Genomic DNA, 255163 nt, shown 5'->3' on the forward strand with positions numbered 1-255163 from the left:
CCTTGGAAAATGCCTCTTCTAATGCTAACCTGTCCAAGTGTCTCGCCATTGATTGTTAACTGTGTACTCCACATGCTCATTGCTTTTTTTATAAAGATCTGAATGTTTTTGCTGACACCAGTTGTTTCTAAACATTTTAGTATCCATGTGTGAGGCAATGAATCGAAGGCCTTCTTGTAGTCAATCCATGCAACACTTAGATTGGTTTTTCTTCTCCTGCAGTTTTCTAAAATCATTTTGTCAATCAGCAGCTGGTCTTTTGTGCCTCTGGTATTCGGGCAATTTCCTTTCTGTTCAACTGGAAGCTATTTGTTAGTTAATAAGTGTTGCATGACTTCATCTGCTATTATTCCAGTTAATAATTTGAACATGGTTGGCAGACAGGTTATCGGTCTATAATTACTTGGAACTGCACCTTTTGCTGTGTCTTTCATGATGAGATGAGTTTTCCCAGTTGTTAGCCATTGTTCAATATCACCTCCTTGCAAAATGTGATTGAACTGTTTTGATAGTTGTTTATGAAGGCTTGTTAGGTGTTTAATCCAAAAGCCATGCAGTTTATTGTCGCATGGAGCAGTCCAATTTTTAATTTTCTTTGCTCTTTCACTTATTAATTCTGGTGTTATTATTAGATCTTGCATTTGTTGGTTACATTTTTTGACCTCTTTCATCCAGCCTGCTTTTTTATTATAATCTATTGGATTGTCCCATAATTTCCCCCAGAATTGCATTATTATTATTATTATTATTATTATTATTATTATTATTAATTTTTGGTTTTGGTTAGAAACAAAACTTGAAACACTTTTAGTGCATCCCCTCAAATGTCTGATTTGGCCCTTACTCATGCATTTGAGAGGATTTCATGCAGTTACCACATGTCTGGAATTATTAAGTCTAACTTTATATGTCTAAAAGAAATGTGTATGAGATACACATGTAGTCATAACTGTATCTTTTGCACATTCAAGGTTGCGATGAATTGGTTTATAGTGGACATGATGACTAAGGGTTAAACCAGAGGCGATGTCAGGAGATCAGTTACTGGAGCTCCAGGCTTGCTCCCCCCCCCAAAAAAAGCAGGTGTGGGCCCCCTCAAATCACCGTGACTACAGTTCAGAAGGCAGGGCAGATTGATCTTTTCTCCCCACATCAGGCTCCAGATTCAACCACCCCCATTTGCTATTTGCCCCTTGAGCAAACATGGGTTCCTGTGTGTTTTCCTCCATGGGGTAGGTTCTACAGTGGATTTAAAATGGGAAAGTGGTGCAGGAGGGGAAAGAGTTAATCCCCTGTGAGGTGAGGTGTTTGTCTCCCCAGTGAGGGAGCAGAGAAGCATGTGACCTCCTTGGAGGAATGGCACAGGCAGGATAGAAATGAATAAAAACTGCCTGTTCTTTGAGAGTTTAATGCATGCCAGATATAGGGCAAATGGTGGCTGGAAAGCAGGCCTTCTTACTGGTGGCCTGCCCCCTAGTTGGAGAATGTGTAACTCGACAGGACACGTGGCTGGCACCCAGGCTTTGGGCCTGGGTGCTCAACATATTGCTGCTCTTCTGTTTTTTTAATTAATACTTGGTTATCAGCTGTTGTATTGTATTTTATTGCTGATTTATTACATTTATAATTATGATTAAAATTAAATACAATTATTACAATTGTATTTTATTGCTGATTTATTACAGGATTTTTGCCAACATGAGCTCAGCGACCTCTAGCCTGGACCCTTGTCTCTCCTGGCTTGTTAGGGTGGCGAGGAGGAATGTTCTGTGCTGGCTTTGGGAAGCGGTTATTTCTTCTTTTTGGGAGGGGTTTGTTCCATCAGCCCTTAAAGAGGCGGTGGTCTAACCTCTTCTAAAGAAACCTTCTCTAGACACTGATAATCTGGATAACTATTGTCCAGTCTCCAGTCTTCCTTTTCTTGGTAAGATCCTGGAGAACGTGGTGTGTGCTCAGTTGATGAGAGTCCTGGAGGAAACTGATTTCCTGGATCCTTGCCAGTCAGGTTTTAGGCTGCAGCACAGCACTGAAAAGGCACTGGTCGTCCTGTTGGATGACCTGTATCGTAACCTTGATGTGGGAAGTTCACCTCTCTTGGTTCTTCTTGATCTCTCAGCATTAAGCTGCTGGGCCTGGTCATCCGCCGGTTTGGGGTAAGATTTTATTAATATGCTGATGATACTCAGGTTTAAATCTCTAACCCTGGCCAAACGGGTTATGCCATCCATGTGCTGGCTCAGTGCCTAGAGGCTGTCAGGACCTGGATGGGTCAAAACAAGCTCAGGCTTAATCTCTCCAAGACCAAGTTGCTCTTGTTCAGTCTGCAATCTGGCCAATTGCCATGTGTGAGTTTATCTCTTGATGGGGTTGCGCTTCCCTTGAGAGAGATGGTTCCTGGGGTTCTTCTGGACTCACGGCTCCTGCTTGAACAACAGGTGGAGGCTTTGGCCAGGGGTTCCTTTGCCCAGCTTCAGCTGGTTCACCACTTACAGCCTTTTCTCAACCGGCAGGCCCTGGCAACAGTAACTCATGCCTTTGTTATCTCTCATTTGGATTACTGTAATGCGCTGTAACTTAGGGTAGCCTTTGAAAACTATTTGGAAGCTTCAACTAGTCCAGAATACAGCAGCCCGCCTCCTCATGGGTGGCCATAGATTTGATAGTGTCACACCTCTTTTACGGTCACTGCACTGGTTGCCTTTTCACTTCCAGATCCAATTCAAAGTGCTGGTTCTCACCTATAAAACCCTTATGGGCTTAGCACCTGTATATCTCCAGGATCGCCTCTCTCGGCCAGTTGTATCCCACCTGTGAGGTCTTCTCAGCTGGCCCTCCTTAGTGTCCCAGGCCCTGGTGTAGTGCTTGGTGCCTGGGCCTGTAGGAGGGCCTTCTCTGTGGCCACCCCTCTTCTTTGGAACACTCTCCCCCCCCAGATTTGTTTAGCCCCCTCCCTGGCTGCTTTTAAGGCCCTTCTTAAGACCCACCTGTTTTGCCAGGTGTTTGCCCTTTAATAATCTATATATTTATTTCTCCTAGGCGTACCTGTCGCTAATCCCAAGTGTGGCAGCTCTCGCGAGAGTTTGCAAGCAGCTGCCGATTAGCGACAGGGACGGGGGAGAAAAATGGGATGCTGACCACCGGCCCGGCTGCTGGGAATTGGTGGGTGGGCGGAGGTGGTGGGCCGGCTTTCCAGCCAGCCCACCAGCCAGAAAGTGCAGAGCAGGAGGGCAAGAAGAAGCGGGTCAGCCAACTGGCTGGCCAGCCGGCCAGCCAGAAGCTGCGGGCGGGGGGGCGGGGGGGGGAGAAGCAGGCTGCGGGGTGGGTGGGAGAAGTGGGCCAGGCAGGCAGCAGAGTCACAGATGCTCTGCGCCTGGCCCAGCTAGTAATTATTATCATTATAATTAATTGTTATTGGTATTGTTGTTCACCGCCTAAAGTCTTTGGAGGAGACGATATATAATAAAATTTTAATAAAAAAATAATAAATGTATATATCATAAAACTTCAAGGTGGCTTACACTCAACCAAAAACAATTAAAATAAAACACAATCACAATTACATTACAAATTAAATTACTTTAAAATTAAAAAATGTGTTTTATTGATACCTACTCTGCTTTTATTGCTTTATTTATGGCTACTTTTGTTATTTTATTGAGGATTTGATCCCCTATTGCTATTAGCTGCTTTGTAAAAAGTTGAAAAGCAGGATGTAATTATTTAAAATGAAAAAATAGTAGTCTACTGTTGAGTATTTTGTGTCAGTTACATACCTCATCTTTTGTGATAATAGGTCACATATATTTCCCTGACCTAGCCTTTCTAGGATGCGTTTGTGTGTTGTCTGCCTGTCTGTCCCTGTTCTTCTGCCATTTAAATGCTAATCCACACTGCCTAGCTACTTTAGAGTGGGTTGCAATATTACATCATAATTGTGCTTTCCTCTGCTCTTATTTTTCCCCCCACCAGTCCCTGCAGCTTGCTCCCTTGTGCAAATGTGATAAACTTGTGACCCCAGGGAAAGTGGACTCCTATCCAGTGTTTTCTCTAATTTTTTTCATCTGTGTGTGGAATGAGTTTTGTTCTAGGTGGCAGTATAAAGGCAGTGTGTGCACCCATGCATTCAGAGTGGAGCCTTCCTGATTCAACCTGAGTGGGATCTAAAATTAACTGAGCAGACATCAGAAAATGCGTGCACATGCACACGCCTTAGAGGGAACAGTGGTCCTATCTGCTCAATGCTGAAGAGTTTTTCCCTATTAAAAACAGTGTTCTAGCTAGGGAGGTGGAGAAAGTTTCAAAAGGAGCTCGAAACAAAATGCCTTCTAAATAAAGGGCCTGTTCTGAGCTTGGAATAAAACCCTATTTCGATCAAAAGGTTTTGACATTTCAAGCACCATTTTGGAGGCCTGTTTTTCACTTGCTGATTGGTTTTCTGGCAGTGGCTTCCTAATGGCTTGCGATCTCATTGCTTCTTGGTTGACTTGTTATCATACAAATCAAGTGTCATAATGGGCAACTGTGCCCATTAAAAGGGGGAAATTTCAAAATATATTCAAAGCAACTATCTGGTTTTGCTGGATCTCAGATTGACAAAAGCAGAACTTGGGTCCTGCCTTCTTGAGTTGTGGTTTGTTTTGTTTGTGAGAGATGGTGTTATGGTGAGAAATGGACAGTGGCAGCTGTGTGTGTGTGATATGGGTTCTGAAGGGCTCAAACAACAATGGAATTCACAAGAGAACATTAAAGGCAAGATTTATTGGTGATTGTTTTGATGAGCTCCATGTCTGCCCTTGAGACTAACTTGTGCTTCACTCACTGAGAGGAGAGCTGGTCTTGTGGTAGCAAGCATGAATTGTCCTCTTAGCTAAGCAGGGTCCACCCTGCTTGCATATGAATGGGAGACTACATGTGAGCACTGTAAGATATTCCCCTCAGGGGATGGAGTCGCTCTGGGAAGAGCAGAAGGTTTCAAGTTCTCTCCCTGGCTTTTCCAAGATAGGGCTGAGAGAGATTCCTGTCTGCAACCTTGGAGAAGCCACTGCCAGTCTGGGAGGACAATATTGAGCTAGCTAGACCAATGGTCTGACTCAGTATATGGCAGCTTCCTATGTTCCATTGCTCTGGAATCTGTATTGCAAGGTGTACTCAATCAAAAATAATGTGGCTGAAGTTGAGCTTTTGACTATGCTTGCTGCTAAGGGTGCTTCTGTGGCAGCTGTAGCAATGCTAGGAACATAAGGAGTCCTAATTGTGTGAGAGAGAGAGCAACTTGTGCCAATGATGTTACTGCAGCACAGGCACAGTGGCAGTGGATTCTGGGTCAGTTATTCTTTTTCGGCCATTTTTGAACTGTGCTTGAAATGTGTGTTCTGTGTTGGGAGAGACAGATTCCCTTTTACTGTGTGCTTCTGATCTGCAGTGTTTCTCAAGACAAGGTTGCAAAATGCATTGCAAACTGCAGTGCAAAATTAGTGTGTGCACTCTGTCTGGAAGACCATGTGCTTGTGCATAATGGAGGCTAGTGGCTGCCCTTTTAGGTCCTGAATATTGCTTGCTGAATATTGCTTTTAAATCCTAGTCCTATAACTATGCAAGTAGGAGTCTTATCTTTCAACCCATGCTGAGATAAACAGAGTTTGTTTTTCATCCAAATTTTAACAGTCCTTTTATGTTTGAACACCCCATGATTCTGATTTCACTGATATTCTATCTTACTGCATTCTTGTACTTATAGATTTTGATCTTTCTGAGCTATGCAAACTTAAATTCTGTTGTGCTCCCTATTACTGAGAAATAGAGAGCTGCAGTTTGAGAATGGAGTTACTCCCAAAGGCATAATGGGCAGCTAGAAAGTTAATTTTGAATTATGAGTTATTAAAAAGTGTCCATTCAGAGTGGTGGTGGCAGTCATAACCACTTTGGGAATGAGCTTTTTAGCTGGAAACTGGCCAAAGGTACAAGCCGAAGTCAAGGAGGTTGATAAGAACTTCTGCTTGGCCTAGATTCCCTACAAGGCCTGCTTCCTGTTTTATGCTACTATACTCAGGGCAGTCCTTAGGGCAGGGCAACTGCCCCCCCAGCCCCACGCTCCTGCCTCCCTTCCTTGCAGGCGTGGGTTCTGAGATGCCTCCATGCACCGGAAGGGTGGGGCTGGCTAGGATTCTGAGACCTGCCTGCCTGCCATTGACAGGCTCCCGGTGTGCTGGGGCAGGTTGCCTAAAGCTCCCCCCCACCCGACTATCAGCTATTTGGCGGGTGGGTACAGCTTCCCGAGCCCTCTCTGCCAGCCTCCCTGAAGCTCTCCAGTAAGGGCTGGCAGGCTGCCTACAGGCAGCAGAGAAAAAAGGCAGAGTGGCAAGCGCTGGCTGCCCACCAGAGCGCTGTGCACACCCCCTGTCCTGTGCCTTTCTCCTCCTCAGAGCCAGCAATGGAAGGTATGGGATTTCCCTTTTGGCATGTTTCTACCCCCCACCCCCCATATATTTATGGAATGGCTTGCTGTAGAGCTTTGTCATCAGGCACAGATGTAGAGCAGGGTGGGAGGGCTCTGTATATGTAGTTTGAAGTGAATTGGACAATTGATTGATTTTAAATAATAGTTTGAACTTTCTAAAAACATTTTTTAAGTCTTGTAAGTGGCTGGTTTCGTGGCAGAAAATTACAGAAACTTCTGGAACTGAAGTTCCTCCTTGGAGCATTATTCCAACCATGCATGTGGAGGAATCTGCCCTTTGCCTTCATAAAAAAGGGTAAAGCACCCACCCTTTAGATAATCTGGAATGACTTGGCAAAGGGCTTTGATACTGAGCACAGATGTGGGGCAGGGTGGGGGCTCTGTATATTTAATTTGAAGCAGACTGGTTACTTTATTGATTTGTAATGATTTATCCCTTCTGCAGTAAAGCTACCAGAAATAGTTCTCTCTATCCATAGAGCACTTCACACTTAGTAAAAGTATAGCTAACTGTAAACAGCTGCACTTTTGGGGGTGTGTGTGTGTGTAAATGCACAGTGCTCAAGTTGGTTTGCAATTCAGAAGGTCTGAGTGAGAACTGTGAAGCAATGGGCATGTATTGTGCTTTTAACTTTCCCCCTTACAAATGCACTATATGTCCAAGCTGGTTGGATATGTCCAAACTCACGCACTCACTCAACACTATTTACACAGCATGCCATCAATCAGTGTTATTCTGTCATCATATGAAATGTTAAGGAGGCCCTGTACATGCTGATTCACCCCCCAGGCCTGCTGGCTCTGTGCATATTGGTTATACCGGAGTAAAATGTCTTTCTCCAAGGAGTGCCAGGTGGTGTATATATCCCCCTTCCCCATTTTATCCTCACAACAATTCTGAGAGGTAGTTTAAGCTAAGATAATGACTGGCTCAAAACTGCCCAGTAAGCTTAGTGAGGATGTGAATGTGGATCTTCCTCGTCAAAGTCCAGCTCGCAAGCCACTATACCACACTGGTTCTCAGTGACCTGCCACATCAATCATGCAACACTGATCAGGAAGACTCAGCTAGATACTGAGGGCTTTGGCAAGGATGTTAAACTCCCCCCACATCAACCATCCAGGAGACTTCAGCACCAGGCCTGACACCTCTTCTCCCAACTTAGACAGGGAGTCTGCTAGGCAGCCATAGTCAGATAGGGTAGTATACTAGCAGAATTCCTGTCCTTCTCTGTAGTTCAACATAGTTAGGTTGACAAAGTATTTTGAGATGGAGCCAGAATAATGAACAGATCACTGTGATCAGCCTCCTCATCTGCAGTGCTCAATGCCAGTATCAGGGTCTGGGCAGCCTGGACCAGCTCCAAGGGTCCATGCATGTGCAAGGGCCTACCTTCTGCCACCCTTGTGCCCATCACCACCTGGCAAGTCTTCACATTGGACCCCATTCCTTGAAAGCTTTACTTGGTGACGTCGGATGGTAGTAGCAGTGGACATCCTCCTCCTTTGTGCAATTCCACTTGCATTTCCAAGATGTCCCAGCTCCCTGATGCAATTTTAAAAATATGTATTTTTAAAAGCCCATTACAATGTCAGCACAATGTAGTGCCCACGGCTCTCTCCCCTGTTTATTTACCTCTAAATTGTACAGCACTTTGTATTGCTAGAGTTGTGCAGTACTGAATGCTTAAGCGACTTCACCTATTTAATTTTGTTCAGCTTGGACAGAATCATGTTAAACTTGTGTTACACACAAGTTTAAGCAGAAGGTTGGTTGTTGGAATTAAATAACTGATGAATGTGGGCAGATTTCACTAATCTGTTAGAAAATGGAGACTAACCCTTTAAAGGAATTCATGGAACTCCAAGAGCTTTTAACCGAGCTATCTAAACAAAACCTTCATGTTCAGAGGCAGAATACCTCTCTGTACCTGACGCTGAGGGCAATGGGAAGAACATTACAATCCTGCAAAGGACACCATGCTACTACCAAAAGTTTCAAAATGGGTGCTCAGAGTAAATTAGAAGAACAATTACACAGGGACTCTATTAGTATAGTGATTTTTAACAGCCCTGCAATGTTGTTCACTAATCAGTCAATACAATTCCTACTTCATTCATATTGAAATTTTACTTAGTGTATTTCTCTCCCCAGAAAGAACACAGCAAATCAAAAGATATACACTGAATTCAGAGGACTAAGGACAGACACATTGCAGATAGTTATTAATGTCACTATATACTGGCAACTTTCAAGGTGGAATGATAGGTTCCCCCAGTGGTGTAATGGTCAGAGTGATGGACTAGGACTAGGGAGACCTGAATTCAAATTCCTGTTTAGCCATGAAACTCACTGGGTGATTGAGCCAGTCACTTAGGCTAACCTACCTCACAGGGTTGTTGTGAGGATAAACAGAACCATGCACACAGCTTTTAGCCCCTTGGAGCAAGAGTGGGATATAAATGTACAAATGAATCAATAGCTATGTTTGTTTTAATAAAGTCATGCCATGTGGGTGAGACAGACAAAAAGGAAAGTTATCCTTTCATTAGTTTGGTTGATATAGAATTGTTTGGTTATGTCAAGAGATGACCTCTTTGTGCACTAAGGCAGTTACATTGTAACCAGTGAATGGTCTGTTTACTTGACAAGCTGATTCTATCTTTGTCTTTTGCAGGCAGCAGTTTTGTCAAAGCTCAAGTGGTTTTGGTGGCATTCAAAAACTGTCCAATAAGAAGATCCCTCAGGTAAAGGTAAATATTCTCCCTGTCAAAATAAGAGCATCTCCATCTCTGATTGCTTTTAGGAAGACCCTCAGGACACACCTGTTTTCTCAGGCTTTTAACGGAAATTAATTTTAAAAACTGTTGGTTTTTATCCCATGAAATCATTTTAACTTTTTCCCCCTGTGAAATTGTTTTAACTCTGTTTTATATTTGTTGTTTGAAATTGTGTGCACTGCCTAGAGATACACATATCAGTCGGTCTATTAATTAATTAATTATCCTTCCCATCAGCTTAAAAGGTGACATCCAATAAAAGATGGCTGAGCTGGGATCGGCCAGGCCTGTCTGAACATTCCAGGGACTATAAGATTGGAAAGTCTGAGCAGGTTCAGGGGAGAGAGAGAGTTGGCTGGGATGGAGGGCTCTGGAGAAAGAAAAGCTGAAGGCAGCCCAGAGGGGAGAGCAGAAAGTCAAGCACCGAAGAGTTGGCCACTAGGAAGGTTAAAACGTATTTGTTTGGCCTGGCTTTCCCTTAAAACGTATTTGTTTGGCCTGGCTTTCCAGGGTTTTTAAAATTTTAACCCGATTTTGGGGCTTTTAATTACTGTAAACTGTTTAATCCTATTTTAAAATGTTTTTATATTGTTAATTGCTATATTGTTTTTAATTTGTTTTAGTTTTTATTGTTTTAGTAGCTTGTTTTAATTGTAAACCGCCCTGAGCCATTTTGGAAGGGCGGTATATAAATCAATCAATCAAATAAATAAATAAAGGTTGTGAGGGCAGGAAGGTTGGCTCTGCCAAAATACCTTTAAAAGAGCTGATTGTCTGACCCGAGAACCTTGCCGAAGGAGCTTAGCCACTGCACCTTCAGAGAGTCTGGCAGCTAAGTAATTAACCAGCCAGCAACAAACTGGAGGACTAGACTGAAGACTTCATGCCAGAGACAGCAGACAAGGCAAAGGCCCAGAACATCTGCAGTGAAATGCTCAGGGCCAAACATGCCAAGGTTACCTGCCTCAGCAGCCGAGGCCAGTGAAGTCGGGGGCGGGGCAAGGAAGGTCCAATTTATTTTGAGGCTTGTGTCCCCAGGGTACTTCACCGAGCAGGGAGTGCTGTTGGAGTGGAGAAAGGAAACCTGGGCCAGGGTTTTGGTAGGGATTAGGGCGAAGTCCAGCCTAATTAGACCCTGACACCTTTTAAGATTATTTTGTTCAACCTCATATTCTTGAATCACCCTGCTCAAATTTTAGTTATTCACTTAAATAATACTATGTTTTATCAGTAGTTAACTAATAAGAAACCATGCCTACAGCAAAACAGCACTTACTAGTACAAGGAAGCAAATTAATCAGGGTGATTAGGCATTTGAGGAATGGTGATGGCACAGCAGGGAGGTTGTAGTTTGTCCCAGTGGGTATTGGTGGGATGAGCCATCACATAGCTTTAGAGGTCCACTCTCAGCCTGTGGTATCTCTCGTTTCTCAGCTGAACTGAATCGCGATGGTGGCACTAGTTGCTCTATGCCAAATTTCAGGTGCATTAGACAGATGGCTTGGATTTTTATGAGCAATAGATTGTTCAGGACTTATAATGACCAAATGCACTCACTCTTTACACTTCATCTTTATACAAGCACTGCCATGCTTGTGTATGATATTATTGCAGAGGATGATACAAGACGACCAAAAAAATGTCATCAAGCGAACTTAAAACAGAATGCTATACAGCATCACTTGTGACCTCTAGTGGTGGTAAAGACATCTTACTATTTTGATTACTTTTTAAAAGGAAAAGCAAAACAGGATCTTCCGGAATCTAGCTAAATTTTCATACAGTGTCTCTCTAAGCCAGATTCTACCAGGGCTGGATTAAGACATGCTGAGGCTCTAAGCAGGGGCGTAACAAGGCTGGAGTGGGCCCAGAGACAAAATTTTAAAATGGGCCCCTCGCTGATATACACACACACACACACACACACACACACACACACTTCACAATATATATAGCCATGTGACTTGCCTCTGGGGGGCCCCCAGGCAGCTGCCTCCCCTTGCCTAATAGTAGTTACGCCCCGGCTCTAAGCTATGTCAAGTTTCAGAGGCCCCATAGCATTACAAAATGGCCTCAAAGTCCCACCTCAGTGCATCACTCACCCCACCTTTTCACTGCATTGCTCATGGTTATAGCAGTGTTCATCTGAAGAGTGTTGGTCTATCTAGACAGAGCCCTAGTCTAATAAAATTTTGATATAATTTACAGTTATTCTGCACAGATTAGATATTAAGGCCACTTTAATGTAGAAACAAAACAATTAAAAACAAAGATCTTACCAAACTTGAGCAAATGTGTTCCAATGTTAAAACATCATTCTCAATGCTCTATCTCAAAAAGCTGGGAACTCTTAGTTTCAAGCTGTGTGAGACAGAGCATTGAGAATGATGTTTTAACATTGGAACACATTTGCTCAAGTTTGGTAAGATCTTTGTTCTTAATGTTTTATTTGCACAATAAAATGTAAATAAGTCTTAAATACCCTGTCTCGTGGGAGAATGTGTATATCATTGCCACTTTATCATCTTATCTGCACAGATTTATAAACTCAATACGATAAATAATTGTGTAGCCATATAGGTATATTTGTTTTCTTGTCAGAATATTGTTTTAGAATCTTTTTCAACCAGTCATGTAGAAATTTAGTCTACACTTGATCTTAGCCAAAAGGCCAAGAAGCGATAGAAATGTAGTCATTTTTCGCTTCCTTAAGGAAAGGTTGAGGCAACAAAACCGTTAAAAACTGTGTCAAAGGAAAAACTTCAGCAGATCCCCCACAAATATTTAGCCCCATTAATTTCAGCATTATCATTACAAGCACTGGAGTTCCTGACTAAGATGACAACAGAGCTGGCATTCAGTTGTGCAGCACAAGCAGCACACAGACTAAGCCAGTGTGGTGTAGTGGTTAGAGTGCTGGACTAGGACAGGGGAGACCCAAGTTCAGATCCCAATTCAGCATGAAACTAGCTGGGTGACTTTGGGCCAGTCACTTCTCTCTGTAAAAAAATAAATAAAAATAAATAAATAAATGGGGAGAAGACAGGAAGGTGCTGGTATTCTCCACCACAGTCAATCCACCCATCCATTTCTACCTTTGCCTGCTGTGGGAACAGCATCTGGAAAGTGTCTACTCTCCAAGTACTACAGGGTTTTCTCTGCAAATATTCTTGGGAATATTTGGGACTGTATGTTCATGCACTGGGATTCCAAGCTCCATCACATCAGAAAACGTAATTAGAACAAGCTTCACTGTTCAAGTCACTTCATTTCTCTCCCACTATATCTACTACTGGTTTATCAGTCATACCTGGTCTTATACAGGAATTAGGAACATACCTGGTTTATACAAGATTTAGAAAAAATGCATTCTGTTAGTTTTTGCAATAGTCAGACACTAAGAAGCAGCATCAAGTACCTCATTGACAATCTGATTTTCAGGGAGGCTATATGTAGATGCATGAACTGCTGCCTTCCATAACTTTTTCACCATTTAACTGTAGATTGCATATTATGATTTTGCTCTGTTGTGATAACTGAAACTGCAATACAACACATTCTATGCTCCACATTTCAGCCTCGGAGGACACTAAACCGCTAATAATAATGGGTGCATCTCGAGGAGCTAACGGGTTTTACCTGAAATGATCTGGCAGGCACAGAACCCACTATTTATGGCTGTCGATGCATCACTATCCAGATCAGGCTGTTCCCGAAGAAGCATGTTTTTCAAATTTCAACAACATCCTTACAGTGATGCAAACTTCAGTTTTAATTCATACCATCTGAACTATTTGAGAGCTTTCTAGAATAAGTACAGTACAATTTTTTTATTCAACTGTATTTTATTTGAAATTGTTCACATAAGAAATTCTACAACCTAACAGCAAAACATTACAAAAGTGATAGGAAATCGCTTTACACATTTTTAGAATAATATATTTTAAAAAATAGAAGTCTACCAATGTACTGGCCATATTTGTGACAACTGGAAGGTACAATACTGGATTTTTAGTTTGTACACTTTGATACTCGAGTAATATAGTCATCTGATATCTGTTCAGTAGCTGAGACACCAACATATGTTCTTCTTTTAAAACAAAAACATGTCTCTATGTGAACATTCCGAATAATCCTCCAAGACATGTTTGCTTGGGAAAATGTTAACAGGTAACCTGGACAATGATCTATAGGACCAGCAGCAATTTCCTTAATGGTAGTGGCTAGAAAGAGTCCTGCTGTGATCACAGAAACTGCTGGAGGCCATACAGGTGATCCATTATCACATACGTATTGTTTGTCTCTGCAAAATGGGTAGGGGGAAAATTGTGTGAACTAGACTTTAATGTTTTAAAGTAGCATAAGTTAAATTCTAAATAGCATTTTGGTATTCAAGACGTTCATTATTCCTCTCAATCTGTGAATAAATATTGGGTAATATTTTGAAACCTGAACTGCTCATGTTAGATTAATGTAAGTTATATTTAAAATACCAATACTTTAAGCACAGGGAAGGCTTTCATTCCTTAGGCACTTTTCACAGAAATCACTGCCCTGAGTCAATTTAAATCTCTTTTCAATAGAACTTCAGTTACATTCCAAGTATGGCAGCTTAAGCAGTGTTCTTCATTCATATAAGCATATGCTCACTACACCTTCTTACAAGGTCAATCCAAAACAACTAGTAATATAAGCATATGCTCACTACACCTTACAAGGTCAATCCAAAACAACTAGTAATTGAAAATGGGCACACAGAAGTTATAATTCTTCCCCAGTTTAAGACAACTGACTTTCCATATTAACAGTGCGCGTTTAATTTAGCATAGTAAAATAAACTATTACTTACTTAGCCACTGAAAATAACAATCTTCGCTTAGGATGTTTATAGCAATTATTTTTAGTTTAATTTCTTAAACAGCTTTAAAAAGGATATAAAGATGTTATTTCTTATTTAAAATCTGCTATAATTTTAGAGTGGGAAACTGGAGGGTACAACCTAGCAACCACTTCTCCTGGGCAAGTTGAACTGAAATGAGGGGGAGATGCACAAAGCCACACTGTATAAAGTATTAATTTCTAAATAACACAGAGAAGCATAAAGCTAATCACCATCCCAATAGAGAATCAAACATCCATTTCTGTATATTAAAATGTAACTAACTTGGAGCTCTTCACACCATTGTTTTCATACGTGGGTACTACCTCCATGTAGGAAAAAAGTGCTCACACCACCATATGATCAACACAACACACTAATTCTGGCTGATTATACATAAGATGGGCAAGCATAGCCAACAGTGGTTTTCCATCACATGCGCATGAAGCAAAACAGATTGATCACATGAACGTGATAGCCATTTAAGTAAACTTGGTAATGTGTGAAGCAGCCCTGATTTACATCAGATTTTTGGAAAAGTGGTTTGATAAGTATTCTGGAGAACTGGAAAGTAAAAGTTTGACAATGTACTTGGCTTTGCCAGTGATTTCAACTGGGGGACAGAAAAAGAACTGACTTATTTGTTTAGGGCAGTGAAAAGAGATACAATATCCCAATATCAAGTCATTTTAACATTTAAAATGCTTGGTCTATAAAAAATAGACAAAGTTTTGCTTCCCCCATAATGCATATACCCATAAATTAAAAGGCAATTAACATTTCTATTTTACCATCTCATCTACCAGACATTATTTTCTCTTAAAATTCAACAAACTTTTTACTTTTAAAAAGTTACAGTTAAGCATAGTCAGTCACCACCTGTAGAATGTACACCTAGGAGCCCTAATCCAGGGAACTGGGAGATCAGCAGAAAGTTTTGCATCTTCTGCTTTGCTCTCAGATGTATTTCTCCCTCTTCCTAAGATGTAATCAGTGCTGTCAGATGAGAAGCAGGAGATGCTGGGATAATGAATGCAAAAGCCTTTGCTGTCACCAAACACTTGAACTCCACTATTGGAAGCTGACAATAGCCCACTTCAAACATTATTCCTTGAATCTCGGCTCATGCTTACAGTGCCAAAAGCAGCTAGGAAGTCTTGGCCTGGCGCTGTCACTCACCCCTTCTAGCTGGCTGCTCATGGTTATGGCTCGATTTGTGTGAAGAGGGCCTTTTGCACTCGTGGTGGTAGGTCAAATCCATGTGCAGAAACCTGTTTCCACTCACGGATCTCCCCTGAAAGATGACGACAGCTGCAGATTGATGCAATGCAGACAAAGTTCTCAAGTCTGAGCTTGTTGCTGTCAATAATAATGGTACTAATTCAGTGTGTGCATGCACACACAGCTTCCTTTTTGCAGTAATACATGCACATAGTACATGTGAACACAACATAAATGTGCAAGTTCTGTTCTATTACAAATAAGAAAGTCCTCTGGTTTGAAAATATAACCCTACCCATTTTAATGAAGCAGAATCTTAAGGATCGGAAAAAAATAAATCACATTCTGTTTACATGATTCCTGGCATGCAACTGGCAACTATTCTAAAACTTCCATGAAATTAAAACACATCAACTTTAAACATTTGCATCTTTGCTCTCAAATAAGAAATGTTATGTTAATTGCATATTCATTTTTCTTCATGAAAATAACTTCATGAAAATAACTATAGTAATTCTTTTAAAAATATTTCTGAATATATTGATTTGTTTGGTAAGGAGGCACTGAGTATCACAGGAAAAAGTCAGCCTTCTTAACTTAATATCATCCTTTGTTTTGCAATTTGAAAATGTGCTTAAAAATACCTCTTAATAGCCTCTTATTCCCAAAAATTAATAGCTTTTTATTCCCAGAAATTAATAGCTTTTTATTCCCAGAAATTAATCCACACAGAAACATTTCAGACAAAATACTGCTGTATCAATAATTAGACTGCAGAGGTTAAATCAAGGTGCACACACATCCATTATTTATGGTTAGGGTTTCCAACTTCTGACTTGAAGGAGACTTTTCAGACATAGTGTGGAGCCAGGACTAAATCCTGGCTTTTTGTAATATCTCCAAACTGAAGAAGTGTTGCATGTGAAGTTCAGGAAGGATAGGAGCAGATTCCCCGAGGCAGTGTGAGCAGTGGACGAGAAGGAACTGAAGAGGGAGGCGCTCTATTGCTGGTACCATAGGTACCCTTTGAGGCGCCGATATCCCTAGGCCTTAAAGGGCCAGCATGTGCCTAAATGGAGCTAAAAGTCTTCTGTGGCTTTCTGCGTAGGTGCAAAAGACCCAGTTCTGAGTGACCATGGACCCCTACAGAGATCTGAATTATGGTGCAGTCTGCTTATTGCATCCAAACTGAGCAATCCTGGCTTATTCTAACCAGATTTCCAAAATAAGCCAGGATTGGATCCTGGAATACAATTCTGGTTTATTTTTGAACTTGGGTAAGAATAAGACAGGCTTGCTTAGATCAGATGTAATAAGAAATCCAGGCTTATTCTTAACCAGAATCAGAATCCTTCTGAGCCTAATAGCAAAGGGGAGAGGGGAGCACATGCACTCCCAAGCAGTGTTCCCTCTAACAGGGAATCCCGGATGTTGTTGACTACAACTCCCATAATTCACAGCCAAAGGCCATCACAGCTGGGAGTTGCAGTCAACAACATCTGGAATTCCCTGTTAGAGGGAATGCTGCTCCCAAGTCCAGGGATGTTGCATGAAGCCAGGATTTAAGCCTGATGTAGGCTCCATGCTACATCAGAACTGGCCCTTTATATGCTTTAACAGCTGTCTAACTGGAACAAGTTCAGTATATGTACTTATTTTCATCAGTGCAGCACTGAGATGGAAGCAGCTGCCACTGAGGAATGCTCTTGTCTGTTAATGGCACATAAGCCTGCCTGGGGCTAGCAACTTGTTACACGGCCTCCGTTCACTGATGTCTTCTCTGCTAGGGCATGTACTTTGTTCTGTAGAATGAATGGAAAATAGGGACTCTGAAAAAATATAGTTCCCCCCACCCTGAATAATTTGGAGCAGCAGCTCAAATCCAGTGTGTCTAGTGAACATGTAGAGGTTACAATATGCAAAGAGAACTCCACTGGAGAAGGGGCATCCCTGTGCATTTCAATGCTGATAGCAGCTTTGTGTGCCTACCCTCAAGGTGTTCATGGAGCAGTTCCTGATACTGAAGTGAACAAGGAAGTCCCTTCTCATGCTGAGCTCTAGAGGAGTCCACAGAGCTTGCAATCAACAGTTTCTATCAAGCAACCAGATAGTGTAATCAACCATTTCAATATATTAAGGGAGTGAAAAACTAAAGTGATAAGAGGCAGAGAGAACTGAGGAGATAAGTTACTGATGCTATGCTGGTCTGGACAGAAGATGGCTGCAACATACATTTCCACTTCCTTCTGTCCCCCACTGCTTGTTTGTCCGCAATGCTAATATGCAAAGGAATCTTATATGAAACCCAGTAGTATAAACCGTGGTTAGCTCCTACTGCTAGATCCATTACATCATTCCACCCCCACCACTCAAACATTTGGTTGCTTTAGATTATTTGAAATAATGTCAACTCTAAATCTTAAAAAGCATACAATGAGAGTTGTTTTGTTTTAAAATGCATTAGAGAAGGTTAAGAGTTAAAAAGCATCGTGCTGGCTATATTTTCTAAAACTGAGAAGGGCACAGTGCTGCATGAAGACTTAGCTTCCCTTTCAAAGTTCACTTCTTGTACAGAAGCACCCTTAATGTGTACTTCTTGATAGCAAAAGATCTAGAAAAATATTTCCCTTAAAAACAAAACATATTCCATTGTGTTTTTTTGGGGGGTTGATGCTGATGAAAACACCTGCTAAAATAAGTTAAAATGTTTCCAGTAAAATACAGTTTTTTAAAATAGTGCAGTAACTCTAATACATTTTGAAGTTGCTTGTAAATGAGAAATATCAGCTTTTGCAGTCCCATTGGTGATGTCCTTTTACTTCAGCATTACTTTCAAGAAACCTGGCTTTATTTCTGTAAACCTGTGAATCAGGAAGAGATTTTGTTTCAATGATAATATTATGAACCACCACATAAAATTCAATTTAAATAACTGCAAGAGGAAGGAAATTATCCACAGTGCTGCTCTACAAAGGCTTCACCAAGAGTTCACACAATGATATAAGTTAGTTCAACAGCAGTTTAATGAATCTGCTTACCCAAGAGTTTGTGCAGGCAAAAAATATGCATTTGGAACTTGTGTAACACTCTAGGTGTGAAAAAGCTCTAGTGAGAACAGAATATGACCTCCTCATATTGAATAGCACCTTTGGAGCAAAGCCATAGTTTTTAGCTTTGTTAGAAGTCAGACCACATATTTTTCTAAAAATAAGGCTAATAAAAGAACATAGATTGGGGTTCAAAGAGCCATTCAGCTTGTGCTACGTGCCCATCATATGCTAAGAGACTTCTGTTTCTTGAACAGCAGCCCCAAGAAGTGCAGCTAGGCAATTTTGGTCCCTGGACCTAATGAGCTTACGCAAGCTCCCCTGCAAAATAAACATCCTTTCTGTATATATACACATTTCACCACAAACCCAGAGGTCTGGGCCAGTAAGCATTTGGGGAGAAGGGACTACACAGCCCCCAAAGGATCAATACATTTTCTTGATCATTCACCACAAACCAACAGGTCTTGGGCAGAATGCACTTGCCAAAAACCAACAACAACAAAATCTACACAAGCCTCAATGGATTCACATAGCTTCTTGACCATTCACAAACTACCTGGGACACAACATGTGTCCCTTGCTCCACAATTCAAATACAAAACCAACTTGGAAATATAGTGCATTCGTAAGGGGAAAAAATTAAAACCACAACACATGCCCTTGCTTCACAGTTCTCATGCAGAGCTTTTGGATCATAAAACAAACTTTAGCACAGTGCATTTGTTAAAAAAAAAAGTTTATTTGGATGTAACAGTTCCACTTTTACTAGATGTGAAGTACTCCATGGATAGAGATAACTGGCAGCTTTATGGCAGTAGGGGGGGAAATCATTAAAAATCACAGGATTGACCAACTTCTTTGGAATAAAAATACACAGACTCCTGCCAGCTTGTTTCTTACATGTGTGCCCAATTTCAGAAGCCATTCTGCAACTGTAAAGGACTGGGCAAAGGGGGGGGGATGTTTCACTTTTTAATGTGCAATGGGCAGATTCCTTCACATGGGGGTGGAATAATGGTCCAGAGGGGTGGATTTAGTTCCAGAAATTTTTGTAATTTTTTTGCCGTGAAACAAAGCCACTTATTATAGGACTTTCACTTTTTTGAAGTTTTTTTAATTCAAAAAATCATTAAAAACCAATGGATCAACTGGGCTGCTTGAAAATCAATGTCCTGCTAACCTGTCCTACATCTGTGCCAAATTTCAGAACTCTGGGCCAAGCCATTCCAGAAATATAAAAGGGACCCTCTTTTCCCTGGGGAAAAATCATGGCACCATCTAGGAGAGTGGGCACATGGATCTGGGCCCCCAAGTCCCTGCGCATGTCACATGGCAAATTGCTTTTGAAAACTGAGGGGACTCAAAAGCAGACTGCAATACGACATGAGAGTAGAGTTTCTGTTCAGAGAAAGAAATCTCCACTGGGCATGGCCAAGCCCTCGAGAACACCTAAAGCAATTACTACAGTCATCAAATGAATAAACTGTTCCTTCAGACAAACAGTGAAAAGTTTTCCAAAGTTAAAGAGGAGGAAAATGTGGGGTGTTCAGGTTGGCCCAGAGAGCTTGGGAGAGATAAGTGAGCTCAAGTTCACCTTCTGTGTACAGTGCTATGCCTGGATTTTTTCATCATCCCATTCTATTTCTCTGCTCATAATAACTTCATCTACTCATTCACTGCTTTTAGTGTAGCACATTCCCTAGTTTTAGTGCAGCTCATTCTCAACTTTACTTCCTCATTTCTTCCATGTCCATCTTTCACAAGCAAGTACGAAAGAAAACAGCAAGTCACCAAGACTGGACAATCCAACAGTCATCTTTATACTGCAACAGGACAGTTGAGTTTTATGTAGACTTGGCTGCAGCCTCTAAAATTCTATAAGAAGTTTAGTTGAAAAAAGAGGTTGCACACTGCAGATGTCTACTCCCCTTTCTAGGAAGTAACCACCAGTTTTTTAACTGGTGCAATGCAAGTTATAAATTTTCAGTATATTCAAACTCACCTGAATTTGTGGCTTATGAGGTATTTCATGACTGCCGGTTTGATGCGAGCAACTCCTCCCTGGCTATGGTTTCCCCTTCCTGTGATCACGTAGAGATATGGCTTACCACCAGCCTGACTGTACTCTGTTACACAGGAGTGATAATGGTCACAGTGTTCTCTCTTCATATACTAAATGTTTAACAGCATTTTTACAAAATATATACATGTTTAAAAAACATTAAGTGTGATTGTCAAATTATCTTGTTTTATATGAATGTATGCAGCTTGTCTTATAGTAAGTCAGACCTACTGGTCCCTCCAGCTTGGTATTCTCTCGGATGGGCAGCAGTTTGCCAAGAATTATTTTCTGCTGTCTGAGAACTTTCAACTGAAGATACTAGGAACTAAACCTGAGACCTTCTACATGTAGAGCATGTGCTCTGTCCACAAAGCTATGGCCCCTTTCAACATGCAATACTGCCGTAACACTTTCCTCCACCAAAATGAAGAATTATCAGGACAACTTGCCATGAGGAAAGCCTTTAATTAATCTGCTTTAGTCCATGTATGCAAGTTGCAAGTAATTACTGTATACAAAGAGGTATTCTTGTACCTTCTGTTTTCTTCTGCAGTATTCTGCATAGATGATCCAAAGCTTCATCCACATGAAGACCATGCAGGTCCAAAAGGTTTTCAGGCAGCAAGGAAGCATTCACTTTCTCAAATATTTTCACAGCAGCATCACAGTTTGCTTCTTTCATCTTCTCCTCATGAAGACGACCCTTTATTCAACACACATATCAACTGTCAAATCATGAGGGGCAACCTAAGTGCTGCACTGGGTATCAGGACTCAAAATGACACCACAAGCAGGAAGCTCTTGTGTCTTAATGCCTCAGAATAGGAACATAGGAAGCTACCATATACTGAGTCAGACCATAGGTCCATCTAGCTCAGTATTGTCTACACAGGTTGGCAGCGGCTTCTCCAAGGTTGCAGGCAGGAATCTCTCTCAGCCCTATCTTGGAGATGCCAGGGAGAGAACTTGGAACCTTCTGCTCTTCCCAGAGTGGCTCCATCACCTAAGGGAAATATTTTACAGTGCTCACACATCAAGTCTCCCATTCATATGCAACCAGGGCAGACCCTGCTTAGCGAAGGGGACAATTCATGTTTGCTACCACAAGACCAGCTCTCCAACCAACAATGAGCTGTACATTTTGATTGCACCTCCCAAAGTAGGTCAAGGTCTGATCAGATGGATTTCAGGAAGATGTAATCAACATCGAGACTGTGTGAACAGAGTTCAGAAAGCTAGACAGGAAGAGAGAGAGAGAGAAGAAAGTAATGTTTGCATGACCCTAAGTGACCATAAATCTACATTTTGCAGAGAAAAACAAGTTGTTCACCTGTAACTATTGATCTGGTTGTGATCCATTGTAGTCATAAGAGTGGGTTCTGTGCCTGCATGGGACCATTTGGGCAGAATTGACTAGCTCCTCGAAGCACTTAGCCACGCTCCTTGCACATGGTGCATCTCTTCATTTTGGGTGGGCTAGCGTTTTCTCCTCAGTTCCTGGAGGGCCGACATTGGAATCCAAATATTGTATGGAAGCAGTGAACATTTCTACAAGATAAATAGTGTCTTATTCTGCAAATATACATATTGTCACTTTGCATACTGCAGCAGGACCGGTGAGAGGGTCTTATGAATGCAACGGATCACTACCAGTTCAATAGTTACAGGTGAGCAACCTCGTTTATCTGGATCATGATCTGTTGCATTCATAAGAGTGGTTGACTAACATGCTGTCAATCTGGAGGCAGGCATAATATGCTAAGGTAAGAACCTTTTCAGCACACACCTCCTGAAATTGTCCTGAGCTGCAGAGCAAAGGTCCAATACGTAATGCTTGACAAAGATATGCTCAAAGGACCAGGTTGCGGCAGTGTAGATGTCTCTGAGCTTAATTCCTGCCATATGGCAGGAATTGAGCCTGCTAACCCCTGCTAACTGGGCAAAGAGGCACCTTTTACCATAGTGATTCTCTTTATTTAGCAGGGAGAGAGTATCTGGCCCTATCCACCCCCAGCACAGTACCTCCAGTGACTGTTGCTGGTGTCTCTCTTGTGTTTTGTTTTAGATTATAAGCCCTTTGGGGACAGGGATCCATCTTATTTGTTAGTTCTTTGTGTAAACCGCCCTGAGCCATTTTTGGAAAGGCAGTATAGAAATCAAAATCATCATCATCATCAACACCAATGAAACAAAACAGGCCTACAAGAAAGAACAAGTCAAGAACTGAGCAGAAAAATGGAAAAATAAACCACTGCAAAGGCAATATTTGCACAATATAAGTGGAAAATCAGACATCACCAAGACCTGGCAATGGCTTAAGAATGGTTACTTGAAGAAGGAAACAGAGGGTTTAATACTGGCTGCACAAGAACAGGCACTAAGAACAAATGCCATAAGAGCAAAAGTCAAAAAATCAACCACAAACAGCAAGTGCCGCCTTTGTAAAGAAGCAGATGAAACCGTGGACCACCTAATCAGCTGTTGTAAAAAGATCACACAGACTGACTACAAACAAAGGCATGACAAAGTAGCAGGGATGATACACTGGAACATCTGCAAAAAATACAAGCTACCTGTAGCCAAAAACTGGTGGGACCATAAAATTGAAAAAAGTTGAAGAACATGAAGATGTAAAAATATTATGGGACTTCCGACTACAAACAGACAAACATCTGCCACACAATACACCAGATATAACTGTAGTCGAGAAGAAAGAAAAACAAGTTAAAATAATCGACATAGCAATACCAGGGGATAGCAGAATAGAAGAAAAAGAAATAGAAAAAACCACCAAATACAAAGATCTACAAATTGAAATTGAAAGGCTGTGGCAGAAAAAGACCAAAATAATCCCAGTGGTAATTGGCGCCCTAGGTGCAATTCCAAAACAACTTGAAGAGCACCTCAACACCATAGGGGCCACAGAAATCACCATCAGCCAATTACAAAAAGCAGCTTTACTGGGAACAGCCTATATTCTGCGACGATATCTATCATAACAGCAAGAACATTGATAATAAAATTCAGCCATCCCAGGTCCTTGGGAAGGACTCGATGTCTGTATTAAAAAAACCAGTCAATAACACCTGTCTGACTCTGTGTGTGTGTGTGTGTGTGTGTGTGTAAGTAAGTAAGTAAGTAAATAAATAAATAAAAATATGGGCAGCAGGGGCAGCAGAAGCTCTAGTGGAATGGGCCTGTGTGGTTTTAGGAGAGCCCACTTTTTGGTGCTTGTAAGCCAGAAATTTCAACTCCACGACCTTCTCCCTCTCACGTAACACTAGAACCAGGGGTCATCCCATGAAATTGATTGCCAGCAAATTTAGGACCAGCAAACGGAAGTATTTTTTTCACACAACGCATAGTCAACTTGTGGAATTCTCTGCCACAAGATGTAGTGACAGCCAACAACCTGGAAGGCTTTAAGAGGGGTTTGGATAACGTCATGGAGGGGAGGTCTATCAATGGCTATTGGTCGGAGGGCTATAGACCACCTCCAGCCTCAAAGGCAGGATGTCTCTGAGTACCAGTTGCAGGGAAGTAACAGGAGGAGAGAGGGCATGCCCTCAACTCCTGCCTGTAGGCTTCCAGCAGCATCTGGTGGGCCACTGTGTGAAACAGGATACTGGACTAGATGGGCCTTGGGCCTGATCCAGCAGGACTGTTCTCATGTTCTTAACTTAGCACAGGGGACATCTATTTGAAGACATTAGCCGACATTATGGCTAATAAAAAAGCTGTTTTCAATGTTGCCAACTTAGGAAGTGCTGTAGCCATGGGCTTGAATGGAGGCTCCGTCAAGGCAGATAGGATGAGGGATAGGCTCCATTGATCAATGGGTCGCTGGATAGGTGGGTAAAGGTTGTTTAACCCGTTAAGGAATCTCTTTGAGTCCAGATGAGAGAAAATTGTTTTCCTGTCCCATCCGGGATGGTGAGCAGAAATAGCGGCCAGGTGAACTTTGATCGAAACATTGGCCAAGTGATGGTGCTTCAGAGATATGAGGTAAAGCAAGACCTCCCAGGAGGTAGCTTTGTGAGGCAGGAAGCCATGTTTCTGAGCATAAAGTCTGAACCATTTCCACTTGCTATTGTAGTTGACACCAGTAGATTTCTTTCTGTCATTGAGGAGGATGTCATTCAGGAGCCTATCCTCCACGCGGCCAAATTCAAAGTCTTCAGTCGGGTTGGTGAAGTTTTCCATTTTCTTGCAGGAGAAGATCTTCACGTTGAGGCAGGCGCATGTGGCGACCTTTCGACAGTCTGACTGCTTCCTGAAACTATGGCTGCCAGGGCCACCATGAAGCAATCAAGATGCAGTTTGCAGATTCCTGAAGGATTTTTGCTAGAACTCTGTTCAACAGAGAGTAAGACGGAAAAATGTATAGAAACCTTCGACCCCAGTTGAATTGGAAAGCATCCCCCCTGGAGCCACGGCTGGTGCCTGCTCTTGAGCAGTATAGGGGGCACTTTTTGTTCGCAAGTGTTGCAAATAGGTCAATTTCTGGTATACCCCAGGACCTGAACAACAGATGGAAATATTGGAGATTGACCTCCCATTTGTGTTACTGTAGATAAAGTGAGAACCTCCTAAGATGATCTCTACTCCTTTGATGTGGATCACTGTCAGGCCTATCTGTTGTGTTATGGCCCAGTTTCAAATTTGCAGACTAAGCATGTGAAGGGAGCAGAAGACCATTCCTCCTTGCTAATTTAAGTAAGTGACTGTGGCACTGTTGTCCAGGCTGACTTAGACTAGCTTGTCTGTTAGGGATGGCTGGAAGGATTTGAGAGCCTGAAATAGTGCCAGGAGCTCCAAGAAGTTTATGTGCATCTGGTGCTGGCTCGGTGACCCCAGGACTTGATCTTCAAGATCCTCACAATGGGCTCCGCAGCCCCGTAAGGGTGCATCTGCCGTCAACCAGGCAAAAGGCTGGGGTACCTGGAAGGGGACTCCGGACAGCAGGTTGATCTGTTTCGTCCACCAATGCAGGGACACAAGGATTGGCGGTGGAATTGCTAAGAGCATCTGCGCATTGTCCACATTCAAATGAAATACAGACAGGAACCAAAGTTGAAAACACTGGAGATGTAGCTTGGCTTTGTGGGCTTTTTGTCTGGGTTGCATTACGAAAGAAGTTACTAGCGTCTTGATGCAGAGCAAGCATTCCTCGGGTAGAAATTCATGTTGCATCCATGCATTGAGGACTGCTCCTATGTAGTCTATGCACTTGACAGGCTCTAGTCTGGACTTTGACCAGTTGACCTGAATGACCAGATCCTTGAGTAAATTCAGGACTGTCAAGACTTACAAAGCTAACTCTTTTTTTGTCTTCCTGCCAGGAGCCAGTTGTCGAGGTATGGAACAATGGTTAGGCCCTGTGCCCGAAGGTGAGCCACGATGACGGTTATGCATTTTGTAAATACACGGGGTGCCATCATCAGTCCAAATGGCATGACATTGTACTGGTAGAAATGGTGACCCACCGTAAACCTTAGATACTGTCCGTGGATGGGTTGGATTCCGATGTGGAAGTACACGTCCCAGAGACCCAATGTTGCAAATCATTCCTCCCCTTGGAGAAGAGGAAGGATCTGCAATGTTACTGTGCAAACCTTGTGCGTGTCCACATGACGGTTAACTGCAGGTCCATTATTGGCCTTAGTCCCCCGTCTCGTTTGGGGACTTGGAAGAAGTGGGAGTAAACATCCTGCCATTGATCTGTCTACTGAACAGGTGATATCACCCCCTTGTCCAAGGGAGTCTGAACTTCCTCCATCAGTAATGAGGATGCAGGCGTGTACTTGATCCCACTGCATGCCGGTAGGGTCTCAAACTCTATGGCATAGTCCGTTTGGACTATGCAAAAGGACCCAACGGTCTGATGTTATGTTGCGCCATGTGAAGACATGGCTAACTGATGTTGGAGGCGGCTAAGATAGTAGTTTGGAGAGAAGTCGATAGTAGAGACTCTTAGGTGAGGTGAATTGGCAGAATGACCCCCTGGTCAAAGATGCTGTTTGTTGGAATCAGCAGTTTTATGGGCTGGCCCTGCAAGGCCCTAGACTTCTAGTTGAAAGGCCTCCTTCCAAAACATTGGTAAGGCTTGCAGAAGTCTCTCTTGTCCGTCTGCTTATAAGAGTACTGCCGTCGGCCATATTAATGGTACTTAGGAGTATACGATTGGGCAGGTGCAGAAAATGTTTTTGCCATGCATTTTGATTTCTTGACAGACTCCATAGTGGAGTCTGTCACCTCACAGAAAAGACCCTTCCCATTGAAAGGCAAATTTTCTACTCTGTCTCTCATGTCAGGCTGCAGCGCTGTGGAGCGTAGCCAGGCATGCCTCCTCAATGCAAAAGCTTCAGCTAGGGTTCGAGACCCAGTCTCTGCCAAATGTTTGGCATTGGATAACTGTTGTCAAGTGAGTGTCACTTTGGTGTGGATATCATTAAATTGTGCTAGAAACTCTTCCAGTGAGAGGTCAGTTTGCTCCTAGAAGAGAGCATCCCAGAGGGAAAGGGTATATTGAGCAAAGTTAGTGATTTTCACAGCCAGGCATGAAGTGGAATAAATTTTACATCCTAAGACATCCAACTTGCACCCTTCTTTGTCTCCTGGAGTACTATGTCATCTCCCAGATTTGGAGGAGGATGTGCAATCCACAACAACTGGACTGGGTGTGTTAAGAGGAAATCATCCTCCTTTTTTTGAATTCTATATAAATTCTCTAGATGCTTGGAGGTTGGAGCAGAAGTTTGTAGAGTTTGTCAGACAGATTAGCTGCCTTGGATATAACTGGCAGCATGGGAAGGTGAACAGGCTGGGTTGAAGCAGTAGAACTGAAAAATTTGTAGACAGGATCTTCCATGTCTAGAGTTTGCTTTTTTAGTTCTAGTCTGAGTTTCAATGCCATTTCAGAGATCTGGCGATGGTATGAACACATCTCTTCATTTGGAGAAAAGTTATCAAAGGGTACTACATTGAGAGTTGTTTTCTCAGGATGTTTGGATGAACTCGAAGATAGACGAATCAGAATCGTAGTCTTCCGTCAGTATTACAGTTTGAGGTCCAGAAGGGAGAGGGACCTTCTTCTTAGACTCCGTTTGAGTGGTGGAGGAAGTTGTGTCAAGAACTAAAGTTTGAGTTGGTTGGTTCTTCTGAGGTTGAGGTACTTCCATGGTCTGAGTGGAGATGCAAGAAAGTAAGACAGGGTGCTTCGGTACCATGAAAGTCTCTAAAATTGGAGGGCTAACAGGCGTTGATATTGAAGTCACAGAAGAAGCCGGCGGTGGCAATAGGGTGACCTGAGTTGATGTTGAGACTAACAACACAGTTGAGGCAGGCAGATCCGGAGGAGTGGTGACTTGAGTACCCATGGGAACCATTGACAGTTGACATCGAGCTTTCCAAAGCTTGTAGTCTTGGTAATTTGATGGAAGTCCAGGGGAACGTAGTTGCGTTTGTGCTGCATCTCCACAACCCTTCTCACAAATCAAGCCTTTTCTGGTAAAATTATCTCTGGCAGCCCTCCAGATGTGTGGACTAGAAGGCTGCAGAGTTGAAAGCCGGCTAGCCACAGAATGGAAGGGCTGAAAGGCTGAAGACATTGAAGCGCCTGGTGTCTTTGGTACAGAAAAGGTCATGCCATCCTCCTTGGCACTGAGACCATGGCTCAAAAAGCTATAGAAGGTCAAGCTTGAAGGTGTACTTTTGCTAGAATCTAGCAAGTTCAATAGTCATTGGGCATTGCCCGGCCCCAAACTAGTTTCCATATTGTTGTCCTCAACGTTGATACTAAAAGAAACTGGTGAAGGACGCAAAGCCTGTGGAGCCGGATGGGCTGCCAGAGAAGGTGACTGTATCAGTGTTGTAGCAGGCGAGAGAGAATACTCTCAATGTCGAGTAGATGATGCCGTAGTCGGTACTGCTCTCGATGTCGAGGTGGATGTTGAGGCTTGATGTTGAGCTGTGGGTGATGGATGATCCAGGACCACTATTTCTGGGGTTGCTGGGCATGTTCGAGGCATCATAGGCACTGAATGGAGCATCGGGGAAGGAGTAGCTTGGGATCTGGTAGAAGCCTCCTCAGTGACAGCCTGTGTACTCTTCTCCTGATGTTTCTTGTGTGGCTGCACCTCCTTGGCATCAGAGCTCCAATGCCAGGACATATGCCTTTTACGATGAGAAGAATCCGAAGGTGGCTTTGGCACTTTAAATGTGCTGGTAGAAGCTGCCGCAGAAGCTTGCATTGAGGATTTAAACTGTGTGGCAGCAGTCCCCAACTTCAGCTTTGGTATCGTGCCTGATCTCAACTTCGACACTGTACCTGATGTTGAGGATGTGGGTGCGTCAATTGGAGATCTAGGCATTGGGGTAACAGGGCGGAGTAATTCATCGCAAAGGACAGCTCTTAGCTGTAGTGCTCTATTTTTTCTTGTCTGATGAGAGAAAGTTAAACAAATCTTACAGGTTGAGGTGTTCTGTTCTTCCACAAAAGTAAACACAAATCATGGTTGTCCATTGAAAGGAGTTTAGCACTGGAGCGAACACAGCGTTTAAAAGTCTTTTTTTCCCCTATAATGGGATAGAGAAATAAGGGGGAAATACTTAAGTGTGTGGATTAAAGTCCGAGTCCAATCCAAGGTCCTAACTGAATAAACCATCCGCCCATTTTGACTAAATTGAAAGTATTTATTATATTAATTCTCCTGGGTGTGCCTTGGAATGTGCGTCTCAGCGCCCAGCTGATTGGCTGGGTGGCGGAGGCGCCTGATTGGTTGGGGTGCACCCAGGAGAATTGGCTGGCCGGGCGGCTGCGGAGGCAAGGCGGCGGCGGGCTCGGCGGTGGCGGGCCAGGCTGCAGCGGTGGTTGCAGTGGGCCCAGCCGCGGAGGCGAGCCCAGATGTGGAGGTGGCACTTGGTCCGGCAGCCTGGGCTTGGCACTCGGCCCGGCCGAAGACTGGGGCAGGTGTGTGGGGGGAGAGATAGCCGGCCCCAAAGAGCTGGGGGGTTGGGACTGGCCCTGGGAGGCAAGTGGCGGGCCACGGAGCCGGCATTCAGCCCGGCGACGGGCCTGTGGGCCCGGCTGAGAAGGTGAAGCGGTGGTGGGCCCGGCTGTGGCAGTGAGGCGGTGCTCGGCCTGCCCGTGGAGGCCAGGCGGCGGTGGCGGGCCCAGCCGCGAAGGAACCCGTGGGAGGCCGGGGCGGGAGCGAACCGGGCGACGGGACTTCCCTGTTCGCCACCCGTGAGGAGGAATGGCGGCGGCGGCCTTTTTGGCCGCCCTAAGGAGGGCGTGACTTGTGGCAGTGGAGGTGCAGGAAGGAGAGGTCGAGAGAGCGGGGCGGGGGGGAGGGAAGGCAGGAGAGAGCGGGGCGGGGGGGAGGGAAGGCAGGAGAGAGCGGGGCGGGGGGGAGGGAAGGCAGGAGAGAGCGGGGCGGGGGGGAGGGAAGGCAGGAGAGAGCGGGGCGGGGGGGAGGGAAGGCAGGAGAGAGCGGGGCGGGGGGGAGGGAAGGCAGGAGAGAGCGGGGCAGGGGGGGAGGGAGGGCAAGAGAGAACTGAGTGGGAAGGGGGGAACAACCGGCCCCAAAGAGCGCACAGATGCTCTGTGCGGGTCGGCTAGTTTAGAATAAGTATAGTCTGCTCCAGTCTGAGTCGTAACATGTGAAAAACTAATCTTTTTTGTACTTTTTACACAGAAAACTGTTCCAGTCTGAGGAGCTCACTGTCTGAGAGTCTGACACAATGGAGGTCAGAAAGGAACTGAGGAGAAAACACTAGCCTGCCCAAACGGAGGGAATGCACCACGTGCAAGGAGTGGGACGAAGCACTTCAAGGAGCTAGTCAATTCTGCCCAAATGGTCCCGCGCAGGCGCAGAACCCACTCTTATGAGTGCAACGGACCACAATCCAGATAACCAAATTCAGCCTTGCAGTGCTACAATAAAAATTACAAAGAGCATAGTTTAAAAACACACTCCAACCTGTATAAAAGCGCAAAATACAGGCTGTGGTCCAAACAAGCCATGCAAACACTTCCATGTGTCCATGCTGAGGGGAGAATTCAACAGTAGTTTGTGATATGGCAAGAGGGCCAGCCAGTCAAAAAGAAAATACTAGGCATGTCCAAACATTTTGGTGCACATGATACAGCTCCTTGGATTCCAGGTATTGCAACTAGTAAGGTTGTTATGATGTTTGTTTTAATTCAAATCTCTTTATTTCGGTCAGCAACCAGCATGAGATTAAAACAAATGTAGAAGATAAATTTAACACGTGTTTGTCAGCCGATATGAGAGAACACCATGTAGCTACCATAAGTAATCCAAACATTTTCTGAATATACAGGAGATAAAATAAATACTGTGCAATTACTGCTAAAATATAACTTACCTGTTGTACATAAAATGCTGCTACAGGCTTCATTCCCATACGATAGGCCTCCCCAGCTTTTATCAGACACTCTTGCCTATGCTTGTGGTGAAGAAAAGCCTCTGCCCTGAAGTCATCATATCCTGGGTATTCAAAGTCTTGGAACATCTTCTCACTGAAAATGTCTTCAGGCTCCTTGGACCTTTTGGTCTATAATGCATAAGAGTTCTACTTAGGATACTGTCCAAAATCTGTTAAAATGTGGAAGACTCCATGGTTTAAAGCAATCCCGCAAACCAACATTCAATACATGATAGCCAAGAGGAAGTCGCATACATACATACATACAAACAAAACACTCCCCCACATCTTTACCTAGGAAAGTGTTTTACAAATACCAGTATCAGAGAGGACCTCATGAACTTGTGATTAATGTGCCATTACCTTTTTTTCTCCTCGCGTTTTTGAAGCACTGTAAGAAGAGAGAGTTGCACCCTGAGTGGTTTCTTTGGCTATAACTGTTTTTACTGGGTCCGCTTCCAGAACGCTGTTCAGAAACTGGACAGTTTGTTCCAAAGAATAACTATGGCAAATGAAACAAAGAAGTACACTGGATAATTTGAAACCTTTAACATCACATCCTGTTATTAAAAAGAAAAGCACGAGAGAGAAACTGCCATTCTAATATTAATCTTTAATTTCTCTTCAGGACTGACACACATTATAAACACCTCCCTTTCAAAATTGTCCTGAGAGAAAAACAAGTGGACATAGAAGCCCAATTTCCAATAGATTTCATTCTAAACCCATGAAGCAACTTCGATATTGAAAGCAGTAGAAAGAAGGCTCCACTGGTTCTTTTTAGAATCACTTGTTTTGACTTTTGGGAGAAAGATACAGTACTAAGCCTACCTGACAAAATCTGGTAATTATTCCACTAATATGCATTGCCTTATAATATTAACAAATTTATAAAAGGAAGAGCTCACTTGTAGTCCTTGAAGATGTCCATTAAGAAGTTTGGGTGAATGGTTGGGAATATCTTCAGCAGTTGCTTCTCTTTCAGTTTGGCAGCACAGTCTTTTCTAGCCACGAAAGGAAAACGTTTCTAATCCAGAAAGCAAAGTTTACATTATAATTATGACAAAGATTTTTTAAAACAGGAAAAACTAACCCAATAATGCAACCAATTCTCAAATGGAAAACTAATTTTAGTGACAATTTCTCATATTTTTGGAATTGTTTTCAGATTAACTGGGGTTAGCAATATGATTCACAACGACAGATTCTCTAGCTTCAGCAACCTCCATTTAAGAACATGGGTTAGGAACATAGAAAGCTGCCTTACATTGAGTCAGACCATTTCGTTAATCAAGCTTAGTATTGTCTACATTGAATGGCAGCAATTCTTCAAGGTTGCAAGCAAGAGCCTTTCGCAGCCCTACTTGGAGATGCTAGGGATTGAACGTTGGAACTTGCCTGCAAAGCAGATGCTCTACCAATGAGTTACACCCATTCTTGGTTGCAAAACTGTTTTCAAGAGAGCATTAGTTTTTTGGTGAATGGTAATGCAGTCAAACCCTATGCATGTTTACTCAGAAGTAAATCTCACTGTGGTTAAGGGAGCTTACTCCCAGGTAAGTGTGTAGAGGAGTTTCTCCTTAGTGACCTACAATTCCAGCTGTACTGACAAGTTTTTTTTCTTCATGTAATGCAAATACACTACCACAAGTATGTTAGGTGCCAAATCAAGTCAAAGGGGAAAATCTTCACAAGTGAGAGAATACCATTAATGTTAACTTTCTATTTAACAGCAATGCTAATATGTATGGGTTACCACTTAGCCACATTCTTGGCCAATGGGAATGGACAGAAGAAAAAATGCCATGCCAATAACATTTTACCGTGGCTCAGAATTTCATTAAATACAAGATTTAATTTTAGGGCAACTTTGAATTAATGCAACATATTTAAACCTAACTCTGTCCTCACAATGTGACACACTAAAAGGATGGGGGGTGGGAACAGGAAAATTATAGAAGATAGAACTCGTCTGAAAAAAAATTAATGGATTGAACCCAAAGTTCTGCTCGTGACCCAAGGTTTTTCTGCCCACTCATCACATCAGCCCCTGAAAATCTAGTCTTGACAGGGGACTCTCCAGAATAGTACTAGATGGGGCACAGGAAGGCTGTATGAGGAAGGGAGGAAATCAGCAGAAATCAGGGAAGTCACCTTGCATAAGTGGGGATGCCATTCTGCTCAAACAAGACACTTTTGGATTAACCCATTTTCTAGTGGAGAGGTGCACTACTAAAACTGCCAGGTGTCACTTTTACACTTTTAGAAATTCAAGAGGACCGTACTAGGGATGTGCTGCAACGTGATTCAGGCGTCTGAATCGCAGGCACAGCCCCTTTTTTAGGCCCTTTAAAAACGAGAAGGGCCTTTAAAAGGCCCTTTAAAAACAAGAGCTTGCACAGCCCCTTCAAAGTGGAAGAGAGCAAGTCCATACCTGCTCTCCCTCCAATGGCTGCCACTGCTGTAATCCCTGTGCTCCCCCCCACCTATGCCCTTGCACCAGCAGGGCATCTCCCAGCTGCCCCTGCGTGATTCTGGCACACACATGGCCTCCATGCACGCCTAGACCATACTTCCACATTAACCACAGAAAATCATGTTCAACTCATTTTAAGTTACTGTTGAGAGGAGGCTACATTAAAAGATGCTGCATCTCTTTATTCAACCACCTGATTTTGAAAATGCAAGTTAACATTTGCTACACATTCACTCTAAATATAATACCGTATAAAGAAAATCCAGCACCAGCAGGAAGCTGCAGCAAATTGCTTGCAATCCTACAAAGTATGGTTGCTATCCTACAAATATTTACTATGGAGAGAATTCCAATTCGGTAGTACTTATTTCCGAGTATGAATGCATAAGATTTGATTGCAAGTCATCTTGCAAAAGATGGAGGTAGAGGAGAAAATTGCAGCAATTTTAGATTCACATAATTAGTTAGAGATACCATTGTTTTTCAAAGAAGAAAGTATGTCTACTTCTGGTGTTATTTTGCTTGTTGCAGTTTGCAGAATACTCCCCACACTTACATCATTTTATTAATCAGAGAACATGAATGTTCACAAACATACGTATTTCCAAACAGTGAAATGAATTTTAATGCACACTGAAGGAGAGACTATTTTACGCAGAGGCAGTTAAAAGGCATCACGAGGAGCTAATCAGTACTACCCGAAGCAGTCCTGCGCAGGCGCAGAACCCACTTTTATGACTGTTGAGGCCTCACTATCCAGATCACTGTTCAGAAAAACACTTTCCAAGTTCAATCTGTAACACTGCAACAAAACCTCAGTATTTTGTGCATTCTATTGAGTTTATTGGTTCTTCTGTAGGAAAACAAATCTGCATGAGCAAAATGTGTTAATTCACATTTTGTGAATTTATATTTAGAGAAGTTTGCAGGAGAGAGAAGAGGAGAGACAACACTTGCTCCTAGGTAGACCCCAGGGTGTGAGACTGGGTGCCTGCCTGTTTGCTTCTCCTGCAGCCCCCATGTCTGTTATCTGCCCCCCAGGACCGGCTGCTGTGCTGAGGTGAGGCCTTGCAGGATTGGGGCTGGGGAGGAGGGTGACTTGGCAGTTTCCTGGATTCCATCTGCCTTGAGCTGCCTGCTCAGGGCTATATAGGCTTCTGCCAGTGGCAGCAGGCTCGCCACTGGCGGGGTCGCCACTGAAGGGAGTCGCCCCTTTGGGGGACAGCGAGGGCCAGGTCTCTTGGCCTACGTATTTGTATATGGAGGGACATTTAATAGTGGAGCTTCTGTTTTAATTTGTCCTGGGCGAGACAATCTTAGAATGTGTCTGGGCTTAACTGGAGATGGGGAGACAGGGGGCGTGTCCACTGACTGTGGGGCAGCCATTCCGGTCGTGGTGGGGAACAGAAGAAGTAACGTTGGCAGGTCAGCGGGTCGTTACAGGGGAAGGGGACTTGGAAATCTAATAGCTGTTTCCTCTTCCGGCTGTCCTGCCAGCTCTTTGACCTTGGGGAGCAGTGCCGATCATCCTTGGAACCTCACCTTGCTCCTCTGTAATGCCAGGTCAGTCCAGAACAAATCAGAAACCATCCATGATTTGATTCTGGATGAAGGTGCCGACCTGGTATGTATTACAGAGACCTGGCTGGGGGCCCAGTGTGGTCCCAGCTTCTTCCTCCAGGCTACTCTGTTGGGGAGCAGGTGAGGGACTGTGGGCAGGGAGGTGGGAGTGGCTGTGGTCTATAAGAATAACCTTTCCCTTACTAGGATCCCTGTTAGAGTGTTGGATCATATCGAATGTGTGTACTTAAGTCTGGGGACCAGGGATAGACTGGGACTTCTGTTGGTGTACCGATCGCCCCGCTGCTCAACGAAGTCCCTAACCGAGCTGACGGACTTGGTCTCGGACTTGGTTTTGGAGTCCCCCAGGCTTGTAGTGCTGGGGGACTTCAATGTTCACTTTGGGACCAATTTGTCTGGGGCGGCTCAGGAGTTCATAGCGGCCATGACGACTATGGGCCTATCCCAAGTGGTCTCGGGGCCGACGCACATTTCTGGTCACACGCTTGATTTGGTCTTTCACTCTGATCAGGGTGGTGTTCCATGGGTGGGGAATCCTGTGATTTCCCCATTGTCATGGACAGACCACCATCTGGTTAAGGTCAGACTCACAATCACTTCCCACCTTTACAGGGGCGAGGGTCCTATGATCTGCCTGAGAAGGTTATTGGATCCAATAGGATTTCAAGAAGCCTTGGAGGGATTTAGTGTTGGCTCTGCTGGTGATCCTGCTGATGCCCTGGTGGAGAATTGGAACAGCAAACTCACTGGGCAGTAGACATGATTGTTCCTAAGTGTCCTCTCCGACCTGCTTCAAAATTGGCCCCTTGGTATACGGAAGAACTACGGGGGCTGAAGCGGCGAGGTAGACGACTGGAGCGCAAGTGGAGAAAGACTCGGCTTGAATCCGACAGATTGCAACATAGAGCTCATTTGAAGACCTATGCTCAGGCCATATGTGTAGCAAAGAAGCGATTCTTTTCTGCCCGTATTGCATCCGCAAGTTCACGTCCAGCAGAGTTGTTCAGGGTTGTGAGAGGGCCCCTCCTCCCTTGAATCAGAATCTGGAACCATTGATTACCCATTGTGATGTGTTTAATGAATTCTTTGTGGAGAAAATCTCTCATATTCGGGCCGACTTAGACTCCGTCTCCACAATTACCTCAGTGTCTGATGTGGAGGTGTCCAGAGACTCCTCTTGTGTGATTAGGTTGGATCAGTTCCAGTCTGTGACTCCTGAGGATGTGGACAAGCTGATTGGAATGGTGCAGCCTACCATCTGTTCTCTTGACCCTTGTCCGACATGGCTTATATTATCTGGCAGGGGGGTTGTTATAGAAGGCCTGGTAGAGATTATAAATGCGTCTCTGAGGGAAGTTAGGATGCCTCCTTGTCTTAAGGAGGAAATTATTAGACCGCTTCTGAAGAAGCCTACCCTGGATCCCTCAGACTTGAACAACTACAGGCGTGTCTCCAACCTTCCATGGCTGGGCAAGGTAATTGAGAGGGTGGTGGCCTCCAAGCTCCAGACAGTCTTGGATGAAACTGATTATCTTGACCCATTTCAAACTGGCTTTCGGGCAGGCTATGGGGTGGAAACTGCCTTGGTCGGCCTGATGGATGATCTCCAATTGGCAATTGACAGAGGAAGTGTGACTCTGTTGGTCCCTCTGGACCTCTCGGCAGCTTTTGATACTATCGACCACAGTATCCTTCTGGAGCGTCTGAGGGGGTTGGGAGTTGGAGATACTGCTTTGCAGTGGTTCCACTCCTACCTCACAGGCAGATTCCAGATGGTGTCCCTTGGAGACTGCTGTTCTTCAAAATCTGAACTTTTGTATGGTGTTCCCCAGGGCTCCATATTGTCTCCAATGTTGTTTAATATCTACATGAAACCGCTGGGAGAGATCATCAGGAGATTTGGTGCAGGGTGCTATCAGTATGCTGATGACACCCAAATCTATTTCTCCATGTCAGCATCATCGGGAGAGGGCATAACCTCCCTAAATGCCTGCCTGGAGTCGATGATGGGCTGGATGAGGGATAACAAACTGAGACTGAATCTGGCTAAGACGGAGGTACTCATTGTGTGGGGTCGGAACTCGACAGATGATTTTGAACAGGTACGCAGTCTAGGGGTGCTTCTGGATCCGAGCCTCTCCCTGGCGTCCCAGGTTGAGGCAGTGGCAAGAAGTGCCTTCTATCAGCTTCAGCTGATACGCCAGCTGCGTCCGTTTCTTGAGGTGAATGACCTCAAAACAGTGGTACATCTGCTGGTAACCTCCAGACTGGATTACTGTAATGCGCTCTATGTGGGGCTGCCCTTGTACGTAGTCTGGAAACTGCAGCTGGTCCAGAATGCGGCAGCCAGGCTGGTCTCTGGGTCATCTCGGAGAGACCATATAACTCCTATATTGAAGGAGCTACACTGGCTGCGGATATGTTTCCAGGCCAAATACAAGGTGCTGGTTATAACCTATAAAGCCCTAAACAGTTTGGGCCCTGGGTATTTAAGGGAATGCCTTCTTCGGCATGAACCATACTGCGATCTGCTGGAGAGGTCCGTCTGCAGCTGCTACCAGCTCGTCTGGTGGCCACTCAGGGTTGGGCCTTCTCCGCTGCTGCCCCGAGGCTTTGGAATGTGCTCCCTAATGAAATAAGAGCCTCCCCCAGCTTTTAAACACACATCTCTTCACCCAGGCTTTTAATTAATGTTGTGTTAATGGTTTTAATGTTGTTTTAAAATATTATTTTAAAATTTTAAAATTGTTGTAATGTCTGTGTCCTCTGCCCCATTTTTGTCTTAACGAATGTTTTACTTTGTTTTTATTCTGTTGTAAACCGCCCAGAGATGTAAGTTTTGGGTGGTATAAAAATGTTTTAATAATAAATAAATAATAAATAAAATAATAAATAATTCCCCATTTCAAGTTGTGACTTAAAAACAGCACCAGCTTACTTTCAAATATCTTGACGGAATTGAACAGGTCAGTTACAATTGTCTTTTACCTTACAATGTGATTTTACGTAGCTCAAGTGATCAGTATATTCGTCAAAAATGCTAGATCACACTTCTGGTACTACCCTTCCTTCCTTATGAAGGCAATCTGTGGTTTCTGCCCTAAGAGCAACAAAGCATTTTAATACTTTACCTCTCCTTAGGTAGGACACCTTCATATGGTAAAGCAGATCACCACAGTTTGCCTCCAACTCATGAAGAAAAGATGGAAAAGCTCAGAGACACAAATCATGGGGGCTGATTTTATTTACAAGCAGACACTACAGACATGACATATTCTAATTTCATAATCTGGTAACTTTGTGGTGAAAAGCACATGGCACTGCTTTATTTTGTGCTCTGGAAACAAATCCCTTTAAAGAACAAGGCAGCTCTTTTCTTTGTTTCTGCCACTAACGTTGCTTCATCAGTATATATGCCTGCAAGTTTTCCCCATGGTAGCCTCAGATTCTGAATGACACCACATATTAGTGCACACACCTGCTCTCTAGCTGTATGCTCAGAGAGCGCGCACATTGTTGTAAGTTCCTCCACCCCTTAAATGTCCCCCCAACAAAGATCAACAGCTAGATTGAGCCAGAAATATCACAGTTTTCATAAAAAACTAATGAAAAACAGAGCAATTCTTCACAAACTGCTCACAAATTTTCCACCATTTTAGATATTCTGTACTAAACTGACATTTTAGAAAGGCTGATATTTTTCTGAATACAGCTCCTCACTTGCAAGCAATACACACTGCTAGCCCTTGTAACAGCTTCTGAGTTTGATTTTGCTTGAGAGAGAATACTCTGAAAAATCAGTTTTAACATAGCAGTTCGTCAGAATCAGTTCTGAAAAGGAAATGTTCTCCCTAATGATATATAATACTCCTTTGGCAATGCAACACTTTCATGATATACAAGCCATACAAACTATTACTGCTGTTCTCTCGAACTGATCCTGACCCACTTAGGGGTTGCAATAGGCTCTATCAGAATACTGGACTAGACTACAGGGTGTCATAAGCCACTCTTCTCAGACCCCACAGATTACTGGAGCTCATGACTTCTAGGCAAATTCTCCACTTGGCCTCGTGCTAAGTCCACTTTTGGGGAAAAAAAGTTTCAAAGGTAGCACCCAAAGGCTTCTGCAGATGATGTCACCACTCCTCCTGTAATAGTAGCCCTGGAGCAGAGCTCTTGGGAAGGCCCATCCCTAAATACTGGTGGTGTGCTCCCCACTTTGCAGACCACACAAAATGTGTTGGCAGGCGGCATGTCTTCAGCTTCTGTCCTAGTGTCTACTTGCCCAGAGACATCAAAATACATTTAAAAACAACCACGCACAGATTTTCCAGCAACATCATGCTAAAAATCATTGGAAGTAGCTGTGAGAGATAAGGATAAGCAGAGACACAAAGTAAGCATGGAAAATGCTCAACATTATTTTAAAATACCACTACATTCATCTAGGGCCCAGACGACATATGAAGTTTAAAATATTAGATATGATGGGTTTAATTTTTCTTTAACAGCAATCTAATCTCACTGATGACTGGGACTGTGAAGAGGTCTCTGTACTCCTCCACTGGAGTCCTAATCTGTGGTGGGGGTGGGGTGGGGTCGATTCAGCTGCAATAAAGAGGCCCTAGGTCTCTTCTGTATATAAAACGAATACTCAAATGCTCTTTTAATCTGCTTGCATGCAGAGAAGATGTACAACCTCAATTTGAATTTTTTTTTTAAAAATCTAATGTGTTTCTCAACTTTACACCCAAATCAACATTTAAAATAAAATGAAGAAATATCAAAATATAGACCTTCACATTAAAAAAGTATTCATAGAAATATCCAGCACTCTTAGTATATCTAGCCATCAAAGCATAAGTAATATTCATAAAATCTATTAATATCCATATCAAATAGTTTGAATGAGCTAAACCAGATTTTAGAAATGTTAGAAGCAAAAACAAGCTTCTAACTTTAGTTACATCAAATATTCCAGCCCATTCCTAGTCTACATTCTAGCTTTACAAGTGGGCCAATGTCATGGCCCTGTAACTTGAGCTATAGCCAGGAGAGATGGTGCTCCACGGCTGCCCTTTTAAGCATCCATCCACACTATGTAACAAACATGTGGCACCTGAGGAAGGTAGTCAGGACCAAGAGACACATAAGGGCTGAGTTGGATCTAGGACTCTGTCAAGCCAACTTGCTCCTTCTGAGCTCCTGGACACCTGTCTTGGCTTCCCTCGTAGGGGCTCCTGTAAGGGACCAAGACAGGATAACCAGAACCACGCAGCTGTAGCCCATTTTCTGTTTACAAGTTCTAAATACTGGTATATAGAATATCAGGTATATAGCACCAGTATATAGAATTTGATCCTATTTCTGGCCCTTTACAATGTGTGCCAGAAGCAGGCCTAATTGCTTTGTCACCCTCTCTCTGATCTGAAAAACCCCAAGAGCAGCTAAACTGCATTTTCTTCAGTGTTTGCAACATGGCGGCTGTCATATCACCATATGACCATATAAACAGTTCCCTGTTCCCAGCATCCCACAGGCACTGTCATCACGTAAATGGCATCTGCACATGCATGGACACCATCCTGAGTGCACTCAAGTCGGCGTCTGTGCACGTCCAGACTCTATTTCCATGACAACTCCTGTGGGATGCTGGGAACAGGGAACTTCCTGTTCCCGAACAGGAAGCCTCCACACGGCATCGTTTGAAGAATGGACAGTGTTGCACTGGGGCGGCGGAGGAGCAGGTAAGACCTGCCTCCCTCTGTTTAAAGCACCCACTTGCTGCAACCCCGGATGTGCACAAAACACTTCCTGCATAACCCTACTTTGCACTCAGAATTGGTCAGACATTTTGCAAAGACACCTCAGAAAAAGGCAATATTCATACCAGATCTTGCTTTTCTTGTAAGGCAATTTCTTCAGACATTATTTCTCGAAGTGATACTTTCCGAGTTGGTATGTTCCAGTGATCCATGAAAGGGAAAACTTCGGAAGCTGCGGAGTTTTCAGGTAGCTTTGCAGTCTTTTGTACTTGACAGTTTGTATGTTGAGAAAGAACACTGTCCAGATCATCTAGACATAACAGTGCATGATTTTCAGGAACAAAAAAAATAATATATATTTTTTAAGGTTACAGTTCAGTGAAATAGTGCCTCACAGGGCATTCAACTACATTTTATTTTCCTATTTTTCTAAATATGCAACATTAAGGAACCACCCAATATAAGCAATGTGCTGGCCCTTCAAACACGTACCAAAAAAATGTTTTGATTAAAGAAGCATGTACATTAATGGCACTGTAACATTCTTATTCAGAATTATCTGCCTGTGAAAGAGTACAGTATCTAATATCCACACATGGTGCCAGCCCTCCTGAAAAAGATGGCTACTCCCACATACTTTTCCTCCTCCTTTCAGGGGACCGAACTCCCAGAACAGTGGCTTGAAGGACAGTGTGTGGTTCTATGAAGTTTCCTATACATAGATAGTCCACACTGGTGCACCTCTGTCGCACAGCGTCATGGATTGTTTGCTCCCTCTTTGTCGGTTTTCATGAATTTTACATACATGCTTCCTCTTTTTTTATGGCTGCACAGTATTGTTTGGCTCTTTTTAGAAAACCAAAAATGCTGAAAATGAACACAGATAACTATATACCCTTCTTCAAACCAACATGTCTCCTGTAGAATGTTAAAAACAACCATAACTAACCAGGGTGGTGGTGGTAAGGGAAATTAATTTTTTTCTACTTCTAGGAATATTTATATACTAGCTGACCCCGCACAGAGCATCTGTGCGCTCTTCGGGGCCGGCATTTACCTCTCCTCCCCAGTCTCCGGCCATCTCTGCGGCTGGGCCCAGGCTGCCGGGCCAAGTGCCTCCTCCATGGAAAGGCCCGCCACTGGGCTGAGTGCTGCCTCTGTAGCCGGGGCCGCCACCGCCGCCGCCCTCTGCGGCCAGCCCGCCACAGGGCCCGCCACCATCACTTTTCTCTGCAGCCGGGCCCGCCTGTTGCTTGCCTCCCTGGCCATGCCCGCCGCCATCTCTGGTCTCCCGGATGTGCTGGTGCCCAGCCAATCAGCTGGGCGCTAGGACGCACATTCCATGGCACACCCAGGAAAATAAATATAATAGATGCTTTTCAACTGAAATTCTCAAAGTAGTTTACATAGTCAAGGTTGTGGGTTGTCAGAAGAACAAACGTTTGACAAGCTTATTGAATAAACCTGACCATGTTGCCATTACTCAGCTTAATTCACCTTGCAGGTTAGGATAAAATGGGATAACTGCATGTATGACACCCTGATGTGCTTGGAGCCGCAAACATATGTAATTTATTTACATTATATTTTTTAAAAAACCCACGTTTGTGCCACTCTTCCATGAATTCAGAATGTCACATATTGGGTTATCCCATTTTATCCTAACACACACTATACACAGAGACAACACACTATATACTGTATCGTCTCAGGGAGCTTCCCACAGCCAGGTCAGACAACTCTGTTGAAGCTCTAGACAAGATCCTTGGTAATGTGCGGGCATCAGCCTATTCTGTATGGGACTGCACTCCCTCTGAAGGAGCAGGTTCATGGCTTGGGGATTTTCCTGGATCTGGCACTACTCCTGGAGAATCAGGTGGTGGTGGTGGGCACGAGTGCCTTTGTACAATTTTAGCTTGTGTGTCAGTTGCATCCCTTCCTCAAGAAAGCTGATTTGGCCCCTGTCACTCATGACTTAGTCTCATTTGGATTATTGCAATGCGCTCTATGTGGGGCTGCCCTTAGAAAATACTTGGAAACTACAGATGGTGCAGAATGTGACAATCAGATTGGTATCTGGAGCTGCTTGCATATCACAACAGTCTTGAAAGCACTGCACTGGCTGCTGATTGATTTATGGATATAATGGAAGGTGTTGGTTATTATACCTTTAAAGCCCTAAATGACTCCCCAGATACCTAAAGCACCACCTGTTTCTATGCACCTGACTAAGTCAACCAGGAGGGCCTTGCTCTGTGTTCTGATGCCTGCTGAAATTTGTCAAGCATGTGGAATGTTCTTCTTGGCAGTTGCCCCTAGGTTCTGGAACGCATTCTCAACTGTGATCTTCATGTCTCCCTTGCTCTCAGTTTTCTGGAGGTGGCTAAAGACTACTCCTTAATACCCAGACTTTTGGTTAGTATTAGTTGTCCACTGGCTGCTATTCTAGCTTGGTTTTAAAAAAATGATTTGCTTACTGCCAAGGGATCCCGGGATGAAGGGCAGCATGTGCATAGATAAATAAGTATATATATACTAGCCAGCCGCGCACAGAGCATCTGTGTGGCACTTTGGGGCCGGCTGTTTCCCCCTCCCTCCTGCCCTGGTCTCTCCTCTCTTCCCCTTCCGTCCAGCCCTCCCCCCTCCCATTCCTCCCCGCACACAGAGCCTTCACCTGGTGGCGGGCGACCAAGAAGGGCCCTGCCACCCACCCGCGCCGTTTTTTTCTCCCTCCCATCTGCCTGCCGCTGCTTTTCTCTCCTCCCACACGCCGCCGTCCCCACCGCAGCTTTTCTCTCCCCCACTCTACCACCGCCGCCACTTTCTTCCCCGTCTCCTCCTCCCTCCTCACTCGGCTGGGCCTCTCAGTCAGAACTCTCACGGCATGTTGCGAGAGTTCTGCCGCCAAATCCTAGACACGCATGCCAGCTAAGAGAATTAATATGCATGCATATTGACTTTTACATAGCTGAGGAACAAAGTCTGAGTGGATTTGTCATGGTGTTATGTCAAGCAATCATTTGAACATACTTCCACAGATGAACATCTTATACTCCATCTAGTCTAAATAATGGAAGTGACAGTACATACTTACCATCTTCAAACAGCATCTGCAATGCCTCTTCTCTCTTCTGTCGCTTCTAAATTAAAATATTTTCACATTAGTGAACAGTACACACAAGTATGTTTTAACGAAACTCAAATGATGTTCTAGTTAAAAACTAGATTCAAAATTTTTTTAGACAACCATACTAGTCTGCGACAGGTTCAGATTGTTTGCAAAAATACAACAGCTAATTTCAATTTTCAAAGAACATGAATAGCAAGCTAAAACAGTCATCCTCACCAATAAAATACTGAATCCTACTAGATATAGGAAAGGAAGACTGCAAAAGGGCACTGTCTTTAAAGGAAGATCAATCTAAGATGAGGTGATCGCAACCAAGGAGAGGGCCTTCTTGAAGTGGTGACCCAATAATGGAAATCCCTTCCTGGGGAGGCTTAACGGGAATCTACACATTGGCCTTTCCAGGACCAGGCAGATATATTTTTCTTCTTCCCCTTTTAACATACAACATCTGTTTACATCTGATGAATCACTGGATTTTAACATTCACTCTTAATTGGCCTTTCATTTTACTGATTTGTTTACTGTGATCATATTGTTTTCTTTTCCTCATTGGAAACTGCATGGTGGAACAATTGAAGGGTGACATTAAAATGTTTTAAATAAATAAGCCACCTATAAAATAGAAACTCTGATATGTTTTAGCTATTGCAGTTAATCTTATGCAACATAAATCTGAAAACTAAACCTATATATCAGTCTTGGGGAGTGATTCTGTATATATTTACTTTGGTCTAGTCTTGCTCTGTAGAAACCAATAGAAAAAAGTCCTATTGAATTGAATGGAACAGGATTAGCCTTTGACTAAACTTGTACTAATTGTATTTAACTTGCCAGTAAGGTTTTGAACCTTCTATATACTATGCATCTTGCTTTCATTATTACAGCTCCTGCAATATATACATTTTCATATGAAATTACTGTCAATCATACCTACCAACAACTGAAAAATATCAAATACCCTCTGCTTCTTCAACACAAAAAACATGCTTTAGGGAAGACAAGATGTCCCTCTTTTTAGTTACACTACAGATTCCTTTTTGAAAAATTAGTCTGCCTATATATTTAAGAGATCTATTTTGGAGTATGTTAATTTAACAGTGCTATTTGTTTGGCTGTCCTACATATTCTATAAATTATGGATCAGATTTCAAAAGTGGCAGCAAATTTATATACATCTGCAATTAATGAGAACCACATACAGCAAAACAATAGCCATAGATCTGTCTTTAAAAAGAAGCTGACTAACCATAATAGATGCCTTCCATTTTCCATGAATTTCTTTGGCCAGATTCAGGTCAATATGAACCACATAATCTTCAGATGTTAGGGACCCTTATGGGGGGGGGAAAAGACACACACAAGGTGATAAAGCACTATACAAATCTAATCTTATCTAATCTATCTAATTGTCTAAGGCATACCCATGGCTAATCCCATGTGTGGCAGCTGTCGTGAGAGTTCACGAGCAGAAGCATCTGACTGGGCAGTGGGAATTCCATATGCAGATAGGGAGGAGGAGCTTGTGATGGTTAAGGTCAGTTTGTATGTTGTAGAAAAAACAGGTTGCTCACCTGTAACCTGTGATCTGTTGTATTCACAAGGAATGGGTTCTGTGCCTGCGCAGGGACCTTGTGGATATACTGACTAGCTCCTTGTGGTGCCCGTTCTGCATGCATGTGCTCTGTGCGTCCGTTGGTTTCGGCAGTTGGGGGCACCATTTTCTCGGTTTCTTGCAGACCGCCATCTCCTGATGATCTTGCAGTGTCTATACTTGCTAAGTGGGTTTTTTAAACACACACTCACTCAATTCACACTCAAATGTTGCTACTACTACTGTTGTGGGGAGGTTCGGGAAATCGTATGAATACAACAGATCACGACCAGATCATCAGTTACAGGTGAACAACCTGTTTATCTGGATCGTGATCCATTGCATTCATAAGGAATGGGTGATTAACTAGCTTCCAACCAAGGTGGTAGACACAGTAGTCCCTGAAGCCTATAGCAACACTGTTTCAAAACACTCCTTCCAAAACCTGCCTGCTCAGCAGATCGCAGGTCAATGGCATAATGCCTTCTGAATGGCTGCTGTGATGACCATGTTGCAGCCGCACAGGTATCAGCCATATAGATTCTAGTCAGATGTGCTGCCGAGGATGCATACGCCCCAGTTGAATGGGCCCGTATGATGCGTGGTAGATATACACCCTGCAGCTTATATACCTGCACTATTAACTCCAATAACCAATCTGTGAGACTTTGTTGCAATATTGGCTGTCCCTTGGCAGTACCTCTGTAAGCCAAACAGTTTCTTCGTTTTTCTAATTTCTTGGTCTTTTTTAGATAGTACAGCACAGAACATCTCGCATTCAGAGTATGCAGTGCCTTTCCCAACTGTGAGTCCGGATTCTGGAAAAAGGTAGGTAATGTGAGGTCTTGATCTGGATGGAATTCTGTCACTATTTTTGGCCGGAATTGTTGCTCCCAATGCATGAGAACGTAAGAACAGCCTTGCTGGATCAGGCCCAAGGCCCATATAGTCCAGCATCCTGTTTCATACAGTGGCCCGCCAGATGCCGCTAGAAGCCTACAGGCAGGAGTTGAGGGCATGCCCTCTCTCCTGCTGTTACTCCTGGTACTCAGAGACATCCTTCCTTTGAGGCTGGAGCTGGCTTATAGCCCTCCAACTAGTAGCCATTGATAAACCTCTCCTCCATGAAGTTCTCCAAATCCTTCTTAAAGCCATCCAGGTTGTTGGCTGTCACCACATCTTGTGGTAGAGAATTCCACAAGCTGATTATGCATTGTGTGAAAAAGTACTTTCCGTTTGTTGGTTCTAGATTTCCTGGCAATCAATTTCATGGGATGACCCCTGGTTCTAGTGTTAAGTGAAAGGGAGGAGAACTTCTCCCTATCCACTTTCTCCACACCATGCATGATTTTATAGACCTCTATCATGTCTCCCCACAGTTGTCTTTTTTCTAAACTAAATAGCCCCAGGTGTTGTAGCCTTGCCTTGTAAAAAAAGGTGCTCTAGGCCCCCGATCATCTTGGTTGCCCTCTTCTGCACCTTTTCCAGTTCTACAATGTCCTTCTTTAGATGTGGTGACCAGAATTGTATGCAGTACTCCAGGTGTGGCCGCACCATAGTTTTGTATAAAGGCATTATAATATTAGCAGTTTTTTTTCCCAATCCACTTCCTAACAACCCCTAGCACGGAATTGGCCTTTTTCACAGCTGCCGTACATTGAGTTTCAATGAGCTGTCCGCCATGACCCCTCTCCTGGTCAGTCACCGACAGCTCAGATTCCATCAGCATATACTTGAAGTTGGGGTTTTTCGTCCCAGTGTGCATCACTTTACACGTGCCAACATTGTACTGCATTTGCCATTTCGCCACCCAGTCTGGAGAGATCCTTTTGGAGCTCCTCACAATCCGTTTTTGATTTCACTACCCGAAAGAGTTTGGTATCATCTGCAAATCTGGCCACCTTGCTGCTTACCCCAACTTCTAGATAATTTATGAATAAATTTTAAAGCATCATCCCAGTACAGATCTCTGGGGGACCCCACTTCTTACTTCCCTCCATTGTGAAAGCTCTCCATTTATACCTACCCTTTGTTTCCTGTCCTTCAACCAGTTAGCAATCCACACATGTACTGGTCCCCTTATCCCACGACTGCAAGTTTCCTCAGGAGTCTTTGATGAGGAACTCTGTCGTTCCTAATACAGCATGACTACTTTATGTGGATAGAACTATGTATAAGGAATGTCCATGCGCAATGCCATCAGCTCACTTACACGCCTTGCAGTAATAATGGCTACTAGGAACACCGTTTTCAAGGTGACCCACTTGAGGGGAGCCTTATTAAGAGGTTCAAATGGACTTTCGTTAAGTATTGACAAAACCAAAGACAAACTCCATTGCTCCATTGGCTTTCGTATTGGTGTGTATAAGTTGTTCACACCCTTTAGAATTTTTTTGCAGTCCAGATGCGAGGAAATCATTGCACCATTCCACCCCTTATGCTTCTATATAGCTGCCAAATGTACCATGAGGGATACATTTGCTAATCTTGTGAGCTTCAAAGCAGTCATATAAAGCAGAACTTGTCTTAGTGTTGCCTTTCCAGGAAGGAAACCCTCTTTGCGCACATACTCCTTAAATCTTTTCCACTTAGTACCATAGTTCTTTCTGGTTGATGACTTTCTATTGCTAATTAGAATTTTCTTTAGAAGCCAGCTCTCCATGCTGTCATCCGCAGTGTTCTTACATCTGAATGCTGGACCGCTCCACTGTCTCGCATCAAGAGATCTGGATGCAGTGAGAATCTGTGGAAAGTACCCCTCAAGAGTTTGAGAAGTGGTGCAAATCATGGCTGGCGAGGCCACCACATCAGAATACCAGTTGTCTTCTCCCACATGATCTGTGCCAGCATACAGTTGATAAGTGGCTGTGGTGGAAACAGGTAAAGGAGTCCTTTGTCCCACACGTTGGAATGCTTCCCCCAGCGACCTTTGCCGTACACCGGAACATGAGCAGTATTTTGGACACTTTTTGTTGGCAGCAGTCGCAAACAAGTCCACGGTCGGCTGTCCCCATAAGCCAAACACCTGCCTCAGGGAGATGCTGTTGGTCTCCCATTCGTGATGCTGGTAGTGCTGCATGGACTGAATGAGGTCATCTGCCACACACTGTCCACACCCCAAATATGTATGGTCAGAGGGTACACATTGTGAAAGATATACCATTTCCATATCCATAGACTCACAAAGGGATTGGGAGAGTGTTCCCTCCATCGGTTGAGATATGCTATAGTCGTGGCTCAAATGCCCTCAGTGCCATAAGTACAGCCAGTAGCTCTAAGTAATTTATGCATTGGCACCATTATTGCCCTGTCCACTGGCCTTACACCAGATGTTTGGCACAATAGGCTCCCCCAGCCCAGGTGAGATGCATCTGAAGTCACCCATTGTGTGGGGCTAAGGGTTTGAAAAGGGACGCCTCTCAGCAGATTGCTCACCAGCACAGAGACTGCAGGAACCCTTGTGGGAGAATCAGCAACCTCCGCTGACTGTCCACGTTGGGGCCAAAGTGTCTGAGGTACAACAGCTGTAGCGGTCACGTTCCGTGTGTAACACACAGTTGCATTGCAGGACATCATTAACTCCATCAACCTTTGTACATCACAGGCAGTTTGTGTTGGAGCTTTGTTGAATAGGCAAACCAGGTCTCTGATCTGCCGATATTGCTCTATTTGAAAGAATGCTCTTTTAAAGTGCACATCCAGTATTGCCCTTATGCAACTTATGCATTTTTGTGGTTCCAGGTTCGACTTCTCCCAGTTGACGTTGATGCCAAGATCCTGCAGCTACTGTAATACAAAGCAGATCTGCGAAAGTAACCTTCCTTTGTCGTCCTCTACCAGAAGCCAGTCTAAATATAGATACACCACAACGCCCTCCATCCATAAGTGTGCCACCACTACTGCCATAGCTTTTGTAAACACATGCGGGGCTGTTGATAACCCAAAAGGGAGAACCCACTGTAAACCACAGGTAACTTGTGGTGGTTTTTCTGAATTACAATATGGAAGTACGCGTCTTTCAAGTCTAATGCTGCTGCCCACTCCTCCTTGCACAGGAGAGGCAGTATTCCCTACAATGTCGTCCTTAAATAAATAAAAATAATTCTGAACCTGTGTGTCTGCACAAACAAATTGAGACCCCAAAGGCCCATGATTGCCCGGATTCTCCCATCCCTCTTTGGGATCTGAAAGTAATGAAAGTAAAATCTGGACATCCTATCTGTCCACTGCACTGGGGCAATTGCCCCCTTTTCCAACAGCACCTGCACTTCCTCCAGTAATATAGGAGTTACTCTTGTGTATCTTGTGCCCTAGAACAGAGGCATAATCTTGAACTTTAAAGTGTAATCAGTCATGATAGCTGTGTACCCACTGGTCTGATGTTATGTGTTGCCATGTTTGGGCATGGCTTGCCAATTTGATGGAATTGCTGGCAAGCGAGTCTCCAATTCCCCTTGGTTGGGCAAGGTGATTGAGAGGATGGTGGCCAAACAACTCCAGGCGGTTTTGAAGGAAACTGATGATCTAGACCCATTTCAAACTGGCTTTAGAGCTGGCTATGGGATTGAGACAGCCTTGCTCGGCCTGATGAATGGCCTTTATCGGGGAACTGACAGAGGGAGTGTGACTCTGCTGGTTCTTTTGGATCTCTTGGCAGCATTCGATACCATCGACCATGGTATCCTTCTAGATCACCTGATGGAGTTGGGGATAGGGGGCTCTGCTTTGCAGTAGTTCCCCTCTTGGGTAGATTCCAGATGGTGGAGCTTGGTGAAAATTGCTCCTCCAAACAGGAGCTCTTATATGGAGTCACTCAAGGCTCCATTCTGTCACCAATGCTTTTTAATATCTACATGAAACTGTTGGGTGAGGTCATCAGAAGATTTGGTGTTGGGTGTTATCACTATTTTGATGACACCCAAATCTACTTTTCCTTTTCATCTTCATCATCAGGAAATGGTATTCATTCCCTAAATGCCTGTCTACAGGCAGTAATGGGCTGGATGAGGGATAACAAATTGAAACTGAATCCCAGCAAGATAGAGGTGCTCATTGTAAGGGCTCAGTTTGAGGGATGAGTTAGACCTTCCTGCGCTGGATGGGATTGCACTCCCTCAAAAGGAGCAGATACACAGCTTGGGAGTCCTCCCGGACCCAGGCCTCACCCTGGTATCTCAGGTGGAGGCTATGGCCAGGAATGCTTCCTATCAGCTTTGGCTGATTCAACAGCCGCGTCTATTCCTTGAAGAGAACAATCCAACAAGACAACAGAAATCCTTCTGGTCTTGTTGTCGGTAATTGGCCTGTTGCCTCCCATATGAGAGGTAACATGATGGTGCATTGGATGCTGAGGTCGTTGCCATAAAAGTCTTTGCTGCATATTTTGATTTTTTAATTGACTCCACAGTGGAGTCTGTATTCTCACTCAACAAGCCTTTCCCATTGAAGGCCAAGTTTTATTATTATTTATTTATTTATTGTTGAATTTCTATACCGCCTTTCATTAAAAACAACCCCAAGGCGGTTTACAAAAGTTAAAAACATACAATAAAAATGACAATTAAAATATTAAGCTAAAAATATAAATCTAATTTAAAAACTATAAAATACAAGCATAAAAACACATAGACACAAGAGTAAAAACAGCATAGAAATGGTCATGTAAAAGCCTGGGTAAAAAGCCAAGATTTAAGAAGCTTTCTAAAAACTGTGATGGAGTCTGAAGGAGCGAATGGCCACTGAGAGAGCATTCCAAAGCATTCCAAGTTCTCCACATGGTCACGCATATCCTGTTGCATATTTGTGGATTTCAACCATGCGTGACAGTGCATGGCCACTGCCGTTACCATGGCCCATGATTCAGTCTTGGCTAAATGCTTCAAGGTGCTGAGCTGGTGCCTAGTGATGGCAGTAGTTTTCTCATACACCTCTGCAAATCTGTCCTGAAATTCCTCTGGGCTCATTGCAGTGGAGTCCTGGAGCAACGCATCCCACAATTAATGATTGTATCTTGTTAAGCAAACCGCATAATTTGCAATCCTTATAGCTAAACTTGAGGTGGATTAGATTTTTCTTCCCATAACGTCTATCTCTCTTCCTTCCTTATTTGAAGGTGTCGTATGGCGGCATCCTGACTTAGATGTAGACTCACAATCAATGACTAATGAGTTCGGCACCGGGTGCCACAAGAGGTAAGTGTTATCCTTGTATTCTATACAAGCCTCCTAGGCATTTCAACATTGGTGTGAAGGTCTGTAGCACCTCCCATGCAGTCTGTGCTGCGTTACTAATCACAGGCAGCATTGGGAGTGCCGCTGGATGTGATGTCTTAGAGGATGCCATAATTTTGTAGACAGGGTCCTTCAAGTCAGCCTCCAGTTATTTCATGTCCAGGCCTAGTGTCTCTGCCATCTCCCTGATCTGGGTAGGATAGGCTTTTAAGCAATTCAGAGGGTGAAGTAGATGTCTTTGGTAGCACATCCGATGCCGGATCCAGGTCTGAAGGGTGGCTTGCCCCATCTGGATCAGGTTCTGCGAGACTGAGGAATAATAATCTCCATTGCTCTATCTGAGGCGCCTTCCTTCTTTTTTCCTTTTTTGGCACTGATGGACGCGTAGGACTCTCTTTAGGTGGCAACACTGACCCCTCCAGAGTCTCTGGAGGAGGCTGTACAGGAGCAGGAGGCTGTTCCGGCTGCACTGGGTGATGTGTCTCTGCATCTGCAGTCTGGCAAGCAGTGGAAACAGTAGAAGTACTGATGGTATCTGTTGAGTGCAGCATAAATCCCGCAATAGTTCTTGGCTGTTGCAAACCTACAATAGCCACTGACCATGGCCACAGCAATGCATACTGTGCCTTCCATATTTTGAATTCTGCATATTATTCGGGCAACACATTCATCAGTACATGGTGGAAACCACAGAAATGAATGATCTGTCTGCTCTTTTCTTGGACGGCAATCCGCCTCTTCATTTATTTATCATATTTTTATACCGCTGGATATGTAAATCTCTACGAGTCATCTAGGAATCTCTTACTCATCCGCGGAGTACCTCCTCTGCTTGTCCTTATGTCTATGCGCCGACTTCTCCCTCGGTCTCTTGAATTTTGGCACTGTGTTTCCTGCAGGGGTTTTAGACTGCATTATAGCAGTTCCTGCGGGCTCGATGTAAACTCCAGCATCGAGCTTGATCTGACCACGATATCGAGGGGTAATTTGGTCTTGGCGTCAGAGGATGAAGTGAGTCGTCATAAAGCGCCGCTCCAAGTCCATAGCGCCAGACTGTTAAGTGTTTGCTTGGAAAAAGAACAGCATATTTTGCAAGTTGCTGGGTTGTGCTATTCCCCTAAGCACAGAAAACAAGAATCATGATGGTCAGTTGATGGTAGTTTAGCCCGGAAGTCCACACATTTGAATGTTTTTTTGGCTTCCATTGCCGATAAGGGTGTGCCCTGAGGCAGTGGCCTCAAAGCGCTTTTAGAAAGTTCCAAAAAACCAAAACCATTCCATATTCCGTTAGATTAGTCAAATGCTGTCTGTAGTCAAATAGGAACTTAATATCTTTTTTTCCTTTTAGTCAATTGAATCTAGTTGTACCAAAGGGTCAGCAATGAGGTACTGACACTTTGGCAGTCAAAAATAAACTGAGAAAATGGCACCCTCAACTGCCAAAATCAACGAAAGCACAGAGCATGTTGCAGGGCAGAATGGGCACCACGACGAGCTAGTCAAATCTACCCACAAGGTCGCTACAGAGGTGCAGAACTCATTCCTTATGAATGCAACGGATCACAATCCAGATCTATCATTTCCTGAATTAATTCACATAGGGTCTCTCCCAAAGCAGAAAGACGTAAGAGTATTTGAAATTCAGTTCAATTCATAAACAGCACAGGAAATGTGGTAAAATGCATCTAATCTAAGTAGTATTTAATTCTACCTGAATTGTTCAAAAGCTAGTTTCCACTGTTTTGAAACAGAACCCAAAGTGAGGATATGCAGATGAAGAGACAGAGCTATTCAGTTGCTACTAGCTCAGGTCTCCATGAGAACTCTCATGGACCTTCCATGACTCTCAGGACCTACAAAACCAAGGTGAACATATGAGAGAGGGCAAAAGCCAATTATCACTAGATCCTGTGCTCAGTGGGGAACAAGTTTAGCCCTTAACTTAATGATATTCCTGAACTTGCCCTTTTACTTTCTTCTACAGAAGTGAATGGCTGTAATTCCCTCATATAGGGAAAAATTAAGCAAGGAAAAGCTTTCCACTACCCTGACGTTGGGTGGCCTAGCTGCTACCAATAGGACGTCAGGTGAATGTGTATGACAAATATTTATATACTGCTTTTCAACAAGTTTCCCAAGCGGTTTACATAGAAAAAAAAACTAAAATAAATAAATAAAATGGCTAAAATGGCCCCCTGACCCCATAGGGCTCACAATCTGTGTAGGAAGTTTCTTTTCAATATATAGCAAATATTGCTGTTTCAAGCACCATAACTGCACATTTTTGAATTCCTCATACAATGTATTAACTACAGAATCTCATCAGTTCCCAGTTTATAATGCACATAGATTTAAAACATTCTATGGTGTCATTACCTGAATCAACACCAACAGGTCCAAATATTTCACTTAATTGAATGGCTAGTTCAGGAGGTAAGACCAGTTCCAGACAATTTATGTCCACAGATTTTGATGCAGGTTTGGGGTTCAGCAACCTGATTCTATCCTCATTTTGGTTAAGCATTTTATTGTCTTCATTTTCTGCTGCAGATGAAAATACTGGCTTGCAATTAGTTTCTTTATATGCCTCAAATTTGCCTTCCTTGCTTGCAAAGTCCTCCAAAAGTACTGCATCAGCCAATTGTTTCTGAACAGCTGCATTTTCTACTTCTGAACACTCTTGATGTTTATCTGAAGATCTGTTATCCATATCTACATCGAAAACTGGTTTCAAAGTTGTGGTACCTCCATTAAAATCAATGGGTTCTGTGACAAGAATACCAAAGTCAATTTCAACATGGGAGTTCATGTTCTGTTGCTCATTTTCTGGTAACTTAACAGGGTTAATCTCTTTTGTATATATTTTTATCATATCTAATAGAGGTTTATCATTTTCTGATTCTTCTACATGAACTCTTGGAGCACGATTATTAAAATTTTCATTCTCTACTGAAGGAGCAGACAAAACATTCATTAGCAAGTTGGGTATTTCAGCATTTAACTTGGAACAGTCTGAAATTTTACCATTTCCACTATCAACTGAGGAATTAATTATATCCAAGTTCTGAGATGTTACAGATACTTGGGTGGTTTCCTCAGTGGCTGCAAGTCTCTTTCTGCAGTTAGTATCTTCCTTGGAGTCAAGAATCAAACCAGGAGGTTGAATCTCTGTGTCCTGCAAGCATTCAACATCATCATCTTTGCACATCTTTTCAGCAGAATCCAACAAGATTCCTGTAGTCCAATCAATGTCCCTGTTGCATCTTTCATACAAGTCCTTGAGTGCATCAAATGAAAGGGATCCAAAAAGTTTACACAAAATATTTAGATCCCCAGATTCATCAATACTGACAAGTTCACTTTCCTCCACATATGTGCTTTTATCATAGGTGACTTTATAGGGTACTTTTTCTAGATAATCTGAAGCAGTATCTACACTTTTTGGTATGAATCCATCTAGTCTGCCATGTAACACTTTGGTATCCTCAGAAACAATAATTTTCCTTTCAAGCCTCCACAGGAGAGCAAAGTCTTGGGATTCTGTTTGTGAATACTTGCTTGGCTCTGCTGAACTGCATTCATTAGGTTTCTCTTCCAGAAAATTTAAGACAGATGACTCCTCTTCTGGTTTGCTGAGGGGCAAACTGTTGGTAAATGTCAGGGCTAATTTGTTATGTTTACGTGTTCTTTTATTCTGTATAGGCCTTTTCTCACTAATAGTTTCAGAAACTGAGATTTCAGACGCCTGAAAACTTTCCTTCTTTGATAAGACATGTAGCTCTTCTGTGCCTACAGATGTTTCAGGAAGGACAGCCACTATGTTCACTGCATCTTTGTTGATATCACACTGGCTACTACTAATTTCTTCTGATTCACTAATGCTTCTCTTAGGTGTTCTTCTTTTGTGCTGTCTTTGTTCTAAAGAGTTTTGGACAGGCCAATCTCCTAGTATTAGCAATTCTGATGTATCTTCTGCTGTGTCAACAATGGATGTATGGGTGGAAGACTGGCCATTCTCTTCCTGCTTATTTTCAGCAAGTGGTAGCTCTTCATAAATATTAATCAGGTCCAATGTTTCATTTCCATCTAAAACCTTCAATGAATCAAGAGGAGGCATACCTATACCTCTATCATCTTCATCACTTTTTACAGTCAGTTTTTCTAGCCTTCTAGCTCTTTTCACCCTCTGCCCAATAGTTTTTTCTACTGGCCAGTCTCCCACAAAGTTTAGTATCTCTGGCCTTATTGATTTTTCAAAATCTCCCTCATTCACATTTTCTCTCTCTGTTAATTCTGCTTCTCTTAGCACTTCATTACATGGATTTGCTTCAACTTGAACTTCTAAGTTTTTGTCACTGCACTCCTGGATGTTTTCATTGATGTAGAAATGTGTGTCTGAACTTTCCTCAGACTTCACTAGGTCAGTTTTAATTACTTTCGTTTCAAGAACAGGATTCATTGTCTCTTGTGTATGTGATATACATATATCCAAGTCACCTAGAGGGATATTGCCCTCAGGACTATATTCTAGTAACTTATATCCACTTGCTCTCTTTTCATCCTGAAGATTCTGATTTTCCAGTGCAACTCTGTCTAACAGATGCATAACATCCATACTTAGTTCTGTGTGTTTCAAAGATTCTGTTGATACACAAACAAAGGGTTCTCCATTGCTCCCATGAGGAGGTCTCTCTTCCTTTCTATAAGGCAAACAGAAAGAACACTGTCTTTTAAAAAACATGCATACCTCAACCATGTAACCTCTGCTAAAACATTCTCCACATAATTGTTCCATTGTGCTCATAAAAACAATACCTATTCCAGTGGTTTTCAAATTTTCTAATTTAAGCAAACCCTTTATACAGTAAGTTGTCTTAAAAATGCTAAGATGGTGACAATGGTCTAGGAAAACACTGTAGTATGTATTCGACAGTACATCTTCCCATAGAAGAAAAGACAAAAAGTTAATAGTTTGATAGCATTAAGGAATATGTGACAAGAAGCACAACACACTGTAAACTGCCATGGTGAAGTGGTTAGAGTGTCAGACTAGGAATTAGGAGATTCTGGTTCAAATCCCCACTTAGTCAAGCTCACTGGGTCAGTCACTTTCAGCCTAACCTACCTTACAGGATTGTATTGAGGATAAAAGGGGAGACCAAGGCCCTGAGTTCCTTGAAAGAAGGGCAGGATAAACATGTAATAAATAAAACATAAATAAATTCCAAGGGGATAGCCACGTCAGTCTGAAGCAGCACATACAATGGAGAATCTTGTGGTATCTTAAAGAATAGAAGAGGTTCAAATCCCCACTAACTCATGAAGTTCACTAGGTGAGCTTGGACCAGTCAGCATCTCTCAGCTGACCCTACATCACAGAGTTGTTTCAACGATAAAAGTGAAAGTGATGTATATTGAGGCATACGCTTCAAAACCTATGCCACAATACGTTTGTCTTTAAGCAAGTTCAGTGACTTTGTTATTTGTATAAGGACTTTACACTCTCCATTGCTTCTCCCCTTCCTAAACCCAGAGCTTTTAATAAAAAACACTGTTGGGGGACAATATATGATGGAAGATCTTAGCCAAACTCCCGACAGCTGCTTTCATGCTAAATATAGTTAAAGTTTCATATTTGGAAATAAAGACAGACATGTTCATTTTACCCCGGCTCCTTTTCCTGATGAAGAACTTCATCACAAGTTGCACTTTTCAATTCATCTGGGACTGAAGAATTCAAAATTGAACTAACAGTCAGGCAGCGCTCATACCGTTCCAACATTCTTTTGATCTTTTCTTTGGATACACCATGAACATTTCGCCTAAACATTAAATTGAAGAACAGAATATCTGAGATTCAAACAACACAATAAACACACACTACAAGATGGAACAATGTTTCTTTAATACAGGGGTTCTTAAACTTGGGTTTCCAGATGTTGAACTACAAGTCTCCAGCCGAACCGCTCATACCACTGATCTCAAGCACGGCATCGAGGACTGCTACAAAAGGGCAGACTAAATCCTTATTATTTATTCAACATATTTCTATACCACCCAAAACTTGAATCTCTGGGCGGTTTACAATTAAAATCATTAACATTAAAATCATTTAAACCCCAACATTAAAAGTATTAAAACTATAAATCTAATTAAAAGCCTGGGTGAACCTATATGTCTTCAGTGCCTTTTTGAAAGTTGCCAGAGATGGGGAGGTGCTTATCTCAACAGAGAGCACATTCCAAAGTCCAGGGGCAGCAATGGACAAGGCCTTGACAGGGAGAATTGCCAAACCGCCAAAATAAATGGAAGTGAACCACATACAAGGAGTGGGCTAGGCGCCGTGCCACGAGGAGCTAACGATTTCTGCCCAAATGGTCCTGTACAGGCGCAGAACCCATTATTATGAAAGCAACAGACCCTGATCCTGATCGCGATGCAAACACCACAATAAATGCATATTACAAGATGGAATGATGTTTCCTTAATACAGGGGTTCTCAAATTTGGGTCTCCAGATGATGTTGAACTACAACTCCCATACAAATAGCCTTTGGCCATTGTGGCTGGGGATTATGGGAGTTGTAGTCCAACAATGTCTGAGGACCCAGGTTGAGAACCCCTGTCTTAATACATTTGAGAAACATACTAAACATTTAACTGAAACGGCTTGTTGTGATGTTGCAATTCAAGAGCTGGAGCAGAATACTTTCCCTATAGACAGGAGCATTGGTCACTCACCGTGAAGGCTTCTTCTAGCTGCTGTTGTGGAAGACATCTCATGTGGGTTATCATCCCGAGCTCACTCCAGAGAGGCAGGACTATGTAAATAAGCTACCAAGACTGTAAAAGCCTCGGGAGGATAGCCCCTCCCAGTTTAAGTAGGCAAGCTAAGCTTCTAGAAAGGAAGAAGTACAAGTTGTAGTTAATACAGTTATCAGAATAGAAAAAACAAGTCCCAGAAGCCTGGATGTCCTGGGTGGGTCGAGATGTCTTCCACAACAGCAGCTAGAAGAAGCCTTCACGGTGAGTGACCAGTGCTCCTTTCTCAGCTGCTGTGGGAAGACATCTCGTGTGGGACATGCCACAGCTGACAGACCCTGGGAGGGAGACATCCCGGCTACTAGGAAGGAAGAACGTGCTGGAGAACACGCCTGCCAATGCAGCCTGAGAAGAGTGCAGCAAATCAATTTTATAATGTTTTGTGAAGGTTGATGGAGAGGACCAAGTAGCTGCCTGGCATATTTCCTCCAAAGGTGCGTTGGTAGAAAACGCCGCTGTTGTGGCTGCTGCTCTGATGGAATGCGCTGTGATCCTCAAGGGTGTTGGCAGGTGTTGAACCTCATAAGCCAATACAATACATGCTCTAATCCAGCGGGCTAATGTGGCTGACGATACTCGCTGGCCCATGGTGGAAGGCAAGTATGACACAAAAAGCAAGTCTGTGACTCTAAAGGCTTCAGTTCTGGATAGATAAGTTCTTAAACAGCGTCTGATATCCAATTTATGCTAGTCTTTTTCCTTGGGATGTGACGGCTTTGGACAGAACGACGATAATATCAAATTTTGTGATCTGTGGAAAATAGAAGCGACTTTAGGGAGCACCGAAGGATCTGGAATCAGAGTAACAGCTGAAAGAGACTTGAGTTCTGAAATCATTCTGGCTGAAATAATCGCTACTAGAAAGGCTAATTTCATGGACAGAATGCGTAAAGGAATGGAACGTATGGGCTCAAAGGGAGGGGCGTGAAGCACCCTCAGCACCTTGTGAAGGTCCCACGTCGGAAACCTGCGAACCACCGGTGGAGAAATAAGTGTAGCACCTCTCAGAAATCTTCAAATCGGGGTGAGAAGATATTCTTTCCCTTGAATGATGCCAGGAGAGGGCTTATCACTGCTGCATGGCGTTTGATTGTGTTCGCGCTGAGTCCAAACCGTCCTGTAAGAATGCCATAAGTTCTGGCAAGGAACATGTGTTTGGAGATTGCTTACATCTACCACACCAACGAAGGAATACTCTCCATGTGGATTGGTATATTCGGTTCGTTGACGACTGTCTAGATGCCAAAATAGTGTTCAGGACGTTTGGTTCATATCCCTGTCGACTGAGGATGTTGCGCTCAGTTGCCAAGCGGCAAGCTTGAACCAGCTGGGATTGTGGTGCAGAACTGGCCCCTGGCTGAGAAGATCAGCCAGGACGTGTCCGGAAGGAAGAAGGGACCGTCCACCGCGAGATGTAAAATCTCAGTAAACTACGGGCGACGGGGCCAATATGGTGCCACCAACAGAACCTGTGCTTGCAACAGACGAAAGTGCCGCAACCGCCTGCTCAGGAAAGGAACCGGAGGAAAGGCATACAACAGCCCTGGCGGCCACGGGGCTGACATGGCATCCACTGCTTCTGCCTGGTGATATGGGAATCGAGCGAAGAGGCGTGGTAGTTGGTTGTTGAGACTGGACGCAAAGAGATCTACAAGTGGGCAACCCAGTTTTCTGGTGATTTGCCTGAATACTCTGGGAATGAGTTTCCACTCTGCTGAATGTAGTTCCTGACGACTCAACCAATCTGCTTGTACACTGAGTGATCCGCTGACATGGTGGGCTATTATTGATGTCAGATGGATCTCGGCCCACTGTAGCAAGAGCGTCACGTCCTGGTGGAGTGCTTGAGACCTGGTTCCCCGTCTGTTGACGTGCGCCTTGGCTGTCATGTTGTCTGTACGGATTAGAATGTCCTTTCCCCGTACCAGAGGCTTGAAGGCCAATAGAGCCAAGCGAATGGCCCTCAGTTCGAGCCAATTCATGCCATGTTTTCTCTCTTCCAAGGTCCAAGTGCCCTGAGCTGATTTGTACAAGCAGTGAGCCCCCCAGCCGCGAAGGCTGGCATCTGTTGTTAAGATGATTCTGGGTGGATATAGGAATGGTCTCCCCCTGTCCAGGTTGTGAGGAATCAGCCACCACCCCAGAGAATCCTGCAAAAGACGTGGCAGAGAGACCCTCCTGTGACTCTTGCTCGCAATGTCTTCCTGGAAGGGCAGTAAGAACCATTGTAAGGAGCGAAGGTGGAAATACGCCCAGGGAACAGCTTCCAGAGTTGCCACCATCAGACCCAATAGTTGGGCAAGGGTTCTGACTGGAATCTTTTGAAGCAATAGCACTACTTGTATTAGGCCCAAGAGCTTCTGTTTGCATTCCTCTGGAAGAAAAAGCTTGTCCTGTATCGTATCGATGATGACCCCCAGGTGCTGCAGTCGAGTAGCTGGAGATAGGTGACTTTTGGCTTCGTTCACTATGAAGCCATGAGAGTCCAGAGCGTCCAAGGTGATGTCAATGTCCCTTTTTGGAGTCTCTTTTGACTGAACAAGAAGATCGTCCAAATAAAATAACAGTCTGACTTTTTGAAGTCGAATGTGGGCTACCGGGGGTGGCCATTATTTTCGTGAAAATCCTTGGCGCTGATGAAAGGCCAAAGGGCATTGCTACATACTGGTAATGGTGCCCCTGGTAGCAAAAACGAAGCAGATGTCTGGATCGATAATGAATTGGCACGTGGAGGTAGGCCTCTGTCAAGTTGATGGATGAAAATAGATCCCCATGATGTAGGTTCTCTGCAATAGAACGCAGAGTTTCCATGTGAAACTTTCTTTTCCGTACCCAGCGGTTGAGATACTTCAGATCTAATACTGCCCTGAAAGTACTGTCTCTTTTGGGCACGGTAAATAAGATTGAGTAAATTCCACGATGAAGCTGATCCTGAGGAACTGGTTCTATGGCAGAGATGGCCAGAAGGTGCCTGATGGCCTGATGCATGGCTGAGTGTTTCAGATGGGACTTGGACCGAGGAGTAGGCATGAGCCTGTCCCTGGGCTGGGAGGTTAGTTCGATTTCGCAGCCATGTAGCACCGTCTGCAGGACCCACTGGTCTGACATGGAGCTCTCCCAAGCATGAGAGAATTGAGAGAGGCGACCTCCTACTCCAGACAAGTCACGAGGTTTGACGGGGCTTGGCTTGTTGTCCAAACTGATTCTGCTTGGAGAAGGCAGACTTGTTAAATTGTGGTCTATTCCAATTGTTGCGTCGGTTCCTGTTGTCTCTGTCCCTATCATTGTTACACAAGTAGGAACGAAAGGATTAAAAGGGCTGATTGGTCCTTTTGTATGGCTGCTTGTCTTCTTTCCTTGTGGCTGAAGGAAGGACCTTTTCCCTGTCCTTTGTCTCAATTAGGATGTCCTTGAGGACTTCATCCCCCAAAGTCTGGTTGCCATAAAGGGAATCGCGGATAGATTGGATCGTCCACCTGCCAATGCTTTAGCCAAAGCGTTCGTCTGGCTACCACATTATTCGCTGTTGCCAGGGCACCAAAACGCATGGAATCCAGCATTGCATCCACTATGAACGCTTGAGCCTTTTGTAATTTTAGCGCAATTTGTCTCTGCCTGGATGGTTCGGGTGGAGGGGATTGCAACAGTTCGTCTGTCCAAAGCAGAGATGCTCTTGAGATGATAGAGGCAGCTACAGAAGCCCGCACTGAGAGTGATACGCACTCGTTCTTTTTCAGATGAAACTCCAGCTTCTGTTCTGTTGGGTCCTTCAGAACAGACTCCCCGTCCTGGGGAAGTACTGCCCCTGACGTGAGGGCTGCAACATGTGCATCGACTGGAAGAGTCTGAAAAAAATTGCTAGCCATGGTGGAGAATGCATAGTGCTTGTTAGCCAAAGACATAGCCTTTTTCTGGATAGCGGGTGCCTGCCATTCTTGTTTCAAAACCTCAGAGAAAGTCTCAGGTAAAGGGAACAGAAGCTCAGGTGTAAATGTAGTCGGAAGCACCAGAGATTCCCTTGTTGGGGCTGTATTGTCCTGTAAACCTTCAATTGTTAGACCTAAGGTATGCAAGGCTTTAACAAACAGGTTAGCAAAATCTTCAGCTGGAAACAATCTGCGTGAATAAGGTAAAGGTTCAGCCCTGTTCCCATCCGACCATTCCCCATCCTCCCTGTCTGGATCAGTGGGATCATGACCCAGACCCAAGGGGTCCCCTCCTCCCCCAGTGGGACTCTATGGTTGTATGGGGTCCACCAGTCTGTTTGGTTGAGGATCAGGAGAAGCATAGTCTGAGTCCTCGGAAGAATGGACAGGGGAAGGTTGTTAAGGTTTCCTCCTGTGCTCCTTATTTTTGTTGGCTTTATTCTTGTGTGTACTCTTATGCTTATGACTCTTCTTTCTCCTTTTAGGTGAGGGAGAAGAGCAACCAGACCCTGAGGAGTCTGAAATAAAAGGAAGAGACGGTCGAGGGGGAGGGGGCTTGCACCTCCTGTTCAAATGCTGGCTTTCCAGAGTGGTAGTTATCACAGAGGTAAACCACTGGCACCACTCATCAGATACTTCACCTACTGGAGGGGGGCGTGGGACAACCGTTTTCCTGGGTGGTTCTGGGGGTTCTGCCCCTCCCGGGGAGACCGGCCCTCCTTGCCCCTGGCTCACTGGAATCAATGTAGGGGGGCTGCAAAACTCTACCTGTAGAACAGGTGCCTGAGGTTGCGGTTGGGGTGGCAATTGTTGGGGTGGTTCCACTACACGGGTTCCCCCGCCTGGGTTGCTCCTAATGGGCTGCTGGGATATATCTTCCTCCTCCTTGTCGGACGCTTCAGAGACCTCAGAGGGGGTTGCTGCGCCTATTGTCGAATCTACCATTGCCTTCCCTCCTGCCGCAGATCTAAGCAGCGCCCTGCCGAGGGCCTGGGCTTGCCGCTCAGGGTCTGCTGAAGGAGAGACTGGGGCCTTGCGTTTTCGCGCGTTTTTGTCTATCGCTGCTCCCTGTCGGAGGTCTGTAGAGCCCTGCTCGTCTTCTCTTGCAGCTGCGCCTGATGAATGCACAGTGGCCTGGGGCGGGCCGTTCTTTCCAGCCAGTACCTGCACGCAGTGGTGCAGGGACTTTGTTGTTTTTGTTGCCGACGTAGGCTTTTTTGCCCTAGGCATAATGCCCTGTAAAATGTCGGCCCTTCTAGGCTCCATTAGGCAGGGAAGGGAAAGGAAACAAAAGCGAGAGGAGAAAGAAGTTGAGAGGATTAGTGGTAAGTGACAGAATCAGCAACACGAGGAGAAGAGAGATCGAGGGTGGTTTTTTGTGGGGGGTTTTAAGGCAAAGCTGAGGTAAAAAGGCTTGAAGAGGTTTGAAAGGGAAAGGAACGGAATTACCAGATGTGGAAAGGAAAAAGTCAGGAAAGGCTTGTTCTCTGTCTACTCTGGAGTGCTAGCAGGACTAACTAAACTGGGAGGGGCTATCCTTCCGAGGCTTTTACAGGCTTGGTAGCTTATTTACATAGTCCTGCCTCTCTCGAGCGAGCTCGGGATGATAACCCATACGAGATGTCTTCCCACAGCAGCTGAGAAAAGCTAATGAGGAGGACTGTGTAACCTGAAAGCCTAGATACACATCTCCATATTACATGATGCAATTAATACTTTACAAAGAATTAGGTAGAGTTTCATACTAGGTAGAGGAGATTTCAAACACAAAACTTTTACTTTCAATTTCTGTGTGACTAGTTGGTGACAAATTGTTCCATGTTGGGGGTGGAAACTCCACTGAACTATTTTTATAGTTCAGTGGAGTAGTTCTGAATAGTTACATTTATTAATGTCATTAAACCACTTTCATTACAGCGTTGGAAACAATTAACAGCAAGGAAGATGTATTCAGTTGAAGGCATCTTTAACTTCAGGGAGCAATGGCCCAGAAACTAGAAAGGGAACTGAAAAGATCAAAATACAGTTCTGGGATCAGAATCAGCAGTGCTTTTGTTCACCACTTCATATCTGGAAGATCTGAATCAGCTCTTGTACAACAGGTCACAGCATTCTACTTCCTCAACAATGAACTTGAAGTAGAGCGAAGGAGCTATCCCAGACCTCAGATGTCATAAGTCTGCTAGCATCAAGATGCAGAAATAGTTTCAGAATGATAGTATCTAAATTTGCACAGCTATGATAGCCTGCTGCAGCAAAAACATGGTAATCATATTAGTCTGCTGCAGCAAACAACAAATAGTCTTGTGGCATTTTAAAGATGAACACATTTATAATAGCATAAGCTTTCTTAGACTTCAGTGCACTTTAAGTGTCTGATGAAGCAGGCTGTAGTCTATAAAAGCTGGTGCTACAATAAAGTTGTTAGTCTAAACTGTCTCCAGACCATTTGGTATCTACTCTTGAGGCTCTTTAAAAAAAATCACTATATTTGACAGTCAGAGAGTGTTTTTGAAGTCACTGTCCAGTTCTATAGAAACTAAAGTTGCAAGTCACAAATTATTATTCCAAGTAGTCTCATAGGGCTGGTTCAGACATCATGTAGCCTCAGAATCACATGCTACCCCCTCCCCTTCATGCATGAGCTGTGGAATAATTCTATCACCAATTGTGGTTGCAAACAAGTGAGGATTGGTGTAACATCCAAGCCAATGAATCCCGGCTTATTCTAACAAGAGGTCTCCCAGACCACGGACTGAACCCAGCATCAAACCTTGAGTTCAGGTTGTGATTCATCTTAAAGCCTCTGGTTAGAATAAGGCTGTTCAGACATCATAACCAATCCTAGCTTATTTTTAACCATAACTGTAACTGGTAGTAAATTCTTCCACGGCTTGCACACAAACGGGAGGGAGGAGCATGTGTTTCTGAGGCTCTGAGACATTGCCTGAAGCCAAAGTTTAATCTTGGCTTTGCATAACATCTAAAAGGGCCCAGAGATTCAATTTAGAGCATTTCAGCAATCCACAATATATAAATATTTGGGTCCAGTAAAAGCTATCCTCACTCCTACTCAACTTCTTTCTAGAAATAGATTATGTGGCTGCCCTGCCCTCAAGGGCTGTAACGTAAGAATTCTCTTACCTTTCAAGTTCTTTCGGTTTAAACTTCCACCAGGTATCTGGTTCACGAAATATAACTTTATACTTGTGTTGCTGTGACTGAATAAAAGTGCCAAACACAAACATGACATTATTCTACCTTTATAACCAACAAAAAACCGATAATATTGCCAATTTTAAAAGTAATATCAAGTCTTACTTTGGAAAGCATCTCATCAGCTAGCTATAACTCCCAGCCGCAACGTAGAACTACACAATATTATGTATGTTTATCATAGACACATTATGCAGATATCTGCTTTCTATTATCAAAGTTCACAGAACACAAACATAATCCTGCCAAATGCTTTCAGAACTTAATCACAGTTTCTCCAAATGTCAGACACCAAAGCTTTATTTAGATTATATTCATCTCCATAATTTTAACTGAGGAAAATCAGGGGTAGCCCTTGGGATCATATTCTTTCCCGTTGTATGTATACAGAGAGCATATGGGATCCAAATCATCCCAGTTTTCCCCTCATATCATCTGAATAGGCTGCTGGAGAGCATGTGTGTGAAGTACCACAGTGCCATCTACAAATACATGCAGGAAGGTTAATAGGCGTTCATTTCAATGTTACAGGATACTAACCAAAGCAACATAAGGCTTCATTTCCCAAGCTTGTATGTTTGTGTTGTCTATTATTATAGGAGTAATCCTTTTTTCAAATGCTTCTTTGGCTGAAAAATATAACAGTAGATAAAAATAGCTTAATGCACAATACTGTAATGAGATTGATATCTTTATGTTATGTTTGTAAGAAAATTTGTTACAGAAGTTTAACCAAATGTTTTGAGTTATTTTGTCCTTGTTTTCTGTCATTACGTTTAGCATTCTTAAAATAATCCTAAACCTATAAAATTATATAAATAGCCACAAGATGGAGTGATGGCTACTGGCTTAGACTGTTTTAAAACGTAATGAGCCAGATTCATGGAAGAGAAGTCAATGCAAATAGACATGATGGCTGAGTAGAACCTCTATTTATTGCCAATAAATACCAGTTATGCCAAAAAAATACCAGGTGCTGTATAGCAGCAGCAGCGGAGAACATGTACTGCTTATGCACTTTCCAGAGAATCTGCTGGCTATTGTAGGAGACAGGATGCTGGACTAGATGGACCCTCAGACTAATCCATCAGGGCTCTTCCTCTGTATTTTGACAACAGAGGGACTGAAGCACAGTTACACAGCTTTCTATACAAAACTACTAAGTAAATTACAAGGTACACGTTTAGTAAATGAGTCATCATACCTCAATAAGCATAACAGAAAACTATGTTACAAAAAAACATAGTAACACAGTAGAAAAAGTAAATTACATTAAAAATTACAAGCTCAGAGAAAAGTAGATTACTTTTTCTACACAGCTATGGTTCCCAACCTGGGAACCTCCAGATGTTACTGAACAATAACTCCCACCACCCCCAGCCACAATAAATTAAGCAAAATATAAGTAAGCACTGCAGAACCACCACAAGGCTACTGTCAGAGTACTCTGAAATAGGGATGTGTGAACCAGCTCGAACTTGAACTAGGATCGAGCAGATGGGTAGTGTGCTTGCGTGGCAGCCTTCAAAATGGCCACCAACAGTGCAAAGAGGCCCAGAATGGGCCAGAAACAGCCCAAACTGGGCCATTTGTGACCAGGGGGAGGCCGACAGGAGGAACTTCCAGAGATCCCCAGACACGGTGAGTTTTTAATTTAAAAAACAAAATAAAACCTTAGAACCCCCAAACTAGCTCCAATTCGAGCTGAGTGGTCTGTTCAGGGAGAGGAGAGAGGACTAAACATGCCTGGTTCAGTTCGAGTCCAGTTCAGACTCGAACTGAACTGGGCAAATCGGTTTTGTGCACACCCCTACTTTGAAACTATGGTTAGAATACATCACTCATAATGATCAAAACTGGTGGTAAAATAAAATAAAAACTGCTTTAAAGACAACCTCATAGTAGTTGGATGAACTACGAGATTTGAAGCATCGAGAAAGACTGTACAAGTCTGACCGGGCACAATACAGAGCACATTTGAAGATCTATGTTCTGGCAGTGTGGGCTGCAAAGAAGCAGTTCTTTTCTGCCCACATTGCTTCCGCAAATTCACATCCAGCTGAGTTGTCTAGGGTCGTGAGGGGGCTAGTATGTACCCCCTCCCCCTTGAATTTAAACTTGGACCCATCAGTTACTCACTGTCCCCAAAGCAGTTCACATAGATCTGGATCGTTATCCATTTCATTCATAAAGAATGGGTTCTGCGCCTGCGCAGGGACCTTGCGGATCAATTGACCAGCTCCTCGTGCTGCCTCCAACTGCCCTGCACATGGTCTGTGCTTCCGTTATTTAAGGCAGTTGGGATGTGTCTCCCTCAGTTTGTTTATGCTGGCCTTGGGCCGAAATAAACAATACTACTACTCCCTCAGTTTGTTTTTTTAGACCACCGTTGCGTCTAAACCTCGGATCACTTTGCTCCTCGTTTATAATAATATTAGTAGAAACCCTCAGTAAAAACTCAGAAAGGAAAAGAAAAAGCGACTGGTTTTTGGACTTTGGACTGTTTTACGGACATGCTCACGGTTAAGCCTATTCAGACAGAAAGCATTATAACTTGAGTTACCCCTGGCTTGCCAGGAGGTGACTATTATGGCATCAAAGCCGGTAACAAAGACAACCTTTAAACAATGTGTTAACTGCTAGGCTAAATTGCCGTCTACAGATACGCATGATGCTTGCTTGCTTTGCCTGGGAGAACAGCACAACCTGGTCACTTGCAAGATTTGCTGCTTTTTTTCTAAACAAACCCTGAAAAAGAAATAAACAGAATGCCTGCCTGAAGGCAGTAATGGGCTGGATGAGGGATAACAAACTGAGGCTGAATCCTAATAAGACGTAGGTATTGACTGTGGGGGCTGGGACCCGAGAGATGATTTAGATCTGCCTGTTCTAGATGGGGTTACACTCCCCCTGAAAGATCAAGTATGTAGCTTTTTATCAGCTTTAGCTGATATATATCAGCTACATCAATTCCTAGAGGTAAATTACCTTAAAACAGTGGTACATATGCTGGTAATCTCCAGACTTCACTACTGTAATGCGCTATATGTGGGGCTGCCTTTGTAAGTACTCTGGAAACTACAACTGGTACAGAATGCGGCAGCCAGATCAGTCTTTGCGACAACACAAAGCAACCGTATAACACCGGTTTTGAAAGAACTGCACTGGCTGCCAATATGTTTTCGGGTGAAATGCAAAGTGCTGGTTATTACCTATAAAGCCCTTAACGGTCCAGGCTATTTAAGAGAGATGCCCCTTTGTCATAAACCTTGCTGCCTGTTACGATCTTCTGGAGAGGTCCAGTTACAGTTGTCACCGGATAGTTTGGTAGCGACTCAGGACTTGGCTTTCTCTGTGGCTGCCCCAGGGCTTTGGAATATGCTCCCTGCTGAAATAAGAGCATCCCCTTCTCCGTTTTCAGGAAGACCCTCAAGACTCTCCTGTGCTTTCAAGCGTTTTTATTAAGAATTAATTTTAATAATTTGTTTTAATAACAACTTTTTATTGTGTCTTGTGTATTTTAATCTGTGGTTTTTTTAAAATTTTGTACACCGCCTAGAGATGTACATATCAGGCAGTATAAAAATATGATAGATAAATAGATAGAGATAAATAAATAAATAAAACAAGTATCTAATACATTACACAGTATCTACAGTATCCTGATCAGTGACAGCCACGCCACCACTTTTAGAGCAACCATGACCCTAAGCACAGCATTTTACTTCCTCCAGCCCCTGGATTCTAGGTGTGTGCACGGAACCAGTTCCATGAACACCCGGTATGTGGACGGGAGCTCTTTTAAGGAGTGGGGAGGATGCTCTTATCTCCCCTGTCGTGCTTCCCCCTCCGGCACTGCTGTTAAAACTGCTGGCATGGGAGGGCTGTATTCCCTCTTGCCTTCTTGTTAAGTGTAATACTGGAAGTGGTGGGCGCAAGTGTACGCCCACACACCTGCCACTTCTGATACCATGCTGACTGGGACAGCAAGAGGGAATACAGGCTGCCCACAGCAGCAGTTTTTACAACAGCGCTAGAGGAGGAAGCACGGTGGGGGAGGTAAGAGCACCCTCCCACGCCTTAAAGGAGCCTCTGTGTTTGAACCAGTTCGAATGCAGGGGTTCCGAACCTGTTCGGCGTTCTAGGAATAGAACATCAAACGGGTTTGTGCACATCCTTATTGGATTCTACAACAACCATTCACTTATGCAAGAAAGGGGTACACTCAAGGATAAAACTACTATTAAATCTCCTCCCTGTCAAGTGACACCCCACCCCGTTCACAATAATACCAGCAGTCGAAAATCAAGCTTTCAATCATCTGCATATTGCCAATTTCTATGTTCATCATTTCCAGGTTTTTTAATCAATTGTTATTCTGTTATAGCTAGCTCTTACCACGTTTCCAGTTCCACTCATGTGCTTCTCCTAAGCAATAAGCATCAAATTCGTACTGCCCATTTTTTTGATAAAAATAATCATCTGTACTAAGGATGACTCCGCTAGGGTTATCTTCGAGCAGAGCCCTGTAAAGAATCATGAAAATAAATTGGTGTAAATTCTCTCTCTCTCTCACACACACACACACACCACATTCATTTGAGAAACAAAAGGTATATAATATAGTCTATGACAATAAGATCATATTGTAAACTATGTGACAAATATTAGATACTTGTACACTGTAACAAAATATGTGACAAATATTTGATAGTGAGGCCCAAGTCTCTAGAGTTTGTCCTCTATTTTAGCAAGTATCTAATATTTGTAAGTATATTACAATAAGATCTATTATCACAGACCATATCATATACGCTTTGTTTCTCCAATATAATGAAAATGAACTTACTTTCTACAATGGTAGTTATCAAGAACAAGATATTCTAATGCAGGGCTTGTGCCATCTTTCTGGAGCACTCAGTTTTTACCCGTTTAGCTTTTAAAAGTAGATAGATATTGGAGAAAAGTTTTCAAGATTATTTATGCAATGTAAACAATGCACTGTTGATATCACAAAGGTAGAAGAAATACAAGCATCACAGAATTTTAGAGTTGGAAGTGACCTTGGAAGTCTTCTAGTCCAACCCTGCTCAGTGAAAGAATCTGCTACAGCATCCCTGAAAGATGGCTCCTCAGCCTCTGTTCGAAAACCTCAAGCAAAGATGAATCGGTCATTGTACAAGGCAGGATATTCCACTATCACCCTTTGTTCCATTCCCGCCCGCCACCTTCCTAGGATTAATTATGGTTAAGACCACAAAACAATGGTTGCCTTGTAAACCAGAGATTGAAACCATGGTTTGAAGTAGACTTGCAAATTATAGTTATGAGAGAACCTGACCTCCATTAATTATGGTTTGTATTTGTGCACACACAACAGAAAACCAGGATTAGCGTTATTATCTATCCTTCATGGAAGGTCAAGGTAGATCATCATCATTCTAGAAGGAATGAACGAACATTTCCAAGGCTGGCTCCCAATTTGCAAGCCATGGTTTGTAGGAAGCCAACATTACTTCTCCACTGGACTAAAGAGAGGAACTGGGAGGGCAACTGGCTCAAGGTCACCCAGTGATCTTCATGGCTAAGTGGGGATTTGAACCAAAGTATCTCAGCAAATAATCCAACACTAACCACTACATCACACTGGCTCTCTCCCACAATTACTAAGTTGGGGTGGGGAGTAGAGATTTGGGAAGGTACACTCAAAGTTGCAATTCTCAATTTCAGCAGAAGGGATTTTAGTATTTAATAGTCATTTTAAGAAGTAAACAAAATCTACAGAAAAGATTAATCCCTGCAACCACCTCTTCACCACAGTAGTCATTCGGGCAAACCTCTTAAAACATGAAACAGTTTTGGCACATTTTTCTTGTTCATAAGACCTTGAGTAACTTACCTTGCCAAATATGATTTGCCTGATCCTGGAACCCCTCTAAGAAGAACAAGGACATGACCTGTTAGAGGAGTCTTTCTTCTCATCATGTGACAAACAGGATGCTGCTGTATTTGAGAAAGGTTCTGTTTTTGGCTTGCATCTTTATTTCCCCATGTCTTCAGCAGAGAAGAGTTGCTACCCCAATACTGTGAAGTTGCTTGAGGGGAGCATATTTTTCCGAAATCCCTATAGTTTGAAGCAGGCCTCCACTTTCCAGGGCTCACTGCTACTGGAGTTACAAAGCTATGACTGGTATTTTGTGGATAAAAGGCAGGAGCCATTAGATTCCAGACAGCCTCCTGAGAATGTTTTTGAAGCAGAGAAAACTGTGAATTCCATGCCTGTGGAGACTGGTCAACATTTTCAAGAGGAGCTAGTGTGAAACTGGATCCTGGGCACAGATCAGGAACAGAAATAATTTTAGGGTCATTGCACACCAACACTTCATTTTCCCGCTTTTCAGTATCAAGTGAACTAGAACTAGTATTGTCAAACGCACTTGTTTCAGATTCAAGAAGTCCCTGACAAAGTTGAACAGGCACACTATCCATCGTTGTGAGGTCCATAACAACATTCTGGATTTGAGCTGGATTGGTATAAGACATTTCTATATTGGCTGGTGTAATGACTTCTGGAAGTGTACCACTGTCAAGTATCACTTCTGGCAAACTACAATTCTCTGGGATTTGTGCAAAGATATTCACATCGTCTAATGGCTTATCCTTTGTCTGAATGCCTGATTTTCCAAATGCCAGTTCAAAGGTTTTATAACAATCTGGATTTAATGCAGGGGAGAAGGTTTCCAGTCTTTTAATGTCTGTTTTGATTTGTTGTGAAGAAACTACAGCATTATAACCCAAACTGGACTTTGCACAGTCAGATAACTCCTGAAAGCAACCAGAACTACTGGAGTCCAAAGTAAGAGACAGATTACCTAAGATCTGGTCATTTTTTGAACCCTTCAATTCACGATTTAGATTATGTTTCCCAAAAGGATTCTGTAGCAAGCTCATCAGTTCATCAGATGACATTGCTGATTCTTCATTCGACTTCACAATTTTTATTTCAGCAGAACTTTTGCCCTCTAGTTGATCAGCAACAGAGCTTGACCGATTTTCACCAACTAGTGATGCAGATATGGAATCAAAACCCGTGACTTCCAATAAAGATGTTGCACCCTTAGCAGCCATGGACAATTCTAGAAGATAATCCATACTGTCTTCCACTATTAAACAAAGAAACACCACAATCACTGGCAGCAATTCTAGAATTATTCTGAACTAAGTCTAGAGATGAACTTGAATCTTCCTCTGAATATTATCTTGCTTCCCGTACATTCTGCTGGCTCCCAGTTCAATGCTCGCTTGCCCACTGTCCAACCAAAACAACAACAAACAGACTATAGACTCAGCTATCTAGGAGCCAAACAGCGGTGCCCTGAATTAAATCAGGGCAACTGTGAAGAGCCAGTTTGATCACTTGAGGGTGATCCTGCCTAAGGGCAGGATCCAGACTAAGTTAATAATGTCTCTTTTATTTTAGTGGTGCCTAGCAACACATTTAGTCTAAACCCTGTCCCATTGTTGTAAATCAGTGCATAACAAAAGCTCAAACTTGATTTCAATAAGACTCATACATGCATAACAGTTAAGCTGAAATCAAGAAATGTACAATCAACTCAAACCCAAAAACATTTCCAGTTTATTTGCTAACACACTTTCTCTAGCCTTCTAAATAGCCAGACTCTAGTTTCTCTAACTCCTAGAGAATCAAGGCCTATTCAGAAGAAGCAGGAGATGATGTAATGGTGCTGTGATAATCTAAACCCAACTCCAGAGTGTTAACAACAAGACAGTATCAGTTGTCTACATGAAAAATATCAAAGAAGAAATGGGGAAAGAGCAAAAAAAGCCTATAAACCAACTAAACAAGACAGAACCATAAAGTTCATTCTGGCAAAATCTATTATTAGATTTTTTGATGGCAAAATATCACTGAGAACACAAGCTACTCATAGATTTAAAATACCATTGTTTCATTTCTTTTATAGCAGAGATACCTGAAAAGAATGTGGGAAGATATTTTTTAAACAGCTACTGAAAGACAGACTGCAAAAACTCCAGTGAAAGAAAGAAGGAAGTTTTGATAAAGCGGTTAGTATGACTAATACAAAATGAACTCTGAACAGAACAGAACCTGGCGAAGCAGGGCTTTTCTTTTTCGCTTAAAAAAAAAAATTTCAAAACTGCACAATGGTATGTTAGCATAAACTGTACCCATAGCATGCACCACTACAACACACAGCTGTGGATTTCCTTTTCTGTGCAGGCACACTTTGTTGCCTAGAAGCATATTCTATTAAATTTACAAGCCTGCACAGAGTGAGATAAAATGATCAGAAATGGAAATTTGTCAGCACTATTGCAGAAGAGTGTTAAATTCATTGGTGATGACTCTCTGTGGCAACTGGCAGTGGAGTATGCAGGAAGCATCTTTGGCAAAGGGAAGAGAAAACGGGCACGCTTAATTCAGGGTCTGGCTTCTAGAGGAGCATGGTGTACTCACTCTATTTTTCTCATTGTTAGCAGTCACTTTTTACATCATTTAACATGACAGCTTTGCAAGACCTGAGTTTTTGAACTGCACAGATCTTTTAGAACTGCATTTTTTCATTTTTGAACTACCTATTTTGTGTCTGGTTGCACATTTTAAAAGCCCTGCAGCGAAACTGACTCTCAACTAAACATGTTACAGCCACCTAATGGTGCAGTGGGGAAATGACTTGACTAGTAAGCCAGAGGTTGCCGGTTCGAATCCCTGCTGGTATGTTTCCCAGACTATGGGAAACACTTATATCGAGCAGCAGCGATATAGGAAGATGCTGAAAGGCATCATCTCATATTGTGTGGGATATGGCAATGGTAAACCTCTCCTGTATTCTACCAAAGACAACCACAGGGTCCTGTGTTCGCCAGGAGTCGACAATGATTCAATGGGACACTTTACCTTTACCTTAAACATGCATAGGATTGTGCTACAAGTTTGTTAAAAAAAAAAAAACCCAACACACAAAAAACAGCAGTTTCAAAAAATCTGTTTTAAAACAATGTGAAAGTCAGCTTTGTCTATTCAAGCAGAATTATAGTTTCATTTCCAGACACTCCCTCCCCTTTTCTGCACAGCCTACAAATATCAATCTCACTCTGATTCCATGGCTTCATTATTATGGGATATTATTTACCTGCCTCACACATTTTCTACAAGTCTCTGGGAAAACTGAATAGCAAGTACAAAAATAGTTTCAAATTAGAAGCTGCTCAAATACACAAGAAAACTTGTATCTTCTTATCAGATTTACCTCTGAAATCATATTCAGACAGCACCATGTTAATGACAGTAGGATCCAAGTCGGAAAACATTTCTGAAAGGCTGCTAATAAGTTCTTCTTTATTGACACCACATTGTGGTTGTGACATTGCAAGATCTACTGGGTAGGGTCCCAAGTCTACAGCAGTAGTAGCAGTTGCCTCTGAGTTTATAATCTTTTGTGATGGGCTCACACCAAGGTTTTTCTTTTTCTTTGGCATTTTCTTTTTCAAAAATAGAGTTTCTTTGTATTTTGTCTATTTGCTGGTTACATCACAAACAAGAAAAACTCATTTTTAGAGACCAGGCATCCAGATCAACAGCAGCAAACCTAGAATGGAGAAATGGGGAAAGTATTCTAAAATATGCCATTGAATCATCTTTTTAAAGCTCTTTGGTCTACACAAAGAAGATGTGAAACTCTTGCCTTCATTTGCTTACTGAAATACATTTTTCTATATAAGTATAGATAATTACTAAATATTCATTTATTTTAGATTTACTACTATTAAAGCATTCAATTAAACAAAGCTTAACCATTGAAAAGATATAACTATGTAATCATATCAGTAACACTTTATGTGTTGTATATTTAATTCTCTAAGACGTACTCGTGGCTAATCCCATGTGTGTCGGCTCTCACGGGAGTTTGGAGAGCTGCTGGACAGCCACGGATGGGAGCGAAGAAAATGGCGGGGGTCCAGGCCGGCCACGGAAAAGCAGGCCCAGGAGGGCCGTGGAGGAGAAGCGGGGCCCAGGCACCAAGGGAGAACGAACTGGTGGCGGTGGGGGGGGGGGGGGATAACTAAGGATGCAGTTGCTCTGAGCCTGGTCAGCTAATGCATGACTAATATTTTGGACAAATAGTTTGTTTTTGAGTCAGTGAGGCCCAAATCTCAATATAGATGAGGGAAACCTGGGCTCAAATGAAAAGAATTTTGAGCAAACTCCCTCAGCTTAAGTTCCCTCTCTGTAAAATGTGAATTAGCATGACCAGCTTCACAGGATTGCTGTGAGAAATATAAAGATTGTAAAGTATATGAATTATAACTTACAAAGAGTACATTAAAAATATATGAATTATCAAACCGCCATTCTCCCTCACCCTTTCAAATGTATTAGGGTGCCAGAGCTCTCTGCAAAACATCTTCATGACTTCCGAGAAGTCCACTATTGAAACCAGGGGTGATAAGCTTGACATTCCTCATATTTCGAGAAGGCTGGGGGGAAATGTTAAAAATTTTTTTAAAAATGATAAAATGTGTATCCTGCCTTTTCCTGCAAAGCAAACCTTTTGCACAAGATAAACGAGCAATGGGCAGTGGTACTTTCGTTCTGGTTCTTTACAATGTTTGCCTTCCTTGGCTACTCCAGGGCTACTGGAGTAACTTGGAGTAACTTGGGCTACTCCAGGATGTGAGTTGGTGCCCAGAATCCCAGTTGAAAGTATGCAGCATCATTTATCAACTGATGTAAGGCAATGTAAACATTAGCGGCATGGAAGACACTCTGTGCAAGCTTCACTGCAATGAACTGATGTTGTACAGCAGCAGTTTGTGTTAAATCACACCTATGAGCAGTAATAGGAACAGTAACCTGAGTCTGCTTAACTCCTTTTGTAGTCCATATTTAATTAATTTATTTAAAATGTTTATACCCCGCCCCTCCAGTACACTACTGCTTAGGGCGCTCACAACATTAATAAAATACATACAATATAAAGCAAAAGATTAATAAAATTAAACAAGTTAAAAGGCCACGCTAAAACCACATTTAAAATTACAAATTATAGAAGTTATTAGAAAAAGCTAAAAGCTAAAAATGGAAGAACTAACAAACCTACCAGATAGGGGTAGACTTTCAAGCCTATTTCACCATGTCCAGTCACTCCACCGCACCCTTTTTGCTTTAACATCCAGCTTGATAAAGGTTTCTAGAGAGCTAAAAAGCTTGTGTAAGATTTTGTCTCTTTTGATCGGTTGTAATAAAGGTATTATTTGATTGTGGCTTTTGGCTAATGAACCAACACTGCTGCCTACAGTTTTTTGTATTAGTGGTTTTGATAGGAGTCATTTATGGGATACTGCATGAAAAAAAGTGTTTTTAGACAAGACACTGAACCAAAGCAGAATCTTTAAAGTGTAAAATCTTTGATCAAGGGCCAAGTCACTCATGTATCTCAAACAAGCTTCTTTTCCTGTTTTCACTAGGCATGTTTGTGACCAAAACCCCCCACAAAATAGTAATAATGTTGCTGATATATATAAATTTCTCAGATTTTATGATATTGTATGGGAATTCCAGGCCTCTTTGCAAAATGAAAAAGGAATTTATAGTGGATTTTAACGGAGCTGGAGCTCTAGAGCTGGAGCCACAACTTGGCTGCAGCTCTGCCTACACTGTAATATGATGCAATTGAACCACATGGGTATGACTGAGACTTTCTGACGAAAGTTCTGATTTGAAACTGCCAAAAAAAAAAACCCTCAGCTTTCATGAGCTGACTGATTTTTCTCTTGTTCCCTCTGCCTCCTTCATGTTTATTGAAATAATGTCATTATTTGTTCATAATAAAATGCTGTTATTTTCCATCTATAGCTTTTAAAGTTCTCTTTAGAAGAGAAATGTCTTTCCCCAGTAAAAGGTAATCTGTACAAGGCTGCAGCGCCACTACAACACCTTAATCATTTTATCCTACAGAAACCTAAATTTGCACAAATTTACCTAAAATTTGCCATGCTTTAAATTACGAAGTTAGAACTGCTCCTCTCTTCTTGAATTATTGCTTCAGGAGAATATGGCTACCTAGTCCATTTCTGTTTAGATTTTTTTAAAATATAGCTGAATCTCTAACTGCCTAACAAATTTCAGCGAACTTTAAATCCCCTCACATATCTTCTCAATTATGTTTCCCCCCTTTTTGCTCAACTGCTCCACCAGCTTAAAGTTGTTTTGTTTTTTGTTTTTAATCTAAGTTGGAAAGATTCCAAGGCCTCTAAGAAATAGTTTTTGGGTCATAAAGGTAAAGTTGTACCCTCGGATCGGTGTCAACTCCTGGTGACCACAGAGCCATGTGGTTTTCTTTGGTAAAATACAGGAGAGGTTTACCATTGCCATCTCCGACACAGTATGAGGTGATGCCTTTCAGCACCTTACTATATCACTGCTGCCCAATATATTTGTTTCCCAAATTCTGGGAAACATACCAGTGGGGATTCAAACCAGCAACTTCTTGCTCATTAGGCAAGTCATTTTCTCGCTGCGCCGTTAGGTGGGTCATGAAGTAATAATAATATATATGAAGGTACACACAGTGATTCAAAATGGAGTTGCCGTTGGAAACAAGCAACCTGTTCCACCTTAAATCTCAATGAATCATGTTATGTCTACATCCAGGTATGTATTAGGTTGTACCAACTTGCAGCACAATCCTATGTGTTCAATAGGATTTACTCTCATGTACCTGTGTATAGGGTTACAGCTTTAATAGCCTTTATTTACCCAGCTTAGCTCCAGGTAGGTTTGGAAAAGATCCCCATCTGAAACTTTGTAGAACATGTCTTAAAAATGTCTTAAAAGAGACACCTTTAAAAGTAGTGATTCTCTTAAATTTAGCAGGGGGAGTGCAACTGGCCCTATCCAACCCCAGCACAGCATCCCTCTGTTGTTGGTATCTGCCTTACACTTTTTAGATTGTAAGCCCTTTGGGGACAGGGGACTATCTAAATTAATTATGTATTATTTGTTTTTCTTTGTAAACCACTATGAGAACTTTGGTTGAAGAATAGTATATAAATATTCATAGTAACAGCAGTAGTAATTGGACCAATAGTCTACTGCAGTATAATAAGGTGCCTTCTTTTGTTCCTTTTTTTTTTTTTTGAGCAGAGGCCCCTACACTACAGATGATACCTATGAGCTTAGCAAGACAGTAACACCCTCAAACTTTAGAAGATTTAGGAACCCTTTGACTCCAAATTGAGGAAGGTATTTTAAATTTATATGTCTTTAAAAAAAAAAAAATCATTCACAAACAATTGTCAACTGCTCAGAATTATCCCAAGCATCAGTGGCTGCTACAGCAGATTTATCTGAATTAAAGTGCATACTGTGTACATGTACATGGAAGATAATAGGCTGAACTCATACACATTTGGTGCTTCTGATAATAAAAATAAATTTTGTGAAAACCAAACACAAGGATTTAAAGGAAGAAGCAAATAATTTACTCACTTGTATGAGCATGCTTAACTTTGATAAAGAAAGACCTAGCTGTTCTCTTTTTAATGAAATTTGCCCTCCATTTCTGATTCTGATGAATTAATTGCCAGCGCAATCATAATTGATGCAGAGTGTCAAGCTCTTCAGTATTCTCTATCAGTCAGTTACTTCTTTTTGTATCTTCAAAGCAACATACCAGTCTGGATCTTTCTTCCTTTGCTCATCTTCACACTGGAATGCATTAATCTACAAGGCAGGGTAGGAGAGAACAGAAGCAGAGTCAGAATTCAGATACAGTTCTGTGCAGAGTATGACTAAGATACTGTAGTGGAATTTGTAATCACTTGCCAGGAGCTATGATGTTTGCTGCAGTTTTCAATTCATTTTTCAGTATCTCCATTGCACATAAAGGCAATGAGATCTGCTTCATTCAGCAGTGGAATGTAAGCAATCTTCCCACCAAGCACTACCCCATGTTCACTGTTTTTATACATTCCTTTTCGCTGATAGCTGCATCTAGAGTCATCTCTCTCCTTGGCCAAATGTTCTAATCTGATACTGTTTATTATTGGCATTTAGCCCTTCTTCCAAAGAACTCAACTTTTTCAGCCTCAAAATAACTCTGGAAGGTTGGGTAAACATAGCTGTAATATTGAATGGCTGAGAAGAAATTTACTTTGACATAAAATCATTAGTCAGTCCAATACAATGCATTTCTCATAAACCTTGATATTCATCTGCAAATTAAAAGAAATTAAACTACTGCAAACTACACAGAAGAACGACAAAAAGGAGTGCTTGTTCACACAATGTATAATTAACCTATGGAATTCTCTGCCTCAAGATGTGATGACAGTCACCAACCGGCATAGCTTTAAGGGTTTAAACAAATTCATGGAGAACAAGTCTATCAATGGCTACTAGTCAAAGGGCTATAGGCCACCTCCAAACTCAGAGGCAAAATGCCTCTACATTCCAGTTGCAGGGGAGTAACAGCAGGAGAGAGGGCATGCTCTCAGTTCTTACCTGTGGGCTTCCCATAGGCATCTGGTGGAACTTTGTGTAAAACAGGATGCTGGACTAGTTAGGCCTGATCCAGCAGGTCTGTTCTTATAAAAATTTTAAAACAATCACCAGTATGCTGAATAGCATTATTCTACATCCTTGGTCAGAAATCAATTATACTGGAGAACAACTAAGAAGAAAGTGACCAGTGATAGGCCAGCATTTCAACCATCTAAACCACTATTCTCTAAAGTAAACTTATGTTGCCAGAGATACCACATTCTTCACATCTAAATTCGCAGCTGGGAGTCAAGCTGTACCTCTTAAAGGCCAGATCTGATCCAACCTCCAGTTTCTCTCATTGAGAGCTCTCTGTAGTGATCTGTTGACATCCATAATAATGGGTTGTGCGCCTGCACAGGAACCTCATGGCCAAATATTATAGCTCCTCAAGAAGCCCATGCCCCAGCTCACACGTTCAGTGTGGATGATGTAAGAGGCGAGCTGGATGCCATTTTCCCAGTTCCTGGATGACTGTCTACGTAGACGATCATCCACAGAAGAATAGTAAGGTGAGTTCTCATTTGAGTTTAATATAATGCACTTACAAGCTACTGCAGCGGGGAGGGTCTTATGGATGTCCACTACGAGTTCAATAGTTACAACTAAGTTTATCTGGATCATGATCAGTTGGTATCCGTTGGAATCCATAAGAATGGGTGTTTAGCTAGCTCCCTAAGGAGGAGGGTGCAGGCGTTAATGTAACACTCTTTTAAACATAATTCTCCTAAAGTTAGCTTCCGCTGCAGAGTGAAGGTCAACAGTGTAGTGCGAAGGTCAGCAGTGGTGCTTCACAAAGGGTAGCTCTGAGGACCAGGTAGCCACTTAGCAAATGTCTCAGAGTTATGCTGGATAAGTGGACTGCTAATTCAGCATAGGCTTGAGTAGAATGAGCCCTGATGGATTTTGGAGGATCAACTTTTTGTAGTTTGCACGCCAGCAATATAAGCTCCACAAGCTACTGTGAAAGGCACTGTCTTGAGACAGTTCTCCTTTGCTCTACCCTTGTAGGAGACAAGACAAGAGTTTGGTTAACCTGAACGATTAATATAAGAGAGACCTACATATGCCAAGTGTATGCATTGCCTTCTCCAGAGAGGTTGATGGGTCTCTGAAGAAGGTGAGCAAGATAATGTCTTCATTCAGATGAAAGTCCGTGCCTATTTTTGGTAGGAACATAGGATCCATTCACATCACAATTTTGTCAGGGAAGAATTTTGTAAATGGTGCATCTATGTGCATAACTGTCAGTTTGCTCACTCTATTAGCTGTGGTAATTGCTATTAGAAATGTGGTTTTTTAATGGGCTCAAAGGGTCCCAAAGTAAGTGCAGAGAGTACTAGTGATATACTCCATTGGGCTATAGGTTTGTTTGTTCGTTTATGTAACATTTTTATACCGCTTTTCTGCCTTGACAAAGGCACCTAAATATTAAAATAAGCAAATTACATAAGATTAATAAAACGTTTCAGTCTATTGGTCTTTTCAGGAGCTGAGCTCATTTGCCTGGGCACGTCCTTTCTTGTCTTCCTCTCGGGGTACACAGGTCTTTCAGTACTCCTGGGAAGGTGGAGGAGGGGCTGCCCCAACAGTCCTCACAGGCCAGAGCTGGTCTCTATGGGAGCCAATGTTATGCTCTCCCCTGGCCTGGGTGCCTCCTTTCTTGCCTATAGGTTGTCGGATATAAATTAGTCAATCCTTTCAAGAAACCCTTGCAATGTGGATGAGTAGTGATCTCTGTGGGGATCCATGGTCACTCACAACTGGGTCTTCTGCTCCTGTGCAGGAGTCCCACGGAGGAATCTATAGCTTCAATTAGGTGCTCTTCGGCCCTCCTCCATCTGTTACAAGTAAGCAACCTGTCCCGTCCCCCCCATCCTGGATGTTCAGAGGATAGAGCAGCAAGGTGTACTTTTATGGACACGTTAGCAAGTCTGATGATTTTAGAGTGGTTAGATACCTGAGAATGTCCCTGATTGAGGCTTTGAGTAGACAGAAACCATTAGCCCTTGCATATGCTCTGAACTGTTTCCATTTACTATCAGTTTAGTCTTGTGGATGGTTTCCTCTAATTTAGCAGGAATTTGTTTAGAAGCCTATCCAGCATGCCATAAGATGCAGAGTGGCTATATTCAGATGTAGTACTAGTCGCATGTCCTGAGACAGGAGATCTGGGTGTTGTGGAAGCCGTCGGTACATGTGATGTGACAGTTTGAGCACCAACGGAAACCAGGACCAGTGGTCACCAATGTGTTATTAGAGTGCATAATACATGTCTCACCAGTAATTTGGCTACCACCCTGCCTATTAGTGGTTGTGGTGGAAACATGTAAAGAATCTCCTTGGACCAATCTATCTGGAAAGCATTTTCCAGAGAGTGATGGTCATGCCCTGCCCTGCCCTTGAGCAGAACTTTCTGCACTTGGCATTCTGTGATGAAGCAAATAGTCTATCACAGAATAAGCCCAAGCTCTGAATATGGGTGTTAAATACTCTGTGTGGAGCTCCTACTTGTGTTGTTCTTGGTGTGCAAATGTCCGACTGAGGTTGTCCACAAGCACATTGTCCATCTCCTTTATATTGATCGCTAGTTGTGAATGCACCAGTGCCAAACTTGCAAGGCTCAGAGAGAATAAGGAAGACACGGTGTTGCCCTGCCTGTTGATATAAGCAATGGCAGCTGTGTTGTTGAGTTATATTTGGACTACTTAAGCACTCTGTGTTGAGAGGCTTGGAAGTCAATGCAAACTTGGGAATAAGGGGTGCACTTTGCAGCCCAGATGATGATGGTGTGTCTCTCAGTGTAGCCTCATGGCTTCGGTGTTTTTCTGGAGCCAGCACCGAGGAATCATCGGTTGAAGGGCCATGTTTTTCCCCCTCATATTGAGGAGGCAAGCCCTTCGGAGGCTTGAAAGATGAGGTAGATGCCGAGGCTTTAGACTGTTTAGTTGTTAGAGTCCCTGGCGCTGACATCAATGTTGATACCAATTCCGATGTTGAAGGTGTGGCTGGCCTAGGTGTTGAGGGATTTAGGGCATCATTATATAGAGTCACATGCAACCTGAGGACTTGATTCCTTCTTGTTTATTTGGAAAATGTCATACATATCTTACATGTAGTCATGTTATATTGCTCTCCCAAGCAAATCAGGCAGGAGCTATGCTTATCTTGGGATGGAAGCTTAGCCCCACAATCAGTACAGTGTTTGAACCATTTCATTTCCATGTTCATTGAGAAAATGCAACCCATAGTCCAAGTCAAGCTGAAAAATCAGTGGGAAACCAAATAAGCCCATATAAGAATGGTCAAAAGGAAGTCCGAGTCTGAGGAATACCCCCCCCCTTTTTTTAAAGAACTCTGTCACAAGGAACTGATTCGATCAAGGAGCTGAAGTGACAAGGTATGATTGCTATGGCGGTCGAAAAGTAATTGGGAAAAATAGAGTCCAGCCCACTTTTAATAACATCCATGGCGAGAGTGTGAGGCGGTGTATGGGCGCCTTGAGGAGCTATAGCATTCAGCCCTGAAGCTCATGCACAGGTACAGAACTCATTCTTAAGGATTCCAACGGATCACAATCCAGATCCTGCAGTTTTGCAGAAAAACATCATGGGGGGGGAGGGGACATGATGCTCAGAAATAAAAAAAAGGAGTTCCAACTTACAATCATCTAACTGCCATGAAAACAAATAGTAAAGGGGCAATTCCAAGGGTAATGAAATAAGGCATTTTGGAATTGTTTACAATTCAGTAACCAACATATTTTGCATGTTCAGAAACTACCTATAATATTTAAGGGTTTTGTAAAAAAAAATATGGCCATATATATGATGTTATTTTGCCAGTGGGTATTATAATATTAATTTAAAATTTTGCTTATGACTACAGTCATCAAAGAAGTGGTAACATGCCTGTTTCCATTACCCTTGGAATTGCCCAAAGGATACCATCTGGTCTCAATGATCCTTCAAAAAATTAAAGGGTGGTCATCCTCCCCAGAAGTATCAGAGCTAATAAGCAGCTTACCCTTTTTCTCTCTCAACTCCAAAAAATTAGAGAAAGAAAATCGGAGGCTGTCTCCATACAGCCATTTTATGGTACCCCATTTTAGCATGCCTGCATAAGAGTTTCCTGAGGAATCAGCACAGCTATGTGCAAAGAGGTGTCTATAAGGTTTAAATAACTCATGTAGGAAATACAGGTTGCTTACCTGTAACTTAAGATCTGGAAGTGATCCATTGTAGTCATAAGGAATGGGTTCTGCGCCAGCGCAGGGACCTTGCAGGCTGATTGATTAGCTCCTCGTGATGCCCCCTCCTGCCTGCACATGCCGTGCCAAGTAGTTAAAAGAGGCGGTTGGGGCGTCCATTTTCCAGTTTCTTGCAGACCACCCATAGTGACGATCCGCAAGTTGAACTTTGATGTTGCTTTCTTTCAATTAGTACTGCAGCGGGGATGGTCGGAAGGGGCTTATGACTACAACGGATTGCTTCCAGATCTTAAGTTACAGGTAAGCAACCTGTATATCTGGATCGTGATCCGTTGTGGTCATAAGGAATGGGTGATTAGCCAGCTTTCCCTCTAGGAGGTGGGTGCAGTAAACCTTAGCTCATGCTACCACCCTTTATAGGACATTTCTCCCTAAATCCGCGTCTTTCGCCATCCTCAAATCCAAAGCATATTGTTTGATGAACAGCAGTTGTGACGACCATGTGGCCGCCATGCAGATACCTGACATCTTAATGCCAGACAAGTGGGCCGCTGATGTTGCGTATGCCCTAGTCAACTGCGCATGCACAGTCTTTGGTGGGGCAACACCCTGACATTTATATGCTAGGCAAATAGCCTCCACCAACCAATGTGCCAGGTGCTGCCTAGAAATTGGGCAGTCCTTGCATTTTCCTTTGAACCCGATAAAGAGTCTCCTTGTTTTCCTGAAACTCTGTGTCCTTTGTAAATAAAATAAGAGGGCTCTCCTCATATCCAAGAAATGGAGCGCTATTTCCAATGGTGTCTCCGCATTTTGAAAGAAGGTGGGTAACATGACCTCTTGGTTAATATGGAAGTCCGTCACAATCTTCGTGCGAAAACGCAGGTCCAATCTCATGACCACTTTGTGAGGATAGAACTGAGTGTATGGTTTATCTACCTGGAGACCTGTTAGCTCATCCACCCGCTTAGCGGATGTGATTGCCACCAAGAAAGCGGCCTTCAATGAAATCATTCTGAGGGGTACAGTCACCAAGGGCTCAAATGGCTCCTCTGTCAATGCCGATAAAACCAAGGACAAACTCCATTGCTCCATCGGCCGCTGTACAGGCGGATATAAATTATTTAACCCCTTCATGAAGCGCTTGCAATCCAGATGGGAGAACACAGTCGACCCATCCCAACCCCGTGCCTCGCCGAAATGGCCACCAAATGTATCTTGACAGACACGTTAGCTAAGCCCTTTAGCTTCAAGAAGATTAGGTATAGCAATACGTCCCAAGAAGTGGCCTGTAAAAGCCTAACTCCTCTACTCCTCATATTGGCTCTAAAGCGTTTCCACTTGCTTGCGTAATTCCTGCGTGTGGACTGCCTCCTACTGTTGAGTAGGATATCCTTCATTGAGCGATCCTCCAGGCTGTCATCTTTAAAGCATGAACTTCTGGGTGCAAGACCTGTCCTTGTTCTCTTTGCAACAGATCCAGCGTCTGTGGGAGCCTGAGATAGGTCTCTTGTGACAATTGCAGAAGCGGTGCAAACCACGGTTGGCGTGGTCACCACGGTGTCAGTAGTATGCAGTTCGCTCTGTCCCGAATAATCTGCCCCAATGCCCGTCCTATCATTGGCAGTGGTGGGAAGAGATAAAGAAGGCCCACACTCCATGTGTGTTTGAACGCATCCCCCAGGGACCCCTGTCCAATGCCTGCACGTGAGCAATAGTTTGCACACTTTTTGTTGGCATGCGTTGCAAATAAGTCCGTCATGGGAACTCCCCAGGTGCTGAAAAACATTCAGAGGTATGAAGTCTTTATCTCCCACTCGTGCCTCTGGTTGTAATCCATAATTCTGCTGAGGCTGTCGGCCAAATGATTTTCTACGCCTCTTATGTGGAGTGCAGTCAGGTAGATGACCTGGCGAATGCACCAATTCCATATTCTTTGAGCAAGGAGGCATAACGATATGGAGACCGTCCCCACATGGCAATTGATGTAGGCAATTGCTGTCGTGTTGTCCAATGTTATTTGGACCACCGACCCTCGCAACTGTGGCTGGAATGCCTTCAAAGCTATGAATACCGCCATCAGTTCTAGGTAGTTGATATGTTGCCTGATCTGGAAACACGTCCATCTCCCTTGGATGCAATGGCCATCACAATGCGCACCCCATCCCGTCAATGACGCATCCGTCGTTACCCAGCAGCTTGGGGCTAGTGGTTTGAATGGCACACCTTGTGTCAGATTGTTGGTTTCCATCCACCAATGCAACCCCTTCAAAACCATGTGCGGAATTTCTAAGCACATGTTTTGGCTGTCCACATTGGGATGGAAGTTGCACAGATACCAGTGCTACAACGTGCGCATACGCAACCGCGTGTACAGAACTGTTGTGGCACAGGAGGCCATTAGGCCCAACAGTTACTGAATCTGCACTGTTGGCTGTCGCGGGTTTTGCACAAACCTCTGAATGAGCGAATGTATTTGCTGAATGAGCTCCTGAGGTAAATAGGCTCTCTTCTTCTCGAAATCCAACACCGTACCTATGAAATTTATCTGTTTCTTGGGGACAAGGTTCTATTTTTTCCAATTGATATTGATCCCCAGATCTTTGAGTAGGTGGACCATGAGTTGAATCTGTTCGAATAGCAGTTCTCTGTTGTGGCTCACCAGGAGCCAGTCGTCCAAGTACGGATAGACCATCATCCCCTGTGTCCTCAGGTAGGCCGCCACCACTGCCACCACCTTGGTGAATACCCGTAGTGCTGTCGAGAGACCAAAGGGTAGAACCTGATATTGGTATATTTGATCCTCTTATGTGAAGCGGAGATATTTGCGGTGATTTTCCTGGATGCCTACATGAAAGTAAGCATCCTTCAGATCTAAGGTCGCCACCCAAGTTCCCCAGGCTAAGAAGGGAAGAATAGCTTGTAAAGTTGTCATTCTGAATTTTGTGGTCTGGATATAATCGTTTAGACCCTGAAAGTCCATTATTGCCCTGATTCCGCCATCTTTCTTTGGAACCTGAAAATACTGAAATAACCTGACTTGAGCAATCGCTTGCACCTGAGCAATTGCTTCCTCCTCTAACAGCACCTTCACTTCCTCCTGCAGTATCTCTGTGGCTGCTGTGAATGTCAAACCGGAGAACGGCGGCTTGGTCTTGAACTCAAGTGCATAGCCTGTCTGAACTATCCTTAGCACCCAGCGATCTGATGTTATATTGTGCCATGCTTGGGCATGGCTTGCCAGTTTGATGGTATTTCTGGCAACTAAAGAACCGATGGTAAGGGTCCTGGCATGCCTGGCTTTCATGGGTGGTAAGGAGCCAGTGTCGTGGTTGAAAGATATTGTCAGTGCGTGCAGTGGACGGACAGTCCCATCAAAAGTTCTGCTTCGGGTTGTCCTTATTCGGGCGGGTAGTATTGTTTTTTTATTTTTGGCGGAAGCCTTTAGACCACTGGTTAGGTCTATATTGTCTCTTGAAATCTCTCCTGTCCTGATATTTGAAGGGTCTTTGGCGAGAGAAAGAGCGGCCCTTGATGGGCCTGAAGATGTCATGAAGGTACGTGGTGTGAATTTTGACTTTTTAAACAACTCCATAGTAGAATCCGTATCATCGTGAAAAAGGCCTTTTCCATCAAAGCCCAGGCTCCCTACCCTCTCCTTCATGTCTTGTTGTAATGACGTGGAACACAGCCAGGCATGGTGGTGCATGTTAACTGCTGTCACCATTGTGTGCGACTCTGTTTCCACCAGATGTTTAAAGGTGCTTAACTGCTGTCTAGTTACTGCTGTTGTTTTTTCATAGATCTCATTAAATTTCCACTGGAATTCCTCTGGAGTCATGGACGTAGAGTCTTGTAACAAGGAGTCCCACAACAGGTGACTATAACGCGCCATGCACACAGCGTAGTTTGCAATACGTATTGCTAAACTAGCCATGGTGTAGATTTTTCTACCCATAACATCAATTTTACGTCCCTCTTTATCCCCAGGGGTTGTATCACGTCATCCCCCCTGAGATGTTGATGTGCAGTCCATGACAAGCGAATTAGGAGCTGGATGACGCAAAAGGTAGGTATTCTCTTCCTCACTTATTCTGTATTAATTCTCTAAACGCCTTGAAGTGGGAGTAGAAATGTGCAAGGCCTCTCATGCTGACTTGGCCGCCTTACTAATTGCAGGTATCACAGTAAGGGCCACCGGATGGAATGTTTTAGACTTGCCCATCATGTTGTATACTGGGTCTACAACATCAGCATCCGGGGATTTCAGATCCATCTCCAAGGCCTCAGCAATATCCCGTATAAGGGCATAATATGCCTTTAACTCCTCTGTGGGAGAGGTAGACAGTCTTGGTGACACATCAGATGGTGGATCAGACCTCCTGCTGATGTTGTCAGAATCCGAACCTGCCGAAGTATCCTCCTCCAAGTCACAGTCACCCAGTGAAGAGGGTGGTTCTGAAGGCGGAGGGGTGGATTTCCGCTTCCTTTTGCCCCCAAGTTTCTCAGATGGCTGCATGTGTATCTGTGGATGCTGGGCCGTTACTACCAACAGCATGTGAACATGCAGTTGTGGTATTTGAGGTGGAGCTGCCAACGGTAGCTGCACATGTAAATGCGGTAGTTGGGACGAAGCCGCCAACAGCAGCTGGGGCGGAGCTGCCAACGGTTGTTCAACGGGTTGCTCCGAACAATACTGGTTGAGACACATAATGCTGCACCCGCTCCTGCACCTGCTCAGGCGTTTGCCTGGCTCTCCACCGTAAAAACTCCGCATAGTCATGTGGCAACGTGTGCCGAAAACTGCAAGCATGCTCTGGCTGCCTCGGCGATAAATAAGCTGCGTGCTGATCTATACGTGGTATGGCCATCGAAGATTGAGCTGCCACAACTTCTAACATTTTAGATGTCGAAGGCTGAGTTGAGGTCGAAGGAGGCAGCAATGCTGAAGACTGAATAAATGTTGTGGCCGGCTTCGATGTGGAAGGTTGCATCGGCATGGACAGATCCATCAATGTCGAAGAATGGAGCAATTGTTCTTGCCCGCTTGAAAACTGCCGGGCATGCAAAGGTGAGCAAAAAGGAGTCTTAGGCGGATGTCCAGGCTCTTCTTCCTCGACATCAAGTCCTGCACTCAGGAAACCTTGGAAGGTCGATCCCGACGGCGTACTCGAAGCTAAGCCCATCAGATCTCTCAGGTCAGTATAATGCTCTCCTTCTTGCACCCGTATGTCCGGTGTTCTAGGGGTCGCAGGAGACTGTATCGAGGTCCGAGCTGGAGACAGCAAATGAGGCACTCTCCCAGTCAATACCGGAGTCTTCGATATCGATGGGGTGGGTTGGTGCTGGCCTGCCAATGTCGACATAGGAGTCTGCAGCTGCAGCACTGTTGACGCGGAGGGAGTCCTCGACATCGAGCACGCACCATGAGTCACCGACGCCTTAAAGCTCTGGGGAGCAAAAGAGGCAGACTCGTCTGAGTCGCTTTCAAAAGTCTGTGCCACCGCCGGGGAAGGGGTGCGCTGCTTCTTTACAGGTGGTGCCTCTGAACCCCTGGGTGCCACCTTCTCTAGGCGCTCACGGTCCTTACACTTGTGTTCCTTTCTGGAAACATCCTTTGGCTTCTTGAAACCATTTTTGCCTGATTTCAACGCCATTTTAGATTGCTGGGGCGCAGTTCCACAGACATCCTGCTGTGCCCTTGGCACCGCAGAGCTCAATTCCGAAGGCACCTTCGATGTTGTGGCGCTCGATGTCGACTTCGATGCCGACCTTGAAGTCGGTGAAGTATCGGGGCATGGCGTTGCAGGGCGACCGCTTAAACATTTTTTTAACTTCCACTGTATCACAAGATAAGCGACCTCTCTCTATCACAACCAGTCCGTTATTCAAAGCCAGTCAATTTTCCAATCCGAGGTCAAACGCCAGTATAGGAAAACGATCTTTCGCCAGAGCCAGTCTGTGACACAAATCCAGTCAGTTTGCTGATCTGAGTAAACACACAGAAATATCAGTCAAGTCAAGTCCGTTAAGCCAAACACGAAGTCCGTTGTACAAGTCCGTTATCTAAACCAATTTTGTCCGTCAGGAAATCTAGTTCCAAGAAGCTTCAGCTATGAGGTTGGAATGCTAAGGTGGTCAAAGAGAAACTGGAAGCTGGACGCCCCAACCGCCTCTTTTAACAATTCGGCACGGCACGTGCAGGTGGGAGGGGGCGTCACAAGGAGCTAATCAATCAGCCCTTGAGGTCCCTGCACAGGTGCAGAACCCATTCCTTATGACCACAACGGATCAGGATCCAGATAGCCAAGTTACACACCCACAGGGTAAGACAGAGACCATTTCCATTATATTATTTTCTACTCCTAGTCTTCGAGAAAACATATAAAAGTTTGCAGTCTTAATAATACACCTCAGGGTAATATAAGTAAACTTATATCAGTTTACTTTAGCATGCCTTATTGACTCATCATTGTAAAGCATTTCCCACTCATCGCTCCTTCCACAATGGAAATAATTGTGAGGAAGACCTCAGCATTAAAGAATTCACTTAAAATTATAGCCGTAACCAAAATGGAGAGGGTTTTTTTTCAAGCATGGCAAAATTGACAAAGTGCACAAGATATCTGGGTATAAAAGCAAGAGAAAAATAACTTAGAATCACTTCACTCAGTAATCACATTTGCCACAGATGCACATGCTGTTTCCTGCAGAAAACAGATAAGAGTGTTGATGACAAATGTCCTTGAGCACATGCTTGGAGCCCTGTTAGGGCTGCAGCTCCCCATACATGTCCTCTGTTATGTACACATATATTGTGCTCACTTGCATATTTGCTGCAGGACACACCAGCACAACACCACAATTCCTACAGCAAACAAGTTTTCTGTGAGTAAAGAGGCTCTTTGAAAGGAGAAAACATCTTAAGTGCCCCACAACAAACTTTATTGTAGACTATCATGTTAAACAGGACTTGTATTTAAAGTGGCACATCTTATTGAATGGAAGGCAATCGAGAATAAACACCACCCATCTAGGTTGTTTATCCCAATGCAGGATTAATTAAAGCTGACTCTCCACAACTGCTAATTTGTGCAGTTGTCTTGGAAGAAGAGCAGCAAATTGTCTGAGAACAAGTCAGTCAATTCACAAGATGAGGCCTTGAACTTTTATGCAAACCTCTTCTGCCCTCACCCTTTTACATGTTAGTTAGCAAGAAGGAAAAGGAGCAGCTGCAGAGAAAAGCAAAATAATTTAAAGTGAAGCTTTCTTGTTTCACACCTTGATTAAATACTGAAGTATTACAGAGCTCCGTTTACCACATAGTTATTCTCCCAAACGGTCAAAATATTGAAATTAAAACAATGTTTTAAATGTGTTTAACCTAGTTTTAAAAGGTCATGTGGTAAACAGATATTAATACTACCTCCTCATGTTACTCTTAGGAAAATCACAATGCTGACAGGGACATAATGGTTTGTAAATTTGGTGGGCAGGAGTTGCTAAAAATGGAACATGAACTTATTTGAAGCTACTGCTCTCTGTAAGCTTGCATATACACTTTTCACAAGTTCTGATTTTTAAAAACATTTTTAAGCAAAAGAATTGTCTAGATATTAATTTTAGTTGAAAGTTCACTGCTTTCTTTTGTTACAGTCCTAGAATTTTTTTTAAAAAAGATTTAGGAGTTTGAAGACACTTTTGAAATTATGTGTACTACCACCCACCCACGCCACCCCACAATAGGAAATACAACACGAGTCCAGGAGTGACTTTTGAGACTGCAGTCATCTTTCAATCTGCTCACACATCATTTTACATAAATAAGAAATTTGGAAATGTCCACAAGTAATGCTGTAATCACTGTCAAAATCTAACGTGTTCAAAAGCACACTAAAGGAGGCCAGCGGTTCTGTTGTTACTGAAAGGTACCTGCTACAGAAAGAGTTTACTTCCACAAGATTCAGTGATGCCACTAGCCTAGATGGATGTAAAAGTGAATTCAAGCATGGAGCCAGCTGAATGGTGGTTTAGGTCTAGCCCCACCTGGCAGCCCTTCTGGCAACTTCCTGTACGCATTACATCATGCACATGGGGGCATGGCTCAGGCTCTGGAGAGCCCGAGCGAGCTCTCTCCACAATCTATTTCAGGCAGCATTTGCTGCCTTACAGCCTTTATTTTCCTTTCCCTCCCTCCAGCAAGGGAGAGAAAGGGAAATACATGCTGTCAGGCAGCAAGCACTGCCTGAAATAACAGAGAGAACTCACTCGGGCTCTCTGGAGCCCGATCCACACCCCCATGTGTGGGTGTGGATATCACATGCAAAGGGAGCATGGCCTAGGTCTGGGATAGCCTGAGTGAGCTCTCCCCTTGTCATTTCAGGCAGCACTTGCAGCCTGACAGAATGTATTTCCCTTTCTCTCCCTCCAGCGAGGGAGAGAAAGGGAAATAAAGGCTGTCAGGCAGCAAGCGCTGCCTGAAAAGGACAGGGGAGAGCTCACTCGGGGCTCTCCAGGGCATGGGTGGGGGGAGTTTACTCAAGGCTCTTCCAGAGCCCAAGCCATGCCCCCCCTGCGGGCTTTGGCGGGCTTTTCCATTTGCAGCCCAGGTTCTTTGAACGCATTTGCACAATGGTGGCTCTGCCTGAGTGGATTAAACAAATTCATAGAGGACACGTCTATCAAGTAGCTACTAGTTATGATTGTTAGGATTGTGCACTGCAACATTCAGTGCTGATGAATCTGCAGCACACACACCCCAATGCCATACAGAAGCAGCCACTCCCACCAGCCATCTAAAGTAGTTCCTCATAGTTTCGATGCTAAGGCAGGGGCCTCTTCTACAAGAACAGGAGCCAGGGAGTACATCAAGAGGATGCATGAGGGCATCAGGGAACTGTAGTTCTTTCCAGTGCTATACCTGTGGAGATAGTGCAGGGAGGAACTACAGTTCCCAAATGCCAGTGCTGCAGATTTATCTGATGCTCCAATACACAGCCCTACTATTTGCTATCTGCAGTTTCAGTATGCCTCTGAATACCAGTTGCTGAGAAACAGCAGCAGGGGGGCGGGGCACTATTTGCCTACATATTCTGATTCTAGGTTTCCCAAAGGCATTGATTGTCTGGCCGGTGTGGAAAATTGGATGCTGGACTAGCTGAATCCACTCTGTTCCAGCAGGCCCTTCTCCAGTTCTAGGCTCAGTCTAAGATGGAGCTGTGCAAAACTACAAGACAAGTTGCAGGACTGCCTCCAGGTTTGTTAATTTCCAAATATCCACATACATTCTGTTCTCATCAATAGAGCACTGTTACCAAAAAAAGATTCCCATTCATTCTGATTTGACATAGTGTGTTGTTTGGTTTTTTTATATGACCTTATGTTTTAGAATGTAAGCAACATCTAGACCAAATATTTAAGTGAATTATGGCAGGTTTTATTTTGTGAGGGATATAAACTTTCAACAAACATGTATCTATATGGATGCAATTATCTGTGACCCTATAAACATGCTGAAAGCAAAGTACTGGCTGTAGACTAGAAGTACCTCCACAAGGTTTTTAAATCAGCACTGTTAAAAATTTCCAGTGTAAGTGGTTTACTCTCCATTTTATTATTTTCCTGCATATAACAAATTTACTTGAATCGAAGATGACTCTGAATTTAAGATGGCTCCCTTAAAAAGTAGAGGTTAAAAACAGGTTATATCTGTATTCACTTGAAAGGAATAGGACTCTGATTTTAAGATGACCTGATTTATAAAATTAAAAAACTTGGGGACACTAGTCTTGGATTCAGGTAAATACAGTACAGTTTTCAGGATGACACTCAGCTAATAATAGCTCATTTTCATGTTAGGTCTTATAAAAGAAATTGTCTTAATAAATGCAAAGCATAGTATTTATCACACTGTCCATATACATTATGCACACACAGCACAAAATGAATACTAATCATTTTGAAGAGATAATTTCCAGTTTTCTTCTTTTCTTCTTTTCCTAACTGGAAAAACTACTGCAATCCTAAACAAATTTACTAGAGAATAAGTACCCCTGGATACAGATGGATTACTTCTGAATAAAAAAATGGTGCTGTTAAGAGACAGAACTGCAAGTTGCTACCTTCTGACATACCCAACACTGAATATATCTGTGATTTCTTGTTTGAATAAAACCAAGCCATTTATACTTTGAGATTTTAGAAATATACCAAATAGTACAATTTTAATTTATAAATCATAGATTTCATGTTCCAAAAGAAGTAAACTGCCCAGAGATGGAAATTTGGGGCAGAATTGCTTAGAACTGCTATTACAGTAAGTACTGCATATATTTCACTTTTCTCCAATATCTGCATTTTCTTCCATGGGGGGGGAAATGCTTTTTTTCTTAGTTTCAAAGTTTGCAAACATTTTATAAGCTAGGATTCTTTCTGAAATTGCTGGACCAAGCAGCCTAAATGGAAAATAAAGCTTCACTCTTATCACCTTCCCCAATGCCAAAGCTTATAGGGATATGCATGAATGTTTTGGTGGAGTGGGGAGCGGTACCTTTAAACTTGAGTAAAGCAGGTCCTTACGTGCTCCTCCACCACCCCACTGCTTTTCCAGGCACGGCACTGCTCAGAAGTTCATGCTTCTTGGTTCATGGGCCTTCAAACAGCAGCCTGCACACAGCGGCAAGATGCACAAGGCCACCACACAGGTAAGGACCTGTTTTACTCATGCATAAACGTACCTCTCCCAACCCCACCGAAATGATTCAGCAGGCTGCACTGAACTGATTTTTGCACATCCCCAAAAAGTTATAGGGCAATATTTTATAGGATCAGTTTCTCTGTGATGAGAGAATATAGGCATGTGCTACCTTTTGAAATAAGCTGTTTATTTTCATGTGTACAGGTTGCGCAGATGGGAAACAAGCATGCATGCTGTACTACCCCAAAGCAATACCAGTTCAAAATCCTGATATTCTGACAAGCTGCTTCTGCCCATCAGAAACTTCTTTCTTTTCCAATAAATTAAGAATGTATTTCCCCCATTCTACCCACATTCAGATTGCAAAAACTGTTTCTTTCACGACTCACTCAGGAAAATGGATGTGACACAAACTTCAATAACTTCTTATAATATCTCAAAAATAATCCCAGCTTTAGAAGGATCATATGGTTCTGGTTTAAATCCCAGCAATGTAATGCAGTAACAAGGCCCTACACAGCACATAAATGGAAATCTCTAAACTAACCTAGTGTAGTGGTTTGAAAAAAATTAGGCAATTGTTACCATGTACAAACTTAGCAGGTACAGCAAGACAGAAATTTTAATTTTAGAATACTTTTCACTTCCCAATTTGGACTGGGTTGTTCTTGTTTCTAAACAGCTAGCAATCTTTTTCTCATCCTATTTTATGGTCCATACGTCCATCAACAAGCTAGACAGACATATGGAAATGAGGTTATTTTCCCCCTTCACATTTCTTTTAATTTGTAAAAGCACCAAAGAGTCCTTAAAAACTAATGCATCAATTCTAGCATAAGCTTTCCTGGACTAGAGTCAACTTAATCTGATGAAATGGACTCCAGTTCACAAAAACTTAGGCAACAATAGATGTTTTAAGATACCACAAAGATTGATATTTTCCCTGCAACAGACTGGAAAGTTTTTAATTTGTAGTTATACTGTGTGTGGTTTTTCTCTCTCCTTGTTTTTGTAGTTTCATATAAAATTGTTAATATAAAATATATAAAGTTGTTTATACTTATATAACATTTGTTTATATGTCTATGTTTATTTGGTTGTTTTTTTTTAATGATTCCAGCTTTGATGGGCTTAGCACACCAGTTACCCAAAATTAGGGCTTTCTGGACACACCCAGGTAGAAGTAGCAGGAATCTTCCAAGAGATCAGCAGCAGCAGCCTCTTCTATACCAGGAGGGAACAAGGAGCAGCTATCCCTACCATGTTCACCTACAACTTGGGTGGGAGGATATTCACTTATATCAGTTTCTCACATTCTGATATTTCTCGAGTCTTCAGGCAGTATCTTTGAACTGAACTGAACTGAACCAAGGAAACTTCAAATATGAAGGAAGGCCAATAAACACACATACAAGAAGAAAACACTGCAGTATTAGACTCTTTCTTCCCCCATTTCTTTTTTTGTAGGGTTGTTGTTTTTAAACACACAAGTGTGCAACACAATCCTAGTAGCAAGGCTCCCTGTATTCAATATGGCTTAAGTGTGATATGACTAGAAGTGTGAGCACTGTAAGATATTCCCCTCAGGGGTTGGAGCTGCTTTGGGAAGAGCAGAAGGTTTCAAATTCCCTCCCTGGCTTCTCCAAGACAGGGCTGAGAGAGATTCCTGTCTGCAGCCTTGGAGAAGCCACTGCCAGTCTGTGAAAACAATACTGAACTAGCTAGACCAATGGTCTGACTTAGTATATGGCAGCTTTCTATGTAAATGTGCACACAAAGCACATTTAATTGGGGAGTAAAACATATTGAACTCACCGGGACCCATTTCTGAATGAGCATGTTTAGTCTCCCCCCATCCAATTCTTTTTAGCCTTCCCTTAATTCAGAAGCCTCATCTTCTAATCTATTGTGTACCCAACATGTAGTCTGAAGGTGTACCGTTTGCACCTTTTATGCCACACTCCTGTGTACACTTACCTGGAAGTAAGCTCCACTGAACACAGTGGGATTTACTTCCCAATAAATATGCAAGATTGCGTTGTTCAAGTGTAAACATCCAAAATGTTTTTAATTTTTTAAAGAACACACCACACCTCTCAGTAGGGCACTGGGGGGAAAGGCGCAACCACTTCTCCTTGGCGCATTCCTACTCAGCGTTACAAGCCTACGAGGAGAGAAAAGCTCGGGCTTAAGCCTGCCTGCTTTTGCACGGAAGTCACTCCCTCCTCGCTCGAGTTTGGAAGCCCGGCACTTTTAGACTTCTTGCTACACAAGGGGAGGCTACGGCTACTCAGCGGCGAGAGCGCCTAGCATTCTGGACGTGCTCAGAAGCACTCCTTGCACTTCCGGTGTCCCAGGGCTGAGTTGCGACTCCTGAAAAACAGGTTGCGCGGCTGAGCCCTACTACTTTGAAGGGAGGCCTGTTTCTACGGCTGGCTAGGGGACAGAAAAGGAACCGCGAAGCTGCCCATCCTGGATGGAGGCAAGCCCGTAGGAGGGGCAAGACAGGCGAGAAAGAGAAGGTCGGTCTTTCTGCCCGGCCTCCTCCCAAGAGAACGAAGAAAGGCCTCGCCGCAGTCGACCGTGGTGGGACAAACCGGGAGGAAGCAGCAGTCAACCGCCGCCGATGGGCTCTGCTTCCCCTCGGCTTCCCTTTCCGAAGCCTCCCTCTCCAGTCCAGCCCTCGTTGCTGGCTTATAGCCGTCCTTTACCTCACAGCAGTCGCCGCCTCCTCTTCTGCTTAGCGCCAACGTTTGTCTCTGCGACGGCGGTTTTAGAGCGCGCGTTGGTGGGCAGGTTTGAGAGGCTCAGGGACAGGTAGGCCTGAGCGCACTTTGGGGATACAGCGCCACCGCCCGGCCTGCTGGCGAACAACAGCTCAGGAGGAGACGCCAAATTAGGCCTAGAACGGGACTCTGCTCTTCCCGAGTCCCTTGAGCGCCCTCAGCTGGAGCTATCTCTTTTCTGAGAGAAGGACTGATCTAGCCAACCAACTCTCTGATCCTCCTATGTGTCTGATGATCGGCGGTGCGATTCAGCGGGGTATACCTCCATGGACTGCTTTCAATATGAGCTGGGAAATGCATCTGACCAAGTACAAAGTGGTTTTCTCTTGCTAGTCAACAACTCCCAAGGCTTCCATGGCAGAGGACATATGACACCATCCAAGAAGTTTTAAGGCCAAGCAACTCTTATTTTAGAAACTATGAAGTTTGCTAGTGAGCTTTCCTAACTGTAGATAATTTCTGAATTAACAGAATTATAACAAAATATTACTCTCTTTTTAAACACTCCACTTAACAAGGCAACTGCTTTTAAAATTAGTTAAGCTCCATACTTTTAGGGTTGTTTTCCCCTAAGGCAGGGGTTCTCCAACTTGAGTGCACAGATGTTGTTGGACTACAACTCTCATCATATCCAATCATAATGGCCATTGTGGCTAGGGATGATGGGAATTGTAGCTCAACAAAATTTGAGGATCCAAGTTTAAGAAACCCTGGCTAAGGATTATTCATAATTACCCCTGCTAACTGGGCAAAGAGGCACCCTTTACCGTGGTGATTCTCTTTATTCAGCAGGGGGAGAGTAACTGGCCCTATCCACCCCCAGCACAGTACTTCCAGTGACTGTTGCTGGTGTGTGTCTTATGTTTCTTTTTAGAATGTGAACCCTTTGGGGACAGGGAGCCATCTTATTTGTTTTATTTCTCTTTGTAAACCGCCCTGAGCCATTTTTGGAAGGGCGGTATAGAAATTGAATTAATAATAATAATAATAATAATAATAATAATAATAGTCAGTCTACACTGCACATCAAAAAGTACCAAACTGTTTAGATGGTGTCATTTCAGAATAGTGGGTATGAAGCAGCTGTTTGTTGGGGCATCAGCATCCCATATTATTAAAGATTATTGAGCCTGTCCTGATGACTCTTATGAGCTTTTGAGTTGCAAAGTGCCTCTCTGATTCCCCCGCACCTTCATAGTCTAGTACATGGAAAACTGCACGTTTAGTTCAGCTCAACAGGTATCTATCAAAAGCTCATGCATCCAGTTCTACTTATTTGTCTGTTCTCCAACTACCCACCTTGCACATAGGATTAAATACTCCACAAACAATTTCACGTTCAGAATCCCAGTATTTAGACATTCTTCAGTTTTGTGTGTAGATTGTGCTACTTTAAGTTAGAGCAAGGGACTGCAACTTCAATAACATTTTAATTATAAGGTTCTGTTATTATGTAATACTTCTCTATTATCAAACATAATAACAGGGTCAATAAATCTTTGCATCTCCTCATCCAGATTTTTAAAATCAATTTAAACATTAAGGATCTTCCTGAGCTGTGTGCTTGCTTCATACATATCCCTCAAATTTACATTTATTGCTCCTTCTTCTTCACCAAGATATTGTTTTGCTCTAAGTTGCTCCTAGAAAATGTAAAAGAGTTGGGTATGTTGGCTTCATTTTTCAATATCCCCTGATAACTGAGCAAAGAGGTAGAGGCGCTTTTACCCCTGGACATCCGGGCCAAAGTCTAGGGCCTCCACAGCCCTGGAGAACCCAAATCCTCTTTTGTCTGTCCCGGGTAGTGTAGTTGCCCAGCTGAGCATGATGATGCTTAATTGGGGGGGGGGCCTCCAAAGGCCTTTAGGTCCAGGCCTCTGCAAAGAGGCACCTTTTAAAAGTGGCGGTTCTCTTTATTGAGCAGGGAGAGAGCAACTGGCCCTATCCATCCCCAGCACAGCATCCCTCCAGTGGTTGTTGCTGGTGCCTGTCTTATGTTTCTTTTTTTAGATTGCGAGCCTTTTGGGGACAGGGAGCCACTTTATTTATTTTTATATCTATGTAAACCACTTTGGGAACTTTTGTTGAAATCGGTATATAAATATTTGTTGTATTCATAATATGGAGCATGTGGCCATTGCAGTGAAATACAATGCACTATAATAAACCCACACCTCTGGAAGGGTATCTGATTTTAAAATGAGTAAGAGAGTGAAACCATAGTATGTGAACTTATACCTTGAGGCTGGGGAGCTGAAGGCTAGGTTACATGTAGAGGGGCACAAATTAACTCCCTAAGCCAAATTAATGAGGTGACATTTCCTCTTTTCTTGTGTGGTTATGCCTATGGATGTCATAAAATAGCTTGGAGGAAGAATATTTCAAAGGATTTCAGTGCAGATGCCAGTTTAAGCCCTAATTATAGAGTTTTGTTTTGTTTGGTTTTGGGGTGGTTGTTTTTTTGCATATCTATGAACTCTGAGCTTTTAAACAGCACAGGAATCCTGTGTGCCAGAGCTTGATTAACCATTTTGAAGCATCCATCAAGCTCTGGCACACAGGATTCCTGTTTGCACTGGGGGCAAGTGAGAACCATTGTAATATTTATTAGTGGAAAATTATATAAATGACTGTGTAATTATCTAAATACTTTTATTAGGACCGTATGACATCCCAGGATCTCAGTTGAAGACCAGGAAGCACAATTAAGTTGTGCTGACTGAGGGGCTTGCAGCAATATGGGAAAATGAGTCTCCATTTGGGAATTGTATAGGGGAAAGGTAAGGTGACTAAGCAGCAAAATAAAAGGCTCTGATCTTGGTGCATTAAAAATGTGGCATCCCAGGTCAAGTTGATCTGTGTCATCGTGGTCAATCCGATTCGGACTATTGTTCTGCCTCAAAAGTGTTGTCACAGTCTCATATGAAGGTAAAGGTAAAGTGTGCCATCGAGTCAGTTTCGACTCCTGGTGATACAAGCTTGGAAGGGGTGGCATTTCATGCCAGCTGATTTCGCATGAAATGAATGAGTTTCTTGATGCCTTAGGAGAAGTAGATATCTTGTCACCTTTGCAGCTGACCAATTACATTATGAGCTATATTGCTTATGAGCATGGCATTTTTGAGAGATACATTCTGCACTGACTTCTGCTTTCTAAGTGATACAAATGTGGTGCAGGCACAGGAGGAGGCCCATGGTTACATCCAACATGCCCACGATACACATAAACATGGTCCATATAACACTCAATAGATTTATTATTTATTTTTTACATTTTATATCCTGCTCTTCCTTCAAGGAGCCCAGAGCAGTGTACTACATACTTCAGTTTCTCCTCACAACAACCCTGTAAAGTAGGTTAGGCTGAGAGAGAAGTGACTGGCCCAGAGTCACCCAGCTAGTTTCATGGCTGAATGGGGATTTGAACTCAAGTCTCCCCGGTCCTAGTCCAGCACTCTAACCACAACACCACGCTGGCTCTCACGTGGGATGCATTCACTCCAAGAGTGGGGATTGCATTTTCTCACAATGCAAGTGCTACTTTGAAGAAAGATACCTGGATCTCCTCATAGCACTTTAAATGCTTTAAGGAAAGATGTTTAGATTCCTTTGCAACCAGTGAGTGATGAATATGCAGTTTTCTAAAAATAATTATCTGGAATAGCCCATTTTTGGAAGAGCGGTGTAGAAATCGAATGAATGAATGAATATAGAGATTACTTCTCTCTCTGTGCATCTTTCTGAGACTCAGTATATGGCAGCTTCCTATGTTCCTATGAAGTGCAGGTTAGAAATTCACAAAACAAATACCTTTTCAGTTTCATATTTTAACCACTTTAATATTCAGAGGCAATTAAGTGGTCCTTTATTTTTCACATTAAGAATGTTATCAGCTTCAAAGACATAAAACATTCCACACACAACCTTTAAGCATGTCCACTTTCAATAAAATTTTTATCACAATTAAAAGTAAGGCATTCATAGTCACAAGATTGTGGCAATGATGAATAATGGTAAAACATTTTGCACACCAAAAAGTACTATACACATTATGAACAAAAACAAGTCTGCTGCAGAATATTAGTCAAAACTTCCATTCCATTCAGCCTGATGCAGAATTCTGAGTAACTAGAAAGCCTGCAGAAAGCCCCCAGAACAATGCCAGTAATTTGACTAGTCTGGAAACACAAATGAAAAACTGACCCACAATTTGAAGTTCAAATATTCCACAGTTTTTGTGAGCAAATGACAATGGTCCTAATAAGAAATATCACCTTTCCTAAGTTGTAGTTCCAATTCCAACAAAAGTTGGTTCTATGAAGGATATTGGAAACACACTCATCTATGTCTTCAGGCTAGGCAATGAATATAAAGATATGTTATATGAAGATACTTAAGAGTTGGGGTTTACACAGTCACTCACACAACAAACCTGCAGAGAGACCTGCACATAACACCATGAGGCTTGGGTTCAAGGAAAGGGATTTCCAGTGAAAAACATGCATCTATTCAAGCTTTATTTACTCGTCTCTATATAGTCATTTGGACCACGGTAAGTGTATCTATCTTCCTTCAAACTCTAAAGGTAAATTCTGCCCCTGCAAAATGGCTGGCTGGCTGGCACTCCAGCAGAGATCGGAGGAACTGTTGGGTTGTGAGGATTCCAAATTAAGTGAGGGGTGGGAGGCGGTCTTGCAGTAGCAGCTACACATTTAAGACTTAAACTAGTGCTCACCACCGATACGTGGTGACTCTTCCTCTTTCACACGAAAGAGGTTTTTGCGGCGCGGGGGGGGGAGAACTGCTCATTTTCCGGGAAAAAACAAGTCCTGGGGCTGAAGTTTGCCTCGAAATAACACCCTCTGGTCCGGAAGCGCTTCCGCTCGCCCTAATCCGTACGCGAGGGGACCCTGTCCATTTTTCGATTGTAAACCCCATATTGGGACAGGCCCATCTTCTCATTCCTTTTGCTGCGTCAACCACTTTGAGAACTGTTTGGGGGTTGAAAAGCGATGTATAAATATTCAAAATTATAAAAGAATGTAGTACTCCCTGAGGGGGGAAACGAAACGCAGTTTGTACCTGCTCTGGGACACTTTCGAGCTAATTTCTGACACTGCAAGGAGACGCCCAAGTTAAGAGCGGGAGATGCCCAGTGACAATCCAGCACGCCCATACGTGTAACGATGTTGCTCGTCGTCGCTTGCATTCCGCGAGACGCTTGGCTCCGTCCGATGCCGATCTCAGAGGGGAGGGCAATGCCGGGGCACTCTCTGACAGCTAGTTGGTGGTGCCAGGAGGTGGTGCATACGCCACGTCTGGTTTTGGCGCCAACCAAGGGAGCAGAGGCTGCTGCCGCCGCCGCCGCCACTAGTGCTGCCAGCTTTGTGGAGTCCTGAACGAGCCCCGGCGAAGAGGGAGCCCCCTTCTCGTCCGGATGGGGAGCTCCAAGTAGGGCGGCACCCTCGCTCTAGCCTTTGCCGCCGCGCAGCTTGCAAAGGGAGGCGGCGGCGGCGGCGGCAGCAGCATTCGAAGGAACGTGGAGTGACCTCCTCCTGGGCTGTTCTTCCCCGGCTGGCCGGGGAGCGGCACTGTTTCCCCGCGGCGAGGCGACCGAGTGAGGCGCACGCTCTGCCTGAGCCTTCCCCGAGAGCCCGAGCAGCAGCCGGGACTGAAGCAGCAACTGGGGGAAGGGAGCAGCGAAGGCAAGGCGCCGGTCGTCGTCGCTGGCGGAGCAGCGCAGCAGCAGCAGCACCCCCCCCTTCTTCTCCACATTAAGAGCCACCACCGAGGCCGCTCAATGCTGCACCTTCCGGAGCTGCATGAGGTAGAGGGGCGGGCGGGCGCGCGCGCGCGGCGGCGGCCCGTGGGGCTCGGCTCTCTTGTTGCTGTTTGCTTTCCTCCGCCTTTTTCTCCCCGCTGGTGTGGCGGGTTTCTTTCCTTTCTCTTTTTTGGCGGTGGTGTGGGGGCAGGGGGAGCTCGAGGCGTGGGCGGCAATATCTCTTTGTAGGAGTCGAGTACTAATTTGGGGTGAGAGGCTAGAGGAGGAGTCCTGAGGTGGAAGTTGAGGGAAAGCACCATGAAGTGGATGGAGAGTGGCCTGTGCACTCGCTGAAAGAAGCGGGGGTGCTTGTGTTGCCCCCATCCCTGAGGTAAAGACAGGGGCCTGGCCGTGGCGATTTCCCCGATTTGGGTCGGGGGCAGCTGGCTGGGCTGTGTTGTTCGAAATCCCACCAGCCGCCTGCCTCCCTCCTCTCCTTTTCCTCCTCCTGTTGGTTTCTGTGCCTCTTGATAGTTTTGAGGCCTAACAGTTTAGGCCTCGCCTCCCAGCTTGGTGGACGAGCCTGTCTCGGAAAATTTTGGAGAGCTAGCCTTTCCCTTTCCCTCCCCTTTCAGACCCTGCTTGGAGGGGGATTTTTTTTAAAAAAATGTGTGTGTGTGCCCGTTTTTTGCCTGGGTTAAAATTTCATTGTGAAACGGGAGGTAGCACAACTAATCATGCCGGGCTTAGAGCTACCGCCCAATGAAAGGAGACGATGGAGAGAGAAGGAGTCGGAGGAAGCGCGGCTTTGTCAGGCTGGTGGTGCAGAAATCGGGCAAACCCCCGGCTGCGTTGGGCCTCGTCGGGAATCAGCGGGGCCTTCTTTTGAATCGAGATTTAGAAATGGGGGGGAGGGGGGGAAGAGGTCTAGAAAGTCGCCTCTATTCCTGAACTTTTGTTTTCTGACCGATAGAGGCCGGTAGAGGACTGTGGAGAAGGAAACTTTATAACCAGCAGCACTAGGATGGATTTTCCATCTGCCCAACCAAAGCCTCCTGCCGACGGCAAAATCATCTTCTATCCTCCTGGAGTTAAGGAGATCACAGACAAAATTACCAACGATGAAGTGGTCAAACGCTTGAAGGTAAGAGCATTTTAAAAATTCTGATTTGCATTCCATATAAGCATTTTCCTCATCAAAATTATTACTCCTTCCACCCACATATGCCCATTATAGTAATGGCTTGTGGCAAGCAAAAGGTTTCAGAATGTTCTTTCAGCAGATTCATGTTAAGATTATTTGCTTAAGATGTGTATTCTTGTTTTTACATATGCTAATCTGTAATATGAATTTCCATTTGTACTAAGATTTCTTTTGCATTTTCAAAAGTGTTGTGAGAGCTAGTATAAAAGATCATAATTTTTACTGTGTCAAACAATAATCCCTAGAGGTGAGATTGTAGATATTGGTTATGGCTAATTGACACTAATAATTCTGATCATTTTTTAAAAGAGATGTGGCATAATTAATTTTTTTGTCAAAAGCCCTATTTGGATATTACCCCAAAAAGGCACTGTATATGTAACAGCTCTGACAGCAAGTCAAAAGCTCTATCCTGGCACGTTACTCGCTCCTCCACTGCACTGCTCACAGTTACACCAGCATTCCTCTGACGAGGGAAATGCTGTATCTATGATGGGTGGGTACTTCAGTGACTGGCAGCCTGGAGCAACATAAGCTGCTAATCATGGGAGCATCTGCCATCACAGCTATGGTGTTTTCCTCTTCAGATGAATGCCACTGTAACCATGAGTGCCATGGTGGAGGGGGTGAGTGATGCTCTGGGGTGTGATTTTTGACCTGCTTTTGGAGTTTTTAAACATGTACAGTGTCTTTTGGGGGGAACATCCAAATAGTGCTTATTAGTTATAGCAGTTCTAGTTTTTATTGATTGCAAAGTAGCTGTTAGTGCAGAATCATTAACTTTGCAATATGATAATGGGGCAAACTTCAGATATGCTTTAAAAATAAGAAAATAAATTTTGGTTAAATTTGGTGGAAACTTGAATTCCAAGGTTTATTAAAAAAAAATTTCCACAATACATGAATCTTGCCCTTATCGTTCTCAGGTGTGTTCTGTTTTCTTTGTATTGAAAAATTGAAAAAAAGCAGGTAATTGACATTAGGGATGTGCACATTTTACATTAGGGTGGGGGCCGGTTCAACAGGGTGTGTGTGGCTTTAAGGGCATGGGAGGGTGCACTTGTTCCCCCAGCTATGTTTCGCCTGCCAGCACATGATTCCCTAAAAGCCCGTAGTGGCGGCAGCATACCTCCTTGCCGCCCCATTCCAACATTTAGCGGATGTAACCGGTAGTACTAGCTGCAACTGCATGCGTGACGCACACGCTTTTAGGGATTCAACAGTCTTTTAGGGAAACGCGCCGGGGGGGTGTGTAGGTGCATCCTCCCCTGCCCTTAAAGCCAACCCCCGCCGTCAAACCTTCGAGCCAGCCAGGGTTTGAACTGGTTTAGAGGCCCATAAAAAGGCCTCCAAACCAGTTCATGCAGATCCCTAATTTAGATATGTTGTCACTTTTGAAAAAGTAGTTGATATATGTATAACCTCTCACATTATATTTAAAGCTCCACAGACCTCACCCCTTAGCTCACCAGTGAGAAGCGCTTCTCTCCTCAGTCCTCTGAATTGAAAATAATCTGAGGAAAAGAAGGGGTCTGTCTCAGTTTGTACTGACTTTTGTAAAAGGTAGAAAACCCTGTGTTTGTCTTCCTTAAAAGCCATAATGAAGGAAGATGGGCCAGTTGGCAGGTCCCTTCTTGAGATGGTGGAAGATCATGATGAAATTGCTCAATTCAGCATTGCAAGGAGGAGCCTGCATGGGCTGCCACAGAGCAGGGAATGTAGTTGCTATGGCAGCCATAATGCTGGAGAACAGAAGGGAGGAAGGGCCTGGTAGCAAGTACAGTGACTGTCCATTTATCCTAACCTAAGTTTGTGGACTCTGATTAACTTCTTTGAATTAGACCTCTTCATAAGTGAATTTATGGTTCCTATAGCCTTGATATGTAGGCTAGTCATTATATTATTATTATTATTACATTTATATCCTGCTCTTTCTCCAAGGAGCCCAGAGTGGTGTACTACATACTTGAGTTTCTCTTTCACAACAACCTTGTGAAGTAGGTTAGGCTGAGAGAGAAGTGACTGGCCCAGAGTCACCCAGCTAGTTTCATGGCTGAATGGGGATTTGAAGTCGGGTCTCCCTGGTCCTAGTCCAGCACTCTAACCACTACATCACACTGGCTCCAGACTGAAGTACAAGAAATTTGGATTGGACTAAAGTAGAGGATAACAGCACTGATGTGTAATACTTTTGAGCGATGAATTTGTCTGCATACTTGGTATGGGTATTCGCTAACAGTTGTGACTTGCTAACTTGGGAAATATGTCTTTTACTAGCTGCTGATGTGTTTAAAAATTTTGTGGTGGAATGACGTGTGCATGAAAAGTATATTGAAGAGACTCTTGAATACAGAAGGCCCGTGGTAGCGAATTCATGCAGAAGTGAGCTTTGTTATCTGCTCCAGCTCCTGTACAAGTTAGCCTTTATATTAGGTGTTTAATTGATTCGTAGAGTTGTAAGGGAAAAGGGGTGTGGGTCTGTGTTTTTTGCTAGGGTCAGCCCAGAGTTCCACAAATAGTGTCTGGTTTTGGTGGAGAAATTTGTGCTTGCCATCAGTTCTGCCGCCCCCGCTCCCCCCTCTGAGTGGCAATGTTGGGCTCTTGCCTGTAATGTTGTATTGAGCTGCGTCTGAGGCTCAGTGTAACTAGGAGGGCAAGTCTCCACATTCCTTTCCAACTCTGATTGGGAGAAGGCAGTGGAGGCACATCCCTGTCACTCTGAATTCAGGAATTATCAAAGCAGCAAGTTGTCTTTGAGAGCCCTCTCTCCTTCTCTAGCAAGGCTCTGAGAAACCTGGTGGGAGGGGGTGTGTGTGAGTAAAAATGTGACCAGACAGATGTATCTATGTAACATTTGGTTAGATTTGGGAAAATCTTTTAAAACTGGCATGTACACTTTGAAATAATAAGCTTATTAGTGTTTCACTTTTGTTCATAACCTGGTGTCTAGATTCACCATGGTGAACAAACTGTTTATGCTAACTCGTAATTTGTTCCTTGGCACCATGGGAATGGATTTCTTCCACACTGTGGTTCTGCAGTGAATGAGCCTAGAGGTTGTATATGGCTAGCTCATCAAATTTATTTACCCAGTTGACTGGTCACTGTGTTTGTGTGTAGTAGTGGTGTGCATGGAACCGCGCCTCTGCAGTCCGGCGCCAGAGGGGTGGTTCTTTAAGGGCAGGGGGGTGTACTTACTCCTCCTGCCACTTCCCCCCCGCCGGCACTCCTTTAAAAAAAGAAAACTTGGGGTGGCAGCATATCTTCCTGCCGCCCCTGCCTCTGTTTTTGGCTGGAAGTACTGCCCGCGTGTGTGCACGTCATGCACTCGCTCCCGCACGTCCAGTGTGCACATGCGATGTGTGCACGCACGCACGGTACTTCTGGCCAAAACGGGGGCAGCAGCAGCAGGGAGGTACACTTCCGCCCCAAGAAGTTTTTTTTAAAAAATGAGTGCCGGCAGGGGGAAAGCGGCAGGGAGGGTAAGTGCACCCCCCGCCCTTAAAGAACCGCCCCCGGTGCTGAACCTTTGAACTGCTCCACATTCGAACCAGTTTGAAGGCCTCTATAGTGGTCTCTGGACCAGTTTGTGCACATCCTTAGTGTGTAGTGTGCTATCCAAGTGCTGCAGATAATCTGAACTATATGAACAGATGGCTTTAGTTTGTATATTAAAGGTAAAGTGTGCCGTCAAGTCGATTTCAACTCCTGGTGCCCACAGAGCCCTGTGGTTTTGTTTGGGAGAATACAGGAGGGGTTTACTGTTGCCTCCTCCCGCGCAGTATGAGATGATGCCTTTCAACATCTTCCTATATCACTGCTGCCTGATATAGTACCAGTGGGAATTTGAACTGGCAACTTTCTGCTTGTTAGTTAAGCATTTCCCTGCTGTGCCACTTAAGGTGGTCAGTTTCTATATAAGGAAGCAAATATATTTCAAAATATCAGTCTTCAACCTGGCACCATCTCTTAAGATTTTGCCTGTGTTGAGCACTTGATGAATGATAAATAATGAATAACCAGCTCTCAGCACACATGAGAATAATCAAATGCATCTGTATAACACATGTAAAAATACAATGACATAATACCAAATGAAAATACAACATACAATGGAAAAATAAGAAAACAGTGTATACAGGTATCCAGACAGAGTCCGAGATGTCTTCACAATGAGAAAATGATGAGTACATGCAGTACAGGTGGTAAGTCCTCAAATCCAAAGGGAGGAAACGATGTACTCAGTGAGATGTTGTAAATGCATATAGTTCAAGTCATGAAGCGTTCATTCAAAAAAAGCAAACAACATACTCTGTGATGACTGATGATGGAAGACAAATCACACCAGGGAAAACCACACGACAGCCACCCAGGGATAATTCTCCCCTTGGATTTGAGGACTTATCACCTGTACTGCATGTACTCATCATTTTCTCATTCTGAAGACATCTCGGACTCTGTCTGGATACCTAAATACACTGTTTTCTTATTTTTCTATTGTATGTTGTATTTTCATTTGGTATTATGTCATTGTATTTTTACATGTGTTATACAGATGGATTTGATTATTCTCATGTGTGCTGAGAGCTGGTTATTCATTATTTATTATTCATCATTTATCATTCATTATTATTTATTGTCCACGGGTTTTGCACATTTTTTTCCTTCTCCATTCCGTGGACCCTGGTTTTTTCTTGCCTTTTGTGTTGAGCACTTGACAGTTATTCTTTACCTTTCTGCGGAGAGAAGTTTGAGAGAGTGGCGAAACGAAGTAGCTTATCAAGTATGTAAAGCAAACAAATCTGTTAAGAAACACCGACATTTCCTTACCTTTTTGTTAGTAGTTACGTGGACAGTTGAAATATATTGGATTTAATTTAAAAAGAAACAGTGCCCTTAATTACCTCTTTTGCTACTTGTGGTACTGTTTGTACCACTCTCACTATTAGGTGAGAGTGGTGGGAAAGCTCTTAGCTAGTGGAGAAGCACTCTGGTTTTCTGTCTACTATGACAATTTTTTTGTTGATCATTTGCTGTCACTTTTTCTTCCTATGACAATTATGTAGGGGCAGTGTTCCCTCTAAGGCGTGTGTGCACGCTCACACGTTTTTTAATGTCTGCTTAGTTAATGTTAGGTCCTGCCCAGTTGTATCAGGAAGGCCCTACTCTGAATGCATGTGTGCGCACACTGCCTTGATACTGCCACCCAGAACAAAACTCATTCTGCACACAGATGAAAAAACTTAGAGAGAGTACTGTGTAGGGGTAATCTGCTTCAAATGCAGCTACCTTTTTAGAACACATCTCTGATCCCATATTGCTCTAGAGTGCATGTTGATAAATATGTTTTAGGACCAATGTAATATTACAGCACCAAAGTGGCGGCAGTCAAAAGGATTTCCCCCTGGCTGGTGTACGAATTGAAAGCCTCTGACCATGTCTGTTCAAATATATGCAATGTTTCCATTCAAACAGTTGCTCAGGATGCTGGCATTAAGATGCTACATACATTTGGCCAAGTGTAGGGGAAAGAAGATTTTAAATATTATTCACTATGTGGAGTATTGCTATGGGAAAGCCCTGAGAGGGGGGCTTCCATATGGTTACTTAAGCCTAAGGTTAACTGCATATCATCGTGATCGATTGCTCTCATAGTTAAGAATACTCTTAATATTTTCATATTAAGAATGCTGTGTTATTGACGAGCAGCTCTTTGGTTTTTTAGATTATTGCAGAAGAGAACTCGGCTTAATTTCATGTTGTTGCAGTTGATGGGATTTATTTATTTAGCTTCAGTTTGTGTTGGCCTGGCTCAATTTTACAGTTGACTTTCTAGTTTAACTACTCATACCTTTCTAGCTATTAAAAATCACTGTGGTTCAGTATTGTGCTAGTAGTATCCGGGTATCATAATTCATTGCTTATGACATTCAGAGTTCTCAGTAGAAATAATAGTTGCAGTGGACTGTATCTGTATCCACTTAATGGCACATTGCACAGGGGTCCTCCAATCTTGTTTGGTTTTGGTAGCACATCTTCAGGAATGATACCCATTTTCTTCAGCTCCAAATTTGGAACTGCAGAGGAGAACAGGTGAGTCAGTTGATGAAAGAGCATTCGCCTTTGGGTTGCAAACACTGATTGCAAATAAGCAGATGTCTGGAGCAGGGTGGATTTGATTTAAATCAAACTGATTTAATTCACGATTTAATTCACGATTTAAATCACTAGTCAGTAAGGTTTGATTTAAATCATAGTTTTCTACATAAAGACTAATTCTTGCTGGTATAACTTTAATATGCAAGTAGATGAAGATTTTTAGAATAACAACTTTTCATATTAGTTTTTTTATCCCCAGTTTAATAGGTTAATCATTCATATTTGGACAACTTTTCTGTTGTACTTACGTAGGAGAAAAATAACCATTACCTTAATAATAACAATTTAAATAGATTTATTCAACTGAAACAATAACATTACAGCACAAGTGAATTTTGGCCCGTTGAATAACGGGCACTAGTAACGGCGCTCCTGGCCCCCCGCCGCCATTCCCCCTCCCTCCGCCGTTCCCCCCCCTACCTTTAAGGGCCAAATCGGCCCAGGCACTTGCCCCCGCCAGGCCGGGGAGACGGAGACCGGGGGCAGAGCGGAGGCCATGTAACCTTAAAAAAAAATTTACTCCCGCGGCCGACGCCGCTGACCGCCCACCCTCCCTCCCAGCTGTCGAGTCCCCCTTACCCTGGCCGACTGCTGTCGGCCGTACACAGCCCTTAATTTAAGAGGCAGAGAGGAGCTCGCAAGCAGAGCTCCTCTCTGTGCAAAGCCTCTTGCCGAACTGCCGCTTTGGGCGCAAGGGACGCAAGCGCCCAAAGCGGCAGTTCGGCAAGAGGCTTTGCACAGAGAGGAGCTCTGCTTGCGAGCTCCTCTCTGCCTCTTAAATTAAGGGCTGTGTACGGCCGACAGCAGTCGGCCAGGGTAAGGGGGACTCGACAGCTGGGAGGGAGGGTGGGCGGTCAGCGGCGTCGGCCGCGGGAGTAAATTTTTTTTAAAGGTTACATGGCCTCCGCTCCGCCCCCGGCCTCCATCTATTTTGGCCGAGGCGGCGGCTCTGCCGCCGCCTCGGTCACTTTCCCGCCGCCACCTCTCCAGCTTCTTCGGGGCGGCCGCTTATGGCTGCCGGGTGCCAGCGAGCGTGTCTCCCTTGCCCTGTTCTGGGCCTGCGCTTCGCGCAGGCGCAGAACAGGGCAGGGAGGCACGGACACCAAGCGTTTTATTAGAGAGGATATGTTATTTGCTTAAACAAACATCCATGTTTGTTAACTAATTTGGCTAAACAAAATATATATATTTTAAGAAACTTAGACTGTCAGCCCAGCCTACACATGAAAAACTTAAATACTGTCCTCTGTAGCTCTCTCCTCGTCTTCATCTTCTTCTTTGTTCATAATCTGGAAAAGAAAAACAAGCTTTCCTGCTTTATCGGGTCCCAAACGATTTCTCAATTTAGAATGAATGAGTCCAAAGGAAGAGAATATTCTTTCAACGCCTGCAGAAGAAGCTACTGCTGTTAAAAGTGAAATCATTACTTGAACAGTCTCTAAATCCAAGTGCTTAAGTGACTTCCACCAGTTCACTGGTGTGACTTTCTTTAAAATATCTTCAGCAAACATATATTTCTTGAATGGTTCCCCCTTAGCTTTGAAGTTTATTATAGTTGGCATTACAGATGGATGATTGCTGGATACCCATGTCATAGCTAACTCCTCTTCCTCAGCACTTAAGTTTTGACCCTGGTACTGGATATTGACAATATTTGCCAAAAAATGAGCTGGAGACAGTACTTGTCCCATTCGTTTTTTTAATGCTTGTAATTTAATTCTGTCCATGTGTAGTTCTGTTTTTAAGTGTTCACTCAGTTCCTTCCAAATTTCAACAGCATCAGCAATAAAACAGCTATTTTTCTGTATTTTGTTTAAAGATTCAGAGATGGGTTTCAGGATGCTCAGCATATGTTCAACATTTCTCTTAAGCCCAATGTTGAGGATTTTGGCCGTGACAGTGCCATCTATTTTATCTCGATTTTGTTCACAAACTGTCATCAGAATAGGCCAGTTCTTGATATACTGCTCAAAACAGTCCACCACAGAGTTCCATCTAACATCTTGTGGGAGCGTTAGCTTGGTTCCACCCATCCTTTTCAGAGCTGCTGCAGCAAAGTGATTGTTACGGAAGTATTTAGCAATTTCAACAACATTAGTCTTTATTTCTGGAACACTTAAGTCTTTGGCTAAGAGGTGCAGCAAATGAGCACTTCAACCATATGTTATTAGCTTTTTATTCCCTTCCTGCTCTTCTAAATTTCTTCTCATCTTGGATACATTTGCAGCATTGTCTGTGACCAAACTGCGTACTAGACATTTGAATTTTTGTTCACATGTTATTATAGCTTTTACTGCCACTTCTTGTAAGTATTCTGCTGTGTGTGCATTTCCTGACGTATCAATTGTTTGTGCAAGGAAGACTTTCCCTTCTTCTGTTGTTATACAAGCACATACAATAGGATCATTGTGGACATTACTCCACCCATCAATACTTAGGTTAACAATTCTACCCTCCAGAGCTGTTGCACATTGCTCCATTTCTCTGTCATACACTTTATCCAGCAGTTTCCCTGCAACATCTGCTCTGCTGGGTGGACTGTATCCTGGTCTCAGTGACTGAACCATATTAATGAAATGTGGGTTCTCAGTCAGATGGAAAGAAGAGTTCGTTGCATAAACAAACTGGGCAATTTTTTCATCAATTAACTCCTTTTCTAATCTGCTAGTTTTTATCACAAACTTATCTATGGTGGTTCCAGGAGGGAAGGATTTTTTCTTTCTTTTAGGTGATAGTGATAGGTGGCTGTGGGTGTCTGATGATGATGCTAATGAAGCACTATCCTGGATGGATAACTCTGAAACTGTAGAACAGGAGGATGGTGATCTTGAAGGTGGATAGTTTCCAGAATCCATGAATTCCCCTAAACAAAAAAGTCAATGCTGTTATTTTATTGTTTATACAATTTCTGCTTATTGTACACAGCACTGCCCCAAAAGGAATATTTGCTTTTCTTCATAACTGTACCAAATGACAGTAACATGCAGTAATAATAAAAAATATAATTTTGCTCAAACATGACAGTTCAAGGCATTCTTTAGAAATATTATATGATTCAATAAAAATGTTTACCAACCTGAAGATCCTGCCTGTTCAAATGTGTTTCTTTGGTCATCTTCATCACAGCACTTCTCATGATGTTGCCTCATTCGGGCCACCAGGCCTTGCATTTCTTTGTTGCAGTGTTTGCATTCTGCACGCATGCCTGGCTTACCGATAGGTAAAGGAACTTCATTAAAATATTGCCAAACTGGGTCTCTTTTACGGCCTGCTGCCATTATAGGTTTTTTCCTCCAAGGAAAGAATGTGATAAACCTCAGGTCATACACACAAAAAGATCCAAAGACTTGTCTGTCTGTGGCTATGCAGTATTGTGCTCAGAAAGTTTCACTTTCATTTTGTACTGCTTGTCTGCTTGCCCCTCCCTCCTCACACTTAGTTTCACTTTCTTCTTGTGCAGATCTATTCCACTCCAAACAATCAGAAAAATATTGTTTCTATTCTATTTCACTGAACTTCTTGAAACTTAGCACTGAAGGGGTTGATTCTGTATTCATAGATTTGTAGAACAATAGGATTAAGGTCTTTTTCTCAACTGTTCATGTCATAACATTTTTGCTGTGAAGAAGAGGCATGTGATCTCTGCTGAGTCAAATTCAGTTTTGAGAATTGCAAAAGTAAACCAAGCATCTGTGATAATATCTTGTAGGCAGAGAAACTGCCCAATAATCTTACAAAAACCTCTGGAAGAGCATGACATTGTGAATGGATTAATGGAATTTATTTACCCAAAAAATTAAACATATACAGCCTTATTCTACATAATTAAAAAACTAATCTTTATTTCATGATGGAATAACCTTTGGATGGTACTATATTTTCCTCAAAAAGCATTTTATTTAAAAAAATCTGATTTAAATAAAAAAAATCTGATTTTTTTGATTTTTTAAAAAAAAATCATTGATTTTTATCCACCCTGGTCTGGAGACCTGTACTTCAGCAACAGAGAGCCAGTGTAGTGGTTAGAGTGTTTGGGTTTAACTGGGGAGACCTGGGTTTAAATGTCTGCACAGTCCTGAATCTCAGTGGTTGTTCCTGGGCCAATTATGGATCCTGGGCCCTTCCTGAGCCTTTCTGGAAGGGCGGTATAAAAATTGAATACATACATAAATTTTATGTACCCACATCCTAACCTACCTTATAGTGCTACTGTTAAGATAAAATGAGGTTGGTGAACCATATAATCTGCCCTGAGCTCCTTGGGCAAGGAGTGGGGTGTAAATGTAATTAAAGAGGGAAGAGGAACCCATCTGGTGCAGACTGTGTATTTAACCCTGGATTGGGTGATCCCTCCAAATAAGAGAGAGTAAAGTTTCTTTGTTCATTTGCATACAGCTCCTTAGTACAGGTTTCCAATGCCTTTCTGTGATTGGATCACTGCAGCCCAAATCTCTGGATGATTTAATCCAGTGGTTTAATGTGGATATTAGAGCATGGGATACAAGGTGGAACCCTGTAGGCCAGTGGTTTATACAGTGGAGTGATAGTCTCCCAGCACCAGTGACCTTTGCCCAGAAACAACTGGAGCACAGTGCCACCTAATCTCACCACTACAAAGCAGCTCAGAAGTATACAGTACTTTTTTCCAAATTAAGTATTTAGTATTATTATTATTCTTCTAAGGGCCAAACTTTGACAAAAGTAGTCACAATTGTTTGTTCACATGTCTGTCTCATTCACATATTGAGTGAGTGTGTTTGTGTCTGACTGACTGACTTAATCATTGAGAGGGAGGTATGCGTGCGGGGAGCTGAACGATTTCTGCCTTACCTCCTGCAGTCTATTGCCCCACTCTAGAAATGATCTAGACTAGAAGGAAATTGCCCCTGGAGTGATGGATCATAAGATGGTAAGTGAGGGAGAGTTCAGCTGCTCTCTTTTGTGCCCTTCTGATGGTAAAGTTAGATTACCTCTTCACCTCTGCTTTTTGTGTGAGCAGGACAGACTTGTGGCTACTACCATCCTATCTTGTTTTGCTAGATTTTATTGCTTATATCTGGTGCTGTATGGCTGAGGTGCTACTGTAGCAATAATTTAAAAACATCTGCTGCCTTGAGATGCTAGATTGTGAATGCATTTAAATTCTAGTTTAAATGTGTTGTCCAGTATTTTCAGCAAGAAAAACCTACTGTGGGGAATTCAAACTTTTAATTGTCGATGTATAATTTATGTTCGATATTGTTCACTTAATAATGTGATAGTCAAAATTGTTTAAGGTCTGTATTAAAACATCTGTGGTGCAAATAATTGCCACCATTATCTTCCTCAGCTCTCTTTGGTAGAAATGTGATTTGCATAAACATTCAGGCTACATGTGTGATAAATGCTGTGACTAAACAGATGTAGCATATATGCCACTGTGCTATGTTGTTGTTGTTTAAAATGTACAATTAAAAATTAGTTTTGATTCCAATCAAAAGTATTAATGACTATCAAGTCAAATGAGCTCAGCTCAAAACCTTGTATCAGTTAGACTCTGTTGGATATAATTTAAAATGTGACTAATTGAGATAGCCCAGAAAGGTGTTTGGGTACAAGTTTAGAAGAAGTGCTGCATTGCCTTGCGTTGGAGATAGTAGTTATTAAATTATATCCTTCTATCTGATATAGCGAACATACCAGTTCTTGTGCAGCTGAACACCACCTGTAGGAGGATGAAAGAGTGATTTTATCCACTAAAAATTCATCCCCTCCTCACCCGCCATTTACCTAGCCAAACACTGCAGCACCTCTCTGGTCTATACCAACTGTAGGAATCTTCAGGGTCTCCTCTACCTTTTACCCACTTAAGGCTGCTTGCTTCTTCTCTCCTCAAGACTTTGCTTTCTTTTTAAATATTGAAACTGAAACTTCCAATCTATCTCCTCTGTCTTTCATCCTCATCAACGTCTCCCTCCAAATACGGTTCCTTTGATGAGTTGACTACCCTGGTGCTTAAAGGGTGGGATACTATGGTCTGGAAATCTGATCCAGAGGCACATGTTCTCTGAGCCCAGTTCCAGCTCCAAGTTGCCCTTAAACAGTAAACGTTACTGCCCCTTTGCAGTGGAGAGGAGATGGGAAGGACCAGCCTCTCAGAAGGAGTACCTGCAGTAGGGATGTGCAAAAGATTTCGGGCACAGAATGATCTGTGCCCGAAACGAACAATTTCGGGTGATTTGGGGCTGAACCGAATCACCCCCGATGTCCCCCGATATTTTTCGGGCACGAGCCGAATCACCCGAATTTCGGGCATGAAAAATTCGGGTGATTCGATTCACGGTTGATTTTTGGCGATTTTTTAAAGTTTTAGTGACTTTGGGGCAGTTCGGGGGCATAGCATGGGATCTGGGAAAAAGGAGTGGGGTGGGGTGGTAGTGCCTAATGGGTGCAGGCTACCACCCCAATTTCAGGGGGATTGGGCAAAGGGCTGATTTTTGGTAAATTTCTGAAAATTTCATGTCTTTGGGGCAGATTGGGGCATATTGGGGCAGAAAGTGGGGCCTGGGGCAGAATAGTGGGGTGGGGTGGTAGTGCCTAATGGGTGCAGGCTACCACCCCAATTTCAGGGGGTTTGGACAAAGGGCTGATTTTTTGAGAATTTTTGAAGTTTTAGTGACTTTGGGGCAGACTTTGGGGCAGCAAACTTCTGAGGTGTGAATTCTCATTCTATCATAGCAAATGAGATTTTTTTCAATTAAACAACTCTCATGACCCCACTTTCACTTTTTCACACTTTCCTTTACTATGAATAATATGAGGAAGTAATCAGTTTAGCACACTTCACCTTATGAAGACAAACCTCATACAAATAAATTCACCATAATTCACCCCTCTGCCCACACTCTTAAATTGGGGATGGGTGGTAGCCTCCAGCCATTAGGCACTATCTACCAGCCCACCCCACTCCTTTGGGGCAGATCCACTTTCTGCCCCCAATCTGCCCCAAAGACACCCAAATTTCAAAAATTCTCGAAAAATCAGCCCTCTGCCCAATCCCCCTGAAATTGGGGTGGTAGCCTCCACCCATTAGGCACTACCACCCCACCCCACTATTTTGGGGCAGATCCACTTTCTGCCCCCAAACTGCCCCAAAGTCACTAAAACTTCAAAAATTCTCAAAAAATCAGCCCTTTGTCCAAACCCCCTGAAATTGGGGTGGTAGCCTCCACCCATTAGGCACTACCACCCCACCCCACTCCTTTTTCCCAGATCCCATGCTATGCCCCCGAACTGCCCCAAAGTCACTAAAACTTTAAAAATTCACCAAAAATCAGGATTTTGCCCAATCCCCCTGAAATTGGGGTGGTAGACTCTACCCATTGGGCACTACCACCCCACCCCAAAATTTTGCCCCTGGGCCCCTTTTTACCCCCCCGAATCGATTCGGATTCGGGTTAAATCTGAATCCGAACCGAATCAAGGGTGATTCGGGTGACCCAGATTCGGGCACAAAACAGAACAGGGGTGATTCGGTTCAGGTCCGAGCCGAATCACCCGAAATCCCTAATTGCACACCCCTAACCTGCAGCAGTATTCCCTCTAAGGGATATCCACATGCACACACTCACAGGTTTTTTCATGTCCGCTCAGTTAATTTTAAATCCCGCTCAGGTTGAATCAGGAAGGCCCCACTCTGGATGCATGTGCACGTGCACTGCCTTGATACTGCTGCCCAAAACAAAACTCATTCCACACACAGATGAAAAAGTTTAGAGATAACACAGACCAGCCTAATTTTTCCCCTGTGTAGGAGCTCATCAGGTAGGGTTGTATACTGAGCATGCTTGAGACAGAACTGGATCATGTGACTTGATTTGCAGCCAAAGGCTCCTCCCAGCCCCAGTTTCTGTTCTGTCTTGCTTGAGATAGGATGTGTGTGGAGAGAGCTCTTGCTACCTAGCGTTTTTTTACTTTCTGCTTTGCTCTACAGCAGTTTGTGCTTTATTTCTTCTCTTCTTCCCGCTCCATTAGATTGTGCAAGGGTGGGAAGAGAGCTGTTCTCAATTTGGCAGAGAAAAAACCTCCAAATTGATTTCCTTTTTCTGTTCTGATTCAGCTGTTTAGAAAACGAAACTAAAAGTATTGTTCTACCTTTTCAAAAGAGATTTTCGGGTTCAAACTTATGGAGCTGGCTCATACCGAGGAGCTCCTACAGGGCTCCCTCTCAGAAGGGTTCCAGCTGCCGCAGGATCTGGGCAGCTCGGGGAAAGCAGCCCCTGCTTGCATGGTGCTGGCAGCTTCGGCCTCCTCAGTGCCTGCCGCGACCAGGTGCCCAAGCCCTCGGAGCAACTATTTCCCAGAGATCCAAAGAAATTGGAACATTGCGGAGGCTAACCATCACCAAAGAAAAAGAAGCACAGGGGGACCATGTCTAGAGCTGAAAGCCTTCGGCTTAGTGAGAGGCTCTTGATAAAAGCGGTCTGCAAATGGTCAAAAACAAAAGTGTGCCATCACAAACTGCTGCCTCCCAAGGGGGACGACCAGTTCCCTTCGGATGATATACTGGCATCTATAGCCTCGCCCAGTACGGGCTCAGTGGTTGAAGGGGAACTGGCTGGTCCAAGCTTTCCCTCCCCACTGCCTAGGCCTTCTCTTCTGCCTGCTGTTCCCTCTGATGTCTCTCCGACTACAACTGTAAGTACGCCTGCCCCGCCATTTCCCCCGAGGGTTACACATTGGCTAAAGGAATTCTTCCGGAGGGTACTGCTGCCCGATTGCCCCGCAATCGAGCTACCTGCGGCTCCGCTTATTGAGCCACCTGTGGCTCTGGATAGTCAAACCACTTTACCTCCAGTGAGCCTTCTCCTGGCGGGCCCTTATCATGAGCCACCTGCGGCTCCGATTACATATGCTGGCAGCACCTGCCCCACTGGCACCTGGCCCTAGCCGATGCCGGCTACCCTTCAAAAGGGGCAATGACCGGCTATCTTCCTCCTCCCCGGGCTCTAGCCGCACAGGCGAGCCATTCCAGTTTCGGAACGGGGGCTATTCGCGCTGAGGCCACTGCCTTCCAGGCGCAAAAGGTGGTGCAGACACTCATCCTCTTCCTCCTCTTGGGAGGTTGTGAGACCCAAACGAACCTAGACACCACCCCTCCTCCTGTATTGATCCCAATGGCACCTGCCCCCCCACTCCCAGGTTCCTCTGCCATCCCCACCTCCGCCATCAATTCCTTGCACTCAGAACCTGTAGAACCTATGGGCTCCAATAAGGAGGATGGGGAACTCTTGGAGGAGCTGGTGCCCCTATCTCTAACTCATCTAGGCTTTTTGCTTCAGCAGATTTTGATATTCTTTTATCCAAGGCAAAGAGAACAAATAATGATGTGGCACCCTCTGAATCCATGGAACCATCGACTACCTTAGATCAGAATGTGTTTCCTTCTAATGCCCCTGTCTGCGGCGGTGCCCTTCCCTCCTCTCTTTCGCAGGGTTATGTGCGCAGAGTAGCAGTGCCCCGCATCTTCCAAGAAAAACTACCATCTTTCTCAAGAGGTAATGGGGCTTCTGGCTACCCCCAAAATAGACCCCCCAGTGGCCTAACTAGTGTCAGGCTCTATCTTGCATACGGAGTGACAGGAACAGTTAAAGTCACAGGAGAATAGACGGTGTGATACCCTCTTAAGAAAGGTACATGGCGCCACAGCCACCACTATAAAGGCGGCTACTACCAACTCCATCTTTGTTTGGGCTTCCATGCTCTGGGCTAAGGAACCCGTGGCCCTAGTCCCACCGGAGCTTACTAAGCTTCACCAGGGCATCAATAAAATGGCCCAAGCAGTGGCCCATATGGCAGACTCCAGCTTGGACTGTATTCAACAGTCCTCTAGGGCTATGGTGGCAGGAGTGGTGGTGCACAGATCCTTATGGCTAAAAAGCTGGAACGTGGACTTGTCCAAGCTCTCTCTGATGTCAGCCCCCTTCTCAGGGACTAACCTCTTCGGTCCAGCACTCGATCCTGTCTTAGTTGAAACTAAGGATAAAAAGAAGGCTATATCTTCCACCTGGAGGGAGTGGCAGAGGTTTTTTCGAGCCCCGGCTCATTCCTTTGGTTCCCACAGGCAGTTCTATTCCCAGTTCTGGGATTTCCGTCCCCGGAAATCTGGAGGAACTGGCAGACTGCAGTGGCATCAGTGCTACAGAGGCAACTGTACAGAGAGGGGCCACCTCCAGATCCTTCCCCCATGCTTCCGCCCAACGCAGACAATGACGCGATCCCAGTGGGCAGCAGGTTGTAAGAATTTGCAACGACCTGGATGTCCATATCTACCGACAACTGGGTGATAGACTCGGTATTCAACGGCTACGCCCTCAAACTCAATGTTTCCTGCTTTCACCACACTCTAACAATCCAGCCAAACATCTTCGGATGCTTCAAGCAGTGCACCATTTTTTCCAGATCCGAGCGATAGAACATGTTCCATCTATGCAAAAATTTCAAGGCATGTACTCTATCCTCTTCCTTGTCCCCAAGAAAGACGGGTCTTGGAGAGCAGTCCTCGACTTGAAGTTCCTCAACTGCTTTATCCAGAAGAAAAAATTCAGGATGGAATCCCTTCACATGATCAAGGAGACCACACACCCGGGGGACTTCCTGACCTCAGTGGACCCCTCAGAGGCCTACCTTTACATCAGGCCTGAACACCCTCCTCCGGTTTGCGTACAATGGTCAACATTTCCAATATAGTGTCCTGCCATTCGGGCTTTCTTCCACTCCGTGGGTATTCTCAAAAATCATTATTTCCCTTATCGCGCACCTCCGCCTCCGGGGGATCCACATTCATCCGTACTTGGACGATCTGCCCATCAGGTCCCTGTCACTAGCTCAAGCCCAAGAGGACGTCAGGATGACACTCCGCTTCCTGCAGGACCATGGATTTGTGGTGAATATGGAAAAGAGTCACCTCGTCCCCTCTCAGTCCCTGATCCACTTAGGGGCCTTCTTCGACACCTCTCAGGACTCCATCCTCCTCCCACCAGAATGGAGGTTAAAGATCTCCAACCAACTGCACCCTCTTGTCCACGGGAGTTCGGTGGATATCATGGAGCTATCCCAGACCCTGGGCTCCATGATCGCGTGTCTGGAATGCACTCCTTGGGCCAGATGGCACTCCCGCCCCCTTCAGTGGCTGTTCCTACCCTTCTATTACCTGATTATGTCTTTGGCCTATCATATCATTCCTTTACCTAAGATGATCAGACAGTCTCTCCGGTGGTGGCTCTCCCTGGCTCTCCTCAAAGGCCTCCCATTGTCGGAACCCCACTGACTCGTGGTGACCACAGATGCCAGTGTATCCGGCTAGGGAGCCCATTGTCTGAGTCAGCTATCGCAGGCCCCGTGGACTCCCAAGGAATCGGAAAGGTCTATAAATTGGCTAGAACTCCACACAGTCCGCCTTGCGATCATCCAATTCCAACATCTCCTTTGAGGTCAGCACATCCTGATCAGGATAGACAATGTCACCACCAAGGCGCACATCAACAGATAGGGTGGCACATGGTCAAAGTCACTGATGGAGTCCGACCTCTTATTCCAATGGGCGGAGACCAACCTGAGGTCCATCATGGCAGAACACCTCAAGGGTGAGGAAAACAAGCAAATTGGCTCAGTCGAAGATCCCTCAACCCCACGGAATGGTCTCTTCAACTAGTTGCATTCCTTCAAATCTCGCACATCTTTGGTCCCCGACAGGTAGACCTGTTCACCTCCCCATCCAACCATCTCCTCCCTTGCTTCTTCTCAAGGCTCCATTCCCTACAAGCAGAGGCGACGGACACCTTGAACTCACCATGGTCAAATACTCTCCTTTACGTTTTTCCTCCCACAGCCATAAACACCAAGGTCCTCAGGAAGCTGGTCCAGAAAAGGGCAGAGAAGATTTTCATCGTACCGCATTGGCCTCGCAGACCGTGGTCCCCCGACCTCCTCGATCTGTCAGTAAGACCCCCGTGGCACCTACCCAACCGCCCAGACCTTCTCCTTCAGAGCCCTCTGGTCCACCCTGATCCCGAGTGGCTACAGCTCTCCACCTGGAAGTTGAGCGTGTGAGACTAGTGTCCCAGGGTTACTCCAAGCAGGTCCAAAACACCATTTTGGCATCTCGTAGACAGTCCACCAACAGGGTCTACCAAGCCACTTGGGCGGCTTTTATACACTGGGCACACACCAATCATAAAGACCCTCTGCCCTTCGGTGTACCAGAAGTCCTCGCATTTCTGCAGATGGGCTTGGAACTACGTCTTTGACACAATACCCTGAGGCGACAAGCTTCGGCACTCGTATCAGTGCTGCAGATCTCCTCATCATAGACGGGCCAAGCCTCTCTACACCCGCACATATTCAGGTTCCTCAGAGGGGACTCCAGCCTGGCCCCCCCCCCCAAATGTTTCCCATCATGGAACCTCAACAAGGTCCTCAATGCTCTAACCAAACTTCCCTTCGAACCCCTTTCCTCTATTCCTCTGAAGACCTTAACCTTCAAGGACCTATTCCTGGTGGTCATTACCTCAGCACGAAGGTATCTGAGTTAGGCACCCTCTCTGTGCGCAAGGAACTCTGCACATTTCAATCGGACTCAGTCAACCTACAGCTCGACCCTACCTTCCTACCAAAGGTTAACTCCACCTTCCATAGGTCCCAAGTCATAGTTCTGCCTTCTTTTTGTCCCTCGCAGGTCCATCCCAAAGAAAAGCTCTGGCATAAATTGGATGTGCACAGGGCCCTACTCACTTACATTCATCAAACCAAGGACATTCGCAAGTCTGACTCACTCTTTGTCTCCTTTCGTGCTCCCTCCTTGGCCAACTGGGTATCCAAGGCCACTCTCACTATTTGGATTAAGTCTTGCATTCTCCTTGCCTATGTCTCCCTTAACCTACCTCCTCCTGGAGGGATCACCGCTCATTCCACCAGGAGCGCGGCCACGTCTGCGGCTTTTTCTGCCCACACACCACTTTCAGAAATCTGTCGGGCAGCTACCTGGTCTTCCATTACACCATTCATCCGCCATTACAAGGTGTCTTCATTCTACACTCCCCAGGCTGCCTCCGGCTGCACAGTTCTTCAGCAGGTGGTCTTATACATCCTTCCCTCCGATTAGCCTTTACTTCCTAGCTTGGGTACATCCCTACCTGATGAGCTCCTACACAGGGGAAAAAGGAACATTGGCTTACTGTGAAGGGTTCTTTTTTCCTGTGTTGGGAGCTCATCAGCCCCACCCAGATGTACGGTTATAGTCTAACAATTAGGGATGGGATTACTCCGCAGGCTTCTGATTGAATGCCTTACCTACAGGGGAGACGGCGCTCAGGGTTATAGTTCCTAGGCTTTCTCTCCTCTCAGCATTTTTCTTCTCCATGATACTTGTCTTATGTTCTCTTCTTCTTACCAAAAATTCTAGCTCTCTTTTACATATGGATGACTTGACTCAAAGCAGCTCTTTCTCTCCACTTGACTTCTCTCACTCTTCGCAACAGCCCTGGAACTGGGGCTGGGAGGAGCCTTCAACTGCAGATCAAGTCGCACGATCCAGTTCTGTCTCAAGCATGCTCAGTATACAACCTACCTGATGAGCTCCTAACACAGGGGGAAAGAACCCTTCACGGTAAGCCAGTGTTCCTTTCTCATCCCCACTGCTCATTTAACTGTAAGGGGGTAGCTTCCAGTCGTGTGGAATTTTAGCTTGGAGAATGTACACACTTCCATCTGTGCATTCTGAGCTCAAATACCACCCCTCCCCCATCTAGGATCCTTTAAAGTGTGAAGGACCATCCCCATTAACAGTTTAAAGGACTGTGAGCCAAATCAAATAGATATGAGAGTGCAGATGCACTCAAACTACTCTCAGATGTGAATCAATTTATATTTTTTTAATTGCCACCTTCAGGGATGGTTAGCAGGCACAAAATCCCGCCCCTCCAGTACTTAACTAAAGTAAAAGTGTGCCGTCAAGTCGATTTTGACTCCTGGAGCCCACAGAGCCCTGTGGTTTTCTTTTGTTAGAATACAGGAGGGGTTTACTATTGTCTCCTCCCATGCAGTATGAGATGATGCCTTTCAGCATCTTCCTATGTTGCTGCTACCCGATATAGTACCAGCAGGAATTTGGATCGGCAACGTCCTGCTTGTTACTCAAGCATTTCCCCACTGTGCCATTAGGTGGCATAATACTTAACTAGCCTTGGATAATTTGAAGAATATCATATGCTCATTGGAAGCAGGTAGTTAAGTGGTGAGATTAGGCTGTCCAATTTTAAACATCCAGTTTATTGCAGGTTCAAAAGGAAAGCATGCTTTTTACAGATTTCAACCTCAGTTTATCTGCAACTTTTCTTGCCTGCTTTCCCATCCCTCCTGTGAGCTGGTGATGGGACTATTTTAAGTCAGGGCTGGCAGGGTAAGAATGGACCATGCAGATGGTCGCCATTTCACTTTCCTGAATTCTCATGTTGATGTGCTGCATTAAATGCCTGGGACAGGTTCCAGGGATATGCCATGGCAGTAAAAGAGAATTGGATCAGAATATGGATGACCTTCCTCAGAATTAGAATGTGTAAGCTACTTGGATATATTTCCTAGGAAGTACCATTCCTAGGAACAGGAATAAAACAACTTGATTTTTTCTTTTCTTTTAAAAGGCTCTTGTGTATGAACATCATTACTTCATTGGTCCTGAAGGAAATGCTACTTCTGGACTAATTCATTTGAGTCTTTGAGGTGAACTGGAAATGCAACTGTTTCATCAGCTATAGTAGCATTCTTGTCATAAGCACAGCAGTAATTAATGACAAAGTTGCATGTGCAACATTAACTGTGATGGTTTCCTGGCAACATCAAGGAAAGTGTCAGGATACAAGAAGTGGCCTCTAAAGACCTAACATATGTATTAGCCTTGGATTTGAAGTGAGAAAGGTGCCTTGGCTAGTTTAGCTTGTTAGTCTATTGTCAATGTCATTACATTCTTTTTGCAAATACACTACATTAGAACAAACATGCAGTTTTAAAATAACTTCTAGATAGTAACAATGTGAGCAACTTCCAGCATCTTAGCTTCAAAGTACTACTTTGTCTGATATAGAGTTCATATTTGTTTAGACAGACATCTAGACTAACTTTCTGCTAAAGCGCCAAAATGTTCTATTGTGAGGGATATGTGCGATTTTTCAGCATTCTCCCCTCCCTTCTGTTAACCACCTTTGTCTTCCAGAACTATGTCCCTGAGTACTCCAGGTTCTGCGGGGACATAGTTTCAGGAAAAGGGAAGCAGATTGCCATGGGTACAGAAATGTTGGCTCAATTCACCAGCTAGACAAAAAAATTACTATTCAGATCTCTAATTACTCTTCAAGCTATGGCAGTACACTTGCTATCAGGAAGAAGCTACACTAGCCTGCCACATTGTATAATCAATGATGATCATACATGCATACACAAGCATAATTATTCTGTTTCTCAAGATGACTTATAGTATGATTCAACACTATGTTTCATGTACACAGACAACAGATCAGGTTTTGCACAGGCAATCCTGTCACTTATATTAGCTGAATTCTTTACTCCAGAATATGCTTAGAGAAAGTTGGATGGGGTGGTGGATTTTTAGATGAAATTCTAAACACATTGCCACGGAGCCACAGATACCAGGCTTTGCATGGGCAGTCCAATCCTGCCACCTATATTGGCTGAATGCACTACTTTTTACTCCAGAATATGCTCAGGGAAATTTTTGTAGACATTATTTTAAGCAGTAATTCTGAACATAACCATCATATTCTAACTGTTATTGATTTTACACTCAGTTATAGCCAGTATGCTGAAGGAAAACATAACACCTCTTTCCCCATTCGTTACCCTTCACTCACCCTGCTTTCTTCCTCTTCCTCTCTCTTCTGCCCCTCTTTCTCTTCTGGGCTAGTACTTCACATGCTAAAGAGTCTGCCGTGAGGATGCAGGGGGAAGAGTACAATTGCTAGCATTCCAAATGGATCCACACACTTTTTGATGTTTTTGATGTTTCGTCACAAATCCCACAAGTGTGGGAGATGAGAGAAAGGGGATGGGGAGACTTGATGAGGGAGGGAGGGGAAGAGTGGGGGAAAGGTGATGTGGCAGGCTTGATGAGCGAAAGACTGGGGAAAGGAATGTAAGAGGGGGAGAGAAATACCAGAGGCTGTGGGAGAAAGAAGGAAGCTGACCACCACTTGGGTGTGCGACAGGGGAAAGGGATAAGGGAAGCAGCAGCTCAGGGGCAAGGAATAGCAAAGGAGGAAGGAGAATGAGGAAGGCGATGGGCACTTTCAATGCTGCTGTGGTTGCTGCTGTTGTGATCCTTTTGGCTTTTTTCTGCTGGCTAAAATCCTTGCTTCTGCAAGGTCAGATGTTTTGAATAATTTACTTGTTCTAAACACCAGATCTGACATTGTGGGAGGGGCTGTTTTCATCTGCCGTTACTTGGAAGCACAGACCTATGCAGTACCTCAGTCTAATTTTGGGACAACAAAAACTGAAGTTTCCAAGGAGAAGCAGAATGTCCTAATCTCTCCCATCCCAAATACCTTAACATGGGTGTGGGATTAGAAACCAACCCACCATAGAAAGTCTATTCATTTATGGGATGGTTTTCTGCCCTGTGTCATATTTTTCTTAATAACATAAATATCATGACTGGGTACAGGCCATACTTGTGGATATATTGTGTACTAGAGTGCAAATAAGAGTTTGACAACAAGAGCATAGCAGGAGTGTAGTACTTTGCTTGTTTATGCACCTTTATGCAGCTGGGGGTGGAAATTATCCCCAAATCTGGATGTCGGTTAAATATACACTTGTGTAATTAGGAAATCATACTCACCACAGACGTGACAGACTGGTCTGTTTATCTATCTATCTATGTATGTATCTGTTTCATATATTTCTCTTATGTATACCCGTCGCTAATCCCATGTGTGGCAGCTCTCATGAGAATTTGCGAGCAGCTGCTCGGATAGTGACAGGGATGGGGGGAGAAATCAGCAATGGTGGCAGTAGGGTGGGTGGGTTGGAGGAGGAGGCGGGATGGCGGGTGGGCGAACAGGAAGAAGATGGCGGCAGCAGGGGAGGGGGCGGGAAGAAGATGGCCGACGGGGAGGAAGGAGGCGGGCAAAAAAAGCGGTGGTGGGGGGGGAGAAAGCAGCAGCGAACTAGAGGTGTAGATGCTCTGCTCCCAGCCCAGCTAGTTTAGACTTATATTTGATAATAAGCCATTTATACCAGAAGTTATAACAGTAACCATTATTATTTTTATCCTTTTTTGGCCCAAGAATGACTGGCTACTGATTTATTTGTACAACAAAATGGCCAAAAAAAACCAAAACCCACCACCTCTTTCCTGAGGCAATTATTGAATCCCCCATTGCAACTTTAAAAGCTGGCAAAGGTCAACAGAAGGAATATGTTTTATTGTATTTTATGTTGGCTGTGTGACAGGACCTTTAAATGTATATGTAGATGAATTGCTATACTGAATTACTTTTATTAAACAAGGTTTTTGATTCAATTTCCCAACATTGACACTGACTTTCAAGTTAGCATAGAGCTAAATAGGAGGCTAGTTTAATTCATGTTGGACAGCTAATGGCCTGGCAGAGCCTAACAACTTGCTTGAATGTCTGCATCTTGAATTAAACTTGGTCCAGTTAGTGTGCTATGTACATTTACTGAAATAAACAAGATTTTAGAATTCACAAGTGTGTGTTTGGAATAATATTTTTTAAGTCAGTTTTCTTTGCACTTCTATGCTGGAGTGCAGATTTGTAAGCATTTTCCCTTTTGTTAATTTGCAATAGTTCTAATCATTGTTCAGTAATGTAATGGATATGAGCAAACAGAAATTATTCTACTTTACTCTGATATTTACTTCATTGGGAAGAACAGTTCCAGAATTTATTAGTTAAAAATATTTGACAGATTTTTCTAATAAAATAATCTTCTCAAATGATAGGCGTTATTTGCCTATAAAGCTGCATGCAGCCTATAAACACTGTCGTCAAGCTTGTTACAGTATCTCTTTACCTTGAACCACTGTGCTTCACATCCAAACACAGAAAGACTGTTCAGATGTAACATTAAACCATGGTTTAACATTATGTGCACGAGGAACTGTGAGCCTAAGAATCTTGTGCTCCCTCATATGTTACAATTGGAAGCTTCTAATCATGGCTGGCAGCAAACCTTACTTTGCCATTGTGTCTGAACCAGGCTAGGTTCAGACAAAACAGCACACTACAGCTGGCTGCTAACTCTGATTAGAAGTTCAAATCGGTTAGACAGTCCTCAAGTTAGTGCACTTGCACTTCAAAGGTTTACGTGTCCACCATCTTGAATTGGGGAAGATGATATCATCACAGTCTTCGCCATTGAAGTGTCCCTATAGCTGTAGTGAATTTGGTTCAGAATGGTTAAGTGGTTCACGGGTTAGCCCACTTGGACCTCAAAAGTTTATGCGTCTGCCATCTTGGATTGGGATGGATGACATCATCACAGACTATGCCATGGAGGTGTCCCTGTGTGTCACTCACTGCAACTGTAGCTAATTTGGTTCAAATGGGTTAGGCAGTCCACAAATTAGCCTGCTTGCGCCGCAGATGTTCACACGGCCACCATCTTGAATGGGAGTGGATGACATCATCTCACACCACGCCATTTGGGCATCCCTATGTGTCCTTACAACAGTAGCAAATTTGGTTCAAATCGGTTAGGTGGTTCACAAGTTAGCCTACTTGTGCTTCAAAGGTTTGTGTATTGGCCATCTTGGATTGGGGTGGATGACATCATCACAAACTATGCCATGGAGGTCTCCCTATGTGTCCCTAAACTATACCTGATTTCGTTCATATTGGTCCAGGCGTTGCAAAGTTGATAGATGGGGACACACACACAGGATGCTGGGTGATCTCATATGCCTACTGGAAAGTAGGTTAAAAATAAGTTTTTAAAAATACCAAGCATTCCAGTCAAGTTGTGTGAAAGTAGTTCTTTTTTAAAAAAAAAAAAATTTCTACTTCTATCATTGTTGTAGAAATATGTGCCAGTTTGTGGCATAATCCAGGAATTAACCTTTTAGAAATTATATTGCAGTTATTTAGAGTGCAATTTTAGACTATTCCTGATGGGAGGGGGGATGCCTAGGATGACAGTTGTACAGCTGATCAGAAACTAGCCTGCTAACATGTGGAAACTTGCTCTGATACATTTATTTTATTTTTGTTTTACATTTTATATCCCACTCTTCCTCCAAGGAGCCCAGAGCGGTGTAGTACATACTTAGGTTTCTCCTCACAACAACCCTGTGAAGTAAGTTAGGCTGAGAGAGAAGTGACTGGCCCAGAGTCACCCAGCTAGTTTCATGGCTGAATGGGGATTTGAAGTCGGGTCTCCCTGGTCCTAGTCCAGCATTCTTGCCACTATACCACGCATGGTGAACCATTGCAGATGCTAAATAATGGAATTTTATGTGAGAAGCCAAACTTTGTACAGAAAACCTAAAAGGGATGGGAAGACATTCAGTACTCTTCTTTAGGCAGCAGAAGGTCATGGGACTGCCCTAACTAGAAAAAACTGCTGACTGTCAGGTCCTGCTAATGTGTAGATCCTTGCAGATGAATATCTCAAAGGGATGCCAGGAGTATCTATGTGTGTAATTAAAAGTGCAGAACCTCATCACATTGACAGTCAGACAGATGGGCTCAAGAAGTTTACAAGCATGATGTAATGGCTCTCACTTGTAACCGGATATACTGAACATAGCCCATAAGGGCTAGAAATGTTTCAGTTAAACCTCAGATTCCCAGAACACTGAATGCTGAAACAAACGCTATGCTTTTAGATATCCCCTTTATTACTTTGAGATCACCAAGGCTTGTAGTAGCCAGCAAGGCACTGCTATCTTCCATCCTGCTCGACAGAGGCAAAAAAAGTACCTTCCTTCTGCACCTGCTGCCTGGTAAAAGAAGAGTAGTCAGTATGTGTGGGGGGGGGGGGCAACTCCGCTGTAGTATATTGAAGGCTTTTCCTGCTGGTCACTGGAATTTAAATGTATAGTTGCTGCTGATGACCTCGAAACTTTGTGTGTGAGTTCTTGTCTATTTCTTATGTGTGTTCTGAATACAAAAATAACTACTTAAAATTTTAAAACTAAACTATCAACTTGTTTTTAAATTATAAAAATTAAATCCAGCACAAAAGCCAAATATAAACCTGAGTATTAATTTAAAATTGCTGTGGTTGAAAGCATAAAAAAGAAAGAAATATGTAACACAGGTTCACAAGCTGAATGAGCAGGCAAGTTCTTTTTCACTTAATAATTACAGTATTAGCATGGGGGAAATAGAAAAAATATCATAGCAATAAATTTACAGGAGAACATTCTCATAAATAATCACTGTTCATTTGTATGCTGAGAGAATTTAAGTGTCAAAGAACTAAGAACTGTGTTGGGTTACAGAAGATATTTCATGCTTTTGACTGCTCTTGGGGGTAGATTTATCTGTAGTCTTTTGTGGTACAGAGAGAAGTATGAACTAAATCAGGATGCACAACTCACAATGCCCCAGTGGGCCAAACGTATCTATGACCTGGTGTGTGGGGATTTGAGGTTAATTTTAAAAGAAAATATAATGTTAAATAACTAAATAATATTTAAATAATTTAAAAATCAAAAGTACTTTAAATTCATAAAAATGTAATTTACATTTTTTGTAGCAACAGGAGTTGAACCTGTGTTTGCACGCCCCTCCAGCAGCCCCCACCCTCTTGCCCCACAGGCTGTAGGGCTCTTCCATCCGGGCTGTAAGTTGCCCCATCGAGCTGGCTGGGGTGGCTGGAGCAGTGACCAGGGGGAAGGGCATGGGCGGTGTGGCCACCACCTTGCTGCTGCACCATTTTCCCCACTCTGTACCGTCAACCACTGCCGTCATCGCCCACCGCTGCCACCTCCCCATTTACTGATATAATGTAAATCTTTTGGGGGAATTTAAAGTCTTGCAGGTGGAGGAGTAGGTTGAAAATGAAACTTCTTTGGAGAAAATGGAAAGAGATGCAGTACTTTCTGTTAACAAACTTTAACTTGACTGCTGTAAGAACATGAACTGCATCATGTATAACTTGGCATTTAAAATTCTGTTTTGGTTCAGTTATGCAATTTCAAAGTATAAATGCTCTCATTTTAATAAAATAATCCAGATATATAAAACAATAATCCCAGACATACTCAATATAGTGGTTGAACCGCAAAGTATTGTGTCTGAAGATACCTAAGTAGATGTTAATTTTTGCCATTTGTTAAAATGGTATTAAAAATAATTAAAATTAAAGTTTATTGAAGCGATCAGAACTGCAGTAAACATAGAAGCATATCTTTATAATTATTTCTCTTAGCCAGCCAGCGTGGAGATGTGGCAAGGCAGTGCGTGCCAGCGAGGGAGGCACCTGATTGGCTGAGCTCTGTTTGGCTGGCAGAGGCGTCTGATTGGCTGAGCTCTGTTTGGCCGGCAGAGGTGCCTGATTGGATGGGCGTTGGCCCGGCTGTTGTGAGGAGGGGCCATCTCAGCTGCAGCCATGGCTGGGAGGCGGGAGGCAGTGGGAAGGACTGGCCCTCGCCTGGCACCAGAAGGGGTGAGTGGGACATGCGTGCCCAGGATTTGGCAGCAAAACTCTTGCGACAGGCTGCGAGAGTTCCAAAGTGAGGACCGAGGAGGAGAAGGGGAAGAAAGTGTCGGCAGTGGCCACCGGCCAAAGGGCAGGTGGAGGAGGGGGAAGAGAGAGGCAGGCGGCGGGCTGAGGGAGAGAGAGGGGGCGGGGGGAGAGGGGGGGCCAGGCAGCAGGCGGGGGGAGAGAGGCGGTGGGCAGGAGGGAGTAAAAAATGGCAGCGGTGGGGCCCTTCTTGGCCGCCCACTGCAGCTCTGTGTGTGGGGAGGAACGGGAGGGGAGGAGGGCTGGAGACCGCGTGCTGGAGGGAAGGGGAAAAGAGGAGAGACCAGGGCAGGAGGAAGAGGGAGGGGGAAACAGCCAGCCCCAAAGCGCCGCACAGATGCTCTGTGCGGGGTTGGCTAGTTATTATTATTATATTATATTATATTATATTATTTTATTTATTTATTTACATTTTATATCCTGCTCATTCTCCAAGGAGCCCAGAGCGGTGTACTACATACACAAGTTTCTCCTCACAGCAGCCTTGTGAAGTAGGTTAGGCTGAGAGAGAAGTGACTGGCCCAGAGTCATCCAGCAAGTATCATGGCTGAATGGGGATTTGAACTCGAGTCTCCCCGGTCCTAGTCCAGCACTCTAACCACTACACCACTATCTGAGCTGATAAATCATGTGGTCCTAAGCATGATCATGTAGACGCAGAAGAATTCATATGGAAAGAGGAGAAGCCACTGAGAAGATAGCAAAGCTAAAAAAACCAACCTTCCAGCAAACAGGAGAATGGGGAGATTTTGAGAGGCTAGTATCTCTTTAGGGAAGAAGTCTGTCTGTGTGTGTTTTTGCCAGGGTTGACTTTGGGCTTGTGTAGCCTTCATTTTTAGTTTCTCTCTTGCCTGGAGAGAGACAGTGGGAGGTACCAGCAAGGGCTGAAGTGAGTCACACCTGGTGGGAGGGGCTATATTCCTGTTGAGCCTGTTTGCTTCAGTTTGAAGCCTACTCTCTACATAAGAGGCAACGGCCCGAGAGTATAGCAAACAGAGATTAGCAAATGGGAATTAGCAAACAGGTCATAGGAGTTTTCTGTAGGGTTTTGCGGGGAAGTGTATTGGGGAGCTTGAAAGGAGGCCCCTTGATCACAAGGAGACCAGTGGGAAGAGAAGGTAAGTACTACTGCCTCTTTCATATTCTCAGGAAATAAAGTTTGAATTGTATAGCCGAATAGCTGACAACTTAAGCTAAGACCTGACTTTCAAATATGTCTAATACTCTAAACAGCCAACAAAACTAGTCATAAAAATAGAAAGCCAGTAGGGTAGGGGGCGCTTCCTAGTGTATTGCTGAGTATTGCATCTATAACCAACTACTCAGCTCGGTGCAAGGAGCTCCTGACTCTCAAGGAACAAGTTGGTTGCCTCAAAGCCAAGGTGACTGACCTGGAGAAGCTCAGAGAGGTATGTGGATGAGACCTTCAGTGATATGGTAGAGGCATCCTGCTGCTCTGCTCTCGGGGATGGCTGATCTGCTATAGGGGAGAATGAAGGTCTTGGGAAAGGAGGACATCATTCTGAGAAAGAGGGAAATGCTCCTTTAGAAGGGACCCCTTCTGTGAATGATGAGCTGATATCCTCTTGCACCGGGGATGATACTCCAGGGGGTGGGGACCTCTTAGTAGTGGGTGATTTGATCATTAGGGCTATAGAGAGATGGGTCTGTGACCCACGTGTAGACCACTCAGTGACTTACCTGCCTGGTATGAAGGTTGGAGACATCACGCTGTGTCTAGATAAGCTGTTAGGCAGTGCTGGGGAGGAGTCAGCTGTCGTCGTGGATGTTGGCAGTTGACAGTGTTGGAAAATGCAGTTGGGAAGTCCTGGAAGCCAAATTTAGGCTGCTAGGTAGCATATTGAAGTCCAGGACCCACAAAGTAACATTCTCAGAAATGCTATCTGTTCCACGCACAGGGCCAGTGAGACAGATGGAACTGAGGGATCTCAAAGTGTGGATGAGACAGCGATGCTGGGAGGAAGGGTTTAGATTTGTTAGCCACTTGAATACATTTTGGGACAAGATGTGTCAGCATAAAAAGGGTGGGCTCAACTTGAACCAAGATGGAACCATAATGCTGGCACTTAAAATCAAACAGGTCGCAGAGCAGCTTTTAAATGATACGTGGGGGAATCCAGTTCGGCACATGCCATCCCGTAAGGTGTAAATGATTCAGATAAAACAGAAGGGGACGGAGTAGAACCAGATAAAAAGCAGACAGAAGGCTGTGCTAGCTAGCCAAAGAGATCAAATGGCCAAAAGAAAGATGGTACACACCAGGTAAAAGATTCAGTGTACAGGTGCTTATATGCCAATGCTAGACAGCTCCAAGCCAAGATGGGTGAGCTAGAGTACTTGATTACGAATGAAAAAATAGATATAGTGGATATAACTGAAACATGGTGGAACAGTGAGAGACAGTGGGACATTGTTATCCCTGCATATAAAACTCTAGAAAGGACAAATTGGAGGAGCAGATCGGAGGTGGAATAGCACTGTCTGTTGAAGGGGTAGAATCTCACAAGCTAAAAAACATAGGAAGACTGGAGTCCTCCACAGAAACTCTGTGGGTGACAGTACAAGGCCTGAAAGGAAATGTGCTACTATTGGGACTTGCTATCGTCCTCCTGATCAAAACACTGACAGTGACAGGGAGTTGCAAAAGGAAATCAGGGAGGCATCAGAGACACAGCTGTAATAATGGGTGACTTCAATTACCCATAAAGTACATAGACTGGATAAATTCTCATTCAGGTAATGACAAAGGGGCTACATTTCTAGATATGCTGAATGACTGTGTCCTTGAACAGTTGGTCATGGAACCCACCAGAGAGAAGGTGAACTTGGATTTAATCCTGAATGGTGCCCAGGACCTGCTGCGAGATATCAGTGACGTGGAACCTTTAGGGAACACTGATCATAGTGTGATCAAATTCAGCATACATGCAAAGAGAGAATCGCCAAGGAAATCTAACACAGACACTTTGAATTTCAGAAGATAAAACTTCTCTAAAATGAGGAGTTTGGTGAAGAATTAAAGGGGAAATCAGGAGAATCACTTTGCTCCAGAATGCATGGAGTTTATTTAAAACCACGATAATAGAACCCCAGTTAGAATGTATACCAAAAAGGAGGAAAGGTACCCCCAAGTCCGGGAGAACGTCAGCATGGCTAACTGGTGAAGTCAAGGAAGCCGTAAAGGGGAAGAAGACTTCCTTCAAAAGTGGGAAGGCCTGCCCAGATGAAGAGAACAGAAAGGAACACAAAGTCTGGCAAAAGAAAAACAAGGTGACAATAAGGGAGGTGAAAAGAGTTTGAGGAACATTTAGCTAAAAGCCTCATGGGAAATAACAAAAACTTCTTTAAATACATCAAAAGCAAGCAACCTGTCAGGGCGGCGGTTGGTCCGTTAGATGATGAGAGAGCGAAAGGGATTATGAAGAAGGATATGGAGATTGCAAAAATGCTTAACGAGTTGTTTGCATCTGTCTTCATGGCAGAGGATACCATGGTGGCTTCTCAGGGACAGAGGCTAAAGAACTGCATCAGATAGAGGTGACAAGAAATGACATTCTAAACTGTCTGGAAAAATTAATAATTAACAAATCACCAGGGCCAAATGGCATCTATCCAAGAGTCCTTAAAGAGAAATGAAATTACCATTTACATATAAACAATAAGTTTGTCTTAGGTAATATAACAAAAGTATGCCCACTACTATAAAAGATACATTGTATCTATACTTTCATTTCTGAAAATCTACTTCTGATGAATAGGTATTTCTGTTTCTAAAAATGGAAGTATTTTCAAGCTGTATATCCCAAGAGATGTGATGAAAAGAACCAGTTTTTGAAGCTATTTGAAGTCCTGTTGAATATACTTGACATTAAATTTTACATTTTGCTAAGTGAAATGAGGGTGACATTCCTTGAGTTCTGACTCAAGATAGACTTTTAGGCTCCCATAAATGTACAAAGTGTACTGCCGGAAAAGAAAGTTCAGAACAAGGCCACAATAGGAATATTTATCTCAGACATTATCTAATAGACTATACTTTCTATATCACCTAATCTATATTAACAGATTTTCCTTGGAGATTTAACTGCTGATTAGATCAGCACTAAACAAGTCTTGATGTTATTATTAAACTGATAGAACACTCCTGCTCAAGGACAAAACCTCACCTTCTCCTTCCTATCTTTATCTTCTTTATATATAAAAGCCTTAGGACATATGTAACAAATCCCATGGTACATCGCACATCTCTTGAGAGTTCTGACAACACTTGGCAAAAGAGAGAGAGGGCACAGAGGAGGCGGCGGCTGAGGAGTGGATGGGGAGGCAGCTGCTGCCAAGGAAGAGCAGGAGTGCCGAAGAAAGAGCAGTGGCATCTTTCCCTCAGCAACAACCGCCAGCCTCTGATGCCTTGCTGCGTCTCCTCACGAGGATGGCAGCCAAACCAGGGCTTCCCATCCAGCCTACACAGATGGCCCTCGGTACCCTCCCCTGCCCTACCTTGGCCATCCTTTCATGAGGAGACTTAGAAGGGCTTCAGAGGCCAGCGGTTGGAGCTGAAGGAGTGGGGGTGTAGAGGAGAGGGTGGCTGCAAGTGGGGTGGATCAATGTTGGGGAGTGGGAGAGGTGGCTGCGAGTGGGGGAGTGGAGGAGACAGGGTGGCTGAAAGTGGGGAGGAGAGGGGTGGCCGTGAGTGGGGGAGTGGGGAGGAGAGGGGTGGCGCGAGTGGGGGAGTGGGGAGGAGAGGGGTGGCAGCGAGTGGGGGAGTGGAGGGGAGATGGTGGCTGTGGGTAGTGGAGGGGAGGAGAAGGGGTGGCTGACACTGTGCAATAAAGCAGAGGCTGTGGCAGGACTTTAAAGACATCAATAAAGTCCTAGTGCACAGATGTTCTGTGCAGGGCCAGCTAGTATTACAATAATAGACATATGGGAACATAAAGCAGCCCAGCAAGTGAAATCATTACAAATCTACAACATTAGAGATAAAACAGGCATCATTAGATCCCTAGATTGCCATTTGCAATTTTATTAAGACATGCAACAAAAGTAGCTATTCCTTCTACTTAAAATATATAAGCATGCACACATTAAGCAACAGTAAGAGCACACCAGCCAAAAAGATGTTACAGAGACAAGTTGAAACAGATGTTTTTTTGAAAAGGGTATTTTACTAAAGAAAAAATTGTGCTACTAGTACTCTAAATAATTAACAATGTTTGCAACTTTACAAGATCATTCCAGTAATATTTTTTTAATAAGCACATTATATATAAACCTATTTAAGTTATTCTAATTGAGAAAACAATTGTCTGTAGAGCAATCTAATGCAGGCTTATAATTTACCATTCACCTGCCTGGGACAAACAGCCAAGTGGAAAATTGCTGAAGCAACATGTGTGTCTGGCCAGCTGCATTCACAGTGGGGGTGTGTGCAGGTGCTGTGAATGCCTGCTATTGTGTCAAACTATTGTATCATAATTTTGCCTTAAGAACTCCTGGTCCTTTAAAGCAGGCAGTAGTTAGACAACCAGGGTGCAGATAGACAGTCAGGGTACAGATAGACAGCTCAAGCAAGAAGTGACCGCCTGTCTTTAATTCAGTGCCAAGATTCCATGTCTGAATTTGTAAAGTGTGCTTCTTTACATAAAATGAAATACTAAGTTGGATTTAGACCAGCTTTCAGCACGGCTTAAACCTAGATTTTACTTTATTTCTTAAATACCAGGGCTTGGAAGATATAAGGACAGCCCTGCTAGATCATGCCCAAGGCCCATCTAGTCTAGCATCCTGTTTCACACAGTGGTCCACCTGATATTCCTGGGAAACCCAGGGGCAAGAGCTATGGCATGCCCTCTCTCCTGCTTATTCCCTTGCAAGTGGTATTTAGATGGATTCTGCTTCTAAGGCTGGAAGTGGCCTTAGCCCTCAGACTAGTAGCTATTGACAGACCTGTTCTCCATGAAATTATCTAAACATCTCTTAAAGTCATCCAGGTTGTTAGCTATTGCCACATCTTGTGGCAGAGAATTCCATAGGTTGATTATGTGTTGTATGAAAAAGTAATTCCTTTTGTTAGTCCCAAATTTCTTGGTAATTAGTTTCATGGGATGACTCCTGGTTCTAGTGTTATGCGAGAGGAAGAAAAATTTCTATCAACGTTCTCCACACCATGCATAATTTTATAGACCTCTATCATGTCTCCCCTCTTTGATCTTTTTTTCTAAACTAAATAGCCCCAGGTATTGTAGCCTTACATCATAAGGCTACAGGTCATGCAGGTCACTGCTCATCTTGGTTGTCCTCTTCTGCACCTTTTCCAATTCTACAATTTTCTTTTTAAGACATGCTGACCAGAACTGTATGCAGTACTCCAAATGTGGCCACACCAAAGTTTTGTATAAGGGCATCATCATATTAGCAGTTTTATTTTCACCCCTCTTCCTAATCATTCCAAAAATGGAATTGGCCCTTTTCACAGCTGTTGCACATTGAGTCGACACTTTCAATGACTTGTCCACCATGACCCTAAGATTCCTCTCCTGATCAGTCACTGACAGCTCAGATCCCATGAGCGTATATGTGAAGTTGGCATTTCTTGCCCCAATTTGCATCACTTTACACCTCCTAACATTGAACCACATTTGCTATTTTGTTGCCCACTCCACCAGTTTGTAGAGATCCTTTTAGAACTCCTTGCAATTTCGTTTGGATTTCACTACCCGAAAGAATTTGGTGTCATCTACAAATCTGGCCACCCTACTGCTTACCCCAACTTCTAGATCATTTATGAATAAATTAAAAAGGCTCAGTCTCAGCACAGCTCCCTGGAGGATTCCCACTTTTTATTTCCCTCCATTTAGATCATTTATTCCTACCCAGTGTTTCCTGTCCTTCAACCAGTTAGCAATCCACACATGAACCTGTCCCCTTATTCCATAACTGCCAGGTTTTCTCAAGACTCTTTGATGAGGAACTTTGTCAAAAGCTTTTTGAAAGTCCAGGTATATTATGTAAACCTGTTGACACTCTCAAAGAACTCCAAAAGGTTGGTGAGGCAAGATTTATCTTTGCAGAAGCCATGCTACTGCTTCTTCAGCAGGGCCTGTTCTTCTATATGCTTAACAATTTTATCCTTGAGAATGCTTTTCATCAATTGGCCCAGAACAGACATTAAGCTAACCAGCCCGTAATTTCCCAGATCCTTCCTGGATTATTTTGTGAAAATCACGGTTGCATTGGCTACTTTCCAGTCCTCCAGTACAGAGCCTGATTGTACAGATAAGTTATATATCTTTGCAAGGAGATTTTATAATACAAATGTAGTGTCTCAACTGGCTGTGCTGAAATCAAGATGCTATGAGATCACTAACTCAGTCATCAGATGATTCTCAAGGTGCAACCATCTATCTTCTTTTATCTATATAATTCTCTAAGGCGTACTCATGGCTAATCCCGTTCGTGGCAGCTCTTGCGCGCATTTGCGAGCAGAAGCACCTGATTGGGCAGTGGGGATTCCATATGCAGATAGGGAGGAGGAGCCTGTGATGGTTAAGGTCAGTTGGAATGCAACTGTTACTGGTTGGAAGATATTCATGATTGTAAAGAAGAGGAATCTATCTGTCTGTCTATATAAAAGGATAGTGGGCAGGGGTCTGCGAAGAGAGGAGTCGTGGGGGGGGGAGGGCCCCTTCAGGAGAAGGAGGCTGCCGTTGTGTGAATTAGATGAGGAAACAAAATGAACAAGATCTGTTAACTCGGGAAGGGGAAAAGAAAATAAATAAATAAATAAATAAATGCAGGGGAAGAAATACAGAGAGGAAGAGCGAGTCAAGGAGAGAGAGAGAGAAAAAGAAGGGAGAGGAAGAGAGAAAGAAGGAAGGGTAGGGGACGAGCCCGAGCCTCTCATCGGCCTGAGGGGGAACAAGTGGCCATGGCAGCAGCAGCAGTAAGGAAGGGCCCAGTCAACCACTGCTGCTGTTTGGGGCTACCAAAGCCATTGGTGGAGGGAGGCAGGGAGGGAAAGGATGGGTCCAGGCCTGTCAGCGGCCCTGAGGGGAACAGGCAGTAGTGGGAGCATGGAAGGGCCCAGTCAATCGCTGCTGCTCCTGTGGGGAGGAGAAGGAGTGGAGTGAGGGTGGGGAGGTATCTAGGGATAGGAGGCTGCAGCTTGGCTAACAGGTGCCAGCAGTGCTGCAGCTGCGACCAAAAGGGGTGAGGGGTATGGAGTAAAGGGATGGAGGAGTGACCAAGAGGGGTGAGGTGGATGGAAGCAACTGGATGGAGGAGCAGGAGTGTGGCTCAGGTGAGGGTAGAGTCATCTCTGAGGTGAGGGGGGCTGTGGCAGGGGGTAAGGGGAGAAATCAAGTACTAGCGTGCAGATGCTCTGCGTGGGTTAAGCTAGTTCTGTTTATTTCTGTAGTTTATGTTGTGGTTTTCCCTGTTTCTGTGGTCAGCTACAATCCTCCCAAATATTAGAATAAATGCTATATGTGTGCTTTTTGAAACCTTAACCCTGGTTACTTAAAAGGCCATAAGCACAGATCTTGTTCCATTTCTGAAAATGTTCAGGGAAGGAGTTCCACATCCTTCTCCACCTGCCCTAGTAGCCCTTGGCATCCCCTGAATGACACAGAACCAGAATAGTCATGACAATGGTCTCAGCTGATTTAATGGGATTCCTAGGCAAAACAGGTGGCTGGCTGTGCACCTGTCTTTTGGCTCCACAATGGAGTTCCCAAAGTCATGTGATCATTTACCTTCACATCTTAGTATTATTATTATTACTTAAAATACAGCTTTTCAACCAAAATGTTCCTAAAGCAATATGGTTCCCTGACCCAAAAGGGCTCACAACCTACCAGTAATAGCCACTGGAGAGACTCCACCCTAGGCTTAAAGGGGACAGTTGCTCTCCCCTTTTCAAGTGTAAGGTGCACAACAAGTAGATGCAGGGCTTGATACAGTAAAGGTGCATGCCCACTTGCTGTTTTCACAGCTCTGCTGCCTTTGTCCACCACTCTGGCTACTTCAGGGCAATTGGCCTGCCACAGCACACTATAATGTTGTCGCCATGCAACACAGCAATGTGATAACACCACAGTAAGCTGGCTGCCCAGGAGCAGCTGGCAGCAGCAGGAGTGGCAAGCAGAGATGGTGAGGAGGGTAAGTGGGCAGTAGGGCGGGTGACAGGAGGTGCCCACACTTGCCCGCATGAGTGGGTGTGCCCACACAGGCAAAGGGGGCAGGGGTGCAACAGTACACCCTACAGGTGGCCACCTAGCAGGCTGGCTGGAACTGCTTTTGGCTCGCCAGGTGCCATTGGCGCCCTTCACTACTTGGTGTCCTAGGCATTTGCCTAGTTCACTAGTGGATAAGTAGGCCCTGCTATCTAGCTTGTTTCTTTGCAAATGTGACTTTAATGGTATAGAAATGTGCTAAATAAATACCTACATTTTAGTTTGCTTGGAAACAGAAACTGAAGGGCCAGAAACGTCCAAAAACAAAATGTGTTGGTTGCTGGGCTGACTAGAGAAGTTTTTAGCCTACTTTCCTTGTGTGCACCTGTGCATGTGTGTCCCTATCAACTTCACAATGCCTGGACCAGTATCCACCAAATTGGATACAGTTGTAAGGACACCTCAGTGGCATAGTTTGTGATGATGTCATCCACTCCGATTAAAGATGGTGGATGTCTAAATGGTTGAGGCACAAATGGGCGAACTTGTGAGGATGGTAATTATCAATTAAGATTATAGTGAAAGGAAATACTAGTTCTTAACAGATTCGTTCTTACCAGAACAACTTGTCATGAGATGAAACTGAAATAAATGCCTGTTTCATTGATAGATAATTTCAATATATGCGACAGTCATTAATTCCTTTTTAAGAGACTGTAAGTATTGGTGCAGCATATTTATGATAGCTTTAATTTTAACCATGTTTTTTACATCAGTATTTCAAATTTGATGTTTTATGTATGTTTTTAAAATGATGTTTTTTACATCACTATTTCAAATACTGATGTAGTGGTTAGAGTGCTGGACTAGGACCGGGGAGACTTGAGTTCAAATCCCCATTCAGCCATGATACTAGCTGGGTGACTGGGCCATTCACTTCTCTCTCAGCCTAACCTACTTCACAGGGTTGTTGTGAGGAGAAACCTAAGTATGTAGTACACCACTCTGGGCTCCTTGGAGGAAGAGCGGGATATAAAATGTTTTTTAAACAAATTGGTGTTTTATGTATGTTTTTAAAATGTGAAAAAATATATTTTTAAAATATAGATTTTAAAAAACCCAACCAATTTTTATCCACCCTGTATGGGGACCAGGATGCCTGCTCAAGAAAACAGTGAAAGCAGGCTAGACTGCTTGCACTAGAATGTAGGATGTTGCTGCTTCTGAACAGCACAGATGAAAGTGCTTCTCACCCCAGAAGGCATTTTTTAATTGCTGACATCTTTGATGTGTTCATTCTGCTGTTTAGTTTGTGCTTGGAAATTGACCTGAAATATATTGCTTATGGCTGATGACTTTTGACTGTTGCTCTGTTTTATATTGTGCATTGTCATGGACGCATCCCTTTTTGGTGAAGATTGGATTCAATAAACCTTTTCAAGGGTTTGGGACCAGTTAGTATGGTCCACCCCCAGATGCCTATGGATCTTAATGGATTCCTGATGGCTCTGGAGGACTTTCTTGTGAAGAAAGCAGGGTGGATTTGATTTAAATCAAATCGATTTAAATCATGATTTCTGGTACGAGGAGATGGGTTGGGCAGTTGACATGCTTGTGCTTAAGTGTCCTCTCTTGACCTGCTGAGCCCAGTCAGTTCCTTGGTATACAAGAGGGTTGTGGGTAGTGAAGCAGGCTGGTAGATGGCTTGCGTGTCGCTGTGATCGAACACAGGTTAGAGCTTATATTAAGGCCTACTCTGTGCTGCTGGTGATGGCAGCGAAGGAATTTGGGATGATAAGGATTTGCAGAACCAGAAATGAATGTTTACCAATGAACCTTCTGGTCTTGTTGGACTGGATGAATTTTGCACTGTGGTGCTTGAGGAGGTGGACAGGATGATTGGAAGTCTGAGGCCTACCATGTATGTGCTCGACCTTTGCTCTTCATGGTTGGTGAAGACAGCCTGGGAAGGGCTGTGGCTGTGGGTGATAGAGGTAGTAAATGTCTCCGTGAATCAAGGGGTGATGCCCTCCTGACTGAAGGAGTGGATCCTTAGGTCCCTCGTTTAAAAAGCGAGTCAGTTTAAATAGCTTTTGACCAGTGACCAGTTTCCATTCTACCTGTTTTGGGCAAGGTGTTGAAGTGCAGCCCCTTGGCCTTGGAGTTACCCCTCCCAGAAGAGTTTCACTATGCTCCATCTCTTGGGGATTTTTAAAAACATGTGAAGGCCCATCTTTTTAGAGAGGCTTTTAAATGTTTTATCTGTAGGGTTTAACTGGGTCCTAATTTTAGTTGTTTTTTAAAATTAATTTTACATTTTTATATTTTGTGAGCCGCCTCTAGCAGTATTGCATTGGAGGAGTGGGGCATAAATATTTTAAATAATAGATGTGTTGCTTTAATGAAGCTCTATTTTTATCATTTCAAGTACTTTTAAAACAGAATATGGCAGGTTGAATAAATAATTTATATTGGTGTGCCCTGTGAAATCTTGTAAAACCAACATACGTTTAATCATACATTGCAGGAAATCTCTTTAAATATTGGAGTTGGCAACACAAAGTTAAAATGTTTCATATTTTGTTTTAACTCCTAGATGGTAGTGAAAACGTTTATGGACATGGATCAGGACTCAGAAGATGAGAAACAACAGTATCTCCCATTAGCCTTGCACCTCGCATCAGAATTTTTCCTCAGGAATCCCAATAAAGATGTCCGTCTCCTCGTAGCATGTTGCTTGGCTGATATCTTTCGAATTTATGCACCAGAAGCCCCATACACTTCCCATGACAAACTCAAGGTAAAACATATTTGTAGATAATCTCTACCTATTGCAGTTGTAAATGCAATAGGAGATTGGATAAAAACTGTCCATGGAGATTCATGGAGATTGATAAACTGTCATTTGGATACTTTAAGTCTCGAACTTCTGCCCTTCAGCTGTTTTCAGACTGCAGCTCCCATCATCGCCAGTCACAGTGGCCAGTAGCCAGGGATTAGAGAAGTTGTAGATCACGTCTGTGGGAGGGCTGAAGTTGTATAGCTCTGCCTTAAAGACTGACATATTGAAAACATATTCATAACAGAGAGAATAATATTTACAGTAAATGTGTGTGCCAAAGTACATTTTTAAAAAGCTCTTTCACTTCCTTTTTGTTCTTGTCTTCCAGGATATATTTTTGTTTATTACAAGACAGTTAAAAGGACTGGAGGACACCAAAAGCCCCCAATTTAACAGATACTTTTACTTACTAGAGGTAACTTCTTAATAAGCATAGTGTTTTTAAAAAACCTGTTATAGTGTCTTGAGGTCAAAAGAGCTTAAATGATGTTTATGGAAGTTGTAGCTTAATATGTGCTTGTTGTTCAGTTTCTATAAGACAGAAAATAATTCTGTCTCTGATCCTAGACCTCTTTTTAATACAGCTTTAATCAGGAGTGCATAAAAACATGTCAGACATGTAGCAATTTGAATATTGTTAGAGCAGAATAAACATTGTGTAAGCTATCCATACCATGCTGCCTACTTCTAGAAATTAGTACATCATTCATTAACATAGCTGTGCTTAGTTGATTACATTGGCTGAGATTTATGCTGACGATTATCAGTTCTAATTTCATTGTAATGTTTTAATTGTAATGCTTTGTGTTTTTTTGTTGTAGAATTTAGCTTGGGTTAAATCTTACAACATTTGCTTTGAGCTAGAAGATTGTAATGAAATTTTTATTCAGCTTTTTAGGACTCTCTTTTCAGTTATCAAGTAAGTTGGATTACTTTTTTATATATACTCTATATTCTTTTGCAGTCTAAATAACATGTAATGTTTAATGTTAAAAAATTGGATATACCAAAAAATTTTGAATAAATAATTTATAATATGCTAAGAATGTCCCTCATGTTTGTCAAAAAATTCTAGTGATCCAAGAAAGAAGTATTACATATTTTTAAATAATGTGCTTTTTAAAAAAAAGTTTAAGTTTATATCCTAAGTGTGCGGAAGCTGAGTAGAAGTTCTGCTTGCTCCAGGGGAGGAGCCCCCCCACACACACACACTTCTTTGCTGCAGTCCCCTGTGTTACATGCAGTCCCACTCTGGACAACCCCCTAGGTTCCAGGAACAGATTTTCAGGGTCATAAAGGGCTGCAGAGGGAAGAACATGGTCAGCGAAAATCATCACTCACCATTGATCCCTCTAAAGCATGCACATGTGTGCACACACTCACAAGTTTTTATATGTCTGCCCAGTTAATTTTAGATCCCACTAGGGTTGAATCAGGAAGGCAGCACTCTGAATGCACATGCTGCACCCACTGCTTTGATATTGCCACCCAGAACAAAACTCATTCTGCACAGAGATGAAAAAAATTAGAGGGACCACTGCCACCCACCTCACTACATGAGCAGAACTTCTTCACTCGCACCACGACTACTTAGAACACAGCTCAAATAGCAACCCTCAAAAACACGTCTTGTGGGTTGCAAAGAGAAATTGCTTTGGTGAAACAATTCTTTCGCTGGTCACCTTTATCCATGCTTATGATGAGAGATGAGGTTGTCATAATTCCTAAGATTCAGTTCCCAGGGTTCAGTCACACTACTAAAGTCATCAAGAAGTAATCACAGAAGAGGGCTATGCAGATTGGAGGAGCCTTGGTTCTCTATCACACCCATTGAGCTCTGTGATATAATCCAACTACAATTGGCAAGATTCTAGGACAGGCAAAATTTACTTCCTGAAAAACCTGGGGTCACCAGGATCAGAGGGCAGTGGTAGCCCCTTTACTGCAATGTCCTGGAGTTACTCTTCCATAGAATTGAGTAGCTTCCATTTATTCTTATGAGGGAAGTGCTGCACTTTTGGGTGCTGTTGCATTGGGAGCAAAACCTGCCCTTCACCCCTGAGTGTAGTTTAGTGTTCACTGAGAGATTCCACAAGGGGTGTATGTGTGTGCAGTATGTTTGTGTGCACATACAGCATTGCAAGCTAATACAAAGGTTCTCAATTACTTGGCCATATATTAGTATTATTAAACTAATCTATTATAATTTTAAATTTATGTTTAGCAATAGCCACAACCAGAAAGTACAAATGCACATGCTAGATTTGATGAGTTCTATCATCATGGAAGGCGATGGAGTGACTCAAGAACTATTGGACTCAATTCTTATCAACCTCATCCCTGCACACAAGGTTTGCAATTGTTTTTAAAGTAGAAACCCTCCCCCACCCCACTTAGGATAGCTTACTTGACCTTTTTGGGTCTATTAGATGTTTTATTCTGAGAACTGCAAGAGCAGTAAAAGGTTGTGCTAGCTTTTTGCCTTCATCTTTTGCTGCTTCTCTCATCAGAAGTACATAGTTAGTTCCCCTTTACTTCTGAATACAGGAATATTATGTTATTTATATAATTATTTTTGTACTGTCTGTTGTTTTGCTGGGTGGCCCCAAAGCTGTAAGAACTAACCTATTAGTTAGTAAAAGCAATGTATTAAGTATACAAAACAAATTAAAAACCATAAAAGTAATTACAAAGTCTGTAACTAAACAAGTGCGATGGAGTATTTTTACTTCAGTTGATTCATAGGAATCTTAAAATGTTTAGATGGGAAGGGACCTTTAGGGTTTTCTAGTCTACCTCCTTGCTTAGCCAGCACAACTGCAGTATGTTGATTCAGAGGAACCCAGGGTACCTCTGCCTTTGTAGTTTCCTTCCTGTAGGCTGGATCTCCTGGAACAGCTCTCCTGCAAGCCAATAGATGCATTCAGGCTTCAGTCTAGAATAGGTGTCATATGTCTGGCTTCATGGCAGTGGTCACTGCTGCCTTCTTTGGGGAGCCTATGGGCAGCCTATGGGCGTCATATAGGGAAGCCTGATAGAGCGGACTTGCTCTTCTTGAATTGTGTGCATATATGGGTAGTTGGATAGCTTGCAGGGTGGATTTGATTTAAATCACGATTTAAATCACTAGCAGGGTGGATAAAAATAAAAAAAATCCGATTTAAATAAAAAAAATGATTTAAATAAAAAAATCTGATTTTTTTGATTTAAATTGGATTTTTTTGATTTAAATCGGATTTTTTTGATTTTTATCCACCCTGCTAGTGATTTAAATCGTGATTTAAATCAGTTTGATTTAAATCAAATCCACCCTGATAGCTTGTGAATCAGTGGTCTTACAAGATGGCTAAAAATTAAGTTTTAAATCAAATATCTGAATCTGAAAATATTCTACAATTCTTCAGCATTGAAAGAGTGGTACAGAGTAGGTTCAGGGAAATCCTAGGTTCAAATGAAATCACTACTTTACTGAGTCATATTTTGCTTTTTGTGGGAGGATGAGATGCAAAGTGAGGATGTGCATGAATGATGTTCTCTACTAATCCAAGGAAGAAAAACCTTCATATCAACAAGGCCTGTGTCTTGCTTTACGAGTGGCATGTAAAGAAATTTTTCCTCATAATCAGTTGGTGTTTGTGCTTAGCGTCAAAGCAAATAGTAACCCTCAGAAGATTGATGCAGTAGCCTCTATGCTGATGTATAGTGATACTGATAATTGAGTAGACTGGGTTTTTTAAATTAAAGTTTTCCCTTCTCTCTTTCAGAACCTTAATAAACAGGCATTTGATCTTGCAAAAGTTTTATTGAAAAGGACAGTCCAGACCATTGAGCCATGCATTGCCAATGTATGTAATCTATACCTTAATATATCACTGCTAACTTCTTAAATCTTAGCTGCTTTGATTTATTCCTTTTGTGTGTGTTGAATCTATCAAAGCCATGGGAGAGGGCGGGGGAAGACTGAAATGTCTTCCCTGCATCACACTCTGTGTAAGAGTCAGAGTAGGCTTTGCAGCCTCAGTGCTACTCTGTTTTCCCAGCTGGGGAATCACAGTGGCCAGTATTCAGACTAATGGTGCACTTGCACAACAAAGTAGAGCTCGTGCAAGAAAGTGGCATAGCTGCACAAAGTCGCTGAGAGCTTCAGAGTTATGTTTTTGTGAAAAGGTCCCTACCAAACATCGGAGGAAGAGTTTTCACAGCAGGAGCTGCGCTACCCTGTTGTACAAGTGCAGACATGTTTGTGATAGCACAGCACTGATTAGGAACACAAGTGTTCCCTGACTTGCCACATCTAGCTAGTGCAACATCCTTGCACTAGTGCAATATTAGTCTGGATGTCAGCCAGTGTTGGGTAATGTGACTCCTGCTTTCTTGGCATGCATGTTCCTCCTGCTCCCCTTGCCTCAGTCAGAGAGAGAAGAAATGTAGCGATGATCGCATTGGAGAGAGAAAGCAGGGCCAGTCTTGCTATAGATAGTTTAGCTGCTGGGGGTATAGAGGAGCGTTGTTGCTGTTGCACAAGCATTTTTAGTCTCTCTCCTGGCAGCACAGTGTGAGAGAGAATTTAATTTGGAATGGTATGGGCTGTGCCTGGTTGTCTCGAGGCAGCTGGTATATAATTGGTACATGCAGGCTGCCAAGCAAGTGCCTCATTAGAAGACAGAATAAATATATTGATGGTGAAGCACAGCATGTTTATATAGACAGAAAATTATGTACATAGAGTTTCACAGGTCAAATAAGTGAATCCCAGAAATGCCTGCCTGAGCTTGCAGATGAAAGCTGGTTTTAAAACTGGGGCTTCACAAATCAATTATGCAACATAACTTATTCACTTAAGTATGATTAAGTCCATTGAAGTGTAATTGTGTGTTTGATAGAAAGATTGCAGTGAAAGTTCTTCTGAATTACTGTGAACTGTAATGTTAAAGTTATGTTCATTTAGCTATGTTTTCAGTGTTGTTCAAGCATTTTCAAACTTTCCCTTGTGTTAAATTTTAAACTTGTGGTAAAAACTATTTGTTAAATTGGTGAGCATCTATGTTGGGGGCTAGCCCACTCCCAAAGCTGCTTGCTGTAGCTTCAGATCAGATTGAAATGGTTACAGCTTGCCTCCTCTCTTGCATTCTCTTCCAGTATGCCGGGGAACCATGAGAAAATCTTCCTTGGCTGCTCCCCCACCACACTCCTGATCATGCTGTGCATACTCTCTCCAAACCCCAGAACTTCTACAATGGTGCCACGTCCCACAGGATTATGTCACCTCAGCAAAGGCAGTGGGCAGGTTCAGATGTCATGTGGGACTATGATTACATCTTAGTTCCCAGCAGTGTCTAGCATGTGCCCTCTCTCCTACCTGGGCATGAGTCAAAAGAATTCTACTACTAATTACAGTTAGAAACAAATAAAATAGCTTATAATCAGTGTTCCCTCTAACAGGGATTCCCAGATGTTGTTGACTACAACTCCCAGCATCCGCAGCTGCAGTGGTCTTTGGCTGGGGATTCTGGGAGCTGTAGTCAACAATATCTGGGAATCCCTGTTAGAGGGAACACGGCTTAAAATGTCCAAATTGACTGATCTATGTTTCTTCCACCCAAAGTGCTTGAAGTAAGCCACAACCTGAAACCCACTTCAAACCTTGGTTCAGATCGCAGTTTATTTCAAGCACTTTTAATTAGAATACAATATCCATCAGTTTGGACATTATGACCAATACTGGTTTGATTCTAACTGCAGTCGGAAGTAGAATTCTACTCAACATGCACGTGCACGCCAACCATTAGCATGGTGATGCTCAGGCTGCAAGCAGGAACGCTGCAGTCCAGTGCACCTGCTTTTCTGGAGAGTGCCGGTGGGGGAAAAGTGGCAGGGCGGGGGCTGACAGGTAGGCAGTGCCTTCCCTGTCATTTAAAGCAACTCCCTCCCACCCTCTGAACTGGTTTGAACACCAGTGGACGTAACCAGTTCAGCGCTCCAGGAAGGGACCGCTAAACTGCTTCTTCCATGCACATCTCTACTCTCTAGGCAGTATCTCTCCTGTGTGCTACTTTGCAATGGCTTGTCCAGATTCCTCTCCACAGTTCCAGGACAGGCAGTCTCAACTGCTTCTGCTGCCTCCTTGAAGGCTAGTCAAAATTTGTATGACACTGTTTGTTTTTTCATTTTCACTTTTCTAATTCTTAACTATATCCTCTCTGTTTTCTAGTTTTTTAACCAGGTTTTGGTACTAGGAAAGTCTTCTGTAAGTGACTTGTCAGAGCATGTATTTGATCTAATACAGGAGCTTTTTGCTATTGATCCCAACTTACTACTGTCTGTCATGCCCCAGCTTGAGTTCAAACTGAAGGTAAGATAAATTACAGTCATATATTAAATTCTAAGTGTGTGGTGATCCCCAGGATGAGACTGTGTCGTTAAAGAACGCATTATTTTCTCTAGTTGGCAATGGCAATATTTTGATCAAGTTCCAAGGAATATGCAGCTAGTTCCATATGTGAAGTGTAGTTTTGGACTTCATTTATGTATTTAAATTATTATTTATACAATGCTTTTCAACAGATGTTCTCAAAGCAGTAGGGATGTGCGAACCGGCTCGACCTTGAGCAGATTGCCATCTAACTGGTCGGGCTTGAGGGCTTGATTGGGCCAGTGCACATGTGTGGCAGCCTCCAAAATGGCCACCACAAGCTCAGAGAGTCCCAGAACGGGATGAAAATGGTTGGAACCAGGTCATTTGAGCCTGGGGGGAGGCCAGCAGGGGAGGGGGAGCTGCCGGAGACACCCACTCCTTGCGGCTACAGCAGCACCCCCTCTGGAGGCAGTGAGTGATTTTAAAAATATATAGATTGATGTTAGAACCCCTGAACCAGTTTGAATTCAAGCCAGGGAGTGTGTTTGGGGGGACAAAACCAAACATGCCTGATTCTGTTTGAGTCTGGTTCAGACCCAGATCGAACCAGGCAAACTGATTTTGTGCACACCCCTATAAAGCAGTTTACATCGAAAAAGAACAATAAGAAGAAGATGGTGCTCTGTCCCCAAAGGGCTCACAATCCATTTCGCAAACAGTTGCTTCCTTTGGCAAACAAGTTTTTTTAAATGGCGGGTGGGGAGAAGATGGATGATCATTTGATTAACTACATGGTCTGAGGATCCATTTGTCAAAGACAAAAGTAAAATTCTACTGGGCATGCACAAGCCCTTATTATGTCTAACTAGCTTCCTAGATCCAGCAGAATGATAGAATTGTTTGTTTTACTTACAATAAAAATTAATTACAGGTGACTAGCATTATTCTATTCTATATTGTTTATTATACTAGCATTAACTCACCAGGGCAGTGGACATGATCACTCCTAAGTGTCTTCTCTGGCCCCTTGGTATACAGAACTACAGGGGCTGAAGTGGCAGGTAGACGACTAGAGCTCAATTGGAGAAATACTCTACTTGAATCCAGCAGATAACTGCATAGAGTGCATTTGAAGATCTTTGCTCAGGCGATACGTGCAGCAAAGAAGCGATTCTTTTCCTCCCGTATCGTGTCCGCAAGTTCACGTCCGGTGGAGGAGTTAGGGTTGTGAAGGGGCTAATGTGTGCCTTTCCCCCCTTGAATCAGTATTTGGAACCAACAATTACTCACTGTGATGTTTTAAATGAGTTTTTTGTGGACAAAATCTCTCATATTCGGGCAGGGCCGGCTTAGATTCAAACTCCGCAATTGTTAGAGTGTGACGCTGAGGTGTCTAGCAGCTCCTCTTATGTGATGACCCTCGATCAATTTCAGTTTGAGAGTCATGAGGATGTGGACAAGTTGCTTGGAATGATGCAGCCTACCACCTGTCCTCTTGATCCTTGCCTGACATGGCCTATACTGTATGGCAGGGAGGCTGTTATAAAGGGCCTGGTAGAAATTATAAATGCTTCTCTGTGGGAGGGCAGGCTGCCCCCTTGTCTGAAGGAGGCAATCATTAGACTGCTTCTGAAGAAGCCTGCCTTGGATCCCTCAGAGTTAAGCAACTACAGGCCTGTTTCCAATCTTCCATGGTTGGGCAAGGTGATTGAGAAGGTGGTGTCCTCCCAGCTCCAGGCAGTCTTGGAGGAAACTGATTATCTAGACCAGTGGTTCTCAACGTGTGGGTCCCCAGATGTTGCTGAACTACAACTCCCAGTATCCATAGCCCCATTGGCCTTTGGTTAGGGATGCCGGGAGTTGTAGTTCAGCAACATCTGGGGACCCACATGTTGAGAACCACTGATCTAGACCCACTTCAGACTAGCTTTCGGGCAGGCTATGAGATGGAGACTGCCTTGGTCAACCTGATGGATGATCTCCAACAGGGAATTGACAGAGGGGGTGTGACTCTGTTGGTCCTTTTGGATCTTTTGGCAGCTTTCGATACTATTGACTATAGTATCCTTCTGGAACATCTGAAGGGATTGGGGGTGCAAGGCACTGCTTTGCAGTGGTTCCGGTCCCACCTCACAGGCAGATTCTAGATGGTGTCCCTTGGAGACTGTTGTTTTTCAAAATCTGAACTTTCCTATGGTGTCCCTCAGGGCTGCGTATTGTCTCCAATGTTGTTTAACATCTACATGAAACTGCTGGGAGAGATCATCAGGAGATTTGGTGCAGAGTGTTATCAGTATGCTGATGACACCCAAATCTACTTCTCCATGTCAACCTCATCAGGAGAAGGCATAACCTCCCTAAATGCCTGCCTGGAGGCAGTAATGGGCTGGATGAGGGATAACAAATTAAGGCTGAATCCAAATAAGACGGAGATACATATTGTGCAGGGTTGGTACTCGGGATACATTGTTGGTCCGCCAGTTCTGGATGGGGTCACACTCTCCCAGAAGGAACAGGTTCACAGTCTGGGGATGCTTCTGGATCCAAACCTCTACCTGGTGTCCCAGGTTGAGACAGTGGCTGGGGATGCTTTTTATCAGCTTTGGCTGATATGCCAGCTGAGTCCATTTCTTGAGATGAACGACTCCAAACCAGTGGTGCATATGCTGGTAACCTCTAGGTTGGATTACTGCAATGTGCTCTATGTGGGGCTGCCTTTGTACGTAGTCCGGAAACTGCAGTTGGTCCAGAATGCGGTAGCCAGGTTGATCTCTGGATCATCTAGTAGAGACTATATCACTCCTGTGTTGAAAGAATTACATGGGCTGCTGATACGTTGCTGGGCAAAATACAAGGTGCTGGTTATTACCTATAGAGCCCTAAGCGGGTTAGGCCTTGGATATTTAAGAGAACATCGTCTTCACCATGAGTCCCGCTGCCTGTTGAGATAATCTAGAGAGGTTTGCCTGCAGTTGCTGCCAACTCGTTTGGCGTCTACTTGGGAACGGGCCTTCTCTGTTGCTAACCCTGGACTTTGGAATGCGCTCCCTGTTGAAATAAGAGCCTCCCCATCTCTGGCAACTTTTTAAAAGGCACTGAATTCACCCAGGCTTTTTATTAGATTTATGGTTTAAAAATTTAATGCTGTTTTTAAATTACTTTAATGTTAATGTTTTTAATGTTTAAATGATTTTAATTGTTCAGTTGATTTAGTTTTGATTTTAACTGTTAATTTATTTGTTGTAAACCACCCTGAGCCATTTTTGAAGGGGCAATATATAAATCAAATAAATAAACAAATATAAAATTATTATTCTTTTAAGTACTGTGTCAAAAGTGCTTGTTACTACTGCAATATACTTTTAAGTTTACTGTCTCTGAAGGCATTTTAGAAACTGTAATTACTGTAGGATCTGGCAGCCAGGATGTTGGGTGAGGCTAGATCACGCTTATAATAGATCAACTTACATGGTTGTCTAATTTAACGTGCAGACTATGACTTTGAAAACCCTATGCAGTTTAGCAGCAGATTACCTTTAAGGACTGTTTGCTCCCTTACGAACCTTCCTGGAACCCTTAGACCAGCCTCCCGGACCCAGCTCTAACTGTTATACATTTGATATGTACCAGAGAGAGGGCCTTTTGAGTGGAGCACCATGCAGGTAGAACTTTTTCCTCACTAGTAGATATGTCAGGCTCCTTCTTTTTCTCTTTTTAAATAGTGATTGAAAACATTTTATTTTAGCCCATCATTTAGGTGGCCTGTAGCCCTCAGACTAGTAGCCATTGATGGACCTCTCCTCCATGAAGTTATCCAAACCCCTCTTAAATCCATCCAAACTAGTAGCCAACACCATCGCTTGTTACAGAAAATTCTACAAGTTGATTATGTGTTGTGTGAAAAAGTGCTTCCGTTTGTTGGACCTAAATTTCTTGGTAATCAATTTAATGGGATGACACCTGGTTCTAATGTTATGTGTGTGAGAGAGAAATTTCTCTCCATCCACTTTCGATGTACCATGCATGATTTTATAGACCTCTATCATGTCTCCCCGCAGTCATATTTTTTCTAAACTAAAAAGTCCCAGGTGTTGAAGCTCTCGGAAGGTGCTCTAGGCCCCTGATCATCTTGGTTGCCCTCTTCTTCAACTTTTCCAGTTCTACAATGTTCTTTTTTAGATGTGGTGACCAGACTTGTACCCAGTACTCCAGGTGTGGCTGCACCATAGTTTTGTATAAGGGCATTATAATATTAGCAGTTTTATTTTCAGTCCCCTTCCTAATGATCCCTAGCATGAAATTGGCCTTTTTCACAGCTGCTGCACATTGAGTCGACACTTTCAACGAGCTGTCCACCACGACCCCGAGATTCCTCTCCTGGTCAGTCACCCACAGCTCAGATGCCATCAATGTATACTTGAAGTTGGGGGTTTTCGTCCCAGTGTGCATCACTTTACACTTGCCAACACTGAACCGCATTTGCCATTTTGTCGTCCAGTCCCAGTTTGGAGAGATCCTTTTGGAGCTCCTCACAATCTATTTTGGATTTCACTACCTGAAAGAGTTTGGTATCATCTGCAAATTTGGCCCCCTCACTGCTTACCCCTACTTCTAGATCATTTATGAATAAATTAAAAAGCACTGGTCCCAGTACAGATCCCTGAGGGACCCCACTTCTTACTTCCCTCCATTGTGAAAACTCTTCATTTATCCCTACCCTCTGTTTCCTGTCTTTCAACCAGTTAGCAATCCTCACATGTATTTGTCCCCTTATCCCATGACTGCTAAGTTTCCTCAGGAGTCTTTGATGAGGAACTTTGTCGAACTCTTTTTGGAAGTCCATGTATACTATGTCAACTGGATCACCTTTATCCACACACTTCTTGACACTCTCAAAGAACTCCAAAGGTTCGTGAGGCAAGATTTACCTTTGCAGAAGCCATGCTGGTTCTCTTCCAACAGGGCCTGTTGTTCTTTGTGCTTTACATTTTTATCCTTGAGAATGCTTTCCATCAATTTGCCTGGAACGGATGTTAAGCTAACCAGCCTGTAATTTCCTGGATCGCCCCGGATCCCTTTTTTGAAAATTGGTTACATTGGCTACTTTCCAGGCCTCCATTACAAAGCCTGATTGTAGGGATAAGTTTTATATATTTTTACAAGGAGGTCGACAATTTCACATTTGAGTTGTTTGAGGACTCTTTGATGGATGCTATCTGCCCCTGGCAATTTGCTGGTTTTTAACTTTTCCAGACAGTTTAGAACATCATCTCTTGTCACTTCTATTTTATTGTCAGTTTTTTAGCCTCCATCCTCGAAAAGCCTTGTTCAGGAACAGGTAAATGTTCAGTATCCTCTGCTGTGAAGACAGACTCATTTAGCTTCTCTGCAGCCTCCATATCCTACTTAATAATCCCTTTCACTCCCTCGTTGTCTAATGATCCAGCTGCCTCCCTGGCAGGTTTCCTGCATCTGATGTATTTAAAGAAGTTTTTATTATTCTGCTTGATGCTTTTAGCGAAATGTTCCCCAAACTCCCTTTTTGCCTCCTTTATTGTCACCTTGCATTTCTTTTGCCAGAGTTTGTGTTCCTTTCTGTTCTCTTCATTTGGACAGGCCTTCCAGTTTCGGAAGGAAGTCTTCTTCCCCTTTATGGCTTCCTTGACTTTACCTGTTAGCCATGCTGGCATCCTCCAGTGGTGCCTGGAAAACGTATTTATTTATTTATTTATTTTAAACATTTTATATCCCGCGCTTCCTCCAAGGAGCCCAGAGCGGTGTTCTACATAATTAAGTTTCTCCTCACAATAACCCTGTGAAGTAAGTTAGGCACTTAGTGGTACCTTTCCTCCTTTTTGGTATGCAATCTAACTGGGCTTCTAGTATTGTGGTTTTGAGTAAATTCCATGCATTCTGGAGTGGAATGACTCTCCGGATTTTCCCTTTCAGTTTTCTTTTCACCATACTCATTTGGGAGAAGTTTCTTCTTCTGAATTTCAAAGTGAAATTCAAAGTAGTTCCTGGTACAGGGAGAACTGGGAGAACTCTTCACTGGAAGGCCATTTTCAGTATCAATGAAATGTGTGTCCTCGCTCCAAGATGTAATATATGTTGCGAGAGGGCTTTATGGGTAATCTGTAATGTGTTTTCACTCCAGTATTGCATCTGACTTTCACTTTTTCAGGGAGAAAGGCAAGAATCCAGTGTTCAATAGAAAAGTTTGATAACTGTACATTTACAGTTTGATTTTGACAGTCTGTTATTCAAAAGCTGCTTTTTCTTTTTCAATTTATAGAGCAACGATGGAGAGGAACGTTTAGCTGTTGTTCGGCTTTTAGCTAAGCTATTTGGCTCTAAAGATTCCGACCTTGCAACTCAAAACCGTCCTCTTTGGCAATGTTTTCTTGGCCGGTGAGAAAATATACAGATGTATTAATTAATGTGTATTTGTCTTACTTTGTATTAGTCTCTGAAGCTATTTTTTCCCTACCATTTCATGCTTTCAGATAAGGACTCCTAAATTTCATATAACATGTTTTAAGAGACAGCTGCTCAAGAGTCAGGGTGCTGTTTCATAGAATTGCAGTGATGGCTAAAATAGTATATCCTGCTGCTTTGACGGGAGGAGAGCTGGTCTTGTGGTAGCAAGCATTAATTGTCTGCTTTGCTAAGCATGGTCTGTCCTGGTTTGTATTTGAATGGGAAACTGTGTGTGAGCACTGTAAGATCTTCCCCTTAGGGGATGGGGCTACTTTGAGAAGAGCACTTGCATGCAGAAGATTCCAAGTTCTCTCCCTGGCATCTCCAAGATAGGGCTGAGAGATGCCTGCCTGCAACCTTGGAGAAGCCACTGCCAGTGTGTGTAGACAAGACTCTGATTCGGTTTAAGGCAGCTTCCTATGATAGGAATATACTGCTACTGCTTCCTTATAGTTAATAACTCATGTACCATAAACATGTACAGTAGCATTTGTATTCCATTTGTATAGCAACAGATTAATCTCAAATGCAAATATAATTATTTTATATTGTAAATATAATATATTCACAAATATAATTGTGAATTAATATTTTCCTCTCTTCCAGATTTAATGATATCCATGTCCCTGTGAGATTAGAAAGCGTGAAATTTGCAAGTCATTGTTTAATGAACCATCCAGATTTAGCAAAAGACCTCACTGGTGAGATATGAAACTCAGATGTTAAAATAATTAGACAAAAGCGCATGGGGATAATTGTTTCAAGTACATACTATAGTGGCACAAGAAATCTCAATATAGTTAAAAAATATATTGTGTGACTTTTTGATTATTTTCTTAAACAGTTGGATCATTAAAAGGATTGCTGAAGGCTGTTTCATACAAAGAAGAGATACTGATATGGAAGTGCTGATACTTTGCACTTCCCCAACATATAAAACAAGATTGAGGGTAAAACTAAATGTTGCATTTAGTCTGTCATTAAGAGGCAGATTGAAAACAAGTGTCTGTCTCTTTTTCACAAAACTCTGGCTTGGGTGGTGGGAGGATATGGGTTGGGACCACTCTAAACTTTCCCTTTGTGCCATTTGCCTACTGAGCACACAACCCCAGCCAGCAGCAAATAGCAACGGGAAAATGTTAAAGACCCTCACACATGCCATGGTCCCAATCCCATGCAACTTCTTCTGATGAAAAGATACACTTCAAGTTTTAAGCTCTTCTCTTAACAGTGGGCTTAATGTAACATGTAGTTTGTTCTCATCTACTGATTTTGGTGAAAATTTCAGTTTAATTAGTAGGCTTTGCATAACAAGACCTGTTGCTTTCCCAGTTGACTGTCATATTAACTACTCTGTCCTAAATCACTGTGTTTGGAAGTAAGTATGTACACAAATTGTGATTTGCAGCACAGCTCCAGTGCCACTTAAAAAGGAGGATAGCAGGTCCATGCCTGTTCCTCCATTGCAGCTTCCTGTATTGGCGGCGCTCCCCCCAGCTGCCCTACACGCATGTGCGGCGGCCATGTGCGTGCTGCCATCATGTGAGGGCAGCTGGGGGGAGTGCCACCGGTGCGCAGTGGTAGCTTGGCGGGGGGGGGGGGGAACGACATCACTGATACAGGAAGCTGTGGCAGCGGCGGAGGAGCAGGCATGAACTTTTAAAGGTGCTGGTGCTGTGCTGCGAATTGATCTTCTAATTGTGATTTGTACACATCCCTATTTGGAATTAAATTCCACTAGTGGAAGTTATTTTAATACAAGGGTGTTAAAGTTGTGGCCACCAGCTTTTGTTACAACCACAGTATATGCATGTACTATTTTTTTCAGTAGAACTGATAGTTTTCCTTTTTGGAACAGAGTACTTAAAAGTTAGATCACATGATCCAGAAGAAGCCATTCGCCATGATGTCATTGTTACGATAATAACTGCTGGCAAAAGGGATCTTTCTTTAGTCAATGACCAGCTACTTGGCTTTGTGAGAGAGAGAACACTGGACAAGAGGGTAAGGCAAATGGAATATAGCAAAAATATGTTGAGCCTTTAACCAAGGGGACAAAATTGTGAAAATGTATTCTTTTCATGCTGCATAGCGTTGAAACAAATCATGAAAGCCTGTTATTTGTTGTTCACATTTTGACATCACCTTTTAAAACAAAGGTGAGTCTTGGAGAGTTCAGGAATTCCTACATAGAATATAATTTTTGGCCAGGATCTAATACTATGTGCAGAGTGTGGAGATGTGCTTGCAAGTCTGCCACATTGACTTTCTCCAATTCAAAATGTTTCCTAACTAGTTCTGGCATTTTTGTTGTCCATTGTTTTTTTGTTTTTTATTTATAAAATCTCCTTGCAGTCAAAAGATCATCAGATATTGATTATTCAGTCATGTCAGTTTTTCCTCAAATCACTCAAAATGTAAGGGGGCTGCAGCTCTGGATAGTTGTCCTGTCAGACTTCTGTTGAACAAATAAACACTTTTTAGATTTCACGGTCCTGCACACCATGAAAAAGAATAACAAAATAGTTGGCACTTCCACAGTAACTTAAGTTCGTAAAATGTATGAGACATTTTCTTCATTAACATTGAATGTGAAATTATTTCTAATATAGCTGTTTCTGGGCAAAATGATAATAGTGAAATGTGTGTTCTTGTTTCTTTTAAGTGGCGGGTAAGAAAAGAAGCAATGATGGGCCTTGCCCAGCTGTACAAAAAATACTGTCTTCATGCTGAAGCTGGGAAGGATGCAGCAGAGAAAGTGAGCTGGATAAAGGATAAACTTTTGCATATATACTATCAGAATAGTATTGATGACAAGTGAGTCAATTTATCTACTTTCTTAAAATGAACTGTGAAGCACAAAAACTTGCACATCCATCCCAAAGTAGCTGTTAAAATTCTCTGTAGCTTAATCCTGCCATTATGGAGCTGATTGCGACAATGATTTGGCTATTCGGGACCCCTTTGGGTTTGCATACTCCTCTCCCTCCCTCCTCCATGCTTCTATCCATCCTCTGAGATATCCATAGTTCACCTGATTCATATGTTTCAGCAAACTAAGGATCTGAAGTGTGATCCGTAGGACATTCATAAGCTTAGAATCTGGATCGTGATCCGTTGTAATAATAAGGAATGGGTTCTGCGCCTGTGCAGGGACCTCGCAGGCTGATTGAGTAGCTCCTCATGACGCCCCACCCCGCCTGCACGTGCTGTGCCGAGTTCTTTAAGAGTGGCGGTTGGGGTGTCTCTCTTTTAGTTTCTCTTTGACTGCCTAAGCGTTCAAACCTCGTAGTGATAGCTTATTCACAGCCCCTTGCGCTCAGTGCAACCATTTATTTCAATGATTGGAATTGCCCTTCTTTTTTGTTCCTTTCCGACTGCCAAATCATTCACGTCGTCAGCTAGGTCTCCTTGGTTGGATTTGGTTCTAGGGAGAAAGAGAGCTTGGTTAATTGTGTTTTACTTTTATTGCTAAATGGCCTGGATTTTGTTAATGGATTTGAACTGTTTTCCCAGTTCGATGCAGCTTGTTTTTGGTTTCCGATTTCTCAATGGACATTAGGAAAACTTTTAAGAAGTGCAAGGATTGTGGGGGAAAGTTGCCCTTGACAGATTGGCATGACTCCTGTTTATTCTGTATAGGTGAAGATCTTAATACAAGGACCTGTAGAATTTGCACGCCCTTCTCTTATCAAACTTTTTTAAACTGGGCACTTCAACTCTGGGTGTGAAACATGAACCCCTGGGTGGCTCTGTACAAGCAAGTGCTTTGCAAAACCGTGTACTTCAACTCTGGGTGGTCCCTGACAGACAATGCTGCTCTCTCCACAACCCCCATTGTCAGTATTGACCTCAGTATCGACACCGATTAAACATCAAGGTCTAATTCAGCTTTGAGAGAGACATCAGGGGAGCAAGTATTCCAGTGCCCAGTAAAGGTCTCGAAAGATTTTGCCTCCGGGAGTTGCCATAGGAAACATAAGAGAAAGAAAAGATCCTCGGATGAGGAACTGCTTTCAGAGTCACCGTCGAAGAAGCAAAGACCCCATGAGTCAACGGATGCCTTGGTATTGAAATCCACTCTTCAAACACCGTCCTTGTCAGGGTTTTCAAACAATGGTGGTGCAGGCATCTCTACTGTCGATGCCAAGGCAGACATCGATATCACTGTTGAAGGACTCAGTTGCAATGGCAAAGCTGCAAGCACCTTCGAAGTTGACATCGAAGTGACTGTTGATGACAAACTCTGTATCGAAGAAGCAAACTTTGGACCTGGTGCCAGCATCAGCAATTACTGCATCAAGACACTTGTCTAGATTGCTGGATCCATTGACATAGATGGGAACAGTCTTGTTGAAAAGTCATCCTTCTCCATCAATGTTGATCATCAGTGTTGAGGAAGAAATTCTAATGGGGGATGACGTTAATCTAAATCAGGCTGTTACCCGTTCCTTGCTTTCTCTGTTAGACTCTACTGAAAGCACTCGATCGGCTTCGACATTTAGAGGATTTTTAAGTCAAGAAAACAAACTAGGGCTTGAGAATATCGCTGCACTATGTCTCCAGGCTTACCATATTACTGTGATGACTACTGTCTTTAGTAAGCACAAAGGTCTGTTTCCTTGGAGAGAATGAGAAGTGATAGAAGTGACCGGCTTCAGACAATGAAAGGGGCAGCTTCATCAGCACTCCAGAGGCAGTAGGGACACATCCTGTTTAAAGTCTCTACTGCGGTTGCAGGTGGTTCTTCAATAAAGTCTCTACCTACACTAACTGCTGTTTAACAAGCTACGCCTGCTAAGGATGTGCTGGTGGTCTCTGGGGAGATCAGCCATCTGGTCTCTGGGGATGTGTTGCAGATACATCTCCTAAGGCAATTCAAGAGGAGGAGAGGCTCTCCTCTGGGGAAGATTATACAAGTCAAATCAAATCAACTTTATTATGGTCCAAGACCAGCATAAGGCAGTACAGTAGAGCAACATCAAAAAGTCATTATAAAATGGCATGGTCAAAATTAAAATCATGTTACATCAACATTAAAATTACTATAGAACACAATTACTGTAAACTATAATATAATTAATGATAAAACTACTAGAAACTATTCAAAATTATTGTAGACTATAAATACTAAAAAATATTGTTCTAAAGTTATAAAGATACTATAAGACTACTGCTAAAAAGCTAATTCAATACTATAAAATCAACATAAATCACTACATAAACCATAAAACTTTATTATTACTCTAATATTAAAAGCTATTGTATGGTACTCAAAAACCGATACCCTCAAAAATATGAGATTACTAAAAATCCTAACATACTAACTTGACAAAAGTAATGTGTATAAGAAAGGAGCACTAGTGAATTGTATCAACAGATCAAAACTATTCAGAGTTGGTGCGAGGTCCTGGCCATCATAATCCAGTGGATCTTACATGCTCCCATGCAGAACCTGGTTAAAGGTGAAGGCTGGAACTTCATCAGAGAGTAGCATTCTGGTGTAGACGTGGTTCGGGCGGCCAGGTTAGTGAAGATTATATATATTCCTCTGATTTGGATGGTGAATTTGTAGCAATGTAATACCCTTCTGACACATCTCTGGATGAAAATGTACCCTCTAGACCTTCCATCTCCTGCACTGACGGGTTGAAGGAATATCACGTGCAGGTATCTGAGATGGCTCAAGTTTGGGGTCTGGAGTTTAAAAAACAGACTTCAGAAATTAACGTCTATGACGTTATGGCAGCTTCTCACTCTGCATCACTGTTTGCTTTACCTATGCTCTGGTCGTTACAAAGGCTGCATGGGATGCACCCAGTACTGCAACTCCAACCTCTAAGAGACTAGAAGGTTTGTACTGAGTGCAAGAGGAGGATGGCTCTTTCCTATTCAAACATCCCATGCCAAACTCATTAGTGATAGACTGCAACTTCAAGCAAGTCTGGCTGTCGCCACTGTGCCTGTAGACAAGAAGGGCCACAAAATTGATAATATGGGTAGGAGAGTGTATTTTACTGTGTGTCTGTCCATTAAGATTTCAAATTATATGGCCTGCATGGCCAAGTTCCACCACTCAATCTGGGGAAATTGGCAACAGGACATAAAGGGCCTACCAGAGGAATTCCATCAGAAATTCAAAGATACCTTTGCTAAGTCCACAAATAACACATGCCAGCATCTTGGCATAGCAAAGCATATAGTGGAGATAGAGTAAAGGTCACTGGCAACTACTGTTTCATTGTTTAATTTTTTTATTTACATTTCTATCCCACTCTTCCTCCAAGATGCCCAGATGCCCATACATAGTTATGTTTATCCTCGCAACAAACCTGTGAGGTAAATTAGGCTGAGAGATACATGACTGGCCCAGAGTCGCCCAATGAGCTTCATGGCTGAATGGGGATTTGAACTCAGGTCTTCCCGGTCCTAATCCAACACTCTAACCACTACGCTACATTGGCTCTCTAGGGTTGTTTAGTGAAGAGACTTACAACAAGATGGAGAAGTTAAAGAAATAAAAAGATACTGCAAAAAAGTTTTCATCTTCTAGTACACAGTCTTATTCGTCTTACCGGAATAAGCCCTTTAACTGCTAGCGTCAATTTTTTAAGCCACCAGAAAGGAGGGATTACAAGAGACGCTATCGCCAATATCAGCAAATAAGCTATGGCATCAAAAGCAAACAACAATGCTGCTGTAGCAAGTAACAAAAGCCATGTAAGCAGCCTCTTTGGTGGTTTGACTGTTGCACTGGATTCCATAGAAACGTCCACCTCTATAAGACTAGTGAGTTATGCACTTGCATGGCAAAACATCACTTCAGATGCATGAGTGCTGCGCATTGTCAATACAAGGCTATGTGATAGAGTTCAAAACTCTACCTGTTTATGCAGGTATAAAATATACTCCTGCAACTTCTGCTCTAATAGAGGAAGTGAAGGTTTTGTTGGGAAAGGGTGCAATTTACCCAGTATAGTGGATTTGTCAGAGAGAAGGGGTCTACTCTTGATCTGGTTCGAGATCCGTCGATGTCCATAAGAATGGGTTCTGCGCCTGCGCAGGGACCCCACGGTATCCATGCCTGAGCTCGTCGAAGCGCCCAAGCCACGCCCCCATGCTGCTGCGTGCTATATAAGGCCTGAGGCGCGTAGTCCCTCAGTTCTTTTCCGACCGCCTTGTGTCCTAGACCTGCGGTCCGTGCCTCTTCGTCTTTACTAGTTCCTCGGTTGTTCATCTATCCTCTTGACTCGGACTGGAAATATCGGAATTCTCTGGCTCTACTTACGGAACGGCTTTCGGAAATCTCTGGCTCTCGTTTTGAACTGGCTTCGGTGACTTCTGGCGAACTGACACAGAACGGCTTCGACCTTGATATGGCTGACGGAAAAAAATCTTTCAAATGGTGTGAGGGCTGCAGGGCTAAGTTACCCTCCAAAGACCTTCATGACCTCTGCCTTTTGTGCCTTGGTGAGGAGCATAACGTCTCCTCGTGTAAAATCTGTCTGTCTTTCTCGAAACAGACTCGGAAGAATCGGGCTCTTCGCCTCCGTGCGGCGATTTACGATGAAGTTTTGAGCCCGTCTACACCAGGCACTCCTCGACCGTCAACATCTAAGGCGCTAAAGCCTTCTTCGACGTCGAGCAGAGAAAAAACCTCTGACAGGATTCCCGCCAAAACGTCATCTATGTCGAAGAGCGCCTCGACTTCAGATAGACGCTCGACACTCGAAAAGACATCATCAAAGAGCTCAAGCTCTTCTACCTCAAAGCCCTCACATCACTCCAAAGACCGTGAGAAGGCTTCCAAGCATCGTCATGATGACCTCTCGACTCTGACTGACTCCAAACGTCAAAAGACTCGCAAGAGCCCGCGGGGACACACACCATCTCCCTCTACGGCGCAGTCATCGGAATCGAGATCGAAGCCATCGACGTCGACTGACTCCGCAGTACGGACGGTGATTCTGGAGGAGCTACCCGTTTCCTCGACACCGATAGTTATCGATGTGGATGCCCCTTCGACGCATTCTCCCGTTACCGACATGTCGACGTTGAGAGTGCTCGATGCTGAACCACCTCAACTGACTACATCGGACCCTGTTTCCTCCTTTGACGCCGGACGAGTTTTGCCCGACAACGAATGAGCTTCGAACCTTCAGCGATCTCCGCGAGCTTCGATACCGACAAAAAGAACTCTCTCACCAGCTCCAACACCTTTGGCTTCGTCTGCCTCTCCATCGACACCACAAGCCTCGGCCTTTGCGCCGTCCACCTTGCACACTCCAGTCCTGTCAACATCGATGCAAGTAACCCCTCGATATCGACCCCCGATACCGACTTTCCAGATGGTGGATGTCGATGCTGAAGAATCTCTCCCAGCAGCAACCCAATCTCTGTCTCTCCTGGACTCGACGTCAAGCGGCCGCTCGACATTTACCGGCTTCCCTTCAGGGGGCGTTGAAGCTGAGGGAGGAACGCCTACCTTGTCTCATCCTCCAGCTCCACCATCCTCCAACAACTTGCCACGCACTCCTTGGCAATCCTGTGGTTATAGACACCCTTCCTTAGGAGTCTCTTCTCCAGCTGGTCCCTACAGAGATGGCGTTAACCTGCCCTGGAGACCAGTGACACCTGCTCATCCCTTTGCGACTTTTACGACAATTGCGACCCAAACGTGTGGCTCCATGAAGAACCATTGCGCCACACAGACTTCACCACTCCACCTTAAGTCTACATCTACACAGACAAGTCTCCTAAAACTACAAAGCAATTCAGCCACACAAACGGATCCTCACCGTGCTGAGGACGCTCATCTGCAGCCTGCCTCTCCTTCAGAACACTACGGCTCCTCTGACTTTGAGTCCGACCCTGAAGACACCAGTTCCATTGTGGAACCACCTACGGCTGTGGCACCGGTAACTTATGTTTCACCAAATGATGAAATGAAAGCGTACCACAAACAGATTCGGGCCATGGCTGATGCTCTTGGTCTAGATATCCAGTCGCAGTTGGCAACTATCGACGACCCAGTATATAAATTTATGTTGAAGACTCAAATGACTGCCCCAGTTGCCCTTCCAATGTTACCAGTAATTACAAGGGCTGCGAAATGCGCTTGGGAAGTCCTCCACACTTCCACCCCGACGTCAAAGAAATTGGAAAATCTCTATAGAATTCAAGATAAGGACAATGACTATCTGCTCAAGCACCTGGCGCCTAACTCTCTAGTAATAGATTGTGCCGCGACGTCTAAGTCTGGCAAGAGGTACACAGTCCCTCCTGACAAGGAAGGTAGGAAACTGGACCTATTGGGAAGGAAGATCTATTCGACCTCTTGCCTTTCTTTTAAGGTAGCAAACTATGCGGCCTGCACTACAATGTACACTCATGGTCTCTGGGAACAGTTGGAGAAAGATTTGGACTGCCTATCCTTAGAATACTTTAAAGCTAAATTCCACCAAGTCTTAGAGAACTCTGGAGACCTAACACGCAGACAGCTCAGCATTGCCAGACATCTAGCTGAGAGCGAATCTCGGGCAATGGCGGCAGCAATAACCCTGAGAAGACACGCTTGGCTGAGGTCTACGGGACTCCAAATGGATATGAGAGAAAGAATAGAAGGATTGCCATTTGATGGTACTGGCCTTTTCAGTGAAACAACTGACTCCACTATGGAGCAGTTAAAGAAATCAAAATTCACTGCAAAAACTTTCAGCTCACATCCCTCGACCTCTTCCTCAACATCAGCGTATAGGAACAACTATGGAAAATTCAGACCTTCCTACAGGTCACAAGACAGGCGTGACTTTAGGAAGCCCTACTCGTCTTACCAGTGTCGCCCGTTCTATAATAAGAAAAAGGCTCCTAAATCACAGCGAGCGAAGCCACAAGAACCCCAAAAGCGTCTTTGAAACTGTGGACTGCCCATCGACACCAACCTCCCTACCGTCTCCATACACACACACCCTTCCCTGCCAGCGGGGGCTTCTCCACCAGCACTGACGGATCTCTCCATCCTTCCGTCCCAACCAACGATCAAACTGGCAAGCCATGCCCCCGCATGGCACAGCATAACATCGGACCGGTGGGTCCTGAAGATTATAACGTATGGTCACGCAATAGAATTCAGGACTCTTCCACGCTTCACGGGGGTGAAATGCACTCCCTCCTCAAGGCTGCTTCTGCAGGAGGTGAAGGAACTTCTGGAAAAGGGGGCTATTGCCCCGGTGTCATGGGCAGACAGGCTAACGGGGTTCTATTCACACTATTTTCAGATCCCCAAGAGGGATGGGGGGATCCGTCCCATCATGGACCTCCGTTGCCTGAACAAGTTTATCCACGTCAAAAAGTTCCGTATGATGGCGTTGCAACAGATCCTCTCACTACTCCAGGGGGAAAAGTGGCTTGCGACGCTGGATCTCAGGGACGCCTATTTTCATATCAATATACGTCCGGACCACCGCAAATATCTACGTTTCACTGTCGGCAACAAAGTGTTTCAATACAATGTATTGCCCTTCGGACTGTCCACCGCTCCGAGGGTTTTTACAAAATGTATGGCAGCAGTGATTGCTCATCTAAGAACCAGGGGTGTATCGGTCTACCCCTACCTGGACGACTGGCTCCTGACTGCAAAAGTCAAAGACGAGTTAGTTTTGCACATCCAGTATGTAGTGAACCTACTTCACGATTTGGGCATCGAGATAAACTGGAAGAAATCGCATCTGGAACCATCACCTATAATCTCCTACATAGGGGCAATCCTAGACACAAAACAACAAAGAGCTTTTCTCCCGGAGGAGAGATTCAACTGCATCCTGAACCAGATCTCCGAGTTTCAAGATCATCCCCTACAGCCAGCCCGTATGATTCAACGTCTGTTGGGCCTAATGTCAGCTTGCAATACAGTAATCTATTATGCAAGACTCAAAATGAGAAAGCTCCAACTCTGGTTTCTTTCAGTATTTCGTCCAATCAGAGACAGTCAATCAAAGCGACTTCTACTTCCCCCAGAAGTACTCCGGTTGCTCTCCTGGTGGACCAAGCGGAAGAACCTACTCGAGGGAGTACCCTTTCGATCCCCCTCCCCTTCGGTTTGGATGGCGACGGATGCCTCGCTCCAGGGCTGGGGGGCCCATTGCGACAACCACAAAATTCAAGGGAAGTGGTCCCCTCAACGTGCCAAGTTGCACATCAAGTTCCTAGAGCTTCTAGCTGTTTTTCAAGCACTACAGTCATTCCAACCTGTCCTTCAAGGGAAAATCGTTCAGATCCACCTCGACAACACAACCACCCAGGCATATATAAACCGCCAGGGAGGGATGGTCTCCTGGAGTCTGTGTGCTCTCAGTATTCAGATGTGGCACTGGTGTATTCTACACCACATTTACCCCAAAGCTGTTCACATCAAAGGCCTGGACAACACCGTAGCAGACGACCTGAGCAGAGTCTTCTTGCAGGACCGTCAGCACGAATGGGAACTCCGGACGGATGTGATAACTCCCTTCTTCAACCGGTGGATGAGGCCTTCAGTGGACCTCTTTGCTTGCTCAGAGAACATGAAATGCGATCGCTTCTGTTCAAGAGCAGGCCATGACATTCTGTCTCTCGGAGATGCTTTTCAGTTGGATTGGTCCCTAGAGACACCTTACATGTTTCCCCCCCTGCCATTAATACACAGAGTGGTAGCTTGTTTTCTCTGCAATCCGACCAACTGCATCCTAGTGACTCCGTGGTGGCCAAGGCAACCTTGGTTTCCGCAGGTACGCAGACTGGCAAAGAACTGCTACAAGCACCTACCTTACTATCCGGATCTCCTCACTCAAGACGGAGGTCTCGTCCTGCACCCAGACGTCCAAACCCTCCATCTAACAGTGTGGAAGATAGTCTGCTGACTCATATCCTACTCAACCAGCACAAAGAATCTACGCGCCGCAACTACAAGCACAAGTGGGACCGTTTTAGGTCATATGCACGCTCCAAGGGATTCCTTCCTAAATGGGCCTCAGTCCGGGAGGTTCTACGATACCTTACATCTTTGAAAGCAAAAGGCTTGGCTAACGTGTCTTTGAGAGTCCATCTATCTGCCTTGTCCGCATACCATCCGGGCAGTGACGGCTCTACACTGTTCTCACACCCATTGAGCAGGGCCTTCATGAAAGGCCTGTCAAATGTGTACCCTACAATCAGAACACCAGTAGATCCATGGAGTTTATCGCTGGTTCTATCGTCACTGACTCAGGCTCCTTTTGAGCCCATGGCTACATCCTCCCTTAAACACCTTTCTTGGAAGACGAGCTTCCTGATTGCTATCACAACAGCAAGACGTGTGAGCGAACTGGCGGCTCTCAGGGTGGACCCCCCTTATACTTTATTTCAACCTGACAAAGTCCACATGCGCTTAGACCCTACGTTCTTACCAAAAGTTATATCCGACTTCCACTTGAACCAGGATATCATCTTACCTACATTCTTTGGGAACCCTTCTTCTGCTCTGGAGCGCTCGTTACATGCTCTAGACGTGCGCCGTGCGCTCCTATACTACATGGACCGCACAAAACCCTTTAGGCTCTCTACTCGTCTATTCATATCGTATAAAGGGCCAAGGAAAGGATCCCCAATTTCGAGACAAAGATTGTCCAGATGGCTGGTAGAGCTTATTCTCCTGACGTATCATCTACAAGGCAAATCACCTCCAGAAGCCATTAAAGCCCACTCCACCAGGGCTGAAGCTTCCTCCGCTGCACACCTCTCTGGGGTCTCGTTCAGGGATATCTGTAAGGCCGCAACTTGGTCTTCGGAGTCTCCCTTTATTAAGCACTACGCCATAGATGTATGCTCTGCGGCAGAGGCCACCTTTGGGAGAAGTGTTTTGAAACAGGTGTTGTTTTGACTACTGCTCCCCCCTCCTACTGGAGCTTGCTAAACACCCATTCTTATGGACATCGATGGATCTCGAACCAGATAAACAGGTTGCTCACCTGTAACTGATGATCTGGTAGAGATCCGTCGATATCCATAAGACCCTCCCAACCTTCCCCTCTGCAGTAGTGCTACTTCTATGTGCGTACAGGTGTGTGGCTTCTATCCTCTTCAGTATATTCCCCCTTTTTCATAGATGAACTTACCTAATTAAAAAAAAAAAAAAGACTTTAGATGATCGTCCTCCACGGCGGTCGTCCAAGAACTGAGGGACTACGCGCCTCAGCCGCGCCTTATATAGCACGCAGCAGCGTGGGGGCGTGGCTTGGGCGCTTCGACGAGCTCAGGCATGGATACCGTGGGGTCCCTGCGCAGGCGCAGAACCCATTCTTATGGATATCGACGGATCTCTACCAGATCATCAGTTACAGGTGAGCAACCTGTTTTTACTTTCAAATCCCAAAGAGGGATGGAGACTTCCGGCCCATAATAGATTTGAAGTGGTTGAACAAATAAGTCCATATAAGGAAGTTTCATATCATAATGCTGCAATTTATACTACTGTTCCTTTACAATGAGGAATGGCTTGCAACATTGGAGTTAAAAAACGCATTCTTCCATTTCCATTCAAAGTAATCACAGAAAGTATTTAAGGTTCTCTGTGGGAAGTGCAGTGTACCAGTACAATGTGCTTCCATTCAGTTTGTCAGTTGCTCCAAAAGATTTTACAAAATGCATGAGTGCAGTTATAGCTCATCCATGAATGGAGGGAATTATATTTCCATTCCTCGAGGATTGGCTTCTGACAGCAGGCAAGGAAAATGAGTTAAGTTCTCAGACAAAGTATGTACTGCATCTCCTGGAAAACCTGGGAATCCAGTAAACTGGAAGAAATTGCATCTGGATCATGTGAAAAGGATACAATACATTGGGTCTATCTTAGACACGCAGACAAAAAGAGCATGCTTACCAAATGAAAGATACCTTCTGATTTAAAAAAAACCTTGATTCAGATTTTCTTGGAGAAACCAATACAGCATGCACATCAAATTCAAAGATTACTGGGGCTTATGGCCTCATGCAATGCCACCATCCAATATGCCCATCTAAGGATGTGTTCTCTTCCATTATGGTTCCTCTCTGTTTTCAGTCCCAATATAGACAGTCAATAGACTAACCTGCACATCCCTGTGTTGGTCCTACATTCCCATTGTGGTGGACTCTGGACAGAAGCTTGCTAGAGGGGATTCCTTTCAAGGTTCCTACTGCTAGGGTTACAACCAATGCTCTCCTCTCAGGATATGGGGGCACACTGAGGGTTGCCAAATGGAGGGAATATGGGGGAGGCGGCAAAGAAAGTTTCACATAATTCTTCCCTTCCTTCAAGGGAGGGTGATACAGATAGAACTATTATTATTATTTTATTATTATTATTATTTTACATTTATATCCCGCTCTTCCTCCAAGGAGCCCAGAGCGGTGTACTACATACTTGAGTTTCTCTTTCACAACAACCCTGTGGAGTAGGTTAGGCTGAGAGAGAAGTGACTGGCCCAGAGTCACCCAGCTAGTTTTATGGCTGAATGGGGATTTGAACTCAGGTCTCCCCGGTCCTAGTCCGGCACTCTAACCACTACACCACACTGGCTCTAGACAATACAACTGCCATTGCCTACCTGAGCAGAGAAGGGGGTACGATCTCCCTATCCCTCTGCATCCTCAGTGTGCAATTGTGGAATTGGTACATAGTTCGGCAGATTTACCTGGTTGCTCTACACATAAAAGGGACAGAAAATACTCTGGCAGACAACTTTAGCTGCTGGGGGAATTGGAAATTGGATCTGTTTGGAATAGAACAAAAAATGCCCCAAATATTGCTCCAGAACAGTTCTTGGAAAACATTTAATGGGGGGGTGCACTCCAGTGGGGCAGAGTAGTGGCCAGTTATCCAAGAGAATATGTCCTTTATTCTTGACAACCCGTTGGTGGCCGCGCCAGGCACGGTTTCCGTTTCTGCACCAACAATCAGCGTGTAGGTACTGACAGCTGCCTCAGTATCCAGATCTACTGTCCCAGGACAGGGATCAAATTCTACATCCCAGTCTAAGGACTCTACAGCTGACAGCTTTTAAGAGTCGACTTGTAGAATAGTTTTAAATGAAAGAAAGGTCTCCACTAGGCATAATCATGCTTACAAGTAGAAGATATTTAAGTTGTATGCCAGTGTTCAGGGTTTTGCTCCCAAGGATGTGATTATTAGACAAGTACTTTTATATTCAGCAAGTTTAATAAAAGCAGTGGTTTGGCTAATGTTTCCCTGAATGTCCACTTGGCAGCAATTTCTTCAAAACATAAGGGATGGGATGGCAAGACTGTGTTTTCTCATCCAGATTGCAAAAGGTTCCTGAAGGGGTTAAATAATTTCTATGCTCCAGTTAGACAACCAATTGAACAGTGAAGCCTTTTATTAGTTCTTTCAACTCTGAGTCACCTTTTGAGACAGTGGTTACCATTTCTTTGGCAATTAATTTCATTGAAAACTGCTTTTCTAGTAGCCATAACTACTAGATCTGGATTGTGATCTGTTGCACTCATAAGAGTGGGTTCTGCACCTGTGCAAGACCATTCAGGCAGAATTGACTAGCTTCTTGAAGCACGTAGCCCCGCCCCTGCATGTGGTGTACTTGCTCAGTTTGGGTGGGCTAGCATTCTCTCCTCATTTCCTTTCTGACCTCCATTGTGTCGGCACCTCAGACAGTGAGGCCTGGAACAGTTTTATTCTGTGGAAAACGAAATTGAAATATGATCCATATTATCCTATCCCAACTCGGACTGGACCAGACTATTCTTTCTCTCAACGTTATATTTTGTTCTATCCAACGAACTGTTTTTCTAGGATGTGACTTCAGACTGTTTAACAGCTTTTACTCGAAACAGATTCTTGCTCGGCAACTTGAATATTTTCATTATTTTATTTAATTATTATGGAGAATAGAAAAACTTTTAAATGCTGTCTCCACTTTAATGCGAAACTTCCATCAGCGGATGACCACGAACTCGGCCTGCTTTGTCTGTGATAAGAGCACAATGCCTCTACTTGTAAGATTTGTCTTACTTTCTCCCACCAGACGAGAAAAATAGAGCCCTTTGTTTGCGGGCTGAACTTTATGATGATGTCCTGCACCCCTGAATGCCGATGCCTGGGTCTCCAGTGAATGCCCCCCTACTGTCTACATCTGGTATGGTATCGAGATCAACATCGAGCTCAGTGTCAAAGTTGGCATCAGGGTCTGCTATTGCGCAGTCTAAAACCTCTATGCGAATTGCTTTCACATCTTCCTCTGATATGTTTAAGGCACCTAAGCTGCCTTCTGATTCTACCCATTGAAAATGGCACAAGTCTCAACATCGGGGCTCCGGTGCCAAAGAGGCACCTTACAAGAAGCACCGGGAGAAGGGTCCCAAGACTGGATGCGAAGAGACTACTGCTGCCTTGCGGGCCATGCCTTCTGACTCTTCAGTCGGCCCTGATGACTCCTCAATCTCACCCATCGACACTAGAGATTGTAGAGCTAGATCCCCTTCGTGTCTACAGCACTCCCTGTCACCTGCAGTGACACATTCTCCGTCCTCTGTCTTCCTTGGTCTCTTTCTACGTTGATGGTGGTAATGATGATCTGGAGGCCAATTTGGGAACTGGTGCTGTGCAACACCTCTTGAATATGCTGGATTCCACCTAAAGTACTCCATCGGCATTAACCTTTTATGGGATTCTTAGCCAAAGTCTTGACTCCAAGGAGGACCAGGGGCGCTTCTAGGTAATTTTGATGCCTGGACCTGAAGGACTTTAGAGCTTTGTCCACATCCATGGAAAGTCCCAACTGACTGTGTTACCCCTTTAGTTCATGGAGGCGGAGGAGGGGGTGCTATGCAAGCACACCTGAGCTCCCCTGGACTCCTGTCTGGTTACCAAGAGTGGTAAAAGTGGTTTACAGACGTATTTATTTATTATTTCTCTGTGTAAACCGCCCTGAGCCATTTTTGAAAGGACGATATAGAAATCGAATAAATAAATAATAAATAAATAAATTTCACCTGAATCAAGATATTATGCTACCAACATTTTTCAGAAACCTTACAATGCCTCTAGAGACATCTTTACATGCACTGGATGTTTGGAGGTCACTCGTATTTTACTTAGATAAAACTAAAGGCTATCATAAGAGTAAACAACCTTTTGTAGCCTGTAAGGGTAGGCCATCCTATATTAAGGCAAAGCTTGCCCCATTGGCTGGTAAAACTAATCTCCTTAAGTTCAGAAGGTAGAACCACCATGTACAATTACAGCTCACTCTACTAGGGCTTATGCAACATCAGTGGCACATTTCTCAGGGAACAAAACGGAGGCTATCCATTAAGTTGACAACATGGTCATCTGAACTGCCCTTTGTGAAACGCTATGCAATTGACCTACATTCTCCTGTGGAAGCTAATTTTGGAAGGGATGTCTTGAAGAGAATTTTGCAATAGCTTACTGCTCCCTTCTCCTGGGAAAGCTTACTAAGCACCCAGGCTTATGAATGTCCTACAGATCACACTGCAGATATACAGGTTGTTCACCTGTAACTTATGGCTTGTAAGTGATCCATAGACATTCATAAGACCCTCCCATCCTCCCTGCAGCAGTAAGTGAATAAAGACTTACCTGTGCTCTCTGGAAGACTTCATGGGATGATTGTCATATGCCGAGCGCGAGGGGCTATTCCTAAGTGCCTCAAGGAGCTTGGATATTCCACTTGTGAAGTCCTGCACATGCACAGAATCTAGGATTGTGAATGTCTACGGATCACTTACAGATAATTTACAGGTGAGTAATCTGTATTTACCACTTACTATACCACTTTATATGGTTGATTTCTGGTATTAGTTTCCATCTCTTCATGACAAAAAAATCCGTACGCATTGTATTTCTTTCCATTTAAATATTTTATTAACTTCTCACTGTTTAGTTTATCACTAGATGAGATACATGTTTTGGTTTTTTTTTCTCTAGAGGAGCAAGAAGTGTTTGAGCTATAGCTGTTCAATTTCATTACTTGATTGAATCCTCATTCTTAAAGGTGTTACCCACTCTTTCCAGCAGCAGGAGAGAGATTTTCTATATGTTTGGGAAGTGGCAGATATAGATAAATGATTCAGTATACCAAGGCTTGTGCTACAATTTGAAAAGTATGGATAATTTAGGAAATGTATAATTTCTCACTTTATTTTCATTTGCAGGTTATTGGTGGAGAAAATCTTTGCTCAATATCTTGTTCCTCATAATTTGGAAACAGAAGAGAGGATGAAGTGCTTATATTATTTGTATGCTAGCTTAGATCCAAATGCTGTTAAGTGAGTATAATTTTACCAAATCAACTGTTCAGACTTGTAAGTGTACTTCAACAATACTTTTTAAAAGGATAGGCTTTAATCCAAAGGACAGTGAGCAAAAGGAGGACCTGACTTACTTCTGTGCCGCAAACTCTTGCACAAGCGCTAGTGGAAGACTTCTCACAGTGTCTCAGGAGTTGCATGAGAAAACATAGAGTTGCATTCAAACTTTGCATGAGTTTGTACAAAGTTACTTCCCTGCCTTCTCCTTCCACCACTCCCCACCCCACCCCGTAAGCTTTTTCTGAGGATCAGGGAATCTCCAGAAGAGGGTGTGAGGGGGCATGGAGGGCTTCTGGGGGAGGTGGGAAATGTCAAAATCGGGCAAAGGAATAAGTGCTTTCACCTGATTTGTAAGCAATTCCCTTCCCTTCCCCCACACCTCCAGCCCACCCCCTTCTGAATGGCTTTTCAGAGAATTCCTTCAGAGTGGAGGGAGCGGTGAATTAACTCTGTGAGAGCTTTCTTCTGTTCATGCAGGGCTTGGATGCAAGCTGTAGTGAAATAAGGAAGAGAACAGGCTGTAGCATATAAACTCTAGTGGCTTTGGGATCACTATTGCTCATGCAGTATTCTTCTGCTAAGCTGGAAACAGCCTTTTCATGAATGGGAGAGGCTTTCTGCTAAAGGAAGAGTAACTTTGGATCAAAGGCACGATATGTAATCTGTTAGACTATGTATGTGACAGAGTTAAAGCAGTGGGCAGCCAACCATTATTTGTGGTTGCTACCTATCCCCTTAGATCCTTTTCTGGCACACAGGCAGAGGGCTTAGGAGAGAAGCAGATTTTCTGCCATTTGCCCTGGATATTTTTTAATTCATTTATTTATTTAATTTACATAGCACCTGAACCTGGAGGCTCCAGTGGTTCACAAAAAAATTATGGAGATGGGAAGAAACTGCAGGAAGCTCAGAAGAGATCCCTGCTGTTTCTTACCTTCTAAAAATGGCAGTAGAAATGGCAGTGGAATCTTTGGTGAGGAGATCTATGTGGTGTTGGGTGTCCTGCTTGCTAGAGGATTGGAAACACTCCATACTAGTGAGCTAGCAAGTAGATTTGTAAATGCATTTAGACTTCTGGCACAGTGCATTCTCAGTGGAAGCTACCTTTGTGAACAGAAGGAGAATTGTGCTCACTCAGGGGGTCTTTGTGCTCATGGAAGGAGTTTGTGCTGACAGTGCACAGCTGTGCAAAAGGTCTGAATGCCTCCCACTGATTGTATTGTTTCAATGTTAACTTTTTGTGTTTGGACTTTCAGATATTAATCTCTTAATAATGGAATTAATAATAATAATAATAATTTAAAAATTCCATTATTTTGGAATTAATCTTAATAATTAGCTCAATACTACTCTGTGCATGTGTGCGCGCGCAAGCATGAAAGGATTAAAAATTTAACTGAGGGATTAGGAGAAATCTATATTTATAGATTAATTTTGAGTATTTAGTTCATCCTTTGTTGTAAAAAAAAAAAGCAGTCTGATTATTGAATAATGTGTTAATGGTGGGACAGCAAGAGAGAAGGCACTGGATGAAGGACAGTTTCAGGAGCTCCATGTGGTGTTTATAGAATAACTCTAGTTCATCGCATTTTAACCCATTTGTCATCTCTTATGTCCAGGGCGCTGAATGAAATGTGGAAGTGCCAGAACATGCTTAGGAGTCACATGCGGGAGTTACTAGATTTGCATAAGCAACCCACTGTACGGTTTCAAAAAAATCTTCATTGCTTTGTTTTATGTGTTTTGTAGTATGTCTACTTTCTGCATTCTAGAATTCATATATTAAATGATGATTTTGAGCTTATTTTTTGAACTGTAATATCAATTTCCCACATGAGAATATTTTTCTTAAAATAACCAGCTGTTCAGTGCTTAGTAATCAGTTTCTTAACAGAACTTTAAGGTGGTAGAGTTTGCAATAGTAAAAAATACATAAGGTTACCTCTGTGACTTTTGCTTTAAAAGTTCCCCATTTTGCTGCAAGAACTACTAGCACCATTTGATACACTGAATCATAGTTGTATATAAGCAAACTAGTATTTAGTGGGCAATATCCAGACTTAGTCATAACTAAGCCCTATGGCAGTTAATGGGACTTAAATTAGTAATGCCAAACTTGTCTCATTTATTTCAGTAGTATTTAGTCAGGATGTTACCCAGTATTTTCTTAATACTGTAACTTCCGGTAGAAACGCCTCATCGGCGTAAACGGGGAAAGGCTGAAACGGGGAAAGGCTGAAAAATTGCAGAAAGCCAGCAGAAACACTGCATCAGTGTAAACACCACAGTTAGAGGGGGACATCATGCATTGTTTTTTTTGGTTGTGTTGAATGTTTAAACTTTTACTACCATACAGCCAAGTTTAAAATTTTACTACAGCTAAGTTTTGTAACCCATATCCTTGTCAGTATTTTAACACTTCATATTGCAGTAGTAATTTCCCATTACACTTCATAGGAAACCTTCCTCTATTTATTTTTAAGCACATCACATTGAAAACTTCAAATTGCACTTCAGACAAAACCTTCGAAGTCCAAATTATCACTATCCAAAGTAAAAAGGTTTAACAAGGTCTCATCTAATTTTTCAGAATAGTCTGGTCTCATCATTTTCATCCTCTTCTGAAATGTCAGTTGCATCACTTTCAGGATTTTCAGATTGTATAATTCCAGCTTCTATGAAAGCAGAAATCACTGAAGTTTTAACAGCTTTCCATGCTTCCAAAACCCATTTTATGACCTCGCAGTAGGTTGCTTTGCATTTCCCCCCACCCTTTGTGAATATTTGAAGGCCTTTCCTTATCCAGTTTTCCCAATGCTTTCTCATTTCACATTTAAATAACTTGTTCATGGATAAGTAAGGGCTGCAAGGTTTTGGTCAAACCACCAGGAATCACAGTTAGCATAGCTGATACCTTTTTGCATTCATTTTTAACTGAAACCAGCAAGTGCGCACACATTGAGTCCATTATTAAAATGCCATGTGGTTGGAAAAAACTCCCTTTTCTTTTCCATCAAATTTCATTAAGCCATTCTAACATCATGTCTTTGCACATATACCCTTTCTCATTAGCATGAATAACAACATCCAAATTGAAAAGGCCTTTTGGGATAGAGTTCTGTTTAAAAAATAGCATTGTTTTTAGTTTGTTGCCATTTGCAACGCAGGCTAATGTGTACATGAAAGGTGTCTTCTTATTTCCAGTTGTCACTATGGAAACTGCTTTTCTCCTTCACAGTCTTATTCGGGGGACAGTCAAACATCAGCGGAACTTCATCCATATTTATTATTTGTGCTTGCACAAATTTTCCCCACTCAATAGTGTCTGCAACAAACTTTTAAAATGCTGATTCCAGCCCCCCCGCCAGTCCTTCAGCAGCTGCCTCCCCATTGTTGTTTTAGTGCACACAGATAAATTCTTTCAACTCATAAATCTGTAGCACCAAAACAGGCTACCTTTAAAGTAAATTGTTCTCATTTGTGCTGCCATTAATTTTGCTTGTAGGTGGATTTTCACAGTAGAGACTGGCAGTCCATTTTATCTCTGCTCTTTAATCCACTCCTTGAGATTATTCTCCAAATCAGGCCAGGCTGCATCACCATTTCTCCTTGCACGTTTTGATTTGTGCATGCTTGCCAGGTCGTCTTTTTCTGATTACCACCTACGAATGCAGCATTCATCCACTTCAAGTTCACGGGCTGCAGCCCTATTACCGATCTATTCTGCTCTTAGCACAACTGTCAGCTTCAAACTAGCAGTGTAGCTCTTATGCTGTTGGGCCCCATAACCCACCCACCCCCCAGAAACGCTACCAGAAATCTCACATAAAAGACGCTTTGATGGAAGCACTTTTCTGTCTTGCTCCCGGATTCTCATGTAAATGCCGCATCGGCGTAAATGCAGCAGGCAGCAAAAACAACTTTTTAAAACATACTTTCTATAGCATTTCTACCGAAAATTACAGTACATGAGAAAAATAGCATTTCGTTTTCTCAGAGAAAGAACATTACATCTTTGGATTTTGTAAGATACGCAGATACTAAATATTTGTTTTGTACCTTCTGTTTATGGCCTGATAACCACATATCTATGCTCATTTGCTTAGATATGTGGTTATATTCTTGCTCTATAATCTTAATATAAAGTAAGAGGGAGGTACATGTATAGCCACACTACAGGCATATCAAGCAATCATTTTGCATAGCAAGAGCATCCTGTTTAAATGCTCACTCTAAATCTTTCTCTTTTCAGTCAGAGGCAAACAGCGCTGCTATGTTTGGGAAGCTGATGACCATAGCAAGTAAGAGTTGCAAATCTGTGACTTACAGTGCCTTTCAATATAACTTTAAAGCTGCTATTGTAAATTACATTTTCAAATTGCATTTCTATAGAAAATCTTCCTGATCCTGGGAAGGCACAGGACTTTGTGAAAAAATTCAATCAGGTTCTTGGTGATGATGAGAAACTTCGTTCTCAGCTTGAACTATTAATCAGTCCTACATGTTCCTGCAAACAGGCAGATGTCTGTGTGGTAAGAACTGGGGATTTTTGTTTTTGTTTTGTTAACAAAATAGATGATAATATGATATTAATGCAAGAGCTCTTTGCATGCATTATTGTGTGCATGCACCCCTGATCTGGAACAGTTTCACTAGACCTTTGGATCAAATGTGGCTCTTCAACCAGGCTTTTATATGAGAGTACAGTTTTTACTGCTGCTGCTTTGTGTTTTGTGTATTACTGTTTTATATAAGTTTTAAAACTTTTAAATAAGAGATATATTATTTTTATATTTAATTTTTGTACTTTTAATTTGTTTTTAATTGTGCATTGTTTTAATTATGTCGTGAATTACTTTGGGATTATTTTAATGAAAAGCAGTATAGAAATGGAACAATAAATAAATAGCCTCAACAGTTTTTGGGTTTGTGTGGCCCTGGGCTCCCATGCAGTAAGGTCATCAAGAGAGTACTCATTCACCACTAGTTTTTATTTTAAAAGCATGGTTAGACAGGATTGTGTGTCAGCTGTGAGCTATGTGTCCATAGGGAATAATTTTTCTAGAAAACATATCCTATAGTAGTGGCTAAAACCAACTATTGATGGGTGAATGTTGCACCTATTTCACATGTTAATGAATACTGGCAGAAACTGCCTCTTTTAAGCAACATTTTGATTTTCTCCAGTAGCCATATACAGTTTTAATCCCAGTATGACCCTGAGTCATTTGGGTTTTTAAAAGAAAACTTTCCTGTTCCTTCAGAATATTAGCTGTACAGATTTATTTCTTATTTGTCAACTGATTTTATTTATCCTTTCCCCCACTCCTTCATTCAGAGGGAGATTGCACGGAAGCTTGCAAATCCTAAGCAGCCAACCAATCCTTTCCTGGAAATGGTAAAGTTTCTCTTGGAAAGAATTGCTCCGGTACACATTGACTCAGAAGCCATCAGGTAAACATGACTGAGGGTTGTGCTAATTTTTGTGATCCCTAATGTGATACTTGTTGCTTCACAGCTCATCATGCTTATGTTAGAAAAAGCACATAATCATAAAATATATATGCTAGTGTGAATGTCTTTTGTCCCTGATACATAAACTGAAAAGTTGCTTGAACTGAGTTGGATCTTGATTAACACACTAATAAATAACACATGATTTGTTGTAAAATTATCTGCTGAAGTAAGGTATGCTAAAAGTTTCTTTTAAAGTCTGAAATAGGAAAAAGTGGAACACAACATTAAGAATGTTAGTCAAAAGGTTCTCCCTTTCAGTGCAGAATCTTAATGTTGACCTCAGCAGTTGCATTGTCTTGTCGGTATAAAAAGAATAGTCGTTTGAACATATTTGTAATATATAGAACAGGGCTGCATAACTTTGGCCCTCCAGTTCTTTTTTGGACTACAATTCCCATCATCCTCAGTCACAGTGGCTAGTAGTCAGGGATTATGCAAGTTGAACTCCCAACATCTGCAGGAGGGCCAGAGTTGTGCAGCCCTGATACAGGCTATGGCTCTAGACATATTATTAAGCATAAATATAACCTTTTGAAAAAAATTTGTTCTAGTGCATTAGTAAAGCTGATGAATAAATCAATAGAAGGGACAGCCGATGATGAAGAGGAGGGCGTAAGTCCTGACACTGCTATTCGTTCAGGGCTTGAACTTCTCAAGGTACTCCCTGTAAAATTAGTTGACAATATTGCTTCCCAACTTACTGTACTGTATCTCTGTTTCAATATTTTTTCTTTTGAAAGTCAGTTGCTGCTTGCAGTTTGATTTCAGATGTAAATTATCTTTGTGGAGATCCAGTATCCCTCATAATGTGGGTTATGTGCCTGCGCAGTAGTCCCCACAGAAGGATTTTCAAGCTCCCTGAGGCACTCTGTAACTCCGTCCTTCGTACACTCTATGTGCTTGGTATCTTCAGTGGCAGAGGATCCTTCTGCTGAGTACCTTCTCCACCGCTGTTGCATGTGCTTTCCTCAGGATTCTCTCCTCGGTCATGCTTGGTTCCTGAAAGAAAAAGATTCACAGTGTGAATTCTTGGGGTGTTGACCATGGTTCGTTTTATCTCTACTCCTTGCCTTACAATATGGATTAGTTTTCCTGGTATTTATTTATTATATTTGTGCACCTCACCAAACGTCCATCTCTGGGTGGTTTTGTTACCAGCTGAGCTTGTTCTGCTTGCTCCCAGAAGCCTCCCTGGTTGCAACTGCATCTCCAGGCTTTGAGATTGCACTTTTGTTGCGCTCAGGAGCTGCACTTCAGTGTGAGCTCCCAGTCTGTTATACATGGGGGCAAGTCGCTTAGTTGGCAGTGGACTGGTTGCCCCTAGATTTGGCTGTAAGCCCCACACATTGAAAAGAGGATTAGCTCCACACTCCCTCATTCTGTGAGGGGACCCTGACTAAGCAGACTTCAGGAATAGCTACTGCAAGTGTCTGGCATTCAAGATCATTTCAGCTTTGAAATGAAATCTGAACTCCCCTCTTCCTCTTGCAAATGAGATAACACCTGTTGTTAATGAAGCCTTCAGGCTAGGAAGGCAAGGAAGATAAAACAACAGACTCCATTACAGTAGGGTTGAGTTGGTGATGTAACTTTGCCCATTGAAACTCTTGATAGAATTATTGGGAAGCCCTTCCCAGCACAGGATATTCTTTAAACACATCTGCATGTTGCCAGAACCTGAGGGGTATACTCGTGAGTCAAATGGGCCGCAACCCAAAGTTTTGCTTTTAAAAAGCCAAATCTGGCAACAGAGCACACCACTGTTCCCTCTAAGGCGTGCACACGTGGCGCGCTCACAGGTTTTTGGATGTCCACTCAGTTCATTTTAGATCCCACTCCGGTTGAATCTGGAAGGCCCCATTCTGAATGCAGGTGTGCACACACTGCCTTGATACTGCCACCCAGAACAAAACTCATTCCTCACAGAGATGGAAAAAATTAGAGGGGCCACTGCTGCACACTCCAATTGTTATTACAATCAGCCTTGAATGCCATAGGCGATTCACATACATTCCTACCCAGGAAGGACTAAGATACCATGCATTCCAAAAAAAGGTTGTCTGGGCTCCCACATACAGCAGAGCAGGACAAAAGAAATGTGCCCTCAAGGCATGTTTTGGGATATATGTATCTCTAACTTCATGACCATGACCCAAGGTGCTTACTCGTGTAATTACACCTGGGACTCCCACTGTGAAACATCTCAGTGTTCCCTTGTGCCTCTCACTCTGGACCCCAGCAGACTGCAACAAGAGGCTCTAGCCACGACCACATTGGTGTTCCCCTCCAGGACAGGTGATATAGCCTCTTGCCCGACTTCTTAATAAATTTCTCTTATTTTTGAAATCTTGCCCCTCTATCTTAAAGTACCTCTTTAGCCTGCCTGGGAATTTACACATACGGTAATTTGGAACTTTAAGCTAAATGTGCCTTACAGAAGTCTATTTTTAAACATATTTGCATTGCTTCTACTTTTAGTCTTATAATTTTTTGCTTTAAATAAACTCCTTTTTGATGTAATTCAAACCTCTCTCTCAAGCCGATTTTCTTGAGTTCATACGCTTGCACAAATTAAGGCTGATTGGAACAGTCTCCCCTTTTGAGCTAAATTCCCCACATTTGCCTGAAATAGGGGGTGCAGTCCAATCACTCTTGAGGCAGTTTCATTAACAGTTTACAGCAGAAACAGAAATTAAAACCTTATACCTTAATTTAAAACAGAAATTAAAACCTTAATACAATTAAAAACCACAACTATAGTTCAAATGTTTGGGTGAATAAATGTGTCTTTAGAAACTTTCTAAAAGTCGTCAGAGATGGGAGGGCTCTTATATGTACTGGTAGATACTAAAAAAAACATTCAAGAGGTGTTCTTCGTGCTACGGAATTCTTCCCTCATCTGGTAAACATGATCTCTGCCTACTTTGCCATGGAGAGAACTATATTGTCCGAACGTGCAAGATTTGAACCTTATCTTTTTCGAAACAAACCAAAGAAAGTAGAGAAAAAAGTTTAAGGGCTGCTTTGAATAACCAGAAACAGCAGAGAAATATGTTTAAAGGTTGCTTTTAACAAGCATTACACCCTCCGTTACGCCCTGCTGCGGTTCCCATCAACACCATCCGACCACTGACAACCAGTCTCAGTCGATGTCGGCAACTTCCCCAGCTAAGACCTCAAAAGAGACTTTTTAAAAGTCTCATGATATCTTCAAGGATGGGCACCATAGACACTACAAGAAACATAAACACTGTGATGACTCTCCATCCCATGCTAAACATCGGGAAACTTTGTCAATGTTGACCCCACACCATTAACTTAGATGTTGAAGTCCCACCATAGACCAATACTGACAGTCCCAAAAGAGAAGCATCTGCTGATGCTGGTTCAGTTGACACCTCCAGTTTCGACATGCCACACGAGGCTCAAACCTCATGGCCTCTGTGGTTAACCTTTGCCCTCTAGGGTAAAGATTCTGCTTTCAACCCAATCTCGATCCTCTTCTTTCTCTCCTGAGATCATATAGATTGGTTGTACCAACTGCCCCCCCCCGTCTCTTCAGTGTCACACATGCTGGCAGTGTCACACATGCTGCCAATACCTACTCCAGCAACAACTTCAATGTCTACCATACCATTTGCTTCCTCTACAGAGAAAATCTCGATGCCATCAATTTCAATATTGATGCCCACTGAACTTGTGTCTGAATTAGGAAGGCAACCACTTGCTTCCTCAATTGTCTCTGCATCCCAACATCAACTTTCCTTCCACACCATCGATGTCAAAGGAATTATCTATCATGCAAAACACTGACTCTATCCTGGGGTCTCTACATACAACATCTTCTGGAATCACCTTTAAGAGTTTTTCTTTGCATGGACTTGATGTCAAGGATGATTTTGGCTCTGGTGCATTGCCTATACCGAAAATACCATCAGGCTCGCCAGCGGGAGTGACACCTGCTTGTTCTTCATCGTATTTTCCAAATCACCCTTGGAAAGAAAGGTACTATCTCCCACTTCCTTCATACTCCTTGTATAGAAGGAGCATGGACTATTGGAGCTCTTAATCCAGGTGCTCTTAATCCAGGCTATATCAGAAGAATAGGAAGATTCAAAAGTCCTTTCCATGTGTCTTCACCTTACTATCATATGACTATGAAGAATTCCAACTATGTAAAGTCAAAAAATGAAATCCACTTTTCATTCACAATCTCAACCCCATCTAAAGAACATGATTCCTCATTCACGAAACCATTAGACCTTCCACCTCTTCTACAACCTCCTGCAGACTGACCAAGAGAGATGACCCATCTTTCCTCTCCAGAACTGCAAGTTATCTCTTCTAACACACTTCAGGGACGATTACAATCAGATGGTGAATATACATCCACTGCTGATTCAGATGATGAATATACATCCACTTCTGATTCAGATGACCACACAGAAAATCCATCAGACCCTTTGCCTGATGAAGATGTTTCCAACAATCTTTCTTATTTTCCCACAGAAGAGACAAAATCCTATAAAAGTGGCTGAAATTGCCAAAATCCTTGGTCTAGAACTGAAATCTGACACCCAGAGTTTAAAGACCTGGTCTATGACTTCATGTTGTCTTCTACTACCTTTCATCCTGCAGTCCTCCCTATGCTGCCAGTATTAGTGAACTCAGTGAGGTAAGCATGGGATATGCCATCTACCTCCCACTTTGAAATACCTGGAAAATTTCTACAGAGTACAACAAGATTGCACATTTCTTGTCAAACTTCCTGCACCTAATTCCTTAGTAGATAGATTGGAGGGAAAGCAATCTGCCCCTGTTGAAAAGGAGGGCAGTAAATTACAATACTGTGGGTCAGAAGGTTTACTCCTTCTCTTCTCTGTCAATAAAAATGACCATTAGGAACATAGGAAGCTGCCTTCTACAGAGTTGGAGCACTAGTCCATCTAGCTCAGTATTATCTCCACAGAGTGGCAGCAGTTTTTCCAAGGTTACAGGCAGGAGTCTCTCTCAGCCCTATCTTGGAAATGCCAGGGAGGGAATTTGGAACCTTCTGCTCATCCCAGAGTGGCCCCATCCCCTAAGGTGAATATTTTACATGCTCACACATGTATTCTCTCATTCAAATGCAAACCAGGGCAGACCCAGCTTAGCAAAGGAGCAATTCATGCTTGCTACCGCAAGACCAGCTCTTCTTCCATCTTGGCCAAACACCTTTATTCAATTTGGGAAAATTTTCAAAGAGAGCATCAAGGATGATCCAGAAACAAATCTAAATTTAAGCTTTTTGAAATCTGCAGATATTACTTTCCAACACCTGAGCACTGCTAAACAATTCACAGAGATGTAATCCCGCGCCTTAGCAAGTGCTGTTAGTTTATGCAGGCATGTCTGGCTACACTCTTCCTTTCTCCAGATGGGTATGAGAGACAAAATAAACAACCTCCCCTTGACAGGGAATGTTTATTCAGTTCCCAGACTATACAATGGAGAAGACTAATAAATCAAAATAAACTGCAAAAACTTTTACATATTCTTACACTTTGCAATCTCAGTCCAACAGATACAAGAAATATGATAAGCCAAAACTTCAGTTCAATAAACCAGATCGCAGGGACTACAGAAAGCCCTTCCATTATGGCTAGAGATGGTCCTGTACACAGAAGCAGAAGCAACAGCAGAAATCCAAACAAAGCCTTTGACTGCTTGGATCTTTTACCTACCTTTGGGACATTTACCACCATCACTCACCCTTTCACTCCAATACCTGGGTGAGAAGTATAATCTCCACCGGATAAGCAGTGGAGTTTATCACTACCCCATTCATGGGAGTAAAGCACACCCACGCAGAAGTGCAAGATCTGTTGGGGGAAAGGGTGATGGAACCTGTCTCTCAGAAAGGACCAGTGGAGGAGGTTCTATTCAAGATACTTCCAAGTCCCAAAAAGAGATGGCAGTCTTTGCCCTTGTATTGGACTTGTGTTTCCTCAATTACTTTATTATTCATTAAAATAATCCCAAAGTGGTTTACGACAACGACGAAGTTGTGCTAAGCTAGCAAGCCATTCCTCCTCTGCCAGGAGAGGAAGAAGGACATGCCTTCTTCCTCTCCTGGCAGAGGAGGAATGGCTTGCTAGCTTAGCACAACTTCGCTGCGGTCAGTCTTGTCAGCTCCACCACAAGCCATCTCCTCGGCATCGAGCGCGCCAGCTGAAGCTACTTCAACGCCGAGACCAGCACCACACTCGACATCGACAGTTTTGATGTCGACGGAGACAGTAGAGAAGGTGACGGATTGAACAGCCTCGACATCGCTGTCGGCAGAGGCTCTGCAGGTTGCATTGGAAGAAGCGCCCTCGACATCGGTCGTGATACCGACAACGTTCTTGATATCGGCTACTAGGCATCTAGTGCCTGCACCGACTCCCATCCATTTGCCTTCGACATCGAGGGAGGATGATCAGACGTCTGTGTTAAATACTCCAACGAACATCACGACAGTGACGCCATGATTTCGAGCACCAATGATGTTTACCCTGGAGGGAGCCGATGTAGAGGACTGTGAGGCACCGCCACTGGATCCCCTTCTAAAAATGCTGGACTCAACTACTAATACACCGTCCACTTTCCGAGGATTTCTGCACTTTGAAGAAGATGCTTCTGGCTCTGCTGCACAGATACTCACTGCTGCGCAACTCACAACTTCAACTCTGTGGCACACCTGTGGCTTTAGTCACCAGGTGTCTCCGTCAAAAGAAACTGCTTTATCAGGTACCAGCTCACCTGGTGCGGCGTATGACTTCCATGAAGACCGTGCGTGCCGTAGGGGACTGATGTCTGTGCAGAATCCTGCTATACTTCCCTCACCCTCCCTCTCAGCAGGGGTTACTCCGGCTCCTCCTGCAAAGATCTTCTCCAGTGTGGGCACTCAGACTAAAACTTATAGTCCTTCTGCGCAGACTCAAACAGTTTTGAGGCAGTATTCTACCACTGGTGCACAAACAGATCCTTTGCCGCTTCCTATCCCCCCTCGGGGAACGTCCCCAACGGCACCGTCACATCATACTATTTCAGATCCTGATTCTGACAGTCATCATGGCTCCTCTGATTTTGAGTCTGATGCGGACAACGGAATTGGACCCATCTCCAGATGTAGCAACACCTTCCCACGTGTCACCAATGATGGAATTAAAGGCGTATCATTCCCATGTGAAACGCATGGCAACTGCGTTAGGCCTGGATCTTACGTTGCAACTTAAAACTATAGACGATCCAGTGTACAACTTTATGCAAAGGTCTCAATCGGCACAACTTGTTGTTCTTCCCTTATTACCCATCATTTCCAATGCAGCACAGTGTGCGTGGCAGGTGCCACATACATCTACACTGACTTCGAAAAGACTTGAAGGGCAGTATCGAGTGCAGGAGCAGGATAATACCTACCTGTTTAAGCACCCGGTCCCAAACTCCTTAGTAATCGACTGCACTACTTTCTCCAAGTCTGGACGGTGGCATATGACCCCTGCAGACAAGGAAGGCAGAAAACTTGATCTGACTGGCAGGAAATTATATTCCACCTCTTGTCTATCGATAAATGTGGCTAATTACTCGGCTGGTATGGCAACGTACAGCTATTGTACTTGGGAAGAACTGGAAAAGGACCTGGATGCGTTACCTCCGGAAGAGCTGAAGCTTCGTTTCCGGAAGACATTGCAGCGGGCGGGCGACCTTACCTGTCAGCAGTTGAGCACTGCGAAACACTTGGTGGAATCAGAATCACGCTCCATCATGACTGCTATTACCCTGTGTCGTCATGCCTGGTTGAGATCAGCCGCCCTACAACAGGACATGAAAGATAAAATTGAAAGTCTACCATTTGATGGAAAAGGACTGTTTTCAGAGGAGACTGATGCCACCATGAAAAAGATGAAAAAATCTAAATTCACCACTAAGACCTTCACTTCTACAACCTCACAGGCATCCTATGGAAATAAGCAACGTTCATCTTACCGTCCCCGGTCTACATGCAGACAAAAAGACCGGAGGGACTTCCATAAGTCTTATCAACCATTCAGTAAACTCACAACCCAACAGAAGGGTAGGTTTCCCTCAGGTCAGCGCAATAAACAGACGGACGGAAACAAACAGCATCTTTGAAGTGTGGAGCAGCCCATTGCAACTACCTGGCACTCCCCATTGCTTTCACGCCCAGAACACCAGGGAGGATTTGGTACCAGCCTACAACATCACGCAGCTGTCCCCACTAGCCACCAACACCATCAGGTTGGCAAGTCATGCAAAAGCAGGACGCAACATAACATCAGATCAGTGGGTCTTGAAGATTGTCACATCCGGTTACGCGATAGAGTTCAAGACCCGACCAAATTTAAGGGGCATACGCTTCACAAAAGCAAAGCTGGCCCTACTTCAGGAGGTTCAGGAACTCCTGCTCAAGAAAGCGATAGTACCAGTGCGATGGGCAAATTGACGGGAGGGGTTTTACTCCCGTTATTTTCAGATACCAAAAAGGATGGTGGGATTCAACCAATCATGGACTTAAGACACCTAAACAAGTTCATTCGTGTGAAAAAGTATCGAATGATGACGTTACAGGACATCCTACCTCTTCTCCATCAAGAGAGGTGGCTTGTGACATTAGACTTAAAGGATGTCTACTTTCACATAGGAATCCGACCCTCCTTTCAGAAGTATCTGCGGTTCACTGTGGGGACCTCGCTTTACCAGTACCGAGTACTGCCATTCGGTCTGTGCACAGCCCCTCGTGTTTTTACCAAAATGCATGGTTGTTGTAGTTGCCCATTTGAGGACAAAGGTCTGAAACTGTATCCGTATCTTGATGATTGGCTTCTGTCCTCAACAGACAAAGAAGAGTTACTTTCGCAGATAAAGTACATGTTACGCCTTCTCCAGGACCTAGGCATACAAGTGAACTGGAAGAAATCCAACCTGACACCAGTTTCAACCATATCCATATTCTATTATTAAATCAAATTAATAATAATAATATCATTCATTGGAGTTCGGCTCAACGCTACTGTGGGGAGGGTGTTTCTACCGGAAGAGCGTTTTCAGACCATCGTGTTGCTGGTTCAAGTGTTTCAGACGGCACAGTCACAAACAGCGTGGCACATCCAACGTCTGTTGGGACTGATGGCTTCATGCAGGTCAACCGTGCAGGCCCAACACATGCTTGAAAATGAGAAAACTGCAATTGTGGTTCCTGTCATCCTTCAATCTAATCAGGGACAGCCCCATGAAATGTCTGTCTATACCGCTGCCAGTCCTTCAATCTCTTTCCTGGTGGATGCAAAGCTCCAACCTGCTCAGGGGGGTCCCGTTTCAAGCCCAACTTCCGTCGGTGTGGGTCATGACGGATGCCTCTCTTCAAGGTTGGGGTGGACACTGCAATGCCGCCACTACTCAGTGTCTCTGGACCTGCAATCAACGTCTACTACACATAAACTTTCTGGAGCTGTTGGCAGTTTTTCAAGCCATGAAGGCCTTCCTCCGATGCTGCGAGGGTGAGTGGTCCAGTTACAACTGGACAACACAACTGCCGTAGCCTACCTCAACAGACAGAGGGGCACGGTCTCCAGATCGCTCTGTGCACTGAGCATTCAGATCTGGCATTGGTGCATCAAGAACAGCATAACACCTGTGGCAATACACATCAAGGGGTCAGACAATGTACTGGTAGATGGTCTCAGCCTCTCATTCTCCATGGACCAACTTGAGTGGGAACTTAACAACCGTTACCTCCAAAGGATCTTCGACCACTGGGGCCACCCGGAGATAGACTTCTTTGCTACAACGCAAAATGCGAAATACAGGCTGTTCTGCTCCAGAACGGCACACGATCCACATTCTGTGGGGGATGCATTACAAATAGACTGGTCATTCCATCACTCTTGTATGTCCCCCCCCCCCTTGCTGCTCGTGAGCAGAGTAATATCTCGACTCCTACTCAGCCCAGCAAAATGCATCTTGATCACACCATGGTGGTCACGCCAACCATGGTTTCCACATTTACTCAGACTGACCTCACACACTTACCAGAGGCTTCCGAACCGCCCAGACCTACTAATTCAAGAGGGTGGCCGGGTGTTACATCCTGAAGTTCTCACACTGCAACTGACAGCGTGGCAGATCGACTGTTGAAAAAGATCCTGCTGAACGAGCGTAAACCATCTACGAGGTGAAACTACACTAGCAAGTGGAAAAGATTTGCATCTTACGCACAAACACATGGGTTCCGCCCTAAAAGGGCCAACATACGGGAGGTCTTGCTTTATATGACGGGTCTTAAAACACCGGGTCTTTCTAATGTATCCATATGAGTGCACCTAGCAGCTCTCTCTTCTAGACACCCGGGCTGGGATGGCAAGACACTGTTCTTTCAACCTTCCTGTAAGAATTTCCTGAGAGGCCTCACGAATCTCTATCCTCCTATATGCAAACCAATCGAACCTTGGAGCATCTCTCTGGTCCTGTCCACTCTAACAGAGCCACCGTTCGAGCCAATGAATGCTGCAACACCTCGGCATGTCTCCTTGAAAACGGCCTTTTTGGCGGCTATCACCACTGCCCACAGGGTGAGAGAACTGACCATCGTCCGTTTGGACATGCCTTACACCCAGTTCTACCCGGACAAAGTTCTTCTGTGTCCGGACTTCACCTTTGTACCCAAGGTGGATTCAGATTTCCATGTCAATTGAGACATAGTTCTGCCCACCTTCTTCAGATCCCTGTCCACGCCTTTGGAAAAGGCTCTCCACTCTTTAGACATCTGCAGGGCACTGCTCTATTATCTCTCGAGAACAAAGCCGTTCCGAAAGTCAAAAAAGTTACTGATATCATACAAGGTTTCTATTATGGGGCAAGCGCTGTCCAGACAGCGTCTATCACATTGGCTGGTGGAAACCATTCGCCTTACCTACTCAATACAAGGAGTACCGGCACCTAAATCTATCAAGGCACATTCCACTAGAGCGTATGGAGCTTCTGCAGCTTTTCTGTCTTGGGTATCCTTCCCTCATATTTGCAAGGCTGCTACTTGGTCATCTGATGAACCTTTTGTAAAACACTATGCTATCAACCTACGGTCCTCTGCAGAGGCGAACTTTGGGAGAGGTATCCTTAAAAGGGTGTTACAATAACGCACTGCTCTCTCCTCCTCTTGGAGCTAACTAAACACCCATTCCAATGGATTCAACGGATCCCATACCAGATAAACAGGTTGCTCACCTGTAACTGATGATCTGGTACAGATCCATTGATATCCATTAGACCCTCCCGAACCTCCCCTCTGCAGTGCACCATAGGCCTATACAGTACAGCTTACGATCTCTACGACTGCTTCTGCGGTCTCCAAGGAACTGAGTTGCCTGCGCTTCCTCCCACCTTTAATAGCCAAGTGGTCTTGTGGGGCAGGTTGCAGGCGCCGAAAAGGAGCTGTGAAAACTCGACACTGAGAGGCTTCCGCGCAGGCGCAGAACCCATTCTAATGGATATCAACGGATCTCTACCAGATCATCAGTTACAGGTGAGCAACCTGTTTTTCACTTTGGGAAATCAAGCCTACCAGTACACGGTTCTCCTATTTGGCATCTCTACAATGCCTCGAGTCTTTACGAAATGCTTGTGGTCTGTTATTTCCAATTTAAGAACCCAAGGCATTTTGGTATTTCCATACCTGGATGACTGGTTGGTGACTTCAACCAACTAGGACTCTCTAAGCAGTAGAATTCATATGGAACCTATCCTTTCACTTCTCAAAGACCAAGGCATCCAGGTAAACAGGAAAAAGTCCAACCTCCTAACAGCAGAAGTCCATTGCCTACATAGGTGCCATTCTGGATATATGACGTCGTCCTATATCTAAGCTCCCTGAAACGCTTGGGCCTATCCGATTATCTATTAAAGTCCATATGGTAGCACCCTCTGCAGTTCATGCATGCTGGGGTGCTAAGACACAATTCTCTCACCCAAACTGTTGGAGATTTCTTAAGGGAATCAACAACCTCATAAGGTTGATATGAGAACAGACTCTTCCTTCATACCTAAGGTTGTCTTACTTCCATGTCAACCAGGACATTACCCTTCCTGCCTTTTTCCTTAACCCTGCCACTCCTTTGGAGTGCTCCTTCCACCTTGTCCTTAAATGTCCATAGAGCACTTCTCTTTTATATGGACAGAACTAAATACTTTAGAAAGACTCGTAAACTCTTTGTTGCCTTCAGAGGTAAGAGCAAGAGCCAACCAATCTCTAGGCAGAAACTTTCTAACTGGCTTGTTCTGCTTATTTTCACTTGTTACAAGAAACAAGGTGTACAGTCTCCAAACGTGGTTAAAGATCACTCTTCCAGAGCTGTGGCTACCTCTACTGCTCACTTTTCAGGAATAAATTTTACTGACATCTACAGGGCTGCTACTTGGTCTTCCAACTTGCCTTTTGTTAGACATTATGCCTTCAACATCCAAGTTTGGGCTGAGGCCAACTTTGGGTGGACTGTGCTTAAGGGTCTTTAAGAAACATCCTCCAGATTCTCTGCCTTCTGTGGGGAGCTCGTTGATCATCCACGTTTTGAAGGATACTGGAACACCACAAAGATTAGCAGATGATCTTTTGGTGATCCGGTATCATTCACAACACCTCCCCGATCTCCCCACTTATCTGATGTTTCTGATTAATGTACTTACCTCATTATTCAACTGAAGAAGTTCCATCTTTACAGCACTCTATCAGAACTAAGCAAAAGGGCTCTCTGCCACTGAAGATAACAAGCGTGCTTGGTGCACGAAGGGAGGTTCTACAGAGTGCCTCGGGGAGCTTGAAAATCCTTCTGTGGGTGCTACTATACAGGCGCATAACGCACTCTCTGAATTGATACCAGATCACCAAAATATCACCTGTTACGAGTCAGAAATCTGTTTTTCACTTGAAGAAGACTAACCAGGATCACTCTTTTAAACTTTATATTGTTTCATGCAATAGATTGTGGTTTATATCTGTTCTAGGTGTTAATACTGTGTTAGGTCAAGGAGCAGGTTATGTACAGAGCCAAGAATAATGTCTCTTTGGAACAGGCATAGTTCAGAAATGAACAGATGCAGGAGAAATTAATTCAATATGGAAGGGATAAGAAATCACTATTGGAGATAAATCTTGATTGAAGTTTAGAGCTAAGTTGAATGCAGTGAAAGCAATCTATTTAGGGAAACCTGAAGCCACTGAAAACATTTTAGAAGAGTGGATGGATGTAGTCAAAGTGGTTAGAATATCTACCCTGAAACAAAGCAGAAGGGAGAATGTCTGGCTTTGAAAATTGCTTTTCGCAACCTGGGAAAAGTGGGTGTTAAATATTATATTTAGCGATGATTTTTGGTATCCATCAATTTCTGAAGTTGTTTTGTCATATGGGGTGAGGGACTGTTGTTTGAAAAACAAGCCCACAGCGCCCTTAGGCTCATGAAACTAGTCATGTAATTCTTTGGAAAGTGCTGTGTTCTTTAATTACTTTAAGCACATTCATAATAAATAGCACAATTCTAGTAAAAAATTATTTCTAGATATCCCTTTTTTATTTTTAGTAAGAGGTACTTGTCCTTGCTTAATACATTGTTTAGAGCAGTGTTTCTCAACATTTTTGGAGTCATGGACTGGTACATTTTTTGTGTGTAGTTTCCCAGACCAGCAGTTAGTAAAGGGGTCGACCACCCCTTGGCACCCCCAAAACAATTTTGAGCTGGTGGGGCCCGCTGTGAACTCTCCGAAGCTAATTTCTAGGCAGGAAGCCCTTGCTGCTGGGATTACATTAATTTCTTTTTTTTTTTTTTTTCCCTTTCCCCTGTGGCAAACCCCTGATTTATTTGTTTCCCCCCCAATGATTTTTTATTCGATTTTTCCACAACATAAGACACACACACACAGGGATTACGTTAATTTTGAGGAAGCGAAATGAATGTTATCCCAGCAGCAAGGGCTGCCTACCTAGAAATGAACTCTGGCAAGCTCCCGGCATCAGCAGCCCCTACCGGCTCAGAATTGTTTGTGGCGGGGTAATTCCTTATAGACCAGCACTCAACTCCTCATGGACCAGCAGTTGAGAAACACCAGTTTAGAGAGATATAAAGAGGTATAACATTTGCTTGGCCCTGGGGATGGGAACCACTTCAGTAAATGTTTCCATCAAATATTCAAACATATTTCTTTATCAGTGAAGTCAACCGTTTTATTTTCTAATGAAAGACAGGAAGTATCAGGGTTTTCACAATAAATTCTTGGTACCTCATATTGCCATTAAAGGCAAACTCATGAGGGCAATCATTGTATTTCTTTGAGGTGTATAGTCTGTTCTATTCCAGTGGTTGAAGATGTTTGTATTACAATGCTTTTTTGTTTTGATATGTATCACAGGTTCTGTCTTTCACGCATCCTACCTCATTCCACTCTGCAGAGACGTATGAATCTCTCCTTCAGTGCCTCAGGATGGAGGATGATAAGGTAGCCGAGGCAGCCATTCAGATATTCAGAAACACAGGCCACAAAATAGAAACTGATCTGCCACAGATAAGATCGTGAGTGCATTTCTTCACATAGCAAAAGCACTTCAGTATTGTCTCTCTCCCTCCTCAATCTTTCAGCAAATTGGTGCTAAATTGACTTATTGGTACCAATGCATGTAATGTCACAGCCTATCACTGTTGTATCCTTAATTTTCCTTTTATTGCTTAAAAAATAAAAACCTGGGTGCACGTATTTCACAAGTTATAGCATCCATATTAGAGGTTTATTGAATCAGAGTCTGTGGCTTAGATGGGATGAAAATGGGAAGTGTCATACATTAAGAGATCTGATTGTGAGCTTAGCACAAAAGTATGTTGAAGAAAATAATTTAAGCATTTAATCTTTATCAATGAATTAAATATAACTCAAGCTGTTGCCAGACATACCTCCTTTTGTTTGATAGGGAGAAATCGTAGATTTTAACCTAATGAACAGTTGGAAAATGTTGGTATAGGGGAAAATATTCAAAACATTTATATTCTTTCATTTGGAGAGGATCTGAAAAATATAATGAGAGTTCTAATATTTTATTAGATTAAACATGGCTCTCCTGTTTACAAGAGGGTCGCAACAAAATCTGAGGGAGGAAAAAATGGCTACTCAGTGGCTTATCTCAATGGAAGTGTATAAAGTGTAGAATACTGTTAATGTGAAATGTTGGTTTTGTAATAATAGGAAAGATTTTGCAGAGTTGTCAGTGAGTGCAGAAATATTAGAATGTAGTATCCGTGACAATTTGCAATTAAATTCTGAAATGGTTATTTTATGTACTCCTGCAATAATAACATAAAATATGATGAAATTGTTTTTATATTTATTAGTGTTTTTGACTAGACTGACACATGCTAACTAGAAATACATGTTGATCCCATGGAAAAGAGTGACTAATAAAAAATTTTCAGGACAATAACATGAATTAAAATAACCGATTAGATGACTCCCTCTTATTGTACAAATTTCATGTTTATTTGGGAGACTAATTGTCCAATCCATAATGTTAGAATAACTAACTCATAAAGGATTTCTTCAGTGAATGAATGGTGAATAAGAGATAGGAGGAACCGGCGTTGCACAAGCAGGCCTCCGCTCACACAATGGGTCTTTCCCATCTCCTCTCCTCAGCAGTCCCCTGTGCCTCTGTCTGATTTTTGGCAATTTCCCCTTTCTTCTGCAGCCCCTTGCTCCCCATCCTGTCTCAGAAGGTCCCCCAGTCATCAGGAGATACTTTTCAGACTGTTGTGGGGAAGATGGGGGTAGGAAAGCCCTGTTGCACAGGCAAACTTTCAGTCTAACCCAGTGTCTTTTTTGTGTATGGCAGTTGGGTTTTTTGGTGTTACCTCAAAACCTTTCAGTATTAGCATATTCATTAAAATGATGTATTTGAACTACTTTTCCACATAAAAATTCTTGTTCCTAATTTAACTTAGCAATTTGATATGGTTGCAATAATGAGACATTTCTAGAAATGTTGGATCTGGATTGTGATCTGTTGCCATTCATCAGTATGGGTACTGCACCTTTGCAGGTGCAGATGGATTCTCTAGCTCCTCATGGTGCCTGTGTTCTGCCTCTTGCACTCAGCGTGTTCATTGATTTCAGCAGTTAGGATACCGTTTTGTCTGTTCCTTTCTGACTGTCAAAGCATTAACACCTCATTGGTTGTTGCTCCTTGGTTATTGGATTGGACCTGTGAATGAAAAAGTATTTGTTATTAAGTTTTGACTTGGACTGGCTTTTTTGACTACTCTTGGATTAGTAAACTTTGGATTTGTTTTCACTGAGCACCAATGGACATTAAGAAAATTAAGAGGTGCACAGAGTATGGTGGGAAACTTCCATCAACCAACCGTCCTGCCTCTTATGTCTGGGTAAACACCATAAAATGACATCCTGCAAGATTTGCACATCGTTCTCCAGACAAACTCTTAAAAACGGTGCTCTCTAACTTCAAGCATTGCTTTATGAGAAAGTTTCACAGCTGCTGACCCCAATGCCATGATCACCTTTGATGTCACAGTTGGTGTCTGTATCGAAGTCTATGTCAGGGACTGTTGCAGCTGCACAGTCAAAACCCTCGACATCCACTGCTACTCCATTGACATTGGAGCATGTTTTCAAGCATCCAGAGGAGATACTGAAGGGTTTCTCCTTGACGCATAGGCATAAGCACAAGAAGAAGAGGAAAGCTTCGGATGAAGGACTCCTGCTTCCAAAGAAACATCAAGATAAGGGCTCGGGTTTGCCTTCGAGATCGAGCGCAGGAACTCCACCAACTGGATTGCAAGATCCATGCCTCTCCCCTTCATTGTCGACACCAAGACCAACACCTGTCTTGTCTCGTGCAGGTGCTTCGCCCTCTTCGGGGGAAGATTTTGATTCCACCTTGGACACAGAAATAGAGTCTGTCAACATGGAACATCTGTCAGATTCGTCCTCTGAAGTACAAGCAAAGCCTTCAACCTCCCCTACTGAAGAGCTAAAAGCTTATCATGTCCAGATCTCAGATGGCAGAGGCTTTAAGCCTGGAGCTTAAGAAGCAGACTGTGGACTTAAAAGATACAGTCTATGACTTCATGGTATCTTTTCAGTCCACACAACATATGGCTCTGCCAGTGCTGCCAGTCATCTCAAAGGCAGCACAATCCACTTGGGGAATTTTGCAAACTTCAGCAATGACCTCAAAATGTCTGGAGGGCCTTTATAGGGTCCAGGAGGACAGCTATTACTTGCTGAAGCACCCCACTCCTGATTCTTTAGTTATAGATTGTGCATCTTCTTCAAAATTAGGATGTTGCCATACCACTCCATCTGATAAGCAGGGTAGAAAGATTAATGTCCTGGGCCGCAAGGTCTTCTCTACCACATGCTTGTACATCCAGATTGCTAATTATGCTGCCTGTATGGCTAAATATAACCATTCTCTGTGGGACAAGCTGCTACAGGGCTGCCTCTTTGTTTGCTGAGGAGTTCAAGACATGCTTCAGTGATGATTATGCTCAATCTACTGCACTGACCCACCAACAGCTTAGCACAGCTAAACATCTGGCTGAAACAGAGTCTTTTTCTTTGGCAGTGGCAATCTCCATTCGATAACATGTGGTGTTGCAATCAACAGCTTTACAGCAAGACATGAAGGAATTAATTGAAGGCCTGCCCTTTGATGGTAAAGGGCTCTTCTGTGATAGTACTGACAGCACCATGAAATCCCTGGGGGAAAATCTGATTTACTGCTTTCTTCTACTTCTACCTCCTCCCACTCTGCTTCCCCATATAGACCATATGGTCATCAATGGCAATCTTATAAGCCACAAGATGGCAAAGACTACTGTAAACCTTATCACCAATACAATGGAGAGGTTCAGTCCTAAAGGTAAGAATAATCAGGGATCACGTAACACCAAAGATCCCTCAAAGCAGAATCTTTGATGTGCAGACCAGTCCACCATCACTAACTCCACCAACTACTATTACCACTTCCATCAGATTTGACAAGCTATGCATCTGCATTGCCCTGCATAACATCAGACAAGTAGGTGCTACGCATCGTCACTACTGGCTGTGCAATAAAGTACAGGGCTTTGTTGGTTTTCTCAGGCATATAATACACACCAGCAACACCTACATTGATGGAAGAGGTGAAAGTTTCCCTAACAGAGTGGGGGAGTGACTTCACTGTGGGTGGGTCTTGGGTTTGACTTCACTGTGGGGAGTGACCACTGTGGACTTGGGTTTCATGGATAGTGCAACAACACCAGCTCCATATCCTAGAACTCTTGCCTGTATTCCTAGCTCTGAAGTTGTTCTTTCTATTTATTGTTTGTTTGTTTGTTTGTTTGAAAAATTTCTAGCCCACCCCTCCAGTACATTAGTGCTCGGGGCGGCTCACAACATTTATAAAACAATTACAATATAAAATCAGACTAATAAAATTAACCAAATTAAACAAAAATCCAAGATAAAACCACAATCATAATTAGCTTTTAAAATTCCAAATTAAATTCTGAAAGCTGAAAACTAAGAATTATAAAAACTAAAGAAACTACCAGATCTATGCAACAGGTGAAACATTAAGAAGCCTCTTTAAAAAGATGTGTGTTTAGTTGTTTTTTCATACCAGTACTGAAAGGACATATGGTGCGGATTGAACTCGACAACACTATTGCTATAGCTTACCTGAATAGACAGGGTGTGACTGTCTCCCACTTGCTATGTGCTCTCAGTCTCCAGATCTGGAACTGGTGCATTGTCCATCAAATTCATCCAAATGCCATACATATAAGGGGCATAGAAAATGTGCTTGTAGTCAATCTGAGCAGGTCTGTTGTGAGAATGCAACATCACGAGTGGGAGCTCAATCCAAATCACCTGTCTCATATCTTCAGGATGTGGGGGTCGCCAAAGATCAACATGTTTGCAACACAATTGAACAAAAAATGCCCCAGGGCAAGGGCAAGGTCAGGGCTCCATGGGTGGATGGCGCATTTCAGCACAGCTGGCTCCAGGGTCTCTTCTATATGTTTTCTCCATACCCTCTCAAATGTTTCTGATTTCCATTTGGATATGTTGCCTCCGTACCCTCATCAACAGTGTAGTGGCGAAGCTTCTTCACAACACAACATGTCCTGCATCTTGATCATCCCCCGGGGACCTTGCCAACCATGGTTTGCATTGCTACTCAAACTCTCGAAATGCACATACTTCCACTTACTTTAGCATCTGGACTTGCTGTCAAGCGACAGAGGGCAGATTCTCCATCCCAGCTTAAAAACTCCACTAGACACTTACGTAAGCATTTCCAAACCTGTGTTAGTGCTTATGGCTTTGATCTGCGAACGACAACTATCCAGCAAGTGTTTTTGTACTCAACTAATTTAAAGAGTTCAGGCTTAGCTAATGTTTGCATTAAAGTCCATCTTGCTGCACTCTCTTCCAAACATGTTGGTTGGGATGGCAAGACTGTCTTCTCCCATCCTGACTGCAGGAGGTTCCTGAGGGGGATTAATAACTTGTTCTCTCCAGTACAGCAACCTATGGAACCTCTCCTTAGTGCTCTCTACTTTGACTGAAAAACCCTTGGAACCTCTTGCTACTATTAAGCTACTTACCTTGAAAACTGCTTTTCTAGTGGCAGTAACTACTGTGAGAAGCGTTAGTGAATTGACAGAGCCTGAGGATAGATGCTCCTTACACTTATTTGGACAAAGTCCTCATGTGACTGGACCCAGGTTTTCAACCAAATATAGTTTCTGATTTCTATTTGAATGAGGACATTTTGCGGTAAAGTGTGCCATCAAGTCGATTTTGACTCCTGGTGCCCACAGAGCCCCATGGTTGTCTTTGGTAGAATACAGGAGGGGTTTACCATTGCCTCCTCCCGTTCAAACTCCAACAATGCCTCTGGAACGTTCACTACATGCGTTAGATATCAGGAGGTCTCTCTGCTTGTATCTTAAGAGATCTAAAGACTTTCGTAAGAGCAAGCAGCTCTTTGTAGCATTAAATGGCAAAGCCAAAGGAAAAATGATTTCTGGACAGTGTCTGTCACATTAGCTAGTTGAGTTGATTACTTTAACCCAGTGATTCCCAAATTGGAAGCTTCCAGATGTTGCTGAACTACAACATTTATTGTGGCTTGGGCTGATGGGAGTTGTAGTTCAGCAACATCTGGGGGCTCCCAGTTTGGGAACCACTGCTTTAACCTATAGACTTCAGTGTTGAGTTGCCTCGTACTATAAAGGCTCATTCCACTAGAGCATATGCTGCCTCAGCTGCTCATTTATCTGGCATAAAGATCAGACACGTCTGTACGGCAGCGACCTGGTCCTCTCACTTCTTTATGAAGCATTATTTCGTTGATCTTCATTGTGCTGCAGAGGTGGGTTTTGGGAGGAGTATTTTGAAAAGGGTCTTACAATAGCTTATTGTGTCCACCTCCCGGGAAAACTTGCTAATCACCCATACTTATGAATGGCAACAGAGCATGATCCAGATAAACAGATGGCTTTCCTGTAACAGATGATCTTGGAGTGATCTGTTGGCATTCATAAGACTCCCACATTCTCCCTGATGCAGTAGACTAAAGTAAATTTGTTTAAATAACAATAATAAAAAATAAGCTGTCACGTGACTCTTGGGATGATCGTCTATCCATGGCAATCATCCAGGAACTGGCAAAATGGCGCCCTAACTGCTGAAATCAATGAACATGCCTAGCGCAAGAGGCAGAATGTGTGTGCCATGAGGAGCAAGAGAATCTATCTGTGAGGTCCTGCGCAGCCACAGTACCTATATTTATGGATGTCAACGGATCACTTCCGGTTCATCAGTTACAGGTAAGCAACCTGTTTATTTGACTTCATACAAATACTACAAGAACTTATTTTTATTGTTATTTCTTTTTTGTATGGAATATATGCAGAACTCTAATTCCTATTTTGCATCAGAAAGCAAAGAGAGGGACACCTCACCAAGCAAAACAAGCTGTCCACTGTATACATGCCATATTTACAAATAAAGAAGTGCAGCTTGCACAAATCTTTGAGGTAGGTTTGTCTTGCTTGTTTTAAACAGCCATAAAAGAATGGAGTCACAATTATTCATCCTTGGGCATTGGCTTTTCTAACATCTAGTCTCTTCAAGCAACGTATAAACTTGGGCAACAAGCTTTGATAGAGCAATCAAATCCAACTTTTGTTGATTGATTATTGGGTTGCAAGTTCAATGTGTATGTGTTTGTTTTTGGAAGCTGTATGTTCTGCAATAGTAATGAAGCAAAAAAGATAATAAAAGACCTTTCCTGCTTAAAAATGAAATAGTTAGTAAACACAAGATATTTCATTCCTTTCAGTAACCCAAAATGGTATTGAGGTTTTGGTAAAATACAAATTAATTTGAATTTTAAATAATCACTGAATTGACATATAATTTGACTTTTAAAATAAATTACTTGAGTGCCCAACATTATGTTTTCAAGTTGCTCAAAAGATGAAATGAATTTCAGTAAGTTTTCCTCACTTGCATGGCTGATGGAATGGAAGGGTTTTTCTCCGTATCAGTTTTTTCTTCTGATACCTGATGGCAGAAAAAGTGAAGATTAGTCACTTTCTACCCATTTAAGGCTTGCTTTAGTAAGATTTCTTCCTGTTTTGAATCTTTATGGCCATTCTGACATTACAAAGAGTACTAAGCTCAGCCATTTTCTCCTTAACTTTATTCATGACTGACACTTGTTCTTAATAGGGGAAAAATAGCCACTTCATAAGCAGAAAAACACTTCACAGGTGGCGATTTGGGAGCCCGGCATTAGTGTGTTTGGACAGGAAAAGACTGCTTCTGTTCCATTTCCTGGTTTAAGCCCCTCTGTTCATTATTAATGTCACATATAGTTAGGCGCTATGAGGATAGAAAAGATTGTAAACCACTATAACTTGATCTCCCTCGGGCACTGAGAGAGCACAGTGAAACTTGGTATGTCCATTTCTGACATCATTCTCAATTTGAACTTTGAACCCCAGTTTGACCCTGCACCCATTTTCAAGAGGGGAAGAAGATATGTCAATAAAGTCATAATCATCATAATAACAAACTTTATTTGTTGGCCGCCCTGTAACAAGTTGTTCTCTGGGTGGCTCACAATAGTCATGTGACATCTTCCTTGAGCAGTGAAAGTTGTATATGAATTTGACATAATTTTCATTCATTTATTCATTCAATTTCTATACCACTCTTCCAAAAATGGCTCAGGGCAGTTTACACAGAGAAATAATAAATAAATAAGATGGATCCCTGTCCCCAAAGGGCTCACAAGCTAAAAAGAAACATAAGATAGACACCAGTAACAGTCACTGGAATATCACTGATTTTGATATTTTAACCCCAAAATATGTAACAGAGCATCAAACTCCAAATAATACATCCCAACTATGCCATTCTGATGCTAGCATAACCATACTAACCAGCCAAATAAAAAGCTGTTGAAGCACTTCTGGAAGATACTTGGAGTATTAAGAGCAAAGAATGGTTTTGAATCATTTTTCTTAGAGTTATGGAAATTGTGTCGTAATGAGGGCATTCTGAAGATTGGTGGGATATAGAGAGCAGTTCCTTGGGTATGTTTAAGTCCAAACCAAAATATTGAGCTGAGTCTGAAAGGAAGGAAGAATCTGAGCCTTTATTGCATTTTGGGTCTTAGGACTTGTATTCATAATGATATTTAAAAATTCAGTATACAATTCGGGAAATAAACACTTGTGAGGGTGCAATAGATTAATAAATATTTTTTTCTTCTTCAGCCTCTAAGTAGAAGTTTGAATGCTGATGTTCCAGAGCAACTTATAACTCCACTAGTTTCTTTGGGTCACATTTCCATGTTAGCACCAGACCAGTTTGCATCACCAATGAAATCAGTAGTTGCAAATTTCATTGTAAAGGATCTCCTGATGAATGACAGGGTAAGTTTAATATAATAAAAGTTAAAACTATATCGTGAGAACAAAAATATGTTCCACAAGTATCTGATATGATACGAGCATTTGGGAAGAACACAGAGTACATGGAAATTCTTTTCTAAATTCCTATATTTTGTGTGCCTTCTGTTTAAGTCAGCTTTCAACCTTTCATAAATATTTGCAGTCTACAGGTGAGAAAAATGGGAAATTATGGTCCCCAGATGAAGAGGTTTCTCCAGAAGTTCTAGCAAAGGTAAGTTAATATCTTCCTTTTTAATATAGATGTAGAGATTTCCCATGTTGACCTTGAAAGAAGTTCAGTTCCAGTGTGAGGAATGTAGTGTGTCTAATTAGAAAAGTTGTTTACTTTCTATCTCCTGACTGATTAGTGTTGCATTAATTGCTCTTCAAAGATATGTATGGAATTAATTTCTTAAATTGATATCTCAACTCTGTTCAAATATGTGCTAAACTGATATGTCACTTACTTGTCTGTTCTGCTAGGAAGTGGAGGTTTACATCCAGACTAGCACTGTGCAGGTACAGCGGTGCTGGATTCCAGACTACCATTTAAGCGGGGTGGGGCAGCTATGTGTAGAAGTGGCAATTTTTGCCCATCTCACCTCTAAAGCCCACTGTGCATCATGAAAAAGTGTCACTGAGGGTTGTATTTTGGTGAACCACCATCTGCTTTAGAGGGAAGGGGAGATAAGCAAAAACCACTCCTTTCCTTGCTTGTGTAGGAGAACAGTCTGGAACTCAGCACTGCTACATCAGTGGTGCTAGGATATCATCTGGAGTTCATTATTTTTATGTATGTCTTCTACAATTAGACTTACATTTTGTAAAAGGCTGTCTATACAATCAATTCACATTTTTAATGTTGGTGCTGACAGTGATTCTGTCGATGCCCTGGTGGGAAACTGGAAGGAGGCAATGGTTAGACTGCTTCTTAAGAAGCCTTCCCTGGATCCCTTAGCGATGGATAGTTATAGGCCAGTCTCCAGTCTCCCTTGATTGGGAGAGACTGACCAGCTCCAGGCAGTTTTGGAGGGAACTGATTATCTAAACCCATTTCAAACTCATTTTAGAGCTGGCTATTCGGTTGAGACAGCCTTGGTCAGCCTGATGGATGGCCTTTACTGGGGAATCGACAGAGGGGGTGTGACTCTGCTGGTTCTTTTGGATTTCTTGGTGGCATTCAGTACCATCAACCATAGTATCCTTCTGGATCATCTGGTGGAGATGGGGATGAGGGCACTGCTTTGCAGTGGTAGATTCTGGATGGTGGAGCTTGGTGACAGTTGCTCCTCCAAACAGGAGCTGTTATATGGAGTCCCTCAGGGCTCCATACTGTCACCAATGCTTTTTAATATCTACATGAAACCGCTGGGTGAAGTCATCAGGAGATTTGATGCTGGGTGTTATCAGTATGCTGATGACACCCAAATCTACTTCTCCTTGTCGTCTTCATCATCAGGAATGCCTGTCTACAGGCAGTAATGGGCTCAATGAGGGATAACAAATTGAAACTGAATCCAAGCAAGACGGAGGTGCTCAGAATTTAAGGGATGAGTTAGATTTTCCTGTGCTGGACAGGGTTAATCTCCTCTGGAAGGAACAGGCAATGCAGCTTGGGGGTACTCCTGGACCCAGGCCTCACCCTGGTATCTCAGGTGGAGGCTATGGCCAGGAGTGCTTTCTTCCAGCTTCAGCTTATTTGACAGCTGTGTCCATTCCTTAAAGAGGATGACCTCAAAAGAGTGGTGCATCAGCTGATAACCTCCAGGCTTCACTTTTGCAATGCACTGTATGTGAGGCTGCCTTTGTAAGTATTTCAGAAACTTCAGTTAGTTCAAAATGCGGCAGCCAGACTAGTCTCTGGGGTAACCTGGCGAGACCATATAAAACAGGCTGCCAATATGTTTCCGGGCAAAATACAAAGTGCTGGTTATTACCTTTTAAAGCCCTGAAAAGCTTAGGTCCAGATTACCTTAGAGAGCGCTGCCTTCTGCATGATCCCCACCACATGTTAAGGTTGCCTTCTCCAGTTACATCAGTAGGTCTGGTGGCGACTCAAAGGAGGGCCTTTTCTGTAGCTGATCCTGGGCTGTGGAATACACTCCTGGCAAAAATCTGTAGTTTGAGTTCATTGTTGGCCATCAGGAAAGCCCTGTTTGGCCTGGCCTTCTAGGGTTTTAAATTTTTTAATTGTTAATGGTTTTATGCTGTTTTTAAATTGTTCTGTAAGGATTGTTTTTAAAGGACTAATTTGTGGGTTTTATTTTTGTTGTTGTGCTTCTCTCAGCTGTTTGGATGGGGCAGTATATAAATGAAGTAAATAAATAAATAGTTTAGTAGTGAATAAAGCATTTACAATGGATATGACAGTAAATTAACTGAAATATGAGCAAGCATAGTTCAAAAGGTGTTTATCCTCTTTTTCTCCAATCTCTTTGTGTAATATGCCATATCATGCATTAACCTCTTTCACACAAGCACGTGTGCACAAGTTTCTCCTATTCTGAAATTGAAGAGAAATTTAGGTTCTCATCCATTGCTAACATTTCTATTCGGAGCTGGCTCTCAAGACTACAAGTAATTGAACTAAAGTAGATGTTCTACTACTGTTAGGAGTAATAGAGATTTATTCATTTATCTGTTGAGGTTCAAGCCATTAAACTTTTAGTACGTTGGCTCCTGGGTATGAAAAATAACCAGTCAAAATCTGCAAATTCAACGCTCCGGTTACTATCAGCTATGCTCGTCAGTGAGGGAGACTTGACAGAACAGAAGAGAATCAGGTAAGTCGCTTTAAAATTCTCATTATTTTGATTTAGGAATCTGTATCTATGCCCTTGTACAGTGAAAGGAGAACCTCATGTAAAGATGGCAGGCTATCTGAAGATTATGTTGCTGGATGCAGAACAGTGCATGAAAACTGGATATGTAACTGAATGTAAGGTTTTGAGTGTGGTATCTCTGTACCACACAGCGTGGTTGGGATGAATTTCCCAACTATATTGCAATGTAAATGGAGATAGCACAGCCCAATCCAGTGTCTCAGGCCACTAGTTGTGTGCAACATATGGTTATGATTAACGATCTCTGCATTGGGGTCCCTAGTATATTAGATTGCTTTGAGGATTTTTATGAAGGGATTTATTTATTATTATTAATTTATTTATTGAATTTATATACCACCTAACATAAAAATCTCTAGGATTTATGAATCCCCATTTAAAATTCTTTGCCTCCTTATATTAAAAAAAAAAATTTAAAGGCTTTGGAATGGATTTTTTCCACTGTCAATTTATATCAGTTACCATTACGCTAGAAGAAAACTGTGGCATTTAACAGAAAGTTTCCAGTCATGTAGGGCTCTGAGATGAGTAATAAGTAGTTGGTGCTATGCAGCATCCAGTCTGAGGCTCTGCTGGAAAGATTCAACTTCATTCCCTTGACTTGCGTTATCATCTCATATTATATAAGATTCTGTTTCTGAAGAATAGATTCTTAAGTAGTTGCTTAAAGCTGCTATAGAAAAAAGCATGGTTCATCATGCGATAATCTGTACGGGCCAAGCTGAAAACGAATTAAGGCTGTGCAGAAGCACTAGTCTCTACTTTAGATTTTAACAGATCTGTGAGCTACCTGCAGCTGAAGTGCTACCCCCTCAGTCAGCATGGTGAGTTGGTTGTTATTTAGTGCCTGCCCAAGCCACTGTATCAGATGCCATTTTTGTTGGAGAGGTTATGACCATGACACCATGCCTACCCAGGTCCTGGCAGGGATGTAATTCTGCATGATTGCTCATCTGTACTAGTACCAGAGTGGATATCCTTGCAAGGGGACAAGTTGCCCTTTGCCCTGGGAGCCTCCTACCCATTCCCATAAGCCCTTGTGCTGACAGAGCAGCTTTGGATCATGCTTTTAAGTCTACCAAGAGTAATTTTGTACAGATCTAATACAGAAGCAGGAGATGCTAATGAGCATCTGCACTGTTGTGTTAATTATGGTTATCTCTTATGTGGTAGTTCTTAAAGTATGGTAGAACTTGACTGGAAATCATGGTATTTATGTGACACGCATGCTAGAATTTTCACATCATTAATGTATCTTTATTATTATATGTGCCTGCTGAGAAAAAGGGAAAACTATTTTCTTTTGCAGCAAATCTGACATGTCTCGTCTACGATTGGCTGCTGGCAGTGCCATAATGAAGCTTGCGCAGGAGCCCTGTTACCATGAAATTATAACCCCAGAGCAGTTCCAACTCTGTGCATTGGTCATTAATGTAAGTAACTACCTTTTGAAGGGTTGTGAGGAGACAATTAAGATGGGGAAAATCCCTACCATAGAATTTGTGTTCAAGCCAAGATTATATATCTGTCTTTATTGTAATGCAAAATTCTCATTGGTCTTTTCCTTGAATATTATTTTTTAATTTGGCCTGGCTTCTCAGTTTGTCATTGATCCTGGTTTTAGTGATGTGCACGAACCAGTTCGGAGGTCTGGCAGTTTGGCTGTGGGGTTTACTTTTAAGGATCAAGGAGGGTGCTCTTACCGCGCCCCCCCCCCGAGTGCTTTGCCAAAAATCACTGTGAGGAGTGGAAGCATACGTTCTTGCCGCACCAATCAGCGTCAGACCGGAAGTGGCCAGTGTGTGTGCGTGGCATGTGCACACACACTGGCCACTTCTGTTTTGACGCTGACAGAGGCGGCAAGAACGTATGCTTCTGCCCCGCACAGTGATTTTTGGCAAAGCACCCAGGGAGGGGCGGTAAGAGCACCCTCCCTGCTCCTTAAAGGTAATCCCTGCTGCCGGATGTACCTTGCACATCCTTACCTAGGTTTCAATATATGATTTGTTCATTTTGCTGGACTTCTAAGCGCTTCAGTGTGTTTCTGCTGTCTCTTGAGGAACTGAGTTTTAATTGCATTTTATCATTTATGATTATGAGCTGCTATAGGAGTTTTTAAAAGGGCAACATATAAAAATAAACAGATATTTAAAAATCTGTTATTTTGTAGATTTGGCATATGAGAATTTCTGCTGGTATCTGTGAAACTTCCATTTGCACTTTGTTTTCTTCTTCTTACAGGATGAATGTTACCAAGTCAGGCAGATATTTGCTCAGAAACTTCATAAAGCACTGGTAAAATTACTGCTCCCATTGGAGTATATGGCAATATTTGCATTGTGTGCCAAAGACCCTGTAAAAGAAAGGCGAGCACATGCAAGACAGTGCTTGCTTAAAAATATAAGTATACGACGAGAGTACATTAAGCAAAATCCTATGGCCAATGGTTAGTAAATGTGTTCACCTCTAATATCTTAACTTCAAATACTGTTTTGATATTTGTATATGAAGAAAATAGTGATAGGATTGTTTTGAGTTGCCATGCCTGATTTTTACATGATAAATATAATTTGCAGCTATATTGCATAATAGTAAAACTATGAAATATCCCTGGTGGTTAGTATGCATATGTTGGTTGCTTATGCAGCTTTTATGCTGTGTTCCAGAAAAGCTGTTATCCCTCCTGCCTGAATATGTGGTACCATACATGATTCACTTGCTGGCTCATGATCCAGATTTTACAAAACCTCAAGATGTTGATCAACTTCGTGATATCAAAGAGTACGTGTCCTACATTAGACATTTGAAAAATTGTAGATAGAAATTGATTTGCTATGTAATATATGTCCGGATATTCTGAACATAAATTATTTTTATTCTAAAGAAAAAGCATTTCACAATGCTTTTTGTTAAGCAGGCACAATACTGAGAGTATCTCAGGACTGCTTAATCAACAGGAGTATCTAGGGTGTGATACGCTGAATCCATTAGAATGGGTTCTGCACCTGCGTGGAAGCCTCTAGGTGTCGAGTTCCTCAGCTCCTTTTCGGCTCCTGCACCCCACCCTATGTGACCACATGCCTGTTTAAGGCGGGAGGGGCGCAGGCACCTTGGTTCCTTTGCAACTGCCGTAAAAATCGGTTCACTCGGTTTCTTCAGCTCCTCGTTCTGGTTCCTTTATTACTAACGTTTTCTTCTAAAGTTCTACTATCTTATTACGGCTATTACAACCTTGGACTGTGTTTTTGATAACGTTTCTTGCTCTATGATTCTGTTTAGCAACTGATTGGACTGATAATTGGCATTTTCGACCTTGGACTGTGTTAGATGACGTTTTGTGAGTACCGGACTGACTCTGTTGATTGTGGGCTTTGTCCCCGCCTTAGAGGGATATGGATACCCCTAAACAAAAGAAGACTTTTAAATGATGTGAAAAGTGTAGAGCAAAATTGCCCTCTCAAGATGCCCATAGTTTATGCTTGTTGTGTCTGGGTGAAGCCCATAACACGTCAACATGCAAAATTTGTCAATCTTTCTACAAGCAAATGAGAAATCAGGAACTTTGTTTGAGAGCTTCTATCTATGATGATGTTCTGGTCGCGTCTTCGTCATTGTCAAAAGAGGTTCCATCGTCACCTTAGGCACATGGCTCAAGGGCCCTGGGTTCCAGCCAGTCTGAAACCTTGTTGCCCACCGTTAAAACCTCGAAAAGACAGGGGGACAAAATGATGACTGCGAACAAGCCCGCACAAAAGACACGGAAGCTGTTGAGACCGACGTCGACTCAAGATGTAGTCTTTGTATCGATATCGAAGCCTACGATGTCAGAGACCCCTTTGACGTCACAGTCTGCATCGGCAAAGTCTCCGGCATCACTGGGAGCTGGTTTGTCCACCTCGACATCGGCCTTGATGCCTATGGATCCATCGACATAGAAAGAGTCAGAAGACCACACTTGGATGTCGACACCACCCTCAGCACCAGGGCAACAGCCTTCGATGTCAACACTGCCTCCGGCATCAGAGCAACAGCCGTCGATGCCAGAACTGCCAGCTTCGTCGATATCAATGCAAGTGTTAGTCATAACACTTCCCTATCAGCACAAACAGTCTTTCTGGGAGCAATGTCACCAAGGCTTGCTTATGATTATGAGGGGAGCAGGGCTTGGAGGCTGAGCGTGTTGGGTTCTTTGAAGCCACAGGTTGGCACCTACAGCCTGCCAATTCGTACATTGTCCTCAGGGGATGCCCCTCCTGCTCCACCAGTCTGGAAGGTGCAGTCCTTGACAACTTCTACACAAACTTTACAGCTGATGTCTACCAAGCAGACGCAAACCATTATGCGGAAGGTGTCTTCTACAGCTGTTCAAACAGATGAACCATCTCCACCTACGTACTCACGTTTGCCATCACCAGGCAGGGGTCCTTCGCTGTGCTCTCCTTCTGCCGTTGCATTGTTGTGAGCAGCCTGGCTGTCATTAACACAACTGTAGTCTACCAGACTACTTCAGATTTGTTATCCGTGAGATCACGTGCATTCAGGAAAAAGGAGAGGGAAGAATGAAGGCATTCCCAAACACAAAATTGCAGTCTAAAAGCTTTATTGAAGGCTAAATGATTACATAGAAGCAATTTAGCAAACAAGCAAAATCAATCACATGTCTCATCATAATGTGTAGGTCCAACAGCAATTAAAATCATTTCTTTCATCCAACAGAACAGCATTAAAAGCATTCGTCTCTCTCATTGGAAATGAGCTAACAGCTGACAGAATATTTTCTCTCACTGACTAGGAATGAAAACACTTTCCTATCTCACTCAGAGTCCGTTAGCAAGCTCTGTCTCTTAGCAATGAGGTCTTATCTCCCTGCTCTCACCACAACGATACAAAACATTTCATCCACAGTGCAGACAGAGGGAGAAAGCCACGCACAATCCATGGGCCGAACAGCCAGGCTTGAGAGGGGAGGGGGAAGCTAAGAGCTCATCACTGATGTGATGATTGTGTGCCAAGAGGAGAGAGGGGGGGGAGGAGGGATGGGAACAGAGGGGGAAGAGAAAGGATGCAGCTAGAAAGCAGAGGAGGAAGAATGATTCCACAGGTGGTGAGAAAGGACAGGATCAGAAAGGTATGTTAGTGCTGGAAGATCTAAACTGAAGGTAATCTCTAGTAGATAAGCAATTTACCAGTCCACGCCATTAGTAGCTTGGTCAGGACGCCTTAAGGAAAAACACCGGGAGGACTGGAAACAGTCCAAGCAGCTTAGGTGAAAGGCCCAGGAATGGCTAGGGAACACAAGCTGTGTTCACCCATTAATCCAAGGGGCAGGGGACACCTCTCCCTTGTCCGGGCTGACATGCAGCTCCCCGGGTCTCAATATCTTCCCCTGGCAGCTTCTCCTTTTCTCTGCATGTTCCCATTTCTACTCTGGAAGGGGTATGCATGTCCCCTTTTATAACCTCTCCTCAAACCTCCTGTTGTATCTCAAATCAAAAACAGCCAAATCAAATCTGCTAAAGTCGCCATCCTAATGTAAACAATTCCCCAGTCTCGCATCATTGGCATAATGGGTCCCAGGCCTGACTTGTTTACAAGTCCAGATGGCAACAATCCTGTTTACTCATGGCTTGACCGGTCTGTGGTCTGCTCTCAAAGTTTCGTTGACACCTTCAATTCCAAGAAATGTTATTAAGACCGTTGGACAAGCCCTATCCTGACAAAGACTCTCCCACTGCAAACCATCCTACTGGCCTACACTCTGCAGAAAGTACAGCCTCCTAAGTCCATAAAAGCACATTCTACTAAGGCTTATGGTGCACCTGCAGGCATATCCTTTCAGGACATCTGTAAGGCCGCCACTTGGTCTTCTTAACAGCCTTTTGTAAAACACTATGCTATTGACTTATGCTCTGCAACGGAGGCGAATTTTGGGAGAAGTGTCCTAAAATGAGTGTTACAATAACTCTACTGCTCCCTCCTCCTCTATGGAGCTAACTAAACACCCATTCTAATGGATTCAACGGATCACGCCCCAGATAAACAGGTTGCTCACCTGTAACTGATGATATGGTGGTGATCCATTGATATCCATTAGACCCTCCCGAACCTCCCCTCCACAGTAGTGCTTACCTTTTTATAGTAGAACGTATCTACTACGACAGATTTCTCAACTGCTTTGGCGGTCTCCAAGGAACCGAGGTGCCTGCGCTCCTCCCGCCTTAAATAGCTACATGGTCACGTGGGGCGGGGCGCAAGCACTGAAAAGGAGCTGAGGGACTCAACACCAAGAGGCTTCCATGCAGGAGCAGAATCCATTCTAATGGATATCAACTGTTCACCACCAGATCATCAGTTACAGGTGAGCAACCTGTTTATTCATTTTGGAGATCTTACTCTCCTCTGTTGTTGATTTCATTTATAGCCCACTCTTCCTGTGCAGAACTCTGAGTCTTCTACATACAGTGGTCCCTCGACTTACGAAGATAATCCGATCCGAACGCACGTTCGTAGGTCGGAATTTTCGTAAGTCGAAAAGCGCATCCACGGAGGTCCGGAACACTCGTAAGTCAAGGAAACCGCATCTAAAAATTCGTAGGTCGAGGAAGCCACATCTAAACCGGCAACGACTTCCGGTATTTTTTGTCGTTCGTATGTCGAAATCTTCGGATGTCGAGTGCTTCGTAAGTCGAGGGACCACTGTATTGTTCTCAGCCAATCTCTTACCAGTTTATAAGCCAGACCTACTTGGCTTCAACTGAGAACTGGATTGTTTATCTTCAGGTCTTTCTCTGGACAAGGATTGCCTTCTGAAATGTTATAGAACAGAGAAGTGGGCTCACAATTGCAGGATGAAAATTAGTTTCTATGATAACTGTGTTTTAGATATTGAGTCTTGTTGGATTGTCCCTAAATTGGCTTTCACACCAAATTCTGCTAATTTGCGGGAGTTAACACTCCATTCTGTATCACTTACTAAATTTCTGGACCATATTTTCCCCAGTCTGCTTACTTTCTGAACTCTTAAGGCCTGCTTTGTGTGGTTCCAATTCATCCCTTTTTCCTAATTTGTAGGGCTGTGCATAGGTATTTTCAATTCTGACCAAAAAAAAAAATGCATCTTTACTGTGGAGACAGGCACTCCCATCACAGCCAGCTCTGCACAGTACCTGCTATTTCTGTGCCAGGAGAGGGGGTGCTTTTCAGTGGAGTCACTTGGGGGTGCCAAAATTAGTAGGGACATGCATTGAAATGTCTGACATCTGGGAACTGTTGTTGTTCCCTGCACATTTCCCCTTCATACCCCTCTGGTATCCCTATGTGACTCTGGTTCCACTGAAGGCCTTCCCTCCCCAGTGCTGGAAATAACAGGTACTGTGTGAAACTTGCAGCACTGGGGGAATGGTGTGTTTTTGTTGGAATCAGAAATTCTGATGCACAGCCCTATTGGGGGTGCAGGGCAGTGTTCCCTCTAGCATGGATTCCCATATGTTGTTTACTGCAAATCACAGAATCCCCAGCTGCAATGGTTTTTGCTTGGAGATTATGGGAGTTGTAGTCAACAACATCTGGAAATCTCTGCTAGAGGGAACACTGGTGGGGGCCATTTTCTAGATTATGTGGTTAGACTCATACAATATGATTGGACAAAATGTAAAACTTGAAGGAGGTGCCATCAAACCCAGGTATGCCTTGCCTATAGGGAAAGGTGTTAAGGTTACATATGTTTCTTGGTATTTGTATTTTATTAGGTGCCTGTGGTTCATGTTGGAAGTCTTAATGACAAAGAATGAAAACAACAGTCATGCTTTCATGAAAAAGATGACAGAAAGCATCAAACTTACTCGGGATGCACAGTCTCCAGATGAGCCAAAGGCCAATGAAGTAAGAAATGTCGTGGAAAGAGAGGGGTTTTCAAGACAGTTATTGAATAAGATGGACAGAATGCTTCACTAGGCCAAAATTTATCAGATAATTTTAGTTTTAAGGACCTTGTGTTAGCAATCTCATCATTAAAAAGCAAAAAAAAGAGTCTAGTTGTCATCAAGAAAAGTTAAACATAGTTTTTAATTGTCCTGTAATGCTGAACATAAGCTGTTGGACAAAATACAATAATTAAAAACATTAAATATACTTTGATTTTTTTTAAAAGAAGGCTATCTAATCCATTATATTCTTAGTGCTTTTTTTACTATGCTGTTTTGATCTCTGTAGGGATCCCTGGTCACTCACAACTGGGTCTTCTGCACCTGCGCAGAAAACCGCGGAAGAATCTTTAGCTCCGTTTAGGTGCACGCTGGCCCTTTAAGACATGGTGATACCGGAGCCTTCAAAGGGTGCCTATAGTACCAGCAGTAGAACGCCTCCCTCTTCAGTTCCTTCTCGTCTGCTGCTCGCGCTACCTCGGGAGGATCTGCCCCGGTTTCTCTCTGTTCTGTAAGAGATTAGAGATTGTTCTTTCTGACAGATCTTTTGGGTTGACGGACTGTTTTGTGACTTCTCTTCTGCCTATCTTTTGGACTGTTTCTGACTTGTTTTTTTGACTGTGACTGTTTCTGGACTTGGCTTTGCTACCCCTTCTGTTTTGGCTTTTCTCTCTGATTTTTGGACTGATCTTGGACTGCTTTCTGGCTGCGTTATGTCTAATCCTAAATATTTTACATGCTGCTCAGTTTGTAAGGGCACCATGCCCTCCTCTGTTGGGCATTCGGATTGCCTAATTTGTTTGGCGAATTCTTATAACACCAGCATTTGTGCAGTGTGCCTTTCCTTCAAAAAGAAAACACAAGTCATGAATTGTGATTAAAGGCATCGCTGTATGAGAACATACTCTGACTGGGAAACCGCCTTCACCACCTTGCAGCACGGTGCCTGGCAGGTCGGCACCCTCGACATTGATCTCAGTGCCCATGCCCTCGATGTCCATGCCTTCAGTGTCGACTGCCTCTTTCAAGAAACCATTGGAAAGAGTGCAGTGAAAGCATAGGCATAAGCATGATCATGTCCATTCAGTATCTTCGGAGCCCTGCAAAAAGAATGAGAAACATAGCTCCACGGGTCTTCAGACAAGGCTAAGTCGGCTTCAGTGATGTCTGCCTCAGCGTCAGGATTGGCGCTGAAGGACTGTACTTCGGTACTGGTGAGCATGCCTTTACCAATGTCAGCACAGCCTCAAACATCTTACCTTCTGCGTCCGGCATCAACGTCGAGACCCTCCAGCACAGCGACCTCAACGTCTGTTGGACCTCAACTCTTGACGTCTGTTGGACCTCAACTCTCGACACCGAAGCATTCGGCACCTGCTACCTTGGTGATTAAGGATCCACTCTCAACTCAAGGAGGCACTTGACGCTAAAGGCACCGTTTATACAAGCTGTTTCGGTGCCAAATCAGTTCTCGTCCTCAACATCGTCTGCGTCGATATTGGCGCAAACCGAACTTCATCCTTAATCTTATCACCTCTCACCAATTTGTTTGACACCGTCGTTGTCAATAATTATTTCCCACATGACTACTCCGGTACAGTCGCCTTTGCGTTCTTCACCGGAGACCCTGGCAACACCGTCTTTTGAGTCGTGTGCGCTCCAAGTTCTACTGCGACAGGAACTTGAGCACCTGTTAGATTCTATAGACTCAACCTTGGATGTAGAAGAGCCTGATTCTTCCAGGCCAGTTCCTAAGACCAGCGTGGTGTAGTGGTTAGAGTGCTGGACTAGGACCGGGGAGACCTGAGTTCAAATCTCCATTCAGCCATGATACTAGCTGGGTGACTCTGGGCCAGTCACTTCTCTCTCAGCCTAGCCTACTTCACAGGGTTGTTGTGAAAGAGAAACTTAAGTATGTAGTACACCGCTCTGGGCTCCTTGGAGGAAGAGCGGGATATAAATGTAATAATAATAATAAGAAGAAGACGACTCCCCTGGGTGGCTGCCCTTTCCAACACCACAATGCCTGTCGGCATTCCCCTTTAAGGAATGGTTCCATTTTTCAATTTTGTGTGCCCGCTGTGACGTTCTGAATTACTATAGCTCCCCAAGGGTTTTTGACTTGCCTCACCTTAAGCTCAAGGAATGTTTTTGTCCTCGTTTTCTTTATAGCTTCCCAGCCCTTCCTTATGGCTTTGAAGAATATAAGCTTTGGAACACTATGCAGCTTAGAGAGGCTCTACCAGATCCACTGCATGCTCCTCCTGTGGATCAGTTTAAGGTGCTGGCTGTTCCACTGGTTACCTCTAGGCCTTGTACGCCAATGCCAAGGGCCCCACCACTTACACCAGTACAACTGGTCTTGCCGGCTCCTGAACATCCACATGTGTCTGCTTGGCTTCTTCTGCCATTGGTTTCGGAGCAGCCATCTGCTCAGTTGCTTCCCACTCCTGCTGATCCTCTTCCTCTGGATCCAGATTCAGAAGACTAATCTTCATATGGCTCTGACCCTGAGTCGGACATGTCAGAAGTACACGTGGGAACCTAGCCTGATGATAACGTAGGCAATAGGCTTTCAGACTCCCTATTGGAGGAGACTAAGTCCTACCATGCCCAGATCTGAGAGATAGCTGAAGCCTTAGGCCTAGAAACTCCACCACCGGAAGTTACAGTTACTGATCCAGTGTATAGTTACTTGTCAACTTCCTCTGTGGCACACCCCTTGGTTCTCCCAATGTTGCCCTCTTTAGTGGCAGCTGCTAAGACTACCTGATCCACACCAGTGACTGCCATGTTGCCATGTAAAAAACTGGAGAACTTGTACCGTATTCAGGAAGCCTCCTGCTCCTTCCACTTGGCACCAAACTCACTCGTGGTTGACTGTGCATTCCATTCAAAGTCCACACGTAAGCACTTGTCACCAGTGAATAAGGAGGATCGGAAGATGGACTCGATAGCTAGACAGTTCTACTCCTCGGGCTGCCTCTCCCTCAAAGTGGCTAACTATCTAGTCTGTATGGCCAAATACCAGCAGTTCTTACGGGACAGTGTGAAGGAGGAAGCAGCCTCCCTTCCCTGAGCCGTTCAAGGGAAAATTCCTAGCTACCCTTTTGAAGTCAGCAGACCTCACGCAACAATAGCTGAGTACAGCTAAACACCTTTCTGAAATGGAACCAAAGGCGTTGGCTGGGTCTGTTGCTCTGCAACCCCATGCCTGGCTCCGCTTTACACCATTGGAACCAGGGATGAAGGACAAGATGGAAAATCTCCCCTTTGATGGGGAAAGATTGTTTTCTAGTGATACAGATGATACCATGGAGAGATTGAAGTCACGTTTTACAGCAAAGACTTTTGCACAATCTCAACCATCGTCTTCCAACCATCAAAGGTATCAGCCGTCTTTTAAGCAAAGATACCAGCCTCGCCCTTCCCAAGGCAGAGGCTCTTACTGAGGTGTTTCTAGGCAGTACTCAAGGTGCCATTACCATCAGTGTCAGAAGGGTCAGCAGAAAGCAAGTCCCAAGAGCAGCCAAAGCAGTCCTTTTAATGCTTCAGGCCCAGAAGTATGTCTTCCTCTCTCCTCAGCTGACATCTGCTTCGCCCCTTACCTATCTGCCTATTGTCGTATAACAACAAACACCTGTGTTATGCATAGTATGCAATGGCTATGCAATTGAATTTGACTCTCCCCGTCACATGGGCATAAAATACACCCACACAATTCCTATCCTTGAAGAAGAGGTAGCCTCGCTGCTCCAAAAGGATGCCATAGAACCAGTTCTGCCTGTTTTCATGCACACTGGGTTCTATTCCAGGTGGTATTTGCCCCATCCTGGACTAAAGAGAACTGAACAAGTTTGTTCAAATCTCTACATTTCATATGATCTGTCTACAGTCAATCTTGTCACTCCTGTGGAAGGAGGAATGGTTTGCATCTCTAGACCTAAAAGATGCTTACTTCCATGTATCCATACTCCCATGGCACCACCAGTTCTTACCCTTCTGTTTGGGTACCCAGGGCTACCAGTATAAGGTGCTCCTGTTCAGTCTCTGTACCACCCCATGGAATTTCATGAAGTGCATGGCTGCTATCATAGCCTGCCTCCATGTTCAAGGTGTGTCAGTCTTCCCTTACTTGATGACTGGCTTTTCACAGCAAGAAACAAACCTACTTTGCTGTCCAACTTGCAATTTGCACGCTCTCTCTCGCTCTTCTGGTAGATCTGGGGCTCACTGTCAATCTGAAAAATTCAGTCTTGACTCCCCAGCGTACCCTCCAGTACATAGGGGCAGTCCTGAATGCAGGTGAGAAATGTGTGTACTTATCTGCAGAATGCATACAGGCCATTTCTTCCATGGTGGTTGCCTTCCAGTCTGCTCCCAGACAATGAGTTCATTCCATTCAGCTCTTGTTGAGCCTGATGGAGTCTTGTATGAAGACAGTGGGAAACAAATGCCTCAGGATGAGGAGACTCCAGCTCTGGTTGCTGTCTGTCTTCAGGCCAACTCTGGACAGCCAAAACAAGTGGTTAGTTGTGCCAGTTAATATCCTGCAAGACGTTCTTTGGTGGACCCAACCGGACTCCCTGACGCAAGGAGTCCCCTTTCTGATGCTGAACTCTATGATATTGGTTACTACCAATGAGTCCATATGGGGTTGGGGAGCCCACTGTGGGACTTTAAACTCACAGGGCCTATGGAACACACCTATGGCCATCCAAAATTTTATTTATTTATTTTACATTTGTATATCCCGCTCTTCCTCCAAGGAGCCCAGAGCAGTGTACTACATACTTAGATATTCTGGATGACTCCCTTAATCAAGATGTCTCCTTCTCTACCCTTCATGAGTGAGAGCTTAGTGATACTATGTTGTCAGACCTCTTTGTCTCTTGGGCTACACTCACTGTTTGCCATGGTGGATAATACCAAGTGCTCTCTGTTCTGCTCCAGGGCAGGCCTAGGCAGTGGATCGATGGGAGACGCCTTCCAACTGCGTTGGCAGGGTAGGCTTTATTATCTTTTCCCTCCTTTCCCATTGTTGTCCAGGATAATAGGAAAGATCCTCCAACAATGTGCACAGTGCATTCTGGTGTGCCCCTGGTGGCCCCAGCAGCTGTGATTCCTGGCTCTCCTTCAGTTGTGCAAGTACACTTACCACCGCCTTCCACATCGGTGGGATCTCCTCACAAGGAAAGGAGGCCAAGTCTTCCACCACGCTTTGAAGTCCCTCTCACTGACAGCGTGGAGGCTGAACTTCTAGACAACATCCTGCTAAATAAATGAAAGAAGGGCCTCTACTAGAAGGTCCTACAAGTGCAAATTGAAGTGCTTCACATCTTACGCCTTGCCGAAAGGCTTTGACCCTCTCCAAGCCTCAATAAGACAGATACTCCTTCATCTCGCTCACTTTATTTATTTATTTATTTATTGTTGAATTTCTATACTGCCTTTCATTAAAAACAACCCCAAGGCGGTTTACAAAAGTTAAAAACATACAATAAAAATGACAGGTAAAATATTAAGCTAAAAATATAAAACAAATCTAATTTAAAAACTATAAAATACAAGCATAAAAACACATAGACACAAGAATAAAAACACATAGAAGCAGCTTAGAAATGGTCATGTAAAAGCCTGGGTAAAAAGCCAAGATTTAAGAAGCTTTATAAAAACTGTGATGGAGTCTGAGGAGCAGATGGCCACTGAGAGAGCATTCCAAAGTCTGGGGGCAACAACAGAGAAGGCCCGGTCCCGAGTGCATGACAAACGAGCCTCCTTCATTGTAGGCACCCGGAGCAGAGCCCCTTCAGATGACCTTGTCAAGCGGGCAGCAACCCTTGGGAGCAGGCGGTCCCTCAGATACCCCGGGCCCAAACCGTTAAGGGCTTTAAAGGTCAAAACCAGCACCTTGAATTGGACCCGGAAACGAACTGGCAGCCAGTGCAGCTCTTTCAGGATGGGGTGTGATGACAAAACCATAGCTGCCACGTTTTGCACTAGCTGCAGTTTCTGGATATTCTTCAAGGGTAGCCCCACGTAGAGCGTGTTACAGTAATCCAGCCGTGACATGGGTAACCGTGGCCAATCTGCCTTCTCGAGAAAGGGACGCAGCTGGCGAAGTTCCACTTCAAAGGGCTAGACTTTCCAACATTTCCATCACGGTGCATCTAGATGCCATTTCAGCACACCACCAAGGCAGGGATGGTAAATCTGTCTTTGTCCATCCTGACCCCAAACAGTTTCTAAAAGGAGTTAACAACCTATACCCTCCGGTGCGGGTGCCCATTGAGCCTTGGAGCCTCCCACTTGTGCTGTCTGCACTTACAGAGGCCCCCTTTGAACCATTACTGTCTGCCTCCATGAGATTGCTGTGTCTTAAAACCACCTTCCTTGTTGCCATCACATAAGCAAGGTGGGTCACTGAACTCACTGCACTATGGGTGGACTCCCCTTACGCCAAGTTCTATCCAGATAAGGTTATCCTTCATCCAGATCCTAACTTCCGCCCTAAGGTTGTATCAGACTTTCATATCAACCAGGACATTGTATTACCTACCTTTTTCTGTGACCCTTCAACGCCTCTTGAATGTTCTATGCACACCCTGGACATCAGGTGTCTCCTTATTTTTTGAACCACACTAAGTCATTCAGGCGGTCAAACTATTCGTCTCCTATAGTAAAGGTCTTGCCATTTCAAGACAGAGTTTGTCCAATTGGCTAATTTAGCTGATCATCTTTTGCTACAAGAAGCAAGGCATTCAACCGCCTTCTAAGATCAGGGTGCATTCCATTAGGTCCATGGCTACCTCAGCTGCCCACATGTCGGGCATCAGCATGAAGGACATCTGCAGGGCTGCTACCTGGTCCTCGGACCTGCCCTTTGTCTGACACTATGCCTTGGACTTGCGATTTGCTTCAGATTTTGATTGGGCCATTTTAAAGAAAGTACTGTAACCACTAGCACCCACCTCCTTTTTACATCGGAGCTAGCAACTCACCCAGTTGTGAGTGACCAGTTTATCTACAGATAAACTTGTAGAGTTTATCTCCCCTACAGAGATAAACAGGTTGCTTACCTGTAACTTATGATCTCTGGGGGGATCCATGGTCACTCACAACACCTGCCCGGCCGTCCCTTCTGCTAGCTTCTTTTTTATTTATACTGTTTACATACCTGTGCTGCTGTGATGCTTGCTGTCTTCTCCTCTGGGAGATGTTCGTTTTCTTGACAGCGGCTGTTTCAGAGGGAAGTGCTCTACTGCTGGTACTATAGGCACCCTTTGAAGGCTCCGATATCACTATGCCTTAAAGGGCCAGTGTGCGCCTAAACTGAGCTAAAAATTCTTCTGTGGTTTTCTGCGCAGGCGCAGAAGACCCAGTTGTGAGTGACCATGGATCCCCACAGAGATCATAAGTTATAGGTAAGCAACCTGATTTTTCTTTGCCAAAATAAAATAAAATAAAATTTAAAATCCAGTAAAGTTTTCCCTACAGAAGATGAATAATGTGGCTGACAGGAGTATGAAAGTAGGAGCCCACATATTTTGACTGACCTTTGTAGCCAAGCTAAAAAGTGTAGTCATGAGGATCCTCTCCTATGAGTTCCAGTGCAATTTTGATATGTGTTTACTCAAGGTCCTACTGTTTTCAGTGAGACTTGTTCCCTGGTAAGTGTGCATAGTATTGCAACCTAATCCCTGACCTTGCACAGAGAGAGACAGTACAATTGTCTCCTCCCCTCTCAGCTCTAGGTTTATTGCTGGATACGTAGGTGGACAAGGATGCTCTGTGCAACTTTATGGGTGGAGACCATTCCTGTCCACCTGCTTTCTCCAGCTGGGAGGAGAGCAACAGATTGTTTTGGTCCTGAGTGGGTGAAGTTCTCAGGGCACCACTGCTGCCCCGTAACAAGGCTGCCAGCCCCAATCTCCTCCAGAACTGGAGGAAGTGGCCAAGGCTTATTTTGGTGCTGGGCAAGGATGAAGCTAAGGGTGGTTTGACTGTCCAGCACCAGAATACCCAACTCGAGCCTTCTTCTCCAGCTTGGAACTGGAGAACTCTCTGGGAGATTTCCTGGTAGTTGTGCTATGCCCTCTGAAGCTTAATGCAGCTGAAGGGACAAACCTGTCCCCTCCCCAGTTCCAACCTGGAGAGCGAGGTTGGGGTTCCTCTCGTCACCTTCACCAGAAGGCAGTGGAACACTTTCATAGTGCTAGCTTGCTGATTTCTGTGTTTTAGGAGGCTAGTACTGTAATGGTGGTAGTGGTGTTTTTGTTTTTGCTTGTTTTCCCCCAAAGTGCACGGTAGCTTTCAAGGTACTGTTTATATACATATATTATTTTTTCTCCCTCCTCAGAAACTCTATACTGTGTGTGATGTGGCCCTGTGTGTTATCAACAGCAAAAGTGCTTTATGTAATGCAGATTCTCCAAAGGATCCTGTGTTGCCAACCAAATTTTTTACACAACCTGAAAAGGTAATTCTGTGAAGTAATGGAAACAAATCTGTGACTTTATTATCTAGTTAAGCATAGTTTCAAGTGTGGCCAAAGCAAGTAGTTTTCATTTCTCTTAATTGTCTTTGCTAAATTATCTGTTTTTAGACCATTTTCCAAATCCTGTCCTATTCTTTCTCTCCAGTGAAACAGGATGCTGGACTGGATTGGCCTTAGGCCTGATCCAGCAGAGCTGTTATGTTCTTACGATGTATGCTACTAAAGTTCTTTGCAATCATTTTGTAGATGTCCTGGAATGTTGGATCTTTAACTGTTGCTGCTTCATTATTTTAGAAGTGTCAAGTAAAATTTCTATAGTATGTGGGATCAAATAGCATCCCAATACAAGCTAGCCATGAAATGAAGAAACTTAGGCAAAATGTTGTTCTGTTTAATTTTAGTAGCCCAGTGTTCTTTAGAAGTAAGGGTTTATAAATTGCAAATGTTCTACCCTGTTGCCAGCAATATAATTTATTATCCAGTCTAAGCACTTGTACTAGCCCAGTGGAATTCTGGCCTTTTTGCAAGGTTGGGGGAGGAGCTAATCTCCATATATTACAAACTGCTTTTGAAATTATTCTCTATTCAGCAGTATTTTGTCACTTAGCATGAGCAGCTGCTGTTGCGTGGAAGGGAAGCGTGAAGCACCTTTAGGTTCTCGGAACTAATTTTACAGTTCTTTGGCTCGTGGCCCATATTTCAGATGAAAATTACATTCACTAGAAAAAGCTATTTAGAAGCACTAGTTTCTGAAAATGGGGTGGGGGGATTTGTCAGTTGCTTGTCTAATATTTTGAGAATGAGAATATGTTTGAGTTAAAAAGAAAAAAAATTAAGTATCTCCTCTCTTTCTTGCAGGATTTTTGTAATGACAGGAATTACATTTCAGAAGAAATGAGAGTTCTTCTTTTAACAGGAAAGGTATCATTTGTTGTCCTAGGTCTTGATTGTATATGGTTGGCAATCAGCTATGTAACATAGTTAGCAATCAACTCTTGCATTTCATTACTTCTCAGAAAATTGATATAGAGAATTGACTGAATAAAGTCCAACCTGCAGCCCATTTAATCAGCCATGTCTCCAATTAAATCAGTGTACTCCCCTGATTTCAGTGGAACTAGCACAACTAAGTAATTTGTGGGCTGTGTCCCAGCTTTGCCATAACTGACCAATATATTTCATGCAGAGGATGTGAACACTTCTACATTGGTCATAAGGAGTAAACAAATTCTAAGATTACATGGTAATTACTGGCTGATTAACGAAGCATGCGTGCTTTGAGGGACTGCAGGGGCACAGCAGGAGCCCTCACAACTCGCGGATTCCTCTTGCATGTGTGCTGCTGCGCAAGAGCCATTAGAGGCCCAGTTGTTCCCTGCACTCCAGAATGGTTCTGAAAGATCAGAAATGTGTTGCTGTGATGAAATGCAGATTTGCACCTTAGCTCAAGAATACCTGTTAGTTCCACTCCACCCTGAGTGCTCTGAATGGGAGACATTCCTCCCTTTTGTTACTGAATGAGGACAGTCCTTTGCTTTTGTCCTCTAAGGGACATCAAGCCACTGACTGGTACTATTTGATTGGCATTAAAAAGAATAATAATTTTGCACTCTTTCTGCACCCAGAGTTAACCTCACAATAGTGCAGATTAAGCATTCCTTATAATCCTGGAGCAGTTTGCACCTATGTTTGTTATATGTTTGCGTTTGCTCTGTTCTTGGAATGAAAGATGAGGGTCTTCCCCCGCTCCGCCCCCCAAAACACACACACACCACCCATGGGGCTATATTGCATTTGTGGTGCATATAGCTATTTGAAAAAAGATTGTTCTTAGCAGCACACAAAAACTCAAACATTTACATTGGGCTAGTGGTAGTTGCAGCTACTTAATTATGTCATGTGGAAGTGCCTTGTGGATATAATTGACTGTTCGTATATTAAGAAGTGAATTTTCATTATTGTACAAAAAAAGTCTTAAATAAATTGGTTATACTATCAGTGCCATGACATTGTGTACATACATGTACCTCAAGCTTAAATGAACCTACTGTTGTATATTTTAGCCCAAGCCAACTGGTGTATTAGGTGCAGTGAATAAGCCTTTATCTGCAACTGGAAGGAGACCATACATCAGAAGCACAGGACCAGAAACTGGAAGCAATAATAATGTAAACTCAGAGCTGAGCTCACCTGCAGGAAATAGATCAAGGTACACTGCTTTACAGCAATATAATTCAGATTTTTTTAAAATAAAAAGCTGTTATGTGAAGAGACTTTCCTTTGAATATGGCATTGTTCTGTGTTCATCTTAATCCAGGTAGAAAATGGCCACTTAGATTTCTTGATTAATTGTCTTAAGGATTCTATTGCAAGTATAACTGGAAAATTACTCCTGCATTCTTATAAGATTATTGTTAAAAAAAAAGTTTTGTTTTATTAATAATATGTTTTGTTTTTCTTAATAAAGCTAATGAGCTAGGCGTTATATAGGCGAACCCCATTATCCATGTGTGTGTGGGGGTTCCGTTCTCCACTACAATCATGGATAATTGGGCATTAATTCAATAGGGGGTGGGGTTCCCGGAGACTTAAAAATAACAGAAAAAACATCAAAACAGGGCGGAAATAATTGAAACAAAATTGCCCTACCATGCTTTGTGAGTCTACAGCTGTCTCACAATGTCCCCCAAATGTCTGAAATGGCAATTTTTCCACAGTTTTTTGCAGGGGGGGAGTTTGTTTGCTTTAAATGAGTCACAAAATAGCTCCATTTGAGAAAATGGTAGGTGGAAATGATCTCAGAGGTCATTTCCAGCCACCCCAAAACTGCGGATACTCGGAATTAACCTTTTTTTAGCCCCCACCCCCAGCAAGTACTGAGGTCAGGTGTCCGTTACCCAGCCGCGGATGCCAGGTCCATGAATGGTAAGGTTCACTTTTATGTATAACTGATACAGTATAAAATGTTTACATAACTTATAATGACCACCAGAAACTGGTTGTAGATTATAGATACCCTAAACTGTCGATATTAAAGCATTTTATCACTATTCCCAAACCTTTAACCAAGGAGATCAGTCAGTGACTTCTTCTAGATCCGAAGCCCTAGGCTTGCCCTGAAAACTGCCTAGGCCTCTGTCCAGTTTGCCACAGCTTCTGGTGTGAGGAGCCCCATGACCTTTTAGAACACACAAAAGGCGTGCCCTTCAATTAGTAGGCCAGAACAGCTTGGGTGGGATGAGTCCCACCATTCATATGCTTCTTTATTAAGCATCATCTTTTTATACAATGATAAGAGTATAGACACTGATTTTTAAATAAATCATGATGACTTATTGATAATTGCCAGTTTCTCTAGCAAAAATGTTCATTCTTTACTGATTATGGAGTCTCCAATAATGTAACAAATGATTTGCATATGCAAGTTTATTTGGAAATTTTAATGCAGGATTAGTTTTGAAATTGAGTTTCTGTAATGCAGAACATAATTTAAAAGTACATGATCAAAAGACAAGTGCATGATTAAAACTTGCAATTTCAGTATGTTAGATTTGCTTCTCTTATGGAGATAATGAATTTGGAAAGCTAAAGGTAAAAACCACAATTAAGCACAGAGATAGGCACATTTAAGCTACTGAATTCAACAGGTTTAAGCGTGATTACTTTGATGTATCCAAAATAAAGAACTAATTGATAAACATGTGGTGCTGCAAGGTCATAAATAAAAATGCCATTTTATCAGTTCGAAGTCCTTTCTTTGGAGTGTGTAGCACTTAGACAATCCTAATTTGTCCTTTATAAGAACTTTAGACAAGAACTGTCAACTTCGAAATGCACCTTGATTGTTTTTTATTAATCAGTTAATCAAATTGACATGGAGGAAAATATTTTAGTTTCACATAGTTACAAAGAAAAGCAGATGTATATCATTGATTGATTTATTTTTATTCCTCCAATAGGGAACAGAGCTCAGACATATCAGAAACTGGTGTCAGTGAAAATGATGAAAATCCAGTGAGAATTATTTCCATCACTCCGGCAAAAATAGAACCTGTAAAGAGCAAGGTATAGTCGAAATACTTAAAAGACTATCTATCTAGCTAACTTGGCTAAAGAAGATATCTCAGAATTGCTGTTTCTATTTAACTGCTCCACTTTCTTAGCCACATCATGAAAACAAACCCCAGTTTAATAATCCTAGTCAACATCCAGACTAACTTTCTGTGGACACATCAGGTTTTTCCATTGCATGAGGATAGTGGGGTGATTTTAATCAGTCCTTCCCTTCTCTCAGCAAATGCTTGAACCCCCTAAACTAGTTCAAGAGGCACAAAGTTGTAGTATCCTCAGGCAGATAGTTTTGTTAGGCATAGGTGGCTTCAGAGGGAAGCTGGGATTGCAAAAAAATCTTACCTCCCCGCTTACGCAACAGCAAAAACCTAGTGCATCCATGAAAGGTTGGTCTGGATGTCGACTGAAAGAAGCTGAGTAGTTAAAGCAAAATGTTCCTTTATTATTAAATACCAGGGTTGTCTCTGATTTCTTTTATGTTCATAATGTTTTGAGTTTGGGGTTTAATTTTAAAGGCTGAAGTAGCATGGAACAGTAGTAGGTATACAATGGATACAAGAGTTCAAGTTCTTCCTCAATTATGAAACTTGCTGGGTCAATCACTATGTCTCACATTCATTCATTCATTTACTTATTTATTTAGTACATTTGTATACCACCCTGAGCCATTTTGGAAGGCTGGTATATAAATCAAATAATATACCGCCCCATACAAAAAAAATCCCTGGGCAGTTCACAATATGGGGTAATTTTGAGGATAAAGTAGCTTGTGAGGACTCATGTTTCATACCACTACCCAGAGCTCCTTTAAAGGAAAGGCAAGATGGAAATATACTGGCTGGCATCTAGAATAAGAGTTGTACACAGGGAACACTTCTGCTCATACATGAACATGGAAGAGAAGATGGTTTTCAGGAATCCCCCTTTTGCTCTGCAGTTGCCTATGTCTCTCAGAAATATGAGGCTTGGAGGACCTTCAGGGACACAGTGGCTCAGATACCAAAATGGATGTGTAATGGAGAGCTGTGTGCCTGTTTCAGCAGCCTTCCCCACTGCACAGTAGGCACAGCTTTAGTAGGAAAGGCTGCTGCAGCAGGCACACATACACATTTTGGTATCTGAGCCACTGTGTCCCTGGAGGTCCTCCAAGCCTCATATTTTTGAGAGGTATAGGCAACTGCAGAGGGAATTCCTGAAAACCATTCTCTCTTCCCTGTTCATTGGATTATTTATGCTGTGGTAGTTGCAGAGATGTTGGTGGAGTTGCATTTAAAACTATGCTTCAGAAATGCTTGCACATTTCTGAAGCTGGTATAATTCCACCTTTTGGGACATTGCTAACAACAGACAAATAATTCATTTTGTTTTCTAGGAGATAAACTCCGATCAGGTAACACAAGGAAATGTTAGTACTGAGCGTGGGAAAAAAAGAACTGCAGCAGCAGCTGGAACAGAGAATATTCATCAAAAATTAGAAGAAAACAAAACAGATGAGACGGGACAGCCAGCTCCTCCCAAACCTAGGAGAGGACGTCCACCCAAGTCTGAATCTCAGGGCACCACAGCAAAAAATGCTGAAACAAGTAAACCATCTGGTAGGGGACGGAAAAGGGCAGCACCAAATCAAGAAGGTCCAGGAGGATTAGAGGCAAGTAACGCCAAAGCACCAAAACAGCAAGACACAGTGAAAAAAGCAGTACCAGCACAGAGACAGATTGATCTACAAAGGTAAATTTTCAAACACAGAGACACCGTTATTCCTACTCAAAGAAATTTTTCTGAATTTCAGAACAAGTTTGCTATAATACCTGATGGTATATAATCTCAGATTGTCATGTTAAAATTTGAAAAGGGGCTTGCGGTATATTGACCAGAAACCCAGAACTATTTGTACCTCCTGCACACTCCTCCCTATGCTTTTTCCTGTTGCTTTCCTTGACTTGCACCCTCTCCTGTTCCCTCTATTTTTCTCTCTTGCCATCATAGTCCCTCCCAAAGAATTCCAAATTATTTCAAAACTGATATGTAATTCTATCTGTGTGCTTACTTTTCAGAATATGGAGTTTTCTTTGCACACAACTTGAGATTTTTTCATTCAAAAAGCAGCCTTCAAACATTGTTTTCTGATTAATGTCAAGGTGGAAGAGTGTGGAAGATTGCTTACAAAACACTCTCCTATGGCATTTACTAAAACATTTGCTTTAAAAATCATCATTTACAAGTTCTTGTTCCTCTCCAGTTGACACTGAGTTCTAGCCAGCAATGCCTACTGGTGAGGAGAAAGGAAGTGTTGGCTGCTTGACCTTGCAGAATCAAAAGAAGCAACCACATGTGCTTCTCCTTTCCCTTCATGTTAGGTAAGGGAAACTGGCAGTCTGGAGCTAGGTGGCCAGATTTGGCTTTTTTAAAGCCAAATTCTGGCTTACGGCCCATTTGACCCACGAGTATACCCCTTAGGTTCTGGCCACCCTGGCTGGAGGTGTAATCTGCCCCCTCCCCCCAGGTTCTCCCTTGTCATTATGCACCTCATTTCCTTTATCCCATGCAGGTTACGTCAAAGGCAAAAATCTCCTTAACCCACCTTTGTCACTTCTGTTGAGCTTTGATAGATTTCTCCCCTTGTGCACCCCAGTGCTTTCACCAGTTTGCTTATGTAAAGGAATAGAAAACTGAGGTCCATAAGGGGTGTTCAGAGACAAAGAGAAGTGGGGTTAAAGAGCCCTTTGCATGTGTCTTGGTTCATATGGGAATCAGTGGATAAAGCCAACATTCAGGAGTCCACATATCCCCTCACCAGGGGCAAATGTCCCTCTATTGGCAAGAATCTCTGTTTGGGGAATGAGATATCAGTATCCTCTATTGTATGCAAAGAACTCAGAAGAGGGGCAGAGTTGTTCTTTCACTTTGTGAGGTGATGGTGTGAGGGATTGAAGAGGGAGCGGGAACCTCACCTTTTTTTTTTCTTCCTGAAGGTTCCTCAGGCATGCTAGGAGGACCAGCAACTGCAACCTGAACCCAACATCCAGGCTCAGCTGTAGAAATAAGAGAATGTATCTGGGTGTTGGATCCAGCCTACTGCTGTTCCTCCCAGCACATCTGTAGAACCTGGCCCCTTTTTCTTTCTTTCCCAGTAACAGCAGCTTCTCCCCATGTTGTCTGTCTGTGTTTGATGTTGAATAGTGGCAGTGACACAGGGATAGAATTGGAGCAGCTTTCTCCTCCATGGAAAGGTAGACCTGGCTATGACTCTGTTCAGAGCGTCTCACAGGTGGGAGGCTCTCTCCGGCCCATTGCAGGGCAAAGTGGTGGAAAGACTTCTTGCCTCTTGAGGTTTCTGCACACACCAGAGGACTTGGGGAGCGGTGGTGGTTGGTGCAGAGTGAACACAAATAACTGGCAACACCAAAACTTGTGAACTCCCTTCCAGTGTTGCTGATCCCCAACACTCGCTCTTGTCCAATCTAAATATGGTTCCTGTTAAGAATTAGTTGCTGAAGAGTTAGAGAGAGGAGAGCCAGCTAGTTTTATTCTATGGCTTTCCCAAGACAGTATTTAATTCTATTTCTGACCTGCCTTCTGAACAACTGCAGATTGATCTATTGTCAAAACTATGGGGGCTCTGGACTTGTGTTTTCAAACCTAGTCGCCATCAAGACTCCGCAGGTGCTTGCCAGATGGCCAGTGGTGATAATAAATCTTCCTGGCAACTGTCTGCCCCTTGATGCCCAGTGCAAAGTGAGAGCCCCTTTCCTCAAGTTCTCCACACATTTTCAGAGAGCAAAGGGGAGAGGGGTGCCAGCTGTGAGAAATAGATAGCATTCCTCCCTTGAGTTCTCCAAATGTACGGATAACTCATCGGATAAATCTTGTCTCTCTCTCTTTGGACTTTGGAGATACTTCGAAGCAGCACAAATTTCACTTGTTCCAAAGACTGGTACAAATGGAAGGCCAAATCAGCCTTTCCCCCTGAATCCTTTACATTGTAATAGGATTTGTGGTCTAGTGGTGGTCACAAATAATAGCCAGGTACAAAAGTTGTTAACTGTTTGTGAGGCCAGACCTCCATACTTTATGGTAAGGTACTTCAGAAATTGAGAGGGAATCTCAAAAGCAATTTGTCATGTCACAGAGAGGTTGGTGATCAAAGAAGAAAAGTGTGGAAGCCCTTGAGCTTGTCTGTAATCCCATCAGCCTTGTATTGTGGCCTGTTGGGTCATGACAACCCTATGACACAGGCATGTAGCAAAGAGAGAAGTTTATTGAGCTCTTGATGATGGGCTGCCATAATATGACGAGTAGGTTTGGTGGGTCACAAATGTGCAGGCTTGACCTTGGTCATGTCTGAAGTAGCTCTTTGGGTTCCAGTCAGAGACTGAAGAGGGATTTCATATTTGGAATTGGGTTAGGCAGTTTAGCAATCTGAGATTTTAAAACCTGTAAGCCAGGAGCTACCTATTTGGTTTGCTTTAAAACTATTTAACAGCATACATTTCCCAAATAAATATGGATAATTTAAAAAACTCGATAAGCTATAATCATGTACACTCATAAAGTACAGTGATACAGTCCTTTATGTAGATCAGTAGTCTGCCCTTTGGAGGAGGATTAAGCAAATGCATGCTGGTCCATGGTGGTTTCAGTTTTGAAAAGCAGGAATCACTTTTTCTCAACTCTTAAGGACAGAAGTACAGTTCCAAGCTTGATTTAGTTAGAATTTTATTCCCAAATGATATTCCCATTCTAACATTTTTCAGAAGCAAGGTGCTGGGAAGTGATGGAGATTCAGTGTTGGAGGTAGAATCAAGTCCGGGATATTCTCCAAGTGAAATGGATCTTTTTAAACTTTGTGAGAGCAGCCAGGAAGACACTGAGGAAACAGAACTAACAGAGGGAGGCTTCCTGAAGGTGCAGCAGGCAGCGTATACAGGGCTCTGTTATGTATTGGTACAATCATGGGTGCTGGAAGGAGGTGGTTGGTAGTCGGTTTTTGGTTGATGTGAATGTTGGATATCACTATAGCTTATAAATGGATAATGCAAGTTGATCAATTAGAAGATCATAGTATTATACTCCCATGTTTGACTACAACTCTTCTGCCAAGCCTTTCTAGATTAATGCTAAATCATCTTTATAATCACTCTCCTATATTGTTGCAGTATGCTCAAATATGTCCATGCTTGGAATTAAAAATAATGCTTTATAGGGCAATTGCTGAGTCTTCTGTAAATGCATATTGCTCATCTTCAGTGAAATTTTGATCAAGTCTTTAAATTCTACATTGTGCTGATGTCTTGGGTGAAAACCCAGCTTATTACAAGAAATCAGATATGTCCTTAAAGGAGGCAAAGCTCATTTCTTGGTTCAGGTTGAGCTTTCTTTAGCATGTTTGACTTACTTAAATTTCTTATTTTTTTCCTCCTTGCAAGGTAAAAAGAAAACTTCCTCGCAGAGTGAGGAAAGGAGGGGCAAACAAAGGCATGCTCCAAGCTTCTGCAAAAACTAAGAAACTTCCTGTATAAGAACTGAATACTTCTGAACACACAGCTTTCAGCCCCGAAAACAGAAAGAAAACTCTGCTTCCCTTTCAGATGAAATTACTCTGCAGAAACTCTTGAGAGAGAGGCTAAAAGCATCTGTACTTATTTCCCCGAGACTTTTTTTATGAAAAGTCAATAATTAAGCAAATTGCTTAACACTTGATTCCAGTTTCTGCAAATCTGGAGTTTAAAAGTGTGTTACTCCATTAATTTTCATGCTGCATTTTTTAAAAGAAAGTCAGACGGAGGTCCTTACAACAATTATACAAATACTCAGACATAGAACCAGGTATTTGCCCACTTTTTCGCAAGGAAAAGTAGACACCTACTGAATGAATTTTAAGCCAAGACCCAAGGAAATTAACTGAATTCTCATTTGCTTTACTTTTGGAGACTCTTCTGTATAATTCTTCCCACTTGCCTACTTTCCAGCAAAAATAAGATGTACAGATTTTGGTTCCTGCTATAAAAAGTCACATAGTGACAATTTTGATACATGTTGCTTTCTGACTTTTATCAGAGTGGGAGACTAATCACTTGATTGATTTGCAAGTAGACATTTCATCTTTTTTAATTTTCTCCTCCACTTTAGTTTAATATAATTTGCAATAAATGTACATATTGTTTGTTTTATAAAAACTTATATTACTTCTAAGTGGGTTTACTCCTGTGGTTCTGTTGGAATATTCTAAATTTTAATGGAGTAAAGAGAGCCCGGCATTTGATTTTATAATGTTTGTCACCAGATTTTTATTATTGATGTAAAAAATCAATTTTTAAAAATAGTTGGACTTTTGGCAGCTTTGTAAGGAACGTTGGAAATGTTTAGGATTGCTCTCAATTTTAAGCATTGTGCTGATTGAAAATAAGTCTGTTTTTATGTTTTTGTCTTCCTGTCCCGGCTCACTTTTTTTAACGTTTAATTTAGAAAACTGTTGCATCAATATTAATTTTTCTGGCATTGTTCGGCATACAGTGTACACTTTTATGTACACATGATCATATTTAAGTTTGTTGCATAAAATAAATGCTTCTAGGTGTCATGTGGTTTGTGTTCATCTTTTAATCTTTCTATAATTTCTGCTTTGCCAGTTTTCAACATCATCTCACAACCAGGAAAATCCTTGGCACCTACAAATTGATGATGGTCCCAAATACTTTTCCTTATCCCTTCACTGGGCTGGAACTAAAATTTGATGGTACCTAGGACTTTTAAGTATTGTTTCCAGCCTAAACATAGCTCAGGTCACACAATTTGATGTGCTGCAGACTTATTTGTGAGAGAAACAAATTAGTGTGTGTTCTGTTTATTTGTTCATACATAAATACATACTTATATCCTCCTATCCATTGTGGTGATGTACATAGGATGTACTCATCCAGACTTGGGCCTCCTTAGCTTCAGCAAGGTGGCAGTATCATGTGCCCTCGGACCATCCCCTGGGACATCATGAACTGCAGTTCCTTTTCCCCTTAGTATCTTTGTGATGATCTGGTATCCTTCACTACGTGGGTTATGTACCTCCACAGTAGCTCCCACAGAAGAATTTTCAAGCTCCCCAAGCCACTCTGTAGCACTCGGTATATTTGGCGTCAGAGTGCCTTTTTGCTCAGTTCCTTCTCAACCACCGTTGCGTGTGCTTCCCTCAGGATTTGTTCCTCAGTCATGCTTCGTTCCTGAAATAAAAAGATTCATTTTTTGAATTCTCAGTTTTTCGACTGTGGTTCACTTTCTACTCTTTCCTTTACTGAGAGAACTAATCCAAATTGTATTTGTACTGATGGATGCTATTAAAATGTTCAAGGGGTGTATTTCGTGCTGCTGGTCACTTCCATAATCTGACAGACATGATCTCTGCCTACTTTGCCTTGGAGAGGATCATATTGTCTGAACCTGCAAGATTTGCTTATCTTTTTTGAAGCAAACCAGGAAAAGCAGAGAATTAAGTTTCTGCTGCTTTGTATGAACAAGTGTACACTGTTCCCCATTGGAGAACAGTGACCATGGTGTGATCCAGTTCAGTTTATATGCGAGTGGAATATTGCCAAGGAAGTCCAACATGGATACATTGGATTTCAGAAGAGGAAACTTCTCAAAAATGAGGGGACAGGTAAAAATGAATCTGAAAGGCAAAGTCAGGAGGGTCAAATCACTCCTGAAAGCATTGAACTTATTTAAAAACAAAATAATAGAATCTCCGTTGGAATGTATACCAAAAAGGAGGAAAGGTATGACCAAGTTCAGGAGGACACCAGCATGACTAACAAGTACAGTTAGGGAAGCTATAAAAGGAAAGACGGCTTGCTTTAGAAAATAGATGCCCTTCCCAAATGAAAGGAACAAAAAGGAACATAAACTCTGGCAAAAGAAATGCAAGGAGACAATAAGGCATGCAAAAAGAGTGTTTGCGGAGCATATAGCTAGAACTGTCAACGGCAATAACAAAAAATTCTTTAAATATATCAGCAGAAAACCTGACAGCAAGGTGGTTGGACCCTTGGTAATCCCTTTCATGCCTGGTTTGCTGATTTCCTACGGAGGATAAGGAGCAGTGGTCCCTCTAATTTTTTTTCATCTCTGTGCAGAATGAATTTTGTTCTGGACAGCAGTATTAAGGCAGTGCATGTGCACGTGCACGTATATTCAGAATGGGGCCTTCCTGATTCAATCTGAGCGGAATCTAAAATGAACTAAGTGGACATCCAAAAACTTGTGAGCATGCACACGTGTGCACACCTTAGAGGGAACGGTGATAAGTAGATTGCAGAGAAGCTGAATGAGTTCTTTGCCTCTGTCTTCAAAGAGGAGAATACTGACCATATGCCCTCTCCAGATCTAAGCTTCTCTGGCTCAGAGGCTGAAGAACTGGGCCAATTTGAGGTGATGAGGGGAAATGTTCTAAACTGTCTTGAAAAACTAAAAGTGAACAAATGTCCAGGGCCAGATGGAATCCACACAAGTGTTCTGAAACACTGTTTTATTCAAATGCTACAGACTGCTTCCATCTGAGACTTTCTCAGCTTTTAGTTACAGGTACAAATAGTAGGTTACAAGAATACTTCAAAAAGCACCCCAGATGATATAGGGCAGCACACTTTAAAAATAGTTGTTACCCAGTTGCAAGGAACAAGTACGTAGGAAAATACAAAAGCACCTTTAAAAGCTCACAGAGTCTTTTCACAATGCCCTGGCTGGGTGGATGAAGGCTAGTGTTTCTTAGTTTAGTTACATTACAGGTAAGCAATAATAGACTCGTATCAGGGATATACAAAGCACTCGCCAAAGAAACAGAAAGTCTAATGCAAAATCTAACTAAACAAACTTTCCCTAGACTAAACTTCCCGGAGCCAAAGCTCTGGCTTCCTTTGTCTTGAACTCTCCAAATCCTGGATGAGAATTTAAGCTCCTGCTTCAGTCATCCTCCAGCGGTCATCCTCCCAGGCCACGCACATGCACAGCCAGCTTCTTCCTCCCAATGGCTCCCTAGGTCCCACCCACCAGGTGTGCTGATTAACTGAGCCCTGGAGTTCTCCAGCCTATCAGTCAGGACAGGGTGTACTTCCAGTTAACTCTTTAGGGGAGGGATGGCTGATTACTAGTTATAATGCCCTTATACACATTTGTTCTGGTCACTGTATCTTAAGAGGAACATTGTAGACCTGAAAAAGGTGCAGAAGAGGGCAACAAAGATGATCGGGACTGGAGCAGCTTCCTTATGAAGCAAGGCTATAACATCTGGGGCTTTTTAGTTTGGAAAAGAGATGACTATGGAGAGACATGATAGAGATTATAAAATTATGCATAGAGTAAAGAGAGTGGACAGATAATTTTTTTCCCCTCAGCACTAGAACCAAAGATCATCCCATTAAACTGAAGGTTGGGAAATTTAGGACCAACAAAAGGAACTACTTCTTCACTCAGTGCGTAATTAACTTATGGAATTATCTGCAGTAGGATGTGGTGATGGCCACTAGCTTGGATGGCTTTAAAAGGGCTTAAAAGGGGCTTCGACAAAGTCATGGAGGACAAGTCTATCAATGGCTACTAGTCTGGTGGCTATAGGCCCCCTCCAGCCTCAGAGGCAAGATGCCGCTAAATACCAGTTGCAGGGGAACAACGGCTGGGGAGGAGGCATGCCCTCACCCTGCCTTTGGGCTTCTTGGACCACTGTGTGAAACAGGATGCTGAACTGGATGGGCCTTGAGCCTGATCCAGTAGAGCATGTTCTTATGATGCCTATTTTCATAAGGAATTGGTCCCAAAAGTACCTTCATTTGAGCTTAGGAGGTCAAGCCTACCAGTACACAGTTCTCATGTTTGACCTTTCCACAGTGCCTCGAGTCTTTACAAAATGCATTAGCACTTTTATTGCCCATTTTAAGAACTCAAGTTATTTTGTTATTTCCATTTCTGGACGACTGGTTGGTGACTTAGACCAGGGTTTCTTAACCTTGGGCCCCCAGATGTTGGACTACAACTCCCATCATCCTCAGCCACAGAGCCATGTCTGGGGATGATGGGAGTTGTAGTCCAACAACATCTGGGGGCCCAAGGTTAAGAAACCCTGACTTAGACCATCAAGGACTCTCTAAGCCAGGCCTTTTTTCTTGACTCACGGGGCCATTTCCCCTTCCTCTCCCTTAAGTCTCTTGACTGCACAGACACGCCTAACAGCTGGGAAGAGATGTCAGGCCAAGCAGCAGGTCCCAGCATCCCTCTGATATCTGCCGCCGGGGGGGCGGGTAGAAGGACACACACGCACCCCGCAGCCTTTTTGGCTGTGTGGTGGCTGGAATTGGAATACTTTAAAAAAAAAAAAACACCCCAAAAAACCGGAGTTTTACGGCAAGCGGCTCGAGGTACGGTGCTGTGGGGTGGCTCTTCCCAGTTTATTTTTCAGCTTGCGCGCGTGCGCACCGAGACTGCCCCATTCTCTCTCTCTCTGCCAAGACTGTCCCATTTTCTCTCCCTCTCAAACCAAGACTGCCCCATTTTGGCAGAGGTGGAAAGGAAAAACAATGCATTTTAAATTTCATTAAATTCATTTTAATTAATTTCACTTTAATTGGATTTAATTAATTGATTTATATTAAGTGTTACTTTAATAAATAGCACCCTAAAAATTGACCTCGGTCGCCATGAGCCATGTCATGGTCAGTTTCAGCCCACCAGGTCATTTGAGTTGTGCACGCCTGGCAATAACATAAAATCTATCCTTCCAGAAAATCTAGGCATCCAGGTAAACTGAAAAAGCCCAACCTCTAACTGCAGCGGTCAATATTCTACATAGGCACCATTCTGGATCCCAGACAAAATGGGCCTTTCTCCCAGAGGAAAGAATCAATTGTACACTTAATCTACTCTTTCAGAGCCAACCCAAAGCAAAGGGTGCAGAACATCCAAAGGCTACATCTGGATGGTCTATCATTAGATTTGATGGCATCTCGTACATAAGATACTCCAGGCCGTAAGATACTCCAGACTCCAAATGAGACAGCTCCAAATGTTTCTGTTGGCGTTCAAACCAAACATAGCCAACATTTGTGGCTTCTGATTCCTCAAACAGTCCTAGACTAGTTCCTCTGGTGGACTCTTCCAGAGATCCATGCAATGGGAATTCCTATAGATGCCTCTCAAAGGATGGGGTGCCCATTGTGCCAGAATCTACACTCAGGACCTGTGGAACCATCACTAGTCGATTGCATATAAATTTCCTGGAGCTCCTGGCTGTTCTAGCACTCAAATCCTTCCTTCCACATCTCAGAAACTGTTCAAATTATTATGGATACCACCACAGCCATTGCTTACATCAATCAACAAGGAGAAACAGTCTCCAGATACCTGTACAAGCTAGCTATCCAACTTGGGGACTGGAGTATACGTTGCCAAATATACCATCTGGAGCCACACATAAAGGGCACCAACAACTTCCTTGGGGACAATCTGAGCAGAAAAACTGATTCCTCCCATCAGCACGAATGGGAAATCAATCAAGAAGACGTAATCACCGATCTTTTCCTTCATTGGGGAACTCCCCAAGTAGGCCTCTCTGCATCCATGACCAACTAGAAATGTGTTCATTTCTGCTCAAGAGCAGGAGTGGGGAAGGGATCTCTGGGGGATGCCTTCCAGATCCCCTGGAGAAAACACATATTCATTCTGCCTCTTTCCTCCCTTCCCTCTACTTCCCTCTACCAGGGGTTCTTAGCAAAATCCTTCGAAATGTATTATACTTACTCCATGGTGGCCGAGGCAACCTTGGCTTCCTCTCTTCCTATGACTGTCCCAAGGATTCCCTCTTCACCTCCCTCAACACTTCGACCTTCTGTCTCAGAATGAAGGTCAAGTCCTCCATCACAGTCTTCAAACCTTTGACTGCTCAGAAGTTGAACTTCTAGACAGTATCCTATTGCACAAGAAGAAGGCTTCCCCTAGACAAAATTAGAACTGTAAATGGAAATGGTTTGCCAATTATGCCAAGGCGAAATATTTTAATCTTCTACTATCCTTTATACAAGTCCTATATCTCAGCTCCCTGAAATGCTCAGGCCTATTTGATTAATCTGTGAAAGTCCATATGGCAGCCCTCTCTGCAGTTCATGCAGTCTGGGATGCTAAGTCACTGTTCTCTCACCCAGACTGCAAGAGATTTCTTAAGGGAATCAACAACCCTCTTCCCACCCATTAGGAAACCAGTTGAACCTTGGAGCCTCTCTCTAGTACACTACATTGTACGCTAACAGAGGCCCCCTTTAAACTTCTATCTTCAACACCCATTAAGTTGCTCTCTATAAAGACAATCTTTTTAAATTGCTTTCACCACAGCACGAAGGGTCAGCAAACTGACTGCTTTGAAAATCTATTCCCCATTCACAAAATTCTGTCCTTTTCGGGAGGTTGTTATGAGAACAGACCCTTCTTTCATACCTAAGGTGGTTTCCGACTTCCATGTCCAACAGGACATTATCAATCCATCTTTTTTCATGAATCTTACCACTCCTTTGGAGAGCTCTCTCCACTCCTTAAATGTCCATAGAGCACTCCTATATGGACAGAACTAAAGATTTTAGAAAGTCCCATAGACTCTTTGTTGCCTTCAGAGGCAAGAGCAAGGGCCAACCAATCTCTAGACCGAGGTTTTCTAACTGACTTGTCCAACTTATTTTTACTTGTTACAAGAGACAAGGCTTACAACCTCCAAACATGATTAAAGCTCACTCTACCAGAGCCATGGCTGGCTACCTCTGCTGCTCACTTTTCAGGAATAGATTTTACTCACATCTACAAGGCTACTCTTTGGTCTTCTGCCTTTTGTTTTACATTATGCCTTAGACATCCAAGCTGCGGCTGATTCCAACTTTGGGTGGACTGTGCTAAGGAAGGTTCTTTAAGAAACATCCTCCAGCCTGTGGAGAGCTTGATAATCACCCATATTGTGAAGGATACCAGATCACCACAAAGATAAACAGGTTGCTTACCTGTCACAGGTGATCTTTTGGTGATCCGGTATCATTCACAACATCTGCCCAACCTCCTCACATATTTCTGCTTAATGTACTTACATTATTATAATTTGACTGAAGAAGTTCCATCTTCACAGCAGTTGACGAGGAACTGAGCAAAGGGTGCTCTGCCGCCAAAGATACCGAGCACACTTAGCACACAAAAGGCAAAACTACAGAGCACCTTGGGGAAAATCTTTCTGCGGGGGCTACTGTGCAGGTGCATAACTTGTATTGTGAATGATACCAGATCACCAAAAGGTCATCTTACAGGTAAGCAACCTATTTTCTTTCCTTCCTAGAACATAAAGCAAGTTCTGTATTAGATAAGTGGTTTCATACTCCCAGCAATGATGGCTTGCTGTAAACAAACCTACTTACATTTGTTGTCTGTTATTCCCATATAGTTTAGTGATTAAAGAACATACTGGAGTATTTTGAATGACTGAAAACCAACATTGTTCCAAAATGGAACATACATGCACAGGGCTTAAGAACCCATTTGAAAAGATCCTACTTGGAGCATTTTGCACAAGCATAGTTTTTGGTAAGGTATTCAGAATTGGTTACCAGACACTGATTGAGTTTACTAACTTCTTGGAACAGTACTGATTCAATATCGAAAGGAGCCAAGTAGCTGAGAAGGATATCCAGTAGCCTGGTATGGTAACTTGGATCCCCTGCCATAGTAAATTTTTATAATGTATGCAGATCACACAATTCTGCTTAGATTTTTGCTTGTGTTTGGTGCAGAATTTGGCTTACCTGTGAATGTTTCTTCTATTTCTTCACTGAAAAGTTTTTGAAACTCTGGATGCTCTCAGTCCATTCACTGGAAAACAGGTTGGTTGAAGAAATATACAATCAGAGACTGAATTAATGGGTGTCCCTCACTTCTCAGGGTCAGTTTCTACTGATGTAATGCCCTAATAGATAAGATCCTATGGCAATGATCTTTACAAGAAGAGAATAGGAGCAACAGAAGGGCCTTGTCTTAGGGAAATAAGTAGAACGAGCTCTCCAAACAGGAAGCCAATTTCATGAATGTTCTTGAGTATTTAGGCCAAAAGGTGGACAAGCTAGATTCTTGTCTATTAAAAGTTATATTAACATCGGATAAAGTTATATAAGCAAGGCACAACCCTGTCCTTGTGAAACCTGCCGAAGAAAGATTGACAGATGGAGTGGATAGTTCCAAGATCCTGTAGGATGGAGCAGTGGTCACTAGGTCTTGGTTTTAAAAGACCAATTTAATTATTCCTTTTGAATGCCCGCAAGGATATTTGATTAAGCACTGTAGTCCAAGATTCAGCTTTCAGGTGGAGAAGGTGCACATCTGATGGGGAAATGGAGTAGTGGCTTTGGTAGAATATTAACAGGATGTGGGTGGCAGGGACTCTTTTCTCCTGCATTTAAGATGGTACCTAGGGCTTTCCCCTTTCTATGGAGTGTATTGATCTTAATGCATAGGTATAGCCCATTCTGCAGGAGCTCCAAAATAAGAGACTGGGCCAGTAGAGGACTTAAGGCCTCTAGCCTACCATCAATATGAAAACCATGTCCAAGTTCCTTGATCTACTATCAGTGGACTCTTTTAGCTGATAGCAGAGTTCCAGTCTGCCATCCAAAGATTGAGCCTGAAGATGATACATTTGTAAGTCTGCTATCAGTCAGTCTGATAAACAGAGTATCAGCAGTGACAGCTGCACCAGCCTAAACATACAAAGTGAAGAAAACAATACCACCACTCAGGTAAGATAGAGAGTATGGAGGCTAGGCTAGAGATAGAGACCCGGATGAAAGTGGCTTGCCAGCCACCAAAGATCTTCCTCTGCAAGTATAACCTTGGGGAAGGTTAATAACTGTAAAGCAACCTGAGCCATTTTTGGAAGGGCGGTATAGAAATTATAATTATAATTATAATTATAACAACACAAAAGACCAGCTGCTGATTGACAAAATAATTTTAGAAAATTGCAAGAGAAGAAAAACCAATCTGTGTTGCATGGATTGACTACAAGAAAGCCTTCGATTTATTGCCTCACACATGGATACTAAAATGTTTAGAAACAACTGGTGTCAGCAAAAACATTTAGATATTTATTTTAAAAAGCAATGAGCATGTGGAGTACACAGTTAATAATCAATGGTGAGACACTTGGACAGGTTAGCATTAGAAGAGGCATTTTCCAAGGGGACTCACTATCCCCTCTGTTGTTTGTAATCGCCATGACCCCACTTTCACAAATACTAAACAAAACAGGCCTCGGATACCAAACATCTAAAACATCAAGTAAAATCAACCATCTGCTGTACATGGACGATCTGAAGTTGTATGGAAAGTCCCAGTCAGAAATCGAATCACTGCTAAACACTGTCCGTATATTCAGTAGTGATATAGCAATGGAGTTTGGACTAGACAAGTGTGCTGCATTAATAATGAACAGAGGGAAAATAAGAAAAACAGAAAGAATAGAACTGCCCAATGGAAGCAAGATCAAGAACCTGGAAGAGAAAGAACATTACAAATACTTGGGCATTCTCCAGGCTGATAACATTGCACACACTGAAGTTAAAAGAAAAATTGGAAGTGAATACATCAGGAGAGTTAGAAAAATCCTCAAGTCCAAACTCAATGGCGGGAACACCATACAAGCCATAAACACCTGGGCTATACCTGTTATCAGATATACTGCAGGAAGTATAGACTGGACCCAGGCAGAGCTAGAGACGCTAGATCGTAAGACCAGGAAAATCATGACCATCAATCATGCTCTGCACCCCCACAGTGATGTCGATAGGCTATACCTCCCTCGCAGCTCAGGTGGAAGAGGAATGCTGCAAGTCCATCAAACAGTAGAGGAGGAGAAAAGAGGCCTTGAAGAATATATCAAGGACAGTGAAGAAGATGCACTTCAAATGGTCAATAATGCGAAACTATTCAACACCAATGAAACAAAGCAGGCCTACAAGAAAGAACAAGTCAAGAACCGAGCAGAAAAATGGAAAAATAAGCCCCTGCATGATCAATATTTGCACAATATAAGTGGAAAATCAGATATCACCAAGACCTGGCAATGGCTTTAGAATGGCAACTTGAAGAAAGAAACTGAGGGTTTAATACTGGCTGCACAAGAACAGGCACTAAGAACAAATGCAATAAGAGCAAAAGTAGAAAAATCCACCACAAACAGCAAGTGCCGCCTTTGTAAAGAAGCAGATGAAACAGTGGACCACCTAATCAGCTGTTGTAAAAAGATCACACAGACTGACTACAAAGGCATGACAAAGTAGCAGGGATGATACACTGGAACATCTGCAAAAAATACAAGCTACCTGTAGCCAAAAATTGGTGGGACCATAAAATTGAAAAAGTTGAAGAAAATGAAGATGTAAAAATATTATGGGACTTCCGACTACAAACAGACAAACATCTGCCACACAATACACCAGATATAACTGTAGTTGAGAAGAAAGAAAAACAAGTCAAAATAATCGACATAGCAATACCAGGGGATAGCAGAATAGAAGAAAAAGAAATAGAAAAAATCACAAGATACAAAGATCTACAAATTGAAAATGAAAGGTTGTGGCAGAAAAAGACCAAAATAATCCCAGTGGTAATTGGCGCCCTGGGTGCAGTTCCAAAAGACCTTGAAGAGCACCTCAACACCATAGGGGCCACAGAAATCACCATCAGCCAATTACAAAAAGCAGCTACTGGGAACAGGCTATATTCCGCGACGATATCTATAACAGCAACAACATTGACAATAAAATTCTGGCATCCCAGGTCCTTGTGAAGGACTCGATGTCTGGATAAAACAAACCAGTCAATAACACCTGTCTGACTGTGTAAATAAATAATAATAATAATAATATTTTTATTATCTCTTGTTTACACATTATTATTATTATTATTATTATTATTATTATTATTATTATTATTATTATTTTAATATATCCCCTCTGTGGAGATTGTGGGTGAGGCAGCAAGACTACCTAAGAGTCCAGCAGACTAAATAGATGGTGGCAGGCCGGCGCAACACAGTAAGCACAGACCGCATCACGGGGGGGGCGCCAACGCTGGTTAGGGTTAAAACATCCACATCTTACAGAACATCCACCATGAAGTGTAAAATACTTGCAGGGGGCAGCATTTTATTCCTTTTGCTATGTACTTTATTTTGAGAAGTTTTTAGTTGAAAAGTAGTGTACAGTGGTCGCTCGACCTACGAACTACTCAACATCCGATGTTTTCGAGTTACGAGCGACAAAAAAGACCGGAAGTAGTTGCCGGTTTAGATTCAGCTTACTCGACCTACGAATTTTTAGATGCGGTTTCCTCGACTTACGAATGTTTCCAGACTTCTGTGGTGCGCTCTTCGACTTACGAAAATTTCGACCTCCGAACGTGCGTTCAGAACGGATTAATTACGTAAGTCGAGGGACCACTGTAACTTGAATATGTTCTAAATAATGCTGGCATTATTTAATAGTCCCCTGCTAACTGGGCAAAGAGGCACCTTTTACCATGGCGATTCTCTTTATTTAGCAGGGGGAGAGTAACTGGCCTTATCCACCCCCAGCACAGTACCTCCAGTGACTGTTGCTGGTGTCTATCTTGTGTTTCTTTTTAGAATGTGAGCCCTTTGGGGACAGGGAGCCATCTTATTTGTTTGTTATTTCTCTTTGTAAACCACCCTAAGCCATTTTTGGAAGGGCAGTATGGAAATTGAATTAATAACAACAACAACAACATATATAATTCAATAACATATACACCATTGATACTCAGGCTCCTGACTATCACTGCATACACCTCTCCTTTCTTTCTTTTTTAGTATTATGAGAGAGGGAGAAAAGCATCTCTCTATTCACATTCTCTACACAATGTACATTTTGTAAACCTTGGCTGTTCCCTTTGGTGGGGGGTAGGTGGGTGTAAACCCAAGAGCCCCAAACACTTTAACCTTGCTTGTAGGGAAACTACTGTTCAAGCCTGCAGGTAAAACTTTACAGCATTATTCCATTTATAGGATAGGTGATGCTCCTTCTAGACAGTGTTTACTTCTTCAAAATAGGTATCAACAATCAAAAATATTAAATATAGGAATTTATAAAGAAGCTCCTTTTTAAAGTCCCTACAAATATTTACTTACTTTGATTAATCAAATACTGTCTGGAAGGAGCACCACCTATCATACAAATGAAGTGATATTGTAAAGTTGTGTGTCTCACTGAATAAATGCTCAAGTAGGACTTGAACCCCTTTCCCAAAAGAAATAATTATTTGAAATGTATATGCTCCTTCTTAGGTTTAAATCTTTCAGCTTTGCTTCTGCCTTGCTTTTGATTCTGCCTTCTTTTTATGATACTTAAATGTGAAGTGAAAGAAAGCCCAAATCGAATTGTATAAATAGAATAAAATTGCAAAATACTTTCCTTTCATGTCTCTGGAGTGTGTGTGTGTCCGCGTCTGCATGCATTTTATCATCTATAGTGGCACATAATAATGCACATGTGCCCACACTGCCTTGATACTGCCACCTAGAAGAAAACTCATTCTGCTCCACTTTTTAAAATTAGAGGGAGGCACCGATTTATAGGTTGCAGCGGGGCATCAGAACCCCTAGCACCAGCCCTGGATTCTACTAGGTTTAGGAAGTTTAGGAAGCATGGGTTGCCAGTTGATGAAGATAAGGCAGGAAGTCAGACTGCTCAAAGCGGTAATATTGCTATCAATCATGGCACTGCAGATGCAGATAAAGTGGAAACTGTTAACATTGAAGATAGTTCCAGGATATTTGTTCTTTTCCTGGATTAGGCATCGAAGAAAGCAGAAGCCAGAATCAGTGTGGCTCCTGAGGAAACTGGAAGGCTCTTCATAACTTCCCTCTTACAAAGATGTGGCAGGCTGGTATATCCCTGCAGTGTGTTAGCTAGCATCCTAGGGGTCCGTTTTAGCCAGAGTGGAGGCTTGTGGTGGTAGTGGTGGGGAAGCACAGGACTCTGGGAATTCTGCCTCTGCCTCCTATGGAAAGTGCTGAAAGGTGGGCAGCATCAGAAAGACATTAACACTGCCTGATAGCCTTTGAGAACCAGCCATGCCCTGCTGAAATAGGGAAGGGACTACTAAGGATTAGGATTCCAGCTAAACAAGGCAGAGAGTGATCGATTTCAGCTGAGCATTAATTGGCCTCTGCTTTGGCTGCATCAAGACACCCTATTCAAAGGAGCACTAGTGTTTGTAGTCCTTGTGCTGCTCAATAGAACTCAGATGCTCCAGGAGTCAAGAGATCTTTAAGAGCTCTGTTGGGAGAAGGGTCAGTACTTACAGCAGAAAGGGCATCTGAATCGATGCTTCTGTTTTCAGAAATCAGCTACATGTCCCTTCTAAGACAGGAGCTGGACTGCCACATGGAACTTGCTGGTTACATTGCCCGGTACCGGTTAACAGACTCTACCATCTGTTCAGCATGTTCTCTAATCCACTGACGATAAAACAGGTTTATTGGTGCTTCTGCTACCTTAAGTGGCACAGCGGGGAAATGCTTGACTAACAAGCAGAAGGTTGCCTGTTTGAATCCCCACTAGTATGTTTCCCAGATTATGGGAAATGCCTATATCGGGCAGCAGCGATATAGGAAGATGCTAAAAGGCATCATCGCCTACTGCACGGGAGGAGGCAATGGTAAACCCCTCCTGTATTCTACTAAAGACAACTACAGGGCTCTGTGGGCGCCAGGAGTCGAAATCGACTTGACAGCATACTTTATTGCTTCTGTTGCAATGCTAACCAGGCATCAGCTAGGCAGGTAACAGGTTATTCAGAAGGCAATTCTTTCACAGAGCCAAGCCTGCACCAAAATAGGAATAAAGCAGTGAGTCGTCACCCCACCATAGCAGCACCTCTAACCTTAGTTGCCACTCATCAGGATTTTGTCCTGCCACAGGCTTTCTAGCTGTTAGATTTCTGAGTAGGGAATAGATACATCTCCAGGAAAGTATCCTCCACTTCTTAGTCTGTGGTATATTTTGGACTGTGTTAATTATACTCATATGTTTCAAGTAGCTTGAGCCCAATGGCCTATGTTGGTGTTTAAATTTGTAGGGGATAGACTATTGCAGCATAAACTAATGAGGCATTTTAGTAGACGAGCACTTACAGCAGACGTGTAACTATAGGGGGGGCAGGCAGGCAGGGCACGTGCCCTGGGCGCCACTTGGTGGGCCACGTGAGGGGCGCCAAAAAGTGCCATGACCCCCCCTGATCCCCCCTTCCCCACACAAAAAAAAATTTCAGGGCGGCAGCCACACGCCCTTGCCAGCTCGCGCCGCCGCTATCTGCACCCTGGCCGGCGGCCCGACGGAGTCTTCGTGTGCCCCCTGGGATGGCTTGTGGGGAGTGAGCACCAAGGTCGTCAGCCCCCCTATCCTGTAGCGACTGTGTGGCAGTGGCGGGCAGTGGCGGATCGCTGAGTACAGAGCGACGCCGAGGCCTGCCGTCTGGCCCGGCGTCGCTCCCCAACTGCGAGGTGCGCCTGCGCAGTTCATTCTATGAACTGCGCAGGCACGCCTGTGCAGTTGGGAAGTGACGCTGGGCCAGACGGCAGGCCTCGGCGTCGCTCTGTACTCGGCGATCCACTGCCACCGCCCCCCACCGCCGCGCGGTCACTAAAGGATAGGGGGGCTGACGACCTTGGTGCTCACTCCCCACAAGCCATCCCAGGGGGCACACAACGACTCCGTCGGGCCGCCGGCCAGGGCGCAGATAGCGGCAGCGCGAGCTGGCAAGGATAGGGTAAGGATGTTGGGGGGCCGGGAGGGCCGGGGGGCGCAATTTCAGAGGCAGAGCTTGCCCTGGGCGTTGTTTTCCCCAGTTACGCCTCTGACTTACAGCAACGCGTTGCAGTGAAGGGGGCTTCAGCAGTGATCCTTGATGTTAGAAACATATTCGTATTGTCATCTGTGAAGTGACGGAAGGTATGACTTTGTATCCATATCCTTACACAAGGGCAGATCCATCTTCGCTTGTTCTTTCTACAGCAGGAGCAATGGGCAGCAATGTCCAGATGTACTGCAGCCAGTCCCACGGCTTTGTGCAGCAGCTGGGTTAAGATGGGCCCTATTCAAACTCCCTGTGAAAACAGTACATATTTGCAGTCAAGAGGCATCTTGAGGCCTTGCAGCCAACCAAGCCCAACGCAACACTTTTTGTTCAAAGCCGCACTCAGAGACTGAATGAACTCTTGCCTGAAATGACCCTTTAAGGGCAGGAGCAGGCAACCTTCAACCTTGTTGAATTACAACTCCCATCATCCCCAACCAAGTGGCCAAGAGGGAAGATGGGAGTTGAAGGAGGGGCTGACACTGTGCAGACCTCTTTTGGGCAACAAGTATCTTATGAAGAAGCCTTTGCAAAGGGGTTGGGAGGGAAGAGATAAGGAAGCCCTGGAATGATTGTAACCTTTTTGACATCTTATTAGGAAAAAATGGAGAACGTTGTATATGTTTAGAGGCAATATATCTCTGCCTACCAGTCGCCTTCTCCTGACATTGCTCCCTAGCAATTGCCTTCATTTCCTGCTTGTGTGCTTCCCCGTTACTTGGCTTGCTAGTACAGGAAACCAGGTTCAGACAAGCCTCTGCTCTGATTCAGCATAGCTCTTCTTAACATCAGAGTTTCTTACTAAGTTCTCTTGACTCACTGGTGTCTGATATTTTGTCAGAAGGAATTTGAAGAGGGAAAAACAGGTTACTTACCTCTAACAAAACAAGTTGTTTCATTTCAAATGTCATCAACGGCCTGCTTTGGCCTATATTCAGCATCACCATAAAACAGTCAATGTCATGAAAGGTGTCTAAAGAGACACCTGGGTGGAGTATACATGGTGTCTCCTTCCGAGTTTTAAGGCTGCCATAATGGAGGAAGACCAGATGCACAGAAAGGAAACCTGGGAGACTTGTACCTTTTAATTAAATCAGTATTTGTATGCAGGAAAAACTAAAGTGGACTAGGAGTGTGCATGGAACTGGTTCTCGTGGTTCAATCTGAATTCAAACTGAACCACTGGTCTGTGAACCATTTTGGTTGAACCAGTTTGAGGTGCTCTGCTTGTAGGGGAATCCAGTGAGGAATCTACCTTTAAAAAGGTTTGAAGGGCAGACAGGGGTGGTGGTGAGAGGGCACCTTAACAGCTTCAGGGGCATGGCAGCAGCTACTCTAAACCCCACTGGCACTCCCCCACCCCCAGTAGTGCTGGCGAGTGGTAGCCTGCTTCTAGTTTCTGCACATGCTTGGTTCTGGGGGCCTAGAACCAGCCTGTCGCCAGCCCACACTACTGGGCGGTTTAAAGGAGCCACTGCATCCAAAGCCAGTAAGGTGCCCTCTCACCACCACCACCACCACCCCTGGCCACCTGAGAACCCTTTAAAAGGGGCATCCTCACCAGATTCTCATTTTACAGGCAGAGCCACTTGAACCACTCTGTATTGGACCAGGCTCAGACCGACTGCCTTTTGAGGCTAGTCCAGTTCAAATTGAACCTGGTTTGATTCAAACCCATTTGGCACACCTCTAAAGTGGACCCGTTACTGGATAGTCTGTTGATTGTGCCACTGCATTGCATGATTTCTAATCGCCATTTCTGTGAAGGTTCACATTTTTTAGCCCTGAACACAAACACTGGTATGTACTGTTGAGAGGCAGATTCTATGTCTGACAGAAGCAGAGAGCTGCACTTCAAGTTCTTTAACTCCTGGACAATTGTGAGGGTTTTTTTTACAGGCAAAGCACTCTGGCCTTGTTAAACCAATTTGTTTTCAAATGAACCAAGCCTGCACAGAGTACCTAGTGATAAGCTAATTCACTTGTGCTGGTTAGCTTGGTTGTCTGAACCATGTAGCAGGATGATAATTTTACCACATATCAGGCAAAGATGTGAGGTAAAACAATAGGCCCTTTGGCAAGTCCATTCAGACATTACTTGGCCCCTGGAGATCACATGCTCCTTTACTATGTGAAGACATCACATGCTCAAGAAGTCCACCTTCATTTGAAAATAGGATCTCACTAACCCAGCAGTTAGTAAATTACTGACTCAGACACCCATTCCTAAAAGAGTGATGTTTGAAAAACTACTAGGTTCACAAAAAGGATGGTACACATACTCATATCTGCCTCTTTACACCAAGTTACACATTGCTGGCTGGTTTGGCACCATCCCCAGCATGTAATGAGACAATGGTGCACTCCTGTTCTGGAGAAATTTATTCTCATAAAACAAAATGAAAAGCTTTTTTTCAGGGAAACATGCATTTATTGTTAAGCATTCGCAGTGGAAGTCAACATTTTTTTAAAATGTGTATTTATTTTTTAAAAATTGTATACAAAAGTGTTGTGTAGTTTTTAATTCGCAAGAGACACGCACACACGCCAATGCCGCATTCCAGCCCACTCACTGCTTACAATGAAGTCAAATGCTCAGCTGAGAACTTCCTACAAGTACCCTCTGTCATCTTGGTTGGGAAGAAAGAAAAAAACTAACACAAACTGAGATGGAAAGCAACTGGCCAAACAAGGATCTTCAAGAGTTACAGAAACTGCTTTTTCTGAAAGGAGAGATGCCCTCCCTAGTAATCAATGTAGAGCACCATGTTTCACATTTTATTATAGGCTCTTATAGTACCTTCGTTCTTTTTGGCATTTTGAAATATATTACATGAATGGCTACATTTCAAACTATTCAATAAATGTTTCCCCCATAATTGCTACAGAGCAGGTGACTAAGCAGAAAGAAATGCGATAGTACAATACCAGATGTAGATTGCAATGTCTTGTCCTTTGCAAACATATTCCAAGTCAAAGTAGTACACAAGAAACAAGCAGACAGGTAGGAGCACTTAGCTTCCTTGAGGACAGACCAGTACATTAAACTCCAACATCATAAATGGAAGAGCAGGCCAGTGGCATGTGTTCACAGAGAGCTGGTTTGTGCATTGTGGCAGTCCCTACACAATAACCTTGGGAGCATGAGCCCACTGTCTGCAATGGACAGCTACATGCATGTGGAAGGTAGATGTGTGCGTGCGTAAATGGCTGCTCCGTGCACAATTACTGCTGCTTCTGCTGTGGCACTTTTCTCATTTTTTATATTCATGCAAAATTAGGAACCACGGTTTGTTTGATCTCTCCCTGGCGGTAGCCTCAAGCTATTTATTCTTCCACTGCAATTTTTGCAGATACTGTACTAAGAGATTCCTGCACAACTGGGTTGTCTCATCAAATCCAATGCACGATGGGCTCCATAATCATAATACATTTGGCAACCCAATTAAATTCAACTTGGTCAAGATGTGGTCCTTTATGGAGTACAGTCAGAGCTCCACCTCCAGAAAGTCCTGTTCTATTCAGTGATTGCACTCTATGTGCAATTTACAGTGACTGCAGTGGGAGAACTGGTTGTCTGAATCCACCCTAGCAACCTAACAAAAAACTATCCACAGCACAGGACAGCTTCCTTTTGTTAGCTCCCAAGTCCCCTCGCCCCACAAATACCTGCTTTGCTTCATGAAACCTGCTTCTTCTTGAAGAGATGTTCCATATTCTAAGTGAGCCTTTACAAAAAGTGTGCTTCCAGTGGAGCAAATATGCACGGTATTTCTTTTTATCCAGAAGTCATTGCCACCATTAAATGAGAAATATAAAAGGAATTGCTGGATGCTGCAGTGCAGAATCTACAAATGTCTTAACTTTCAACTGCTGAATAAACTTAGTTTTGCATAGTTTGTTCACACTACTGATTGAAAACAAGAAGTTCCTTTTCAACCAATTTCAGACAAAAGGGTGCAGTTTTATACCCCAGTGTTTCTGATCAAATATCCCAGAAAGACGTTTCTATACAATATATAAATAGCTGACTGCCCAAATGCAGTAGCTGAGGTTACATGCTACGGAAACGTCTTGTGTTTCTACAGCATACGTCAGCTGGAGTATCAACTGTTTTGTACAAAATACTAGCCAGTATTTCATTTCTTAACGCCTTTAATGGCAGCCTGACATATGAACAGATAATTAAATTCACAGCTGTTCTGATTTTCCATTAGGGATTTTTGGAACCCAGTTAGATATTAGGAGTTGTTGGCACTTATGAAAATTTGTTGAGGTCTTACAATTGGAAGGGCATCTCTTCTCTCATCTCTGCTGTAAGATCAGAGGGGATCCAAGACGCACAGATTAAGATTCTTCTCAGTATCTACCAATACCAACCAGTTCCAACCAGCTTAATTCATTTCCAATAAGCAGACTGCTTAAAACTCCCAGTGACAGGGTCTTGCATAATCAGCTTTAAGAATGATATATCACAGCATCAATTAATATGCAGAGAAGGTGGACTGTGCAATAATAGTTCCTCCATCATGAATGCATAGGGCAGGATAGTAACAGTACCAAACAATGACAATGATGATGATTAAAGTAATCAGAAGCACATAAAGATCTATTGAATAGCCATCATTCCAAAATCCAAATCCAGCTGCAATTAGTTTGATCCCAGCACTAAGCCTCTGCAAAGGTTTGGCTTTGAAGGGATAAAGCCAAATCATATGCACATCACCCTTGGCCCTGTGTGGAGCCAGCTGCTCCCAACACTTACCTGCAAACAGAGGTACACCTGTGCACAGTACCAGGGTAGGCCCATAAAGGAAGCAAAGCTGTGCAAAGTCCCAGTAATTTCCTCAAAGGTGCACAGGGAGCACTGGGAAATGTAATCCTTCTCTATGCAAAGTCCCAGTAATTTCTTCAAAGGTGTGCAGGGAGCACTGGGAAATGTAATCCTTCTCAGCAGTTTCCCCATATAGCTCTATGGGGGGAGATGTTGGGAAGGACTACATTTCCCATCACTCCCCGTGGCTCTGCTTCCTTTAAGGTCCTCCCCGGCACTGTGCACAAGACCACTCTGTGCAGAGGCAAGCTTTGGGAGCGGCTGCTTCCATACAGAGCCAGGGCCAACATGCACACAATCTAGCTTCAACTCCTCAAAATTGGATCTTTGCACAGATCTACGTAGCAGCATTTTATGTCCAATAAGTTACCATCATGCATAACACAATCTCTTTACCAACACTGAAATTCCCAGTTGCCATTGGTCTGTTAAGGATTCTTGTTCAATGAAACACTTCCCTACTCTTCAGAAACATCTGCTTTCTCAGACACATTGGCAAAACCACCACGACTAGAACCATAGAACAGAAACTTAGCACCTATACAATCACATGTGAATACTTAAGACAGACACACATCTCTCTCTCTCTCTCTCTCTCTCTCTCTCTCACACACACACACACACACACACACTCACTCACACGTTATGTAATGAACAATGTAGCCAAGGGAGAAAGGCATAGCTGTAGAGTAGGGCAGGGCTACCCAACTGTGGCCCTCCAGCTGTTTTTGGATGACAACTTCCAGCATCCCCAGCCATAGCAGCCAATAGTCAAGAGATATGGGATTTGCAGGCCAACATCTGAAGGAGGGCTGAAGTGGAGTAGCCCTGGAGTAGGGCATAAGCTTCTCCCCATGTTCAAACTTTTTGAAGTCCTATGTCACACAATCACAGAAAGCTTCCTTAGAAGGACTGACATTATTCAGATGGAAAGTAGAAGACATTTTATCCCATCTAACTACTTCCAAGTTCTTTCCTTTAATAAATTGCAAAGAACAAGGAACAATGTAATCCATCAGTCATTTTACACAATTACCACCAGGGTAAACAATGTTGTAGATGAACTCATTAAAATATAGATCATTTAAAAAAATACAAAAACACAAATGGCAGATTGCCAGGCTTATGTTGGCCCTGGCGACTATTTAACAAACTTTGTTGAGCAGCAGCAGCTTGTTAAAAAAATAAATAAATATCAAGGAATGGGGGGGGGGAATCACATTTCCTTTGGCATCTGAAAGTGATTTACATGACTGTAAGAAAAACCACACAATCACTGAATGCATAAATAAGGTGTGAAGAGATCAACTATGTTCCATGTTGCACAGATACAAACTACAATTTATTTTTCTGCATCCCCAAAACTTGAATTATGGACAGATTAAAAGTATTGCAGAAAAAAATCCTGCATTAGATAGGCGATGCCCATCTCTTCTATTTCTTGACT

The 255163-nt window shown here is 43.3% G+C and overlaps 2 protein-coding genes, 3 long non-coding RNA genes and 1 pseudogene across 25 annotated transcripts; 3 read left to right on the top strand and 3 right to left on the bottom strand.

Annotated features, from left to right (window-relative positions):
- Positions 1-11780: 11780 nt before the first annotated feature.
- On the bottom strand, positions 11781-11921 carry LOC128328638 (uncharacterized; annotated as a pseudogene).
- A 1142-nt stretch (positions 11922-13063) lies between these two features.
- On the bottom strand, positions 13064-98072 carry N4BP2 (NEDD4 binding protein 2). Of its 16 annotated transcripts, none has more exons than XR_008307796.1 (20): positions 97849-98045; positions 79179-79412; positions 76051-76165; positions 74938-75276; positions 71541-72804; positions 70040-70167; positions 66182-66270; positions 65570-65646; positions 57345-57500; positions 54055-56378; positions 45104-45189; positions 43822-43867; positions 40853-41058; positions 31811-31929; positions 31266-31404; positions 30843-31031; positions 20985-21153; positions 20391-20514; positions 18093-18199; positions 13064-15476 (listed from the first exon to the last, which is right to left on the bottom strand). XR_008307796.1 is itself a non-coding variant. In XM_053252026.1 (20 exons), exons 5-20 carry the CDS (start codon positions 75164-75166, stop codon positions 18154-18156), a joined length of 5391 nt encoding a protein of 1796 aa, XP_053108001.1. In that variant the 5' UTR covers positions 75167-75276; positions 76051-76165; positions 76789-76886; positions 79363-79412; positions 97849-98043; the 3' UTR covers positions 13064-18153. The 16 variants fall into 16 exon arrangements, 15 of the variants coding, with proteins under 15 accessions (XP_053108001.1, XP_053108002.1, XP_053107993.1 ...); XM_053252026.1 differs by adding an exon at positions 76789-76886 and having other exon boundaries at positions 13064-18199; positions 79363-79412; positions 97849-98043; XM_053252027.1 differs by adding an exon at positions 76789-76894 and having other exon boundaries at positions 13064-18199; positions 79363-79412; positions 97849-98043.
- Positions 43056-66378, top strand: LOC128326009 (uncharacterized). Of its 2 annotated transcripts, none has more exons than XR_008307798.1 (7): positions 43056-43142; positions 46201-46276; positions 48096-48328; positions 49190-49418; positions 51561-51639; positions 62911-63032; positions 64343-66378. It is a non-coding gene; the product is annotated as an uncharacterized LOC128326009 (long non-coding RNA). The 2 variants fall into 2 exon arrangements; XR_008307797.1 differs by having other exon boundaries at positions 48125-48328.
- LOC128326010 (uncharacterized) lies at positions 93566-96128 on the top strand. Its single transcript, XR_008307799.1, has 3 exons — positions 93566-93697; positions 94683-94756; positions 95342-96128. It is a non-coding gene; the product is annotated as an uncharacterized LOC128326010 (long non-coding RNA).
- Positions 98073-101741: 3669 nt separating the features above from the next.
- Positions 101742-103161, bottom strand: LOC128326131 (uncharacterized). The gene is made up of 2 exons (XR_008307862.1): positions 103006-103161; positions 101742-102914 (listed from the first exon to the last, which is right to left on the bottom strand). It is a non-coding gene; the product is annotated as an uncharacterized LOC128326131 (long non-coding RNA).
- A 456-nt stretch (positions 103162-103617) lies between these two features.
- Positions 103618-234531, top strand: PDS5A (PDS5 cohesin associated factor A). Of its 5 annotated transcripts, none has more exons than XM_053252359.1 (34): positions 103618-103750; positions 104658-104828; positions 144606-144809; positions 145180-145266; positions 145673-145770; positions 147076-147202; positions 148616-148696; positions 151063-151203; positions 157502-157617; positions 158293-158387; positions 159545-159690; positions 160352-160503; positions 175891-176004; positions 177666-177747; positions 180299-180347; positions 180439-180578; positions 181385-181500; positions 182115-182220; positions 196001-196161; positions 202569-202692; positions 204442-204600; positions 204782-204850; positions 207265-207401; positions 208771-208894; positions 209703-209907; positions 210128-210242; positions 215210-215342; positions 223743-223862; positions 224739-224801; positions 225944-226089; positions 227840-227945; positions 229324-229679; positions 232706-232856; positions 233378-234531. In XM_053252359.1, the coding sequence occupies exons 1-34, from the start codon at positions 103724-103726 to the stop codon at positions 233468-233470; spliced, it is 4314 nt and encodes a 1437-aa protein (XP_053108334.1). In that variant the 5' UTR covers positions 103618-103723; the 3' UTR covers positions 233471-234531. The 5 variants fall into 5 exon arrangements, with proteins under 5 accessions (XP_053108334.1, XP_053108335.1, XP_053108337.1 ...); XM_053252360.1 differs by having other exon boundaries at positions 232709-232856; XM_053252361.1 differs by lacking the exon at positions 103618-103750 and adding an exon at positions 103781-104075.
- The last annotated feature ends 20632 nt before the right edge of the window (positions 234532-255163 follow it).

Source organism: Hemicordylus capensis, chromosome 5 (genome assembly GCF_027244095.1).
Source record: "Hemicordylus capensis ecotype Gifberg chromosome 5, rHemCap1.1.pri, whole genome shotgun sequence".
Taxonomy (NCBI): domain Eukaryota; kingdom Metazoa; phylum Chordata; class Lepidosauria; order Squamata; family Cordylidae; genus Hemicordylus; species Hemicordylus capensis.

Bases quoted from the DNA above. Each gene is read 5' to 3' on its own strand.
- N4BP2 (XM_053252028.1), bottom strand. From the start codon at position 75,166: ATGCCAAAGAAAAAGAAAAACCTTGGTGTGAGCCCATCACAAAAGATT. The intron at 65,647-66,181 runs GTTAGTATCCTG...ACTTTTATTCAG, and splicing joins TGAAGCCTTATGTTGCTTTG to TCACAGCAACACAAGTATAA. The intron at 57,501-65,569 runs GTAAGAGAATTC...TTTAATGTTTAG, and splicing joins AAACCGAAAGAACTTGAAAG to GCGAAATGTTCATGGTGTAT.
- PDS5A (XM_053252359.1), top strand. From the start codon at position 103,724: ATGCTGCACCTTCCGGAGCTGCATGAG. The intron at 148,697-151,062 runs GTATGTAATCTA...TCTGTTTTCTAG, and splicing joins TTGAGCCATGCATTGCCAAT to TTTTTTAACCAGGTTTTGGT. The intron at 226,090-227,839 runs GTACACTGCTTT...TTCCTCCAATAG, and splicing joins CCTGCAGGAAATAGATCAAG to GGAACAGAGCTCAGACATAT.